The sequence below is a fragment of the Homo sapiens genome, chromosome 2 (genome assembly GCF_000001405.40).
Source record: "Homo sapiens chromosome 2, GRCh38.p14 Primary Assembly".
In the NCBI taxonomy this organism is placed as follows: Eukaryota; Metazoa; Chordata; class Mammalia; order Primates; family Hominidae; genus Homo; species Homo sapiens.
The window spans coordinates 161,263,437-161,551,794 of NC_000002.12; the positions used below are offsets into that span (position 1 = coordinate 161,263,437).

A 288,358-nucleotide genomic window follows, 5' to 3' on the forward strand; every position below is an offset into this window, starting at 1 on the left:
CCTCCCCTCTGGCTTTTTTTTTTTTTTTTTTTTAGACAGAGTTTCATTCTGTTGCCCAGGCTGGAATGGAGTGGTGCAATCTTAGCTCACTACAACCTCCACCTCCTAGGTTCAAGCGATTCTCCTGCCTCAGCCTCCTGGTAGCTGGGATTACAGGTGTGTGTCACCACGCCCAGCTGATTTTTGTATTTTTAGTAGAGACAGGGTTTCACCATGTTGCCCAGTCTGGTCTTGAACTCCTGACCTCAAGTGACCCACCCGCCTCGGCCTCCCAAAGTGCTGGGATTACAGGCATGAGCCACTGCACCCGGCCAAATTTATTGCTATTTTCTAAATGAAAAGGTATTATACTAATAAGATGGAACAAAATCTAGTGATAGTTACTGCTTTAACGATTCAGATTCAGAAATAGCCACTCATCTTCCCAGGAAGAAAAGTTTTTAATTCAACAAGTAGAAAATAAAGCTGCTTTCATACATTTTTCTATAAACGCATTCCAAGAAAGAAATAGGCAGGTAAAAACCTTAAAGCAGGAAAATTCAGCAATAAATAATGCGGCTTTTTGTTTGGTTTTAATCATTCATATTATTTTCTTTGTTCTTTAAATCTACTTCCCTTTTCCTTTTATAGTAGTATTTCTAAAGTCAATGGAGAAAGGATACGTTGTTGAAGAACAAGCAACAAAAGACATGTTAATGATATGATACAAAAAAATGTTAAAAATCTTACTTAGGTCTTAACAGTCTTGCGAGACATTAGCTTCTCTTTATATTCTGTTTTGTTTATGTTTTTTTTCTTTTAGAGATTAGGTCTTCCTAGGTTGCCCGGACTGGGCTTTAACTCCTGGGCTCAAAAGGTCCTCCTGCCTCAGTCTCCCGAGTAGCTGGGACTACAGGTGCACACCAGTGCACCCAGCTACCTTCTGTTTTCTTCTCACTTCTCACCACCTCCATTTTTCATAAGCACTGTCATCTTAATTGAATATCAACAGAACGAATGATGCTATTGGGAGCTACAACTTTCATTTAAATGTACAAACTTTTAAATAGTTGATGATCTAACAGAAGAGACAAGATAACCCTGAAAAGAATTCACTTAAACTAATATGGATTGTTTAGTATTCTAGATATTTACTTGTAGGTTTGCTCATTATATAGATATTTGTATGCATCTATTACATAAATTATTACATATAAATACATGTACATGAAGGGGAAGAAGTCATTAATTGTTCTGTATTAGTCCAGAGATGGTTTCTGCAAGAAAATATTGATGGCTGATAATTCCATGCTTTTAGAAAGCTTTAAGATTATAATGGACCAAAGGAGCATATGAACTTTTTACTTCTAGAAACTGCAATATTGTCACGAAAATGATTGGTCTCTACTGGACAACTAAAAATACACATATATAATATCCAACACATATATACACACTCATTACTATTAGTCTGTTCACCTCAAGGTGAAAAAAATTTCTGTCTTTCAAACTTTGTTTCGAACTGAATTTGGATGAACTGGAAATAAATTCATATACGAAGAAAAAAATTTGTTTTCCATTTCTATATGCAGTTTGATAACTGACTTCTATTTTAGAACTATTTTTTACACAAATATAAATAATACACATCGAAAGAAATGTCCATATTGTCAGCAGGAATGAAATTTAAAATCGCTTTGCTGGAAACATAACCAGTCCTCATGTAACCTTCACTCAAAAGAGCTAATAGTAGTATAAATGCATCCCGTTTACCGAAACCTCCATTTATCTAACTTGGATGACTTTAGTAATGTTATACTTTCTTAAAATTAATGAAAGTATTATACTTACCTGTATCTCTATGAAGGAATAAATGAGGCCATACAACTAATTTTATGTATTTGTTAGCTATCCTATGTTTTTACAGGGCCAAGCTCCAATATATCTGTTCCTAATGATCTGCTTCTTGTCCTTGGTAGGGTGAGTTGGAATGCCATTTCTGGTATTTTTCTACTGAGGATATTTTCTTAGTACATCAAAATCCAAATAACCTTGAAGACCCCATCTAGCACAACTTTGGTTAAAGATATATTGCCTACCTGTAACTAAACAACAAAGATAATTTTTTCCTCAACAGCAAAGTGGGAGAAGTATTCCGAGTTCTGTCTGAAACTTGGTTCATTTCTTTTTAGGGTACACTGGACAGTTAAATAAACTATTTTCCATTTTTTTGTTAAGTGAACTTCTAATAATAAAACAAGCCACCTAAATGGTTTTCCATTGAGATGAGAAGTTTTATAAAGACCTTGGGTTGTTTTACCCAACACTTTATGCTGTGAACAACTCATGGTTATGTTGAGAACGAGGCTGTTACATGCCTTTCATGGTCTAATTTTAAAGGTTCTGCAGAATGGAGCCTCCACTACTTTCCTGGGAAGACACTTCTCCAGTGTAGCCCCTCTAATTATTTAAGGTAGGTCTCCATTGCTTTAAAATAGCTGAGTTATTCAAGTTTGAAAAGCAGCTACTCGCAAGCAGCCTGACTTAAACTGACAAAAGCAAGGAAATTCTGGATCCATAATTCACCTTCCACCCCTTGACCTCACAAACCGCCATATTAGCGTGATCACACCAAAATACCAGCTTGTGTTTACAGTTTCAGTCCTCCTGATGGCGGATGGGCGCGTGTACACGAGCACTCGCTCTGTGTGCACTGAATAGGATCACGATCCGGAGAGCTGAAAATGTAAACACAAGCTGGTATTATGGTGTGACTGGCGGTTTGTGGTTCTTTGTTTGAATACTTTAAAAATGGGCACCCTGGTAAGAACAAAAGAGGCAGAAAGCAGAACTGCTCTTAAATGGCTCCTCTCATCTTTGTCCCTCCTCAGGTAGACCCGAAATAACTTATCCGCTTGACGGGGTCCCCAGGAACCATGTGTTTTTGCCTAGTTGGCTAAGCTTCAATGCAACAGTTTTGTTTTCAAATGCAGGCCGTTAATACTTTGCCTTTGGTAGTTTTAAATTATTTTCCGAGTATTTGCAAGCATTGTACTTCTCCAGTTATTATTTGTACCAAAATCTTCCACCTTGCAAATTCATTGCAATTTGATATGTTTAAGTAAGAACCTAAATGTCTTATATGGCCTTTTTAAAAAATTTGCAAGTTAACAATGGTTCTCTCACCCCAAATGAAGATTGGCACCAATCTAACTCTATTAGACAACATATCTACCTACCACTCTTGCTTATGCAATTTTAGTCATTGATTTTGAAGTGCAGAAGTTGATCTCAAGAGAAATGTAAAGAGTAAAAAATTTAAAATTATAAGCTTTATTTTAGCGTAGCACCTGCTAGCATAGTTGGTCCATCCGTTTCCTCTGCAGCCGTTGTCATTTCTCCATTTATTTTTCTTTTTTTTTTTGAGATGGAGTTTTCACTCTTGTTGCCCAGGCTGGAGTGCAATGGCATGATCTTGGCTCACTGCAACCTCCACCTCCTGGGTTCAAGCGATTCTCCTGCCTCAGCCTCCTAAGTAGCGTGTGCCACCACGCCCGGCTAATTTTTTGTATTTTTAGTAGAGACAGGTTTCACCATGTTGGCCAGGCCAGTCTCGAACTCCTGACATCAAGTGATCCACCCACCTTGGCCTCCCAAAATGCTGGGATTATAGGTGTGAGCCACTGCGCCCAGCCCATTCCTCCATCTTAACACTACATGAGTTTGATCATTGGCCCCTTCACTGTAAACTTTGATTCTTAAATAGATTGACTTGTAGAGTGAAGAGATTACCATATCATTGCAAGGAGAAAATACAGACATATAAAGAAGAAAGTTTGAAAAAAACTTATTTCCTCAAAAATGTCAATACAGCACATGATATGCTTGACTTGGTGGTAAAGTACGCTGTTTTGATTTTTAAAGAACAACATTCTCCCTTTGGAATTAGTTATATCATTGTTGCCAAAAAAAGGTAACTAAAGGAACAGTGGATAGTTTGGCAGATCCCTTTTCTTAAATAAAAGTTACAAATTGATTTTACACCTATTGAAGCAGCCATTCGCCACTGTAAACTTATTTCTGACAACTGTTTCTTTTAGAATCCAGTAAGTAATTGAAAAACAAAAGTGATTTTCTCAATACAGTTGAAAAGTAGTTAATGTAAAGACATAAATACAAACAGCTCCTGGTTGTAGACAGTTTTGATGTAGACTGCAGTTCTTAATAAAGGAATAAAGAGGGATCTTAGCTTGGGATGTTTTAATGAAATGCCACTCAAATGGAAGCAAGTGATTTCAGAAGTGTTGTCAGTCACTTTAGACTGAAGAGAAATAACAAGAAATAACTTTTAAAATATCAAATAATTTGCACTAAAATGTTATACCGTAGCACCTCACCTTTGAATAGGCCAACAATTTACCTTGTTTAAAACATACTGTACTTGATCACTTCACGAAACTGCACAACTTGACTGACCTTTGTCATCTTGTATCTTGATTATCTCTCTCCATGTGAGATCCCCCACCAAGACAGCTTGCAAGCATTTCACAAATTATAATAAAAGAACCACCTATATGTACGTCAATACTGACATATCTGGATCTTGTTATTTTCACCTGGGGTATGGTTAGGCTCAATTGAAAACCAAATTATGGAATGAATAGATTTCCTGGAAGAGTGAGTTTGGTCTTATTTTACATACACATTTTCAGAACAACCATATGAAGCTGTTTTGGAGATTCATTATCTACGGTAATATGTTCAGATATATAAATAATTAATATACAAAGAATTGAATTTTCACAAGTTTTTAGCCCCAATATAACATAAACTCCTATCTTGTGTGCCATATTTCGTATTCTGGAGAAAAAAAAATTCTATGCTATAGGAATTCATAACTTTAGCTTTTCATTTTAGTGGTTTTAAAAAGTTTTTATTTCAAATATATGATTATAATTTTACAGATAGTTCAAAACATCTATGAGCTTGCAGACATCCTTATTACTCCTCATAATTTGCATTGGCCCATCCACTTTTTGATGTCATGATTTTACTTAGCTACCTCATCCTATTAGCATTTACAGATAAATGCGGCCTTTCAGATTAGAAGGTCTTTGGCAAATTTATCTTGTGGAAACTAGCTAAGAAAGGTAGAGTGGGTGTCACAAAATGCTGCAACAATTTCCCACTTCTACATCTAACAATGAGGGTTTTTAAGAAAGTCAAAAAAGTTCTAGAGATGGACGGCAGTGATGATTGCACAGCAATGTGAATAGTTAAAATGGTTTCATATTAAATATATTTTACAGCAATACAAAATAGAGTTAAGATTAATCTGAATGAGAAATTAGGGACTGACTCTAAGAAACTACTTGCCTCACAAAATGCAACTATACTACAGAAAAGATGCGAAAATATCTGAGAGATTAAGCAGAAAAACCAAACATTCTTCCCAACTCATTGGAGCAAACACTTAGGAGTTCTTTGCCATTGGAGTTCATTCAAATTCAAATTAATCATGTAAAGTAGCCAAAAGATAATATTAAAGTAAGGCAAAATTTATTAAATATTCTTTATTCTCTCCTCTATATTTTTTAACTGGCCATTTTTATTTGTCCAGGTTGTTATTTTTTTAAGTCCATGCACATGAGCATATAAGTTATCTGTATGACTACTTCTAAAAATGAAAATGAATAAAGTAAAAAGAAGTGAAAAATAACACTGCCTTAAATACTAGTGAATTTTAAGTAGTTGAATTTTTTAAAGTAAACTCTAAGTCATACTTTAGGGCCTACTTTCCCACTTTTTAATAGCTTTCTAAAAAAATTCAAACCTTGAAGTGCATGCAATTAGAAACATGCAACAGTGAGGCTAGGCTTAGTCACAGTACTATTTCAATGCAAGCGGCTTCTATTTTTGTGTCCTACGGAAAAATAGGATTAGAATGTTCTAACCTCTGCTCATTCTGTAGGTGAGAGTATTAAGTTGGCTGTTTAAAAAATTGGGGGATTGGTTCCTTTTTAGTCAGTTCTTTCTCATGTTTAAGTTACTAGGCGATTATTTTACTAAGATTTGGAGCATTAAGGGCATACAATTAATTTTATATTAATAATCAGCTCCAAACTTTCCTGAATAGACTGCTATGGATGTGGCTTATCTATGAGTATCGGGACATGGTTTCTGCCTCATACTCATATTGTCCTACTGGTTTTGTGCCCTAGCTGCATGGTTTCTAAGGCACTCCATTATCTAAATCAGCACACTGTTATATAAATTTATAGAACCTCAGAGCTGGATGAATTTTGAACACATCTAGTTCAAGCACCCATCTGATGATGTTTGTACTTACACGGCCTTAGTATTAATAATTCTAGGGGTGGTAATACTTACTATTACTGGGGCATATATAATTGAGAACAGGAAAACTAATAAGCCAGGAACAAGTTACTATTTCCTCATCTGCAAAAGATGTATAGGATTGAAGATTAAACGAAATAACCTATATAAGCATACCTAGCACAGTGCTAGAAATATAACACATACTAAAAATAGTTATACTTAAATCCATTTGCATCACACTTATTACTCTTTTTGTTCCCAAGTATCGAGTCCTATTTAATGTCACATAGTTTTTTTTGGTACTTGGTTGTCTATTATGATGTTAAGGTTGAAGTTGTTGAAGTGTCATTAACCTAATATTATGATATAGAACCAGTTCACAGTTTTTTTAAATGAAAGAAAAATGAAGATACTTCTATTACATACTATATTCTTGTGACATTAGGGCTTTGGATATGTCAAGATAAATTTACATAAATATTTACTTGTTCATTTAATTCACTTTCCTATTCACTCACTCTAATGCTAAAAGCTTTGTAAACATCACTAGAAATTTTGGAGTCTTTTGACAGCCTCAATGAATGCTTGTTTTTACAAATCCAAAGCTCCTCTTCTACTTCATTCTACATTTTGGTTGACTAGATAACAGAGGAGTATGAAAACCTATTAACTTCTAAATCTAAAATACCTCACATGTCTATTTCTTAATTTTATATGTAGATATAAGAAAACTGGTAAAAATTCAGATACCTACCTTCAGCTGAGTATTATGGTCTTTGAGCCATATTTTCAAATGTTCTTAGATATTTCTAGTTCTATGATTATTATTACAGCAATCTGATTATAAGCAGTTTTGGTAAAGGTAAATTAATTTAAATTATGAAGATGTGACTTAAAAAACCTTAAAGTAATTAGCAGCTCTGGTTTACCTGAAAGACACAGTTATTAGAAGCATGTAATTTAGTATCAGCACATCTCTAATATCAGTGTTATTTAAAGCTATACATTAAGAGTCATAAGCATCTGTAGTGACAGAAGAAGCATGCAGCAAAGTACTGAAAAACTGGAATAGAATTAATTGCTTTTGGTCTACCCACTTCAAATTAGAAAATAGCAACAGAAAAAAAATTAAACACTAAATGTATTCGTTAGGCAGGATCAGCAATCATGCTGCCCACACATGATCTGCAATGAATTTGTAAATAAGATTCATCACCTGGAGGATAATAAACTCTAGTTTAATGGTCCAAAAGACTAGAAAAGTAAAAACTACTAATGACTGTACTGTATAAACACAGGAGTAAGAATGTACATTGGTTGAGCAAATAGGATAACAAGGAGAGTCCGTTTTGTTGTTAAAGTAGACCAAAAGATACACGACATTTATCTGGAAGTTTTTCTAAGGTGTTAACACTGCTCAAAACAGGGTCACTGAAAGGGAATGGAAAAGTGTTACTACCAGGTAAAGACAGCAAAAGTTGATTTTTAGAAAGAGTTGGTATTTTAAAAAATAAGGATCATTGTAAAAAAAGCTGATATAGTTACCTTAATTTTAGTTAATTTTTCATAATTGCATATTAGAAAGTTTTACTAATAATAATCTGAAATGATTTTAGTACACTATCTTCAGATGTCATTCTGACAATGAAGAGATATCTTCAAGTATTATTTATTAAGTATTAAATAAAATTTTAAGTATTACTTTAGTAGAGTCTTTGATGTGAACTACATTTCCTCTTGTAAGTTATAGCTCTATAACACATCTTAATTTTGAATCCAAAACAAAACACTCAACTTCACATCCATCAAGTGAGAATTTCTTCCTAACGGCAAGCTAAGAACCTTGACAAGCACAGAGGTAAAAGAATTAGTTGCAGTGTTTATTTAAAATTCACAGTTCTGGTCTCTACCTCATACCAACTGAAACAGTCTCTGGCGTTGTAACCCTGGAATCTGTATACAATTGTAACAAGATCTCTACTTGATTCTTATGCATACTAAAGCTTGAGAATGACTTTACTGGTTAATATTCATGCTTGTCCTAAGTTTCTTTAAATATTTCCCTTTTATAAACAAAATTATTATTTTTTCAGTAGTCACAGAAATACATTTACAGGCCAGGCATGGTGGCTCAAGCCTGTAATCCCAGCACTTTGGGAGGCAGAGGTGGGCGGATCACCTGAGGTCTGGAATTTGAGATCAGCCTGGCCCACATGATGATACCCTGTCTCTACTAAAAAATACAAAAATTAGCTGGGTGTGGTGGCATGCACCTGTAATCCCAGTTGCTTAGGAGGCTGAGGCAGGAGAATCTCTTGAACCCGGGAGGCAGAGGTTGCAGTGAGCCAAGATCATGCGACTGCACTGCACTCCAGCCTGGGTGACACAGCGAGACTCAGTCTCAGACCAAAAAAAAAGACTTAAGATTACTTATATAAAGTAAGTAAGTTATCAGACCTGCAGTCACTTTAATGGAATCAATAATATTATTAATGCTAAAATTAAAAGGGAACAGAAGTCAAAGGGGAATCTTAATATAGGAAATAACATTCAAGTTTTTGAATGCTCTAGAACTCAGTTATTAATTAGAAATATAATCAATATTTAAAATATACCACTTTTAAGCAACTTTAACTATCAAAACATCTCAGTACTTCAAATGATCTAGATGTCATAGATCACACAAAACAGATTCCATAAAATATTGTAAAGCCCATGTAATTCACAAATAAGACTTGTATTAGACCCAATTCTAATAACTTCATTTATCTGGTTTATTTGAACACAGTACATGAAAGGTGGCAATATTTATAAATGAAAGTTGGGGAAAGAAGACACTTGTTATTAGTAGTTGCTTTTAAAAAGTACTATCTGGAAAAAAGGAAAAACATGCTTATTTAAAAACAAGCCTCAAATTACAATTCTACTAAAATACTGTAAAGAGTTATCTCAAAATGTATAATTATCTGGGGCCATTTAATGTAGGGTCAAATACTTCAGAATAATTTGTATGTCATTGTGTAGTATCATGATTGATGATCACTATTAATTATCAGGAAACAGGTTTATAAACCCTAGTTTAGGAAGGGAGAGAAATGTGTCACCACTTTTAGATGGATTGCTTAAAAGTAACAATTCTTAAGGAATAATTCTTTTTTTTTTTCTTGAGTCAGAGTCTGACTCTGTCACCCAAGTTGGAATGCAGTGGCCTGATCTCAACTCACTGCAATCTCTGTCTCCCAAGTTCAAGTGATTCTCCTGCCTCTGTCTCCCAAGTAACTGGGATCTCAGGTGCCCACCACTGTGCCCAGCTAATTTTTGTATTTTCAGTAGGGATGGGGTTTCACCATGTTGGCCAGGCTTGTCTCAAACTTCTGACCTCAAGTGATCTGCCCACCTCGGCCTCCCAAAATGCTGGGATTACAGGCGTGCACCAGCATGCTTGGCCTCTTTAATTCTTAAAGAGGTACATTTCACCTATCATGAAAAGTCACCAGTTGGATTTACCTCAAAGGAAGACAAGGTTTTTCCCCAAATAGTTTAACTTAAAGAATAGGGATTGTTACTTAGACATAGGCGCCATCTAGTGGCAAAAGGTAATATGAAACTGGCTTTCATATGGTACGTTGTCAATAAGCATTAGTTCCTTTAATTCTTTCACCCTTTTATTAATATAGATGAGCAAGCAAGACTAGTCAATAGTAAAAACTGAACAGGTACTGAAAGAAAATATTGTAGATGAAATATGATTAGACAAGAAAGGATTTAAGATGTTTTGAGTAAGAGCTGGAAGCGTGACAGATATAAAACAACAAAGAAGGAGCAAAAGGCATATAAGCTGGGAGCATAATAACTAGAGGACTTGCTAAAATCTTTTTTAAAATTGTCTATTTTAAATTGCACAGATTGAACTGAAGATTGTTTATTGAAGTTGAAAGGAATAGAGATGGCTGAAGATAACAAAGTGAGGAAGAAGTCAAAGATGATGAAGATACTGTTAATGTAAATAGGGAAGATACAGAGCATACAAAATGAAAGTCAATACCAATAGAGTTTAAGAAAAAACTTCATTGGAGATTGATTATAGATATGTTTATTATGTACAGGCATCTTATGGGGAATAGTTTTCTTACATTTTATTATTTCCTTGTATTTTATTAATATGGAGTAGAATCCTCTCTTTGATGAGGGTGGTTACATGGGACATTATTATACATTCAGAAATTAGCTGGTCATAAGGCAAACTGGGTTTTCTGATTATAGTTAACCCACAAGTGTGTATTAAATAACTACTCTATATAACTAGACAAATTCTAGGGAATAGGTAACATTGAAAGAAAAAATAATCTTTGCTCATAATCTAACAAAATAAGCTAATAATCTAACAAACAAAATGACAAGGGGTTAATTACAACTGATAATATTTCATAGAAAAAATAATATAAAAGGCATTCCAAACTTATGACTACCATCTAATCAAAGCTCAAGAAAGGGGGTTCCTGCTTATCCTGGTGCTTTGTGCCAGCCTAAGAGAAAGTAACTCTATTAAATTTTATATTGTGGGCTTATTATTTGGTTTGACATATATTTCTATACTTTTGGATACTGCTATGTTCAAACATAAATACAAAATACATTTTTTCCAAAGTTAAAATTGGAATTCTTTTTTTAATCAGCCACCATTTTGGATTAGGAGGCAGTATATGAGATGAAGAGTAGATAGGGTTTAGAAATAGATGGCCATGGATTGAACCCCAGTTCTGCCAATTTTTAGTTTTTAGCCTGTTTGCAAAGTATTCAAATTCTCTGAGCCAACCTTTTGTTCCATAAAGAATTAATAATGTCGATTATGTAAAACCATAAGTGGCATTGCCTGGCTATGGTAAGTTTTCAATAAGCTTTAGTTCCTTTAATTCGTTGACCCTTTTGTTACTATAGATATGCAAGTCTAGTCAATAGTAAAAACTGAACGGAAATATGTTAGATGGAATATGATTAGACAAGGAAGGATTTAAGATGTTTTGAGTAAGAGCTAGAAGAGAGTGACAGATATAAAATGACAAAGAAGGAGCAAAATGCATATAAGCTAGGAGTATAAGCCAGTTGCGGTGGCTCACGCCTGTAATCCCAGCACCTTGGGAGGCCGAGGCAGGTGGATCACCTGAGGTCAGGAGTTCGAGACCAGCATGGTGAAACCCCCATCTCTACTAAAAAATACAAAAATTAGCCGGGCGTGGTAGTGGGCACCTGTAATCCCAGCTACTCAGGAGGCTGAGGCAGGAGAATCGTTTGAACCCGGGAGGCAGAGGCTGCAGTGAGCCGAGATCACGCCATTGCACTCCAGCCTGGGTGACAGAGCAAGACTCCGTCTCAAAAAAAAAAAAAAAAAGATAGGAGCATAAAATTGAAATTAACATGCAATATTGATGCAGAGGCCAAGGTGGAGAGTAAAAAGAAGTAGCACGAGAATGGCATTAGGATTATGTAAGAAATCATTCCTTAAAGATCTATTTTATATGATAGACAATAGGGAACCACAGTATTTTCTTGAAAAATAGTGAAATACATTGAAAATTAGCTGGTTTTCCACCTTATGTTGCCATTGAACTGACTCAATCTAAATGCACAGTGATATGTGAGTCTAAGGAAGAAAGAAAAGAGGGTCAAATACCTCATGTCTGTATCTGGTCAGAAACCCTAAAGGAAAGTCTAAAAGAGTTGTTAAAATAGTTATTTTTTTCCTAGACTCCTGCAGTGCTCAATATGTATTTGTAGCATTTTCTGTTTCTATCTTTATGTTTTTTCTTTTTGTCTTTCTTATTCATCATTTTTATTGTTTTAATAGTTTTTAAAACATTCATTTCTTTCTCATTCATCATTTTTATTGTTTTAACAGTTTTTAAAAAGGCAAAGCATAATAACATTTTAATTTTTATTAACAAGTATATCAAAATTCTTAGGGAAAAAATGAATAAGCAGTCATTCAGCTTTGTTTTTGTTTTTGCTTTTTTGAGATGGAGTATCACTCTGTCACCCAGGCTGGAGTACAGTGGCACAATCTCAGCTCACTGCAACCTCCGCCCCCCAGGTTCAAGCAATTCTGCCTCAGACTCCCGAGTAGCTGGGATTACAGGCGCCTGCCACTGCGCCTGGCTAATTTTTGTATTTTTAGTAGAGACGGGGTTTCACCATCTTGGTCAGGCTGGTCTTGAACTCTTGACCTCGTGATCCACCTGCCTCGGCCTCCCAAAGTGCTGGGATTACAGGCGTGAGCCACCGTGCCCGGCCCGCAACAGTTATTCAGCTTTACCTCCAGTATCTGGAAACAAAATATTTAGATATGTTAATTTTCCCTCAGCTATCAAAACTACTAATCCAGGCCAGGCACAGTGGCTCATACCAGTAATCCCAGCACTTTGGAAGGCTGAGGTGGGAGGATCACTTGAGCCCAGGGGTTCGAGACCAGCCTGGTCAAAAAACTGAGATCCCGTCTCCACAAAAAATACAAAAATTAGCTGGTCATGGTGGCATGGGCCAGTACTCCCAGCTACTTGAGAGGCTGAGGTGGGAGGATTGCTTGAGCCTGGGAGATCGAGGCTGCAGTGAGCTATGATTGCACCACTGAACTTCAGCCTGGGTGACAGAGTAAGACGTTGTCTCAAAAACAAAACCTATGAATCCATTCATATATTTCTAAGCTACACTATTTAAATTTTCTATATCAAATAATATCTATCATCATAAAATTCATTTTATAATTTTAATTTTTAACTTGTATGGCTACATAATAGTTGTACATATTTACAGGGTACATGTATTTTTATACAAACATACAATGTGTAATGATCAAATCAGGGTAACTGGGATATCCATCACCTCAACATTGTTATTTATTTGGGAACATTCAACATCCATTCCTCTAGTTATTTTGAAATATATAATAAATTATTGCTAACCAAAGTAATGATTGTTAACTATGGCTACTATAGTTAACAATAACAATCTAGTGTGCCACCTAACACTAGATCTCATTTCTAGTACGTAACTGCATTTTTTGCACCCATTAACCAATCCCTCTTTATCCACCCTTAAAAGTATTTAAAGTAAGTAATTCTACCTGAATATGGCCCTTGTCTTAGAAAAATAAAATAAAACGAGAAAAAAAACTATCTCTAGGTAAATGTTTTATAAATAGATTCTTATCATAAATGACAGTAGGTCCTGTCACAAGAATTAGATTATAGTTTTCTTCAGCAGAACACAGACATAACTGATCATTCAAAATCTTTTCCTACGTCTTATAAACTAAGCACATGGGCTCTCATGTTTGCATACTTCACACTTAATATTTTAACAATGTAAATTATGTAAGCCGCAGAGCTGTTGTTCTCTTTCTTTCCCTTTCTTCTTTCTTTCTCTCTCTCTCTTCTCTTTCTTTCTTCTTTCTTTCCCTCCCTCCCTCTCTCTCTTTCCCTCCCTCCCTCTCTTTCTCTTTCTTTCTTTTCTTTTTTTTTTTTGAGACAGGGTGTTGCTCTGCTGCCCAGGCTGGAGTGCAGTGGTGTGATCACAGCTCACTGCAGCCTCGATCTCCTGCCTCAGCCTCCTGAACAGCTGGGACTGCAGGTATAGGCCACCACACTGGCTATTTATTTATTTGTTGTGAGACAGCGTGTGATTCTATCACTCAGGCTGGAGTGCAGTAGCACCATCTCAGCTCACTGCAACCTCTGCCTCCTTGGCTCAAGCCATCCTCTCACCTCAGCCTCCAGGGTGGCTAAGACTACAGACATGTGCTACCACATCCAGCTAATTTTTGTATTTTTGGTAGGGACAGGGTTTTGCCATGTTGCCCAGGCTGGCCTCAAACTCCTGGGCTCAAGTGATCCTCCCACCTTGGCCTCCCAATGTGCTGGGATTACAGATGTGAGCCACTGCTCCTTGCTTTTTTTTTTTTTTTTAAGTCAGAGACAAGATCTGGCTATGTGCCCAAGCTGGAGAGCAGTTGTTCTTAACCTCCATGTTGAAATTGATTGGTTGGTGTTCCATGGTTGTGAGATTTGCCAAAAGTAGTATGTTACTAATAGAGAATAAACAGTATTTGATCTTAAATCTTCACTGGTTAAAGATATAAAAGAGGCCAAGAAGTGGATGGGCCTGTGGCTTAGGCCTGTAATCCCAGCACTTTGGGAGGCTGAGGAGGGTGGATCACTTAAGTCCAGGAGTTCAAGAGCAGCCTGAGCTACATAGAGAGAACTCATCTCTGTAAAACATAAACAAAAAATTAGCCAGGTGTGGTGGCACACGCCTGTAGTCCCAGCTACTCTGGAGGGTGAGGTGGGATTGTTTGAGCCCAGGAGTTTGAGGCCGCAGTGAATCGTGATCCCGCGACTGCACTCCAGCCTGGGTGACAGTGTAAGGCTTTGTCTCAAAATAATAATAATAAAATATAAGAGGCCAGGAATGGTGGCTCATGCCTGTAATCCCAACAATTTAGGAGACTGAGGCTACAGGATCGCTTGAGGCCAGGAGTTCGAGACCAGCCTAGGAAACATAGTGAGACCCTATCTCTACAAAATAAAAACAAAAATAAAAAATTTGCAAGGGGTGGTGGTGCACACCTGTAGTCCTAGCTACAGAATTGCAGCTAGGATGAGTCAGGGGAGTTGCTTGAGCTCAGGAGTTCAAAGCTGCAGTGAGCTATGATCCCGCCCATGCCACTGCACTCCAGCCTGGGCAACACAGATCTCATCTCTAAAAAACAAACAAAAATAAAAGAGAAGAAAGGGCTTTTACTATGCTTGTGGTTGTGCACATTCAATTTTAATTCACAATCCATTTTAGAACGTTTTATCACCCCCGACCAGAGAAAAACCCTGTGAACATTAGTCACTCCTCATTCTGTCTCAAACCCTCTCCCTGACCCTCAGCCCTAGGTAACAACTGCATAGAGCGATCAACCCCATATGCATAGATTTCCATATTGTGGACATTTCCTATAAACGGAATTGCATAATACGTGAGCTTTGATGACTGACATAACACTTTTAGCACAATATTTTCAAGATTCATCCACATTGCAGCCTTACCCACAGGGGGAAACCATTTTTTTGGGGTTTTAGTAACACTGGGTGTTTTCTCCTTCCTTCCTTCCTTCCTTCCTTCCTTCCTTCCTTCCTTCCTTCCTTCCTTCCTTCCTATTTCTCTCTTACTCCTTCTGCCCTCTCTCTTTCATGTGCCTTAGGTGCATCCTACGTTCTGCGTCTTTTTGGGGAATCCTCGACAGGTGCTGGAAAATTGTGTTATTGTAATTATTTACCGCTATCTCTCTTTCATGGTTCTCCATCAGTTGTAAGCATCTATTGGTTTATCCCAGGTCACTAAGTATATTTTAATTAGGCACACCTGTTTTTCTTTATACAGCTGTTTCTGGAGTATAGGGTCGCATGCTCATAAACCCAGTGTAACTCAGAAACGCATCTAATATTCCAATAAACCCATCATAACGTTGAAAAATCATAAACCAAACCATCATAAGTCACGGTTTGTCCGTGGATATGGGCTTCATCAATTCCATTGTATTCAATAATGCTGTACACCATTAACAATGGCAGACTGATAGGGCGTGGATATTGATAGCATTATAAAAATCAGTTATTAGAGGGATACTTTAACCTGACTGAAGAACTGATCTAATGGTATTAGTACAGTGCATGATTATGTGAAATGTTTTGAGACAGAGTAGTACATTTGTGAATGAAATTTTATGGCTTTTTTCACTTAGTAGGAACCTTTGTGTGTGGAAAACTGAGAAAATTGCTTTCTGCTGTAGAGTCTGGCATTCATTGTAGATTAAAGCTTATTTTTCTGTGAGTAAATCTTATTCAATAAAATACTACTCTTTATAATAAAAAACAAAAACACTGGTGATGTGAAGTCATTATCCTCAGCAAACTAATCCAGGAAAACAAAACCAAACGCCACATTCTCACTTATAATGGGAGCTGAAAAATGGGATCACATGGACACAGGAAGGGGAACAACACATACTGGGGCCTTTTGGGAGGCAGAGCGTTAAGAAAAACAGCTACTGCATGCTGGGCTTAATACCTAGGTGTTGGGTTGACAGGTGCAGCAAACCACCATGGCACACGTTTACCTTAGTAACAAATCTGCACATCCTGCACATATACCCCAGAACTTAGAAACAAAACGAAACAAAAGAAAACGAGAAAGCAATAGCAAAACGCTAACGGCAAAACAAAGTTTCAAACTCAGAAAGTGACAGACCAATTTTTGGTTCAAATCATGGTTCTCAACCCAGGTGCCATAAGGTCAGGATAAAGAATTTGATTACGTATTGTAAATAAGACATGCAGCAAATGACCAGAAAAATTATTCCCAACATATGTGTGTCTTCGAATTCAACGGTGACGCTATCTACCGGGACACAGCATTAGATTCCAAAGGGCCGAGTCCCGCAAGACTGGCCTCCCACACTAATAACAATGGGAAGCCCTACGTTGTTTTACCTGTGCTTCTCAGCAACTGGCTATAAATCAGGTTTCCACCACTCCCAGTTTTAGTTGCATTCATTTGCTGGAAGAGCTCACAGCACGCAGGGAAACACTGACATTTCCCATTGTATTTTTCTGAAAAAAATTCAGAAAAAAATTTTGGGCCCGGCACGTGGGGAGGGGCGCACTGCCTTCCAGGAAGTGTTATCCAGAAGCTCTCTAAACCCAGTCCTTTTGGGTTTTTATGGAGACCTCATTCTATAGGCATGATGGGTTAAACCATAGGCTATTGGTGATCAGCTCAACCTGAGGCTCTCAACTCTCCCTGGAAATTGGGGTTGAGGCTTTGCCATTCTCAGTCTGAGTAAAAGAATTTACACAAACGGAATTTTAAAACAGATTAGCATAACAGGAAACTTAATTAGATGATTGAATTATCTGGAGCCACACCTTGATATTCCTAACCTGAGCACCCTCATCCAACGAATGCTCCACCCAACTGGCTCCCAAGTCTCTACGGGGTTCCAGAGCAAAAGAATGTTTATACAACGCATATCTCCACCTCTTCTTCAAAGTCTTTTCGCTTACACGGGTAATTCTTAAACTGCCATGCATCAGGGTCAGGGGGAGGGCTTGTTACAACACAGATCTGTGGATCTCCGGGGTTTGAGGGTTGCAAGGATGCTGCTGGTGTCAAAACCACAACGTGGGAACCACAGAACCACTAGTTGGTTTTCAGTGTTTCAGTGCATTTAATTCATAATATATTTGGCCAAGAAAACTTGTAAGGTCTTAGATTGTCCCAAAGGTGGCGCATGAAATCCAATCAGGAGAACAGTTTCCTACGAGGTGTAGCCTGGGAAAGTTGGGGGTGACTGGTGGAAAGGAGGAGTGAAGCTCCGCCCTTTCTGCTGCGAGGCTGCGCCCGAGGCTATTTAAACCCACCCTGGCAGGCCTGTACTCAGATCTTCGCAGAGCGGAGCAGCGGCCGGAGCGTTTGGCGGACTCTGCGTGGACTTGGAGCTCACAGCGTCTTGCGACTTGGAAGCGGATTCAGAGGACAGGACAGAACACTTGGGCAAGTGAATCTCTGTCTGTCTGTCTGTCTGTCTCATTGGTTGGCTTATTTCCATTTTCTTAAGGAGCACATACCTCACACCACACACACAAACACACACACACACACACACACACACACACACACACACACACTCCTTCATTCTGCGGGTTAGAAAATTAGTGGGGGTCCCTGGGAGCTGCAGGTTTCCTAATCATGTCTGCACCTAAGAACAGTAGGGTCTTGTCTGGCTCTTCTTATGAACGGTCCCCCAGCCCGGACTCCCCAAGATCCATGCTAGCCTCACCCAGCTTCTCCCTCTCCCCTCTCAGATACTCAGACTTAAGAGGAAGCTCCTCACCAGGGATCCGGAGCTACCATTCACCATCCCCTAGGGCTTCACCACACTCACCTCTGTCATCACCAGTATCCCACAAGCTCCCATTTCCCTGTCCTCTCCGTGATGGGCAATCAATGAAGCCATTGGGCTCTCCCGTGTCCTCCTCTGAGGATTCTTCAGAGTCACCACGTTCATCAATAATATACCACATGTTCCTACTGCCATCACCCAGCAGCTCACCCCCAGCTCTCGGGGAGTCTCCTGTGTCTCCCAGCTACTCTCCAAACAACCCCAGATTTCAGCTGGAGTCAGCCCTCCACACCCAGGAATCACCTACAAACTCACGAGCCTCACGGTGCTCCTCCCCTATGTCTTTCAACTCTTCACCCCCAGGCCTCAGGGACTCTCCTGTGTCTCCCAGCTTCTCTCCAGCCTTCCCCAGATTTCTGCCACAGTCAGCCCCAGGCACACAGGGGAACCCTGGACACTCACAGGCCTCACGAGACTATCTCCCTATGACCTGTATCTATACAGGGATGGCTCCCACGCATCCCTCAGTGACCCCAAACCCATCTCCACTTACACTCAGACACTCCCAGGGCCTGACAGCTACTCCCCGTTATTGTCCTTCAGTTCGAAGCCCTGGCCAATCTACCAGCCAACATGATGCAGCTACCTGGCCATTTCTCCACATTTCTGGTGAGGGCCCCACACCCAGCCGCAGAAAAGCCCCTCCTGCATTCCATCCTCACACACAGGCCTGTCCATCCACTTGCTACTGTCACACTCTTGCCAGCAGAAGAGGCCCCTGTAATGGCCGATATCACCGCCCAGTCTATCCTCACCCCACAGCTATGCAGCGGGACCCTCCTGCTGGCCCACGTGGCTGCCAGAGCCCATGCTGGCACTACACTCCAGCATGTCGGCGTCCCTGCGGGCCACACTACCGGTGACATGGCTAGCATGACCCTCCTTCCTGGCAGTGACACTGCTGATGTGAACCCCATCTCTACTAAAAATACAAAAATTAGCTGGGTGTGGTGGCGGGCGTCTGTACTGTAGTCCCAGCTACGCGGGAGGCTGACACAAGAGAATTGCTTGAACCCGGGAGGTGGAAGATGCAGTGAGCTGAGATCATGCCACTGCACTCTAACCTGGGTGACAGTGAGACTCTGTCAAAAAAAAAAAAAAAGAAAGAAAGAAACGAAAAGAGCAGCAAAGTTTGCAAATAATTTTTCAAAAACTTATAGCAGAAATAAATTTACCTCTATAATGACATAACTCACTCATTTGAGTTCACCGATTATTCTTAAAAGAAAAACAAAAACAACAAGGGGAGGGGGGCACGCTAGAATAAACTTCTGTTCCCGCTTCCAACAATTGTGTGCATCCTTCAAAACAGGGCTGCGTTGTTACAGCACAGATATAAACTCTGTTCAAGTAACCTATGAAATAAATTCCTTCACTATCCATCCTGCAGAATCTTTTTGTGGTTAACATTCATTCATTCATTTACTCTACTTCTTGAGAACCGAGCAAGATACTAGGGTTTTAAGATTAGGTTTCTGTACTGAAAGAGCTCACAATAAACTAGAGTGGGAAGTTTGCTGGATGTCCAAAATTACAACTTACGGCGACGGTAGGAACACGATTTTAAAGATAAAATGCATTGATCATCTTATTTTTAAATTTTATTCAGTTCAGATGTAAACATACCCATTTCCTGTTTTTATTTTTAAAGTTTTAATTTTAACTAATTCTAAAGTAATTTTTAACTAATCTTAGGGAAGACACACATGGTCCCCTAAATTGATTTAATATCCCAGCATGGTCCCCTAAAATCAGTGCATTTTTCCTAATCCTTATAACTTTCAAAGTGATTGTCAAGTGTGGTTGGGCCATGAAATTCCTCCTTAGATGTCATTTGTTGAGTTAATTTTCTAGAGCATGATATGTCAAGACTTGATGAGGCTTGCACTGGATGTTTTTTCTGTTGGCCCCTCTACATTTGTTCTTCACCTTCCCCACTCTGCTCTCTACCCAGAAAGGCTGGCCTCTAAAGACTTCCTTGCCTTCTGGCTTCTGGTTGGCTTTGGCTAATTGCAGGAAGTAAGGGAGCAGGAAAAGAAGGAAATTAGCACAGGGGTGTCCAATTTTTTGGCTTCTCTGGGCCACACTGGAAGAAGAATTGTCTTGGGCCACATATAAAATACACTAAAACTAATGATAGCTAATGAGCTAAAAAAAAAAAAAAATCACAAAAGTTTTAAGAAAGTTTGTGAGTTTGTGTTGGGCTACATTCAAAGCTGCCATGGGCTGTGTGCAGCCCTCCTGGCTGCAGATTGGACAAGCTTGAATTAGTGTATTCATTTTTCTGGCTCTCTCCCTGCCAGGTCTCAGCTTGAGAATGTCTGGATTCCACTAAGGCCATAGTTTCTGTCAGATGGCCCAGAGCCTGTGGCTATGGATTTCCTCTCAGGTCCTGGTAACAACTACTTCCTTTGCCCTTTTAAGTCTACGGGTAGTAATGGCTTCCTACCATTCAAGGAACCTAATTCCTTCCTAACACTTTCCCTTGTTGAGTTCCTTTAAACTTTCCCACATCTCTTAATGAAGTCTTCATTAAACTGTCTTTTAAATACATATCTATTTCCTACAGGGATTCTGAGGGATAGAAGGCTCCCAGTCAGAGTCCCAGCAAGAATATTTTAGAAAAGGGGGATACTAAGCAATATTTTAGAAAAGGGGGACACTAAGCAAGCCTTGGAGAGGCTAGGCTTATGTTGCATAACAAACAACTCAAAAATCTTAGCAGTTTAACAAACAAAAGATTATTTATCAACTGGGTAAGGTGGCTTGCGACTTTAGTTCCAGCTTCTCAGGAGACTGAGGCAGGAAGATTGCTAAGGCCAGAAGTTCAAGGCTGCAGTGAAGTATGATCACACCACTGCACTACAGCCTGAATGAAAGAGCAAAACTCCATCTTTAAAAAAATACATATGACATACAAAATATGTGTTAATTGACTGTTTATGTTATAGGTAAGGCTTCTGGTCAAGAACAGGCTATTAATAGCTAAATTTGGGGAGAGTCAAAAGCTATACACAGATTTTAGACTGCACAGGGCTCAGTACTCCTAATCCTTTCCACTCCCACTGAGCAAGGGCCAACCGTGTATCTCTAATACTAGTTACAGATGAAAGGAGTGGAGAGAAGTGGGGGGAAGCAAAGAAAAGAAGATGGCTGAGAATTTTTTTTTTTTTTTTTTTGAAATTGATGAAATACTTGAATTCCTCAAACTGAAGAAGGGCACCGAAATCTGAAAAATTAAATTAAAATGAATATATTGCTAGATATACCTATATCAAAATGAAACTCCAAATACTAAATTCAAAGGCAAAAATCTCAAAAGTAAAAACAAACAAAAAAACTACCATGAAATCAACAACCAAAAAAAATGGAGTACCTACAAAAAAAATAGCAAAAATAAATGACTGAAAACAACAGAACAATATTTTTAATATTCTGAGGGAAAATAACCAATAACCTAGAATGTAGTAGCTAGTTAAATTATCATACAAGAGTGAGAGAAAATATATTTTCAAAGTCAACAGAAGTTTACTATTCACTGATTTTCACTGAAAGCACTAATAAATGACGTATTTCAATAAGAAGGCAATAAAGTCCATATGCAAGAAACAATGGTGAGCAAAGAAATCAGTAATCATGTGTGTAAGTCTAACATTGACTGAAAAAATCAATATAATGGCCGGGAGTGGTAGCTCACGCCTGCAATCCCAGCACTCTGGGAGGCCAAGGCGGGCGGATCACGAGGTCAGGAGATTGAGACCATCCTGGCTAACACGGTGAAATGCCATCTCTACTAAAAATACAAAAATTAGCTGGGCGTGGTGGCGTGTGCCTGTAGTCCCAGCTACCCAGGAGGCTGAGGCAGGAGAATCACTTGAACCCAAGAGGTGGAGGTTGCAGTGAGCCGAGATCATGCCACTGCACTCCAGGCTGGAGACAGAGCAAGACCCATCTCAAAAAACAAACAAAAAATAAATATAATGATTAACCATGAGAGTTTCAAAAGCAAGATGGAACTGGAGAACAATAATATGGAAGATAGAAGAGAAGTTTATTGGAGTTTTTAGCATCTTAAGTTTCCTGCTTAGGCAGAAATGAGAGAGATACTGATTAAATTTAGACATTGATACATTAAATATGCATATTAAAAATTCAAGTGCAAGCCAGGTTGAGGTGGGAGGATTGCTTGAGCCCAGGCGTTTGAGACTATCCTGGGCAACATAGCATGACCCCAGTCTTTACCAAAAAATACCAAAAACAAACAAACAAACAAAATTAGCCAGGCATGGTGGAGCACACCTGCAGTCTCAGCTACTCCGGAAGCTGAAGTGGAATGATCACTTGAGCCCAGGAGACCAAGGCTGCAGTGAGCTATGATTGCACCACTGCACTCCAGCCTGGGTGAGAGAGTGGGACCTTGTATCTAGGATAAAATAAAGTGGAGGAGGTTCCAAGATGGCTGAATAGGAACAGCTCCAGTCTACAGCTCCCAGCTTGAGTGACGCAGAAGATGGGTGATTTCTGCATTTCTAGCTGAGGCACCGGGTTCACCTCACTGGGGCTTGTTGGACAGTGGGTGCAGCCCACGGAGAAGGGCAGGGCATCGCCTCACCAGGGAAGTGCAAAGGGTTGGGGAATTCCCTTTCCTAGCCAAGGGAAGCCGTGACAGATGTTACCTGGAAAATCGGGACACTCCCACCCTAATACCCTGCTTTTCCAACGGTCCTAACAGCACACCAGGAGATTATATCCCACGCATGGCTTGGAGGGTCCTATGCCCAAGGAGCCTCACTCACTGCTAGCACAGCAGTCTGAGATCCAACTGCTAGGAGGCAGCGAGGCTGGGGGAGGGGCATCTGCCATTGCTGAGGCTTGAGTAGGTAAACAAAGTGGCCCAGAAGCTCGAACTGGGTGGAGCCCACCGCAGCTCAAGGAGGCCTGCCTGCCTCTGTAAACTCCACCTCTGGGGACAGGGCATAGCTGAACAAAAGGTAGCAGAAACTTCTGCAGACTTAAATGTCCCTGTCTGACAGCTTTGAAGAGAGTAGTGGTTCTCCCAGAACAGAGTCTGAGATCTGAGAATAGACAGACTGCCTCCTCAAGTGCGTCCCTGACCCCTGAGTAGCCTAACTGGGAGACACCTCCAAGTAGGGGCCGACTGACACCTCATACAGCTGGGTGCCCCTCTGAGACTAAGCTTCCAGAGGAAGGATAAGGCAGCAACATTTGCTGTTCTGCAATATTTGCTGTTCTGCAGCCTCTGCTGGTGATACCCAGGCAAACAGGGTCTGGAGTGGACCTCCAGCAAACTCCAACAGGCTTGCAGCTGAGGGTCCTGACTGTTAGAAGGAAAACTAACAAACAGAAAGAACATCCACACCAAAACCCCATCTGTACATTACCATCATCAAAGACCAAAGGTAGATAAAACCACAAAGATGGGGAGAAACCAGAGCAGAAAAGCTGAAAATTCTAAAATCAGAGCGCCTCTTCTCCTCCAAAGGAATGCAGTTCCTCGCCAGCAACGGAACAAAGCTGGATGGAGAATGACTTTGACAAGTTGAGAGAAGAAGGCTTCAGATGACTGGTAATAACAAACTTCTCTGAGCTAAAGGAGAATGTTCGAACCCATCGCAAAGCAGCTAAAAACCTTGAAAAAAGTTAGATGAATGGCTAGCTAGAATAACCAATGCAGAGAAGTCCTTAAATGACCTGATGGAGCTGAAAACCATGGCACGAGAACTACGTGATGAATGCACAAGCTTCAGTAGCCGATTCGATCAAGTGGAAGAATGGGTATCAGTGATTGAAGATCAAAGGAATGAAATGAAGCGAGAAGAGAAGTTTAGAGAAAAAAGAGTAAAAATAAACTAACAAAGCCTCCAAGAAATATGGAACTATGTGAAAAGACCAAATCTACGTCTGATTGGAGTACCTGAAAGTGACGGGGAAAATGGAACCAAGTTGGAAAACACTCTTCAGGATATTATCCAGGAGAACTTCCCCAACCTAGCAAGGCAGGCCAACATTCAAATTCATGGAATACAGAGAATGCCATAAAGATACTCCTCGAGGAGAGCAACTCCAAGACACATAACTGTCAGATTCACCAAAGTTGAAACAAAGGAAAAAATATTAAGGGCAGTCAGAGAGAATGGTCGGGTTACCCACAAAGGGAAGCTCATCAGACTAACAGCTGATCTCTCAGCAGAAACTCTACAAGCCAGAAGAGAGTGGGGGTCAATATTCAACATTCTTAAAGAAAAGAACTCTCAACCCAGAATTTCATATCCAGCCAAACTAAGCTTCATAAGTGAAGGAGAAATAAAATCCTCTACAGACAAGCAAATGCTGAGAGATTTTGTCACCACCAGGCCTGCCTTACAAGAGCTCCTGAAGGAAGCACTAAATATGGAAAGGAACAACTGGTACCAGCCACTGCAAAAACATGCCAAATTGTAAAGACCACCGATGCTAGGAAGAAATTGCATCAACTAACGAGCAAAATAACCAGCTAACATCATAATGACAGGATCAAATTCACGTATAACAATATTAACCTTAAATGTAAATGGACCAAATGCTCCAATTAAAAGACACAGACTGGCAAATCGGATAAAGACTCAAGACCCATCAGTGTGCTGCATTCAGGAAACCCATCTCACGGGCAGAGACACACATAGGCTCAAAATAAAGGGATGGAGGAAGATCTACCAAGCAAATGGAAAACAAAACAAAACAAAACAACAAAAAAAGCAGGGGTTGCAAATCCTAGTCTCTGATAAAAGAGACTTTAAACCAACAAAGATCAAAAGAGACAAAGAAGGCCATTACATAATGGTAAAGGGACCAATTCAACAAGAAGAGCAAACTATCCTAAATATACATGCACCCAATACAGGAGAACCCAGATTCATAAAGAAAGTCCTTAGAGACCTACAAAGAGACTTAGACTCCCACACAATAATAATGGGAGACTTTAACATGCCACTGTCAACATTAGACAGATCAACGAGACATAAAGTTAACAAGGATATCCAGGAATTGAACTCAGCTCTGCACCAAGTGGACCTAATAGACATCTACAGAACTCTCCACCCCAAATCAACAGCATATACATTCTTCTCAGCACCACATTGCACTTATTCCAAAATTGACCACAGAGTTGGAAGTAAAGCTCTCCTCAGCAAATGTAAAAGAACAGAAATTATAACGAACTGTCTCTCAGACCACAGTGCAATCAAACTAGAACTCAGGATTAAGAAACTCACTCAAAACCGCTCAACTACATGGAAACTGAACAACCTGCTTCTGAATAACTACTGGGTACATAAAGAAATGAAGGCAGAAATAAAGATGTTCTTTGAAATCAATGAGGACAAGGACAAAACATACCAGAATCTCTGGGACACATTTAAAGCAGTGTGTAGAGGGAAATTTATAGCACTAAATGCCCACAAGAGAAGGCAGGAAAGATCTAAAATTGACACCCTAACATTACAGTTAAAAGAACTAGAGAAGCAAGAGCAAACACATTCAAAAGCTAGCAGAAGGCAAGAAATTACTAAGATCAGAGCAGAACTGAAGGAGACAGAGACACAAAAAACCCTTCAAAAACCCAATGAATCCAGGAGCTGGTTTTTTGAAAAGATCAACAAAATTGATAGACCGCTAGCAAGACTAATAAAGAAGAAAAGAGAGAAGAATCAAATAGACGCAATAAAAAATGATAAAGGGGATATCACCACTGATCCCACAGAAATACAAACTACCATCAGAGACTACTATAAACACCTCTACACAAATAAACTAGAAAATCTAGAAGAAATGGATAAATTCCTGGACACATACACCCTCCCAAGATTAAACCAGGAAGAAGTTGAACCCCTGAATAGACTAATAATAGGCTCTGAAATTGAGGCAATAATTAATAGCCTACCAACCAAAAAAGTCCAGGACCAGACGGATTCACAGCCGAATTTTACCAGAGGTACAAAAAGGAGCTAGTACCATTCCTTCTGAAACTATTCCAATCAACAGAAAAAGAGGGAATCCTCCCTAACTCATTTTATGAGGCCAGCATCATCCTGATACCAAAGCCTGGCAGAGACACAACAAAAAAAAGAGAATTTTAGACCAGTATCCCTGACGAACATCGATGCAAAAATCCTCAATAAAATACTGGCAAACTGAATCCAGCAGCACATCAAAAAGCTTATCCACCATGATCAAGTTGGCTTCATCCCTGGGATGCAAGGCTGGTCCAACATAGGCAAATCAATAAACGTAATCAATCCATCATATAAACAGAACCAAAGACAAAAACCACATGATTATCTCAATAGATGCAGAAAAGGCCTTTGACAAAATTCAACAGCCCTTCAGGCTAAAACCTCTCAATAAACTAAGTATTGATGGGACGTATCTCAAAATAATAAGAGCTATTTATGACAAATCCACAGCCAATATCATACTGAATGGGCAAAAACTGCAAGCATTCCCTCTGAAAACTGGCACAAGACAGGGATGCCCTCTCTCACCACTCCTATTCAACATAGCGTTGGAAGTTCTGGCCAGGGCAATCAGGCAGGAGAAGGAAATAAAGGGTATTCAATTAGGAAAAGAGGAAGTCAAATTGTCCCTGTTTGCAGATGACATGACTGTATATTTAGAAAACCCCATCGTCTCAGCCCAAAATCTCCTTAAGCTGATAAGCAACTTCAGCAAAGTCTCAGGATACAAAATCAATGTGCAAAAATCACAAGCATTGCTCTACACCAATAACAGACAAACAGAGAGCCAAATCATGAGTGAACTCCCATTCACAACTGCTTCAAAGAGAATAAAATACCTAGGAATCCAACTTACAAGGGATGTCAAGGACCTCTTCAAAGAGAACTACAAACCACTGCTCAATGATATAAAAGAGGACACAAACAAATGGAAGAACATTCATGCTCACGGATAGGAAGAATCAATATTGTGAAAATGGCCATACTGCCCAAGGTAGTTTATAGATTCAATGCCATCCCCATCAACCTACCAATGACTTTCTTCATGGAATTGGAAAAAACTACTTTAAAGTTCATATGGAACCAAAAAAGAGCCCACATTGCCAAGACAATCCTAAGCCAAAAGAACAAAGCTGGAGGCATCATGCTGCCTGACTTCAAACTATACTACAAGGCTACAGTAACCAAAACAGCATGGTACTGGTACCAAAACAGAGATATAGACCAATGGAACAGACCAGAGGCCTCAGAAATAACACCACACATCTACAACCATCTGATCTTCGACAAACCTGACAAAAACAAGAAATGGGGAAAGGATTCCCTATTTAATAAATGGCGTTGGGAAAACTAGCTAGCCATATGTAGAAAGCTGCAACAGGATCCCTTCCTTACACCTTACACAAAAATTAATTCAAGATGGATTAAAGACTTAAATGTTAGACCTAAAACCATAAAAACCCTAGAAGAAAACCTAGACTATTCAGGACATAGGCATGGGCAAGGACTTCATGACTAAAACATCAAAAGCAATGGCAACAAAAGCCAAAATAGACAAATGGGATCTAACTAAGCTAAAGAGCTTCTGCACAGCAAAAGAAACTACCATCAGAGTGAACAGGCAACCTACAGAATGGGAGAAAATTTTTGCAATCTACCCATCTGACAAAGGGCTAATATCCACAAATTATAAAGAAGTTAAAGAAATTTACAAGAAAAAAATCAACCCCATCAAAAAGTGGGCAAAGGATATGAACAGACACTTCTCAAAAGAAGACATTTATGCAGCCAACAGACACATGAAAAAATGCTCATCATCACTGGCCATCAGAGAAATGCAAATCAAAACCACAATGAGATACCAACTTACACCAGTTAGAATGGCGATCATTAAAAAGTCAGGAAACAACAGGTGCTGAAGAGGATGTGGAGAAACAGGAACACTTTTACACTGTTGGTGGGACTGTAAACTAGTTCAACCATTGTGGAAGACAGTGTCGCAATTCCTTAAGCATCTAGAACTAGAAATACCATTTGACCCAGCCATCCCATTACTGGGTATATACCCAAAGGATTAGAAATCATGCTGCTATAAAGACACATGCACACGTATGTTTATTGCAGCACTATTCACAATAGCAAAGACTTGGAACTAACCCAAATGTCCATCAATGATAGACTGGATTAAGAAAATGTGGCACATATACACCATGGAATACTATGCAGCCATAAAAAAGGATGAGTTCATGTTCTTTGTAGGGACATGGATGAAGGTGGAAGCCATCATTCTGAGCAAACTTTTGCAAGGACAGAAAACCAAACACAGCATTTTCTCACTCATAGGTGGGAACTGAACAATGAGAACACTTGGACACAGGGGCCTGTTGTGGGGTGAGGGAGGGGGGAGGGATAGCATCAGGAGATATACCTAATGTAAATGATGAGTTAAAGGGTAAGGCACACCAACATGGCACATGTATACATATGTAAGAAACCTGCACGTTGTGCACATGTATCTAGAACTTAAAGTATAATAAAAAAAGCATAAAATAAAATAAAATATTTAAGGGTAGCAACTTTAAAAAGATAAAATGTATCACTTACAAACTACATAAACTGATCTATAGATTATATGCAACAATAATGACATAATGCTTATTAAGTATCTTACAAATATTAAGTCATTTAATCCTCACAACAACCCTACTATTATAACTGTCCCCATTCTGGCTCCAGAATTCAAGCTCTTAGTACCCTGGTAATAATTTATACATAGTAGTCCTCACTTATTGGCAATTTTGTGACTAACCATGGTCTGAAAATATTAAGTGAAAATTTTCAGAAATAATTCTTAAGTTGGAAATCGTGTACCATTCTGAGTGGTGTGATGAAATCTCACACTGTCCCACTCAGTCTTACCCAGACAGGAATCACCCGTGTCCAGCGTCACCATGCTGTAAGCTGTTCATCACCTGTTCATTAGTCACTCAGCAGCCATACTGGCTATAGATGGACTGTTGTGGTATCACAGTGCTTATGTTCAAATAACTTTTATTTTATTTAATAATGGCCCCAAGATGCAAGAGTAGTGATGCTGGCAATTTGGCTATGCCAAGCAGAAGCCATCAAGTGCTCCTTTTAAGTGAAAAGATGAAAGTTCTCAACTTAACAAGGAAAGAAAGAAAATCATATGCTGAGGTTGCTGAGATCTACAATAAGAATGTATCTTCTATCTGTGATATTGTGAAGAAGAAGAATGAAATTTGTGCATCATAGATGCACAAATATATATATATATGGCTTGGTATTATCTGAGGTTTCAGATATCCACTGGAACATATCCCCCTTGGATAAGGTGGGGGGACCACTGTATGTCTTATGTGATTGCAAATGTAATAGATGACAATTTTTTTACACAGTTGGCAATAAAGAATGGTAAATGTGACATGCAAAGTTAAACAAAAAGCTAACCATTTGTGTACATAACGGAAAGTCTTCACATTAAAAAAAAAAAAAACAGGACTACAAGATGTTTGTACTTCTTGGTCATTGGTGAATGGCAGAATGGGGAGAGAGCAGAATGGGGAGAGGTAATGCATTCCTAAAACTTAAGTACCAGAAACTAGAAACAGATTCCATAATATGGACAATTTTTTTTTTAATTTTTTATTTTTTTCTGAGACGGAGTCTCACTCTGCCACCCAGGCTGGAGTGCAGTGGTGCAATCTAGGTTCATTCCAACCTCTGCCTCCCAGGTTCAAGCGATTCTTCTGCCTCAGCCTCCCGAGTAGGTGGGATTACAGGTGCGCACCACCATGCCCAGCTAATTTTTGTATTTTTAGTAGAGACAGGGTTTCACCATATTGGCCGGGCTGGTCTCAAATGCCTGACCTCACGATCAGCCTGACTTGGCCTCCCAAAGTGCTGGGATTACAGGTGTGAGCCACCACGGCCGGCTGATATGGACAATTTATTACATGAGAAAGGTGACATTGCAAATCAACAGGATAAAGACAAATTGCTTAATAAATGGAGGAACAGCTAGGTAGAAACCTCGAAAAATGTGAAGTTGGAGCCCTTATACTAAAATAAATTCTAGATCGCTGAAGGATTTAAATATGAAAGTCTTTGAAGAAGGAAGAGATGTTTTAAAAGTTTTACACTATAAAATGTTTTTCTGAATATACACAACCCAGAAGCAAAAGCAAAGCCATTAAATGTTTTTTGAAACTTTTATACAGCAAAAAATAGCACAAACAAATCTGGAGAGGGCTCCAGGTTTTCCCACCCACCACCTTAGCAGAGCAGCTCTGCATTTATCTGTTTTATATATTGGTGCCCTATGTAAGATTCCATTTGACAAAATGTTCCATTGCTAGAATAAGAGTGAGAATAAGAATAAGAAGTTAAACAGCGTTCTCTCTGTACACTGAGGACCAAAGTAGTAAATGACTTAAAGTCACAAAGGTAGCAGCATAAGGTTTCCAGACTTTTTGTGCTGCTTTTTTTTTTCTTTTTACTACCCTTTTGGGAAGATTAAATGAAACATTGGACTAGCCATTGAAATAAATCCTTTTTTACACTAACCAAATTAACAGCATATTGGGTTTTTGTTTTGTTTTGTTTTGAGACGGAGTCTCACTCTGTCTGCAGGCTGGAGTGCAGTGGCGTGATCTCGGCTCACTGCAACCTCTGCCTCTTGGATTCAAGTGATTCTCCTGCCTCAGCCTCCCGAGTAGCTGGGATTACAGGCACGCACCACCATGCCGGACTAATTTTTGTATTTTTAGTAGAGACGGGGTTTCACCATGTTGGCCAGGATGGTCTCCATCTCTTCACCTCATGATTCACCCACCTTGGCCTCCCAAAGTGCTGGGATTACAGGTGTGAACCACTGCACCCTGCTGGGGTTTTTAGTTTGTATAGTTCTTGGTAGTTTTGATTGGTTTTAAATCTTTCTCATGTGTCCCATTATTATTTAATTACTTATTACAGCACTACAGAGTCCATATGCATGCAGGTTAGAAAAAAACTGAATAGATTTAAAAATGTATATATAATATACATGATTTTTTAGAGTTATTTTTAAATTCCTCCAAGCATTTCAAAATTCATTAGAAACATTTTACCTACTAGTGAAATCTGGCATAATGCATTGATGTCATCCAAATTTCCAAAGCATTTTATTATAAAGTGTCACCTTTGAAGCAATTCCATAGCATAGATACCATGGTTAGTATTATAACTCAAGCAAGCCTTTTTGCATTCTAGTCTCATTAAAGTTGCTTTATGAAAAAATATATAAATGTATATATAAGATTTGATGTTGTATTATTATATTTAAATGTTTTTCAGTCGGAACAACTAATAGCTCAATTGCTCTTGTTAAGCATTCATGGCCCAATTATGTTTTTTTGTTTTTTGTGTTTTGTTTTGTTTTGTTTTGTTTTTGAGATGGACTCTCACTCTATCACCTAGGCTGGAGTCCAGTGGTGCAGTGGTGCCATCTCGGCTTACTGCAACCTCTTTCTCCCGGTTTCAAGCTATTCTCCTGCCTCAGCCTCCAGAGTAGCTGGGATTACAGGCATGTGCCACCATGACTGGCTAATTTTTGTATTTTTAGTAGAAATGGGGTTTCACCATGTTGGCCAGGCTGGTCTTGAACTCCTGATCTCAAGTGATTCACCCACCTTGGCCTCCCAAAGTGCTGGAATTACAGGTGTGAGCCACCACACCCAGCCCAATTATGTTTTGAAGCACAAAATAAAAAGTTATCTCTCATTAAAAAAAAATCTTCCCTTTACTTATTAATCAAGTTTTTTGTAGTCTCAGAATTACCACTTTCACTCCTTTTGATTCAACAGCTGAGATTTTAAAAGCTACCATTTATCTGTAAAAAATTATTGTCATTTTGTGAATAAATACCAAATTGTCTCTATGAATAGGTTCATTTTCACTCAATTGTTAGGAAATGACTGTTCTACAATAGCATCTTAAAGCATTAAGATTATTGCTTAATTTATTAAATTCACAATAATTACATAAAGAAATCACAAAATGCTCAGAAAACTAATACAAAGATTAGAAAAGGTTTATAGTGAACTAGTCTACAAATTAAATAAGTTCATTATAAAAATAGTCATACTCTAAAAATATGACTCTTTATAGACTCAGTATCATCCAACAAAGATGATCTTGTTGAAACTACCTCATTAGGGGCTAAGAAGCTTTTGAAGTTTAACTAGAGCAATATTCTCTGACACCTAACAAATTTCTGTTTAATCTTCATGTTTGTAAGTGGATCAAGTTTATTTTATAAAAAGTTTAGAAACTTTATGTAAGTCCTAACCAATAAGTCACAAATATTTTGCTCTTAAAATGTGCTTAAAAGTATACTTAAACCAGGTGTGGTGGCTCACACCTGTAATCCCAGCACTTTGGGAGTCTGAGGTGGGTGGATCACCTGAGGTCAGGAGTTCGAGGCCAGCCTGGGTAACATGGTGAAACGCTGTTTCTACTAAAAATAGAAAAAATTAGCCGGGCATGGTGGCACGCACCTGTAATCCCAGCTACACAGGAGGCTGAGGCAGGAGAATTGCTTGAACCCGGGAGGCAGAGGTTGCAGTGAGCCGAGATCGCGCCACTGTACTCCAGCTTGGGCAACAAGAGTGAAACTCCATCTCAAAAAAAAATACACTTTGTTTTTTTTTTTTTTTTGAGATGGAGTCTCGCTCTGTCACCCAGGCTGGAGTACAGTGGTGCGATCTTGGTTCACTGCAACCTCTGCCTCCTGGGTTCGAGGAATTCTCCTGCCTCAGCCTACCGAGTAGCTGGGATTACAGGCATGTACCACCAGGCTCAGCTAATTTTTGTATTTTTTTTTTTTAGTAAAGATGAGGCTTCACCATGTTGGCCAGGCTGGTCTCAAACTCCTGATCTCAAATGATCCACCCCCCTCGGCCCTCCCAAAGTGCTGGGATTACAGGCGTGAGCCACTGCGCCCGGCCTCACTTAAAGTATTTTTAAGAGTAAAAATCCAGTTTGAGGATTTTATTTATTTATTTTTTGTTTTTTGGCTTTAAAGTATTTATTTTTAGTTTTGTAAATTATTTTTTTTTCTAACTTTTATTTTAGGTTCAAGGTGTACATGTGCAGATTTGTTACATGGGTAAATTGGGTGTTGAGAGAATTTGGTGTACTGATAATTTTGTCACCCAGATTATCAGCATAATACCCAATAGGTAGTTTTTCAATCTCACCCTCCTTCCATCTTCAACACTCAAATTGGCCCCAGTTTGAGGATTTCATGGAATTAAGAAAAATATTTTTTACTCCAATTCTTAATGAGTGCAAAATTTTATGCAAACAGTAATTGAGCATGTTGAAGCAAAACCAAATGACAATACCATACTTATCTGAATCCTGGAATAAAAACCAGTTTGTTAAGTCATTCAGTAGTGATTTGATGTAGTTGTCTTAAGCAATAAGGCACATAAACAGTGTATCCAAGTGATCACTGATGTTAGTTCAAAAAAAGGTCTCCACGATGTATATGTGCCACATTTTCTTTATCCAGTCTTATCATTGATGGGCATTTGGATTGGTTCCAAGTCTTTGCTATTGTGACTAGTGCTGCAATAAACATACATGTGCATGTGTCTTTATAGTAGAATGATTTATAATCCTTTGGGTATATACCCAGTAATGGGATTGCTGGGTCAAATGGTATTTCTGGTTCTAGATCCATGAGGAATCGCCACACTGTCTTCCACAATGATTGAACTAATTTACACTCCCACCAACAGTGTAAAACTGTTCCTATTTCTCCACATCTTCTCCAGAACCTGTTGTTTCCTGACTTTTTAATGATTGCCATTCTAACTGGCATGAGATGGTATCTCATTGTGGTTTTGATTTGCATTTCTCTAATGACCAGTGATGATGTATAACTATGTAACAAACCTGCATGTTCAGCACATATATCCCAGAACTGAAAGTAAAATTTAAAAAAATATATATATATTTTTAAAAAAGGTCTCATGGTGGTGCGCTTCTGTAATCCCAGCTACTTGGGAGGCTGAGGCAGGAGGGTCACTTGAGACCAAGAGTTTAAGGCCAGAAGGGTAATATAACGAGTCCACCATCTCAAAATTTAAAAAAAAAGAAAAGTCATAGTCCTGAGATACTGGGCTGTAAGGTCTCTCCCCTCTTCTACTTTCTTTGGCTGCCCTGCATCCTAATAATTTTAGGGGAGGTACTTTAGCTTCTTTCATCTATACAACTTCTTGAGTAATAAATGGAAGATAGGACATTATTATTAAAAAATTGGTTACCTCCTCATTCATCTTTTTTCAAAGCTCTTAAGAACGAAAACACTTTTTTTTTTTTTTTTTTTTTTTGGTGACAGGTCTCACTCTGTCACTCAGGCTGGAGTGCAATGGCATAATCATGGCTCACTGAAGCCTCAATCTTCCAGGCTCAAGCGATCCTCCCACTTCAGCCTCCCAAGTAGCTGGGACTACAGGCATGCACCACCATGCCTGGCTAATTACTGCATTTTTGTGTAGAGACAGGGTTTCACCATGTTGCCCAGGCTGGTCTCAACTCCTGAGCTCAAGCGATTGGCCCACCTGGGTCTCTCAAAGTGCTGGGATTAGAAGCATGTGCCACTGTGCCCAGCCCTGAAATACTATATTTTATCCTTATAGTTGATAAAGCCTTCTTTATTTATAATTAATAAAGCTCTTCATAATTATCATTCTGTGTCTTCTATGGAATAGAGGACATTCAGTATTTTTCTTGAAATAATTTAGCATTCATTTGAATTCATCCCTTAGTCTTATTTTCTAGGTTAAAAACCCCAAATTATTTTCATCTTTATTCATGTGTTCTATTATTAAAATAATTATTATTGTGGCTTTTTCTTTGTGATAAAGTGTGGTGATAAAAGTTAGATATAAAATTCTAAAAGAAGCCAGTGTGGTGGCTCGTGCCTGTAGTCTCAGCAATTTGGGATGCTGAAGTGGGAGGACCACTTCAGCCTGGGAGATCAAGGCTGCAGCGAGTCGTGATCACCCACTGCACTCCAGCCTGGACGACAGAGTGAAACCCTCTTTCAAAAATTTTAAAAAGAAAAAAAAAGAAATCATATCACAGGTCTGATATGTTCTTTTTGTATTTTTCTATTATACATCAAAATAAGTATATTCCCATTAATACAGAAAATGTTCATGAATCATCTGAAATTATCTTATGTACCGCCTGTGGTACTCATGACAGACAATAAGAAATTCACTTTATTTTGGTTTTGTGTCTCAATCACTTTAGACAATGAGTAGATACATCCAAAATAATGGACAGATCAGACTCATATGGGCATCTTTATTACACTACACAGTTCCACACTCCATCCCCCAAATATGAGTTTCCAGGATTGGTGGAAAGTTTGTTTGGAAAATTTCCTTAGTTATTTGCCAATATAATGAACAGACCTGTGACTTCTCAAGACTCACTCTGAGTGTAGCATCCCTGGAATAGCATTCCAATCTCATTGGCCTGCAAAGCCCATGTCTGTCTGGCTCAGAAAGGAGGTGATCATATGCAATCTTAAGTGTCAAACACAATCTTTCTTTTTTTTTTGAGACAAGGTCTTACTTTGTCACTCAGGCTGGAGTACAGTGACACAATGATGGCTCACTACAGCTTCAAACTCCCTGGGCTCAGATGATCCTCCTGCCTCAGCCCCCCAAGTAGCTGGGACTACAGGCATGTGCCCCACACCCGGCTAATTTTTGGGTTTCTTTTTCTTATTTTTTGTTTTTGTAGAGAGAGGGTTTCATCATGTTGCCTGGGCTAGCCTAGAACTCCTGGGCTCAAGCGATCTGCCTGCCTTGGTCTCCTTTGCTGATTACAGGCGTGAGCCACCATGCCTGGCAACACAATCTTAAGTGTCACTGAAACTTAATATTTCACTTGTGTTCACTTTAGAAAAAAATATGTAACACACAAGGAAATGATATTAGTTGCATATAAATTGCTTCCCTCCCCCAAATCCCACATACTGGTTACTATGAATTTTGAGTTCTGCTACTAACTACATTACCTTTCCCATGTAACATATCCTCATTGAGTTTCATTTTACTAAGCGTGAATGAAGAGTTTGAAAGCATGCAAAAAAGGATAGCTAACTCTAGAGGAAAAAATGTGCCCAAGTCATGAATTGGCATATCAGAAAAGAAAAAATATAAATGGCCAACAAATATGAAACACATTCAATCTTATTAGTAATTAGAAATATGCAAATTAAAACAATATATCACTCTATTTTCATTAGATTATCAAAAATAAACAAGTCTAACAACACTGTTAGTGATGGCACAAAGTAATCAGATATTTTGAACATCACATTGGAATACAATTTGGTACTATCTAGTAAAATTGACATGTCTGTCTTAGAATCTAGCCATTTTACTTCTAGGTATATATTCTTGAGAATCTCTTGATCTGACACACCAGGGGACACACAGAATATTCATAGCAGCATTGTTCATAATAGCAAAAAATTGGAAACAACCCAAATGTCCATCAACTGGAGAATAGATAAATAGTGACAGCCATGTAACAATGAAAAGTCTGGAGAAGAGAGATGCACAGACAATAGAAATCTGCAAGTCTTCAGCACGTAGATGGTAATTCAGACTTTAAGCCTGAAAGAAATAATCCATGGAGCCCTGTAGCGTGAGAAGAGAAATGGGTGAAGAGTGACAGAGGAAGAGGGGCTGAGATATTCTTCTCAAAAAAGTAGAGTAGAGGAAATAAAGGCACATAAAATCTTTGTTTTAATAATAATCTGATACCAGTTTCCTTTTTCTATTGTAGATTGAATGCTATTTTCTGTGTCTTCCTTAATGTTTTTTTCATTCAACATCTTTTTGTAAAGAGGAAAATTGTTTTGTAATATAGTCACCCTCTTTTTTTTTTTTCTTAATAATATACTGGGCCAGGTGCGGTAGCTCATGCCTGCAATCCTAGCCTTTTGGGCGGCTGAGGCGAGTGGATCACTTGAGGTCAGGAGCTCAAGACCAGCCTGGCCAATATGGTGAAACCCCATCTTTACTAAAAATACAATACTTAGCCAGGTGTGGTGGTGTGCGCCAGTAATCCCAGCTACTTGGGAGGCTGAGGCACAAGAATCACTTGAACCCAGGAGGCAGAGGTTGCAGTGAGCCAAGATGGTGCCACTGCACTCTAGCCTGGGCAACAGAGTGAGATTCTGTCTCAAAAACACAACAAATAAAGAATATACTGGTTTCTGAACTTTAAGGCAAACCAATTTGTGATCATTTGATTTACTCTATATATTTTATTCACTTTACTAGAATATAGTAAATTAAATTCTAGAGCCTTCTTGAAAACAGAGGTTATGCTTCTTGCCCAGTAGTAACTTGAATATATACTCTGGATTCTGATTTACCCACTATATGGTGTTCTTTCCTTGTAGATGCTAAGGCAATTCTTCATTGAATTATTGGATCAAACAGTTGAAGAAAACTAAGGAAACTACTTGAAGAGATTACATTTTATTGACACCAGGGACAGATTACATCACCAAAAAAAAAAAAAAAATTTTATGGCAATATCAGTAGTGCCTTTTAAATTAAATGACAAATTGGAAGTGTTTAACAACATATGGTTGCTTTTCCTTGACATATATGATTAAGAATATATCTCTTTATCAAAATGTAAAATACCATCTGGCAGAAGTAACAATTATTCTATTGGCCTTATACATTAACTTAATTCACTGTACTTTAATATGTAAATATTTTCCTATTTTTTCTTTTTCTTTTGCTGGATCTATATTTATTTATAATACTCAAAAACTATGTAACTCAAAAAACATAATTAAATATGACAAAGCTGATTTTAATTTTTGAACAGAAAACAATGCATTTCTTAAACATTCAGTTTCTTAAACATTTCTTAAAAATTCAAATGGCAACAGCCCTTTTTGATATTCATAATTGTAAATCTGGGTAATCTGAAAATTTACTCTTACAATTTCTTACTAGACATTTAGTCATACTTTGTATATGAAAGGAGCTGTCCTTAGAGCTCTTTATAAATAGGAAGAAATATTTACAGTAAGGTTGATGGATTTTAAGGTTTGTAACATGTATGTAGTAACGCCACTAGTCAGTCCTTCATTTAATAAACTTGCCAGATTCAGTGGATACCAAATGAGCAGGAAGGCTTCTCTTTGACACAACACAACGTACATTACATATTTAATAATGTGAACTCTTGTCATTTTATGATTTTAGAAAACTAAATATTTTAGAAAATTAAATATTTCACAATTCTGTGCACTGAGGTGGTTTCCAAAGCTATCTTGGGTCTAACCCAAACAATAATTGCTTTAAGCATTAGCATGTGGGCTGGGAGCTGTGGCTCACACCTGTAATCCCAGCACTTTGGGAGGCTGAAGTGGGAGGGTCACTTGAGCCCAGAGTTCGAAACCAGCCTGGGCAACATGGCAAAACCCTGTCTCTACTAGAAATATAAAAAAATTAGCTGGCATGGTGGTGCACACCTCTAATTTCTGCTACGTGGTAGGCTGAGGCACGAGAATCGCTTGAACTGGGGAGACAGAGGTTGCAGTGAGTCAAGATCGTGCTACTGCACCCTAGCCTGGGTGACGGTGTGAGACTGTCTCAAGAAAAAAAAAAGCATTGGCATGTAATATTCGTATCAGTTATGTAGCTATATGAATTGCATAAATTTGCTTGTTTTTTTGTTTTTAAGGAATTGATTATTTCAAGAGGAGTTATATCTGGATTTAAAATGTTCCTGATCTTTTAAAGTATTCTTAGCAAGCAAAGTATCTGGACAAGTACCTTCAATATCCAACATTAATTGTAAATATCTACTATGACCAGGCCATGCTCCCCGCTGTTAAGAATTTTAAAGTTTAGATGGTAAGGCAGACAAGTAAATCAAGGATTACAGAGTAGGGCTATAGGGCAGGATTATATGAGAGGGTATTGACTGATCAACACCCTCCAGCAAAATGTGGGAAAGAGTGTGGTGATAGCAGATGGGAGAAAAGACATTCAGAGTGGAGAAACAGTAGGTCTGAAGATTCTAAGGCATATGACAGCATGATTTAATAGCAAATACTTTGGTATGGCTAAAAGAATGGGGGAAAATAACAACTTTGAGGTTTTTTCTTTTAAATCAACTTTATGGAGGCATAAATAATCAACCATAAATGCACCCATTTTTAGTGTACAATTTGGTGAGTTTTGACAAACTATCACCACGATAAAAATATAGAACATTTTTAACAAACCAAAAAGTTCCCTCATGCCCCTGTGCAGTTAATCCTCCCACCTAACTCTACTATGAACCACAAAGACAACAACTGATTTGCTTTCTGTCACTGCCTATTTGACTTGATTTGTTTACAGTCCTTTTAAGGGGTATTGTACAGTATGCACTTTCACATCTTACTTTTCCGCAGCGTGATGTTTTTGAAATTCATCCTTGTTCTTGCATATATTAGTAGTTTCCTTTTTATTGTTAATATTGCATTGTAAAGACATACCAGACGTTATTTATTCACCAGCTGGCAAACATTTAGATTGTGTCCAGTTTAGGGCTTTTATTAGTAAAGTTGCTATGAACTGTTGCGGTCAAGAGTCTTGGTGTGGGCACATGTTTGTATTTATTTTTGGTAAATATAAAGTGGGACTGCTAGGTCAAATGATAATTGCATTTTTATTTTTTAAATATCAGGACAATTTCTAAAGTGGTTGTGCTATTTTAGTGACTATTTAGATCGTACTTTTTTTCATCCTTTTACTTTCAACCTGTGTCACTGAATCTAAAGTGTAACTCTGTGGATAGATATAGCTAGATATTTTTTTTTAAGTGTATTCTGTCAATCTCTACCTTTTAATTGGAGTTTTTATTCCATTTATATTTAATATACTGACTGATGTGAATCCTGAAAGAGCTAATCTTTCAAGATGGATCCTGAGTGGCTAACTGGTCCTAAATTCAAAATGGAGCCAAGCAGCCATTTGCTGACTGGAGGTCACACATGTACTCTGTATTCTGAAGAGAACCAACAAGCTTATGAGACTTTGGGTCATTCATGGCTGTCTGTTCCTGTTTACACTGCCTCAATCAACAACTGCTAGAAAGTCTCTTTTCACCACCTGGACCTAACTGATACACTGTGACCTGCATCAACCAATCAAAACTAAACAAGCTTTTATTCCTCATTTGCATAGCAAAGCAGAGGGGGAACCTGGGTGCGAACTTTCTCTAAAGAAGACAATCCTTTTTGTTTTCTTGAATAACACCTTTGTTTGGTACAAAAGACTACAAACTATTCACTGGAATAAAGTCTCTCTTTTTTTTTTTTTTTTGTGACAGGGTCTCACTGTGTCACCAAGGCTGGAGTGTAGTGGCATGATCGGGGCTCACTTCGGACTTGATTTCCTGGACTCAAGCGATCCTCCTACCTCAGCTGCCTAAGCAGTTGGGACTACAGGCATGTGCCACCACACCTGGCTAATTTTTTGTATTTTTTAGTGGAGATGGGGTTTTAGAATGTTGCCCAGGCTCGTCTCAAACTCCTGTACTCAAGCAATCTTCCAGCCTTGGCCTCTCAAAGTGCTGTGATTACAGGTGTGAGCCACTGCGCCCAGCCTCTTTCCTTTTTAAGGAAAATCCTTTGGATTGTTGACATCGACAAGGTAGAATTTACATTTGTCATTTTGCGATGTTTTCTTTATGTCCTGTGTCTTTTTTATTCCTCTATTTCTTAATTCCTGCTGCCTTTTGTTGTGTTAAATATATATTTTCAAGTATGCCATTTTAATTTCCTTGTCCTTTATTCATATATTTTAAAAGTATTTTCTTAGCAGTTGCTCTGGGGATTATAATTAACAAGTTATAACAATCTAGTTTGGATTAATAACAACTTTATTTCAATAGTACACAAAGACTTGCTACTATATGGCTTCGTTCCTCCATTATTCTTTCCCTCCTTCCTCTCCCTTCTGTTACTGTCATATTAATATCTTACAATAAGCCCATACAGACTTATAATTATTGCTTCACGCAATTGTCTTTTAAATAAAATAGAAAAATGAGTCACAAATAAAAAATTATACTTTTATATTTACTTATGTAGTTAGTTTTACAAGTGTTCTTTATTCCTTCATGTGGATTTGAATTACTGTCTAGTGTCAATTTAATTCTGAAGGACTCCCTTTAGTATTTCTTGCAAGGAAAATGTCCTAGTGACAAATTCTATCTTTGTATATACATACATTTTGGGAAAGTATTAATACCGCCTTCATTTTTGAAGGATAGTTTTGCTGGAGGTAAAATTCTTACTTGATGATCTTTTTCTTTCAGCATGTTGAGTATGTCATCCCCTGCCTTTTGGCTTTCATGGCATCAACTGTAAATCTTATGGAGGATTATGTGATGAGTGGCTTCTCTCTTTGTGGCTTTTCTTCTTGAAAGTGGCCACTTTCAAGAGTCTCTCTTTGCCCTTGACTTTTAATCGGTTAATTACAATGTGTTGAGGTGTGGATTTGTTTATGTCACTTGGCATTTGTTAAGCTTCTTGGATGTGTCGATAAATATTTCTCATTAAATTTAGGAAGTTTTTGGCCATTCTTTTATTCAAGTATTATGCCTGCCCTTTTCTTTTTCTCCTCTCCTTCTGAAACTCCCATTACGCGCACGTTGGTGTGCTTGATTGTGTCCCACAGGACTTTGAGGCCTGTTGATGTTTCTTCTTTCTCTTTTCAATCTGTTGCCCAGACTAGATCATCTCAACTGACCTATATTGAAGTTTGCTGATTTTTTTTTTCTCCCTGCTCAAATCTGGGGTTGAGCCCCTCTAGTAAACTTTTCACTTTATTATACCTTTTTGTTATTTTATTTTTTTTTAAAAATTTAAAATTTGTCTCCGTCATGGCATATTATACTTTTTAACTCCAGAATTATTTGGGTTTTAAAAAATGATTTGTCTTTATCATCTATTTGATGAAACATCTCATACTTTCCTCTAGTTCTTTAGACATGGTTTCCTTTAGCTTTGTAACATATTGAAAATATCTGATTTAAAGCCTTTTTATCTAGTAAGTCCAGCATGTAGGCTTCCTCGGGTGAGTTTCTATTGATTAATTTTTATCCTGTGTATGAGCCATACATTCTTGTTTCTTTGCATGTATCTTAACTATTTTGAAAACTGAACATTTTAAATAATATAATGTGCAACACTGGAAATCAGATTCTACCCGCTCCCCAAGCTTCACTGTTATTTCTGTTTGTTGTAGCAGTTGTTGATTTAGTGACTTTTCTGAACTCATTCTTTTTTTTTTTTTTTAGAGATAGGGTCTGAGTTGGTGACTCAAGGGATCCTCTGGCCTTAGTTTACCGAGTAGCTGGGACTACACGTGTGCCACCGCACCTAGCTTATGAATGAATTCTTTAAAGTCTGCATTGTTTATTGTGTGTGACCACTCAGGTTTCTGCTCAGTTAGCTTAGTGGTCAACTAATGATTAGAGAGACAGGTTTTCTTAAACACCTTCAACCAAAAAATCTCCCAGTCTTTCCTGAGGGGTTTAGTACTTACGTTGGGACAAGCCTTCAACAATCAGCCAAGCACTTTACATTAGGTTGGTACCAAAGTAATTTCGTTGAAATGACAAAACCGCAATTTTTTGCACCAACCAACCAAATAATTCTGCCTTAGCCTTCACTTCTTGCTTCTGTAGTGCCTCAAGGTCACCCAGAGGTTAGAGCTCAGGGCCTTCTCAGGCCTATCTTGAGTGTTCACATAACCCTAGACATATGCACACCCTAAGCACCTTCTACAGTCTCAGGAATATGTTAGCGTTTTTCAAAGCCCTATGGACATCTTATTCCCCAGCTAAATACTTTAGTATGGCTGGAGCAAAAGGTGCTCCAAACAAAGTTTAAGGGTTTTTTTTTTTTTTGACCTTTATAATGAATGTTATGGGGAGCCACTAGTGGAATTTTAAATAAAGAAGGAGCATGACTACATATAGCACAAAAATTTTTACCAGTGAGGTGGAGAATGGATTAAAAGGAATCAGACCGAAGGCGGAAAGATCAAAGAGCATTCTAAAAAAGTAGCCTGGGGAACATGGTGAAATCCTGTCTCTACTAAAAAAATAAAATAAATAAAAACATAAATAAAAATTAACTGGGCATGGTGGCAAGCGCCTGTAGCCCTAGCTACCTAGGAGGCTGAAGTGGGAGGGTTGCCTGAGCCCGGGGACGGGATGTTGCAGTGAGCCCAGATGGCGCCACTGCACTCCAGCCTGCGTGACAAAGCAAGACCCTAACTCAAAAATGCATTAATAAATAAATACATATAAAATAAAATAAAATAAAAAAGAAGTGAGGAAGGTCTGAGTTAAGGCCAAAGTGGGGAGTATTTAGAAGGGGAAGTGGTGGATTGGAAAAGCTGTTATGGAGATTACACATTTCATGGTTTCTACAGTGGGGAGAGATGAAAAAGAGGCAAGTGTTCATACTCTTAAGTTTCTGATTAGGAAAATTATTTGGAGGACGGGGCTACTCACCCCCTCCTCCCATAAAAAATGAATAGAGAGGCATAGGTTTGGGGGGGAAGCATAAAGATGTGGATCCAAATATTACCTATGAGTAAAATAATCTTTGTGTTTTTAAAGGTATTAATATCTTAAAGCAATTGTGCTACTCAAATCACAGTTTGGATCCAGGCGCTGTAATCTTTCCTCACCCTCTGTCCAGTAGATTCATCACCATTCTCGATTTAGGAATGCTTTAAAGATGCTTGTTATTTGGAACATATTTGAGAAAGTGACAGGAACGTGGCAAACAAGCTGCCTTAAACAGAGACTGTACCTAGACCTAGAGTGTAATATCAACTTGTCAAGTATATCTTCTGCAACTTTGCTTTTTGAAAGCCTAGCACAAAGTAGATCATGAGTAAAATGTGATTGCCGATAATTACATGGAGAAATGTGAATAAATGACTCTTTAAACCCTGTAAACTAAACTCGGCTTAAAATAGGTGGTTTGAACATTTGGGAAACCTTAGTTTTCCCTGAAATCCAATCCTTGCAAAGCAATAATGACAAGAGGTGGATAAAGCGGACTTACAGAAAAGGGCGTCTTACCGGTCCCCTCTAATCACACCATCCCCCCTCTTTTAAAAAAATTTTCTTCTCAGATAACCAAGTTAAATCTAGCTCAAATGAACCTTTTAGTTTTTGAGGAGGGCAATAATAGTAGTGAACACCAAAACGAAAGGGGATCTGGGCTTCAAAATACTAACAGTTCTATTTCCTAGCCAGTCGTCTCCCGGGCTGGATGTGCCGCCGTCCCAGATCTCAGCGGCGGCCGCAGAGCGCAGAGGTAGGGAGAGAAAAAGGAGGCGTCGGCGGGGCGCGAGCGACCAGGGCGCTAAGTGCCGCCTCACAGTCCTGCCAGAGACAGGAGACGCCGGGCCGCCCGCGCCGTCTGTCCCAAGAGCTCCTCCTGGACATCCGCTTGACTCTCCGTCGTCTCCAATTGGCCGTCGGGGAACGGAAGCCGAAGCAAACTAGTGAACCCGGAAGTGCTTCGCGGCGGAGGCCCGGGCAACTCTTTTGAATGGAATCGGGCTGATTCATCGCCGGTTTGCAGACAGAGCCGCGTCGGGTGTGCGCCGCTGCTGCTGTTGCCTCTGTCTTCGCGTCACCACAGAGGCAAGACAAGGGTCCATATCGCGGCATCCGGCTCCCGCCCGTCTTCAGGTAAGACCCAGAAGGCAGGCCTGGGAGGTCTGGGGAGGCAGCCGTGCTAGGCCGCCGCCAGCCCCGTGCTTTCCTGAGTCACGTTGCCCAGCTGAGTTGCCACAGGAGGCCTGGGCCGCGAGGGAGGAGCCCGGCCTCCTTCATTCTCTTCGCCTGCTCTCAGGGCTCTCTGGCAGGGTCAGGTCTGGATGTCGCCTCCTTTCTCCATTCTTTTCTGTTTGGCCGAATTCACATCATGGGAACCTCTTCCATCTATATAGAGAGAATCCTTGTTTATGGCCTGTTTGTCTGTGCTCTATCCATAGTTGTTAACCGGTCTGCTTTGAAGTTTTTCAAAGCAGACCGGGAAAACAAGGGAGAGAGAGTAGAATTAACTTTCCCATTGAATACGTTTGTTTTATCTCTTGTCCTTCCTGTAAGCCTTAACCCTTTTTCTGTTAGTGTTAGGTTTTCAGCTCCCTCCAAAAAGTAAACAAAAGTCCTGCAGATACACTGCTTTTGGACCTTGAATATCTTAAAAACAAAGTGTGCTACTATGGCTGTTAACTTACTTTCAATATCATACTAATTGAGTAATTGTTGGTAAATTGATTACATTTCTCGTTTTAAGTAAAGTAGAAATCTGCTACCGTATGTTACATCTTGCAACTTAATTTTCCTGGGGATGTAGCTCTGTGTCTGTCAAAAGAAAAAGAATGTAAACTTTTGAGTCTATAAACCTAGTGACTGAAGGAAAAATTCTCGAGAAAATAAATGGTAATATAAGTTGATAAAATATTATGGAAAGGCAGGGGAAAGGGTTTAAAAATGAGCATAAAATAGAGTTATAGTGTGAAAGTGATTTTGTTCCACTGGTCACAAGTGTTTTTTTAGTGCTTCTGACTTAATGTGTTTGAGAAAAGCAGCAAGACATGCACTGATACTGTAGAAATAACAAAAACATGAACACAGTTTTAGTGGAGATGATTAATATAATGGTGGCCTTCCTGTCACGTAAGGCTACCTACCAGCTGACTCATTTGAAGTTTAGAGGTTAAGATATATAGTGGTTCTGAATTAACTACAGTTAAGGTGTGTTTAGTGAAGTGCTATTTAGTGAAAAAGGCTAAATGTTGTCTTGAATTTGTCCCTAAATCTTGCCAAGGGAAGAAAGTTTTCAAGTGATGATCTTTTATTGATGCTTCACCTGTTGACTTTGGGAGTTTTTGGTTTTTTGTTTTTTTTTCAGCCTAAAGTGCTTGGTAAATAATACATTGCCATTTTAATTTAGGCCGGGTGCGGTGGCTCACACCTGTAATCCCAGCACTTTGGGAGGCTGAGGTGGGCAGATCATGAGATGATCCAGCCTGGCCAAGACTAGCCTGGCTAACATAGTGAAAACCCGTCTCTACTAAAAGTATAAAAAAATCAGCCGGGCATGGTGGCACGTGCCTGTATTCCCAGCTACCTCAGGAGGCTGGAGGTGGAACCTGGGAGGTGGAGGTTGCAGTGAGCCAAGATCGCGCAACTGCACTCCAGCTTGGGCAACAGAGTGAGACTTTGTCTCAAAAAAAAGAGAAAAAGCTGAATTTTAATCTGTTTGACATGGGTTCATCTTATTTTCATACTGGCCATGTAAACCATGTGCTTGTTAATATATAGTTTGTGAACCATATGTATGAAAGTCAATAAATATTATTGCTGTTGTTATTGTTATTATCTTAGAAGTGGAAGAGATTAATCTAGTCCTCTTATTTCAGTAACAAGAAGCAACTGTGCTTTTTTAATTTTCAATTTTGTAGTAACGTTCATTTAATAATTCAGTGTCCACCTGTGAAAGCCTTGCCTGAATATCCATGTGATTTCTTGCTCAGGAACTTGTCATATTCCCTGTTTGTTGCAGTCATTTTGACATTTCGTATTCTGCTTTGTGTGTGATACTTTGGTGACCTTATTTGTGAAATGGGAGAACTTGATTAAATAATCTCTTCTAGTTCTAAAATGATAATAATAACAATTATAACAAGAATAGCAACGACAACATTTATTGAGTACCTTGGATGTTCCAGGCACTATAAATTGCTTTGGACGTATTTTTACAACAGACTTGCAAAGTAGATGTTATCCCCACTTTATAAATGAGGTCTAGAGTCTAGAAGAGGGTAAAAATTAGTGTCATATAGTGAGTAGGTGGTGACGCCGGATTCAAATTGAGGTCAACTGGTTCAAGAGCCTTTTTCACTCTACACTGCTGTCCTTTCCCTTTACATATTTTTTATGGGTTTGTGTCAAGCTGCTTCTACCCACCTGCCCCGATAGATTATAAATTCTCTCAGTGCATGCCACTAAATTTCTTGAGTCAGCCCTCCATATCTTTGGGTTCCGCATCTGTAGATTCAACCAACTACAAATTGAAAATATTTGGAAAAAAGTTGCATCTAGGCCAGGCGTGGTGGCTCACGCCTGTAATCCCAGCACTTTGGGAGGCTGAGGCTCAGGATCACCTGAGGTCAGGAGTTCCAGTCTGGCCAACATGGCGAAACCCCTTCTCTACTAAAAATACAAAAATACAAAAATTAGCCGGGCATGGGGGCGTGTGCCTGTAATCCCAGCTACTGGACAGGCTGAGGAAGGAGAATCGTTTGAACCTTGGAGGCAGAGGTTTCAGTGAGCTGAGATTGCGACACTACACTCCAGCCTGGGCAACAGAGCGAGACTCTGTCTCAAAAAAGGAAAAAAAAAATTGCATCTATATTGAACATGTATAGACATTTTTTTTCATTATTCCCTAAGCAATATAGTATAACTATTTGTATTGTATTTAATTGTATTAGTTATTATGAGTAATCTAAAAATGATTTTAAAGTATATAGGAGGATGTGCATAGGTTATATGCAAATAGGGTACTATGCCATTTTATATGAGAGACTTGTGTATCCATGATTTTGGTATCCTGGAACCAATTCCCCACAGATACAGATGGATGCTGAAATTAGGAGACTCCATAATAGATTATTATGATGAGTCTGTTCTCACTCTTCCTTTTTTTTTTTTTTTTTTTTTTTTGAGATGAAACCTTGCTCTGTTGCCCAGGCTGGAGTGCAGTGGCGTGATCTTGGCTCACTGCAGCCTCCACCTCCCAGGCTGCCTCAGCCTGCCTAGCTGGGATTACAGGTGCCTGCCATCACGCCCGGCTAGTTTTTATATTTTTAGTAGAGACCAGGTTTCGCCATGTTGGCCAGGCTGGTCTCAAACTCCTGACCTCAGGTGATCCAACCGCCTCGGCCTCCCAAAGAGCTGGGATTACAGGTGTGAGCCACCGTGCCCAGCCACCATTCTCACTCTTCTAAGTTGCGGAAATCTTGCTTTCAAAATCCTATTTATATAATTAAATTTAATGTTGACTCACTCACGATCTTCCACTGGAAAAAAGTCCTTAAGAAAGTGAGAATATGAAGTTTTAACTACTTTGCACAAATAAGAAAACAGAGGAATTAGAAATACAGTAAGATAACAAATACGGAGTAGCTTGAAAAGGATTGAGCATCAGTCTGAAAAGTAATTTTTTTTTTTTTTTTGAGATGGAGTATCGTTCTGTCACCCAGGCTGGAGTGCGGTGGCGCGATCTCGGCTCACTGTAACTTCCACCTTCTGGGTTCAAGTGATTCTCCTGCCTCAGCCTCCTGAGTAGCTGGGATTATAAGCACCCGTCACCACGCCCAGCTAATTTTTGTGTTTTCAGTAGAGACGGGGTTTTGCCATGTTGGCCAGGCTGGTCTTGAACCCCTGACCTCAAGTGATCTGCCCCCCTCGGCCTCCCAGAGTGCTGGGATTACAGGCATGAGCCACTGCACCTGGCCAAAAATTGATTTATTTTAAATCCAGCATGGACATGATCTAGCAATATCAGGTTCTAATCAGACATAAAGTGAGAAAGAAAAAGTGGAAAGTAATCAACTTTTGAAAGTACTGATACCTTTTTTGTACTATTTTTACCAGTTAGGATTCTAAATATTATTGTATGTATGACATTATGTTAGGTATAAACACTTTATTCATATTGTCTGATAATATTTTCCATAAAGTTAATTATATCATGAATGAGCTTTTGAGTCTTCTACTTTTTGATAGCTGTAAAAACTTGGTTTAGATCCATCGACCTTTTTATTGCTTTTATTTCTAAGAATTGAAAGTGTTCCCTTTTATGTTAAGTATAACACATTCACTTTGTGAGTCTTTCTGCTAAATTCTGCGAAATGCAAGTCCCTATCTCCAGTGTGATTTAGTAATGTGAAATATGCCCAGCATTTTGAAACCCAGTAAGTGGCAAACTATGTGAGGAAGAAGGATCTGTGTTGGTAGCCATGCTCAGGATGGGGTTGCCAATGACAGTAGCTAGTGTTTATTATATGCTTACTATATGATAAGCATTGTGTTAAATGTTTTTTTTTGTGTCCATTGTTTTTGTTAATCTAAACGGCTCTGTGAGATAGATCTCCATTTTGCAGATGAGGAAACTGAGGAGGAGAGAGGTAATTTACTCAAGGACAGGGAACTTGTAAGTGTCAGAGCCAGTATTTGAATCTGGCACTCTGACTGTAGAGTCATAGTACTTGACTCTCATGTACCAGGCAAAATAGTCATTAGTCATCGCCATTTACCATCTAGGTCCAGTAGACCATAAAAGGATAGTGAAAAAACAACTGTATTAGAAATGTTAGTAAAGCTTAAACATAGCAAATACAAATTTTTATTTTAATTAATTAATTAATTTATTTATTTTTGAGATGGAGTCTTGCTGTGTCGCCCAGGCTGGAGTGCAGTGGTACCACCTTGGCTCACTGCAACCTCCACCTCCTGGGTTCAAGTGGTCCTCCTACCTCAGCCTCCCCAGTAGCTGGGATTACAGGCGTATGCCACTATGTCTGGCTAATTTTTGTATTTTTAGTAGAGACAGGGTTTTGCCATGTTGGCCAGGCTGGTCTCGAGCTTCTGACCTCAAGTGATCTGCCTGCGTTGGCCTCCCAAATTGCTGGGATTACAGGCATGAGCCACCACGCCCAGCCTAAATACAAGTGTTTATTCTGTATTTTCTTGGTTTTGAAGGTACATATATCTTCATATATCATCCTTTGAATGGGCATCATGGTTTGAATGAACTGCTCATCAGCCATCATGCATGAACCTAGAACATACTTGTCTTGTGTAGATCAGTTCTGTATTTCAAATACATTTCTAGTAGGCGCTAGCTGATTACTTCTGGTTCTTGTATTTGTCATCCTGTGTGTGTGTGTATGTGAAAATATGCATCACATAAAATTTACTATTCTAACTTTCTGGTGTACAGTTTAGTGGCATTAAGTATATTCACAGTGTTATGTAACTGTCACCACCATCCATATCCAGAATTTTTTCATCCTCCCAATTGCAATATTTTTGAAAACATTGAGAGCTCATAATTTTGTTGAAGATAGGATGGCCATCTTTCCTTCATAATTGCAAAACATTTATATTTTTAGATTTATAGGCACCATTTAGAATTAGTCCAATGATTTTTAAAATTTCTACATTATCCATTTCCTTTTATTCACATTTGTGTACACTTTAGCATTTTTCCATGTGTGAACTGCATCAACATCATAAAACATCAAAAAATACGTGACACATCTCTTTAGAAAACAGGTTATTGCAAAATTTTGTGTGAAGTCCTTTCTTGTTGAATAAGTAACTGAGTAAGAATGTCACTTTTTTGGTTTTAGAAATATATTGTTCACTCATTGACACTTTAAAAAATAATCTATTAAGGGGAAATTCACATAATATAAAACTAACCATTTTAAAGTGAACAGTTTAGTATCATTTTGTCCATTCGCAGTGTGCCATTACCACCTCAGTTTAGTTCCAGAACATTTCTGTCATTCCAAGGTAAAAAAATATCTTAGCAATTTAGCACTTTCTCCATTTTCCTCCCTTCCCCACCCACTGATAACCACCAGTCTGCATTCTGTCTCTATGGATTTATTGGATATTTCATATACATGGAATCACATAACATGTGAGCTTTTGTGCCTGGCTTCTTTTACATAGTGTGATGTTTTGAGGTTCAGCTAACTTGTAACATGTACCAGTAAGTAGTACTTCATTCCTTTTTATAGCTGAACAGTATTTCATATTACAATATTCCTATATGTGTTTATAGTAGAATTTGTTTATCCATTCATTTTTTGGTGGACATTTGGACTGTTTCCACCTTTTGGCTATTGTGAATAGTGATGGTGTAAACATGCATGTACATGAACTTATTTTGAGTATTTGTTTTCAGTTTTATGGGGCATATACCAATGAGTGGAGTTGCTGGATCGAGTGGTAATTCTATGTTTAACTTTTTGAGGAACTGCCAAACTGTTCCCAGCACTCATTGGTTCTTAAGTTTGAGAAAATTAATCTAGGGTATTATCATCTCAAGATACATAGTCTGAAATTTTGTTTATATCAGTGGTTCTCAATTGAGAGTGATTTTTGAGACAATCAAGAATGGCTTCAAACATTTATCCCCCGGGGACGTTTGGTAAAGCTTGGAGACATTTTTGATTGTCACAGCTGGATAGGTGCTGCTGTTGTCTAGTGGAGCTAGGGATGATGTTAAACATCCTATGATGCGCAAGACAGCCCCACGAACAACAAAAAATTATCTGGTCCTGAATATCAGTAGTACTGAAGTTAGTAAATCCTGGCTAATTTTATTGTCATCATTAGAGACTAGAGTGCTATAATCTGTCTCCTTCCCATTCATCTTTGATTTTGTAGTAATGTGAAACATTTTCTTTGTTGCTTTTTTTCCTTTTGCCATTATTAAAATGAAAAATTCTGATTTCTTAACTGTGCTAAATGAAAACTGAAAAAAAGACTACAGAGATGAAGTCTCTAGTGTTCTATATCTTTTTGAAAGATGGGTCAGTGCTTTCTACAACACAATAAAAATGGAAGGATGATGTAATAACTATAATTTTTTTCACTATTGCATTATTTTCCATATTCTTGTCATTTTAGTGTTTTTGGAATAGTTGATTAAGAAATGATGGACTACTAATGCCTCCTAGTATGATAAAATAGCAAATTTTCAGGGTATAAGAAAAATAACCACTAATATTCCATACTATTTGATAGATTTGTAATAATGTACAATTAACCTACACAGTAATGACATGATAGAATGAATTGTCTTATTTAAAAATATAAGTAAATTTTTATTTTATTCTTTTTTTTTTTTTTTTTTTGAGACCGAGTTTCACTCTTGTTGCCCAGGCTGGAGTGCAATGGCGCGTTCTCGGCTCATTGCAATCCACCTCTGGGGTTCAAGCGATTCTCCTGCCTCAGCCACCTGAGTAGCTGGGATTACAGGTGCCTGCCACCACGCCTGGCTAATTTTTTTGTATTTTTAGTAGACACAGTGTTTCACCATGTTAGCCAGGCTGGTCTCCAACTCCTGACCTCAGGTGATCCGCCCGCGTTGGCCTCCCAAAGTGCTGGGATTACAGGCGTGAGCCACTGCGCCCAGCCTGTTTTGTTCTTGGAAAGATGTCTGGAAAGACTAAAAGTTTTGAAATGTCTGTCTTCAAAGTTAGTGTTCATGAGAGAAACATACAGATAAAATTTGGATACAGGGTTAATCACTGTGCTCTGTAGCTCCCTGTAAGGGAGATCATTCTATACTCTCAGAAAAAGATTATTAAAAAACAGTTTTGATTTCTACTTCATTTTTATGAATTTTGATTCTTTTAAAGATTTTGGTATAAAGTTTTCCTCCTTAAATTATCAAAATAATTATATTTTATTTTGTTTACTTTTTTTAGGAGAGAAAGAAAAAATAAAATATACTTGGGGAAGTTGTACCTGCCAGAATTAGCAAGAGCTTTCTTTAAGAAGACATTTGTCAAACTCAACAAATTGAAGGTTAACACCTTAAGAGTTGTAGTTACTGACCAGGTAAGGTTTAAAAATGTATTTTACTTTTAATTATTATTTTACGGATGGATAGAGAGATAGTATGAAAATGTATTATTTTTAACAGATGTCAAATTATGAATGTGATTGATAACCAGATTTTGAAAAGTGGTGTGATTTAGAATATGTATCAATATACTTCATTACCAAATGTTAGTATTTTTATTAAACCTGGTTATCTCAGCTTAAAGTTTTAATTTGTTAAATATGTTTCCTCTTTGCTGTGATATCTAATTTTGCTACAGAAACAAATTTGACCTGCCAGATTTTCTTTCTCTCTGCTTCTTGCATCACTCATATATATTCACAGCATCTGGAGTCTGTGTAAAGTCATCAGAAACAACACAGAGGGATAGATAAACTGAACACAGCTGGGAATCAGTTTTGGCCTAGAATATATATATTCTAATGTATACTGTATGTTGTTTGTTTTTTCTGTTGGTTCTTTAAGTTTGTAAGGTTGAAATGGTCCAAAAGAAATTTTTTTCTTCTTTGGTAATATATTCTAGAGAATTGCTTTAATATTATAAAATATACAGGATTCCCCCCGCCCCGTTTTTAGCCTTTAAAAAGTGCTGTGTGTTGAATGCCATATTTGATTTGAGGAATTTCAATGAGTATTTGATGGAGATTTTATTTGTAAATGTTGCTATTAGGAGGATGAGTTAAGATCGTGAAGTGGAAATTTTGTCTGTATTACCACGTTTTCTTATATGCCTTTTCATTTTAAAAAAGGAATTTTTAAAATTGTGAGTCTTATAAACATGTTACATGAAACAAGCCAGATACGAAAAATATATGATTCCGTTTATGTAAAATTCAAAAGCAGCCAAACTAATCTGTGCTGTTGAAAGTTGAATTTTACCTTTGCAGGGTGGAATAGACTGGAAGCGGGGCTTGGGTGGCGTTTCTGAGGTGCCAATAATGTTCTGTTTCTTGAACTAGGTGATGGTTACATGGATGTGTTCACTTTTGAAGATTCCATGGCCATATCGTTTGTTTTCTTTTCTGTATGTGCACTTGAGTGAAGTTCTTTTCTGTATGTGGACTTGAATAAAGTTTGCGATATTAACATTGTTAAATTGTTACCAGGATTCAACAAAGGTGATTGGTGGGGGATAATATATAAGTACATTATTGAGTTTTAGTTTATATAGCAATTTGAACTCGTAAAACAACATGGACGAAGGATGAAATGAATCTTAGCATTTAATTTAGAATATAATTTGTAATAATACCATTTTCTTAAGCATACACTTAGGAAGAAGAGGAATTTCATTTAGGACATAGCGATTTTCAAGTAGAAAAAATTGCTTTGTTGTCATTTTTAAATTACTTAGTTGTACTGTTATTAACTTTTAAAATTTGATTACTTCTTTTTGTTATTTAAGGCCATATAAGTACACTTGATATTTCTTAACTTCTTCTGTGAGGTTTTCAAGCTTGTAAGAGTATCTTCTGTAGTTACTCTAAACGTTAAAACTAAATCAGATTGATATAGTAAATCCACTTTGTATTGGTTAACTCTGAAGTTATAATTGAGAAGCACAGTTGAATTTCCTTAGTGAAAAAGGTGTATATATCTCTACAACATCTGAAACAACACAAAATATCTGTGTAGGTTCTAGAACACTATCTTAATATGTTTAATGTTTATGCTATAGTATTTCTTTTAGTATAATGAGTTCAGTTTTTAAAAGCCTTTGATGCTAATTCAGAGATCCATAATCTGCTCACAATGTCTTTCACATGTAGTTTTGATGGTAACTGACAAGCTGTAAGTTAATTAGCACAGAACTTACTAATGAGGATGTTAAAATTTAATTTAAAAGTGAGGATTTTTATTTGTACACTCTGGACCAATTGAAGGAAATTCAATCATACATATGATAAGCATTTCAGGCACTTTTTCTACATTCAGGTACTTTATTAGATAACAATAAGAAAATATAATTAACTTAATGATAGCAAAGTTTTGAAAGTATGCTAAGATTGCTTGTCTTTAAAACTGGGGATAACCCAAAACCAAAGCAGTAAAATAAGGTCTGTTAATTAGCATGGAAGACAGCTTCTTGAATTAATATGTGGTGTTAATTAACAGGAAGTCTGATGTTGTGTTGTAATTACCACCAATATTTTTGACATACTGAGTGACTGAAGGTGAATTATATAGATAGCAATTGAATAAACATTTTTGTGCTTAGGAACGTTTTTTCTTTGTTTCTGTTTTCTAGAAATATGGACAGACTTCTTAGACTTGGAGGAGGTATGCCTGGACTGGGCCAGGTTAGTATATAGTCTCTTGAGCATTTCCTTGTGTGTAAACTACAAGCCTTTTTGTAGTTAGCCAAAGAGAAAGAAATTATCCCCAAGAAAATCACCTAACAGATAACTCTATGGTAAGAATCTTACCTTATTGATGTTTGTTATCTTGCAACACTAGATAACATGTGGAAAACATTTATTGTCTTAGTTTACTTTTCTCCTGGGAATAAGAATTTTCTGTTATTTGCTTTGTTTAAAATTTTGAGATATGTAGGATTATCAAAGTTGGCTTTTAGGAAAAAAAAACCCTCAAAATAGCTTACTTCCTGAATTTACAGTGTAAACTTTAGATGTAACACAAGAAAAAGTAAGCATGTCATCCTGCTTGCCAGATCCAGAAAACTGACCCATAGAATGTTTATATGTACAGTCTTAACACTGGTAAATTTCTGCTAGTAATTATGATATATAGATGGATTAATAAGTAATCTCTCTCCTTTAAATTTGGTATAAATGGTTTCTTTTATAATCTTTTTAAAAAATAAATAAGCTTTCAGTTGTTTTAATATTGTTTATCTTGTTCCATTTGCTGTTGGGCAAATGACCTCTAGATTTCTGCCTCAGGATAGTCTATCTGCTTTCAGATCAAGAATTTGTGCCTCTTGTGAGTTCGACACTTTCGATCTGTGCAGTCATACATTGAGTTAATACTAATTAACAAAAGAAATGACTATGTGTATTTCTCTTCCTAAGACTTTTATATATGCAATGTATTGTTTTATGACCAAATATTAGAAATATTTTTATAGTCCCTTTTAAAATCTCTTTAGTTTCCAGCTTTCCCACATTTCCTTACTGCTATCAGTGACTTCATCTTTCTTCAAAGTAATCTGTGTTTACTATAAGAAGCAGTTTTTGTTTCAGACTTCATGAAATTTTCAGTGTTTTAGAAGAACTTTCATAAGAACTGTTTGATTAGGTCTATCATGGTTTATGACTTTTATAAAGTTGAAATCTTTTTGTGATTCTGTATTGCATTCTTGGATGGATTTCAGTTGTTTTTCGTTTACTTTTGTTAGTTTTGATGATTTCTCATGTTTCTTTGTTGTCAGCCTATTTCTTCATGATTCTTCATTTTTATAACACCTGTATAACTCATTCTCTCAAGAGGCCTAAGCCTCTTTGAACTTGATCCTGAACCTGTTTCCATTCTTTTGTAAACATTCTAGAGAGCTTCTAGAATTTCTCTAATTTATTCTGAAATTAGTAGTAATAGTGTTCAGGCATGTGAAAATGTGAGAAGTGAGCAGAGGTGGTATGTAGATAGTGCAGATTTACCTGCAAATTATAGGTGAAGATGTTGCCTTAGAATTCTTAAGGAAAGTTGTATCAAATTTAAATATAAAAATAACTTTCCTTAAGCATAGATACAATAAATTACCCATCTTGGAAATCCATGCTGGAAAACCCCTGGACATGAAATAATGGTTTTACTGACCACAAATTGAGCTACATTATATGTCAATGGCGACTTCAAAGCTTTATATCAAGTGAAAAACTTAATGTTTTTTCAGTAACCTTATTGGTTTCTGATTAATCAGCCATTGTGTCCTTAGTTTGTACTCTTTTTTGAAGTTAAAAATCTGCTTAAGAATCATTTCATCTCAATTAGATGATAAACTCTAATTTGTGGAACTCTTATTTTTATGGTATCTCCCTTATCCTATACTAGGTGTAATTTTCTTTTTCTCTAAAATTTTATTTTATCTTGTTATAGGAATAATTTGACAAATACTTATGATGTTACTTTTGTAACATGAAACGTTAAGTGTATTTTTTTGCCTAATAAGAATGTTGTTTATTATTTATTTATTTATTATAATTTTTTTTTGAGATGGAGTCTCACTCTGTCGCCCAGGCTGGAATGCAATGGCATGATCTCGGTTCACTGTACCCTCTGCCTCCTGGGTTCAAGTGATTCTTCTGCCTCAGCCTCCCAAGTAGCTGGGATTACAGGCGTTCACCACCACGCCCAGCCGATTTTTGAATTTATAGTAGAGACTATGTTTCACCATGTTGGCCATGCTGGTCTTGAACTCCTGACCTCAAGTGATCCACCTGCCTCGGCCTCCCAAAGTGCTGGGATTACAGGCGTGAGCCACTGTGCCCAGACTATTATTTATTTTTAATAAGAAGTCAAAGATCTTTGGATTGATAATAGCTATCTTTTCATTAGATAAGGCATAGGCACCAATAGTAGTAAAAAAGGAGACACAAATTGGCCCTTCTCTCCAAAAATCAGTGGGAAATGTTATCTTACCATTTAATGGAAAAGGCAGAATTCCCTCCCAAATAGGAGCAGGTCACTTGCTGGTAAGTTTGTAGATGGCCCTCTTAAAATGTGGCAGTAGACAGGAGCAGAACAGGTAAAGGCCTCATATGATTGAGAGTTCCTTAAGGTTATTTTATTTCCTTGATTGAAGAACAAGAACCATGGACATTTTATGAGTGAATAGGCCACCTTAAATCATGATCTATACGAATAACCCAATTTTGATGAACGAAATGTCCAAGACATATTTTTTTTTATATCAGTGTCCAAACAGTTGCTACTTTACTGGCTTGAAGACATTTTGTTTCACTCCCAATTGACACAAACCTGGCGGTTACTGTCAGACTCTGCAAGTTAAAGGCTCACTTCTCCACAGAACTACCCTTACTTCAGATGCCAGCTATACTTCATGTGTCCCCAAGCCATCCACACTTTGGACTGACACTTTAACCTGAGTATAAATTTGGAGGTCCTCACAACCTCCTCAGGTTTGATAATTCACTAGAACAACTGACAAAACTCAAGAAAGTGCTGTGCTTATTATTACAATTTTGTTATCCAGAAATACAGATTAGGAGGACCAGTGAAATGAAGACACACAGGATGGGGTCTGGGAGGAGATGCAGAGCTCCTGTGCCCTCTCTTCATGGAATTAGGGCATGTCACCCTCCCTGCACATCAGTGAGTTTACCAGCCAGGGAACTCCACCTGGTGTAGCTTTGGTTTCCGAGTTTTTATTGGGACTCGGCATACATGAGCTTGATTGATTAAATCATTGGGTGATCAAACTCAAAATTCAAATCTCCATCCTCCCTTCCCAAATGGGCCTGGCTCAAAGTCTTAGCCCTCTAATTACCGTGTTGGTCTTTATGTTGATCAGCCCTCATCTGCAAGCTATCTAGGGGTGTGCACTAAGTCACAGTGTTAGCATAACAAAAGAAACTCCAAGGGTTTTTGAGGCTCTGTGCCAGAAACTCAGGATAAAGACCAGATTATTACGCAACAAAGACTTGTTTTCAGCCTTGACTTCATTATTTGTAGAAACAATTCAGTATTTCATTTGAATTTTTCTTGTACTATGATACTGATTTTTATGTTGTTTCCAAGAGACATGACCCCACCTTGAGTCCCAGTGCCTTTAATATAACCCAGTAGTAGTAAAAAGGTCTTTGGGCTTTGCTCTATATGCTAATTGGTCATGTTATTGTTATTATTATTATTTTGAGTCAGAGACTTGCTTTGTTGCCCAGTCTGGAGTACAGTGGTATGATCTCAGCTCACTGCAGTCTCGCCCTCCTGGATTCAAGTGATTCTCCTGCCTCAGCCTCGCAAGTAGCTGGGATTACAGGCATGAGCCTCCACGCCCAGCTAATTTTTTTATTTTTAGTAGAGGTGGGGTTTCACCAAGTTGGCCGGGCTGGTCTTGAACTCCTGACCTCAAGTGATCTGCCCACTGCAGCCTCCCAAAGTGCTTGGATTACAGATGTGAACCATTGCGCCCGGCCTGGTCATGTTTTTTTAATGGAGGAATTCACAGTAATAATATAGGAATATCAGTATTATAATCACAGTTGATACTGATATTTCATTGTTTTTGAGGCCACTTGGTCTTAGTTGTTTTATTTGGGAGTTGTAGTAGGGCTAGTAGGTAAAAAAGGAACTTGTAAATAATCAAAGTCCCCATTCATTCTAGTTTCTTAATTTTCTCTAAATAGGAGGTGACTTTTCTCTTTTCCAAGGCTATTCCTTCCTTGTTCTTGGATCTCGTTCTCTTGACACACTGCAGATCTCCATTGACCCCTTTCTCTGCCTACAAAGATGTTTAAGTCTCCTGTATCCAAAAACCAAAACTCTACTGCATACTGCCATTAAACCTTTTCTTCTATTTATTTCTAGAATTCCTGAAATAATAGCTTAAACTCCATAATCTACTTAATTACCTCTGTTCACTCACATGAGAATGCATTCTGGCCAACTCCTGTATTACTGTACTGGAATTTTTTAAACTGCCAAGTCTATTGGCCTATTTTTAGTTCTCTTTTAACTAAACTTCAATATTCCACACTTACTATCTTAAACCTTTCTTTTCCATTAGTTTTTATCATGCTGTCTTTTCCTGTTTCTCATTACGGTGTCCATTCCTACAAAACAACTAAGTTTTATTTTTTTTAATATCACATTTTAAAATGTTAATATTGGCCAGGCCTGGTGGCTCATGCCTGCAATCTCAGCCCTTTGGGAGACCGAGGGGGCAGATGACATAAGGCTAGGAGTTCAGGACCAGCCTGGCCAACATGGGGAAACCCCATCTCTACTAAAAGTACAAAAATCACCTGGGTGTCGTGGTGCACATCTGTAATCCCAGCTACTCAGGAGGCTGAAGCAGGAGAATCACTTGAACCCAGGAGGTGGAGGTTGCAGTGAGCCAAGGTAGTACCACTGCACTCCAGCCTGGGTGACAGAGTGAGACTATGTCTCAAAAAAAAAAAAAGTTAATATTTGAATAGTGATAGGCTACAATAATTAAATTTGTCCTCAGTCCTCCACTTCAGTTTAACTTACCAGTAGTTTGAAGCAGAAATAAAGATGTTTTATTAGTACTATTAAAATTTATAAGGTAACAGCTTTAAATTTTAAATGTATTTTTAGATTTTCTTTGTTAAAATGCTTACAAACTTGAAATTACTAAAAGGTATGAGATTATTGTATTAAAAACATATGTTGCCATAATTTGGCTACTTCGTTGTCTTTATAACAACTCCACCTAGGTCTTGGCATCTAAACGATTTCCAAAAGCAGTGGAAACAGAGCCCAAGAGATGAGAATAGCCAAAGCATATTCTGTACTTTTTAAAAATTTTGATTTCTCCCTGGGTTCATTTTAGCTTTGGAAATAGTCAATATAAGCTTGAAAGTAGATGGAACTTAAGCAAAATGTCAGTGGCATTTAGTAACTTGTCTTCAGTTTTAATTTGTTAAGTCAATATTTTGAGTTTCTGTGTATCAGGTATTATATACTATAACGAATTCCAAGACGAACAAGAATATCAATGCCTAATCCAGAGCCTTACATTATAATAGACACACAAGCAATCATGTTTTAAGTGCCTAGTACACATTAACTACTTTGAATCAGTGAAAGCTAATGCTCATTGTAAATAACGTGATTTGTAAGTACAGTGGAGGTTAGTTTAACTTCTTTTGGGAAAAATTAGACCAACTTGGGAAAAATGGGAAAAATGAGACTAAGGAGATGATGTTTGAGCTGAGTTTTGAAATATGTGTCAAGGCATATTCAAAAGGCTAGAGAATAGATACATAAGAAAATACTGGGAAAAGAAGTTGGTAAAGGAGTCTGAAGTTGGTTATGAAAGGTGTTGAATGCCATACTTGGTGATTTTTACTTTTTTCCCCTAGGTGTTGTAGTTTCATGAAGATTTTCTTTCTTTCTTTTTTTTTTTTTTGAAGTATGAAGATTTTTTTTTTCTTTCCAGTAGACTTGTGAGGTAATTTGATCTGTGTTTTTGAAAAGTAATTCTAGTGGTAGTTTGGAGAACAGGTAAAGGGGAAGAGATTAAAGGCAAAGTCATCAATTACATGAATATTTGTGACTTTCAACCTTCCAGGCATATAACAGGATTATATTTTTCTGTCATCTTTGAAGTTAGCCTTGCCATGATTTTGCTTTGACCAATGGAATGTGATTGGTTAATAGGTCACTTTTAGGTGAAAGCTTTAAGAATCAGTGTGTGATTTGTCTGCCCTGGTAATAAACAACATCATGATGATTGAGCCTCTTTTAGCCAGGTCCATTATTGAGAATGACATACAACCTGCAAGTTTTAAAGCAAAGTTAGAAATCACATGATTTCACACTGTGAAATTCTGTGTAAAATTAGGGTATTTTACACAGAAATCACATGATTTCACAATGTGTAGGCCAAACTAAGGACATATGCAGCAGGGTATATAATGCCTGTAAGTTGTCACTTTGTATCTCTGGTACAGACCTCATTAATTTCAGGATGCAAAAATAAGGGAAAAATACTGTGGGTTAGTGATCCCAGAAGGCTTCCTGAATGTGGTGAGATATAGTGTACATTTTGAAGAATTATTTCCGGTGGCTAGATAAAAAAAAATTCATGAATTGAATAGGATGTATTTTGTTATAACTCCCAAATCCTCACAGTGTATGGATTTTTTGTATATTCACTAATAACTTTTTCTGGTTTCTTATTGTGGTGGTTGGGACAGAAATGTTGTTTCAATTGTTTGTCTCAGGTTTTGGTCTAATGTTTGGTAGAGAAGTTTAATTTAACATAGCAATGGAAAAAATGACTGGAATAAATGAAAAAATAATACTGTTTTCATGGATGAGGACTCTATATCACCACATGCCAATTCTTTCCAATTAATCATACATTCAACCCAGTTTCAATAAAAATATCAACCAGAATGTTCATGGAAATAGGCAAACTGACTCTAGAATTCATATAGGAAAAAATAGTTCAAGAATAGCAAAGAAATTCCTAAAAAGGAAAAAGAAATTTGCTCTACCAGATTTCGAAACATATTTTAATGCTATATGACTGAAGTAGTAATATATTGTTGCAGAGATAATCAGGTAGACCAGTATAATCAAAAACCCAGAAATACATCCATCAATATATGGGAACTTGGTTTGTAATATAAGTGACATTAAAACAGTGGAGAAGGAGAGGCCTGTTCATTAGATGATGCTGAAGCAGTGGTAGCCAGTAAGGGGGAAAACTAAAATTAGATTCCTGCCTTATTCTATACAAAAAAAAATTTGTACCAAATGGATTGAATATCTAAATATGAAATCAAACTTTATAATTTTTTTTGTTTTTTAAGATGGAGTCTTGCTCTGTCACCCAGGCTAGAGTGCAGTGGCATGATCTTGGCTCATTGCAACCTCCACCTCCTGGACTCAAGAGATTCTTCTGCCTCAGCCTCCTGAGTATCACAGGTGCCCACCACCACGCCCGGCTAATTTTTGTAGTTTTAGTAGAGACAGGGTTTCACCATGTTGGCCGGGCTGGTCTCGAACTTCTGACCTCAATTGATCCGCCCACCTCGGCCTCCGAAAGTGCTGGGATTATAGGCAAGAGCCACCATGCCCAGTCCAAACTTCATAATTTTTGCAGGTACACCCATTTGAATGGCTATTATCCAAATTAAACAACAACAACAACAACAAAATAAGTATTGGTGAGGATTGGAGAAATTAGAACTCTTGTACATTGATGGTAGAAATGTAAAATGGTACAGATAATATGGAAAACATTATTATTCCTTAAATGATTAAACATAGGATTACCGTATAATCCAGCAATTCAGCTTCTGGGTATGTGCCCAAAATAATTGAAAGCAGAGACTCCAACAGATGTTTGTACACCAATATTCTTAGCAGCATTATTTATAATAGCCAAGGGGTGGAAACAACTCAGATGTCCCTCAACAAATGAATGGATAAATAAAATGCATATACACTCATTCCTTAGTATCCTCGGGGGATTGATTCTCGGACCTCTGATGATACCAAAATCTATGGCTGCTCAAGTCCCTTAGATAAAATGGCATAGTATTTGCGCATAACCTAGACACAGTCTCTCGCATACATTAAACCATCTATAAATTACTTATAATGCTTAATACAGTGTAAATGCTATGTAAATATATATAAAACATTTTTATTTTTTATTGTTGTATTGTTATTTTTTATTGTTTTTTCCCTCCGATATTTTCTATCTATGGTTGGTTGAATCTGTGGATGAGAAACCTGTTGATATGGAGGGCTGATTGTACATACAATGGAATATTATTAAACTTTAAAGGAATGAAATTCTGACATATGCTACAACATGAGTGAACCTAAAAGATATTTTGCTAAGTAAAATAAGCCAGACACAAAAGACAAATGTTATATGATTCCACTTACATGAGGTACCTAGAGTATCAGATTCATAATGATAGAAAGCAGAATGGTAGTTGCCAGGAGCTGGGAAGAGGAGAGAATAGGGAGTTATTGTTTAATGGGTACGGAGTTTCAGTTTAGGATGATGAAAAAAGTTCTGGAACTGGTGTTGGAGATGGTGGTATTGGTTGTGCGACAGTGTTAATGTGCCTAATGCCACTGAATTGTTACTTAAAAACAGTTAAAGTGGCAAATTTTATATATTTACTACAAAAAAGACATTTAAAAGTTCAGTTACCGTATCTTTAAAATAAGGTTGATAATACCAACCAGATGGTTCTTTATAAGGATTAAATAAACTCACATGTGAACTAGTCAGGTGCATAGCAGATACCCTTCCCCAATCCCCCCATTTTTTGGGGCAGAAATTTTTATGTCTTTATGACCTCAAGATAGGAAAGCACAACTCAAAAGATTCATAATTTGACTACCTCAAGACAATATTACTAATTATTATCCCCAAAAGACTACAGAAACAAACTTATAAGACAAGCAAAGATGAAGACAGGATACTGGCAACACATTAATCTGCAACACCACGTAGTTCATTCAGCAGAACCATAGATAAGTAAGACAAAAAGATGACCTCATTTAACAAAAGAATGTGAAATAAGAATGGCCAAAAAAAGTTATGAAAAGATAGTCAGTGTCACTGTATATCAGGGAAATGAAAACTAAAACAACTATTAGATTAGTTAAAAAACAAACAAACCTGTGGAATTAAGTGTTAATGAAAATTGGGGAAGCAGGAATTCTCATGTAAGCTGTGTGTGTGTGTGTGTGTGTGTGTGTGTGTGTGTGTGAGATGTTGGTTAGGAATTATAGCTCAGTGCTTAGATCTTTACCCGGCAAATAACAGACAATAAATATATGTTAAATGGACACACCATATGTGGTAAATGGTTAAAGTCACTTCGGAGAGCAATTTGACAATATCTAGTAAAGTTGAAAATGACCAAAATTCTGTTACTAAACAATTCCATTTATTCACTTTAGGGAAACTTTTATATGTCTATATCAGGAGACATGTTGAAGAATATTGTTAAAGCATTGTTTGTATATTAAAAATTGCAAAATATTTAAATGTCTAAATGTGTTATGATGAAATTAATGCAGCAGCTAAAATGAATGAACTAGGTTCTATATACCAATATGCATAATAGACCTTACAAACATAGTAAGAGAAAAATTCAGTTGTAAAAAGATACATACAACATGGAAGCATGTAAATTTAAAAAACATAAAGTAACACCTTTTTTTAGAGTTATATAACTCCTGAGTAAAAATATTACAAGTTGTTCTACAGAAGCAGTATCTAGTACAACTTTCTACAGTGATGGAAGTGTCCATATCTGCACCATTCAATACGGTAGCCACTAGTCACATGTTTGTTAAGTACTGGAAATGTGACTGGAGCAGCTGGAGAACTGAATTCTAAGTGTTATATTACTTAAATTTAAAGAGTCACATGTACCTGTTGAGTCCATGAGATGTATCTTGTCTAACTGAATAACTGAATTTCTAATTTTATTTAAATTTATATGGTTATATCTAGCTAGTGGCTACCATATTGTACAGCGCAGGTCTAGATAACTCACAACAAATTCATGAAAAAAGGAGGGAGGCAAAAGGAACTTCAACTTTATAATGTTCTCTCTTTAGTACACAAACATAAAACTAAAGCAAAAGAACAAGTCATGGAATAACACTAAATAACATTAAATAACATTAAATAACATTTTTCTTTAGTACTTTTTAGAAGAGCCACCAAATAAAGTCAGAAATTCATTTGAATTTATTTTTTAGTAGTTTTTTAATGCCTTACCTAGGTATTCCATTTTCTCTCCCAGTCTTTAATTTGAAGGCGATAATACTAGAGAGGTTACCACAGTATAGATCTTGCAGGGCCCTGTAGAAAATTCTCTTCTGAGTGAGTTGGGAAGCTATTAGAGATGCTGAGCAAAGGAGTTATGCTTATCAGACTTACATTTTTAAAGAACTTGGACACTCTGAAGATGAAGCTACCACAATAATGTTTTAAAATAAATTACAGATTATTGTTCTATTTTTATTCTATATCTGCTAGAGCAATCCTGCCATGTAATGAACCATCATAGATCATTGTGTACAATTAGTCTTTTTTTATATCTGTCACATCTGTCATAAATACAAGCTTTAATTTTTGCTATAAGCACTGGCATAGTAGTATGCAAATGAGCAGACCTTTACAAAATGTTTTCATAGGTTTTCTTTATATTCTTTGAATTATTTAGCTTAGCTGTATTGACAGTATTTATATGCTCATGAATATTCTGGTTACCTTTTTTTTCTTTGAGTATCTGATGTAATCCTTTATACATTTATGAAGGTCCTTTCTAAACATTAGTAGATTAATTTGGGCATTTTCTCTTAAGAAGTAGAGAAGGGTCGAAAAATTTTAATTGTTTTATTTCTTAGCTTAACTACAAATAATGGTGATTTTGCTTTAGAAACAAAGCAGAATTACAAGATGCCTTTAACGTTTTTCTTATTTGCTGCTCTTGTGAGGTTATAATTTTATTAAATATAGGTCCTAATCATTCTATTCATATACTCTGATATTTATACGATAGAAAATTAAGAAAGGGGTCAGGTCAAAAGCAAGCTAATTAGAGCATATTCTTTCTAGTCGTCATTGTAGTGTGATTATTCTGAATACGTATTAAACTCTGTGAAAAATAGGGTGTTCCTGAGAGGCCTCAAATCTAGTCTTGAGGGTTCTCAGATAAGTAAAAGGGACATAAATTTTCCATAGGTACATGATAGTTAACCTGTGTCAGTTTGTTTGAATATTTTAATTGTGATAGGTCTTTTGAGAGGAAAGGTCTTTGACACCTGTGAATGCTAAATTTCTATTTTGATATGCAATTATGATAAATAAATTTGTTCAAGTTCTTAGAATGGAAGGGGATTGGTGATAAATTTTCAGTTACAGTGAAACTGTCCTTCAAATTAGTGACATTCTGATGAAATAAGAAAAAATAAAAATTGTGAAAAGTAATGAAATGTTTAAAGTTTTAAATATAAAGTCAAGGATATGATGGATTTATGACATCTGATACCATTTTTGGTAGAAAGTATATGGGAAAGAAGACAGAAGAAGATATCTCTGTCTAATATGGGAAATTAAGACATTGCAACATAATCTCAATATTCCAAATGTATGGGACGTTATGATCAAAGATACAATCTGTGTTTTCTTTCCCTACCTTCAACATTGTTTTACACATTTGATTTACTGGTTACATTGCTATTTGGCACATTGATCTTCGGGTTTCCTATCTTAAACTTGCATAATTTAATTTGTAATTTTTCAGTTCATGTTATCATTTGGGAAGTTCTCTAATTATCAGATTCATTTAAAACCCAAGCAGGTAGGACTGATTCTCTTACAACACAGACTCAAGGTGGTTCTCTGTGGGATGTTGTCTGGGTTGAGTGCCCTGAAAGTATGCCACCAGAGCAGGGCAGTGGTCTCCACTGGGCAGCCTCTCAGTGCTGCTTTTTAAGCTGTTGCCCGTGATTGCACAGGCTCTTCCCTTCAGCAGACTGAATGCCTGTGAAGGGCATAATGGCTTAGGGACAATAGAGTAAATAATAAAAATAATAAAAATTATGATAGTTGTACTTTTCTCTTACTCATTGTACATTTTCCCCTCTTTTTACTCAGTTACATTCTTACCTGCCTGTGGTAATTTTCTATTCCCTAGTGTTGTAAACGGAGCCTGAGTTATTAGAAGGAAAATGCTTATCAAAAGTAGACAGTAGAATGACAAAACCTAGTTTTTGAAAAGTTCACCATTCTGTTTTATAGAAAAGGAAAACTTTCACTTCATAGGAAACAACATATTTCACTACCTAGTAGAATACATTTTTGTTGTCATTGTATAGCTATATCACTATAGGGAGATGATTTTGATTTTGCTTTAATTTGTACCTGGTTTCACGGTTTCTGGTTATTTCTCTCCCATTTGTGATTTCTGGTTATTGTATTCATTTCCTGATTTCTACTGTATAGACTAGATGATGTCTTTGGAATTTTTTTTTTTTTTTTATTTTTAAGACGGAGTCTCACTCTGTTGCTCGGGCTAGAGTGCGGTGGTGCGATCTCGGCTCAGTGCAACCTCCGCCTCCCAGGTTCAAGCGGTTCTCCTGCCTCAGCCTCCTGAGTAGCTGGGACTACAGGCACATGCCACCAGGGCTAATTTTTTGTATTTTTAGTAGAGACGGGGTTTCACCATGCTGACCAGGCTGGTCTCGAACTCCTGACCTGGTGATCTGCCTGCCTCGGCCTACCAAAGTGCTGGGATTACAGGCGTGAGCCACCGCGCCTGGCCTCTTTGGATATTTTATAGCTCAGCCATTCTATAAGGCTTTTGCCTTGGGAGCTTTCAACTTGAAATGGTATGAAAATTGTAGTAATATAGGGAGACAGTCAGATACTGTGAATAGGGAATGTCATTGTAACATCTAGAACAAATGTATGGATCTATAAAGAGAACCCACATATTTTGAAATGTGTATTAAAATTTTCCTCTGGAATTTAAAAAAAATGGGGTGGGGGAGCAGAGGAGAGCCAAAAGGACTGATGCTGAGTACCTTCCTTATTCTGATATGAAGTATTTATGCACTTAATTTTTTAATCCTCACAATGATCCTACATGGGTAGGGATAATTATTTTCATATTATAGGGTCGAGTCACAGAACTAACAAGAAGTGGAGCTAGAGCTGGAACACAACTTTTTCTGATGTCCCAGCCTATTTATATCAACATTTCTTTAGGTAGATAAAATGAATAGAGTTGTCATGGCTACTTGTTTCATAAATTAATACAACTTAAATAGTCTTGTAATTTTTATTGTAGATCGAAAGTAAGATGCTTGCTTTTTAAAATTTTTGGGAAATTAAAATATTTAGGAGGGATTTTCTTTATCCTGACATGTAATACTTGGCCCATGTTTTAAGACTATTTAAGGAATTTGTGAATATTTCATTTTATTCCCTATGATAATGTGAATCTTCACACATTGGTAAAGGTAGAGGTTACAAATAGTACAACTTTTAAAAGAAGGTTTACATTTCTTACTTTTTTACGTCTTTAAAACGTTTTCCTTACAGTCCAGAAACTGATTAGTGCTTCTAATTGCCAAAATATGTTGTTTTATTTAAAAAAATTATTTTGGGAAAAAGGCTTCTCTTGTTAAGCTAATTTCAATGACCAATCTTGTTGTACCTTGACTTGTAATAATGAAAAAAGAGGTACAGAGAGCTGTTTTATTTGAATAATAGACTTGCCAATTAGCCATCAAGTGCTTCCATCTGTGAAATTGTTGATCAGATGGGTTAGCTGGGATGTTTCCAGACTAGGGCATCATAAATGGCACTTGAAAACTCTCACTTTAATGATGAGGTTTCAAGTATTACACTGCTTAATGCTGTGGAACCTTTTTCTCCTTTTGCAGTACCATGTTTTTTTAGAACATACTGATCCCATTTATGAATTCTGTGGCATCAAGAGAATTTGGGAGACCTGCCACTGATGAAAAGTTCTGCCTAATCTGCTGCTCTGGCCTGTGCTGGGATTACACCAGAGTGCTAACAGCTTCTTTCATAGCCTTTCCAGTAATTTTGGTTGGGGATCTGACTGGCACAGGCAGGTGATGCTCATTGCTTATGGGCCATGGAGCTGGCACACTTTGGCAAGTTTCTTTGCACTTTCCCATTAATGTAAACTCATTTTCAAATATCTCACCCCCTTAAATAAGTGTATAAGAGCATAGTAGCCTAAGGCCACATTAGTGTTGAGATTTCTACGTGTACCCCTTGTGTGAAATGACTTTAGCATCTGTCTTGTACATTTTTGAAGGATTTAAATTGCTTATTGGTAATTATTACATTTTAAAATTTGTTTAATAATAGCATAGAAATATAAATTTCTGGAAATAATTGTTGTATGTCTTTCCTTACTGTTCCATATCTTCATTGCTCATCCTTATATTTTATAGGAAGTTTCCTTTTTTAGTAAGTTGACTTCCTCAAATGCCTGTGCATGTGATTAGATGTTAGAGTCTCTGAGTGACATTTTCCCTTGGTAGGACTGTACTGTGCTTTTCTTTTCCTGTAAATCCAAATTCCTGAAATTTGGCCAGACTTCTGGGTTACCAGTCTGTGTGGGGTCAAATTCATGGCCCATGTCACTTTTTGGACAGTAGCATGGCCTTCTGCCTGTCCTGGCACAGGTTTCGGACCTACCAACTCACTATGAAAGGCAGTATATATTGGGCAGTGGTAAAAACCCAGGGCTCTGGAGTTAGGCCAGATCTAGACACTAGCTGAGATCCATGGAAGAGGAAGAGAGAATGAGAATGCAGTGTAAATGTTCAAGAAAGCAGATAGTTTAGGATCTTGTTCCTATTCTTCTTCCAGAGTAGATCACAATTTAGCATCATTCCCAGACCCTTCAACCTCCTCAAGTGGACAAGCTCCCAATGAGAGAAAGGTATCAATTTTTAAAAAGATTATGTTATTTTGCCAGGTGTGGTGGCTCACGCCTGTAATCCCAGCACTTTGGGAGGCCAAGGCAGGCGGATCACCAGGTCAGGAGTTCGAGACCAGCCTGGTCAGCATGGTGAAACCCCATCTCTACTAAAAATACAAAAATTAGCCAGGCATGGTGGCATGCACCTGTAATCACAGCTACTTGGTAGGCTGAGGCAGGAGAATGGCCTGCACCTGGGAGGTGGAGGTTGCAGTGAGCTGAGATGGCGCCACTGCACTCCAGCCTGGGACAGAGCAAGACTCCATCTCAAAAAGAAACAAAAAACAAAAAGGCCAGGCCTGGTGGCTCACACCTGTAATCCTAGCACTTTGGGAGGCTGAGGTGGGCGGATCATCTGAGGTTGGGGGTTCGAGACCAGCTTGACCAACATGGAGAAAGAAACCCTATCTCTACTAAAAATACAAAATTAAGTGGGTATGGTGTTGCATGCCTGTAATCCCAACTACTCAGGAGGCTGAGGCAGGAGAATCACTTTAACCCAGGAGGTGGAGGTTGTGTTGAGCCAAGATGGCACCATTGCACTCCAGCCTAAGCAACAAGAGTGAAACTCCATTTCAATTAAAATTTTAAAAATTATGTAATTTTTTTTGACTGCCTGGCCACAGTGTCTTTTTTGTTCGCTAAGGTTTGTGTGTTGTTCTCTCTCCACAGCAAAAATGTCCAGTAGTTAATAGATAACCTTGATTAATCAATAGGTTTCCCTTTACAGGTGAGGAAATTGAGGCATGTAGAAATTAAGTAAATTATTCAGTATATTAAGACATTTTTTAAAAAGTGCCTTCAGAGCAGAACTGGAAGACTGTCTTTTTAAAGTGCTCCTCTGTAGAGCATTAAAGGAAGTATAAGAAAGAGAAAATGGGAACAGATGTGACCATGTTGATGGAAGAATAGAATTTTCCCTTCTTTGACCACTGCCACTTTTTCATGCTCTTTAAGTATTTTTCTTCTGATGTGTTTTCTTTTTTTGAAAATAGAGACAGGGTCTCACTATATCGCCCAGGCGAACTCCTGAGCTCAAGTGATTCTCCCTCCTCAGCCTCCCAAAGTGCTGGGATTATACAGGCATGAGCCATCACGCCTGCCGTTTGATGTGTGTTTTTCTATCTGTTCCCTTAATTCCTCAGAAACAGGCACTGTGTCATCTTTTGTGTGGTATCTCAAATAGCATTGTGAATAGATGAATGCTTAGTGAAATTAGGGTAGTGGTCAGCAGTATTTCTAGGAAGCCTCAGAGATTACTTCTGTCCCTTAACCTCTACCATGCCTCAGAACTTCTGAGCCTTTTATGCTTCTAATTAACAGAATTCAGGGAGTTTTTATGAGAAACAAGGTATTTTTAAATAGGTAAATAGTTATTTTTAAATAGGTACCAGTATATGACATGTTACTTCAGAATACAAATGGGCACATGTTGAATACTAAGTTTCCCTGTTGTCTCTGTTCCCTTCTTTAGAGACAACCTCTGTTACCAGTTTCTTTATGTCCTTCCAAAGATAATTCTATGTTAGTATTGTCCAGTGGAACTTTCTGTGGGTTGGAAATATATTATATTTAGCTGCCCAGTATGGCAGCCATTAGCCACATAGTGCTACCGAGTCCTTGAAATGTAGCTGTTATGACTGAAGAACTAAATGTTTAAATTCTGTTTAATTTAAAATAGTTTAAATTACATAGCTGCATGTGGCCAGTGGCCACTATATTGGACAGTGCAGTGTACACAAAACTGGATTCTAGAGATTGTCTCATCCCATATCCATAGATATAAAGCTGCATGTTTTTTCTTAAAGGATGGCTTGCTTTCCCATTTTTTTAGACAAACCATGATTTACTTAATTAGTGCTCTACTGATATACACTTAGGTTGTTTCTTATCTTTTGATTTACAAACCGTGTTGTAGTAAATATCTCATTGAAGACGTTATTTCACATGCATTTTCCCAGAGGATAAATTCCTAGGAGTGGAATTACTGTGTTTAATCAGTGTAGTTAGCCTGATATGGTAGAAAGAATACAGGATTTGGCTTTGAATTTAGGCTTTACTACTTAGTCACTTTTTAGACATTGATTAACTTCTTTGAACTTCAGCTTCCCCATTTATAAAATAGGCACAGTAGAATCCACTTTGCCAGGGTTATGTTATTATTAGAAGTAATATATGTAATGGTCTTCTCAACTGGTATTAGGAGCTTAAATTAGGAATGGTAGATAATGAAAGCCCTACTACTATTACTTGTTTTATTAATAAAGAGATCATTATAAGCCTAGAGGCGTATGTTTAATGCTGAATTGTGGCAGAATAGCTTTGCTTCGCCCATTTTAGGTTTGTAAATATGGTCTCCACCTTTTATTCATTTGGTCTCCACCTTTTATTCATTTGGTCTCCACCTTTTATTCATTTAACTTACTTGAATTATATGTATATATATAGCCATCTATAAATTACTTTTCATGTGCTAATTTATAACTTTTATATCAACTGGCAAAATTGTGGTGCCTTGCCTGTCAGCTGATAGTTAAATTTAAGCAGAGTCACCATATTAATAAAACACTGCTTGTATTTGAATATTTTATGGCATATTGGTCGGAAACAAGGAAATGAAGATGCTGATACTATTTACGAGCAGCTGTAGGTTCTAAAACCGGATGAATTATGGAAGCATATTATGAGTTTGGATATCAATTTTTTCTTTAGTATTTTCAGTGATGTTACTTATTTGAAACCCTTAGAATTACATTGAAGAAGTAAACTTTGCAACTTGATTCCTTGACCACAGTTATATTTATTATTTATTTATTTATTTATTCATTTATTTTGAGACGGAATCTTGCTCTGTTGCCCAGACTGGAGTGCAGTGGCGTGATCTTGGCTCACTGCAACCTCTGCCTCCTAGGTTCAAGTGATTCTCCTGCCTCAGCCTCCTGAGTAGCTGGGACTACAGGTGTGCGCCACCATGCCTGGCTAATTTTTATATTTTTAATAGAGATGGAGTTTCACCATGTTGGCCAGTCTGGTCTCAAACTCCTGGCCTCAGGTGATCCACTGCCTCAGCCATCCAAAGTGCTGGGATTATAGGCGTGAGCCACCGTGCTCAGCCTATGTGTTATTTTTATATTCTTAATACACTGGCAATTATTAATAAGCTCATTTTAAGTTTTCCTTGACTTCATTTTTTATAAACATTAAGGAAGTTCTTTTTTCAAAAATTTACACTTTCATATGAATCATTTACTTTGGAAGTAACTTATTCAAAGTCATTTAAAGAAAAATTAATCTTTTAAAAACCATTAACCAAGATGTTTACAAGTATGCTGATTAAGAATCAATTTCAGGAATGCTCTGTATCTGTATGAGCAAGAGGGAAACGTGCTTTGTTTTGTTTGTTTGTTTGTTTTTGGTAAATCTGAGTACCTAAAAGTCTCGTTTGGGAGTGAAACTCAAGGGGAAAAACAGTGTTAAATTTTATTCCTAAATTTAGTATTTGTTTCTAAATCATATATATTTTGTTGAAATTAGAATTGCTCTTTTTTGGTATCAGTAAACTAAATATTAAAAGATGTTTATTGTTAGGAGTAGTAGTAGCAGCAGCTGTGTGCCAGACACTATACCAAATGCCTTACATATGTTATCTCATTTAATCTTTACATTAACCAGTACCACGTGGTATGATTAGCACCATTCACAAGGGAAAATGGGTCATAGCTTTAAGTGGTTAAGATAGGATTAAACCTCAGACTTGGTCTTTCTAATTCTAAAGTATCTCTGCACCTAATCAATATTTTAGTTTGGGAGAGTATCATTCAGATTGTTAATAGGCATTGCTATCTTTGTATACTGAACTTATAGGAATTAACCAGTGCAGAAATGATTGTTCTTAGTTTATGGTGACGGTCCCATGGCTGCCAGTGCACATGACTGTGAACAGTAAGTAGTATATTTTTCAAAGTGTATAAACAGGTACATTTGCAGTAATTGAGATGATGTGCTGTAGCAGGAAGGGGATTAGACTATGGATCAGGAGATAAGGGTTCTGGTTCTCAGTGTATGTCTTGACCTGTAGCCTGCACAAGTTATTTAATTTATATACATTTATTTTCCTATCTGTATGCCTTTAAAAAGTATGATTATACTCTCTGACTACTTAATTGTTACAAGAATTATACTCTCTGACTACTTAATTGTTACAAGAATAAAAAGGGATGAGAAAAATCTAAAAACATTTTGTAACTCTCTGACTACTTAATTGTTACAAGAATAAAAAATGATGAGAAAATCTAAAAACATTTTGTAAAACCATCTAGTACTCAATAAGTAATTTAACCTCAAAGATGAAGGTCTCCAAGCACATAGCCTTGTGGTGAGTTGTAGAGCCCTTGATGAAGCATCCCTAAGGTAGTTTTTTCTTTTTTGCCTAGAATTTCTCTCCAAGAATCCTTGGAACTATATTTAGAGCTATAAATTACGAGAAATGAAGTTCTGAAACTGCGTTTGTGTGTGCACATGTGCGTGAGCATGTATTCACAGGCCCTATAACGCAGTTATATTGTAGGTAGGGTTAGGAGAGTTTTTTTTTTTTTTTTTGGAAAGAAAAACTTCTCTTAAAATTTTTTTATTTGGGCCTTTCTGAATGAGTACTATTTTTGCCATTGATAACCTGTATTTGTTGAGCTGCTGTACTCATATTATCTACTCTGTAAGCCTTTTTTCTACTCTTTTAGACTTGGAAAAGCATTTTACTTTGTAATCACTGTGTATGAGAATGATCACAAGAGGAAGTACTAAAAAAGGCATTCAATAACTTTATAATACTTTTTGAATTTTGAGAATTTCAGTATAGGAGTATTTATAGGCCTTTTGTATGTTTTTAATAGCTTAATTGAGATATAATTGACATACAGTAAACGATAATATTTAAAGTGTATAATTTGTTAAGTTTTGACTGTATTTACTCAGGAAACCATCACTGCAATCAAGATGGTGAACATCCATCATTCTCAGAATTTACATATGCCCCCAGTGTAGTCCCTTTCCTTGCACTTCTCTCCCCACCCCCAGACTACCACTGATTTGCTGTCACTATACATTAGTTTGCATTTTCTAGCATGTTAATCAGTGGGATCATATAATAGGAACTCTTCTTTTTGTCTAGCTTTCATTACTGTAATTGTTTTGAGATTCTTCAGAGTGTGTATTCATATTTCATTTTTTTTGCTGAGTAGTATTTCATTGGATGGATATATAACACTTTGTTTATCCATTAACTTGTTCATGGATAATTTGGTGTGTTTTGGTTTTTGGCTGTTACAGATAAAACTGCTGTAAACATTATGTACATGACATTGTATGGACAGGTGTTTTTATTTCTCTTGCTTAAATACCTAGGATTAGATTGGCTGGACCATATGGTAGGTATATGTTTAACTTCTTCAAAAACTGCCAAATTGTTTTTCAGATTGGTTGTATCATTTATATTCCCACCAGCAGTGTGTGAGAGTTCCCGTTCTTCCACATCCTTGCCAGTACTTGATATGGTTAATTTTTTTAATTTAGCCATTTTCTAGTGGTTAATAGTATCTGATTGTGGTTTTAATTTGCATTTTCTGGATGACTGATGATGGTGAGCATCTTTTTATGTGCTTATTTGCCATTCATCTATATATTTTAGGGATATATTCATGTGTTGCCTGGTTTTTACTGGGTGGGTTATTTTGTTAATGAATTTTTTTTTTTTTTTTTTTTTGAGATCATCTACTCAAAGTTTATTGGACTGAACAAAGGCTGAATACAGAGATCCAAGCCATGAGGAGTACATGAGGTGTGGTGCCTATAAGCCAGGGTCGGAAACTTTCCAGACAAACCTAGATAGCTCTACTAGGAGGGAGTCAACGACCTATTGTATCAATTAGATCCCAGCCTGGACAAGGGCATGACTATTGCTGTTTGGGGACACGTGGCTCTGTGTTGAAGGCAATGACTGTGTGGCTGTTGCCATGTGGCCTGTTCTCCCCTAAGCCCTGAACCAAAGGTTCCAGGCCCAGATGAGAAGGCCACTGGGAATGCATGCCATAGGGGTTGATGCTGGACATTCCCCAGCCTTCCATTAAATGAAAACATTTTCTATAAACTTACTGCTTTAAAAAAATGTTTTAACCAACAAACCTAAGAACTGCAAATGAGTTTGGTATAGTATAAATATTGTCAAATATAAAATTCCAAGAAACGCATTTGAGACTGATCTGATGATCTGAAGTTCTAACTAATCTATCAAACTTTCTAAGAAAAGGCATAGGTCAAGAAATCTTTTTAAAGCAAACATTATTGCTTCTGCTATAGCAGAGTGGAGATTTGGCTGAGCTGGTAAGAACCTCAGTGAAAAGGTGTCTTAGCAATGAAAGGGCTGAATCCGAGATTCCTCTAGATGAAAAATAAGGGGAATGGTCAAGTAAATTCCTGGTACTGGTTCTTTGCTGCCCTGTAATCAATATGGCATCTCACCCCCGACAACCAAGCCAGCCAGAGAGAGAAGTGGGGTTCCCAGGGAAAAGGGTCGGCTGACCACCCTGACGGAGCTGGTGAGCACAGGTGAGCTCTACCTCATTTGTCTCTCATTCCTCAAAGTCTTCTGTGGTTTGGCTTCAGTGAGGGCAAAAGAGGGGGGACTGGAGTGAAAGTGAACTCTGCTTTTAAAATGTTCGTTTTATCTAAGGTGTGCAGGGTGTGTGGATAGCAAGTTTGAGTGGTAAGAAAAATCCCAGTCCAGGGTCTGAGCTCTAACTCTTAAAACTCTTCAGCTTAACAAAGTGACCCACAGGAACAGACATGAACATCTCTACACAGGGCAGGGCCAAAGGTGTTCTCAGGATCCTGCTAGCCAAGGGACAAGTCCTGATTGAGGGTCTAGAGCTCAGCAGATTTATGGAGGCAGCATGCACCCTGGGCGCCTGCCCAGACTCCTCTCTGGGGTTTCCATTTTATCTCTCAAGCTTTTAAGATGCCAAAAGGAAAAGCCTTTAGGAGGACGCTAAGGATAACTTCGTTATTCTTCAGTTCTCTGCTCCTCCTCCAGCTCCTCTTTGGTCATCATCTTCTCGTACTGGTTTCCCCTCAGCTTCCCGGGGCTGTATTTGAAGGAGAAGCCTTCTCCGTCCTCCTCCTCAGGCCCTTCCGATGATGGCCCCTTCTCACCATCCAAGTCCTGCTCCTCTTCCTGCCTCGCCTCCACCGCCTGCTCCTCCGCCTCCGCTGGCGCCGCCGCGGGATCCCCTGGCCCTTCGGGCTCCCCCGGTCCCGCAGGCTCCCCGAGCTCCCCCAGCCCCGCGGGCTCTCCAGGCTCCTCCGGCCCCGCGGGCGAGGCCGCCGGCTCGGGGGCGCAGGGGCGGGACGGCGCCGGGGCCCCGGTGGCCTCGGCCGGGGGCGCGGGTTCCGGGGGCGCGCGGGCAGGCTCCGGGCTCGCGGCCGCCCCACGCCGCACCAGTAGCCAGGCGAGCAGAAGGGCCAGCGCGGTGGCCAGCGCAGGCAGCGCGGCCAGCAGCTCGGCCGGCGCCTCCATCGCGCCGCGGCCGCCGAGTGCCGGCCAGCTGCGACCCCGAGGGATCCCGCCGCGCCCCGTCCTTTGTTAATGAATTTTATGAGTTCTTTATATGTTCTGAATAGAAGTTCTTTATCAAATATATAATTCGCAGATATTTTCTCCCAGTACATGGGCTTGTCTTTTTATCTTCTTAACACTTTTTTGAAGACCAGAGTTTTTAATTTTGATAGTTTAATTTATAAAAATTTGGGCCGGGCACGGTGGCTCACGCCTGTAATCCCATCATGTTGGGAGGCCGAGGTGGGTGGATAACGAGGGCAGGAGATTGAGACCATTCTGACTAACACGGTGAAACCCCATCTCTACTAAAAATACAAAAAATGAGCCGGGCGTGGTGGCATCTGCCTGTAGTCCCAGCTACTCAGGAGGCTGAGGCAGGAGAATCGCTTGAACCCGGGAGGCAAAGGTTGCAGTGAGCCGAGATCAGCCACTGCACTCCAGCCTGGGAGACAGAACAAGTCTCCTTCTCCAAAAAAAAAAAAAAAATTAAAATTAAAAAAAATATATATGTATATATAAATTTGTGTTATAAATTATATTTTGATATGATAATTAAGAAATCTCTCCTAACCCAATGTCACAAACATATTCTCTTTTCTTCCAGAAGTTTTATAATTTTTAAATGTCGCATTTTTGTTTGTGATCCATTTTGAATTGTGTTTTATATGTGGTGCAATATATGGGTTATGCTTAGTTTAACAAAATATGTTTTGCATGTGGATATCCAGTTACTACAGCACCACTTGTTTAAATCCTGATGGCCCTTTATTTCTTGCCTTACTGATCTGACTAGAACCTTTAATAAAATGTTAATAGAAGTGGTGAAATGAGCATTCCTGTCTTGTCCTGATCGTAGGGGGAAACATTCATTATCTGACCATCAAACATGATATTAGCTGTACATTTGTTATAGATACTCTTTATCAGGTTGAAGAAGTTCCCTGCTATTCCTACTTTGTTGAGACTTTTTTTTTTTATCAGAAGTGGATCTTGGATTTAGTCAAACACCTTTTCTGCATGTATCGAGATGATTATATGACTCCTTTGTTGTAATAAGATGATCTTTTTTATTCCTTGTAACAATTCTTTGCTCTGAAATTGGTTGATATAATATAGGCGTTCAGCTTTCTTTTCATTAGTGCTAATGTGGTATATCTTTTACTGTCTACCTATTTGGATCTTTATTTAACCTATTTGAAATAAGTTTCTTGTAGGCAGCGTGTAGTTAGATTTTGAGATGTTGTGTTTTGCTTTTTTTTTTTAAAATCCAGTCATAGTCTCAGCTTTTTAATTCAGATATTTAAGTAATTTACATTTCACAAAATTATTGAATGTCGTTAAGTTTAAATCTTTCATTTTGCTGTTTGCTTAATAATTTTCTCATTTGTTCTTTTGTCATTTTTTTCCTTTCTCTGACTCCTTTGAGATTAATTGGATATTGTAATGATTCCATTATATCCCCTTTGTTGAATTTCTAGCTATAACTTGTTTTGTTAGTTTATTTTTTGCTTTAGGGTTTATAGTATACATCTTTAACTTACCATAGTCTACCTTCAAGTGATATACTACTTTATTTATAGCATGTGAATGTTATAATAATATACTCCATATATGCTCTCTGGACCTTTGTGCTATATGTTGAAAATCCATGATTTATGTTCATTATTTTTGTCTAAATAGTTGTCTTTTTTTAATTGTGATCATACATATGTAACATAAAGCTTACCATTTTAATCATTTTTAAGTGATCAGTTCAGGTATGTTCACATTTTTGTGCAACCATCACTGCCATCTGTCAGAACTTTTTCATCGTCCCAAACTGAAACTCTGTACCCATTAGACCATAATACTTCATCTTCCACCCCCTCATCCCTTGCAGCCAGCATTCCACTTTCTGTTTGTTACGAATCTCACTATTCAAAGGACCTCACATATATGGAATCATTCAATATTTGTCATTTTGTGACTGGCCTAGCATAATGTCATTAAGGTTCATCCATGTTGTAGTATGTGTCAGAATTGTATTCCTTTTTATGGTTGAATAATATTCCATTGTATGTATGCATACCATATTTTGTTTGTCCATTCATCTATTGATGAGCAGTTGGGTTGATTTCACCTTTTGGCTATTGTGAATATTGCTGCTATGAACATTGGTGTAGAAATATCTGTTTGAGGATCGGGTACAGTGGCTCACGCCTGTAAACCCTGCACTTTGGGAGGCCAAGGTGGGCAGATCACCTGAGGTCAGGAGTTTGAGACCAGCCTGCCCAACATGGTGAAACCCTGTCTATTCTAAAAATACAAAAGCTAGCCATGCATGGTGTCCCACCCCTGTAATTTTAGCTCCTCGGGAGCCTAAGGCTGGAGAATCGCTTGAGCCTGGGAAGTGGGGGTTGCAGTGAGCCAAGACTGCGCCACTGCACTCCAGCCTAGGGGATGGAGTGATACTCTGTCTCAAAAAAAAAAAAAAATGTCTTTGAGTCTCTGCTTTTAGTTCTTTTGGGTATATAGGTAGCCCTCCTTATCCATGGGTTCTGCATCCATGGATTCAACCAACGTTTACATCTGTACTGAACATGTACACTTTTTCTTGTCATTATTCCCAAAACAATATAATAGCTATTTGAATAGCATTTACATTGTATTAGGTATTATAAGTAATCTAGAGATTATTTAAAGTGTATGGAGGATGGGCATTGGTTATATGCAAATACTAGGCTATTTTACATTAGAGACTTGGTGCGGGGGGGTGGGGAGCGGTGGGGGGAGGTCCTGAAACCACTGCCCCAAGGGTACTGAGGGATGACTATACTCAGAAGTGAAGTTGACAGATCATTTAGTGTCTTACTTAGTTGGGGGTGTTCTAACAAATTACCATAGATTGAGTGGCTTAAATAACAGATATTCATTTCTCATAGTTCTGGAGGCTGGAAGTTGGAGATCAGGGTGCCAGTGTGATTGGGTTCTGGTTAGGGCCTGGTTCTGTGTTGTAGACTGCTGGCTTCTTGTTGTATCCTCGCATAGCAGAAAGAAAGCTAAGAGTTTTCTGGAGACCCTTTGTAATAAGGGCACTAATCTCATTCATGAGGCTTCCACCCTGGATGTCAACATATGAATAGGAAGGAGGGGGCACAAATATTCAGTCCATAATAAAAATTACTTTTTTGAGAAAGTGTCATATTGTTTTTCACAGCGAATGATTATCTTTTAAAGAGAGTTAAATAAGAAATAATATTTAATGATGTAGTTAACATTTCTGGTGTTCTTCTTTTTATTGTATAGATCCATATTTTTATCTGGTATCATTTTCCTCCTGCTGGAAGGATAAAACATTTTTGTAAGCAGGTCTGCTGCCCATTTAAAAAATTAAGTTATTTTTCTTTTTATCATTGAGTCATAAGAGTTCTTTTTATCTGTGGACACAAGCCTGCTCATATGATTTTCAGATATTATCTCTCAGTCTATGGCTTATCTTTTCACTTTCTTGAGGGCGACCTTTGAAAAGGTTTTAATTTTGATGAAGTCCAATGAATCAGTCTTCTTCTCTTTTTTGACTTCTGCTTTTGATATCATGCTAAGAAATGCTTGTCTAACCCAAGTTCATGAGGATCTACTCTTGTTTGCTTCAAGAGTTTTATTGTTTTATCTCTTATATTGAGTTCCGTGATCCATTTTGTACATATTTTGAGGTGGGAGTCCAAATTTATGCTTCTGGATGTAGATACTCAGTTGTCTCACACCATTTGTTGAAAAGACTATTCTTTCCTCATTTAATTGTCTTGGTCCCTTTGTTAAAGATCAATGGACTATTAAATGTTAAAATTTATTTCTGAAATTTCAATTCTGTTCTCTTGATCTCTGTGTCTTTTTTTTTTTTTTTTTTTTTTTTGAGACAGGGTCTTGCTCTGTCACCCAGGCTGGAGTGCAGTGCCGTGATCTCAGCTCACTGCAACCTCTGTCTCCTGGGCTCAAGCGATCCTCCCACCTCACCCTCCTGAGTAGCTGGGACCACAGGTGCATGCCACTATGCCCGGCTAATTTTTCTATTTTTTGTACAGACAGGGTTTCACTATGTTGCCCAGGCTGGTCTCAAACTCCTGACCTCAAGCAATCTGCCGACCTCAAGCAATCCGCCCACCTCTGCCTCCCAAAGTGCTGGGATTATAGGCATGTGCCACTGTGCCTGGCCTCTATTCATATTGTTGTATAATACATTTAAGATTTTTTTCTTTATCACTGATTTTGGGTTATGATATTCATTGATGTAGTTTTCTTCATGTTTCTTGTGCTTTGGTTTATTGAACTTCATGTGTCCGAAGGCCTGTTATTTTAATCACATTTGGACAAATTTTGGTCACTGTTTCTTAAATATTTTTTTCTATTCTCCTACCACCCTTCCCAGGAATCCCAAAGATATTTATATTTTTTCTGCTTATAATTGTAGATGGCTTTATTTTTTTCCCCAATCATTTTGCCCTGTGTTTCATTTTTCTGTTGCTACATCTTCAAGTTCATTCTTTTTATTTTTATTTTTTCTGAGACAGGGCCTCACTTCTGTCACCCAGGCTGGAGTACAGTGGCATGATCACAGCTCACTGCAGCCTTGACTTCCCAGGCTTAGGCGATCCTCCCACCTCAGTCTCCCGACTACAGTCATGTGCCACCACTCTCAGCTAATTTTTTGTATTTTTAGAAGACAGAGGGTTTTGCCATGTTGCCCAGGCAGTTCTTGAACTCCTGGGCTCCGGTGATCTGTCCACCTTGGCCTCCCGAAGTGCTGGGATTATAGGCGTGAGCCACCGTGCTCGGCCATTTAATTTTTTTGTTAAATCTTCTATTAACCCCATCTAGTGTATTTTTTATTTTGCATTGTTTTTTCTTCTGGACAACTTATTGACAGCCTAGAGATAAAGTTTTGTCATGCCTCTCTGAACTCACCCCCTGCTTTATCCTATTGCTAGTGGTACATTGTCATTTTCATCCCAAGAAGTTTTATTTGGGTCATTTTTATGTTTTCCATGTGTCTCCTTAACTTTTTGACAGTTTTAAAAACTTCTAAATGTCTTTGCTAATTTTAACATCTTTGTCAGTGCTCAGTTTCAGTTGACTGACTTATCTCCTTACTGTGGGCCATATTTTTTTTGCTGCTTTGTATGTCTGATAGTTTTTACTAGATGTTTCACATTGTGAGTCTTATCTCGTGTGCTGGCTACTTTTTATTCTTAGAAATATTCTTGATATTTGTTATGGGATGCAGTTGAATTACTTGGAAACTGTTTGATTCTTTCTAGTTTTGCTTTTAACCCTTGCTAGTTAAGACTGGGGCAGTACCTTGTTTAGGAGTCATTATTTTCTACTATTGAGGCTAGACCTTTCTGTCTCTTCTAATTTTGTGAATTCTGAAATTTTCTAGTTTGGCTGGTGGGAACAGGAACTCTTTCCAGTGCTGTGTGGGAGGTAGGTGTACTCTTCCCTGTAATCCTTTTGAGTGATTCTTTCCCCAGACCATGCATTGATTCCTCACACACATGCATTGATCATTATTAAGCTGAATACTCAAAGAGGACCCTGTGAAGATCTCTAGGGTTTTCTCTCTTTGCAGCTATTTTTTCTGTGGTACTCTGTCCAGATTACGAGTTGTTTTGGTCTCAGTAATCTCAGCTCTGTCATCTCAACTCAGAGAGTCTACTGTCCTCTGCCTGGGTTTCTTCCCCTCTGCACTGCAGTCCAAAAAGTATCTCAAGGCAGTAAGCTAGGGTAAGGCTCACCTCATTTGTTTCCCAAATTTTGGAGATCGTTGTTCTTTGTTGCTTGATCAGGGTCTTACAAACTATTGTTTCATAGAGTTTTGTCTGTTTTTTCTTTGCTTTAGGTGGGAATGTAGATTTAGTTTCTGTTACTCTATCTGTCTTGGACATAAGCAGATGTCCCTTTTGTCTACTTTTATTTATTTATTTTTTGGGAGAGGAGGTCTTGCTATATCAACAGGCTGGTCTCGAACTACTCAAGGAATCCTCCTGCTCCAGTCTCCTGAGTACCTGGGACTACAGGCATGAGCCCACTGCACCTTATTTACTTTTTAATGGGAAAAATTTGTGTTGGAATATTCTAGATGGAATTCTCTCTCTACTCAGACGTTAGATCATATTAAGATAGTGCTGAGATTTTAAGAAAATCTGTTCAAATTAAATAGTTAATTGAAACCAGATTAACAGAAAGTACTATTCTTAGCATTCAGAGATAGTGAATAAATAAGATGAGGCTGAGATTTATATTGCTTTATGGATACTTAAAATTGAATATGTAGGACAGGATTTCTTAAACAAGATAGCACAAATAATAAAGGGACGATTGATTCATTTTCATCTAAAAACACTAAAAAATAAACAGTTAATATTTGTGGAGCACTCACTGTGTGCCGGGTACTCTTCTAAGTACTTTAAATATATTAGGTCATGTAATCTTTACAACTCTTTGCAGTTTGGTTATTGTCACAGTGCTCATTTTTCAGATGCAGCTGAGGCATGAAGCATAAAAAGCAAACAGTGAGCTACGGCTTGGGAAAGTTTTATCTAACATATAATTGACAAGGTATTAGTCAATTATGTGAGCTTTGACAAATCAATAAGAAAAAGATATCCATTTAAAAATGGGCAAAAGATACAAACATTAGTAGAAGCAGAAATGTACCATAAACATGTATATGCTAGTGAGAGTATACAACCCTCTTGGAAAAACTTTTGGCAGAATCTGTTAACAATGAAGATTTGACTAACCTACAACCCAGCAAATCTTCTCCTAATTACATTCCCTAGAGAACGTCTCCCACATGGATACTGGGACATTCATAACAGCATTGCTTATAACAGGGTTTGATAATCTTTTCTTTAAAGGGCTAGATAGTAAATATTTTAGGCTCATGGACCATATGATATCTGTCACAACTACTCATTCTGCCATTGTAGTGCTAAAGCAGCCATATATTACAAAAATGAATGGGCCTGGCCATGTTCCAATAAAATTTCACTTTAAAAAACAGTCAGCTGGTTTGCCGATAGGTTGTAGTTTGGAGATCCCTAGTTTATAATTTCAGGAAATTGAAAATGGCCCAACTATCCATCAGTAGGAGAATGTGTACATAATTGTACTTAATAGTGGAAGTTTGTAAAGTATTGAAAAATGAATAATCCTCACATAGTTCATACTAATGAAAAAGCACATGGAGGAATAATTCTATACGATTGTTTTTATGTACAATTTTAAGATACCCAAAATGATACTGCATGTTATTTGTGTATACTTATGTAGTAAAGGTATAAAGAAATGCACGATCACTAAGATGAGAATAGCGGTGACATCTGAGGATATGGAGTAAGGATGCAGTTAGTCAGGGAAAAGGACACAGGAGCTTCAACCCAGCTGCTTTAGTGATGTTTTATTTCATAGGCTGGGTGTAGTGAACTATTGTATTATTCATTAGACCTTTTTGTATTTCCTAAATATTTCATAATAAATTTTAAAAGAAATAAAGTAAATAACAGTGGTTAGAAAAAACATTTGTTCCTACTCCAGGTAGTTGTCACGTGGCTCTTTCTTCCTCTCTGCTGCTCACATACCTGGTTCATTGGCCTCTCACTCCCAGAGAGGCATCTTTCTATCTTAGGCCGAAGACAGATCAGCTTTCTAGGTAAATGACCCTTTTGCTCAGTCCGCTGCCGAATTGGCTTACTATAGGTTGGTGCAAAATTCACTGCAAATTTTGCTATTGAAAGTAATGGCAAAAACTGCAATTACTTTTGCATCAACATAGTATCTACAGTCTGTTGTTTTATAAGTATGCGTCAAATCCTAATAGTTCCCCTTTCTCTAGCCTCTCATTTGTTATGCCTTTTGGATATACTTACTCTTCCTAGAGAAAGGATCTAAATTTCTTAATGGAGACCACACAGGCAAAGGATTGCCTTTGGCATTTTCATGTATGCCTGGCTCACAGAGGCATCAGAATGCCTGCTTGGCATGTTTGTGGGTGAGATAGTGAGTCAAAAATAAAAGCTAAAACTGCATTTATTTATAAAGAGATTGAAGAGTTATTTATTGAGCATCTTTTTTGTGTGTGTTTGGTAGTCTTTCCTAGTGTGGAGTTCTTTCAATTATTTCAGTACACTTCTCTAAACTTTTTGACTTTTCTATTTAAGATGTTCGATCAGGTAACAGATGTAGTCTGTGGAGCACTGACCTAGATCCTATGTGAAGTTACAAACAAGTGAATGCCAAACCCTTACAGAGTGTTTGAATTAATGGAGACTTAATTACATGATGAGGAGAAGAGTTGTAGCAGAGAATATGTAGGGCAGCTGAGGTGTGCTCCTCAGAGGAGGGAGGAGAGTCTGCTGTGAGCCAGACGAGCAGGGTGGGGTTGGAGAGACCAGCAGGGCTTGCAAGGTATGGTCTAAACTGTGAATGTTTTCTTGCCTAAAGTAAAAGATGTATTTGTTGATTAATGAATAATTATGTTAGCATTTGGAGAGAGAAGATACTTCAAAGTTGATATTGATTTCCAACAAGATTAAAAATATGATATGTATAACATTGAGATGTAGATTTAATTTGTATTCTTTTCATAAGAGGGAACTGGGAATGTCCATTTGGTGAGGGTACTTAAGTCTTAAAAGTATGCTTATTTAAAGACAAATACGTGGTAACATTTTTAAAGAAATGTTGGTATGTTTAGTAATATAAAGTTGCCTTTGGCTTAAGCTAGGCAGAACAAATAAAATGTGTAAGGAACTTAGAATAGAAAGTACTTGTAGTTACTTGGGGATAGGGTTGCCAGATTTGGCAAATGAAAATACTGGATGCCCAGTTAAATTTGAATTTCAGATAAGTAACCATTAATTTTTAGTATAAGTATGTCCCAAATACAGCCTGGGATGTACTTAGTAAAAATACTTATTTATCTGAAATTCAAATTTAACTTAGTATCATGTATCTGGCAATCCTATTTGAGGATGAAGAACTTCAGTAATTTATACCAAGAAGGAAGTTAACTAGTCCTAAAACTAGATGTGATAATGTTTAATTTTGAGTGAATAACTGACTGTTGTAATGGTTTTGAATAGTCTTAAACTGTTCCATTTTGGGCAGGGCCTAACCAGCCATTTGCAGACAGACAGATAAAATGTTATTATAGTTGTGTTGACTTAACTTTGAACCTTGTAATGTTGTGTCTTGATTAATCAAAGTAGCAGGAAGGAGAGGAGATCTCAGATCATTTCCAATAAGAGTAAAAACAAAATTAACTAAATTGAGGAATAAGTGGATTTCATGTTCACATAAATACATTTATAGTTAATCACTAGATTGCTGTAATGCAGGTATAGTTAGAAGCAGTTAGATTTTGGAGATTTTGGATATGGTCTGAAGGTATTCCATATCTTGATTAATGGTATTGATAGTTACTCTGCTGCCTAAGGCAAAACCTGCAATCATATTGTACTTCTCCATTTCCCCCAAGTGTAATTAGTCTCCAAGTATTATACTGTGGAGTGTGCTTCAAATGTTTCTTCTCATCATTGCCTCTGCTTATTTCAGCCTTCCTATAATCCTGTCTGTGTCCTCCTTTGTCCAATCTCCCTTAGTAAATCTTCCCACCACCAGAAATTCTGTAGTTCTTTTTAAAATGTGGAATTTATTACTCTATTCATTTGTTTGAATATCCTTAATGAGGCCTCAGTCATTTTCAGTTTAAGATAAAAATTATGTTCTTCAGGCCAAAGTGTAGTGACTCAAGGGGATGGGAAAGAGAAGTCCACCTATACCTTTTTGGCATGATCAGGATCATCTGGGAGCTTTCTAAAATGATTGGTATGGTAGTGTGTCATTGTTGCTGGTGAAGGTGGTCTTATCACTTAGCTTATACTAGGGCAGAAAGAAGGTTGCAGAGTAGTATCACAGAATGGCCCCTTTGGCCCTTTTATGAGTTGTTCTAGAATTTCTATCCTTCATGATTTGTCTCTGTCTACATTCATCTTTTGCTCTGACCTTCTCATATCTCAAAGTAGCCATATTATACTCTGTAAGTCCTCAAGTTTCCCATACCATTCTGCTCATCCATTATATTACTTTTTGTAGGGTGTTCTCTGTAAAGGAAAGCCCTTTGCCCCCATTGTGTATTAATGAATTTACTACTTTCTTTCTAGACTGCTTAAATGATCCCTTACCCTCCTCTTTCCCCTGGAAGTCTTCTATGGTGTGCTAGTCAGGAAAGGTTGATTATGTTTCAGGAATAACCTCCAAATCTCAATGGTTTAAAACCAGAAAGCTTTCTTTTTCACTCATACTGTATGTCTACATGGGTCGTCTGGGTGCTCTGTTCCGTGGTATCATTACTGTGGGACTCAAGCTGATACAGCGCTATCATTGAACACTGACTCCTTAAAAAGCTTTGATTGAAAGTGACATGGCCACTCTGCTTACATTTTATTGGCTGAAGAGGGTCACATGTTCATACCTAACCTCAAGAGGTTAGGGAAGTGCAGTCGTACTATGTGCCTGAGAGAGCGGAACCAGAAATATTTCAGGGAGAGCAGCAATTAGTGTCTCTAGCCTGATTAGTCTCTCTACTTCATATATCTATGATAATTTGTAAACCTCTGTATCTCACTAAATTGAAATTATAATAAACGCTGTAGTAATTCAGAATTTGATGCATTTGGTGATTGGCTCAAGACCTCTGAAATTCCTAGACAACTGGCTGGACAAACTAACCATAGCCATTTCATTAACCTCACAATAATGAAATCCTTGTTTTATAAGTTTATATCAGTGATTTTCAACCTTGGCTGTACTTTAGAATAACTTGGGGAGCTAAATAAAAAAAGATTCCTGAGCCTCAATCCAGAGCAATTAAATCAGAGTCTCTGAGGGTGGGCCCAGGCATCAGAATTTTTTAAGCTCTCCTTGTAATTCTGAGCTATAAATACAGTTAAGAACCTCTGGCTTACATTCATTGCTTATTTACTTTCTGGGGAGGCGCTTTGAAATAGGGCCTTGCTTTTATTATATTACCAAGACTTACTCTCTTTCCTTTTATTTTGCCACTAGAATAATAAACTACACCAAGTTACAATCAAGTATTGATTTTTATATATACTGTGTATTTTCTGTCTCCTATATTACATTTTAAGGACTAGGACCACATCTAACTGGTTTGTCATATACCCAGTGCATGTCATACTATCTGCCATCCAGTTTCCCAAGTCTATTTTTTCTTCCTTTTTTTCAAATAGTCGTGCCCACATTCACCCATTTTTTTGGATTCCCTCTCCTCTGTGTGGTGCTTTCTTTTTCTTGTATTGTTCCTTTGTCTTTCTCTTCTTTCATTAGATGAGGTAAATAACATTTGAGAAATAAAGCAAAATGTAATTATATTTGAAAAATGTAAAGCAAGATACACACAAACAGGAAGGTTATTTGTATTCTGTGTTAACACCTCCAGGGCCCAGCTTTTATGACTGCTTAGTGGCTCTAACAGCTGATCACAGTAGCATCCACTTAACCTTCAGCTCCTTTGATCAGTGATCCAGCTAATCCCAGACTTGAACTCTGTGTCTTCTCATCCAGTGGTGTCCATTGCTTGGATGTCAGATAATCAGCTCTTTATAATTTTATTAAAAGAATATTTTGTTCTGAGAACTGTATATTAAAGAGAAAATAATCTGGCTTTAAGACTATGAGTCAGATGTAAAATTTATACAAATTCTATAAACTGAAAAGATACTCTATATCATAATAGTGAAATCTTGGGTCCTTAAGACTTAATATTTTATGTGGAAAAATATGTCATCTTATCCTTCAAATATTGTCTTTATAACTGTGTATTTATTTTAGGCATGTCAGGGAATTCCAAAATGATTTATATTCTTAAGTGCTGAATATTTTTCATAAAGCCAAAAGTATGGATAAGGAAGAGCATGTCTACTTTAAAGATGACCTTGCTTATTTGAAAAGTCACATCCTCAGAAAAACAACCATTGAAATTTAAACAGTATTCACTCATGTTTGACTAATTAGGAATCCACGCTTTAGTTAGCTCATTTTATTGTTTAAAAAGCTTTGAGTGGTAATGTGTTTTATGTCTCTCTGCCTTTCAGTGTGTCATTTTTATCTTCCCAGAATGCCTTTTCCCTCCCTCCCCCTTTTCTTACTTGGAAAAGGTCTATGTATTCCCTAATTCTTAGCATAAAGGAAGATTTTACCCAATAGATTGCTGTCACTTATGTGTGTGTTCCCTATTTATGCATCTATTTTTGTACTTATTCTATATTGCAGTTATGGTTCTTCTCTTTCTTCCCTGCCTTCTACTTTGTAAACATTTTCAGGGCAGGGACTTTCCTACTTGTGTGTAGCTAGTACATGGTATGTGGGCTGTCAAGTCTAGTTGTTGAGTGAATAAATAAAAACGTAGATTATTTGTATGTCTCTCTGTGTGTAATATTTCATACATGGCTTTGCATATTATAATTTAGAAGATGGGCTAGTTAATGAATTATGAATTATGGGTGCTTCCCAAAATAACCAGTTAATTTATTTTTTATTTATTTTTACATGTTTTGTGATTTAAATACATAAATAAATAGTACCATAGCTGAACAGTATTTTCAAAAGGGCCACTGGCACTATAAGAACTCTAAAGCCAGTTGCAGTCTTTTGTGGAACAATTCTGATACCTCAGTGTTCTGTTATGAGACGTTCAGGTTCTGCTTGATTCTGGGCCCCTCTTTCCAGTTATGTTTTTGCCAATCTTAAATGTTTATATTTTCTGGTTTCTGAAGTTTGAACTGATCTCCGTGAATGATGCTGTGTGTATGTGTGTCAGATGGTGGGGGGTTGGTGGAGACAGAGTCTCACTCTTGCCCAGGCTAGAGTACAGTGGCACTGTGTTGGCTTACTGCAGCCTCCACTTCCCAGGCTCAAATGATCCTCCCACCTGAGCCCTCCAAGTGGCTGAGACTACAGATTTGAGCCACCACACCTGGCTAATTTTTGTAGTTTTTTGTAGAGACGGTTTCGTCATGTTGCCCAGGCTGCTGAATGATGTTTTTTTATAACAAAGGTAGTCGAGCATTGTGCTTGGTCCTTGTTGCAGTGGAGCACGGTGATTGTTACCCAAAGTGGGAGACAGCCATTTCCTATTCTGATGAGACAGATTTCATAGATATCTAAAGTGATTGGTGCTCATGGTATATTTCACACACACATAGAAACTTTGTTTTTAGTTTTTGTGGGTTGATAGTGGGTATATATATTTATGAAGTATACACACACATTTTTTAAATAGGTGAAAATTGTTTCAAAGTGAGTACCAAGGGTGGTCTTAAAGGGAAAGAAATGTCATAGTTAGGCATTGTGCACTGGGCTGCCAGCCCCTATGTTACTTTGATAGGGTCTCTTTATAACCAGATAATGGTGTCATTTCCCCCTCTCCCCTGCTATTACATCGCTTCACCCCACTGCCTGTTTCTTGCTGCAGTTTTTATATTCTCAAAATACTGGCTGTAGGGCCACCAAACTTAGGTGTGCTATATTGGAGGAACTCAGTAGGCCTAGGAAAAGAAACTTTTCAGAGAGGCAGGAACCGAATTTGTTAAATAATTAGAAAATTTCAGAGGAGGTGGGTGAGGTAGGAAAGGGATATAGAGTATGGTATAGGAATATAGTATAATTCTCATTGTTTGACATCCTTGAACCATTATATTTCCCATTGTTTTCTTGTCTCTTGCTAATCAAATTTTTAATAAAGAAATATATCGTTGGTTAAACTTACTCAAGAACCTAGGTATATTTCAGCAGTGGGTGAAATTATGTCTTTATTGTCATGTTGGCAATTATTTATTGATTTATTATGCAAGGTACATAGTGTTAGGTATGTTTTCTAATGTTTAATTCTTACTCTGATATTATGAGTTTTTACTAAAGTCAGTACTTTCAGGATTACTCAGAGATGAAAGATGCAGTATATGTATATTTTTATTTGTAGTATTTGTAATATTATATAATTGCATTTTATTTTAAATTTCTATAATGCTTAAAATTGGCAATATTAGTATTTATAAATGTAGCATTTGAAAAGCAATGCATCATTATTTTGACATTTCCATTCTTATTTTCTTTCTTTCTTTTTGTCTTTCTTTTTTTCTTTTAAAGAATTAATGCACCATCTGGAAACCTCTGAGATCATGCCATAAAAGGAATTTGGACTTTTTTGGCAACCAATCATCAGACTATGCTGTGATTATGCACCTTATCAGAATAATAAAACATAATTGGAAAGGTGTATTAACTCATTTATGTTTTAAAACACTTTTATATTAAGGATTCTTGTATAGACATTATGGGAATAAAAAATTTCTACTGCTGTATCCCAAGGTTAAGATGATTAATGGGACAGTTGTTGGATCCGCAAACAGAAATGTAAATGGAAACCCTATGTGATTAAATTGTTCTGAGCTATTTCTAAACACTATCTCCTCTATCTTCTTTTCAGTGTTAAAATAGGCAAATACAAATTAGTTTATATGTTTTTCTGAGGGGAGAGTTGCAGTATTACATTGCAATTAATTTGCTCTACTCTTCTCTTCTGAATAATATAGTCATTGAAACTGTCAGCCAAAGGATTTTTTTTTGGAACATTTTTTTTTAACTCTAAAAAGTAACAAGTTTTTTAAATTAATTGAAAGCAAACAGCTGAAATCATGCATTGAAAGGGTTAAGTCGACATGAAAGAATTCATTTCCACTTTAATGACCTAGCCTTGCTGGGTTAGGACGATGGGGAACATGCTTCTGACTTGTACTCCTATTGCCAATTAACACCTCCTATAACAGGTTGCCTTAGCTAGTCATTGAAGCTCATGCAGTAGAAATAGTTTACATGCAGCTTGTTTTTCACACTAGTTGTTTAATACAAAATTAAAGTATTAAAAGGTTGTTTCTTACCTTGCTGGGTAAGAGATAAACAGTACAATGGTAGTTAGTTGTATGTGTTTGAATTCATTTATGTTGCATTTTTTTAAGGGAATTTTTAATTGAGGAAACTGAATGTAGTGGTTTCATCAGAATTTTTGATTTTATGATAAAATTTGTTGAGGGTTATATTAGATACCATAAAATTAAGAATTATTTTCCATCAACTCAATAAATTATATGTTTAGGTTTTGTTTTAAAACATATAATCACCTTCATTTGTTCCTAAAGCCTATTTTCTTTTTTGTTATAAAGCATATATTTTAACAGACTTTTAAAAATAATTTTTAAAACACAGGACTAAATATGCACTTTTAAATAGCCATTATAAAAATAAGCCATATGTAATATTTAAATATTCAAACTCCTTTTTTTTTTTTTTTTACAAATTTTTGAAATGTTTAATGTCATTTCCCGAGATAACTTTATATTTTTAGATATTTTTGGAATGTTGCAGTTCAGTGATGCTATTTATTTTACATTTCTTTTAAGTGACACTTTAGTTCATGTTTAATCAGCAGGTATTTTAATAACATAATAAAATTGGCTAAATAATTGATACCAGTTCACACTAAGAGAAAGGTGGAGTAATATAACTAATAGTGTTAACAAATTTGTTAAAAGGCCTGAGTAGGTAACACTTTGAGGCATTAGTTTTTATGCTGTTATAATGGCAAATGCCTTTTTTTTTTTTAGCACTTAGTCAACAAGGGCTACCCATGTAAAAGTCACAGGTTTTTATACTGGATCAGATTTTAATCTTCTAAATGGAAAAAAAAAAATCCACCTCATGCCTCAGTTAATTTAACCACATTTAAAATTTGTAAACCTGGATGATAATATCTGTCTTACTAAATGTGTCACATCATAACTCATTGTACTGAGGTTTGTTTGCCTTTGCAGAATTCATAACAGGTTTTATATCATTGGTTGCTTAGATTTTCATGAATGAATAAAGGCTGGTCACACTGCTTGTGCCTGTGGCTCAGCTTTTTACCCTACAGTTCTGTTAGATCACTGACTTATAATTTTAGTCTGTTTAAAGGTATGGATTTTCCCCCTTTTTATAACAAACTTATTTTCAAGAGTCAGAATTACTTAAGTGATTTCAAAGTCGCTTGTAGGAATTTAGTATTGAGGATTTATATAGCAAAAGTAATTATTTCAGTTCCTTGTTTTACAAGGGATATGTGCATTTTAGTTTCATATTTTTTACAGAAGTATGTAACTATAAATCATATTCCAATTTTCAAATGGTAATATTCATTTAAGTTTTAGCAGCAGACTGTGAAGTTGCAGAATATTCAGATGTTTCTTATTTACTTTTCTATTGTCAGTGATGTGTGTGCTTATTTTATAGTGGCATTGTATGAAAGACGAGACTATTTTATGTAGCTTAAGTACCTCTTTAGTTATACTGGTGCCTTCGTTTATTCTAATAGGTATTATTAAATGACCTTGAAGTTTAAGTTCCATCACATTCAATCTCCAATCAATGACTTCCTGTTCTTTTTTTTTTTTAATGGTGGTGAAACAGTTGTTATAAGGTCAACAAAGTTAACTTGAATAGTTCACATACTGTATAAGCTGATAATTTTAGAACTATGCTCTTGATTAAGCACCAGAAAAAAGACTTTTTTTCCATTACTTTTTTTTATAGTGGTAACAGCCTAAGCCAATTTTAAAAATTCAAAAAGTATTTGGAGGCCAGGTTTTCATTTGGTTTATATCATTATATAATTTTTTTAACCTCACTTTACCCAGCATTTCCCTGACTTTCTTAAACATAATAATTTCTCAATAAATAAAACATGATTGAAGTGATTGACACTCTGTAAATCCAGGTCTTTTTTAGTCCTATAAATAGGACATGTATAATTTGTCCTCATGTGATCACTTAGTCCATTTTAGTTGAATGTAAATACAAACTAGCAATAAAATAGTTATAACTTAAGTCTAACTTAAGAAAATATGTTAACAGTTTCTACTTGTGAAATCTTTAGTTTCTTATTTATGTCTAGGATTGGAAATATGAGACATAAGGGTAGGGGTAAAGGGACTTGGAAACTTACTGTGGGTGAGGGATAAAAACCGTGCGCTGTCTCCTTTCCGCTAGGTAGCTCCTCCCAATCCTGAAACTTTGTGTCTCTGCCCATTTCTGCCCATTACAACCTCATTAATCTGACCACTCCTACTCTACATTTCCCCTCACTGAAACCCTTGACTCATACGTTTTTCTCCTTAAGTTTTTTCATGTTTAAAGAGCCTGGCCGGGCACGGTGGCTCACGCCTGTAATCCCAACACTTTGGGAGGCTGAGGCGGGTGGATCATGAGATCAGGAGTTTGAGACCAGTCTGGCCAACATGGTGAAACCCCGTCTCCACCAAAGATACCAAAAATACAGGTGTGGTGGCATGTACCTGTAATCCCAGCTACTTGGGAGGCTGAGGCAAGAGAGTCACTTCAATATCTTTATTTGCTCAGGGCATAGCCATCTAGCACATGAAGTATCTTGAAAACCCTTCGTATTTGAGACTTCTGTTTCTATAAGGAATTAGTGTCCTATTTTTGTTGTTTATTCAGTTCTTTTTCTGGAGATAGGGCCTCGTTGTCCAGGCTGGAATGTGCAGTGACACAATCACAGCTCACTACAGCCCCAGCCTCCTGAGCTGAAGCAATCCTTCCACCTTAACCTTCTGAGTAGCTGGGAATACAGGCACACACCACCATGCCTGGCAAATCTTTAAAAAAAAATTTGTGGAGATGCGGTCTTACTATGTTGCCCAGGGTGGTCTTCAGCTCCTGGGCTCAAGTGATCCTCCAGCTTTGGCCTCCCAAAGTGCTGGGATTATAGGTGTGAGCCACTGTGCCTGGCCCTACTCAGTTCTTTAAAATACATTAATACTAAGAATATAATTTTATATGCTTATATATATGCATCCATAATTTAATTCTTTGAACTGGTAATATATTTGAGAACTGTGCTTGCCTGGTTTTTATTTTTCTATCATTTGTGTGCTGTGATTTTTAAAAAGTCTCAAATGCTTTGTGTAACTTAGATTTCCCACAGCTTTTAATAAAAAGTTATTTTTTTAAGGCAAAGATTTTTTTTTTAATTGGACTTGGAAAAAGGCATATTTTAATTTTCATATTAGTATCTATACAGTGTATAGTGCATTTTGCTCTCTATAGCCCACTGTGCCCATCTAGACTTCAGGAAATATGGGGAGACACTGAAGTGTTCTCTGTTCTCAGTGAGCATACTAACTACTTTTGAATAGGAAGGACATCTCAAGTTTTCTTTCCATTTTCTTTAATAGGAAATGGCTCCAGGTGGCAGAGGATTCTAAAATTATAAACAATGGAAGTGAACTAAGCTCCCAGAATAAAAGTAGACTTGGGCATCTGAAAATGGGATGGCGTACTGTACTGGAAAGTATATTACTAGCGTCAGAAGTTGCATTTTAGCTCTGATTGTGTTACATTTTAGCCTTGTGATATATGTCGATGTAGATGTATATTTGATTACCTCACAAGCTTCTCGAAGCTTTTGTTTAACCACACAGCTAAAGTGGTAGCACATGATGAATACTTAAGTATTATTTGTGTAGTATGGGATTGGTATCTATCACACATTTGAAAAAAATAAACAAAAAACAAAGATGTGTTTTTCCAGAGCCTGAAAAATTCCAGATTTTCTCTGATAGGACTATGTGGCTCATGGAATGATTTAAGCTTCAGGTTAAACAAAGATAAACAGCTTTTTTCCACCCCGTAACATATATATATGCATGTATTTTTTTTTTTTTTTTGAGACAAGGCCTCACTGTGTCCCCCAGACTGGAGTGCAGTGGCGAGATCATGACTCACTGCAGCCTTGACCTGGGCTCAAGTGATCCTCCCACCTCAGCCACCCAAGTAGCTGGGACTACAGGCATGTGTCACTGTGCCTGGCTGAGCCTTTCATATTGTTTTTTTTTTTTTTTCACCCGCTCTGTCACTGAGGCTGGAGTGCAGTGGCATGATTTTGGCTCACTGCAACCTCCACATCCCGTGTTCAAGCGATTCTCCTGCCTCAGCCTCCAAGTAGCTGGGATTATAGGTACCCGCCACCATGCCTGGCTAATTTTTGTATTTTCAGTAGAGATGGGGTTTCGCCATGTTGGCCAGGCTGGTTTTGAACTCCTGACCTCAGGTGATCCGCTTGCCTCTGCCTCCCAAAGTGCTGGGATTACAGGCATGAGCTACTGTGCCCAGCCCTATTCTGGGTAGTTGGGATTGCAAGTACATGCCACCACACCTAGCTAATTTTTTGTATTTTTAGTAGAGACGGGGTTTCACCGTGTTAGCCAGGATGGTCTCCATCTCCTGACCTCATGATCCGCCTGCCTTGGCCTCCCAAAGTGCTAGGATTACAGGCGTGAGCCACCACGCCTGGCCTTCGTATTTATTTCATCATGTATTTCTGATGTAATTAGTCTCTATTATTCTTTGCCCATGTTTCCATTATGGTTTTAGTATTTTTAATTTGCTTGTGTACTGACTTCTTGTCATAAATGGGAAAACTATTTTTTCAGGGTGTTTTGTTTTAAAGTCTTTAGGTATTTAGAAATTTAGATTATGTTGGCAATTTTATGTTCCTTTATTTGTTCAGTTGAGTTTCTACCTAAAATGTGCTTCTTCACCCAGATCAAATAGGCATTCACCAATATTTTTGGCATAGCATTTGTTACACTTTAATTTTTTAAAAAAACATGTAACTCTTTAATCCATCTGGGTGGTGGTATAACATGATATAGGAAAGGAAATTTAGTTTTAAATGCTTCCAGTACTAAGAAAAAATGAAAAATTAAAATAGAATATGTTCAATTCTATGGTGATAACTTTGAAATCTAAATGAAATGAAACTTTCTGCAACACTGTAATAGTTCATCTAGTCTCAAGATATAGATAACCTGAATTTATCAATACAACTGAAAAGATTATAACAATTAGCCACAGAACAGCCTCAGAGCCAAATGTTTTAATAATGAACACTTCCAAAATTGAAAAACACGGATAGATTTTTTTTTTCACATACATATTATTGGAAAATAGAAAATGGAAAACTTTGTAATTGGGAAACTTGTAAATTTTTCAGTTTGTTTTATAACTCTAACATAATGATATCAAAACCTGGCAAATTTCACACACACAAAAATGCCAGAACAATCTCACTTATGAGAAAAAGAAAACATAAATGAACAAATAGTAAAGAAAACATGAACAATTAATCTAGAAGTACAAAGATGATTTAATAGTGGGAAATATTAATGTAATACACCACTGAAGAAAGGTAAGGTGAGTGAACCAGTGGCCATTGTGGCTTCTTTTAAACAAAAAATGTTGGTATCTCATTGACAAATTTTGCTCAGTCTTTTTGTTTTAATTGTTACTCGTAAGCAGCATACACAAGAATTTCCATTTTAAACCCATTATGAGAGGCTTTTATCTTTTAACAAGGGACTTTAATCCATTTATATGTTTTCATAACTAATATATTTGATCTTACCTTATGTTGCTTGGTATTTTTTTCTTCTTTCTTGATTTCCTACTGTTGTTTTACTGTCAGTATTGTGTTTGGTTTTTCTTCCCCAGTGACTTAGTAATGTGTACATTGCTTTTTAATTTTAATTAAAAAAATTTTTTTGAGACAGGGTCTCACTCTGTTGCCCAGGCTGGAGTGCAGTGGTTAACCATGGCTCACTGCAGCCTCAGCCTTTCGGGTTCAAGCCATCTTCCCACTCAGCGTCCTGAGTAGCTGGGATTACATGCTTTTTAATTTTTACAGTGGTTAAAGTTGTTCAAAAAACTAATTTATGTTTCCAGAATAGTAAAGTCAACACTTACATCTGTATTTTCCCCTACTATAAAAGATAGAGCATATTGTATACTTCATTTCTCCCTCCTGCCTATATAGTTACCTGGATAATGGTGGATTCGGATCCTGATTATTTACATTATTTATATCTATATCTTTTTAACTGCATTCAGTGGTTGTAACAGATTTCTTTATATGACGACTCTTCCATTTTTTAGCTTTTAATATTTATTTGAGGAGTGGGATGCTCAAGTGGATCTTTTATTCAAGAAGCTCTTTCAGGGAAAATATATGGAATCCTATTTTCTGAGCCCTTACACATTTAGTAATGTATTTGTGGGCCTTTGGATGTTTTTTAAAAATTGAGTATAAAATTCTTTACTTTCAGTTTTTTACCTAAAACTTTGAAGATTTGCTTCATTGTTTTCTGCCATCTAATGTTGCAAATAAATCCAAAGTCAACCTGTGTTGCATTTTTTTCCCAGCAGGCTGTTTGGTTTCTCTACTCGTATGGTTTTAGACATTTTACTTTATGTAATTGAGATTTAGCTAAGATTTCTCAAGATACAGTTTTTTATTCATTGATTATTGCCTCACATATGATGGTCCCAAAGGTGAACTTTTTTTTAAATTCAAGAAAATTTTCTTCAGCTTTGCCTTTGTTTATTGTTTCTGTTTATTTTAGCCTTAGAAACAACTCTATTTTTTAGCTTTGAGCTCTTGTCTGTCCTGTAATTCAGGTGTCCTCATATGAGTCTGTGACCATAGAAACCAGGCCACACAGCAAGAGGTGAGCAGCAGGCAAGTGAGCATTACTGCCTGAGCTCCACCTCCTGTCAGATCAGTGGCGGCATTATATTCTCATAGGAGCACAAACAGTATTTTGAACACCTATGTGAGGGATCTAGGTTGCATGCTCCATCTATAATGCCTGATGATCTGAGGTGAAACAGTTTCATCTCAAAACCATCCTCCCTGCCCCAAAACTCGAAAAATGGTCTTCCATGAAACTGGTCCCTGGCACCAAAGAGGTTGGGGACTGCTGCTCTAATTTTATTATATTTCTAAAAGTTTTCATCTCTAACTTTTTACTGTACATTTTGGGACATCTAGAAATTTATATTGTATATCACTGAATTAAATTTGTTATAATACTTTTACCCTTGTTTCTCCTAGTGTGATTTTAATTCTAAATTATTTTTCATCTTTTTATCTTGGTCTGTCCTCCAGCTTTCTGTTTCAAAGATAAGGAACTTCTGTTTTACTGATGTCAAATAGTTTTCTAAAATTTTGTTCATGATTCCTATATTTAGGTGACTTTCTTTTTGAATCACCAGAATACTGCCCCCCAGGAGTGTTTGCCAAAAGATAATGTATGTAGATGGTCCACAGCCCCACATTTTTCTCATCTTGGGAGCTAATTGGGTCATCTTTGATCTGTAGCTGTGAAATGGGAAAAGTTCCCTTGTCCCCTTCACAGGGCATTCGATTGGGATGTGGCCTGCTTCTTCAGTGCCCCACTGCTCACACCTCTAGGGGAGCATACAGACAGGCAGGCTTTGGGGCTCTGACCCCACAGCAGTGTCTAGGATTGAGTGTTTACAGCTGAGGCCCCAGTGGGTGTGTGTTATAGGGTGCTCTTTTAGTTTAGCCATCCATAGGTGGCTTGTGTTAGACAGCTCAATTAGACCCCCTGCCTTACTGCAAGGACAGAGGCCTTTCTGTATCTGGGGGTTCTTGCCTTGGTGTACTGGAAGAATCAGATCACACGTGGGCTTGGAGATGAGTGCAAGGTTTTATTGAGTGAAAGTAGCTCTTAGCAGATGGGGGAGCCAGAAGGGAGATGGTTTTCCACTGGAGTCAGGACGCTGTCCTCCAACTGCCCTGGCCAGACTCTGCTTCATTCTGCTGGTTGATAGCCTGCCTGCGTGCTGGTTTGCTCATACCCCAGTGGTTTCTCTCCACGTCCAGCCGTTTGTGTGTCCCTCTGCTGATGTGCTCCTCTCTCATGTTCAGCTGCCAGTATCATCTTCTGCTTATGTGTTCTGTTCCTCTCAATGTCCAGCCACTTGTGTCTTTGCCTGCTAGGGTCTGGGAGTTTTAATAGACACAGCATGGGGGAGTGGCAGGCCAGGGTGGTCTTGGAAATGCAACATTTGGGGAGGAAAACAAAAATACCTTCACCTAGGTCCATGAGCGCAGGCCTGGTGGTGGTGCCTTAGCCAGGGGCCACACCCTCCTCTACCCAGCCCTGCCTTGGCCCCCCTCCCCTCATATCAGCTGTTCATGTTCTTACATACCTCTCTGAGCTCAGTTTCGAGTCTTTAATGGGGTTTTCTTCTGTTGCCTGGTTTTTGCTATTCTGAACAGGTGAGCATGTAGGAAAACAACAGCCTTAGTCACTGCTGGCTGAGGTCTTTAGTATCTGTCCCATTGATGGTGTATTATATGCGATTTCTCTCTCTCTCTGGCAGTATTTCACTGGTACCAACCTTCTCTAGTTCTTGCCCACAGTAGTGAAAGGGGCAGCAGTATCACTGGCTGCTGTTTTAAAAACAGCACTCATGGCTGGGTGCAGTCGCTCACGCCTGTAATGCTAGCACTTTGGGAGACTAAGGCGGGTGGATTGCTTGAGCTCAGGAGTTCGAGACCAGCCTGGGCAACACAGGGAAACCCCATCCCTACTAAAATACAAAAAATCAGCCTGGCGTGGTGACATGCCCCTTGTAATCCCAGCACCTCAGGAGGCTGAGACAGGAAGAGACGCTGGAACCCAGGAGGCAGTGGTTGCAGTGAGCCAAGATCGCGCCATTGCACTCCAGCCTGGGTGACAGAGCGAGACTCCGTCTAAAAAAAACCAAAAATAAAACAGCACTCATACAATAAACAGCTGCATAGTCTTCTCTTAGTACATGGCTTTCTTGTTAGTATGTTTCTGAATCAGAAGAAAATCCATTGTGAGTTAGTATGTTTCTGAATCAGAAGAAAGGCCACTGACATGTGGCTTGCTTCCTCTCTCTCGAGGTAACTCTAGTTGGTATTTTTCTTTTCTGTTCCATTGGCTTGCAGTAGTACCTTAATTTATTCATTCATTCTTTCAATCAGTACTTATTAAGTTCTTACTATGGCCCAGGCACTTTTCTAAGTACTGGTTATATATATAATATTGAAGAAAATAGTGTTTCTTCCTTCTTTGGTGGCAGAAATAGTTTCTGGATTCTTTCAGTAATGCATTTTGGTGATGGTTTGATGTTTTATTTCCCTTTTTTTCTAAAAAAAAATATTTTCAGGCAAGTTGAGAAAGGCTGTGTCAAGATACCAGTTTAACTTCTTTCTCCATATGCAATGTTTAAGATTGCTCTGGATTCAGGAATAATTTTATGAATACAGTGTTCGTTAACCTATTTTTCTACTTTTATTTTAAATTGGCAAATAATTATATATATTGGTGGGGGGTGATGTTTTGATAAATATATATGTTATGGAGTGATCACATAAGGCTAACATATCCATCACCTCAATATTTATCATTTCTTTGTGCTGAGAACATTTAAAGTCGTCTTTTAACTATTTTGAAATATACATTATTATTAACTGTAGTCACCAGGCTATGCAGTAGATCACCAGAATCAATTCCTTCTGTTTAACTGAAACCTTATTATTATCCTAACCTTTTAAGGTTACTACTACTTCCCCCAAACCTCTCATCACAACCAATTTATTGTTGTCCTCACCTTTTCCTTAATCTTTCTTAACTTTCTAAGTGAAATGAGTAAAATTATCATACCACTAAAATTAGGTTTATATGATGACTTCAGCAAGATGCTTTGGCCTGTTATTACTTTACTTTAGCAGAGTTTTCATTCTGAAAGAGATCTTAGCTATTTGAAAAATAAGCAATAAAACTGCATTAGGTGATAATAGATGAAGAATTTGGTCAGTTTCCAACTTTATTGCCTGGCATTTATGGTGAAAATTAAATTTGAGGGACTTGATTTTTCCCACCACTTTGAACAAAAGTAAATAAAAACAAAATTATTTTATTTAGAGAAAACTTATTCTAGAACCTTTTATACTTAATGCTTCCAGTAAATATATGAACTTTTAAAACAATACAAAGTAATAGAATTTAACACACACACACACACACACACACACACACACACAAAAGCACAAAGTACACATAGACCTATATGTATGGAATGTAAAGCAATTGTTTACTTTTAGTATGTAAAAGTATAAATGGGAGAGAGAACATGGCTTACAATTTGGATAAGGTAACATGTTGTTTACCTAATTTGTAATAGAGTTATTGTCAGGGAAAGGGAACTTTAAGCAAAACACGACCTGGCAATTATAAGTCATATCTCATTATAATTTCCCAGATTGTCCAATATTAAAAAACAAGAAGCTTTTTAGGTGCACTAATTGTGGGGCAGAATCACATTTATAAGATTATAGGCATCTTGAGGGTAAGAACTATATGTCAGTTACCTTGTGCAGGTGAATGTTATAGTCAAGAGAAGTTTGCTTCCTTTCAGGAAGAAGATAGAATCCTTAAAGGAGAAACATAGTGTCTTCCTTAGTAATACTTGTTTTAAAGGTAGTGGTTAGGATTTTGGAAGTATTTTCACGTCAGCTATACCTGTCTCAACTGGTTTGTTCACACCTGGGGCAATTGTGTTAAATTTGTTGTTGTATAGGGGGAGGGGAACAGCTTCATTAGGTGACATGCAGAGGATGTTGTTCACAGCTCTTTCACCCAGGGATTAGAAGTCTTCTTTCCCCTTCTCCTCCACTGTTGTGATGAATTTGCAGAGGAATCCCATAGCCTTAATCTATTAATACTCAAAGAATTTGCTGTTTGTGTTGATGCTTTAGTTAATTGTGCTAGTCCAACAGCATTTCACATATACACACTGTGGTAACAAATGTGGCTAATTGGTACATTATAGCCATGTTGTAGCCAAGGTAGATTGGCATTGCCGAAAGACTTAAACTTTATGTCCATTAGACCCTTGGCTTAGTATTAAGTTTTACCTGTTTTCTACAGGTTTGATATTTGCAAATGTGTTTTGATTATGTCATAGCCAAATAAAAGGATACTTGACATGTTTTGCAAAACTATTTTAAAAATATCAAGTTTATACCACATGTAACTTGAATTTTAAACTCATAAACTCTGTGTTTGTTTTAATAATAATTGATGTATTTGTTTCTAGGGGCCACCTACAGATGCTCCTGCAGTGGACACAGCAGAACAAGTCTATATCTCTTCCCTGGCACTGTTAAAAGTAGGTAATGAATGTAGTTACTTGCTTTAGAGAACTCTGTTGCTTTCACTGTATCTTTTACTTTGGAATATTTGTCACCTTAATCCTCTCAGACATAAATAAGCTATTGTTTTAGGTACATTTATAAAAGGAGTTTTTATTTTCACTGGAACAAAATTTGGTTTTTGTTTTATAAAGAAGAACCAGAGACCTCAACGAAATTTGCTTTGTGTCCACATCTCTTCCTTTCTACAGATGTTAAAACATGGCCGTGCTGGAGTTCCAATGGAAGTTATGGGTTTGATGCTTGGAGAATTTGTTGATGATTATACCGTCAGAGTGATTGATGTGTTTGCTATGCCACAGTCAGGAACAGTGAGTACTTTTATGGTTGCCTGCTGCAAGTAAATGTGTTTCTTTTCATTTTTCTTTTCCTATGCAAACTAACTCTCATCATATTACATTTTCTCTTTCCAGTAGGAAAAATTAATCATAAGTTTGATAGAAATTTTTAGATTGTATTGAATTAAATCATTAATCTTTAAAACGCAGCATAACTTCTTATAGGTCTACAAACTGAATGATGCTAATGCTAAATTTCTTTTCTCAGTCCTTCGGCTTAAACTGGTGTAAAATACTGGATTTAAAAGTTACTTACCCTATAATAGCAGAGTGTTAGTTTGATTTTGAACCAAGTGTTCAAAAGATTTGAGATTCTCTTAATTTAGATTTTCAACTCACATATACTGGTTCTTATGTCTTGTTCCCATTGTTTTGAAATATGTCATTTAAAAAATGTTCTATATATGGTGATGAATGACTTTTTAAGCTTTTCTTATTTAAAATGTTAAGTTAAAGCAAAACAAAACAATAGCAAACCTGAATATTTTTTTCCCAGGCATGGTATTTTGTTTATATGCACCGTACTCCATACAAATTACCTGTATAGAATACATTATTCTTTCTAGAGATGTTTGTTTTGTTTTGCCTTTTTGTTTGATGCATTAGACTTGTGTTGATAGATGTGCATTTTGACTGAAAGAAAATAGCCAAAAAACAATAACCATTCCATCTACCTTCCAAAAAAAGCACATATATCCTTCTCACCTGTTTGCTTAGAAAAATATGCATGTATTTTTCCAAGCGATATTTCTTCTTTGCTAGGCAATATTTCTCTTACTGAGCCTTGTAAAAGAAGGATTAAAGAAATTGTTGTTATAAAGCTGTTAGTTCTATTCGAAGTTCTGTAAGTTTACTTTGATAAGGTAGATGCTGGAGAACAAATTACAATTTTAAGTACTGTAATATATATAGTATGTATATTAAAAATAAGCATTTAAAATAGAATATTTGCTACAGAATGCAATATATTTAAAATAATGTAAAGTTTTCTCTAAATAGATGAATTTGTTGAGGTAAACTAATTTGGATCTACTGATTTTATCCATCTTGATATCCATTATATTTATTTTATACATTTGGAAATAGAGAAACACTCTACATGTTAACCAAAGGTTTAGATTTAAATCTTAGACTATTTATTACTTGTATCTGTCTTTTTATATTAGGCTACATGAAACACATAAAACTAACTTATATATGTTATGGGTACTTATGTAGATACCCATTATAATACATTGTTCTTAGGCTTTAATATCATTACTTCCATGTAAATGCTTGTTTGACAATATAAAATAAAAGATTTTGATCCCTATATTCACTCTAATTCTATTTTCTAGTGTCATAGAATTAGAAAGTTTTTCTTCTGACCCCAGAGTCAGTAAACTTTTTCTATAAAGACATATGTCTCTGTTGCATATTCTTCTTCTTTTTTAAGACAGTCCTTTTAAAGTATATATATGAAAAGAAAGAAAAAAACCGAAAACATTCTTAGCCTATAAGCAGCAGATTGCATACCCCTGTTCTTGAGGATGTACTCTCTGTTGGAATTCAATATGCATACTGTTTGTTTTGGTGGGAAGGAAGTGCTTATGTTAACTAGTTTCTTTAAGTACATTAGATTTAGATTCCTGAGGTTAGAAGAAAGCCTTGGGAGCTATAAAGACAGTACTCTATCGCCAGAGAGATGATCTGAACCTTTTAATTCTTCCTGTTCAAATATCTTATTTTGGTTGAACTAGCAAAATAATGCTGTATGTAAGAGACTTGAGGCTGTTTCATTATGATAGCTGAATATTTGTAGAACTTTGGATGAGGCTCATTTTAGTCATCAGTTATGATAGGATGGCATTAGGAAGTATGCTTGCCTAAATAGGTCTAACCAATAGTTATGGTTGGTTCAATTATTTCGTATTTCTGGTAAACATATACACAGCAATGGCCATATACTCTTAAAGAATCCTGAAAGTGGGCTTAACTCGATCGCCAACAGCAGTTTGGTAGTTGGCAATTTTAGAAGCTTGATTGGTATGAGGTTTATAATTGAATGACTTGAGTAGGTATCAAATGTAGGTATCAAAACCTATAAAATGATTTTGGCAACCCCAAATAATATACATAGGGAAGCTTTTTTTCCAAATTTACAAAAATTAATAATTTTTCTTTCTTTCTAAATCAGGGTGTCAGTGTGGAGGCAGTTGATCCAGTGTTCCAAGCTAAAATGTTGGATATGTTGAAGCAGACAGGAAGGTAAGCATTTTAAATGATCAGTTAAAGAAATAATGGGAAATATTTATAGAAACATACCTCAAAGTTATAGATGTTTATCAATGTCATTTCTAGAAAAAGTGGTTATGTAATTGACATAAAAGTATCTGTAAATATCAGTGCCATGCACCACCTGTCTAGTATATCTTCCCTTTAGAACCAGAGAAATTTGCCCATCAGAGAACTGCCTCATGTTAAAATTCTTGACTGTCACATAGTAAGCTTGGGCTGTAGCTTCCCTCTGTTTAGCATATGGAGTTACTGTCTAGTCACTTATAATTGAAAGAGCTTGTATGTTCCATGTATTTGAGAGTTGCAACTGAATGAGATTATGAATATTTAATTATGTTTGTAGGCATAGTTTTAAAGACAGAGAAAGTATAATCCAAATATTCTAAAGTTTTTTCCTCAGACCAAATCTCTCAATAGTTGTCATTCTCTTGCTCAAATTCTTCTGCTGTGGAAACAACTTCAAAATTAATGTTAGCAAAAGGCTCAGCAGCTGAGCAGAACAGTGCAAATTGGTTTTTGACTGAGTTCCTAGTTCTACTGCTGGTTTAATTGATATTTAATCCTTTCACAACAGTGGATCCTGGTGTCCATTGTTAAAAATGTACTCTGTGCCTGGAAAATCCAACTCCCAGAGCTAAGGAGTTAAAGAGTAGATATTTACTTGAATGCTGAAAGGGTAAAAACTGGCTCTGAGAAACTGTGGTAACAAGGTGAAAAACTGAAAGCCTTATCTACCACTGCTAATGTGCATCTCTTAATGATAGCACTCCTTTGTCACACATATTCATTTCCATGTTTTCTGGATAATATGGTGTACAATTTCAGGGTTTCTAATGGTGCTTTTTCACACCTGTGTGTTTTTCATCTCTTCTTAATTTATACCCCGTTAGTGTGTTGTTTCTTTTCATATCATAAATGTATTACTTGTTCTGTTCTGAGCATCTGAATGCCCTCTTTGTTTCAGGCCGGAGATGGTTGTTGGTTGGTATCACAGTCACCCTGGCTTTGGTTGTTGGCTTTCTGGTGTGGATATCAACACTCAGCAGAGCTTTGAAGCCTTGTCGGAGAGAGCTGTGGCAGTGGTTGTGGATCCCATTCAGAGTGTAAAAGGAAAGGTAGAGTAGATTCTATCTTTATTGCCATCTACTGCCACATTCTGTTTACAGATACATTAAATAAAAATCAATTTTGTTCAAAGCAGGATTCTTAATTACACAGAAAGCTGCTGTCTGTTTACTTAAAAAACAAAAAAACTGTACAAGTTGATAACTGTGTCTTGGTATTATTAGCAATTTATTTAGAGATTTCTTCTTTAATCACTTATTGTGTAATTTTCCTGAATATTTATCTTTAAATTTTTTGAATTTCATAAAATTAGGAAAGTTAAACCATACTCAAAGCCTGCTATAAACATTTTATTAATATTTAAATAAACATTGCTTTACCTTTATTTTCAAATGATGAATTTGGAATTGGCACAACATTTTAAAAATCTATTTAAAGGGCATTGTTTTGCAGACATTATGCAGGACATATTCTGGAGGTGTGTTTTCCAAATATTTTAGACAATGAAAACTTGCCCAAAGACTTGGTATCAACCATTCACGTTTTTGGAGTGAGGACGCAAATGAATGATTAAATATGCTAAATAATTCTGAAAACAGATTAACTTGCAAAGCATATTGGGTTATAGTTCTTTGTTGAAACCCCTTTTGTTCTTGTTTAGTTCTCTTTCTCTTTTTTTGTTCATTCATTCTTTCTTTTTTTTTTTTATTTCTTTCTTTCTAGCCCCATATGCCATTTTCCTATTTCCTGCCTCATGACAGCAGGGAGCAGCTCTATTATCACCTTCACAGAGCTGTCTGCAAATGTGAGAGGCAATTCGATTTTGCTCAACCACAGGGAGAGTGGATTAGAAAAACTACAGACATACAGAAATTGGCTAGGTGGTTACTGCTTTAAAATACTGCTGAGGTGTCTTGTTTGAGCATGTACTTCCATTGTAGTGTAGAATAATTGTTAAAATAAAATCACAATATATTTATGCAATCCTTTTTATGCAGGTTTTACAAATAATTTTTAGAGTACTTAGAAATAAATATTAGCTTGTTATCTATCAGACCTGGAGTTTGATAGTAGTGCAGATTACATTTATATCTGCTCACCAGCAGAAAAACTAAACATGGCTGTTAAAATACGGAGTTTTTATCTGTCATAAATTTGAAGTTGAATGTTTTCTGACATCATGTCATTATCATGTATAAAAATTGAGGTCTTCTCTAAATCATGATCCTATTAGGTGTGATTTAGCTTTTCAGAGGCAAAAACTATCCACAAAAACAGTAATAGAAACTGATATACTAGACCATTCAGAATGGATAGCTTCTGATTCTTGCTATATGCCTATATTTCAATTTATTTACTTTTTTTTAACTATATGTGTTGTTACTCAACATATAGATAAAAGAGGTTGAAAAATCCTTGATTGTTATTAGCTTTATGAATTATATTTGATGCCTCTTAAGTTTAATTCTCTATTTTAAGGTACCTTTTTAGTAACTCGTAAGTAATTCATTTAAGTAATGATTACTGTTTTACAAATATAACAATTATCTAATAAAGTCCCCTACCACAATATTTACAAGTAATAATTAAAGCTTAATTTTAAATATAATTAGAATTCTATTTTGTAGTATTAGTTCAACTTAGGTTTTATGATATCTTGACTCATGTGATGGTGGCTACTTTGAAAAAGGAAAGTATAAACATAAACACAATGAAAGAATGCATTCTCAAAATAGAGTAAATAAATGTAAATGTAAATAAATGAGTATGTATTTTATTTTTGGTTATCCTTTTGTAATGTTTAAAATGGCAATTTTAGTTTCCAAACCTAGTTTAAGTATTGTAAAATATTGGAATTTTCATTATTTCTAATTAATTGTAATTTATATTAAAATGATGAATTTCATTTAAAAATATGTATGTGTCACGTCTTAATGTTAAATTTAGTTTTTAAAAAATAATATATCTAAAATTTATGAAATCATATGTATCACTGTCTACTTTTGTATGTTAGGAAGAAATCTTTTTGAAAAAATTTAGTGTAAATATCTATCATTGATGATTTGTATCACTTGTTGGACCTAATGTCTAGATTCATACTATTATATCTCTTGAAATAAGGATCCAGTTCTTTGTCAGTAATGCAACTTCATCTTTAAGGAGTCAGAGTTTGATTGTAATTTATGGTTCTTTCAGTGTCAAGTCCTCTCATCTCTATGAATCAGATTAAATGCTAGTAAATCCTTAGTTAGTGTTTTAGTTAAATCATGATACTTAGGAATATAAACTTATAAAAATGAAGAATAGTATAAGAGTCTCCCTCTCCCTTTTCCTGCGTGTGATTTATCAAAGCTGTCAAAATATTTAGTAAGGCAATGATTAGATCAAGAATTAAAATGACATTTTATATATAAATGATTTAAGTTGGGTCTCTGTTCGCTTTTTATAAAACCACTTTCTTGAACATTTTGTATATTTCCATTTTTATAAATTCCAATATTTCTGTCTTTGAGAAATTAGATAAGCCTGGATTCTTTCTTGGTAATCTCAATTCATTCACAATAGTTTGATTTTCTTTTATGATGACTTGATTATATTTTTATTGAATAATTGCTGTGAGCCAGGTATTGTGAATAACCATTTCAACTTATCTCATTTATTCTTTGTTATAATCCTAAAGATAGGCCCTGTTACCATTACATGTTATTAGTGGTTAAAAAAAAAAATTAGGGCCAATGAGATTGCTTTGCCAAAGTCAGACCATGAGTTAGCAGCAGAACAAAGATATGAATCCAGTTCTGTAAAATTTCAGGGCTCAGGCTTTTTTAATGGCTCTTTAATTCCTTAGTATTAAACCACTATGAATGATGTAATCAGAGTAACTGCAGAATGCAAAATGAATACCAGAGGTCATTGTGAGGCCATTCCTTAAGTTACTGTGGATAGGTGTCACTCTCTTCAGCATAAGTCAGGGGAAAGAGCTGTACATTTCCTCTAAGTTTTCCATAGTTTTCTGTAGGTATTATGTATTATATATTAATTGATTTTTTAAAATGTGTTGTTCAATTAATTTTAAAAAACAATTTAGACAGACTTATTCCTGTTGACTTTTGTGACATCCCTAGGAGTAAACATTGAAATCAACATAAATAATGAAATACACTATATGATAAAGAATCTGTAACCCTCTGCATATTGTACAGTACTATAAATGTTTTAAAATGATACAGGTGAAAATCAATGGTAATTGCATTCATAATTTAAATGGAGAGTAAGCTCACAGAAGTTACCAGTGAGTTCTGCTCTAATCAGTGAAATAGTTTATAAGGTCCGCTTGCAGCATTTAGTTCATTTGTAAAATATACATATTTACATATTTTAAACTTTAGTTCTCAAGTGGCACAGTGGGGACCTCCTGCTGAATGTTGTATTATCTTGTATACTCAGCCCATAACCAGATCCAGCAGCAAATTTAGAAGTTAATTCAACTTGTAATGTGACTATACTTCTTTCTTGAGGCAAAAAGAATGGTCACTTTGGGCAAAATCATAAAACTAGCATACAACTTAATTAGGATATTGTAATATATTTATTAAAAAGCATTACTGCTTTAGAGAACTCATTTTCCTTGATGGGTTCCTGTTAGTAAAATGCTCAGTTATTACCAGCTAACTAACTCCTAACAATCATTGTGTCTGTTCTCTGTTTTGAAAACATAAAAAAAGGAATGACTAATTATGTCCAAATGTGTCTTCCACTGGTTAGGTTTTCTTGAAGCATTTTTATTTAATCTGATCAAAACACTCAATGGACTTTAAAAAATGTGATGTTTATCTAACTGCAGGTCAGCTTATCTGCAGGTATTTCTTAAGTGTACCTGATCTGTATGCTAATGATTCTAAGATGCAAAATGAATTTTAAAAAATGGTCTTTGTGTTCTTTGAGAAGATAAATTATATACATTTAGTGTTAGTAGTGAGCAAGATCTTATTCTGCCAATTATATACTGATAACCTACATTGCATACTGATACAAAATATACTGAAATTGCTTGTTTCTGTAAGTATTAAGTTGGTTGCTAGAGACAGAAATAATTCAACAAATACTTATTCAGAATTTTGTATATGCCAGTATACAATAAAGTATTACTTGTATAACAAACACAGTAAATGCAAATTAAAATTAGAACAAGGGAGAAATCAGTTGTAGGTTGCACAAAGTAGATAAAGCTTGGGCTGAGCTTTGAGGGGTAGGCAGGACATCACTGAGAAAAGAAGAGCTTGTACCTCATGGGAAGAATGTAGAAACAATATCATTCCAAGTGGTACTTACCTCTTTGTTCATTCTTTTTTCCACAGATATTAGAATGTAAAATGAGTGCTTTGATTGGTTTTAATTTGTTTAAACAACTAGCATTTTACAAAAGATGGGGCTTTGGAGAATAAATACAAATACAGGAAGAAAGTTAGGGAATGTGGCCAGGTACCATGTCTTCACATCTGTAATCCCAGCACTTTGGGAGGTCAAAGTGAGTGGATCGCTAGAGCCCAGGAGTTTGAGACGAGCCTGTGCGACATGATGAAACTCTGTCTCTAATTTTTAAAAAAATTAAAATAAAAAGTTAGTGAATGAATGCTGTAAGAGCATACCCTTTATTTTCAGATATCTAGAAGGTCGTGTCTTTTCTTTCAGGGGTGGGTAGCAAATATTTTACTTTTCCAAGAAATTTTATATTAGAAAGTTTTAAGATGGTGAAGGTTTTTAAGTACTCAGTTTACTCAAATAGTAGTCTTCTTTTGAGCTTCTTATTTTATATATCTATGTATATATATACATATATATATATATACTCTCTCTCATATAGAGAGAGAGGGCATAGAGTAATAAAGAACACAGACTTAGGGGTCAGGCCTGCATTAAAATCCCATTTTTATCTCCTCTTTACAGTGTGACCTTGAACAAGCCTTACCTAATTTTCTTGAGCTTCAGATTTTTCATCTATATAACAGGAATCTTAGTACCTATTTCATAGCATTATGACTATCATGAGGTAATATATGTAGAGATTAGAGTACACATGTCATATTAGGAGGTGTGCAATAAATGATACTTTATTCTGAAGATTAACATAATTCATACTTAAAAGGATCAAGAACTAGAATATTAAAAAAATAGAATGTGAATGTTTCTGCAAGTTTTGATAAGAACAAGCCCATAAATTAATCTCTAATTTGCTACATTTAGGAATATGGTAATGACTACAAAAGAAATGAAGACTTCCCTTCTTATATTTTGTGCATGCTAACTAATCTAGGAATACTCTTCTGATTGGCCTACTTTTATTTAGCACTTACCATTTTCTAAGATATTTTCCTTGGGCATGCTGATGAAAAGGAAGTGAATATATTACTTTGAAACTTGGGCCTATGAGGTGATTAATGTATTGCACTTAACCATTTTGTATTTTATTCATCTGTCTGTGTTGTCTTCCCCACAAGACTGAGACTTCTTTGAGGAGAGATACCAATTCATATCTTGGAATTCAGTGCGTTGCAATAGTTTTTTAATAAATGTTTATAAAATAAAATCGAGGAATGAATTTGCATCAGTGTTCAGCCACTACCAAATCTATTTTTTTTAGTTTTTAGCATATCCAAAAAACTGCAGTTAATTTTGTGACATTTATTAATTTTTTATATGTCAGCATAGAGTCGTTTATTAAATGACTGGAACGTGTGATTGACAAGGTCAGTTAGCCAGTTTACTCATGGACATTATCCTTGATCAATTTGAACCCTGTAAAATTAGAGCTAGAGTTCAAGTTTAATAGTCATTTGTCTACTAAAAGTAGGAAAAGATATTTAGCATAGCTGCTATATTTATAAGATAATTTTTTGATCAGTATCCCACGACTATCAGCTAGGGCTGGGTAGTCCTAATCATAAATTATACACACCTCTTTTCTTTGTCTAGTTTTCCAGGTGGAAAGAGAAAAATAGGAAATCGAATACATAAAGAAATCTATTTCCATTCCTGACATAGCTCTATGAGCATACCCTTCCAAGGTATTCTTGGAACAAGTTTTGTTACTGTATTATCTTTTGTTTGCTTCCTGTCTTTCACTCTTATTATCAGTTTGAAGTTTTATAACACTCTCAGATCTTGTGAGGACAGCTAAGAAAATATTATAGGTACTAATTTGCCTATACTATTTATGATAGAATAACATGTAATAGTTTATCACATTTATTTAGCTGATATAAGAAATTGTCTGCTAGGAATGTAGAAATAATTTTACTTTTAAAATTCTAAGAGCATAAGTCGTATATAGAGGTAAGAGTTCCTATGGAGTTCTTTTAACCTAGAGCTTCTATATTAATAATATAATCTCTGATCTAATTTGTTATGCTTTACTACTTGCTGTGCATTTTGAATGATGTAAATGTGCTTCAAATTAGTTTGAATCCAACTGTTTCAGTAAAAATACATCATTCATTACCTGTAAGAATATTATTTATTGACTCTCACTTCTTGAATGCTTTTCTCTCTGTAGTCATCTAATTATCCCTGGTCATTGGTTCAACAGACACTTGTTGATCACTACTTTGTGCCAAGAGTACATTGGAATTATAGAGAAGAATACGATCTACTCCCTGTCCTTAATGCCAGTTTTGTACCAGCAAGTGGAAACGTGGAAACTATGACTTTGATTGAGAGGCGTTTTCAGAGCCCATATATTTTAATTTTTAAAGATCACATTCTAGATGTGACATTAGCCATTGTTATTTGTGAGGATATTTCTGGACCTGGGACTTAGTTTTGTCAGGTTTAATGTCTTCTTGTCATTGTAATTTTCTAAAGAGGGTAAAAATGAAGTGGTAAATTTTCTTCAGTCATAATTGATCCCTCAGTTGTGATTTTTAGGCTACTAGTAAGCTGATTAATAGATGTTTACAGCCACTTTTCACTTTCCATATAGCTTTACCATATGCAGTTTTAAATCCAAATTAAATACATGTCAGTGCTCTATGAGTTTCTCAGTTTAGCATGTCACAAAAAAGTATTTCATGAACTCAGAACTGAGCAGTGATAAGTAAAGACTATATTGTTAACAAGCTACTGATTAGATTTTGTTTATAGATAATGGATATTTTTCTTTTCCTTTAAGGAAAAATAAACATAAGTGGTAAAAATTTCTATAGCATAGTAACCAAAAGTGCTCTTTTTTTTTGAGGTTTTCATTTCAATAGATATTTATTTTGCACTGTATTTTGTGTGCCACTTACTCTGTTACAGAATGGATATTCAGTGACGAATGAGACACAAACCTTGCTGTTGAGTATAACTGAACCTAGTAGTAGTCCTTTCTTGGTTTTGTGTCAGGACAGCTATTATAACAAACAGCTTTATGATGAAGAGTACTGGCTTTGGCATGCTGTATAGGTACAGATCATAGTGATAACATTTACTGGTTGTGTCATTTCATTTAATTGATTTAAATTCTCTACACTGCAGTTTCCTCATCCATAAATTGATAATATTAATACCTACACTTGTTTGTTGAGAGGATTAGCAAGATAATTTCTATATAGTATTTAATTGATAAGCAAAATAAAAATACACAAAGTGATACACAGCAAAGTAATTGGCCTTTACATATTTTTCCTACTAAAATGCCTTTGCCTATTGAGAGACAGTAGTCCAGTGGATATACTTTGTATTTTTGTTTGAATGTGGTGTTACAGCACAAGCAATGTATATAGGTCCTTTATTCTCATCCACATGCTCTACTGCCATGCTAACAAAGTTGAGCCCATCTTTGTTCTCTAGGGCCCTTTATTGCTTTGCTTTATATGGAATTGGCAACAGGCAAACGAGTTGTTTTAATTTTTCCACTAGAAAGGGATCTGAAGTCACTGGTTCCATTTTATGTAGGCTGAGTAGCCACTAGATAGAATTGACACTCTTAAGTTGATATCAGACTAGTGACCCATAGGTGATAGTCTCTTGTAGCTTATTAGTAGTGCCCTGAGGAGTTCAATTTTAAGCTCACTGTTTATTTGTCACTTGTGAGTGTAGAAACACCGATCATGCAGGAGTAGTATCAAGATTCTAGGCATATTCAGTCATTTTTAAAAGAGAGATAATAACCTTCAGTACAACTATACACTTTCTTATTGTAATTAGGAATTTCCCTAAGGAAATATATCTTAAAGCGTCACTCTCTAATTTCCTATTTTTTATGTGTCAGGTGTCTCTTGATGTAAAATTTATAGTTATAACTTGATTTTTAGGGTAACTTTTTTCCAATTTTAACACTCTTCATGATAGCAGTACTCTGCTTTGTTAACTGTATCAGTTTGGGTCTTCTGTGGATCAGATGCCAAAATGAAATTAGACATGCAAGAGATTTATTGGGGGAGACACCCATGTTGGAGAAAGGGGAGAGCCTTCAGACAGCAGTGAAGGGTTGACCATGCAAAGGAGAAAGTGAAGGTAGATTGGGTAGAAGAACCACAGACTGCAGCTAGTGCTCAGAAAATTTCAGCCAGGCTGCTGGGGAGTCCTTGAGCCAAAATTAGCCTTTAGAGGAATCCCTTATTTGGCAGGAATGGCTAGGTTCTAGTACCACTGCTGTGTTCAGTTGTTGGCAGGGAGCTGCCCAGGAGAAGTATGACCTGGTGTGAATGCCCAGTAGAGCCAAAGGTGTAAAAGCTGGAGGTTGTGAGTCAGTCATGCGCTCCACAGCAGGTTCTGTTGAAAGATCTGAGCTGGGCAACTCCATCAGTGCCACAGTTAGTAACACTGAAAACTACAGTGGCAGAAACATATATATTATTTTATTACCAAGTCTATGAGGCATCGTCATTCATGAGCAAATGGAGAAATTGAAGGGTTAAATAACTTGTTAGAGGTCCCTTAGCTAGTAAGTGATAGACCCAGAATTCTAACTTAGGCAGGATTGACTCCAGAGTGCCTCAAGCATTTAAACCTCTACACCATACTGACTACATGCATATGTTGAAAAGTTTTCTGTGAAACTTTATTTTTATTATAACTTAAGTAAATTCTTTTCCCAGTGTTTCATGAATCTAAAAATGTCTAATTACCTTTTACCATACTAGTTTCTAAAGATCGATTTGTTTTCATTAAAGCATATACGTTCAAAACTTGTGGATTTACTCTTTGAATTTTGATGCATGTCTTCACTTGTCAAAAAAAGTAAATTATGCAAGTTACACCCCATCCCCCTTTTCTCCCAATATACTGAAGTTGTACTACAGATCTTTAGCTACAGTAAGCAATTCTCCGAGGATGAAGAAAGAAAATGTACATACACATAGGAATTTCTTTTCCAGAGCTAAAATTGACATTTTATAAATAATTTCCGTGTTGCAAACTTGAGACTAAGAAATCACAGCAATTCAGTGATATGCATTTGGCATGAGTCAGTTTTAGTTCTTAGTGATTTTCATTGGAAATGGCATAAAAAGTAAGATTTCTCTGAATTTTTTATGCTGTGGGCTTACAAGAGACATAAGATGTTTTTCTCTTATAGATGTCTGGCAGTGCATGGCAGCAGAAGTAACGAAATGGTCACAAACCCCAGCAGTACTTCCCAGGTCACATGCACTCTTAATTTTTAAAGAATCTAGAAACAACCTAAGCAGTTGATAACAGGTCATTTCTAGGTGATAAAGAGTATTGGATATGGGTTAAGTGTTGCCTTTCTTTCCACACCTTTCATTTTTATAATCATTTAGAGATTTACTTTATATAGTGATGGTTTTATGTTTTAAAATATGTAATCTAACTAGTAACTGAATTTTTACTTTTTTTCTTTTTAGTGTTTGACATTGATTTTGAGGTCTTAAAATTTTTTTCAAGATTTTAAAAATTATTTCAGTTCGTCACTTATGTTTACCCCATATATGATGAACTGAATAATTTTTATTATATATAATATATAGGTATACATATATAATACATACATTATATATATAGTGAGCTGACTTGAGGTTATGGAAGATTCTGATTGTTTCATTTTTAAGCTCAAGAAAATGAATGCATCATAAATTCTTAAAACATTACTTCTACTCTGTGTAGATACCCATAGTCACTGACTGTAATATAAGTGCAACTGGACCAAAGGCAACTACTGAAAAGAGAGAGAGAAAAAAATTACAGCTACTGCCAGAAGTGTTTGTGTATTTTTTTTAAAACAGCTTTGTATTAAACTAATTTGAAGAGCTTTGCTTAAAAATAGCTTCCTTCGGATGTAAAAATTGGGAACTATAGATTGGTGCTTTACAAATTTAGTCTAGTCTTTCAGTGACCTAGCAGTTGATATGAAAACACAAATTTTAAAATAAATAGCATATTGGATGAACTGTATTCTACTCATGAAAGAAGCCAAAAAATTATGGTTTAAACTGAGTTTTAAGTAATAAACCAGATTCGTCATTAAAATGAAATGATAGATCCTTGACCCTTGGGCATGCTTGGAATAAATACGGAACTCAGTATTGTTTTTAAAACTATTTTGCTTTTATAATCTAAGACAGATGTACAAAAAACATGCAGTTTTTATTTTGTATTGGCAGCTTCCAAATATTTAGTATCTATTTCCAAGAGTTGCAATTAGTAAAGCAACCATGGTACTGAAATCTGCACATCCCACAAGCTAATTATATTTGCAAGGTCAGAGTGAATACATATTTTCAGAAAAATAAAGGGTTATATAAATATGTGTCTTCTACTTGGCTGTTATATCACAGTTTGTTGATCTGGAGTATAATGTGTACAATTCACAAATTTGTCTGATAACAGAAAGTGGTGTGTGATTGTGTTTATTTTACTAACCAGTATATTCACAGCAATCACTTCCAAATATCTCTCCAGTAAAGATGTGTTAATTACAAAACAGACAAGGTCTTCTATTATATTAAAGCTACTAACAAGAAGACAGCAGGAATCACACATGTAAATAGCATCATCAACCCCTATTTTAGTCCTCTGTTTTGATCTGTGAGTTGCGCATAGACCAAAGGTGCTATTAAAGACTGAGTGTATGAAATAGGCAGCATTATATGAACAAAATTTATTCAACAAGAAAACAGACCTTTAACATGAATTTAACAAGCCTGAGAAATTATAAACTATCATATGCTGCAGATTCATGCAGTGATAATAAACAAAAAAGGAAAGTAAGAGGTTTCCCTAAGCTAGCCAAACTGCTAATGGTTTTGTTATAAGCTGTCTACTGTTGCAGTGACCTCTGAAAAGTCTCAAGGCACTTGTACCAGAAAAAATTAAATGGTCAGGCGGGTGAATAGAGATTCAATGTATTGTGTAGGCCTTCAGCATGGAAAGGAATTTTTCAAAGTCTAGCATCATATTCCTGAAAATATTCTTCATACTTTAGCTCAGAGGTTTTCGTTATTATATATTAAGGAGATAGTTTTTGTGTAAAGTTTTTTGGTTAAGTTACTGTTTGAGTTTATAAGATATAAACTGAACTAATTTAATGTCTATATACTTCAAAATGAACTGTTTAGAAAATTCAGAGAGCTCAAAAAAATGGATTATTTCCCCTACCAACCCATACATTAATTAATTCTTGGGAGTTCTTTGTTCAGTGTGTTATATCTAAGATTTCTGTTCTTAACCATGGAGTGACCATTTTGCTGTCATTCTATTGCATCATGCTGTAAATACACAAACATGGAGAAACGCTTTCAGCTTATACACACCATCGAGTGCTCACTAGGGCTTTTTTTTTTTTAATCTTACGGTGGCATAATTAACACCTTCTTCACCCATTGCTCATTAGCGCACTGGACATTAATGAGTCTATTTTGATAGGTTGCTCTAAAGGATAAATCCACTTATTTTCACAGTGCAAAAAGCAATTATAAAATTATACCAAAATTAAAATGTAGACTATATTGCCATGTTTATATTTTATTGCATACTAAATCTAATTTTGGTCTGCAGGTTGTTGAACATGTTAGTTTCCTTAAGACAGTTGCTATAGTGATGGCAGCAAATTCCTTTAATCTTAGTGTAAAGTAGTCATTTTCTATAGGCCATCATTGCTACTCAGGAATTGTCAATGAAAGCATCTCATTTTATTAAGTTCTTGAATTTTTCTCTTAGTTTCTTAAGAAAATTTAAAAAATTTGTTTTTAACAGATCATGATATCTACTGAACTAGTATTTTCATTTCCTTTTTATGAAGTTTCACACCTGCTTATAATATTTCAGAGAAATAATATAGACTTCTACAAGTAAAATAGCTGTCTGCTATTTTAGTTTCAAAGCATTCAGTATAAAAAAGTATATAGGAATTTTGTTGTGATATATAATGAAATTTTCATAATTTTGTAGTAGCTTTTTCTCCCTCTCACAAATGAATTTACTGAAATCTTGAAATGGGCCAAAATGATGCTTTGCTCCTAAATATTTACTGTTAACAGTTAGGGTGGCAATTCTTAATTTTCTATTTAAGTTATATACCTATCTTGGAAAATGGCCACCTTCTTCCTCCTTTGCCAACATTTTAACTTTATCTTATTTTATGTTCTTTTTTAGTATGAGTGTGAGGAAATTTTACTTCTATATTTTTAACAATTGTTTGAAGTTATTTATGATAACATCTGACTAAAATATGTCTGATAGTACTTGTTTTTATTGCTTTTTTAAAAAAGAGAATATGTTTAGAAAAAAATTTTAAGTATAAGCATGTAGGCCATATTTATATATAAACATGAAAGTTAAGTGTGGATTAAGGTTATTGTATAAAAAGAAAAAAGTTTTCACAAACTATTAATTCATGTTCTGGGGATACTTGGCTTTATTTTGATGCAAGAGGAATGAATCTTTGGGAAAATGTTAACTGTTCAAAATAAAAGTAAAATTCAGAGTTGATATTGTAGGCCGAATGAGTAGACAGAAGCTTAGACTGATTAACTTGTCATCATGTTTTAGTCTAGGTTTGTATTTTTTGTTATTGTCTTTGGACCCATCATAGCAATCTTTTACAAAGGGTGATTTTCTTTCTTTAAATCTTGTTCTTTAGCATACAGCATACAGTAATACTTATTACAAGCAGAATTTTCAGACTTGATTAGATTTGGTTGGCTTAACTATTTTTAATCTCTTAATATCCTCAAGTAATAATTGTATAAATAAGAACAAATCTAGTTGACACAGCTTTTAAAACATTGATAAATCTTAATCGTTCAGCACTTTTAAAGGCAAAATATAGAAATACTGTTACTTAGTATATGATCTTGCTGTAAGATTGTTTCATGTGATAAATCTATTGAGTTAAATTCCCTTAAAGTGGCAATCTGTCTTAAAGTCACATGACTTTACATAAAACTTTACAGTGTTGAAAAGCTTTAGCAAGTATGTGATTCTTGTTAATCTCTTTATATGTAAGAGCTAACAGATGTTATTGTATCATAGGAGAATTTGAAGTATTTCTGTACACACAAAAAGAATATACTTATTGTAATATCTTTACCATGAATTTAGGACCATATCATTCCATACCATTTTCTTGGCTTAAAGCATGGATGACCTTGGTTTTCTTATATTGTGCCTTTTATACTTGACAGTGGCTTGGACATTTAAGGCCATCAGACAAGGTATAAAGTCTTTCATAGTCACAAGAAGTAAAAGGTATCTGACTAGAAGAGAATATGTGGGCAAGTGCCTTGCTGGCTGTAATTTTGTTGTCATTTCAAGTACTGTGGTGGTGTAATTGATGTGACAGGGCTGGGCTTTAGATGTGGTCCCTTAACTTGTGCTCACTTTCAGTTTTAGTTTCTCTGTCATTCATTTTGATTAGGTAAAATTTAGGTGACAAACATATGCACACCAGTGAAAGCTGTTTGGTGTAAGTTTAGTAATGACATATTTCAATAATAAAGATGCAAAGTTAATTTTTTTCTTTACTGCTTCATGAAAATTGCAATAATTGGTGTCACCTTACATTACAAGATAGAGGGTGGTGTGCTGATGGCACAGTCAGCAGGAGGTTCTTTTTTATTAATATTATAATTAAATGATTTTCTGGATATAGTCCAGAAACAGATGCACGTCGATCATGCCTTGTCCACTGTTGCTTGGCATTATCACTTGCTTTTTAAAAAAAAATTGACTTGACACCTTGTTTTTACAGGTTGTTATTGATGCCTTCAGATTGATCAATGCTAATATGATGGTCTTAGGACATGAACCAAGACAAACAACTTCGAATCTGGGTCACTTAAACAAGCCATCTATCCAGGTATTGCCTATATTTGATAATGTGTTAAAACTCTTTTAAATTTTAAAAGCCTGCTATAAGTAGTCTTTTTAAGTTCTAATTCTTAGCATTTTAATTTGCTTGCAAATTAATTTTTCTTTTGTTTTAAAAGAATTGTGGAAATACTGTTGTAAAAATTAGATTTGCTCATATGTGAGTCAGTTTTTAATGGGGTCTTTAAATTTTCCTATCATATTTGAGGACCCCCTTTTTGGGAGCATAGTAGATCTTTTATCTTGAAAGCATTCTGGCTTTGCATGGTTAACATTATAGAGAAGGACCAATAGGAGTTTCCGGTGAAGGATGTAACTATTATCATTGCTTGATTAGTAGGTATTTTTCATAGCAGAAAACAATGGAGAAATTGCTGTATATTTTAAGATATCCCTAGAAGTAATTCTTAAATATACTTAAAATTTTCTTCTTTAAAAAACCCACCTTTAAAATAAATCCTATAAAAGACATCCATATGTTACTTGTGATGAGAGTTTATGTCTTGTTTTTTATTGTGATAGTCAATTACCATTAATTGCAGTTACTGGTATTCAGACACTTAATATCCTCTTGAGTGATTGTTTTCTTTGTATCATTCACATGCCATGGTGTTTTTATACAAATCTTTATTTTCTGCAAAAATTATTTTAAATGTGTTTTTAAACGCACCACAGTCTGTGTCTATCTAGTTAATTACTACTCTAAAGATTAATTAAAAGGACAGAAATACCATGTTTGGTTAAGTAGAATACATAAAACAAAGACATTATAGTAGCTATTGCTGCTCCCTTCTGAAACCTTGCTCTGTCATGAGGTTGTCTTTGGGGAGTTGTGGCTTTGACAGTTAACCATGGTTAAGCCTTGGTTACACTTTGATAACTTTATACTTTTAAATGCTTAATTTTGGGGCAGTCACTCATCTGTAATCTTCATCAAAGTGAAGTGTTTTGTTTTAAAGGATTGAGGTGTGTTGATTTGAAAAAAAAAAATGCAAGTCAAGGAAAACTGCAAAGTATAATGTGTATGAAATAAGCTACCAGTGGTTTTGATTGGGTACAGACAAGCCTGTACTTGCATGTTCCAAGAGAATATATTATTGGACCTGTTTAGCCTTGATAATGACCTTTCTTATAAACTTCGGTAGCATCATACTGCTTCATTATTTTTTGCAAAAGGTTAAGTAGCATCTCACAAGCCAAGATCATTGTGATTACTACATGGTATGTTTCTGCCAGAAGTTTTTACTAATTGCAAGTCACTCACCACCTGTTGCAGATTTCTTTTTTAAAATTAAAGCACTGCTTTTTAACCTTAAAAATCGACTGTAATCAATATTAATAACGTGTTTTTTCTATACCAGTCCAGTTTGTATTTTTTAATCTTACCTTATAGCCTGTAATTTAAAGTGCACCTTATAAAGCAGGTTCCAAACCTGTGTTAAACAACATGTGTATGTAACAACTACAGCATCATTATTTTTCCTTTCATTTTAGTTTGTTTTGCCTTCCAGTTAGAACCTGTAAATATATTTATTTCACAGTTTATATAGCGCCTACCAGAATGACATCTATCTGGGTGCTCTACAGTTTTAAGACAATTTCAATACTAAAACACACAAATGAGACCAAGCCAACAAGTGACAGAACAAAGCCACACCTTAATACACTTTCTTATTTTTCTAAGACAAGCTAGAAAGCAACCCAGAAGAGCCTGAAGGGAATGGTAATATCTGTAATGGAATTTTATTTTATGTTAGCAGGATCTTTAACTCTGGGATCAGAAACCTTTCAGAAATGCCATGCCTTTTATTTTGAAGGGGGAGTTAGCTGGTGTTAAGAGGGGCCTTGCTCCTAAACCAGCTTTCAAGTAGTAGGGATAAAAGTCTGATAACAGCCATCAGCTCACATGCTGGTGGTCACTAATGATTTTCTAACAGATTTTTTTTTACTCTTATACTTAGTAGTAGAGAAAAATTATGATTCACTGTAGACTGCTATTTAATAACTTGGGGAAAGTTCAAATATGTTAAGTAAGAAAAGATTATAAAACAGAATATATCAGTTCTCCATTCTGCAAGTGTATATTTTATAGATGGTGCCTATATATTTATACCAGGATATTAGCATTGGTTACCTTTGGATGGTAGAATTATGAGATTTTTTTGTCTTTCCTTGTCCATATTTCTTAAATTTTTTTACAGTGAAACATATATTGCTTTTAGAAAATGTTATTTTTTAAAGTACTACTTGACAGTGTTGAAATAAGCTAAGAGACAAAGGTTATTTTCACGTTCATGTTTTATATAATAGAAGCCACTAATAATCCTGATAGAGAGGAGAAAGTATAATGCCTATCCTCTAGGCTTTTATATTAATATATGATAATGTATATTATTTTTATTTTGCACTTGGAACATTTGGCTATTACTTTCAAATGTTTAGAATTGAGAGTTAACAAGCATTTATTTTAGTAACTAAATTTTTTAAACTATTCCATTATAAACTGTTCAGTGACATTTTGGATTCTTAAGTGTCACAGTAAATTTGAAGATTGGTAGTCAGTCTCATGGAAATTTACTAAATATTGATGCATAGATGCATGTGCTAAGGCTAAGAGCCTCTAAGTATAGTCTTGAGTACAGTTGCATTGTTTAATAGAGTTAAGCTATTTGGAAAACATTGTTTCAGTAATTACTGAACATATAAGTTATAAAACAATTGCACTAGAAAGGAGCCATTGTAGTCATTTAGTACATGAGGAAACCTGAGGCCCATAAAGTTGAGTTGCCCAGGTAATCCAGTGAGGTAATGTAGGAACTAGTACTCATAACCAGACTGCTTCATTCTTTTATATTATCATTGGAAATTTAATTAATTAATTTTGGCATAGAAAATATATATACAGTTAAAAAAATTTAAAGTACAAAGTCATTTAGCAAAAACTCTCCCTTCCTCTTTTGCCTTCTGCAACTCAGTTCTCCACTCTAGAGGGAACCACAAAACACATTTTGTTTCTTTTCAGTTATTCTATTTATATTCAAAAAGCTTCATTTTAGAACGTGATTTAAAGGATATCAGTTACCACCGTATTTTCAGTTTATCAATATAAAATAAATTAAGGCAAACAAATTTGTCTTTAGATCCAAGCACACCTTTTTAAGGAGCATGAAAACTTTTAAAAACTTATCAGGAACCCATGAATAGCTTATATATAATCCGTAAGCCGTGTGTTTTATAATGCACCTGCTTTTCCACAGCAGTGAGTGCATAGAGGTAAAATCATAAGTCAGTTGGTCTTGTGTAGTTCTACATGAACCCAAAAAGGACATGGCCGGTTGACTTATGATTTGGGAGGAAGGCACTGGGGGCACACAGCAGGTGAGTAAGTGAAATTGAAAGACTACTTGAGGATATCATTTGATTTAAACTTACCTTTGTTTTGTTATTGTTATACCTGCTGATCTTTCATGCTGTCTGTGTTAGTTTTAATGCTTTTATCTATATAATGTAATTGAAAATCAAGTAGATTGTGCCTTCAGACACCAGTTAATATTTCATTAGTACAGTTAGTCTCAAAAATATAGGGCCTAGTATCTGTGAGTCCATTAACTGGCTTCTGTATGTATTGGCTACAGCAGTTACTAGCTTTATGACCACCATGTAGGGTTGTGCAAGTAGTGAGTGCATCGCGCAAATGTGCTTGGATGAGGGAGCTTCCAGCTCAAGCTCCACTCTCTACGCCAGACTATGTCTGCTTAGAGGACTGAGCACCTTTTTCTAATTCTCTACCAGGCTGATTCACCTCCTAATGTACACGAATATGAGCACAGATTAAAGGAAGCCCTGATCATTTCTACTTTTTGATCTGTACAGTATAGCATTTTTATGCACTAAAATTTAATTCATTGCTTCTGATGATTATTGAAATGAGTAAGGATTTAATATACACTCTTGGTACTTTACAATCAGTCACTGCTCCCTATGGAATTTCATAGCTCACTTTTATAACAGACATTGGTAAAATAAGAATCTATTGTTAAAGTACTCATCTAAAATATTTTAATACTCATTGGAGTGATTTTTGCTAGCAAAGCTTAAAAATTAACATAATGCTTTGTTTCATCCTGATCCTTAAAGTAAATAGACTTAATCCAAGAATTTCCTGACATGTATTGTGGCATAGTATGTTAGAAAGAACATAGGCTATGGAATCAGAATGACCTAGGTTCAGATCCCCATCTAGCCTTTTACTAGCTAGAAACTTGGACAAATTAATATTTGTGTCTTATTTTCTTTCTTTTTTGTTGTTTTTTTTTTTTTTTTTTTTTTTAGAGATGGGGTATTGCTATGTTGTCCAGGCTGGTCTTGAACTCTTGGGCTTAAGTGATTCTCCTGCCTCAGCCTCCCAGAGTGCTGGGATTACAGGCTTGAGCCACTGAGCCCGACCCTGCATTTTATTTTCATCTGTCAAAATACAAATTGAATTGCCCTACCTTACAGTACTATGAAGATTAGAAGATGTAATGTGTAAAGCAGATACTAGCTGCTCATTAAATGTTCTCTTCTTTACCCCTTCTTCCTCTACCTCAGTGACATCTTAAGACCTACATTGTAAAAGTCTATTAGTTAGAGAAGTGGTGGTTATTTTGGTTAGTTTTTCTCTTTAGATTCCTGAGGGTTAACCCCAAAGTCCTTTTTGTTTTTATACTTGTTAAAAATATCCCTAAAGGTTTATTTCTGACTTTCATGTTTTTCTAGGCTGCCAGAGGATCCTTTAGGTCCACCAGAGTACTGTTGAACCTCATTTGAACACTTGATGTTGTCAGAGTTAGATATGGGGGCAGTTGTGAATTGATTTCAGGACATCCAGGATTATTGTTTCTTAATAAAGCCATGCTATTAGCTTAAGATTTTATTATGATTGGCCTGTTCACCTTGGAGACAGAGTGAGGTGAAAAAAATTCTGGTTGGTGAGATTGCATGTCACTGGATAAGAGCATGAGCTAGACAGACCCAGTAAAGACCAAAATCCACATAGTTAATTTGGAGACATGCATAACATAATTATTTGAATCAATCAAAACTGAATTAGGAAAAGGGGAATTCCAGATTAATGTGGGTAAAGAAACAGCTGTGTTATTGTGGCTTTTTAGGCTTTTCATTTGAAATACCCATGAGCCCCCTAGATATCATAAAGTTAGATTTAATAAATTATGAATGATTTATAAACTTAGCTTATGATAAGATCAAACCTTATCTCTGACTGAGCAAGGCTACTGAAACTGCTTAATTTGTGCTCCTCCATATCATGCTTTGAAGAATGTGTAACCCGTTCCTCTAAACCTTAGTTTTAAACTTGTAGCTAAGAAGAATACTTTAATTTCATCTTAATTTACTTGAAATAAAATGCCTTTATTAGAGGATGGTACAGGTATTATGTAAGAATATATCAACAGTTTCAAACATTTTTATTAGGTGAAAAATATTAATTTGTCCTTTTTAAAATCATTTATCTATATAGGCATTAATTCATGGACTAAACAGACATTATTACTCCATTACTATTAACTATCGGAAAAATGAACTGGAACAGAAGGTAAGTTTAAATTTTTATCTTATAGGAGGAAAAAAATCTTTTTCAAACCATTTAAACTATTACCTGGTATGTGATTTAAATTCGAATTTTTGACCTCTTTCAGTGTTTCCAAATATTATTCCATTATTGATGAATTGCAGCACAAAATAAGGGAATATTTTATTGGACTATTTAAAGACACATTTCACCTTATTGGTAGGTGCTGAAGTGGGAGAGGAAGTAGGAAATAAATCAAACGTTCCACTTTGGTTTTATGATAAGTCATAAAAATATTTCTTTTAGTTCTGTGATTTTTCTGATTAACTTATCTTCTTCAATAAAAAGGCCTTTTGTAATTAAATTAGTAATATATTGCTCTGTAAATTTGAGAGGAATAACTTAAATTGCAGTTGTGTAGTGCTTTTTGTTTGTTTGTTTGTTTGTTTTAAGAGATAGTAGGGTCTTGCTCTGTCTCCCAGACTAGAGTGCAATGGTGTGATCATGGCACACTGCAGCCTTGAACTTTTAGGCCCAAGGGATCCTCACTCTACAGCCTCCCGAGTAGCTGGGACTATAGGCATGCACCACCACACCTGGCTATTTTTTGGGTGGTGGGTGGGAGGTAGAAACGGAGTCTTGCTTTGTTGCTCAGGTTGGGCTTGAACTCCTGTGCTCAAGTGATCCTCTCACCTCAGCCTTCTAAAGTGCTGCAATCATTAGCATGAGCCATTGCACCCAGCCTAGTGCTTTTAGAAAACATACCATGTTTACTCTAAAGAAAACTAAGCTGAGTCAAAGGGAAACAGTTTTAGGGTTTTCAGATAATTTGTACTAGATTCTGATCCCATTTTATACCAGTTTTCAAGTTTGATTAGTTTTTAACATTACCTGACGTTTTGATGAATTAGCATTCTCATTTGTTTCTATTTTAGGATTATTTCTAGTACAGTTTTTCTCTCAACTAATGCCAAGTATTTAAATCTGCCTGTTGTTTTTTGATATTACAATCTGAACCAGTTTCCCCCCTTTACTATTACAATTAGTCATCCACCTAATTAGTTTCTTGTATTTCTCTCTGGGAAAGTTAAAAGCATTTTTTAAAAGAACACTGAGTTTACTGTTGATTGATAGCCAGTAAGTTTTGGTTAGTGAGACCGCTGTCAAGTCAGAAAGTGATAAGTAATCAGTAGCAAATAAGATCATTCTATCTAGCCCAAACTGTTTCTCACCAAGGTGTCTTAGAAGGGGATTCTGGTACATGGCAAGTGGCAGATGGAGTGAGTTGGGCTCTCCACGCTTACCCCCTCTTTCAACCAGATCACATCCATTTTTAATCTAATCTATATGCTGGGGGGGAGGATGTGCAATATAAGATTTTCCTTGAAATAAGAATTCTAATTTTGTTTTTTTAAGTTTGATAAACTAGAGTTTTAAAAGGTCAAATCCACTCATAAACTCATCTGAAGGGCCCAGTGCTTGAGCATGTGATGAGTGAGGGGAGTGGGGGACCACTTCCCCCTTGGCGCAAGGGGATCTTATAATGCTCTCTTCTAATTGCCTGCCTGTGTACCACAGTTTACTTCTGCTGTGATAGATTTAGTTGATTAAGTGTATTTTTAACACTTATTTTTAAGTTTACATGGAATGAGTACAGTCTGTGAAAAATGGCACCATTCAGGGACAAACAAAATTCATTCAGAATATAAATATTTTATCAGACTGATATCTGACACCCATCTATTTGGAAATGTCTAGCTAATTACATCAATTTTTCTTTCTTTTTTTTTGGGGAGTATCTCATAAACTTAGCCATTTTCCTTGGCATAAAAAGCAAATATATAAGCACTTACATAAATTACTTAATGTTATGTTTATGTTCTTAATAGCTCAGTTTAGCTGTTAACCTGCCTTCTTGGTAACAAAAGCTCTGCCTTTACTCTTATCCAGACAACTTGTTTACTTAACCCCCAGCCTTACTCGAGGGTCGCAAGGGAATCCTTGTCCAGGTATGATAGGAATATCCTGTTGCTCCTTGGGAACTGTCTTTGTTTGCTTTTGAAGTGGTAGGGAAATCTGAGTCTCAACACTTAATTATAGGTAGCTGTATAGCATAGGTAGTTGTAGCAGCACCCACATTTCCCAAACATGTATTTTCTAGAACAGTATCAGTGGAGAAGCTAGGAAGGAATCAGAGAAACTGAAATCATCTGTGGAGGGTTTTCCTAATTTTTTTTGGCATACTGTCCTTACCCCTGGAGCCATGGGAGAAAATGGGAGAATTAGTGTCCTTGGAGCCAAAGGAAGGGAATGGAGGAGTTTTGTATCTTCAAAAGCCTTATAGGTGATTTTGACAGGCAGCTTATTTTCCAATGTAAGATAAAATTTGTACCACAAATAGCTGTAAACTTCTAAGCAAGTAGGATAATTTTTCTAAACTAAACCCCCATATACCTCCAAGTACATCTTCAGATTCTTATGGCTCAGGGATCTCATTTAAAGTATAATGGTTCTATTGACGAAACAACAGTCATTTTATAGCCATCATTTTTTTTCTTTTACTTTTCACAATTTTGTGAATCATCCAAAGGGAAAAAACTTCTTATTTAATGATGGTCCTCAATTGAAGAAAATTTGTAGGGTAGGACTTTAAGAAAAACCGTCTTAAAATATAAACTTGAAAACTTAGGAACATCTAAGAATAAGTACTCAGAATTGTAAGTCCAATTTGAGAAACATTGAACTAAGGTGTTTAGTTTCATGATCACTGATATAGAATCCAACCCCAATTTGCTGGTGTGATTGCACACTAGATAATTTTTTTTTTTTTTTTTTTTTTGGAGTCTCACTCTGTCACCCAGGCTGGAGTGTAGTGGCGTGACCTCAGCTCACTGCAACCTCCGTCTCCCGGGGTCCAAGTGATTCTTCTGCCTCAGCCTCCCAAGTAGCTGAGATTACAGGCGTCTGCCACCACACCCAGCTAATTTTTGTGTTTTTAGTAGCGACAGGCTTTCACCATTTTAACCAGGCTGGTCTCGAATTCCTGACCTCAACTGATTCACCCTCCTTGGCCTCCCAAAGTGCTGGGATTACAGGCATGAGCCACTGTGCCCGGCCTAGATAAATCTTTTATTTGAGAATAAAAGATTTTCATGGCTTTTCATCCTGACAATAAGGAAGTTTTAAGTTTTTAAATTATAGATGGAATACCAGAATTTGAAGGAAACTTTGAGATTACCTAATACAAGCCCCTTAATTCATAGATCTCTAAACTGAGGATCAGAAAGATTGACACAAGGTCACTCAATAAATGGGGCATTTATCTCGTTATCTTGGCATTTGAAAGCTAGGCTATATGAAAAATTAGAGATACTTATAAATTTCATTAATTCATTCATTCATCAGATATTTATTGAGCTATTATTAGATATTGTTCTAGAATTTAGACCCTAGTGATCTTGAAATGAATAGGGCAAAGTCCCTGCCTTCTTGATTTCCCTTTAGTGGGAGAGAAATGCAGTAAACAAGTAAACAAAAATTTCAGGTCTTTGTAAGCATTATACAAGTAATACAGCAGGTTAAGGGAAGAAAGATTTTGTTTAAGGTAGTGTAGTGTGACTATTTTAGGTATATTGTTGTTAGGGAAGACATCTATCTGTAAGGAAGAGAGGAAGGTAAGTTATGCAAAGATGAGAATAGCCTTCTAGGTAGAAGGACAGCAAATGCAAAGGCCTTGGTGTTGGAGTACTCCTTAAGTTATATTAATACAAATATAGGAGCATTCTAATTGGAGTTCATTTGAATTAATAAAGTTAAATCCATTAAGTCGAAATGTTTTTTTTTTTTTGAAGTTTTTTTTCTCTAGACAATGAAGGGGGTATCCTCAAGGCAGAAAAAGAATTACTTTTTCTTTTATTTTTTAGATGTTGCTAAATTTGCATAAGAAGAGTTGGATGGAAGGTTTGACACTTCAGGACTACAGTGAACATTGTAAACACAATGAATCAGTGGTAAAAGAGATGTTGGAATTAGCCAAGAATTACAATAAGGTAAAAGTTACTTCTGCCATTTCTTCTTTATAATCTTTGGAATATGTATGATTAGATGCCAAGCATTGTGTAAGTAATTAAAAATAGAGAATCCTGTTTTGTAAATAAAATAGTAAATATTTGCTTTGCAGTTCATCTGGTCTGCAACTACTCACCCTTGCCTTTGTAATGCAAAGGCAGCCATACACAATATGTAAAAGAATGAATGTGTTTGGGATCTATTAAAACAAGCAGCTAGCCAGATTTGTCCCATGGGCTATAGTTTGCCAACTCCTGTTGTAGACCATGTAATACAGTTGCACATTTGAAATCTCTTCATTATTTAGGGTATTTTTTTCTTGAAAGGGACAAGGAGTAAGGGGATATAGATAACAACAGCACTTACTACTTGCTGTGTCTAATTTATTTTATGAACGTTTCCATTATTTAATAATTATTTATTGAAAATCTAATGTGCCAGGCATATCATACATGTATACATATAGATTGCAACTCATTAATGGGTTGAAAACCTACAATTTTAAAATACACATTTATACATTATGCAGTGTTATATTAACAAATATTTATTGAACATCTCTTATACAAGTTATAATAGAAAATGGATCCTTGCTTTATTTATAGGAAAACAGGAACAGTTAGACAAGCTTCTAAATAACCAGGGCATTAGTTAAAAATCAGTCTGTACCATAACACCTTCATATTCAGATTGTCCACACACCAGCTACATTAGCATCACCTAGAATCTTGTTAGAAATGCAGACTTTCAGACCTAATGGCTCAAAATCTACGCTTTAACCAGCTCTCCAATGTCTACTCTTGTAGTTAGACATTAGAGAAACACTACCATAGAGAAGACCATGGGAAGCCCTGTAGGAGCTCATAGGCTCTGACTTTCAAGCTGGCCAACACCCAGGTTGCTGCCTTACAGATAAACAACATTTGAACTAGGCCTTAAAGCATAAGTAAGACTTGAACATACAAAGAAATGTTACCCTAGGCAAAATAAACATCACAGGCAAGGGCTAGGAGATAGAAAAGGCATAGAACAGATCCCGCAATCCCACCACTGGTTGCACATCCAAAGGAAATGAAATCAGTACGTTGAAGAGATGTATGCACTCCCATGTTTATTGGAGCATTATTCATAGTACCCAAGATATGGAGTCAACCTAAGTGTCAATCAACAGACAGATAAAGAAAATGTGGTGTATAGATATACATACAATGGAATACTATTCAGCCATTAAAAAAAGGAAATCCTGTCATTTATGACAACATGGATAAACCTGTAGGGCATTATTTTAAGTGAAATAAGCCAGGCATTGAAAGCCAAATACCACATCATCTCACTTATATGTGGAATCTAAAAAAGTTGAACTCATAGAAGTAGAGAGTAGAATTGTGGTTACCAGGAATGTGAGGTTTGGGTGGAGCGGGGTGGGTTGGGAAGGTGTTGGGGAGCAAAAAAGACATAGGACATGTTTAAGAAACAATATGCTTGGCTAGCATGCATAGAACGTGAGGGTGAACAGTGGGGAATTAAGTTTTAAAAAGTTTCTGAAGTCTAGTAATAGCACTTGGGATGTCAGGATAAGAGGTTTTTTTGAGGAGTTTTTGTTTGTTTGTTTGTTTGCTTTTTGAGATGGAATCTCACTCTGTCACCCAGACTCAAGTGCAGTGGGGTGATCTCAGCTCACTGCAACATCTGTCTCCTGTGTTCAAGAGATTCTCCTGCCTCATCCTCCCAAGTAGCTGGGATTACAGGCGCCCGCTGCAACACCCAGCTAATTTTTATATCTTTTAGTAGAGACGGGGTTTCACCATGTTGGCCATGGCTGTTCTCAAACTCCTGACCTCAGGTGATCCACCTGCCTTGGCCTCCCAAAGTGCTGGGATTACAGGAATGAGCCACCGTGCCTGGCCTAAGAGTTATTTTTGATCAGAGGCATGATATGCTTAGAACCTGACTTTAGAAACATGATTTCACAACAGTATAGAAGGAACACTGTAAGAGAAGATTTGAAATGGAGAGTGTGTTTAAGAGGAGCTTGCTACTACCCAAACAAAAGGTACGAAGAGTCTGGATTACCATGGTAGCAGTGGGAATGGAGGTACCAATAGGCAAATAAATAAAGCATGGCACTGGTCGGATAGACGAAGTGAAAGAAGGAGGAGGAATCAAAGAGGAATTCAAAGTTTCCTGCCTGGGTGACCAGTAGTATGGTAGTACCATTAGCATTTTCAATTTAGGTAGAAGTAGAAGGATTGAGGAAGGAGGTAAAGAGTTTATTTTTAAGGAAGCAATTAGAATGTGGGACTAGGAATTAATGGTAAAGGCTAGAGCTCAAGATTTCAGGATCATAGTTAAGATTGTTGTTGGTTATTACACCAAAACGTAGTATTTCCCTTTTAAAAATAAATACATCTTAAAAAATATTTTATCCAAGAGACAGTGTATAAAATTTACCAAGTGTAGCAATAAGACTTTTGAGAGAACTAAGCTTTAAAATAAAGTTGATGGGCCCATACAAATGAAATCCCAGCAGAATTAGGGTTGGCTTTGAAAAGTATGCCCTGATTATAGTGTTTCAACTGGAAATCCCCATTAGTGCTAGATTGTAGGGAAAATATTTCTTATCTTTCTAGTATACGTTTTCATGCTGTGGAGATTAGATAAAGAGAAATAAATCGCTCACCGTATTTTAAATAGTTAACCTTTTATAAGTAAAAAAGTTATGACTTAAGTAATTATTCAGCAGACTGTAGGAATGGTTTTCATTTCTCTTTAACATTACACGTTTAAGTAAATTTGTATTGGTACTACTGCCAGGAAATAACCTATTTATGGTTACTGCTGCCCATCTACAGAAGTTTTTCCTATTTTACAGTTTTAAAAAATCTCTGTAGTACTCAAAAACTTGTAAGGTTTGGTTATAAAATGAAAACAATGTGTAAGCTGTGATATGAAAGAGTCCAAATTTGGGAATGTAATTCCCTCTGTGATTGAAAGAAATACGGTGGGTTTTTTTAGTAACACTTAAAATATAAAAAGAAAGGCCCATGCTACCAATTCTTCATAGTATTCTTTTTAATTGGTTGGTGTTTTAAGCTAAGGTAATTGCTGTTGGATGCCAGTTAGGTCCTAAAGTAAAAGAAGGTTAGAGAATAATTAAATTCTTACGTCCCAAGTTTTCAGTTTCAAGTCTGAATTCCACACAAATTCTGCTTGATTATTATTAGACATTTGATTTTTTTCTAATTACTGAACCACAACACCCACAGTTCTGTTACTCCAAGTCTCCTAATTTATTCATGCGGAGATGCATCTGCTATTTTTTTTTAATTTTGATAATGTTTGATTACATATTTGTAAATGAATGTGCAGGTGAAAAAATGAATTGTGAAGAACATTTTAAGAATAGCATAGAAACAAAAATTTGCCTTTTTTTTCCCAAGCATGTAGTGCTATAAATTTGGAGATCTGACGGTTTACTGTTCAGGTAGAAATACTGACCTACTTAGTAACCTGAAAGAAAGTTTCAGTATTTCTTTTATATGCTTACATATGAAATATGTAAATATACAATTACAATTGGTTTAATACAGTAGCTATATTAAATGGAGAAATCTCATTTGGTAGTACAATATGATAAAAACAACAGATATAAATATTGGGGAAAACAGGTAAGATGATTATTATTTGGATATGATAGAATGTGTTTGCAATCAAACATAAAAATCTAAGAGAATAAACTTAGAAAACTCTTAGAACTGTTTTAATCAAGAATTATGTAGGTGGTAAACAGTTATATAAACTGAAAACAGTTGAAAAATATAATAGGCAAATCAGTTCACAGTACCATCTAAAATTATAAAAATATTCAGGAATTAACCATCACAAGAAATGTAAATGTATAAGTGTGTATGACCTTTGTGAAGAAAATGAAAAACATTTGTAAATAAATTGGGACATAACCATGTTTCCAAATGGGAAGACTTAGTATTGTAAAGCTGCTGTCAGGCTTCCCAAAGGTTACTATAATTCTAGTAAGAATATTAACGTGAGCTTTGAAAAATTTGATAACATGACATTAAAGTTTATCTTCATAAAATAACAACTAACATTTACTGAGTGTTTGTTACGAGTCAGAATGGAAGAAAATATTTTTACCTATAACACAGAGTGAGCTAGTATCCAAAAATGCATAATATTCAGAGAATTCCTATAAAATATTTATTTTATTTTTGTTTTTTATTTCTGTAAGTTATTGAGGAACAAGTGGTGTTTGGTTCCATGAGTAAGTTCTTTAATGCCGATTTGTGAGATTTTGGTGCACCCATCCCTTGAGCAGTATATACACTGCACCCAATTTGTAGTCTTTGCCTATAAAATATTTTTTTAAAATAAGTTGAGCAAAAGAGAAAACTCACTGAAGACAAATGGTGTATAAACATGGAAAAGTTCTAGCCTTTTTAAGTCGTCAAAAAAAGTTAAAATAAATAGAAAAATATTTTTTCCTTTTAAATAAAAAAGAATTTTTTTAGGAAAATATACCACTAGTGGGAAAGTAATTGATACATTTTTGGAGGCCGTCTTTCAGTTTTAAGTGCATATAACTCTTTAAACCACATGTTCTCTTTAAAGGATTTATTATGAAAAATAAAATTTCACAAAAACATACAGAAATATCTACAACCTGCTGTTAGATGTACAAAATTAAATTGTATAACAATGTTAAAATAATTCCTATCACGTTATCTTCTCTCCCTTTTTCAAAAGTATCTCTATCTTGCATATATGTCAACATATTGTGTTGGTAACAGTGTGTGTGAGGCAGGAGACTCCTATACTTTATGTAACGCCTGAATTATTTTCAGTTTTTGCATTAAACAAGTAATACTTAGATCTAAGGTTGTGTTAGCTCAAAATAACAATGGCTTAAACAAGGTAGAAAGGTATGTCTCATATTTCAAGTCCAATATAAAACTTCAAAGACATTAGAGACCCAGGTTCCTTCTATCTCTCTGCTCTGCTTTCCTTGTGTTGGCTTTCTTCCTTTAGGTCACCTCATGATTCATTGTGATTGCGATAGCTTCAGCCATCTCATCTGGGTTTCATGCAACAGGAAGAGAAGAAAGGGCAAAAGGGGGATAAATCAGTTTCCTTTCAGGATCCTTTCCATAAGTTCCACACAGCACTCCTGATTACAACCGGCCCTGGAACTATATGGATTTGGACTGTATAGGGCCACTTATACATGGATTTTTCTCATAAATATATTAGAATCTTTTTTGAGATGTACAACAATTTGAAAAAAACCTCAAACTGCATAGCCCAGAATTATTATTTTTATTTTTATTATTAAAGACAAGGTCTCACTGTGTCACTCAGTCTGGAGTACAATAGCATGATCATGGTTCACTGTAGCTTCCACCTCTTGGGCTCAAGCAATCCTCCTGCCTCAGCCCCCCAAGTAGCTGGGACTACAGGCATGTGCCATCATGCCTGGCTAATTTTTTGTAGAGATGGGGTTTCACTCTGTTGCCTAGGCTGGTCTTGAACTCCTGGGCTCCAGCAATCTGCCTGCCTTGGCTTCCCAAAGTGCTGGGATTACAGGCATGAGCCATAGCACCTGGCAGCCCAGAAATATTGAAAAAAAAAAACAAGGTATGTCACAAACGCATAAAATATAGGAGACACTAGTCTGTTTTATCATTTGCTACCATAAAACATACACTAATCTACTATAAAATAAAAATTTGTCAAAATGTATACATACATAGATGTACATGGCACCATTCTCAGTTAAGAAAGTTGAATTGCTTGATATGTACTATAGATAGAGGTCTGCAGCTGCTGTTGCCTGCCATTTCAGACAGGCAATTCACCTTGTAAACAGATAATGTAAACTTATTGTATTGATAAATAAGTACGGTACTGTAAATGTATTTTCTTTTCCCTACACCTTTCCTAATAACATATTCTTTTCTCTAGCTTACTTCGTTGTAACAATATAGTATATGATGTATATAACGTACAAAATATGTGTTAACTGTTTATATTATCAGTAAGGCTTTCAGTCAACAGTAGGCTATTAATAGTTAAGTTTGAGGAGAGTCAAAGTGACATACAGATTTTCACCTGTGACGGGTTAGCACCCATAACCCTCATCCCCATTTGTTCAAGGGTCAACTGTACATCTCATTTGACAGAACGTAGTTAAATGGACGCAACTAGCTGCAAGAAAGCTTATGCAGTGTGTGCAATGTGGTCTTTTAGCTGGGGTCATTGATACCTTTAGTAAAATCAGAGTTATGTTACAGCAGAAGAAGGGGAAGATGGACATTAAGAAGGTGACTGTCGGATTCTGCCATAGAAATTTTTTCCAACAACCTTAACTACAGTTTCTCTTACATACATATATACACACACAAGCATGTGTGCACATACATATATGATCTTTATTATTCATCTCTATTTCATGTAATTACATTCTGAAATTGAATTCTCTGTGAAATTTTTATGAAGCAACTATGTTGTTTAGGGCCACTTAATAAATCATGCATTTGACATTATTATTATTATTATTCAGGTTGTATCAGTGAAAAGTAATGATTTCCCCAATTGCCATGAATGTTTCTTTGAGGTCTTTGGAGATACATAGGACTGTGTTTAAGCCCCAGTGTCATTGCTTATTGTGTGTATGGCTAGAGGCAAGTCAGCCTCTCTGAACTGTGTTTCCTTATCTCTAAAATGAGGTTAAGGATTGTGATATATGTGAAGTATCTGGCACATGATAGGCATTTAATAAAATGATAGCTACAACCACTTCTGATGTTATTAATATTCTTGACTCCTCTCTCTTTCTCACATCTACTCAATCAGTAAACCATTCTGACTAAATTCTTGAATTAATCTGCCTCTTCGCATTGCCAGTTCCACTGCCTTACCTCTTAATTGGTTTGCTTGCATCTCCAGTCTTTCCCTTTCAAATCAATTTTCCATTCTGTAGAATGATCTTTCTAAAATGCATATTGGTCATGCATCAAAGAAAACTATTTAAAAAAAGAGAAAAGACAACCTACAAAGTGGGAGAACGTTTTTGCAAATCAGGTATCTGATAAAGGTCTAATATCTAGAAAATAGAAAGGCATGTGTGGTGGCACATGCCTGTAAGCCCAGCACTTTGGGAGGCCACAGCAGGAGAGGATCATCACTTGAGCCCAGGAGTTCAAGGCCTGGGCAACATAGAGAGACCCTGTCTCTACACAAACACACACAGAATTAGCTGGGTGTGGTGGCATGCACCCGTGGTCCCAGCTACTCAGGATGTTGAGGTGGGAGGATCACCGAGGCCCAGGAGGTCAAGGCTGCAATGAACCGTGATCATACCACTGTACTTCAGCCTGGGCAACAGAGCAAGGCTCTGTCTCTTAAACAAAACAAAACAAAACAAAAATGAAAAGAAAGTATACAAGAATTAAAAACAGGAAAAAAAAAAAGAAACTATAAAGAACTCTTGCAATGCAGCAACAAGAAGACAATCCAGTACAAAATTAGGCAAGGACTTGGATAGAAATTTCCCAGAGAAGATATGCAAATGGTTACAAACACATAAAAAAGATGTTCAATCAATTATTGGTCATTAGAAAAATGCAAATCAAAACCACAATGGCTAGAATCAAAATAATGAAAAATAACAAGTGTTGCCAAGGGTATGAAGAAATTACTAGTGGGGATATAAAATGGTACAGCCACTGTGGAAAACAGTTTGGTGGTTCCTCAAAAAGTTAAACAGACAGTTCCCATATGAGCCAGCAATTCTGCTCATAAGTATATACCCAAAAGAATTGAAAATAGGTATTCAAACAAAAAGCGTGTATATGAATGTTCATAGTAGCACTGTTCACATTAGCTAAAGTTGGAGACAATCCAAATGTCTATCAGTAGATGAGTGGATAAACAAATTGAGGTATGTACTTACAACATACTATTACTCAGTCATAAAAAGGAATGGAGTGCTGATACATGCTACTACATGGATGGACCTCTAAAACATGGTAAGTGAAAGAAGACAGATGCAAAAGGCCACATATTATATGATTCAATTTATATGAAAAAAACAGACTAGGCAAATCCATAGAGACAGAAAACAGATGTGTGGTTGCCAGGGACTTGGGCAAGGCAGGAATGGGGAGGTAACAGCTTAATGTGTACTAGGTTTTCCTTTGGGGTAATGAAACGTTTTGGAATACAGGTGATTGGGGCACTAAATGTGATTGAATCGTACACTTTAAAATGGTTAATTTTATGTTATGTGAAATGTACCTCATTTTTAAAAATGCAAATTGGTTCATGTCACTACCGTGCTTTTAAAAAGCCTTTGATGACTGACTTCTCATTGCCTTAGAATGAGGTCCAAACCCCATTTGGCTCCTGCTTGCCTCTGTTGCTTTATTTCTTATCACTGTTGTGTTGTTGAAATACTGAGTAATTTGCAGTTCTTCTAACTTATAATGCTTTTTCTTGCTTCCTGGCCTGAAGCACTCCTTACTACTATATTCCCATCCCCACTCCTTTTCATTCAATTCTCAGCCTAACCCTTTCTCACTTTTGAGACCCTCACCATACCACCAAATGAGTGCTATTTACTCCTTCTTTATATGCCAGTAGAACTTTGTTCTTCTATCAAATGAATTTAAATTTTTTTTTTTTTAAGGGACCAGGTCTTGCTCTGTTGCCTAGGCGGGCTGCATGATACTATCATAGCTCACTGCAGTCTTGAACTCCTGAGTTTAAGCAGTACTCTTGCCTCAGCCTCCTGAGTAGCTAGGACTCCAAGCACTCACCACTATGCCTGGCTATTTTTTTTTTTCTTTTAAGATACAAAGTCTTGATGTGTTTCCCTAGGTGGTCTCAACCTCCTGGCCTCAAGTGATGCTTCCCCCTCAGCCTCCTGAGTAGCTGAGATTATTACAGTTGTGAGCCACTATGCCCAGCCTAATTATTACTTTTTAATTTCCTGGTTTTACAGCTAGTCTATAAGCTCTGTGAATTCAGATATTGTCTCATTTTATCTTTAGTACACTGCCAGATAAATGGTAGATGCTCAATAAGTATTTATTAAATGAATGAAATTATGCTATACTTGTATTTTTCTACCAAAAATGTAACTTTATTAAGTGGCCAATCATAAGCACTGTTATTAACTAATATTAACATAATATAAACTAAAATTTAAGGAAATGCAATGTCCTCTAAGGGGCACCTTTCTTCCTAATCTTCAACTGTTCTCTATCATGGCACCCTTTGCCCCTCTCCCTTCCTTGAGGCTAACTGGATAAAATATAACCTCCTACGTCATTGATCATTTCCTTCCACCTGCCTCCAGTATTCTCGGAGTCATAACCTTTTCATGACAGAGTATGGCGCTGATGACAATTTGCTGTTTCCAGCTTGTTAAAAGAGATGAGTGATTTATTTTCTTAGTGCACTGAGTCTTGCATCTCTTTCAGTTATTTTCCTTGTCCTCTTGCCTTCACATCATACCTTTGAACTTCTGAAGTCTCTTTTTACTTCCATGGCCATACATTCCCGTGGTTCCCCTGACTTTTTGGCAACTACACACTCTGCTGCCTTTGCTATGAGCATTTCCAAGATTCAGCCCTTGCCTTTCTGCTCTTCTGTTTTTATACCTTTCTTTAAAAGTCTGTTTTCATAGTTTAGCAATGCCAACAACTTTGAAATCTCTTCATTTCCTCTCATTTGAAATGTATTATCATCTCCACTGTCTGAGACCTTTCCAGTTACATGTTCATTACTTCAGATGCTGCTGTTCAAGAGTAAGCAATATTGTCTACCCTACTTTCTACTTTTTCATGACAGTTCCCTCTACCAATTTGGTTATAACTGACACTCATTTTTCTAGGCATCGTGTAGGTTTGAAACTTTGGACTCATCTCTCTTGCTCTTCTTCCACATCCAGCCATTCTCCCATGGTTTTTCCCTTTCCCTGTTACTACTAAGTATCACATGATGTGTTCCTCCCTAATGCATTCTTTATACTCTCATCCTGACTCTCCCTCTGTTTCCCCAGGTGATCCACAAGAAAAAGTTAGGTACATTTACTTAACCCCTATGTCCCCATCGTGCTTTGTGCACACTCCTTTTTTGTATGTTTTACACTGCATTATGATTTGAGAAAAGCCCAAATGTGAGCTCCTTGAGAGCAAGAAGAGTTTGAAAAATTCCTTTTATGCTAGAAATTTTGCTGGAATTAACATATGAAGTGTAGATTAACTTCTTTATTGAGATGTTTTAAGGATTCAGTAAATTAATATTTGTAAAATCATGCCTATATTGATGTTTAATTAGTGATGGTAGTAGAAAAACTAGTTTTAATGTCTTCATATAACACATAATATTGTTTATATAGTCAATACTTTAAAAATCATGAAAGAAGTAAAATACATATTTTTGAAATCCACTAGCAGTTATGCATTGATTGCTTAATAGTGAAAAATTAGTATATGCCATTTTAGCAGTTTGTGCTGTCTTATGTAAAAATTGCCATAATGGTGATATTAAAAAGATATTTAAATGGGATCATGGCATGTTATAGTGCGAACAAAGTTAACATGTTAATGTGGGAAAAAGAAACCAAAGAAATAGTGAAAGAAGTATGATGTGGAATAAGAGAGATACAGGGTGGCAAAAGCAAAGGCTAAGGGAATAGAAGAGAAGACAGATGTTGGAGTAGCTCTAAGTATGTTCAGAAAGTTAAAAACAACAACAACAAAAACAACAAAAAATCCATTGGAATTGACCTCCTGGAGATCCTTAAGAGTGTTAGTGAAGTGCCAAAGATCCCATCAGTGTTTGTAAAAGGGTAAATAAAGTGATGGAATTTGAGATACAGATTTTCCATATAAGAAACTTGACCATTAGCAGAAAAAAGAGAATGAGGTTAATGGGTTTAGTAAAAGCCTCTGTAAGATAGGGGATACATTGGAGGGGATTATGATCACATAACAGACCAAATTCCAAGGATTTCTTAGAGCTGTGCAGACCGTGCATGATGGGATAGCCATCTGGGGGTCTTTGTTGATAAACTGTTAAAAACGTTTCTAGTGTGAATAGCCACAAACATTTTCAGTGCTTTTTTGTTGGTTGAGTAAACCGAAGAGCACGAATGCAAAAGCAAAATTTGACGCCAAATCACAGAAGTTGCCATAAACACAGAAGTTCCCTAGTGAGGACACTGCCTGTGCCTGAATTTCATTTGTTTCTGCTGCAATCATTTCTTACGTTTTTCCTGGTAACTAGCCAGATTAGAACTGTGAATGAAGACAAACTGGTCTTGCCCAGATGGTAGATGAGATACAGGTAACTTGGGTAGATAGAGAAAATATTTAGGCATTTGATTTGGAATATCTTAGAATTGAAGAGATATGCTTACTCTTTTGTCATGGGGGTTTGCAACCTTAGTATATGCCTAAATCTACAGCTGCTCCTCATTTCCCAGATGGCATCTATGGCTGGGAGTACTTTTTACCATCTGTACTTCTCAAAGAGTTTGTGAACTCTCTCTTTTAATTATTGGGAATGGAAAAACTAATTGGTAAAGTGGGTAAATTATGTAAAAGATTTTTAAAATTTGAATTAGCGCTTTTTATACCTAACTTTTCAAATAAGATCAGTACTTCAAGTCCTTTTTGACCTTCATCTTTCATTGTCTATCTACCATCTTTGTTGTTTGCAATATTCCGCAATACTCCCTAATAACTGTTTTGTACATGGATTGGTATTTTGAGCCAAATTCCAAAATTTTTGCCTCCTTCCAATACTGTAGTAAGTACTGTTGTTGGCATGTACCCAGAACAACTAACACTGAATGGGTATGGAGTACAAACTTATGTGAATTGTTCCATTCATCTAAGTGCTTTTAAGTCAATAAAGTTTAGTGTCACAATTTGTGAAAGTAATTTAGAAAAACATACTCTTAATATGTTTTGTCAATGTTTCCATTTATGTAAAACATTGAATAGTGGGAGAAGCAATTTCCCAGTTAGGAAATACTTTTATAACTGAAAATAATAGAGTGACATCTGACTCTGAAAATGAGCATATTCTCTGTCTAGATTTGGCATGTTATTAACTTTTTCTTCTTTCGGGCTTATGAGTCATAAATGCATTTCCTAATGATGTGTTGTAAATAAGTATCCTTTGATAATCAGTAGATACAATACCTATTCACTATCTTTTCTCTTTAGGCAGGTTCTACTGGGGAAAATTCTCTAGATAGTTTGTCCATTTATAAAATTAGACACTTGCCATCTTTGCTCATTTTCAAGTTCTCTGTTTACAAAACTATTAAGAAGGTGTGAAATGCAGCCAAACTTCCCAGTTTATGGGGAATGTCTGATGATTACATTTCCTACATGTTCATTGTTCGCACATGAAGAAATTTGGCAGCTGTGAGATTATAAAGTTCAGAGTATCCAAATCTAACCCTCACTGGGATTTTGGTTCCCTGCTTTCTGCCACCACCATCTCACCTCCTTTTGTAACTCTTTTTGTGGTAAATGCTGTGTTGGCATTTCTTAAGGTTAGTGATCCTTAAATTTTCTTGTTTTTTTTTCCATTTATCAGATGCTATGAATAAATCATAGATTAAAAGTTCACCTGATACAGAGTCTTGTCTTCAGGCCATAACATACCCAAACTGTTAAGATTTCTTACGTGTGAAATTCTCAATAAAGAGGTTTTATATTGGTGCCATTATTGGGAGAGGAGGGCAGTAGTGGTAGCCAATCTAAATGTTATAATTATTTCAGAATTACTCTGCCAGAAAGTTATGATCATACATAGAAGAGTTTGTAGCTAACTTTGAAAGTAGTGGAAAGTGGTTTTCATGTATTGTTTGGGTTAATTTAATTTTGATTATATTTGGTTTTTAGTTCAGGTAATTTTTTTGTTGAAAACTTCAAATGACAATTTCTTCATGGTTACTAAAGATCACTCATGTGGAGTAGTTTCAGATTTTTTTCTGAATACATGTATTACTTTTAGAGATGTAAAGATGTGAAATTACTAAGAGAGAAACCCATGTGATTTGTTTAGTGGATCAAAAGTCGGTAGCTCCTTTGATCCTAAGTGCCACTGATAGTTAAATAGATACTGAAGCTATGGGCAGGCTGGATTGATAAGAAAAAAGGAGACAGAGAAATGGGAAATTGGGAAAGAACTGTGCAAATAGGAAAAGGAGAGAGCAACAGAACAGAATTAGTACCACAGTGCCGTAAGTGCCACCTCAGGTACTTCCATCTCCCATCTCCTGAAGAATTCAGTAACAGTTTGCAAATGGTCAACACAATCATTTAGTGATCCTGTTTGATATTTTCAATACTTTCTGTGTATTTCTTGTCTGTTTTCAAAATGATGATGCTGATAGTTTTTATTGCCCTGAAGGTTATTCTGAAGTTTAGCATAATTTTATTTGTTCAGTAAATTATTTGAATAAAAGTTGTATGAATGAAAATTCTGGTCATCATTATTTTTGGTGATTATCCTGCAGTGGGAATAGAGGATTTATAATTTTAAACTCTGTCCTTTGTGTTTCATTCACAGGCTGTAGAAGAAGAAGATAAGATGACACCTGAACAGCTGGCAATAAAGAATGTTGGCAAGCAGGTGAGGTGTACTGTTAATAAGTTATGCAGTTGCATAATAACATGTTCTTATAGAGTTAAAACTGTTTTAGGGCCTATATAATTTTTTTCCTGTCCACTCTATGTTTTTCTTCTGTCATGTAAATGTGATACTAATTGTAAAGGTCACTAAATTTATTTGATGTCAGGTTCTCTATAGAGAAGTAAATCACAAATACCTAAGAGATATTATCGTCAGTGAAAATAATTTACTAGGAACAAATTAGGACACTTGTATCCTGAATTAATTTTTTAAGTATTATTTTTACCTACAGATAAATAAGATAATAGAAGGGTAGATTTATTTCATGTGTAACAAGTTTTGTTAATCATGTACTTTATCAATATGTAGGTAATATTCCTGAGAAAGGTTAGAGCCTTATTGGGTTATACTGAGTGAAGAGAAAGGGCTTTAAGTATTTGCTCTTTCACTTTTCTAAGAAGAAATATATATTTTAGTCTCTATTATCTGAGGGTGGGGGAAGACACCAACCAATTAAAGGAATCTACAGATTAATTAGACTGTTTTTTAAAGAATGTTGATTACATTTTTTCCCCATTTCATGGAACATGGTTATCATATTGCTGATGTTGGCAGAATCTTGATATTTCAGATGCAAGACACTAAGCTGTCTTTGCTTTCAGCCATCCTACCATATGCTCTGATCCCATCACATCTCACAAGCTATGTAGGTTTGGGCCAGGACCATTCTTGGATGGGAAATCTCTAAGAATCACCCAGCTGCCACAAGAAGTAATGTAGATAACTGAGGGAAGCGTGTTACCAATTCACTATAAAATGAATTACTCCAACAGAGCAGTAGGGGCAAAGGTCTGACTTTATCATATGTCATAAATGAGAAAATCAAATTTCACTACCTTCTAAGTATTACAGTTTAAAAACAAGTACCCTCAAAAAGCAAAATGAAATACAGTTCATTTTATTTTCTCATCTTATGTGATATCACCCTTGTTATCTTTTCCACTACTTATTTTAATCATAATACTAGATCACCAACTTGGAGCCTTATACTTTATAGAATTCAGTAACTGTTTTTTGAATAAATGCCTTTCCAAGGCCATAGTTTCTTGATACAGATTTAAAGCAGCAAATAAAAGGTCTAAATACAAAATGAAACTGAAAAATATGTAATTGGCAAAGTTTAATAATCATCAGAATCATTTTTAAAAATATAGTTATTACCTCACTGGTTTGGCCTACTGCATGGCAAAAGCAAAACTGTCTGTAATGGAATTAAACCAATATCTTTTTTTCTCCTGCCAGTGTTTCTCAGTGTTTTTCACCTAAAATGCCCTAAGACTTATTTCTGAAATAAAAAATATATTGTAGTCTAGTCACTTAATTATTTGTAACATGTTGTATCTCTGGGTTGTTTAAAAAAAAATAGTGTATTAAAATAAGGGTTAGAAAAGCATGGCCAAGAAATAATTCCAATAATGAACATTTGTTTAAAGTTAGGAGTCTTGGGTATTTTAACAATAATCGTAAGAATATAATCATTTAAATTATAATTTTTCTATTGTGTATAATATATATTCCTTATTTCAAAGCTCTGAAATTTTGCTCAAATACTTAATTCTGCCTAAAACATAAATACATACTAAGCATTTTAATTTAAATTAGTTTATTACAATACAATTTTAAGCCTCCTTTTTAACTCAGTCTATTTCAAAAATAGATTTGATCAGGTTTAAGTTAAAGGATTGCACCTGTATAATTTGCTATGATACATTTTTTTCAAAATAGCTACATGAAACATTCTTAACATTTTAGAATTGATCCAAATTGTATTTAAATTCTTCAACTACAAACGGCAGCTTTTGATCCAAGAATATTTTCTGAATCATTTAAAGCACTACTCTTGAAATATTAAAATTGTACAGAATTCTGATTTTTGCTATTATAAAACATAGAAGAAGTGCTGAGAATTCACACTGAACTCTTACCCTTTGGTATGTCCGCTTTGAATTAAGCATTCTCTCAGACATTCAAGATATATGAACGGTAGAGAATATACACATATATTCAGACAGGTATACATATATAAATGAAATTTTTTAAAAAATCAGATGATTGTGAGCTGTATAGAATTCCTTGTTACTCTTTATAAAAATCTCTGGTACATAGTCATTGCATTGTATAAATCAAGCTTTCATTGTGTAATCTATTATTTTATTAGCTACTTAACTTTTTGATTTAGAAATTCTAAGAATGTAACAATATACTAGTAAAGTTAAATTGTAAAATATTTAAGTAAGGTCTGGCTTTCTTTACTAGTTTCATCAGCTACTGAAAAAAATTTAAGTAATTTATCTACCAGTAATATGGTTCTGTTTTCTCTTTCCTCATTTTTGTTCTTTTAGGACCCCAAACGTCATTTGGAGGAACATGTGGATGTACTTATGACCTCAAATATTGTCCAGTGTTTAGCAGCTATGTTGGATACTGTCGTATTTAAATAAAGCAACGAAAAACGCTATTAATGATGCCTTCAGTGTATATTCCTCTGTTGTTCCTAATGCTCAAAATCAAGGGACCTCTGAAGGTGTACTTGGCTAAATGTAAGACATCTGGCATCATTTGCAGCACTGTAACACCTTCAGTCTCAGTTGTGCAATTACTTCTGTTTCTTTAGTCAGGGTCTTTGCAGATTCTAAAGTTATACATGAATACATCAAAGTGGACAAATTTTGTTAAGATCCCATTTAATATTTGAAAAAATCAGTAGCACAAATATATTTTGATTGTCACTTACAAAATAAAATACATTTACAGTCTATGCCTCCTGAGATCTTTTTGGCAATGGGTGGGATTGATGGAATAACATTTGACAGTGGTCTAGAAATCTCACACAAAGATATGTTTCCGTTTGCATTTTAAGATCTTACAACACATAAAACATCAGTGTGATAAAACTTCACAGATGTATAATGATTTCCATTAATGAGTGGCTACCTAATTAGTGAGTAACTCAGAAAAAATGTTGACATTTTATTAGCATTTGTCATAAGCTAAATATTGTATACTCACTATCTTATAAACATACTTTTAGGATTTTGGAAGAGTACATTTACAAAGAAAAGGGAGCAATTTTAATTTAGACTTTATCATGTTTTAAAAGAGTACATTTCTACCAACAGTTTTGAAACTGGGAATTGGCTGCTGCAAACTCTACTGGACTTTCATCTAAAATAGCCACAGAAAGTATATGTCTAAAAAGCAAAATGAGAAAAGTAGTCATAATGTGAGTTTAATATAAGCTTATAAGCAATAATTTTGCTATTGTTTGGTCTCATCTTTTCTAAATTAGGACTACCCAGTTTTCTAATAGAGAAAAAAAAATGGCTAATACCAACTTCTAATGTGATGTACAAAAGTAACTGCCCCTGTTATTACTTACGGTTCAGAACCATACTGATTATACCATTTGTATGGCAAAAGATACAGAGACAAAGATCTAATTCTAGTCTGCACCCTTGTGAAAATATGGTGAGAGTATTACTGTAGCTTCATTAAAGGAATGTTTTACATGGACTTGCAATTTAACTTAACCTACTAGAACTGTTATGAGTGCTGTGATAGATCAAATTACTGTCCTACTGGAACAAGTCTAGGCTCTTATTGGTTCCCTAGTGAAGTTACCAGAAACTGAAAGTCAAAATGGCTTAAATTCCCAGTATGTTTCACAGTATCTTTTTTGGTGGAGTAAGAAGTATTCTGAGCATTTCTTGCTTGTCCTGTGGTTTACTGTTTCAGATATAGTGACAGTATATTTTATGTAGGACATGTAATATGTATTAATTTAAGTTGTTGGGATTACATTTAACCATTTAAAATTCAAATATAAGTGGAAGTTAGTGAAATTTTCTTTTGCCTAATTCAAACTTGTGTGCAGGCTTTTTGGATATGATTTTTCCCTTTGCAAATAAGATTCTATAACTTATTTCACAGATGTTGTTAATGAGTGCTAGTCAATGATTTTTTGGGGGGTACAGTGCCCTCAGAAGAAGGCCTTAACATTTCAAGAACTATTCTCAATATTTGGGTTGAAAGGGTTTTTTTGTTTTTGTTTTTGTTTTCTACTTAGTCCTCTGAAAATATCCTGAGTCCTGTGACTGGAAAGGCTTACCTTGCCTGTTTTTTTGCCCTTATTTGATCACCCCATCTTCCTGGACTCCCTATAGCCACACACCACTTACTCTCACTTAGTTCATGTTGGTGACATTCCCAGTTTCAGAACCTTGTCAAAATCTTTGCTAGCAAAAACCTACATTACTTTTTGTAGATTTGGAGTCGATCAAAATCAAGATGCCCTAAGAGGCAAGGCTCAGTGAACACCTTTGTCTTGGAATGTACAGCTATTTTCGCAGCAGCCTGATGTCCCAGGCCCAGTTAGGCACTGAAAAGATGCATTTAATCACAAACTTAGTAAGCTGTTTAAGACTGTATATGTATGCGCGCACATGTGCACGCAATTACCCCTCCATCATGCAGAGGTAAAGCAGCTCTGGAAACAAAACTGTTTGTCTCTAGTGCAGAAATGTCCCTGCTTTTCTCTCAGACTAATACGGGGGCACTGAAAGCTCCGGCCTCACTATTCAAAGTGTCATCTGCCTGGACCAATAGCATCTGGGTCTTATGGAAATTCGTTATATATACAGAAAGCAAGCCCCACCCCAGGCCTATTGAATCATAATAAAGAATCCTGGTGTGGTTCATATACACTTTAAGGTTTGAGAAGCCCTGGCCTTCTTTTAGAAGTACGGTTCACAGGCACATGTGGTGATTCTGAGGAAAGCCTTCATTTTCCTTAGTATATATAAATTCAAGGCATACCCTATATGTGAGCAATCACTGAATTTGGTACTGATAATCCAAAGTGGGTCAGAGAGCACATCAATTCAATTCCTTAAAAACTCTGAAGGAGGTGCACTCTTTCCCTTTTCTATCCTTTAACACCTTAACATTTCAATTTAGCATAAAAAAAAAACAGTTTAGGGTGTCGAGAATGGCAAAGCCTCAAAAAGAGCCCAGGTGATGTCTCACCTCTACACATTTAAGGCTCTGTCCCACTGAGAACGGAGGAAAGTACTGTCTTCCGAAGCACCGGAGGGAGAGGCACTCAGGGACAGAGAAGTTGAAGATGGAGAAAGAAGGAAACAAAAGTAGCCAAAAGTAGTCAAGAGGTCAAAAGCCTCTCATGAGGGCAAATGGCAGTAGAAGGTCAAGGGCAGAAAAACAAGTGTCAAATGGCATCCCCTACTCCCCTCCCCCGCACCCCAACGATTCAACAGCTAAGACTGCTTGTTTATGAAGCTTCCTGGCCAGGAGCTGAGGTTTGCTTTCGAAAGGAAAAATGGGTCTGGCTCTCTTTTTATCCCAGAAAATTGTCTCGGCTTTAGTCTGGGACATCTGGTCAACAACCTGCCCTGCCCAGGCCGCCAGCGCAGGGCCTTGCCCGCGGCGCGTTGATGGAGGCCGCAGCTGGTGCCCTCTGCAGCCAAGGCGCTCAGCCCGCCTGGAGGGGCGCAGTCTCGGCTCAGCGCTGACCGCTCGGCCCACCGAGGCGCAGCTCTGAAAATGCACCACAGTGGCGAAGCGGCGAGTCTGGATAACCCGTCTCCGCCCATGCTCAGGACCCACCCAATGTCCCCAGGCGCTGCTCTCACTCCGGGAGCTGCCCCGGCCCGGGTAGGACAGACGCGCTCGCTCGAAGCCAGAGGCTCCCCCGGCTGAGGTGCCCAGGCCGCTCCTCCAGCCCGGGAAGAGCGTGTGCCCCTGGGGTCTGCGCCAGACGCAGCTCACCCCTTGCTCCTTCAGTCTCCCGGGCGGAGCCCGCCCTCGGGCCGGCCAGCTCTCGGGGCCGAGCGGAGCTCTGGGCGGCGCTCCTCCTGCTCATTCCCGCGCGGCTCGGCGTCCGGGAGGAAAGCCGCGGGAGGGCAGGTCAGCGAGCGCCGGGCCGCGGGAGGCAGCTTTGGGCAGATAAAAAGCCTCTGCCGCTCTTGGCCCTCTGGCTCAGGCCGAGGGCTGGGCTCCTCTGTAGAGCCGGTGCTGGGAGACTTCCTCCCTACACCTCGGGGTCTCTTCGGGCCTCGTGCTATTTATTTGTGCCAACATCTTTTTAAATTGGTTTTTTTCTATTCCTCTTTAGATTCTTTTTCCTTTTAAAAATTATTGGCATGGATGCTTTTTCTCCCCTCCAGATTATATAAACATTAAACACACACACGTACACACACACACACGTTTTCAGTAGCGATTACTGTGTTGACACCACTTCCACTCTGTCTCCCCAGATCAGCGCTTCTGACGAGCCCATTTGCACGGGGACTCGGCCCTCTCTTTTCCTGGCGAGGCTTTTGAACCTGTCGCCAAGCCAGTACCTCAGAGAGAAGGAAATGCAGAGGGACGAGAAGGATGCATGGCGCCTGCCCCCAGTTAGATGTTCTTCAGATAATCTGCAACCAAGTGCGCTGATAAAATATTTAATAAAGAGCCGGTAAACATCACTGCAAATACATTAAGGCATTTCAGCCCGACAGCTTATGATTATTTCAAAACTTAAAAAGGAGATCATAGATTGTCACTGTTTCTGTACTCAACCAAGAAACCGAACCTTCCTGAGGTGGGTGGATTGGTGGGTGAGTTGCTGCTTTTCGCCCCCTCTCCTCCCCCCTTCTGCTTGTCGCTGTGGCTCTCAGCAGCAGGGATTTATTTATTTATGTTTGCAGTTTAAAAGGTGGGGGTGGGGGCGCCGAGGACATGTAGGATCTGCTCACAAAGCACCAGCTCAGGTGTTGTGTGCTTTTGTATTAGCTGGAAAAGACAGACTCTGGAACTTTTACAGGGCGAGAAGAGGCCACCGGCTCGCGCTTTGTATACTTTGCACTTGAAATCGTTACATTCAACTGAATATTTGGCTCATTCAGATCCGAAAAGTCTCCTAGCATCGTCGAATTCCCTCCTCCGCCCCTCCGCTCTAAAGGGGGGAAGGGGGGGAAGGTAGGAAATGTTTAGTAAATTCCACATCTTTGAATCTTCCTAAAGCAGTGGTCACAGAGCTTAAAGGTGACACAACAGTGCTCACGTAAACCAACACACATTCCCCACCCCCCAAGCCAACAATAAAATCATCCCCTTCAATTTGCCATGATCGTCGCTACCAGGAGCCAGGTGATTATCCTAATTAATGTCTATCTAATTAAATTACTGTCAGCAGCTAACCAATGGCAGGAGCCGTTTCATCGGCTGCACAAGCAGCAAGATCAAAAGTGAGCCTTTTCTGATTGCTGCATAGTGTCAATTGGCCAATCTCTTCTCCCAGGGAAAAAAAAAAGTAAATCAAACCTTTGAGAAGCATTTGCTGGTTGAAGTGCTTTCTGTCTAGTGAGGGGGTCTGTGGATTTCTAGTTTATGATAAATAGGACTTTAAAAACCAGGGACGGGAGGGCGAGTGTTCAGGTTCTAGAGCTATGCAGCTGGAGCACTGCCTTTCTCCTTCTATCATGCTCTCCAAGAAATTTCTCAATGTGAGCAGCAGCTACCCACATTCAGGCGGATCCGAGCTTGTCTTGCACGATCATCCCATTATCTCGACCACTGACAACCTGGAGAGAAGTTCACCTTTGAAAAAAATTACCAGGGGGATGACGAATCAGTCAGATACAGACAATTTTCCTGACTCCAAGGACTCACCAGGGGACGTCCAGAGAAGTAAACTCTCTCCTGTCTTGGACGGGGTCTCTGAGCTTCGTCACAGTTTCGATGGCTCTGCTGCAGATCGCTACCTCCTCTCTCAGTCCAGCCAGCCACAGTCTGCGGCCACTGCTCCCAGTGCCATGTTCCCGTACCCCGGCCAGCACGGACCGGCGCACCCCGCCTTCTCCATCGGCAGCCCTAGCCGCTACATGGCCCACCACCCGGTCATCACCAACGGAGCCTACAACAGCCTCCTGTCCAACTCCTCGCCGCAGGGATACCCCACGGCCGGCTACCCCTACCCACAGCAGTACGGCCACTCCTACCAAGGAGCTCCGTTCTACCAGTTCTCCTCCACCCAGCCGGGGCTGGTGCCCGGCAAAGCACAGGTGTACCTGTGCAACAGGCCCCTTTGGCTGAAATTTCACCGGCACCAAACGGAGATGATCATCACCAAACAGGGAAGGTAATACTACATTTTTGGCTGCCGCTGCTCTAGGCGCAGCCGGGGACAAGTGCACCTAGGCTGTGACTGCCGCGGCAGCGACGATTTGGGGTCGGGAGCGGAGTGGAAGGCGCCCTAGAGTTGGCTAGTTTTGGAAAGGGGGAAAGTGGAAGGGATAACCGCCAGGGTGATGTTGGTGGGGGGGACCCCGTTCTAGGAACATAGTGGGAGAGCCAGTCAGTGGCCAGAGGAAGGCAAGAAAAAGGAAGAGCCCTGGCCAGCGGCTGGGCGATGGGAGGGACGCATCAACACTGGCATGCACGGACAGGTGGAGACGCAGGTCGCCAACCTCGCTCTCCACCTGGGCAGTGATAACTGCCACCTTCCCACTCCAGCTCACCCGCCGCTCTCCCTGATTTGGGTTGCACTTCTTTTCTTCTCCCACCACCCTTTTTCTAATCCAGCAAATATTCGCCTATTTGCTGCAAGTACAAGTTTTGCTTTGCTAACTGGCGCCCCGCTTCTTGCATTTAATCTTTAACATTTATGTTTCTTTTTTCCTTGTTTTCTCCCCCCACCCCTTAATTTAAATAGGCGCATGTTTCCTTTTTTAAGTTTTAACATTTCTGGTCTCGATCCCACGGCTCATTACAATATTTTTGTGGATGTGATTTTGGCGGATCCCAATCACTGGAGGTTTCAAGGAGGCAAATGGGTTCCTTGCGGCAAAGCGGACACCAATGTGCAAGGCAAGTCCTTCCAATTAACACATTTTCTTGACACTTATTTAGGTGAGAATGATTAATTAAAGCCTTTGTGGACTGGCTCGAGCGACTTTTAAAACGATCGGCCAATGACTTCTAAAAGGAAACGAGGGGGACAGGGGGACAGACTGAGCTGCGAGAAGGGGGAGGATTATGCAAAAGCTATTTTAATCACCCCCAGTTAATAGGAAGAAAGAATGGCCTAAAAAAGCCCCAGTTAATGGGCTTCATGGTGGAGTAAGGTGTGTGTATGTGTGTGTGTGTGTGTGTGTGTGTGTGTGTGTGTCCTACGTGGTGAGGAGCTGGGACTGGGCAGTGCCAGGGGCATATGTAAACAATGTATTTCTTTCTCTAGGAAATCGGGTCTATATGCATCCGGATTCCCCCAACACTGGGGCTCACTGGATGCGCCAAGAAATCTCTTTTGGAAAATTAAAACTTACGAACAACAAAGGAGCTTCAAATAACAATGGGCAGGTCAGTGGCTCAAGCGCTCGTGTTTTCTCTCTCTCTCACCCCTTCCTCCCTGACATCCAGTTCGTCAGTGTAAAGCAGCATATGGAACTGGATACACGTTTCTTTGCTTCATTAAAAAGACTTAAAAATTGTATTTCCACCCTCCAAATTTATATTAAATCTGTAAAGTTGTTCTCATTGGCAACACCTCCGTCGGCCCAATTTTGGAGTGCCCGACCTTCCCAAGTACTAATACTGATTGATTTTGAGAAGAAACCCCACAAGATCTGCAGGTTGTGGAAATCTTTGTTCCTCCTTACAGGAGGACTAGGAGAAGGGCCCTGAGGATCGGGCGGTCGGCTTCCCCCTTTTTTCCGGTGCCCCGGCTTATCTTCGCTCCCAGAGGTGCGAAAGCCGGTCTGCCCCAGCCAGCCAGCCGCCAGCCAGGCGAGTCCCGCGGTCAGTTAGCCTGGAAGGCGGGCTGCAGGCTGCCTCCGCCGGCCCGGGCGCGCAGCCGGGCGCACACAGCCACGCGCACAGCGACCGCGTTAACACGCCACCCGGCGCTCCCCTTTCTTCCCGCCGGACAGATGGTGGTTTTACAGTCCTTGCACAAGTACCAGCCCCGCCTGCATGTGGTGGAAGTGAACGAGGACGGCACGGAGGACACTAGCCAGCCCGGCCGCGTGCAGACGTTCACTTTCCCTGAGACTCAGTTCATCGCCGTCACCGCCTACCAGAACACGGATGTAAGGAGACCTAGGGGCTGGGGGCGAGGCGGGCGGCACAGACATCTCTCCCACCCTCTCACATTCTCCCGCCATGCAAGGCTAGGGTACTAGCAGCGCTAACATCAGCAACAGCTGGCTCCGCTGTGCGTTTTAAGGCTTAGGGCTCGGGGCCTGCCCACGGCACCTTTCCTAAATACCAAGCCGGTGGGAAAAAGCTTTCTATTTGTTTTCGTCGCTGGTCACCCGGGCCACCTTTGAGGTGGCCAGGATTTCTAAAGACTCTTCTTTTGGGAGTTTTAATTTGGGCTTTGAACTAGAACAGATTAAAATCTACTTTAAAAAAAAATTCTCTCTTTCCTTTAGAAAACAAGCAGATTTCCCCGTGCATTTTATTCTTGGCAAGCTTTGGCATCTAAAAAAAAATTTCTCTCTCTCTCTCTTTTTTTCATCTCAGAACTGATGGCTGAAATGAACAAACATCACTGTTCTGGGAGATCAAAAGAACATACACATTCATATATGTGAAAACTACAATAAATCAAATTACTGAGGGCTATGGATTGAGCTTTCTAGCACTTGAACCACTTCTGATTTTTCAAGTTTGCAAAAACAGATTTTAGTGGCTGATTTGACTACTAGGAGTGATAGGGGTTTTTGTGTTTGTTTCTTTTTTTTACTTAAATGATAATATCAGAAATTAAAACATGCTTTTAAATCCAACCTGATTTTAAGATGCAACTTGTGGTTTCTCAGGTTGTGAGTCAGAAGCGACAAACGTTTTAAAATATAAAATACTTAAAATAGTCAACATTTAGTGATGAATTCAAGTTCTCCTTAAAGATTTTTGTCTGAACAAGTGCATTGTGTGTAACAAGCATTTTTAAAATGTGAGTTTGAACAAATTTAGAAAACACAGGAGAGCTAATTGAAAGCAGTTCTTTGGCTATAGGTATCATTAATTTAAACATGTTCCTCATAACTTTCATGATACTTTCTCTTTTTTTCCTTTCCACTCAATCCCTCAAATTTTTCAGTTAGGAAAACCTTGCTATTTAATAAATTGTAGGCCTTAAGCCCCTGTAAAAGTGGCAGATGATATATTCTCAAACACCCAGTCTTCACGTATAAAAGGTGAGATAACATTCATTTTTTTTCTTTGCCAGATTACACAACTGAAAATAGATCACAACCCTTTTGCAAAAGGATTTCGGGATAATTATGACACGTAAGTAACTTTGTATCTTCCTTTTCAAATAGCTGTGGAATTGGGCTTTAGGTCAAAGGTGTATTATTATGTACAAGGATTTTGAAAGCTGGAATGTGTGAAGACAAGGTTGTTTTAGAGGACTTCTTCTTCTTCGTCTTTCTTCTTTCTTCTTCCTCTTCTTTTTTTTTTTTTTTTTTTTTTTGGTTGGCTCCCCTTCTCTCTGGTGACCTTGTGGCTTGGTACTTGCGTGGTTTTTGGTCAGAGGTTTCCTCCACCTAATTTTAACTTTCCTGTGGATTACAAAGTTGTTGGTGGGCCTCTGGGGCTGGCTGGCTGGCTGGGGAGGCTGCCCTGGTTCTCGGGTGCGAGTACTGTATGTGGCGCTGCAGATGCTCAGCTCAGATTGTCTATGTCTGTCTGAAACGGGCAATTCTGCCTAAAAGTGCATGTGGCTCCTCTGGCAGTTGTTAACAGTCTCCTTAGCATATGCGACCTTTATTTACCCATTTCCAAGTTTTGTATAATAGCATTTCCTGTGCAAGTTGGCTACGGACTGAATACAAATGTGCACCCACCACAGGCGAGTTCATGAGCAGAACCGCTGTTATGGTCATTTTAGGCTTTCGGAAAGATTCAGACGGTGTTGCTGTGTATTATTTATAAGCTTCAAAAGAAAAATATTTCCTCTTTGTTTTGTATCTAGGTGTGTTTTAATTAAACATGCTGGTGCCCTTTTCTTTAGGCCTCCCTTACCTCCCTCCTTTCTATCAAAAGGCTGTTCTCTGGGGCCAACAGTAGGTGTAAACTGAATGCTTTCTGGGCTTGTTCTGCAATTCTCACTCAGGGTCCATAGTGCCTAAGAGTTCAGATAGTGTCATAAATCTAAATCTGGATTGTGGGGTTCCCCCACGTTTTCTGACCATAAAAGGAAAGGGTACATACATCTTAATTTCGTGGCTTACATTGAGCGCCTGAGACAGAGCTAAAAAGTTGAAGCTGCCTTTGACTAGCATAGATTAAATGTGTGGAGAAAGAGACAAGTGACTGCCTCTATTCCATCTCCAAGCAGATACCAACCATCCCTCCTGATATTTTCTAATAATTTAAAAGAGAGTCATTGATATTACTGCCTATAACCACCATATATATTCTTCAAAAGTACTCCAAAGGAACCAAGTCTCATCAATATGATTCCCCAGAATAAAAACTTGGCTACTCTATTCCTCACAATCTAAAAAGGTGTGCCCAGCACAGTGGAAAGTATATGGCTCAAGAGACTAGAGATGTTAGAGGAGAGTCCTGTAGATTTTGAGATTTTAATTCTGTTGTGAACATCTGTTCAAAAGCATTTTATTTTGCACAAATCAATTCAGTAATCCCAAGTGGGTGGGACCTGGATAGGCATCTAAACTGTATCTTTTGCGGACTGCTTTTTTCTTTTTAAAATATTGTGGTGATAAACAGAGAAGATATTTGCACCTTGCTAGTTATGTTCCCTTCCTGCCTCCCTCTACTTCTCTTATTTGAAACTGGAATTCAATTTCAGAAGGGAAATTTTGTGCACTAAACAGAACGGACCTGAGCAGCCACAGCAAAACTCTCACATGCCCCTCCTCCTCTGGCTGCCTTCTGTTGGAAAAGCCACTCCTCTTTGATCTTAAATCACTTTAAATCTTTCATAAAAGCTTCTTTATCTATACACACACACACACACACACACACACACAAACCTGAGATTTTTAGGGGACAGAGAAGAGTTGAGTGGTTCATGACACTCTTCCTTTCCCCTTTTACGTTGGTTACTTGGACATGGCTCAATTTTGGAGAAAGAGGGAGAAGTATAAGGGTTCATGGGGTACTAGGAGCTTGCTTGGCCACTCACCAGGGAATCTCCTCCCCAAAGGATTAAGGTCTGACAAGACTGAGGCTCTCCTTCAAAACAGTCTGTTGACTAAAGATTAAAACATTTATGTGTGAGCTAAATAAAAAGGGAGGCATGTGTGCATGTGTATGAGAAAACACTTCTACCAATCTTCATCCAACCCTTGGTTTCCTCTCAATTCTAATGGGATTTTCTAGGCCCAGGGCCTAAAGTTAATCTTTGATTATTTTATCTAAGGTAATTCCCAACAACACAATCACTGTCGCTGGTTGGGCAAGTTATTTAACTTCCTTTTGCCTCAATTTCCTCATCGGTAAAGTGGGATAATAAAAGTTACCTAGCTCACAGTGCCTGGCATATAGTCGAGCTCCGTAAAGGTTAGCTATTATTAGTGGTCCATTGCATGGAGTAGGCTGATAAGTACACTGTAGGTTTGCCCCGAAGTTTCTGCGGGTAACGGACCAAAAGCTAGGAAAAGAAGGTCAGAGTAAAGAACACCTTTTCTCTTAAGAGAATATTTCTGATTGATGACTACTGTTTCAGAGTAGTAATTCTTGTTTGTATTAGTAGAGGTGGGAGTGAAAGTTTCACACAGGGGAAACAATAGACACTAAGTACTTTGGAGGCTTCCAGCAGCAAACCTCGGGTTCCAGAACACGGGTGAAGGCCAGTCTTTCATGATTACTGCGTGCGCGGCTTTTTCCTAGGGGTTTCTGAAACAATCTAGAAAAAGGAGAGATATCACCTGAACAATCAAATGGACACAGGAGGTCTTAAAAGGGTGGAGGAGTGAGTACCTTGCTTAGAAATTTCACTCATAAACTGACCGCAGAGGAAAGGCCCACTGGGCAAAGAGCATCTTACTCCCTAGGTAAATCTGCCTTAATGTGCACACATATGTTGGAGAAGTGGGATGAAAGTCCTTGCTTGTGCCCCTCTCTCAGTACCCCAGTACACTTGACGAGAGAGAGCAAGAGAAGAGGGAAGTCGTTCCCTTGATGGTCTGTATCTTGCTCAGGTCCCTGCATAGACAGATTGGCTCCTCTATAATTCCGTGATTTATTTTGGGAATGATAGAGGTCTGTGGCCTCTTGTATTCTCCAGGAAATCCTGGACTGCAAGTTTGTAGATGGAGGGTGTGGGGGTGGGCGAAAAGTGGAGGTGGCCTTCCCTTCTGCCCCCACCCCCACCCCAAGGGACCTCCGCGCCACCCCTCGGCTCTCTCTCTCTCTCTCCCTACCCCGCAGGATCTACACCGGCTGTGACATGGACCGCCTGACCCCCTCGCCCAACGACTCGCCGCGCTCGCAGATCGTGCCCGGGGCCCGCTACGCCATGGCCGGCTCTTTCCTGCAGGACCAGTTCGTGAGCAACTACGCCAAGGCCCGCTTCCACCCGGGCGCGGGCGCGGGCCCCGGGCCGGGTACGGACCGCAGCGTGCCGCACACCAACGGGCTGCTGTCGCCGCAGCAGGCCGAGGACCCGGGCGCGCCCTCGCCGCAACGCTGGTTTGTGACGCCGGCCAACAACCGGCTGGACTTCGCGGCCTCGGCCTATGACACGGCCACGGACTTCGCGGGCAACGCGGCCACGCTGCTCTCTTACGCGGCGGCGGGCGTGAAGGCGCTGCCGCTGCAGGCTGCAGGCTGCACTGGCCGCCCGCTCGGCTACTACGCCGACCCGTCGGGCTGGGGCGCCCGCAGTCCCCCGCAGTACTGCGGCACCAAGTCGGGCTCGGTGCTGCCCTGCTGGCCCAACAGCGCCGCGGCCGCCGCGCGCATGGCCGGCGCCAATCCCTACCTGGGCGAGGAGGCCGAGGGCCTGGCCGCCGAGCGCTCGCCGCTGCCGCCCGGCGCCGCCGAGGACGCCAAGCCCAAGGACCTGTCCGATTCCAGCTGGATCGAGACGCCCTCCTCGATCAAGTCCATCGACTCCAGCGACTCGGGGATTTACGAGCAGGCCAAGCGGAGGCGGATCTCGCCGGCCGACACGCCCGTGTCCGAGAGTTCGTCCCCGCTCAAGAGCGAGGTGCTGGCCCAGCGGGACTGCGAGAAGAACTGCGCCAAGGACATTAGCGGCTACTATGGCTTCTACTCGCACAGCTAGGCCGCCCCTGCCCGCCCGGCCCCGCCGCGGCCCGGACCCCCAGCCAGCCCCTCACAGCTCTTCCCCAGCTCCGCCTCCCCACACTCCTCCTTGCGCACCCACTCATTTTATTTGACCCTCGATGGCCGTCTGCAGCGAATAAGTGCAGGTCTCCGAGCGTGATTTTAACCTTTTTTGCACAGCAGTCTCTGCAATTAGCTCACCGACCTTCAACTTTGCTGTAAACCTTTTGGTTTTCCTACTTACTCTTCTTCTGTGGAGTTATCCTCCTACAATTCCCCTCCCCCTCGTCTTTCTCTTACCTCCTACTTCTCTTTCTTGTAATGAAACTCTTCACCTTTAGGAGACCTGGGCAGTCCTGTCAGGCAGCAGCGATTCCGACCCGCCAAGTCTCGGCCTCCACATTAACCATAGGATGTTGACTCTAGAACCTGGACCCACCCAGCGCGTCCTTTCTTATCCCCGAGTGGATGGATGGATGGATGGATGGTAGGGATGTTAATAATTTTAGTGGAACAAAGCCTGTGAAATGATTGTACATAGTGTTAATTTATTGTAACGAATGGCTAGTTTTTATTCTCGTCAAGGCACAAAACCAGTTCATGCTTAACCTTTTTTTCCTTTCCTTTCTTTGCTTTTCTTTCTCTCCTCTCATACTTTCTCTTCTCTCTCTTTTAATTTTCTTGTGAGATAATATTCTAAGAGGCTCTAGAAACATGAAATACTCAGTAGTGATGGGTTTCCCACTTCTCCTCAATCCGTTGCATGAAATAATTACTATGTGCCCTAATGCACACAAATAGCTAAGGAGAATCCACCCAAACACCTTTAAAGGATAGGTGTCTGTTCATAGGCAAGTCGATTAAGTGGCATGATGCCTGCAAAGCAAAGTCAACTGGAGTTGTATGTTCCCCCCACCTTCTAAATAGAATAGCTCGACATCAGCAATATTATTTTGCCTTATTTGTTTTTCCCCAAAGTGCCAAATCCATTACTGGTCTGTGCAGGTGCCAAATATGCTGACAAACTGTTTCTGAATATCTTTCAGTACCCCTTCACCTTTATATGCTGTAAATCTTTGTAATGAATACTCTATTAATGATATAGATGACTGAATTGTTGGTAACTATAGTGTAGTCTAGTGAAGATGAATTGTGTGAGTTGTATATTTTACTGCATTTTAGTTTTGAAAATGACTTCCCCACCACCTAGAAACAGCTGAAATTTGACTTCCTTGGGAGAACACTAGCATTAATGCAAGTAAGACTGATTTTCCCCTAAGTCTTGTTATATTTGATAAGGAGCATTAATCCCCCTGGAAATAGATTAGTAGGATTTCTAATGTTGTGTAGCAAACCTATACTTTTTTGTATTTAAAAATTAATGTGAAATATGCATCATACACAATATTCAATCTAGATTCCAGTCCATGGGGGGATTTTTCCTAATAGGAATTCAGGGTCTAAACGTGTGTATATTTTGGCTCTTCTGTAAATCTAATGTTGTGATTTTTATATTTGTTTCGTTTTGTCTGTGAACTGAATAATTTATACAAGAACACACTCCATTGAGAAACGTTTTGTTTTTTGCTCGTTTGTATCGTCTGTGTATAACAAGTAAAATAAACCTGGTAAAAACGCTAACTATGGTGTTTGAAAGCAGTTTACAGTTTGAAAATAATTTAATTATTATAGGTGATGATATTTAAGGGTTAAGGAAGACTAGCCCGTCCCCACTCCAATATGGGCAGCCTGTTTAATGGAAGCCACCTCCCATTCCCCCCTTAAATTTGTTTTATAGTACTTCCAGGAGCTACTTTTTTCTTCTTATTTATAATTATTTAGCTACCTATGAGCCAAGTCTCACTTTTCTGCGCTCATTTTCTTTTTTCAGGAAAACATATGCACTTTTCTCATCATATTTATCTGATTCTCTCTGAAGTTGGAAATAATGCGAACAGGAAAAGGAGGTTCTTTAAATAAGGAGTTAAGAATTTCTTTAAATTTCACAGAGTAAGGCGGGAGGCGTTGGCCAAAAGTAGGGTGTAATTTAAATGCATGTCAAAATAGGATGTTGACCGCAGATTTAGTAAATTCTGGTTGTACATACGAGGCCTTGGAGGTGAGTGGCGAATCTGTAAACGCAGACACAGAACAGCCTACATTTCTTGAGTGGATGGTTTCCGAAGACTGGGCAGGGGTAGGGTGGCGAAAGACACGTAGAACAAACTCGCGAAAGGGTCGTTTTTTAACCACTGAGCTTAAAACTGCTTCTGGGAGGCATCTGGGCTGGGGGTAGGGGCACTGCTCTATCCCTTCTGTAGTGGAATCTTATGCCAGTCCTATCCCTGCCAGATTCACACCTGGGGAACAAATGCAGAAATGCGAAATCCCAACCTGGAGGGCGCTGCGTCTAGTGAAGTCCGCAGAACTCTTTACCTCGTGGAGAAGCGATTTTTGTACTTTTGTCTCCAAAGAGAGGTGATCCAGGCAAGAGGCGGAAAATGGTTCCACATTCTTGCTTAGTCTGGGCCAGCCTCAGGTTACAGGACTAAATTTACCTTTACATAGACATTGTCCTGTGTCCTTTCTGCAGTTTGACAGATGTAAGGAGGCCTCAAATTTCTAATTAAAATGAAAATTCGTGGGAGGATAAAACTAACTTGCCTTCCCTGGACAATTCCGCCACTAGACGGCGTTCCGTGGAGTTTTGTCTGCCACATAAAAAAGCGAGGACTGAATTTCCTTTGTGTTTCTTTCCCCTCCTCACATCTAAGAACTAAGTAAGAGGACAAAAGTACAAGACACGGTGCATGTGTGGCGAGTGAAGTGGAGCAGTGCATTCGTGTCATCACCCACCCGACCCCGGCTGCGCTCCTCCGACCCCGCCGCCTACTCCCGCCGAGGAGGAGGAGCACGTGCGGTCGGTGGGGCGCAGGGCCGGGGAGCCAGGGGGGTGCCGGGGCTCGAGGCCGCGGGGCCGCGGGGGCCGCGCTCTGCTCTCCGCCCAGGCTGGGCCACTGGAGCGCGGGAGCCCTGGAGCCCGGCGCTGCCCGGCGCTACCCGCCGCCCTCGGGACAGTCACCGTGAGCAAAAGAGTCGGTGTCATGTGCGTAAACGAAGCTCTTAGGAGCCGAGGATAGATTTCACAGGAACGTAGTGCCTTGTTCTGAAAGACGCGCTTTGGTTGATATTAGGAAGTATTTTTAAAAAATTGGGGAGGTCGTTTCCCTTGCAGCTCCGCCACCATCTGCTGCGTGGACTGAGTCAGCGTGAGGTAAATTTGCAGCTTCGCGCTCCTCTCGGAGGCATTGTGCTGTCTTGTCCCTTTAAAACATGATCATTTCTCCTCGCTTCCAAGAAGTCTTGGGTGTCTGGTGAAATGACACTGTCAGTGCGTCTGAGAGGCTGAGGCTGTTCAAAGGAAATCAGAGGCTGGATTTGGCAGGCCCTTTGGGAATCAAAGTTCGCGTCTCCTGTTAGAAGAGAGTTGCCTTTTCTCTCCTGAGGGCAGGGGTCAGGGGATAGCCTGAGAGGAACGGCGATTCCTCTCCGTAAACTCAGATTTCCTCAGTTTTTAACAGTGTATTTTCAAAAAGAGGACGAAAGAAGAAGACGAGCGTGCGGCTAGCACTGTATTCTGGCTCGTGTCTTCCCGCCACTCGCAATCCGCGCCATCTTAACTAACTTTCAATGTCCCTCGGGGCTGAGCGTGCCGGCGGCGGGTGCTGCTCGGGCTGGGAGATGCTGCGGCCTGGGTTCTCAACCTTCCGGGTGGACGCCGCCCGTCGGGGTAGACAGAGGCGGGAACAAAGCGCGTTGCGGCGGCGGGAGGCAGGCCGGTCTTGCCCCCACAGGCTAGGCTGCAGCTTGGCCCTGGTGCACCCGAGCCCAGAGCAGCGGGGACGGGCGTCCGGGAGCTCGCCCGGGTGCGGGGTCGCTCCTGAGGCCTGGGCCGGGGCTCTACTGCTTTGCCGTCGGGCGGGCGGCGGCGCCCGGGGCTGTCACAGTTGGGGATCCAGGTCAGAGGTCCAGGCCGAGAAGCAGGCTGTGGGGCGAGACTAGAAGGAAGTCCAGGCCCAATTCAGGCCGCAGGTCCCAGCTGGGGTCCAGGCAGTTCTGAGTACCCCCGACCCCAGCATCAGTTGAAAAGGGCCGCGGCCTGGGCTCTGGCCTAAGCGCGCAGCCTCTGTCCGCTGCTCTTTCAGAGCCAGGCCCGGCAGCCGAATAGGATTTAGGACGTGGAATCCTGTTTCGGACTAGCAGAAACTTACTGAACAGTTTGTTTCAAAAATCAGGTTGTTTCTGTCTTTTTAGGACCGACTTACATCACTGGAGCTTTTAAATTGTAGTAATTTAGGGTCTATAGATAACTTTCTGAACCTCTTATCCCCCGCAGTTAACATTTTCATATAAATCTCACTGCTACAACTCTTTGTGACCCACCTTTTTTTGGGGTGTTATTGAGTATTTATATTTTTAGCGCTGAAGCTTTAAAGGATGCTCTACTTTCTGCTTAAGATGCAGGTTTGGAACAAAAGCTTCGTTGAACAGAGGCCGTTTATATTCCCAGAGTTTAAAATGCTTCATAGGTATTTGGACAACGTATGTGTTCACAAGTGATTTTTATAAGATGTTCAGCCTGTCCTATCTGGTGCAGCACCTTTTGTGTGTGTATTTGAGTTACTTTATCATATAGGCATTTTGGCCATGAGACGGGGGAAAAAACATAGAACCCATGTTCTTGCTGAAAACAAACCTGTGTAGATTCCCGTGAAAGAAACAGCAACAATTATCATTTTTAGACAAATGTACTTATGAAGTAGTCAGCAACTTTAAAGATAGTGATCAATTTTAAACATATTTAATTTACCCTGGTATGTTGGTGATTGCTTGGCTAATTTTGACATTTAAAAGAGTAATATTTTAGCCTAATATCAGTAAAATCAGTTTTTTAAAAAGTAACTGATACTTTTTAAGGAAGTTGAATTATGTGATTTATTGAAGTTACAGTCTGAGTGCAACAAGATTTACTTTTGGACAGTCGGGTTTTCTTTTACCAGAACAAAATAAGAGTCTCTCAGAGAAGACTAGATAAAATTTTAGGCATTGCGTTATACTTGGTTTAATTCAGTTGCTCTGAGATTTGTGTGTTTTCCTGGTTCCCATCCTCAGTTTGTGTGTTAGGCTGCCACACATTAAAAAATATATTCACTTGAAAGAAAACCCCATTGCTTTCACAATAAAGTAAACTTGATGGTGTACAAGTCACTGGTCTCATCTGAGCTGATTATATCTTCCTTGCATGTATTTTACACCCACAGTATGGTTTGCAGTGGTGTTCAAGGCATGGCGTGAAAAATTTGATTTGAATAGTTCTATTAAAGCAATGAAAAAAAACCACATGGCTTAATAGACCTTCCAGTGATAGCTCCCCCTCTTACTATGCTAACTCTGAAAGAAATATGTAATCTAGTATTAGGAACATGGCATCTAGAAGACCCTTGCTGGTAATATTTAATTTAATAAACATGCTAACTGTGACATTATTAATGCAATGAAGCTTGCACTACAAGCTGATTCCTACAGGTTGTTTGACCTATTACTTATCACTAGATTCCTTATAAACATATCCTGCAATTTAGAACTTGAATTGTGTATTAAAATTATTTTGAATTCTAATCCTTAAAAATATCAGCATGACAGGGCACTCATTTTATATACAAAGTATTTATACTTAGGTACCCTGGCACGCCTTTTATGAGAAGGAAGAGGAAGTTTAGGAGAGGAGGGCGTCTCTAGGGATATGTGTCTGGTTGTTTTAGTCAATATAGTTATTTTGTTCCAATACTAGTAGAAAAAAAAGAATATAATATTAAATTCTGGAACAAGAGTTGACTCTATATTTTGATGGTTACTAACTTTTAAGAAATGGCAAATTAATTAAACTTTCTGGTTGAAAAAGAAAACAAATCGTGCTTATATTAGGTTAAGTGCTTATATTAGGTCTTTTAGGTTTAGATTTCATACATCTCTTCATGTTAGCAAAAGGGTACTGTGTGGGAAAAAGCCTTTACATTACAGTCTTATCTTATTTCAGGTGTCTAAAAAAAGAAAAAAGCCAACAATGTTGTTCTGAAACCACAGGGTCTTCCTAGCTCACATTTAAACTTTCAAGATGTATTTGTCATTTATTTTGCCATTCCTAGTATGAGAGGGAAGGCATTTTTCAATCTTAGGAAAATTCAGAAGCAATTTTTTGGTTCTCAGTTAATTCAGTTTCATCTTAAAAGTTCAAATTTAGCAAAGCACATGTTCCCTTGTTCATGCCAAGTGTGATAAAAACTAGTCGAAAAATAAAACCATTGCAAACAAGTAGAGCACTGCACTTCACTGCACACTATACAGGCCACATCATTTCTAGGACTGATGTCACTGCCTGCTGGGTTGCCATTTGTGGGCACACGTAAGTCTGCCTTTGAAGGCTAATAGAAGGCATTAGTACTTCAGATACATATGTGTGTTTGAATTGTGCATGTGTTTTAAATATCCTTTTTGAGTTGTGATATGCATACCCGTGAACGTTCAAACATTTGCCATCTTTTATCAACAAAAGGTTATTCTTTGTAGAGCTCCAGGATGTTATTTTCTCCCTGTGCACTAGGAGATAATATTTTCTTTGTATCTAAAATACGAATTTGCAAAATCACTTCTACCCCTTTGTAATGTAGTCAAATTATAGGCTATTTTGTGGAGTTACAACTATTTAAATTAGTTTAATCTTTGTATTGACAATATTAAGCTATCACATATGTTTTTTAGTTCAACATCCTTGACCTTAAAAATACACATGCGTGTTATGTAGATTCAGGTTAGGCCATAAGAATCAATACAGACATTTTATGAGAACTTTCCAGTTATTATATAGTTTTCTATTATTTTGAATGGCTTGTTCAATTGAGAATTTACTGAAGGCCAAAGTATTGCTCCTAATTAAGTATGTTTCAAAAGGTGGCTAGTACTTTTATAACCTAATGTGTTTTTGAATTGCAAAATTATAATTTCGGAGACAATTTTTACCAAATAATAGCAACGTTTACTACTTAGCACCTTTCTTTGAGAAAATAGAAACTGTAATGAGGACTTATCCTTTCCCAGTTTACTTACCATTTAATGTTATATGTTTTGTTCAAATAAAATCTTTTTTTCTACTTCTGCCTTAATTTGCTGTTTGTTAAAATGACTGTGTTCTTAATAATTCTTAGAGTTCATTCACCTTTGGGATTCACTCTTTTAATTTATGCTTTCTTTCTGCTTTGTTCCTGTGGAGAAAGACAAAGAAACATACTGACTTCTTTCTCAACAAATTTGTTCTTTCCTCCTCCAACTCTGCTCTCTCTCTGACACTCATTTTGCCCTTGTTGACTCTCTTGCCAACAACTTTTTTTTTAACCTACTCTTTTTTTTTTTTTCTCACGCTACCACCCTGAACCTGAATCTTTATAAAATCTATGCCTGATTCATCAGTTTGTTTATTTCAGGTCAGAACTTTTCTATTTTCCCCAAAAGCAATTGGGGGAAAAAAGCAATGTTTTTGGAACAAATATTGGTTAGAATATGTTTTTCTATTTCACCTCCCCACATTATTATACTTTTTTCCTATGAACTTCTATAATTACTTCATCTCTTGATAGTCACTTTTTCATTATCTTGTTTCTTTTTTGTATTTGTGAAAGGACAACTTGATATTTTTGTCTCTTATTGGTATTTCTGTTCTCTTCTTTACACATAACATTCTTAGCTATGTGAGGCACTGCATTTATCCCTGCTCTCTTTTGTTGTACTTAGGACCCATGTTTCAATACTTTCTTTGATCCTTTTCAATTCAGCTTTCTCATTTGCACGGACATTACAATCTTTCTTACTAAGTTCACCAGTGTCCTCTTAACGAAATGTAATGGCCTTATTACAGGCTAATCTTTATTCTCCTAGCCATTTAAAATCATAATTAGCCCTTTGGGTGATTGAGAATCACAGATTCTGCAACTCCTTCACTTTTCCCTTCCTTCTTCCAACTTTTCTTTCATGGTTCTCTCTTTTTGCTCATTCATTCATTCATTCATTCATTCATTTTACAGGTTTCCGTAGCATTTGCTTTTCACAGGGTATGTCCTCATATAGCTCTCCTAAGAAAACTTGCTAGACATGTGACATGTGATATGGAAGAATAAGGTGGAGGAAAGAAGATCTGGTAATGTTTTTCTTAATATGTCTTTTCAACCCATTTTCTAACGGCCTTCCCCTCCTCCATGGTTTCTTATTTCTTGTAGCCTAATACATTTTAATTGACATTTGGATTGTCTTTCCTTGAACCATCTGATGCCAATTCACTTTCTCTTTACTCTTCACCTAAGTTTAGCATGATGAAGATTAAGAGGAATTTTTTAAAAAGCAAAGTTTTCTTAGTTAATATTAATTTAATCCCTTGAGAAGATTGCAATATGAAGTGTACACGCCACTATTAAATAGGAAGGGTTCTACAATTATCTGCACTATATCTTATTAAGTAAATATATCACTATCAGCCCTTTCTCAGCATAGCCATAAAAAAATAAGGTACAAAACCTAAGAGATTCAGGCCTTGCAGATCATGAGAAACAGTCTTACTTGCATTACCACTTGTTTAGGAAACTCTGTTCTGTTTCTGAGTTTAAACTTTTAAAGTGACACACATTTTATTTTAAATTGTTTTTGCTTTAGGGTCATATTTCAAAATATAAATTGTGTGTGTGAGTGTGTGTGGTGTGTATGTATAGTAGCCTGATGAGTCCAGAGAATAAGGACATAAAATCAAGAAAAGCAAATAGGTGATTTTTGACACTCCTTGCATTTTGCTGCTCTAGGTGCTGTCATGACTGTGTGCTCTTTGAGGATTTCCTGTTGGAGTCTGAAGTGCTCTTTCAATAATCTCCTATTTATGTAAATAATTATCTACTTCCTAACATTAGGATCAAGAGTCTTTAAATTTATTATTACTTAATTTGCATGTAGTACAATTTCCATTTGAGTAAGAAGTTGGTAAAAATGCCATGTCAAAAAAGTGTTTATATAACTGAAAATTTGTAATTGGTGTCATGGAAATTTAGTATGTAAGATACCATATTAAATGAGTTCTGAAAATACAGGTTTCAAAGAAACTTGATTCCTGTGGTATAGTAGAAAACTGTGGGCACAAGTAAGAGGCTGTATGTCTTATGATTTCCACTATCCTCATTTGTAAAATGAAGTTATAATTAATCTTTCAAATACCTTCCAGACTTAAACACCATGGATTTTGTGGACTTCTGACTGCCTATGCAGTTTGAGTTCAAATGTTCTGAGCTAGGGTAGAACTACCTCTAGAGCAGTGGCTTTCAAACTTTTTAAACTGGGACTCACAGTAATAAACATATGTACATGCCCACAAACAAAAGTTTCACAAAATAATGTTTACCTGTGTCACATTTGATATACTCTGATATTTTTCTTTTGTGTTTAATTTCCTTGAAAAGAAAATTCTGGTTATGACCTAGTAAATTTATTTCATGGTTCTCTAATATATAGGGACTTGAAGTTTGAAAAACATTGCCATAGTATTACTGTTAATTTAACTAGCCTAGAATGTTCTGTTTCCTCTTAAGTCTCTACACACACATTTTGATATTTCATTTCTAGAATGGTAGACTATACATGTTAGCAATCGTGGGAATCACTTTTTATGTAATAACATACTTGAGTGTATGGCATACAGTGTGATTGGGAATAAAGATGGAGAAACTGTTCTTTACAATATTCCATGATGATCTGCAGGGGCTTTTTTTGTTTGTTTTTTAAAATCATTAAGGCATTTCTCTTTAAGATTGCTTTATTTTATTTAGGACTTTATCTTATCTTTATGTTTCTTTTTTTCACAGTCCATATTTTTCTCCCCTTTCTCTTTCTCTCCCTGCCTCCCACCATGCACACACGCACACACACACACACACACACTTCCTCCAAGCATATTGATTTATTGAAAATCAAGGTGACTTCTGGTGTTGGAGATAAGCAGGCCCACACTTGTTGGTGTGGTTCTTTGCATGAACTGCCTCCTTTTCCTGACACTAAGGCACAGCTGAGTGGAGGGAAGAAGATAGCAGTGACTTCTCCTATCCTCTAGGTCATTGGCTTCACATTAGAAGCACCAGAGGAGTTTTAAAAATTATCATTCTCAGATTCACACCCCATCCCAAATAAATCAGGATGTGAGTATCTTGTGTTGAGATACACATATCTGTACTTTTTAAAGATTCTTAAGTGATTCCAGTGTGCTGCAAAGTCTGCGCTGCGAAGTCTGGGAGACACTCTAGGTTTTTTGTTTGTTTTTATAATGAAACAGTAGTTTTTTTTTTTTTTTTGAAGTTTAACAGCTATTAATGGTGGCATAGTACCTTGTAGGTAGTTTTTCAATCCTCACCCTCCTTCTAACCCCTACCCTCAAGTAGGACCCTGTGTGTATTGTTCCCTTTCTTCTATCCATGTGTACTCAGTGTTTACTTCCTACTTATAAGTGGAAACGTGATATTTGGTTTTCTGTTCCTACATTAATTTGATTAGGATAATGGCCTCCAGCTGCATCCATGTTGTGCAATGGACATGATTTTTTTTAATGGCTATATAGAATCCCATGATGTATATGTACTGCATTTGCTTTATCCAGTCTACCATTGGTGGGTATATAGGTTGATTCAATGTCTTTGCTAATATGAATGGTGCTGTGAGGAACATACAAATACATGTTTCTTTTTGGTAGAACGATTTATATTCCTTTGAGTATATACCCAGTAGTGGGATTGCTGGGTTGAATAGTAGTTCTGTTTTAAGTTCTTTGAGAAATCTCCAAATTGATTTCCACAGTGGCTGAACTAATTTACATTCCCACTAGAAGTGTATAAGCTTTACTCTGTAACCTTGCCAACATGTTATTTTCTGACTTTTTAATAATAACCATCCTGACTGGTGTGAGATGGTATCTCATTGTGGTTTTGATTTGCATTTCTCTAATAATTTGTCATGCTGAGCATTTTTTTTTATATGCTTGTTGGCTACTTGTATGTCTTCTTTTGAGAAGTGTCTGTTCATGTCCTTTGCCCATTTTTTAATGGGGTTGTTTGCTTTTTGTTGTTGAGTTTTGTTTAAATTCCTTATAGATTCTGGATATTAGAATTTTGTCAGATGAATAGTTTGCAAATATTTTCACCCATTCTGTAGGATGTCTGTTTACTCTGTTGATAGTTTCTTTAGCTGTGCAGGAGCTCTTTAGTTTCATTAGGTCCCATTTGTGTATTTTTGGTTTTGTTGCATTTGCTTTTGGAGACATTGTCATGAACTCTTTGCCAAGGTCTATGTCCAGAATGGTATTTCCTAGGTTTTCTTCTAGGGTTGTTGTAGTTTTAGGTCTTACATTGAAGTGTTTAATCCATATTGAGTTGATTTTTGTGTATGGTATAAGAAGGGGTCCAGCTTCAATCTGCTGCATATGGCTAGCCTGTTAACCCAGCACCATTTATTGAACAGGCAGTCCTTTCTGCATTGCTTGTTGTTGTCGACTTTGTCAAATATCAGATGGTTGTAGGTGTGCAGCTTTATTTTTGGGTTCTGTAACCTGTACCATTGGTCTATGTGTCTGTTTTTGTATCAGTACCATGCTGTTTTGGCTACTGTAGCCTTGTAGTATAGTTTGAAGTCAGGTAGCCTGCTGCCTCTGGCTTTATTCTTTTTGCTTAGGATTGCACTGGCTTTGGGGGCTTTTTTTTGGTTCCATATGAATTTTAAAATATTTTTTCTAATTCTGTGAAAAAATGATGTTGGTAGTTTGATAGGAGTAGCATGGTCACCTTTTAGAACTGGCAGTTTATCTCCTTGACTATAAGAGAAAAGTGACCTGAAGTACATTGTCTTCTCAATTTTTGTATAAAAGAAGCATTTGTACTCTTCCTCCAGTTCATCATGATAAAACATGATGATTACTGCTATATCTGGAAACTCTGCAATCATCCATAAGGTAGCTTTTATCTAGATAGACTGAAATTGGAAGGTTGTCTGTAAATAATATATGTTTGACATCTGATGTCATTCTTAAAAGAATAAATGCCAGAGCATCAAGAATAGTCCCAATCCATGGAACAATACAGAATTCTAACGGTGGGAAGTCTGTATAAGCAATGCCATCCATATACCATATTTTAATTCTGTTATAGAGGGATTACCTCTAAATATGTCAGATGGAAAAATTTCTTCCTCTCAATATAGGCCAGATACAAGCAGCTTACTTACTCACACAGCTTCATAGTCCATGGCAGCCTCCCAAGTCATTCATTTTTAAGTAGTTGCATCTATTTGAGTCATGATGTGAACATTACCCAGCAAACTGAGTCACAAATTAATTTACATATTTGAGAAGTTGTTGTATTCGGTATATTGCAATAGAAATATCATAGAAACTTGGTATTCTTGTTTCACTCAGATTCAGAATTCACTAAAGTATGACGAGTTATTATTGCTATTATTATCCCTAGGAATAAGTTAATATTAATTGATTGCATTTGTGTTTTACATAATATTTATATGTGGGAACATTATACCATAACTAGAAGATAGAATGCAATGAGAAACATAATTGTAGAATATGAAAATTCACCAGCTGTAGGATTCAAAATGGTTAAAATTCAAAAAGATAAAAGGAAAATGCTTGGTTAAATATACTGGGATTTTCTAAGCTTACAGTATTAGAAAAGCCATATAGTTTTTGTTATGTACAAATAATTTAGCTTACACAATCTTTAGAAATCTTTGGGTTCTGGGATTTAAAAATAAAAGGAAACCAACAAGAAGAAAAGTTAAAGTTACTGATTCGACTTAGTTTTTATACTACATAGTACCCACCTCTCCAAATGCAATATTTCATGTAAGCTGGAATTAAGTATTTATTAATGTTCAAGAAACTAGGCAGTCATATGATCGTGGCTTATTATAGCTTACTCCTAAATTTAGAAGTGTTCCCAGATTGAAAAATGGTAAAAAGATTAGAGAACAAATGCACAGTTTTTAGTTTTTTCCTTGTTTTAGATTTATTATATTTTTTGAAACTAGATTTTATTATCCTAATCATACTGTATTGAACCTTTTAAGAGAATAAAATAAGATTGTGTTAGAATTTTTTGAGATCCCCAAGTTTTATTTGTATAATTATGCTTCTTTTGTTTGTTCAATTGACATACTTTCTATAAATGATATGTGGTCAAAGTTTTATTATTTAGGCATTTCCTGTTTCTGAATTATCTGTGTACATTACTTCTCACTTGCCCCCATCTGCCAAGCTTTTGATTACTTTTACTTCTTATTTTTACTAGACAACAAAAAGTTAAGTGTGTGGTAAAAATGAAATCTGTGTATTAGTAAATGCAATTTGGCAAGAAGGAGGATACAAATATTTCTAAAATGAAATTTTTGGACTAATACATTTTATTTATTCTTGCTTTTTTTGCTGTTTTGAACTATAATTAAACAAAAAGGTCCAGTTTATTTATTTGCAAACTTCAAGCAACATTGCAATAGTTCATTTCATAGAAATCCTAGTGAGTATGTACTTACCAAGGTGAACTAAGATAGGAATACCTGAACCAAAGCTCAGGATTTCTCTGCTGTTAGTTCCAAGGCCTTCCTGATAGACCTCCAAGCTGACCATTCCTCTTTTTTCCTGTGGCTTGCCAGTTGAGAGAAGAGCAATAATGGACAGTGTTACACTCCCATTTCATGTTTCTGTTTAGGGTTATTGTGGTGTAGATGAATTTCCTTTCTCTTCTTCTACTTCCTTTGCTCTCACAACTTTGAGAAATGAAAAGTAGCTTCCCTTCATAGAAAGATTTGGGATCCTTTATCTGATCATATAAACTGATATAACAAATACTTTTTATATGGATTTGATTATTTTGATTAGCAAGCCTCTGTTAATTGCTGACTATGATTGAGGCATTATATAAGGCATCATGGGGATTGTAAGATGAATTAAATATGGATTCGCTGTGATTTGTGAAAACACTATTACAAGATAAAAAGTGGTGAGAGTAGTGGGTTCTAGAATAGAAGCATAGGAAAAATCCTTTGGAAGCACAAGGGAGGGTGTGGTTATGTCTAGCTGAGATAATTATGAAAACCTTTATGGCTGTGACACTTGTTGAGGTTGGACTTGCAGATTTCCTGGGGTGGAAAGGCATTCTGGACAGAAAAAAGGTCATAAGCAAATTCTATGAGGTAGGGAAGCAGAGACCTATTTGAGAAACAGGTTTTCATGCCTGGGAAACGAGTTAGTAGAGGAGATAAAAGGAAGGTAAGATTAGAAAAGCTGGGTGCCATATAATGGAACATTTTGAGCGTTAGATTAAGACAAATTGAGCCTCTGATCAAATGGAAATAAGAGTTTGATTAAACTTAATTGACTTTTATTATGAATTCTCATAGAAGGAACCATGTGAACTATTGTGCAACTTATATTTGATCACATTGATAAGATTAAAAACTGGCATCTAAAATAGGAAGACATTCATTAACTAGGGAACATATAATGCTGAGAGATGTGTAATCCTGGGGTGGGATGATGTAAGAGAAAACTTACAGGAATAATATGACACACCTTTCTAGATTGTTAATTTTACTTAAGGATTTGGGAGTGCATGTTAATTTCATTTTAAAACAAGTTGAAAAATATGAAGGTAAAGTTTATGTTATTTCTTTTTTTATTAATAAAAGGAACATTTATTCTATTTCACTATTAAATAATACATCTGACAGCACTTTGCATATTGGGAAGTACTATACAAATTTTATTACTGTGTTAGCTAACAACAGGACATAAAATCTCTTTCAGTACTGAACCAAACCATCAATATATAAGAAAAAGGAATGACAAATTGTTTATTTATTCAAATGTTTTGATAGAATTGCCACATATGCAGATCAGAAGGTATCATAGGGTAGTTAACACCTACTTCTTTTTTTTCTTTTCAGGTTGTAAGCAAACTTTTACATTGCTTTAAATAACTTCATTGTAATATGTGTTTGTTATATATTTTGCTTTTATTGAAAAAGCCATTTTTTACAGTTGCAGGCATTAGTTTTTTTTCTGTCACCATATAGTTTACATTACTCTCTTAACTGGCAGATGAACTGAAGGAAACAGGCTAAAAGTACTTAGCAGAACCCCAAAAAACAGGACTCTAATTTCTCAGCAAAATTCCATCAACATCAATAAAATACTTTTTGTCTATAATTTTTGCCATAATTACTTACACATTTCTCATATACTTAGTTCTAATTCAAACTTATTTAAATTCATATTTAAGATAACACATTAGGGCGAGGTGCAGTGGCTCATGCCTGTAATCCCAGCACTTTAGGAGGCTGAGGCTGGTGGATTGCTTGAGCCCAAGAGTTTGAGACCAGCCTTAGCCAGGCGGGGTGCCTGTAGTAGTCCCAGCTACTTGGGAGGCTGAGGTGGGAGGACTGCTTGAGCCAGGGAGGCTGAGGTTGCAGTGAGCTCAGATTGTGCCACTGCACTCCAGCCTGGGTGACAGAGAATGTGTCTTAAAACAAAACAAAAACAAAACAAACAAAAAAGAGATAACGCATTCAAAATAAAGAAGCACTAAAAAAATATTATGAATTTTCTGTCTGTGTTTACCAGGGATGACGGTGGTCAACAGAACTCTTTATCAAAATGCGTTGATATGCATAATATAAAACGTGTAAATGTGGAGCTGTTCTGTTGAAGCAGGGTGAGGTCCCTGGACTTCTGGTCACTGGGCCTTTCTTGCTCAGTTCATCCAGTGACTCCTAACGTGCCTCCAACAATATCTAGGTTATTGGGAACACAGTGCAGGGAAAATGCTCTTCTAAGCAATTCTGATGCCCCTGATTTTCAGGAGACACTAGACAAAAACCCCTGTTGCTCAATGGATTAATCCGTAGTCTATTCTAGGAAGACAATAAATCCTGAATTTGATACATGAAAAGCTAAAAGCCCAAGGTTTTAGGTTCCAGGTTTCTTGGTGAAAGCAGACAGGTCTTTGAACCTCACTTTTTCATATTGTTTATTGATTTCCATGAGCTGAGCAAACATAATAATAAGTTACCTCTGTGACCCTTGAGGAACTTTTCTATTGTGATTCATTGATCCTTTCTCTATGGATTTCTTTTAAAACGTGAGATTTGAAGGAAATTTTACAGCTGGACTAGATGCTTTGGGCTGTGCTCCTGACTTATAGGATCTCCTAAGTCAAAATAGTAACTCTGGTGGAAAAGCTAAAAAAGAACTCATTTAAAAAATAATGATCATGTGTTTCTGAGATAAGTTAAGCTTTGGTGATTGGCTTATTGATTCATTCTAAAGGTAGCTTTATTCCAGGAATTCTGCCTTAAATATTCTGTTATAAGAATACTGCTTTTTAAATGATCATGCTACAGATAAATCTGGCCACATAGCCAGAGAGAAATGAAATGTGACAGATAGACTGAGCCACTAATGCCAACTCTGTGTATTGAAACTTGTGATTAAATCCAAAAGGAGGCTAGATGTGCCATAAAGTGCTCCTACTGATCTTCAAAAATTATGAACCAAGATCAAATTGAAAAGGTTTTATAAATTTAAACTTTACAGAGGTTTAATCTTCTTATTTTTTTGTCAACATTCTTTGGAACTTTAAATTGTTGTAGTAGTTGTTGATAAGCAGAGGACTCTAACCTGGAATGTTCTGGATAATCCTCAATGTAAAAGTGCGCATGTCCATCAAATTAGTGTCCTTGTTTAATGCCACATCTTACAAAGGTATTAAGTAAACTATATTTACCTATGGATTTAATTAGAATTTTTTAAATGTTATTTTTACCTTTGACCAATGAATGGATGGGAGAATTCATTATTCTGCATTTTCTAATGAAGTTCATAGCTGCTGCTTCTTCTTTTTTTTTTTTTTTTTTTTTTTTGAGGTAGAGTTTCGCTCTGTAGCCCAGGCTGGAGTGCAATGGCGCGATCTCGGCTCACTGCAACCTCAGCCTCCCAGGTTCAAGCAATTCTCCTGCCTCAGCCTCCTGAGTAGCTGGGCTTATAGGTGCCTGCTACCATGCCCAGCTAATTCTTTGTATTTTTAGTAGAGTCTTGAACTCCTGGCCTCAAGTGATCCGCCCACCTCAACCTCCCAAAGTGTTGGGATTACAGGCATAAGCCACCACTCCCGGCCCTCATAGCTTCTTTAGATCTGGTCAGCAGTATATAAATTCTCTGACCATTTAAGTAATTTTCTTAAAGAAAATATTTATGAAACGCTAATAAACTATTAACTGAACAAGTAATACAATATGTGATAATTTTTACACCCTACAATGCATAAAATTTTAATACAAACTTGGTGTATACTTGATAACAATTTATATGTTTATTTTACCATCTGGTAAATGTGTAAATGATATTTTGAGAAGCACATTTCATATTCACTTTGACAACTTATCCTTAACAATATGTGCCCTGTCTTATGTATCGACTGGAATAATCTTGGAAATTTTTGAAAAAGATGAATCCAGGAAAAAAAATTCATGTCCTAGTTTGTTTGTTTTAAAAATATTATGGAGATTTGAGAGTTAGATTTTTTGTACTAAACTGAGGGATTTTGTTGTTTGCTGACTTTTACCAGACATCCTGCTAATTAGGGTAGAATAATCAGAGCAGCTTCCAAACATTATATCATGTACATCAAATCAAGTTTCCTACTAACACTATAGGCCACATAAGTAGCAATAATAAAATGAATATGGTTCTGTGTGTTGTTGTATAACAGTATCACATCTTTTACAGAGTATTTGGTTTGCTATCACTTATGTCTAAATATGGGATGATCATTTTTTCCAACGTGTTGTAATGAACCTCAAGTGAATAGCTTTTATCGAATAACAGCATTTATGACACTTTGGCCTTCTGCCTTTTTTATTTCATTCTCTCTGCTTATCAGTCTTGCTGGAATAAATCTCGGGGACTTACACAAAACAAGCAAGCAGATAATGTCCATATTTAGTTTTCATGCACTATTTCTTAGCTTATAATGATGTAAGAACCTTTGTAAGATATCATGGACTACATCTGCACACTAATTACTCTCTTTTCTAAAATAAAGTGGTTTGATAAGCAAATTACAAATTTTGGCCTGACAAATTTATCTCTTATTACAAAATATTTAAATTGAAGTAAAAATAAAAACTCAAAGCCACATTTTAATCTCTTAGATTTAGAAATCAAAGTACAGTGGTATCTTAAAAATATTTGCTTAAATGAATCATACCATCAATTACTTTTGTATTCTAAATAGCCATTTGAAACTTTTCAGTTTAGTTATTATCATTTGCTTCCTCATAGAATACATATCTTACTGTTGAAATGATCATATAGTATAATTTTGAGAAATATTTTCTGTTTATATCTTTATCTGCAGGTATGATATTGAGCTACATTATTCCTGATGCTGTATAAGCTTATAACCTACTCTGTACAACAACCTTGCAGGATGAGCACCAACTTCATTTTATAGATAAGGAGATTGAAGCACAGAAAGTTTAGGCTATGTAAACTTTCCCGTGGTTTATACAAGGAGCAAATGTTAAAGCAAGAATTTAACCTCAGATTTGTTTTGCCTGAAACCATGTTCTCTTCACTATACTATTGCCTCAAATATTTAGTCAAGAGGACATGAAACCTGGAAGTATTTAAAAGTCCAACATCACGTCATTTAGTCTTGGAAGCATGAAGCTGCTTGACATAGGTGTGAGATGGTAAGGGTGAAGTTCGGGCTGAAAGAAAAGAAATGGGGCTGACCTCCTAGAATCCCTGCAGCATTTTGATTTTACATTTTTTTTTTGTTGTTGTTGTTGAGACAGTCTTGCTTGAGGTCACCCAGGCTGGAGTGCAGTGGCATGATCTCGGCTCACTCCAACCTCTGCCTCCTGGGTTCAAGCAATTCTCCTGCCTCAGCTGCCTGAGTAGCTGAAACTACAGGTGTGTCCTGCCATGCCCGGCTAATTTTTGTATTTTTAGTAGAGACGGGGTTTCACTATGTTTGCCAGGTTGGTCTCGAACTCCTGACCTCAAGTGATCCAACTGCCTCAGCCTTCCAAAATGCTGGGATTATACAAGCTGATTTTACAATTTAAAATCTGCCTCTGTTCAAACTCTTATCATGTATCCAACTCAACTCAGACCAATGCACAGGGTTTAGTTTGTCATAAAATGGATTTGAAATTCAAATCGAGCATCTAAGAATCAACTACTCAGATTTTTTCAAAACCAAGCAAACATAGTATCTCAGACACCATGGCAACTAAAAAAATTTTTTTTGAAATACCTAAAGTATTACAGTGATAATATTAATGATACTTAGTGAATGCTTCCTTTGTGACACTGTTCTTCTACATATATAACTAATCCTCACAATTATGTGAGATCAATGCTATTATTATTTCCATTTTGCAGATGAAGAAACTGAAGTATAGAGAGGTTAAGTGACTTGCCTAAGGGCACAGTAAATAATAGTTGAGCCAGAATTCGAACTCTGGCAATCTGGTATTAGAGTCATGACTATTAGCAGTAGTATTAAGATAAATGGGATGATAACTGATTTCTCTTTCAGGGTGATTATTACAAGAAGTATGAAGAAAAAAACTGGATGAAATGGAAGCTAAGAACTTGAAGAAGAAAGCTAATCTGCAATATTTTAGGTTGGTGCAAAACCAATTGCGGTTTTTGCCATTAAAAGCAACAGCAAAAACAATAGCAAAAACCTGCAATTACTTTTGCACCAATGTAATATTATTTAGAACTTTAGTTTATTTAATGATGTAAATATGAACAAAACAAATGGATAATTTGCTTTTCATTTTTCTTTTCTTTTTCTTTTTTTTTTTTTTTTTTTTGAGTCCTGCTCTGTTACCCAGGCTGGAGTGCAGTGGCGCAATCTCCGCTCACTGCAACCTCTGCCTCCCAGGTTGAAGTGATTCTTCCTGCCTCAGCCTCCCCAGTAGCTGGGATTACAGGCGCCTGCCATCAAGCCCGGCTATTTTTTGTATTTTTAGTAGAGACCAGGTTTCGCCATGTTGGCCAAGCTGGTTTCAAACTCCTGACCTCAGGTGATCCACCTGCCTTGGCCTCCCAAAGTGCTGGGGTTACAGGCGTGAGCCACCGTGCCGGGCCTGCTTTTCATTTTTCAAAAAAGAATTAGGTTTTTATTTCAGTTATACAGTATTTATTATTTCTTCCAAATGGAATAATAGGAACGTATGTTGTTTGTGAATCTTTCAAATTATTCCTCTTTATTGGTCTCTCATGGTTCTTTGTAGTTTACAATAAGTAGGACTATTGAAGAATTTTAAAAAGTTTAAGCTATGCAACCTTTTTTTAAAAAAATATATAATGAACAGAAAATTTTCACCTTTTGCTCAAAATTATCAGTGCCTCAGTGATATTTTTGTTGTACAACTTCCTTTGTACAAAAAAATAAAATATACCTTGGTAAAATAGTTATAATTTTGAGTTAGAAAAATTATTTTTACCAATAACATTGCACATTTTAAAAGAATTAATCAGAAGCTTGTTAAATTCATGTGGAATCATCTAGTTTCTTATTTGGCCAATAACGATGGTCAGAACCTCGGAAAGCGATTGCTAAAATGAAAAGTTTTAATAGTGTTTTTAATGTTTTATTGAACACAAGATCAATTAAAATACTTATGTGGAACATATGGTAGGGCTAATCATTGGGTATTTAAGCTTAGAGATCAAGACTTTTTGCAACAGTTTTTGTTCTAAAGTTGAATATTTTATGCGCTTTATGATTTTTTTGTTTGAGACAGAGTCTCCCCCTCCGGGGCTCAAGCAATTCTCCAGCCTCAGCCTCCCGAGTAGCTGGGATTACAGGCGTGCACCACCATGCCTGTAGAGACGGGGTTTCGCCATGTTGGCCAGGCTAGTCTCAAAACTCCTGACCTCAGGGGATCCGTCCGCCGGCCCCCCAAGTGCTTGGGCTTACAGGTGTGAGCCTTCGCGCCCGGCCATTTTATGTGCTTTATAATTATTGTTAATCCCAAAATGTAAATCTGCATTTCTTTTTCTTAAAAAGAGGAGCAGTTTCAACAAAAAGGGAAACAAATAGGACATGTAAAAAAAGAAATAGTAAGAATTTATTTTTTATTTATATGGCTTATTTTACAGATTCAATGAAATATATATGTCAAATTGAGAAAAATTTCCGCCCATATTTTAAAAATGTTTATGTTTTATGAACGGTCTTTTATTTTGTGGTTTCAGCTTTCAAATGAGGCTGTAAAAGAGAGCAAATACTTCTGCATTAGTAACTATCTTTAATAGTTTATTTTTACCCTTTTTTTTTTTTTTGCAGTAGCACTGCTCTACGCCTCTCATTCCAACACTGTCCCAAGGAGTAAGTTGTAGGTTTACATTGTTGGCCAAGGCAAAATTGTAACTCTTGCTTTTGACTGCCCTAGCCTCCTGTGTCTCTCTGCCTCTATTTTGTATACTGACTGCTTCTCTAGTCTTTTTTTCAGTGACTACATATCCTTTTGCTTTCTCTTGTACTTATTCAAATTTGTTTGACTATCTTACCAGTAGTTCTTAACGATGGCTGCTCATTATAATCACCTGTCATGCTACAAAACAAAACAAACAAAAACAAAAACAAACAAAAAACCACATGCCCAGGCTAAAATAAGAATCTTTGGGGCTGAAGCTAGGGCACTGATGTTTTTAAGAAATGCCCCAGATAATTATAATAATTAGCCAGGGTTGAGGACCACTGAGCTAAAAGGATGAAATGCAAATGCTTGCTTCAGGAATCAGCAGACAGGGTAGGAAGAAGGTATTTTGGGCCTGAAGCCTTTCTGATATCCTAGGCTCTCATTACATAGATAGTGTCTCCTTAGCTTATGGTTAGCCATGGTGTTGCCAGTAACCCAGTGAGGAGTGGCTGTGCAGCAGTTTGTAACTACAGTCTATGGAATTTGCTTCATTTGTGTTTATCATCCCCAAGAAGCTGGCATTAAGAAAACAAGAGGTCAGATTTATCTGTTCCCACCTCCAACAGCCTACATTGTCAGTTCTCCTAATATTTGGTATTTGGGATAAGACAAATTATTCCGACTTAGTCTATTCCTACTTTGTGTTTGCAAAAATTTCAATACATTATATAATGGGAATTGACGCTGGTCTTGGCAGCTTATCCATTATTCAAACACCTTTGTTGAAAAAAATAAAAACAACCTCCATTTTTTGGATAAGTCAGTAAGTAATAGCCAGAGCTTGATTAAATCTGGTCACAAGCTCTGGCATTTAGATTAGGTGTTATCTGAAACTTGCATGGATTAATCGATTATTTTCTTTTAAAGATCTTACACTGAGATGCACCATAGTGGATCAAATACTTTTAATTAACTCAAATGAAAGCAATATCCAGCACTACCTATGGTTTCAGAAATTGTTTTGCTGTTTGGTTGAACTAAGATTGTTCAGACTACTTGACAGAACCTGTTCAAACTGGCTCAAAAAATTAAGCTTATTTGAGGAGTCCTTAAAGCCTAAATTACTTTGGATTAAGTAGCATTTCTGTAGAAAATTTTTAAAGAAATAAAATATGGCACTGGGAGTCAATTTGAGGTCTGTAAGTCATTTAATTTTGTTGAGCCGCTATTTCTCCACCAATGATTTGGGTATAATGATGCTTGCCCTGCACATATTAATATTTTAGAGGGATTTGGAGAAGGAAGATCTTCCTATAAATAAAATATTGTTGAGCCTTCAGTAAAGCTTGGTTGACATCTTTTAATAAAATGATATCTTCTTATAAAGATAGTAAAGTAGAGCAATAAAAATTGCAAATATTATTGAGAAACCAATAGTCACAAGTGGCATAATGTGATGTTTCCCTACAGCGCTTTGTGTTACCTTTCCTGTATCATGTAGACCATTTTAAAATATTTGTTTTTTTAGAGACTGGGTCTCTGTGTTTCCCAGGCTGGTCTCAAACTCCTGGGCTCAAGCAGTCCTCCCACCAACCAAGTAGCTGGGACTACACTGTGTGCAGCTTGAGACTTTTAATGAATTGCTTATGTCTATTTCTTCTATTAGTGAGCAGACTTTCTAGACTTTCATCTTACTAGGCTGATCTTGAAAGCAGGGTCTCTATTTGTCTTCATATAGAGTCTGGTGTAGACCTTGGTACATAATAGATTGAATAAATATTTTCTCAATGAATGCCCTTTTTGTATTTTGGATAAAAATATTAGCCATTTACAAAAACTATTATATCACTTTTTTCTTTTTTGGGGAGGTATACTGTTAGAAAACATAATTATACTGTGTTGTAGGTACATACACATAAATTTATGAAGAGATTTGGTGCTTTTGAAAACGCACATTGGATTGGGAAGTGCATAACATTAAGTCAAAGTGACCTGGTGGAGGATGGAGGTTGCTATTTTATAGTAGTAGGTAAGGTGTCAAGGAAAGATCATGGACTTTGGAGCTATGCTGACCTGGATTTGAATGAGCAACTTTGAAGCTGTGTGATCCCGAGCAAATTTCTTAATGTCTTAGTTTCAATTTCTTTATCTGTGAAAAAGGGATAATACTATTTACTTCATAGATAGTTGTAATGATTAAGTAGAGACCTTGGTAAAGCATCTGATACAATGTCTGGACATATTAGAGACTATGATGGCTGTTATTATTAAATTATATTATTAAATTAGGAAAAGGATTATTTTTAGGTAGAAAATGATTTAAAGTTTACTTCTATTTTCCAAAGACAGTCTTTTCAATTGGATAGCAATCTTTGTCTTTTGTCTTCTTCTTTTACTTTAGTTTGCTGGAAGTTAATTTCCAAATGTTTCCAAATTAAACGTTATAAGATTGTATAGAGTATATTTTGCTCTTTGCTGATAAGGGATCTTGTACTATCAGAGGATTACAAGGTGAAACTAAGCTGGTGGTTTTCATTCTAGCCCCTGTTAGTCCCTGTCACCAAACTACCACACAATTTGGAGCACTTGCCAGAGCTGGCTCAAGAGAGGCCAATCGAGACACTAATAGATGCATTTTCTCCATGAATACACCCTTGGATCACACATAGAATTCCTATTAACAGCAATGAGAGTTAAACTTGTAAATCCCTTATGCATTGATGGGAGAATAGACCTTTTAGTTTACTTAGCCATCTTCCAGTTATTTGGCACTTTCCCCATCCCTTGTGAGTTCTCCAACATTTTCATTAAAGGCTTTTCTATTTTCTATTCTGCTTCATTCAGTTTGGGTAGTAATTCATGTTGGCCTGATGCCTTGGCAGCAATGAATGATTCTAATTGCCTCACTATCTATCTAGTCTGGCCTACCCATAAAGCCTTTCAACTTTTAATTCAAGCTTCCTGCAGTATCAACTTCATGGGTCACAAACTTCCCACTCATATCCTTTCATTGCATCTTAGCTGCTTACCTCTTGTGTATTTAAGAAACTCGAGAGAGTTTATCATTATCTCACTACTTTTCTGTTACACCACCTTATGCTTTTTGTAAAATTAAAGCAGCATTGCAGAAACCTAAGGATGCAAGGACAACTTTTGTCTAGACATTGTATCAGAAGAGCTAGATACCCTCGTTCACATTTACTCGAGTTAGCTAATAGTAAATGGTTAAAAAATAGAAAATTTTAAGTATCCTTCTATATCTACTGTTACCCCTTTCATTATTGTCAGTTCTACTTTCTTGCTCACCCGCTGAAATACACATTTTTCTCTTCTGATCCTGAGTATGGATGTAGCATGTGGATCATAACGATAAATGGAAAACAAAGGTCTTGCTTTGAATTCGTGATTTTCTGGCAGACAGGGAGGCTGCTTCTGTACTTTATATAGTATGGGTGTTCTGCTTTGATTCTATGTGTCAGTGCTTATTTTGGAGGTTTTACAAGAAGCTTTCTCATATGATAAAAAAAGTATAGTAAACACACAGCCCCACAATATTTAAAAGGAAAGAATTACATGCTAATAGATTGTGAGATATTTTATTTTTTACCTGCTTTTAAAAATTTTTATTTATTTATTTATTTTTGATGGAGTCTTGCTCTGTTGCCAGGCTGGAGTGCGGTGGCGCGCAATCTTGGCTCACTGAAAACTCCGCCTCCTGGGTTCAAGCGATTCTTCTCCCTCAGCCTCCCGAGTAGCTGGGACTACAGGCACGCGCCACCACACCTGGGCAATTTTTGTATTTTTAGTAGAGGTGGGGTTTCACCATATTGGCCAGGTTGGTCTCAAACTCCTGACCTCGTGATCTGCCTGCCTCGGTCTCCCAAAGTGCTGGGATTACAGGCGTGAGCCAACGTGCCTGGCCTAAATTATTCTTAAATTTAAAAAAGTTTTTTAACTTAGAAAATTATAAGTATTACATAATAATATAAGAAACGCTTATTTATCCATTGATAGATCTATGAGCCTTATCAGAATCAGGTTGGATTTTTGTGGCAAAACTACTTCATACATGATATTGTGTACTTCTATAATGTCTGATTGTCTCTTATTTTTTTCCAGCCAAAAGAGATGTCTTTTTTGTCTATCAGCTGAGATGATTATTGTCAAAACCATTAATTCATTAGATTTTTGCATAATGAGCTTTAAAAATTCGATCATTTCTTCATTTATTACCTAGAATACTTATGAAAAGTATTACCCTCTCTATTTGGTTACAATAAAGTAAATTCATTCTTTCTCTTTGTTTGTCAGTTTTCAAAATAATTGCTTGGCTTCCAATATTTTCCAAAGGTGACCAATGAGGTATTTTCTTTTATCATCATAAATTCATGGATTTAAACATATTTGATATGTTTTAATCCATTGTAGTAATCATCAGATCATTCCATCTTTGGTCTGTGATGGCCTACTCATTGTAACTCTTGACTCCTTTTGACAGGACCCCACTAGTCATTGATAGCATCTTTTCCTTTCTTTTATAGCAAGATTTCAGCTTCCTCTTGAATTCTAAATAGTTCATCTAGATCTAGTTTCTTTAAAAACAAAAACAAAAACAGCGTCTCCCTCCTTCCCTCTGGCTGGAGTACAGTGGCGTGATCCTGGCTCACGGCAACCTCCACCTTCCAGGCTCAAGAGATCATCCTGCCTCAGCCTCCTAAGTGGCTAGGACTACAGGCATAAGCCACCACACCCAACTAATTTTTGTATTTTTTTTGTAGAGACAGGGTTTGCCACGTTGCCCAGGCTGGTTTTGAACTCCTGAGATCTGCCCACTTTGGCCTCCCAAAGTGCCGGGATTACATGTGTGAGCCTCTGTGCCGGCCTCCTTTCCCACCTTTAACATATTCTCTAGTGAGCTCTACTTAATTTTTGTGAAAATACAAATTAAAAACTATCTGGATGCTACAGGTGCTCATTGCTACTGGATTGTTCCTTTCAGGGGATTGTGCTAGGGAATTTTACACACATATATAAGATTATAAAATAAAATACATCCTGGGTTGAACATACCAATATTTCTACTTCCAATGTAGGACTCTAGAGTTTTTATTTAACTATCTCTATAATCTTAAATTTTTATCTCATTCCTCACATGTTGAAATTCCTATTCCCTACCTTAGTGATCTAATTACTTATTTGCATTTTTACCACAGTATACTCACAATAACAATACCAACAGTACTACCAATAATATGACCACTGAAAACAGTTTAAGACTTTTTGTTTGTTTGTTTGTTTTTAGACGGAGTCTCGCTCTGTTGCCCAGGCAGGAGTGCAGTGGCGCAATATTGGCTCACTGCAACCTCCACCTCCCGGGTTCAAGCGATTCTCTTGCCTCAGCCTCCCGAGTAGCTGAGACCACAGGTGTGCGCCACCATGCCCAGCTCATTTTTGTATTTTTAGTAGAGACTGGGTTTCATCATGTTGGCCAGGCTGGTCTCAAACTCCTGGCCTCAAGCGATCCACCTGCCTTGGCCTCCCAAAGTGCTAGGATTACAGGCTTGAGCTACTGCCCCCAGCCTGATTTCTTTATAGTTCTTTTCATGCCTAGGATATATCCCATTAAGTAGGTATAGTCAAATCACTGTCTTTTAAAGGAATGTGGGATATTCCTTTCTTTGTGGTTGTGCCATCAACTGATGAGGTAGACAGAATAATGGCTTCCTTAAAATGTCCATGTCTTAATCCCTGAAACCTGTGAATATGTTTCCTTACATGAAAAAAGAGATTTCCTGCACTCAATGATTAAGTTAAGGACTCGAGACAGAGATTTTCCTGGATTATCCAGGTAGGCCCAATGTAATCACAAGGGTCCTTAAAAGTACAAGAAGGAGGCAGAGTAGAATAATGTGATGTGAGGATTAAACCCACCATTGCTGGCTTTGAAGATGGAAGGGGACAATTGACAATGTATGGTACTGTATTTCCATCACTACATTACACAGGCCTGGTAACCAAGGGCTTGAAAGCAAGGTGAGCCTTGTGCTTATTGCAATTACACATCATAATCCATGTGCAAAATTTTTACTAATGGTGCTTATGATCCTAGGGTTTGGTAGTAAGAGAATTGTTCATCAAAAGCAGGCATATAGCTCTTCACTTTTAGCAAGGTTAATTGGGCATTAAAAATATTGATAATTTTGACTAGTAACCAATGGGCACTGAGTCTTCCCCTTAGTTTTATATGTTTCCATTAGACTAGCATCAGGTTCCATGTGTGGCTTCAAACATTTTTCTCCTCTATTCCTCAGAGATTTCCACTGTGTGAGCTGTAGGACACATTTATCATGCAATGTGACCTCTGCTTCTGCGCCTTCATTGGGTGAGTCAGTACAGCGCGGGGTAGAAGTATTTCTGAAAGCCATTTTTATAGTGGGATGGCTAGAAATAACTTGTGGAGATGACCACATATATATTCAACAAAACCAAAACTGAGTATGTCCCTGACTCAACTTTCCTGTGGCAGAATCCCTAAAATGCCTGAAGCCACTTCAGCACCACCCAATGTGAGGAAAGTGGTGAAGAAGCTGGAGTGAAAAGAGACAATGGTTTTAACTGATGGCGGCTAAAATATATTACTTTTGTGAATGTTACAAAATATTACCATGGAAGCCCATTGCTGAAACCATTTCCGGGAGTTGGGAAGGGTATTAGTTTCCTACTGCTGTGGTAATAAATCACCACAAACTTGGTTTCTTAAACCAACACAAATTTATTACCTTATACAGTTCTGGAGGTCAGAAGTCTGAAATGGGTTTTGCTGGGCTAGAATCAAGGTGTCAACAGCATTGTGATTCCTCTGCAGGTTCTCTATGGGAGAATCCATTTCTTTCCCTTTTCCAGTTTCCAGGGGCTGTTTGTGGTCCTTGCCTCGTGGTCCTCACCTCGTGGTCCTCCTCTCTCTTCAAAGCCACCAGATAGCATCTTCAAATCTTTCTCTCTGACTCTGATCCTCCTCCGTCCCTTCTATAAAGGTTTTTGTGATTACAGATAGGCCACAGGCTTATCCCTCATCTCAGGATCCTTAAATTTAATTATATTTGCAAATCTGCAAGCCCCTTTTACCATGTAAGATAACATATTCACCGGTTCTGGATACTAGAACATGGACATCTTTGGGGGGCCATTATTCAGCCTACCACAGGACAAGTGCAGGGCCCTGAAACTAATGAAGCTTTTTTTTTTTTAAGTTTCACAGTAAATCTGCCTCTGTCCTTCAGTAAGATTTAAAAAGTTTTAAAATATAGGTACTATATGGTCCTTGTTAAATATGCTTTTAAATACTTGGTTTATATTGTTCCAGTTATGAAAAGCGTTTCCCATTTCCATTTCTAGATGGTTATGGTGGTATAGAGAAGTTACTAATTTTTATATGTTCCTTCTGTATTAAAAAGATGTAGTCCATTTCATTATTAATTCTAGTGTTTTTTACTAGAATCAAACATTTTCTAGCTATATAATTATATCATCAACAAAAATATTGTTCCATTTTCCCTTACCAATTATTTTATTTATTTTTTCTTATTGTGCTCACAGTCTGCACTCAATGCCCAGGCTTTACTGAAATATTTTATTACTTTAGTTCCAGATTATTATTAGATTTTTAAATAGCAGCATGTCTCATCTATTTCAAGAATTCTTATTTAGCGCTTACATTACAAATTTTTGTCAATCTGTTATTATCTAAATGAATAATTATAAACTATGTCAGTGGTTCTTAACTCGGGCTGATTTTTTCCCCTAGGGAACATCTGACAATATCTGGAGACATTTCAGATTTTCACAACTGGAAAGGGGAGATGCTACTGAAATCTAGTGAATAGAAGGCAGAGATGCTGCTAAACACCCCACAATAGACAGCCCACCCCTTCTCTTCCCTAATAAGTAATTATCTGATCCATTATGCCAAGGTTAAGAAATACCTAACTAAGTGTATTACGAGGCTTGCTGCTTACCTGTGTCCCTCTCTTCTTCATTTTCTCATATCTTCAGGTTGTCTTTCAACATGTGTGTGTTGTTTTTTTAAGTGTACTATCTTTAATATTTTTCCTTATGTGTCTTATGTTGATGATATGTTCTCTGTATTCTTATATATATGCAAAGCATCTTTATTATGGTTGACAAGTGAATGATATAATTTTTTCCATTGTAAATAACTACAGTTTTAAAGATATCTTGGCTAAGTATAGGATTTTTGAATTATATTACTTCCCAGTGTTGTGTCAATGTTGTATTCTTTCTATTTTCCAGTGTTGCTGGTATCAATCTGATTTTTTCCTTTTCTTTATTAAAAACTTGCTTTTTAGCTCCTTAGTTGGTTATGTATTTCTTTTTATCCTTGAAACTTTAGACATTTATTAGCATATGCTTAGGTTTATCTCTTTCCTTCCTTCCTTCAATTCTTTCCTTCTTCCCTCCATCCCTCCCATCCTTTCTATCAGTGAACTCTTTTAAGTGCAGACTTGAATGTTTTCTTGTTCCAGAGAGAGTTGCTTCTTTTATTTCTTGAATTATCGCCCCTCTTCTCTACTTTAATTTTTTGATTATTGACATTTTAGGCCTCCTCAATCTCTTCTCCAAGTTTCTAAACTTTCCCCTCATGATTTCTTTTTGTATTTTTTCCTTTGAGCCAAACAAACCCTTTAAACTTCTAAAAATTGAGATATTATTTACATATAGTGAAATGTGCAGATTTTAAATGTACAGATTTGTAAGTTTTGACAAATGGATACACTCAATGTAACTCACACTCTGAGAAGATACAGAACATTCTTATCATACCAGAAAGATTCCTCATGTTCCTTCCCAGACATTTCCAAGCCCCCCACCAGACAACCACTCTTCTGATTTCCTTCACCTTAGATTAGTTTTACCTGTACTAGAATTACATATAAATAGAATCACATTGTACTAACTCTTTTCTATTTTTTTTCTGGGTGTTATGTTTTTTGAAGTTTATTCATGGATGGTGCATGTATCAGGAGATTGTTCCTTTTTTTTTTTTTTTTTTTTTTTTGAGACAGCGTTTCGCTCTTGTAGCCCAGGCTGGAGTGCAGTGGCGCCATCTTGGCTCACTGCAAGCTCCGTCTTCCGGGTTCACGCCATTCTCCTGCCTCAGCCTCCTGAGTAGCTGGGACTACAGGCGCCCACCACTACGCCTGACTAATTTTTGTGTGTGTGTGTGTGTGTGTGTGTGTGTGTGTGTGTGTGTGTGTGTGTGTGTGTGTGTGTGTGTGTTTTTAGTACAGACGGGGTTTCACCGTGTTAGCCGGGATGGTCTCGATCTCCTAACCTCGTGATCCGCCCGTCTCGGCCTGCCAAAGTGCTGGGATTCAGACATGAGCCACCGTGCCCGGCCGAGATTGTTCCTTTTTATTGCTGAATAGTTCCATTGTTTGGATATATCATGATTTATCATTTCTCCCTATGTAGAATATTAGTTTTTTTTCCATTTATGTACTGCCACAAATAAATTTTCTATGATCATCATTGTGCAAGACTTTTTGTGTACAAATGCTTTTATTACTCTTGAGTAAATATATGGAAGTAGAATTGCTAGGTCACAGGTTAGGCACATACTTAACTTTATAAAAAAACAGCTAGACCAATTTCCAAAGCGGTTAGGGAGAATATCAGATGGTATAACCATTAATCTATTTCTCTATTTTTACATCAATTCCACACTGTTGTGATTACTGTAGCTTTATAATTATTCTCTAAAACAGGAGGATTCTTTTTCAAGATTGTTTGGCTATTCTAGGTTTTTTACATTTCTATATGAATTTTAGAACCAGGTTGTCGATTTCTGTAGAAATGCTTGCTGTAAATCTGTAGATTAATATAATAATATTGAGCCTTTTAATCCATGATCAATCATGTTATATTTATTGGCCTCTTATAATTTTTATTGCCAGTGTTTTATAGGTTTCAAAGAAATCTTATACATAGTCAAATTTGTCCTTATGCAAATTTTCTTTTGTAAATAGTATTGATTTTAAAATTTTATTTTCTGATCATTTATTTCTAGTAGATGAAAAAACTGTGGCCACTGACCTTCTACTTTGCAGTCTTGCCAAATTCACTTATTAGGTTTAGTAGATTTTTTTAAAAAGATGACTTAGTATTTTCTATGTACATGACGATTTAAATGACAAAAGCCACATTTTTACTTCTTGTTTTATAATCTGCATGTCTTTTACTTCCTTTTCTTGTCTTATTGCACTTGCAAGGATCTCAGTAGTATACCTTCCCCACTCCACCAACCAAGGAAAACGAAGTAGTGAGAGCGGATGCCTTGCTTTATGCTTGATCTTATGGGGAAAACTTCTAGTATTTCACCATTAAATATGATATTAGCCATAGACTTTTTGTAGATGTTCTTTATTAGACAGATGAGGAAGTTTTCTTCTCCTAGCTTTCTGAGATTAAAAAAAATCATGAATGGGGGCTGAAATTCAACAAATACTTTTTCTGCATCTATTGAGGTTGTCATATAATATATTCTGCTAATATGATGGATTTCATTCATTTATTTTCAAGTATTGAACTAATCTTGCATCTCAGGATAAACTGTATGTAATAATGCCATATTATCCTTACTTCATATTTCTGCATTCAATTTGCAAATATTTTGCTAAGGTATTCTTGTGTCTAGTAAATTATATTAGTTTGTAATTTTCTTTTCTTGTTATTTATTTTTTTTATCACGGATAAAAAACATAACATTGTATTGTATGTATACAATACAATACATTATATGTATTATATTTATTTACTTATTCATTATACTTTAAGTTCTGGGATACATGTTTTGAAAAGTGTCTGTTCAGTTCAACCATTGTGGAAGACGGTGTAGCAATTCCTCAAGGATCTAGAACTAGAAATATCATTTGACCCAGCCATCCCATTACTGGATATATACCCAAAGGATTATAAATCATGCTGCTATAAAGACACATGCACACATATGTTTATTGCCACACTATTCACAATAGCAAAGACTTGGAACTAACCCAAATGTCCATCAATGATAGACTGGATTAAGAAAATGTGACACATATACACCATGGAATACTATGCAGCCATAAAAAAGGATGAGCTCATGTCCTTTGCAGGGACATGGATGAAGCTGGAAACCATCATTCTCAGCAAACTATCGCAAGGACAGAAAACCAAACACCACATGTTCTCACTCATAGGTGGGAATTGAACAATGAGAACACTTGGACACAGGACGGGGAACATCACATACTGGGGCCTGTCATGGGGTGGGGGGACAGGGAAGGGATAGAGTTAGGAGATATACCTAATGTAAATGACGAGTTAATGGGTGCAGCACACCAACATGGCACACGTATACATACATAACAAACCTGCACATTGCGCACATGTACCCTAGAACTTAAAGTATAATAATCATAAAAAAAAGAAAAGTGTCTGTTCATATCCTTCACCCACTTTTTGATGGAGTTGTTTGTTTTTTTCTTGTAAATTTGTTGAAGTTCCTTATAGATTCTGGATATTAGCCCTTTCTCAGATGGATAGATTGCAAAAATTTTCTCCCATTCTGTAGGGTGCCTCTTCACTCTGATGATACTTTCTTTTGCTGTGCAGAAGTGCTTTAGTTTAATTAGATCCCATCTGACAATTTTGGCTTTTGTTGCAATTGCTTTTGGTGTTTTAATCATGAAGTCTTTGCCTATGCCTATGTCATGAATGGTATTGTCTAGGTTTTCTTTTAGGGTATTTTTTTTATAGTTTTAGGTCTTATGTTCAAATCTTTAATCCATCTTGAGTTAATTTTTGTATAAGGTGTAAGGAAGGGGTCCAGTTTCAGTTTTCTGCATATGGCTAGCCAGTTTTCCCAACACCATTTATTAAATAGGGAATCCTCTCCCCATTGCTTGTTTTTGTCAGTTTTGTCAAAGATCAGATGGTTGTAGATGTGTGATGTTATTTCTGAGGCCTCGGTTCTGTTCCATTGGTCTATATATCTGTTTTGGTACCAGTACCATGCTGTTTTGGTTACTGTAGCCTTGCAGTATAGTTTGAAGTTAGGTAGTGTGATGCCTCCAGCTTTGTTCTTTTTGCTTAGGATTGTCTTGGCTACATGGGCTCTTCTTGGCTTCCATATGAAATTTAAGGTAGTTTTTAAAAAAATTCTGTGAAGAAAGTCAATGGTAGCTTGATAGGAAGAGCATTCAATCTATAAATTACTTTGGGCGGTATAGCCATTTTCACAATATTGTTTCTTCCTATCCATGAGCATGGAATGTTTTTCCATTTGTTTGTGTCCTCTCATTTCGTTGAGCAGTAGTTTGTAGTTCTCCTTGAAGAGGTCCTTCACACCCCTTGTAAGTTGTATTCCTAGGTATTTTATTCTCTTTGTAGCAATTGTTAATGGGAGTTAACTCATGACTTGGCTCTCTGTCTATTATTGGTGTATATGAATGCTTGAGATTTTTGCACATTGATTTTGTATCCTGAGACTGCTGAAGTTGCTCATCAGCTTAAGGAGTTTTTGGACTGAGATGATGGGGTTTTCTAAATATACAAGCATGTCATCTGCAAACAGAGATAATTTGACTTCCTCTCTTCCTAATTGAATATGCTTTATTTCTTTCTCTTGCCTGATTGCTGTGGCTAGAACTTCCAATACTATGTTCAATAGGAGTGCTGAGAGAGGGCATCCTTGTCTTGTGTTAGTTTTCAAAGGGAATGCTTCTAGCTTTTGCCCATTGAGTATGATATTGGCTATGGGTTTGTTATAAAAAGCTCTTATTATTTTGAGATATGTTCCATCAATACCTAGTTTATTGAGTGTTTTTAGCATGAAGGGGTGTTGAATTTTATCAAAGGCTTTTTCTGCATCTATTGATATAATCATGTGGTTTTTGTCATTGGTTCCATTTATGTGATAGATTATGTTTATTGATTTGCATATGTTGCACCAGCCTTATGTCCTAAGGATGAAACTGACTTGATCATGGTGAATAAGATTTTTAATGTGCTGCTGGGTTTGGTTTGCCAATATTTTATTGAGGATTTTCACATCGATGTTCATCAGGGATATTGGCCTGAAATTTTCTTCTTTTGTTGTGTCTCTGCTAGGTTTTGGTATCAGGATGATGCTGGCCTCATAAAATGAGTTAGGGAGGAGTTCCTCTTTTTCTATTGTTTAGAATGGTTTTAGAAGGAATGGTACCAGCTCCTCTGTACCTCTGGTAGAATTTGGCTGTGAGTCCGTCTGGTCCTTGGGCTTTTTTTGGTTGGTAGGCTATTGATTACTGCCTCAATTTTAGAACTTGTTATTGGTCTATTCAGGGATTTGACTTCCTCCTGGTTTAGTCTTGGGAGGGAGTATGTGTCCAGGAATTTATCTATTTCTTCTAAATTTTCTAGTTTATTTGCACAGAGGTGTTTAAAGTATTCTCTGATGGTAGTTTGTTTTTCTGTGGGATCAGTGGTGATGTCCCCTTTATCATTTTTTATTGTGTCTATTTGATTCTTCTCTCTTCTCTTCTTTATTAGTCTGGCTAGTGGTCTATCTATTTTATTAATCTTTTCCAAAAACCACCTCCTGTACTTTTTGAGTTATTGAGGAGTTTTTCATGTCTCTATGTCCTTCAGCTCTGCTCTGATCCTAGTTATTTCTTGTCTTCTGCTAGCTTTTGAATTTGTTTGCTCTTCCTTCTCTTGTTCTTTAATTGTGATGTTAGGGTGTCAATTTTAGATCTTTCCTGCTTTAGAGGGAAATTTGCAATAAATTTCCCTCTAAACACTGCTTTAGTTGTGTCCCAGAGAATCTGGTATGTTGTGTCTTTGTTCTCTTTGGTTTCAAATAACTTATTTATTTCTGCCTTCATTTCATTATTTACCCAGTAGTCATTCAGGTGTTCCGTTTCCATGTAGTTGTGCGGTTTTGAGTGAGTTTCTTAATCCTGAGTTCTAATTTGATTGGACTGTGGTCTGAGAAACTGTTAGTTATGATTTCCACTCTTTTGCATGTGCTGAGGAGTGTTTTACTTCCAATCATGTGGTCAGTTTTAGAATGAGTGCGACGTGGTGCTGAGAAGAATGTATATTCTGTTGATTTGGAGTGGAGAAGTTCTGTAGATGTCTATTAGTTCCACTTGGTCCCACTATTATTGTGTGGGAGTCTAAGTTTCTTTGTAGGTCTCTAAGCACTTACTTTATGAATCTGGGTGCTCCTGTATTGGGTGCATGTATATTTAGGATAGTTAGCTCTTCTTGTTGCATCAATCCCTTTACCATTATGTAATGCCCTTCTTTGTCTTTTTTGATCTTTGTTGGTTTAAAGTCTGTTTTATCAGAGACTAGGATTGCAACCCCTGCTTTATTTTACTTTGATTTGCTTGGTAAATGTTCCTCCATCTCTTTATTTTGAGCCTATATGTGTCTTTTCACATGAGATGGGTCTCCTGAATACAGCACACTGATGGGTCTTGACTCTTTATCCAATTTCTGGTCTGTGTCGTTTAATTGGGGCATTAGCCCATTGACATTTAAGGTTAACATTGTTATCTGTGAATTTGATCCTGTCATTATGATGCTAGCTGGTTTTTTTGCATATTAGTTGATGCAGTTTATTCATAGTGTCAATAGCGTTTACACTTTGGTATGTTTTTGCAGTGGCTGATACCGGTTTTTCCTTTCCATATTTAGTGCTTCCTTCAGGAGCTCTTGTATGGCAGGCCTGGTAGTGACAAAATCTCTCAGCATTTGTTTGTCTGTAAAGGATTTTATTTCTCCTTAACTTATGGAGCTTAGCTTGGCTGGATATGAAATTCTAGGTTGAAAATTCTTTTCTATAAGAATGTTGAATATTGGCCTCCACTCTCTTCTGGCTTGTAGGGTTTCTGCAGATAGATTAGCTCTTAGTCTGATGGGCTTCCCTTTGTGGGTAACCCAACATTTCTCTCTGGCTGCCCTTAACATTTTTTTCCTTCATTTCAACCTTGGTAAATCTGATGATTATGTATCTTGGGGTTGAGCTTCTTGAGGAGTATCTTTGTGGTGTTCTCTATATTTCCTGAATTTGAATGTTGGCCTGTCTTGCTAGGTTCGGGAAGTTCTCCTGGATAATACCCTGAAGTGTGTTTTCCAACTTGATTCCATTCTCCCCATCACTTTCAGGTGCACCAATCAAACGTAGGTTTGGTCTTTTCACATAGTCCCATATTTCTTGGAGGCTTTGTTCATTCCTTTTCATTCTGTTTTCTCTAATCTTGTCTTTGTGCTTTATTTCATTAAGCTGATCTTCAGTCTCTGATAACTTTTCTTCCAATTGATTGATTCAGCTGTTGATACTTTTGTATGCTTCACAAAGTTCTCGTGCTGTGTTTTTCAGCTTCATCACATCAGTTATGTTCTTCTCTAAATTGGTTATTCTAGTTAGCAGTTCCTGTAACCTTTTATCACGGTTCTTGGCTTCTTTGCATTGGGTTAGAACATGCTCCTTTAGCTTGGAGGAGTTTGCTATTACTTACCTTTTGTAGCCTACTTCTGTCAATTCGTCAAACTCATTCTCTGTCCAGTTTTGTTCCCTTGCTGGCAAGGAGTTGTGATCCTTTGTAGAAGAGGCATTCTAGTTTTTGCAATTTTCAGCCTTTTTGCATGGGTTTTTCCTCATCTTCGTGGATTTATCTACCTTTAGTCTTTGATGTTGATGGCCTTCTGATAGGGTTTTTGCGTGGTTGTCCTTTTTGTTAATATTGATGCTATTGCTTTCTGTTTGTTAGTTTTCCTTGTAATGGTCAGGCCCCTCTTCTGCAGGTCTGCTGGAGTTTGCTGGAGGTGCACTCCAGATGCTGTTTGCCTGGATATCACCAGTAGAGGCTGCAGAACAGCAAAGATAGCTGCCTGCTACTTCTTCTGGAAGCTTTGTCCCAGAGGGGTACCCACCAGATGCCAGCCCAAGCTCTCCTGTATGAGGTGTCTGTTGACCCCTGCTGGGAGGTGTCTCCCAGTCAGGAGGCATGGGTTTCAGGGACCCACTTGAGGAGGCAGTCTGTCCCTTAGCAGAGCTTGAGCACTGTGATGGGAGATCCACTGCTCTCTTCAGAGTTGGCAGGCAAGAACGTTTAAGTCTGCTGAAGCTGCTCCCATAGCTACTCCTTCCCCCAGGTGCTCTGTCTCAGGGAGACGGGAGTTTTATCTATAAGTCCCTGACTGGGGCTGATGCCTTTCTCTCAGAGATGCCCTGCCCATAGAGGAGGAATCTGGAGAGGCAGTCTGGCTAGTGCGGCTTCAAGGTGCTGCAGTGGGCTCAGCCCAGTCCGAACTTCCCTGCAGCTTTGTTTACACTGTGAGGGGAAAACCACCTACTTAAGCTTCAGTGATGATGGATGCCTCTCCCTCCACCTAGCTCAAGCGTCCCAGGTTGACTTTAGACTGCTGTGCTGGCAGCCAGAATTTCAAGCTAGTGGAGCTTAGCTTGCCAGGCTTCTTGGGGGTGGGATCTGCTGAGCAAGACCACTTGGCTCCCTGGCTTCAGCCCCCTTACCAAGGGAGTGAAAAGTTCTGTCTTGCTGGCGTTCCAGGCACCACTGGGGTAGGAAAAAAACCTGCAGCTAGCTCGGTGTCTGCCCAAACGGCCGCCCAGTTTTGTGCTTGAAACACAGGGTCCTGGTGGTGTAGGCACTCGAGGGAATCTCTTGGTCTGTGGGTTGCGAAGACCATGGGAAAAGTGTAGTATCTAGGCTGGATAGCGCCATCCCTCATGGCACAATCCCTCACAGCTTTCCTTGGATAAGGGAGGGGGTTCCCAAACCCCTTGCACTTCCCCTGGTGAGGCGATGCCCCACCCCGCTTCTGCTAGCCCTCCGTGGGCTGCACCCACTTTCTACTCAGTCCCAATGAGATGAACCGGGTACCTCAGTTGGAAATGCAGAAATCACCTGCCTTCTGTGTTGGTCTCGCTGGGAGTTGCAGACCAGAACTGTCCCTATTCTTCCATCTTGTCCAGGAATTTGTTTGTTTTATGTTTAATCTGGTTTTGGTATTGGTGGAATGCTGACCTCATAAAATGACTTGAAAGTTGTTTCTTCTCTAATTTCTGGCTGAGTTTGTGTACAATTGGTATATATTTTTCTCAAATGGTTCATAGCATTTATTGAGGAAGCCACATGGACCTGGAATTATCTTCGAGGGGAAGTGTTTAGTAATAAATTTCTTAAGAGTACAGGGCTTTTCAGACTTTTAAATTTACTCTTGTGTCAGTTTTAGTAATTTGCACCTTTCTAAGGATATGTCCTTTTCAATTAATTTTTAAATTTATTATCATACAATTATTTGTGATATTTCATTATTATTCTTTTAATGTGTGTAGTATTTATAGTAATGTCCCTATTTTATTTATAATATTGGTAATTTGGGTTTTTTTCTTCTCTGTTTTTGTCTTGCTACTGATTTATTAATTTTGTTGCTCTTTCAAAATACCAGCATTTGGTTTAATTATATTTTATATTATTTGTCTGTCTTCTATTTCATTACACTATTATTTTCTTTTTTATACTTTTTTATTTTCTAGCTACTGAGTTCTTGGTTGACCTTTTTAAAAGCACATAAAAATATAATTCCATTGTTTTTTAGCCAAAGTTTCTGACAAGAAATCTCTGTTCCTTATCTTGGTACATCTGTAAGCAATGTATCTTTTTTTAATGGATGCTTTTAAGGTTTTATTATTATTAATTAATTATTTTTTTTGAGACAGGGTCTCACCCTGTTGCCCAGGCTGGAGTGCAGTGGTGCAATCTCAGCTCACTGCAGCCTCAATCTCCTGGGCTTAAGCAATCCTCCCACCTCGACCTTCCAAGTAGCTGGGATCATAGGCATGTGTCACCATGCGTGCTAGTTTTTGTTTATTTTTTGTAGAGATGAGGTCTTACTATATTGCCCAGCTGGTCTTGAACTCCTGCACTCAAGCAATCCTCCCTCCTCAGCCTCCCAAAGTGCTGGGATTCCAGGCATGAACCACTGCACCCGGCTTAAGGGTTTTTTCTCTCTTTATCACTGGTTTTCAACAATTTGATTATGATGTACTCAGTGGTTTTCTTTGTGTTTATTCTGCTTAGGGTTCAATGAGCTTCCAGGGTCTCTGAGTTTATATTTTTCATCATTAAGAAAAATTTTGGCGATATTTCCTTAATTTTTTTTTTTTTTGCCAGAGTCTTCCCTGTTGCTCAGGCTGGAAGGCTGGAGTGTAGTGGCATGATCCTAGCTCACTGCAACCTTGAACTTCTGGGCTCAAGTGATCTTCTACCTTAGCATTCTATGTAGCTGGGACCACTGGCATGCATCACCACGCCCAGCTAATTTTTTCATTTTTTGTGGAGATGAGGTCTTGCCATGTTGCCCAGGCTGGTCTCAGTCTCCTGGACTCAAGTGATCCTCCTCCCTCAGCTTCCCAAAGTGTTGGGATTATAGGCATAAGGCACTACACTTGGCCCCTTAATTTATTTTTCTTTTCATCTCTCTTCCTTGGACTTTAATTACATGTATTTTAGACATTGACATACTGCTTGACATTGTCTCACAGGTTATTGCATTATTTTACAATCTTTTTTCTTTGTGAGCTTCATTTCTGGATAATTTCTGTCAATATATCTTCAAGTTTATTGGTCATTTATTTTCCATTATCTGATCTGCTATTAATCCTTTCCGGTGAATTCATTATTTTAATAATATATTTTTAATCCCTAAAAATTATATTTTGTTCTTTTTTATATCTTTGTTTTTCTCTTCTCATGATATTGATATTGATGCTTTTCTTTTTCTTTCTTTTTTTTTTTTTTTTTTTTTTTTTTGTGAGACGGAGTCTCGCTCTGTCGCCCAGGCTGGAGTGCAGTGACATGATCTCGGCTTACTGCAAGCTCCGCCTCCCGGGTTCACGCCATTCTCCTGCCTCAGCATCCCGAGTAGCTGGGACTACAGGTGCCCACCACCACGCCCGGCTAATTTTTTGTATTTTTAGTAGAGACGGGGTTTCACCGTATTAGCCAGGATGGTCTCGATCTCCTGACCTCGTGATCCGCCCACCTCGGCCTCCCAAAGTGCTGGGATTACAGGCTTGAGCCACCGCGCCCCGCCGATGTTTTTCTTTAAATATTTGAGCAAGTTATAATAGCTGTTTTAACATTCATGTCTACAATTCAATTACCTCTGTTATTTCTGTATCTCTATTATTTTTCTCTGCATATGAGTCACATTTTCTTATTTATTTGAAGGCCTAATTTTTTTCTTCTGATTTGTTGGGTTTTATTTGCTCTTCTTTGATTTAGAGTTGTTAGTGTGTATGCTAATGTCATTGATTTAGGACCTTTAAATTTGTCTCCAAGCACTTCTTAGCTGCATCCACAAATTTTGATATGTTGACATGTTTCACTTTATTCAATTCAAAATATTTTATAATTTCCCTTGTGGCTTCTTTTTTTACATAATTATTTAGGGGTGTGTTGTTTAATTTACAAATATTTAGGAATTTCCTATTTTTCTTTCTGTTATTGACCTCTTGGTTAAGACTGTTACGGTTAGAGATCATATTTTGTATGATTCTAATTATTTTAATTTTTTTGAAGAGGGTTTGTTTTCTGATTCAGAATATGATCTATATTGGCAAATATTCCATTTACACTTTTGAAAGGAATGCGTGTCTGTGTTTGTTGAGTAGAGTTTTGTGAATTTCAGTTAGGGTGTTAGTTGATAATGTTGTTCAGGTCTTCTATACTGTTATTTTCTGTCTACTTTTTCTATTGATTATTAAGAGGACTGTTGAAAGCTTCAACTATGATTTTGGATTTGTTTATTCTTCCTTTGAGTTCTGTCGGTTTTTGCTTCATATATCTTGAAGCCCTGTTGTTGGTACATACACATTTAGGATTGTTACACCTTAATGAATTGATGCTTTTAATACTATATTTGACCCTATTTGTTCTTGTTAATATTTCTTGTTTTGAAGTCTACTTTGTATGATATTAAATGGCCACTCTATGTTTTGATTAGTGTTAGCATTGCACATCTTTTTCTACCATTTTACTTTTGATCTATCTACATTTAAAGTGGATTTTCAACAGCATATAGCTGGGTCTTGTTTTTTTCCAATATAATATGATGATCTGCGTCTTTTAAATGGTATGTTTATACTATTTATATTTAATGAAACTATTGGTATTTTTGGATTTAGGCTTACCATCTTACTATGTGTTTTCAGTTTGCTTCCTCTTTTTTGTTCCTGTGTTCCCTTTCCCTATCATCTTTTCACTTATTTAAATATTTTTTAGTTTTTTATTTTAATTCATCTGTTGGCTTTTTCATTATATTTATTTTGTTAATATTTCAGTGGTTTTTTGGATCACAGTATACATATCTAATCTTTTATAGTCTATTTAATATTGTACCATTTCATGCAAAGTGCATATATCTTTTAGATTTTCCCAGATATTTATCATTTTATTATTTATCCCTTATTCCTAAAATCCAGATTTCCCGCTGGAATCATTTCCCTTCAGCCAGAAGAACTTTTCCTTCATCTCAGAATGTCTTTACTTGACCTTCACTCCTGAAGGGTGTTTTTGCTGGCTGTAGAATTTTGAGTTAACATTAATTTTGCTTCATCAGTTTAAATATGTGATTCTACTGTCTCCTGGCTTTTGTGGTTTCTGATGAGAAATTTGGGTAATTCAAATATTGTTCTCCTATATATGTGGCCCTGTACAACTCCTGTGGACCATAGTTCCAATCGAAGTTCAATTTTCAAAAGTCTTGATGTGCTGATTTAGTCTATCTTGCATAGGAATCATTATGGGTGATATTTTAAATCTTAGAACAGTTTCTAAAGCCTTTGCTATGCTACCTTTGGTTCTCTTCCATACACACACATCCTCAAAAGTGAGCCATGATTTTGTGGGTTTGTATACAGAATGTGAGAATCCCTTTCTCCAGCTCTATCTGAAGTCTCCTCCCACTTTCTGGCCTACAGGGATTTCTGTTCCTTATATCTCTGGTCAGAAAGATGGGATTTATTTTGGAATTGTAGGTAGGAAGCTCACCCTCTTGCAGGTTGCTTGTCCCAGTATGAATCACTTTTTACAATCAGCCTGCTTCTAAAAAATTATTTAACAGTAGAAAATTTTTAATTGTGGTAAAAAAGTATTACATAAAATTTATCATTTTAACCATTTCTAAGCATACAGTTCAGTGGTATTAAGTAAGCGCATATTCTTATGCAACCAATCACCAGACAGACACCAGAGCCTTTTCTTTTCTTTTTCTTTTTCTTTCTTTCTTTTTTTTTCAGATGGAATTTCACTCTTGTTGCCCAGGCTGGAGTGCAATGGCATGATCTCGGCTCACTGCAACCTCCGCCTCCTGGGTTCAAGTGATTCTCCTGCCTCAGTCTCCCGAGTAGCTGGGATTACAGGTGCCCACAACCATGCCCAACTAATTTTTTGTATTTTTAGTAGAGACGGGGTTTCACCATGTTGGTTAGGCTGGTCTCAAACTCCTGACCTCAGGTGATCCACCTGCCTTGGCCTCCCAAAGTGCTGGGATTACAGGCGTAAGCCACCACGCCTGCCCAACACCAGAGCCTTTTTGTCTTGCACAACTCTATACCCATTAAGCAACAACTTTCCATTTTCCCCTCCCCAACGCCCTGGCAACCACCATTCTGCTTTTGCTATGAATTTGACTAGCTACCTCATATAAGTGAAATCATACAGTATTTTTTTTTTTTTTGAGACGGAGTTTTGCTTTTGTTGCCCAGGCTGGAGTGCAATGGCGCGATCTCGGCTCACCACAACCTCCGCCTCCCAGGTTCAAGTGATTCTCCTGCCTCAGCCTCCCGAGTAGCTGGGATTACAGGCGCCCGCCACCACACCCGGCTAATTTTGTATTTTAAGTAGAGACAGGGTTTCTCCATGTTGGTCAGGCTAGTCTCGAACTCATGACCTCAGGTGATCCATCCGCCTCAGCCTCCCAAAGTGCTGGGATTACAGGCGTGAGCCACTGCGCCCGGCCAATCATACAGTATTTGTCTTATTTTGTGACTGGATTATTTCACTTAGATGAATGTCTTCAAGGTTCATCCATATTGTACCATGTGTCAGAATTTCATTCTTTTTTTAAAACTGAATGATATTCCTTTATATATATATATATATTTGATGTGTGTGCCACATTTTATTTATTCATTCATCAGTTGATAGACACTTGGGTTGCTTCTACAACTTGGATATTGTGAATAGTGCTTCTATGAACATGGGTGTGCTAATGTCTCTTCAAGATCCTGCTTTTAATTCTTTTGGATATATACCCAGAAGTGGAAATTGCTGGATCATATGTTAATTCTATTTTTAAATTTTTGAGGAGCCACTAAACTATTTTCTGTAACAGCTACCACCATTTTTCATTTTCACAACAGTGCACAAGAATTCCAGTTTCTTCATGTCCTCACAAACACTTGTTATTTTCTGTTTTCTGCTTTTTTTGTAATAGTCATCCTAATGAGTGTGAGGTAAAATCTCACTGTGGTTTTGATTAGCATTGCCCTAATGACAACCTAATTACTTTTGTTCACTTATCATTGTTAACAGATTTTTGGGTTTGTTTTTTTTTTGGTATTTTGCCTAGTTTTAAAAAATTGTAATCAGTGGGAGAGATAAGCTTTGGGAAGCTAATCTTGCCATAACAGAACCAGAACTCTAGTAATTTTTAATTGACTGTCTGACATTGTGAGTTTTATGTTTCAAGTGATAGGTTTTGTTTTTGTTTCTTTGTTTGTTTTAAGTGTTGCACTTTGTTCCAGAAGGCAGTTAGATGTTTTGGGGAGTAGCTTGATGTTAGAGGACTTGTTTTTAATCATTACAGGGTTAGTATTGAATAGCCTTTATGCTAGGGCTAGTTTATTTAGCCTTAGTACTAAGGCATACCCATTCAGTATCTCTACTGAATACCTCATATTTTCAACAAGGTCTCTTCAATCTGATTGGTGGGAACTTGAAAAGTTCCCAGTCCTAACTGAACTTGGGAATCATTCAGTGTGCAGTTACCTGGAAACTGTTCTTTTCTTGGCAGTTTTTTTTACCTGGCATTGTGGAATTTCACACTCTGGGCACACAAATTAATATTCAGCCAGAAACTCAAAGGACGTTATATAAGTTTTTAGAGCTCTTTGTGCAGCTTCCTCCTGTATGGTATTATCCCGATTATCCCGTAACTTCTATTCTTCTTAGTTTACTTGAATTCCAATTTCTGCCTCCAACTCAGTGGCACTGCTGGACTCTGTTTTTGTTCTACACCTTGCACCACAGGGATGCCTCTAGGGATTTTTTTGTTTGTTTCCCTTCTATTAGGGATCATGGTCCTGCACTGCCTGTTGTCTATTTGAAATTAGCTGTTTTATGTATTTTGTCTTTTCTTATAGTTGTTTATAGCAGAAGGATAAATGCCAGAGCAGTTACATTTTTTTGTGGATAGAAGCAGAAGTCCATCTCTTTGTAGCTTTGCTTTGTGTTTTGAGCTGTTTCTTCCACTTAAGCTTCTACTTTGATTTTCAGCAATGATAATACTTCTTTTCAATTCAGCTATGGAATTTTGGAATCAGAAAATCATGCTTAATTCTAAAAAGTTATTTTTGTGTTATAATTGAATCTCATGTATTCTTTTTATCTTTGGGTTAAAGTTGTCTATCCTTTTTTTTTTTTAGCATTTCTCTTTCATTGGTAGCTTCTTAATCTTTTTCTTGAGTTGTTTGGATTACATTAAGCACATTGTTAGTTTTTAAAAATCTTACATATGTTCACTCTCGGGGTATACAGCTTTTGGAGGTAACTTGAGTATTAGTAGCAAACTCCTGAATAGAAGGAGGGAAAATGGTTTCCTCCTATGGGTTGTTGATGTATCAGCTAAAAATCTGTAAGACTTTTGTTCTGTCAAGATAAAGTCCAACATTTTTAGCATGGTAGATAATGTCCCCATCATTCCACTAACATCTCTTGCCACCTTCTTAAATGCACCCTGTGTTAAGATATTCTATCTGGGATTCCACATACAACCCATTTTCTTATGCGTTTGTACTTTTGTAACCACAATATCTTCTGCCTGGTATACTTTTCCCCACTCTTGTCCTTCCAGGATATTCTTTCTTATTGATACTTTGAGATTCAGCTGGGCAGGACTTTCACTTCAAGAATGGCAGGGCATCGCTCAATAGGCTGATCAGTGATGAGGGAGGATCAGAGAAAAGAACACCCCACTGGGCAGGTTATTCTGAAGTAGAGAGCCAAATAGTTTCTGTGCTATGTACATGCTGTACATTAGTCATATTCAGAAGAGAAGTAGGCACCATAGGATATAAGTCTCCTATCATATTTCCAGAAAAACATTAAGGAGAGGTGGTGTAATGACAGAATCTTATTCCCCAATACTTCTGAGAAGCTAGAGGCTTCATTTCATGGGCCAAGGCAGGAACACTGAAGAGAAAGAGAAAATGGTTACAGTCCTGATTTTCCTCCTCACACACAATTCATGATTTTGTCACTGGGCTCAAGAGTCTTCTCTGTATTCCAAATCTTGTCGTGATCCTGGAAACTTCAGTTTCAAAGACCCATTCAAACATTCTCAACTTCAGTGATGTTCATCTGCCCTCCAAACAAAAAAACATTTCCTTTGGCCATACCTGAAATTTGACCTGCCCAGATTTGAAATTTTAATCTTCAAATTTTATTTTTTTACTAACTTAAAAAAATCAGACTAGTTCTTACACATCTGTACACATTATACTTTTTTTTTTGGCACATACTGATACTTTGAGTCCTTGAAGCTCCATCTCCTTTCAAAGTAACAGCACCCTTCTAGTTGTGTTATTATCCAGCATAGACACCAGGGTACATAAATTCAATTACTCTCTGGTCAATATTCTCAACTTTCCTACAGTTTGTCATTTCACTGTATCCGGCTCCACAACCACAAATAAAAAACAATGCAATCTTGGGATTTCCCCAATATAGGAAGGGTATTTGGATGCTGAACTGCCAAAAATAGCAAGTGGAGTGGGGATTGTCTTCTTTATTTCAACATATGGGTTTCTGGAAAAAAATAACAACCATAAATATTAGTATTAATCATCATAGAAATGTGCTATCATTAATAATACATATCTATTTACGTATATAATGTAAACCCAACCAATTCCTTGTGGAAATCCAAGTCTTCATGGTACTATGCCTAGACAAATATTGGTCCCAAAGTTCACATAGAGAGAATAACATGTTGTTTTGAAAATATAAACAAAATAATGAGAATGTTAGAGCTGTATCACAACATACCATTGTGGTATCATGTGCAAGTTTACCTGACTAAAGACAGTTTTAGGGGGTCTGCATGATATGATTAGGATAGTTAACTTACCTAATTTAATCCATGAAACACTATCTTAATCATTCAGTATTCTCAATTGCAAACAAAATAAAACCAACTCTGTCTAAATTAGAAGCAAAAAGATTTTTTTTTTGGAAAGATATCACACAGAATAGTTCATAAAAAGTTTGGAGAAAAAAACCTTGAAAAATGGGTGGGAATCAAGGGAGAAAAGGCTGAGAAAACATCCTATCATAAAAATAATCTACAAAGGACACTTATTGTATTGTTGCAGATAAACTTACTCCCATTCTGCTGATTCTTCCTTCTGTTGCCACTACTAAAGAAAATCATGATACAAAGCCCCAGTTATGTTTCCTGCGAGGAGCCGAAAAGAAACAAAACAACAAAGTCCCAGTTGACTAAACCTCAATCCAACTGATCAAGCCTTGATCACATGTATACTTCTAGCTTCTAGGGAATGGGGAGAGGGAATATTTGTTCTTTGGTGTTTGCAGAGGGAAGCAAGGTCCTGTTTCCCCATATCTTGGGATTCTCCCAATACAGGAAGGATATTTAGATGTTTAGCTGCCAAAAATAGCAAGTGTCCACTCTGTCCTTCAAATAACCCTTCCTAAGTATTATTTATCTCGGCCAAGATTTTGATCTGTATCAGACAGTATGAGTTCAAGATTGTATTTACTGACAACTACCTGGAGTGCTGCTAGTCAGTGTTGCCAATTAAATAACAGACAGTTGAATTGTTTAACAGAGAGTTGAATTGGGAGTAGGATTAATAGCCTCTTATAAAAGTTAAGTTTTCTGAAGTAGACATAGGTCTGACTAGAAGGCCACCACTGGTGCAAAGCAAGTTGTGGGAGCATCCATTTGCATGGCCAAGAGTCCACTTTTAAAAATGTTTATGAACTTTAAAAAATGATCATGAGGCTTGGCGTGGTGGCTTACGCCTGTAATCCCAGCACTTTGGGAGGCCGAAGCAGGTGGATCATGAGGTCAGGAGATTGAGACCATCCTGGCTATCATGATGAAACTCCATCTCTACTAAAAATACTAAAAATTAGCCGGGCATGGTGGTGGGCACCTGTAGTCCTAGCTACTCGGGAGGTTGAGGCAGGAGAATGGCGTGAACCTGGGAGGCAGAGCTTGCAGTAAGCCGAGATCACACCACTGCACTCCAGCCTGGGTGACAGAGCGAGACTCTGTCTCAAAAAAAAAAAATGGTGATGAATTTGCTCTAATATACAGACAGGGGAACATTTATGTCTCATTTAGCAAAACCATAATAATATTAGCCTAGAAAAATTCAAGACAGGGATAATTGATACCTCCTTAGCCATTACAAAAAAAAAATCAGTAAAGGTCCCATAGAACAGCAGTCCCCAGGCTTTTTTGGTACCAGGGTCCAGTTTCATGGAAGACAGTTTTCCCATAGATGGGAGTGGTGGGGTGGGGGTGCAGGGGGTGATGGTTTCAGGATGAAACTATTCCACCTCAGATCATCAGGCATTAGATTTTCATAAAAAGTATGCAACCTAGACCCCTCATATGCACAGTTTACAATAGGGCTTGCACTCCTATGAGAATCTAATGGCACTGCCTATTTGACAGGAGGCAGAGCTCAAGTGGTAATGCTTGCTCACCTGCCTGCTGCTAACCTCCTGCTGTGTGGCTCGGTTGCTAAAAGCCCACGGACCAGTACTAGTCCACGGCCCAGGAGTTGGGCACCCCTGCCATAGAATACAATGCCTAGCTTTGAAATTTGCTACTGAGTATTGCTACTGTTTGGTATATTTGTAAAAAAGGTGACCAAGAAACGTACTCCAAAGTAATTGAAAGTGGAAAGTTTCATGAGATTTTTTCTTTTGATAAAAATGGATGTGGAAAAAATTTTATGTGAAAGTTGTATTTTGTATAGATAATGTGGTTACATAGCTAAAAATAGTACTGAGTGCAAAATTTCCTCATATCCCACCTGTCCAGTGCTTTCCCCACCATAGTTAACTACTTAAATTGATTTTTATAATCCTTCCAGTCACTTTTATGCAAACTTAAGCAAACATATACATATAGTCTTGTTTGCCCGTTTTATTTATTCATTTATTTTATGTACTTATTTTAAATTTATTTATTTTTAGTTTTCATGGTTACATAGTAGGTTTATATGACACCTTTAAAAAAACACAAAAGTGTCATACCATATTCACTTCTTTCCACCTTGCTATTTTTTAAAACTTAGATATTAGAGGAACGTACAAATTTTCTCACTCTTTTTCCTTTAAATAACAAGCCATTGCATGCATATACCATAATATTAAAAAATTTAGTCCTCTATTGAAGGAGATTTGAGTTGATTCCTCCCATACAATAACATAGTTTGTTTTAGCATTTGACATCAAGTGTTCTTTGGTGTCTTTGAGTAGTGTGTTCAAGTTTTCTTTTTATAGGTCTTGACCATTTCTTGTCAAGTTTATTACTACATACTGTATTTTGGGAAAGAGTATTGAAAATGAAACCCTCCCACAATTTATATTTTCTACCAGTTGTTTTTATATATAAACCATAGTGATTTATAGATAATGATTTTGCATTATACTAATGTATTGAATCCTTTTGCTATTTTTGGTAATTTTGCAGTTAATTATTTTGAGTTTTCCAAATATATAATTACCTGCATTTTTGTGGTTGTATTGGCTGGCACTTTCAGTCCCTGTTAAACAACAGTGATGACAATGACCTACTTGTCCCTGACTGTAGTGTCAATGCTTCTAATGTGTCCCATAAAACATGCTGTGGGCTTTGGGGACACACTAGACCATTTTACTATATTAAAGAAGTATCTTTCTATTTCTATTTTGTTCAGTTTCTTTTTTTTTAATAAAAAATGGTTGTTGGATATTTTTCTTTTTATTTTCCTTTCCTTTCTTTTTCTCTCTGTCTCTCATTTTTCTTTTCTTTTTTTTTGGAGACAGAGTCTCACTTCCATTTCCCAGGCTGGAGTGCAGTGGCATGATCTTGGCTCACTGCAGTTATGACTCCCCAGGTTCAGGTGATTGTCCCATCTCAGCCTCCTTAGTACCTGGGACTACAGGTATGCACCACCACGCCTGGCTAGTTTGTATATTTTTTTGTAGAAACAGGGTTTTGCCATGTTGCCTAGGTTGGTCTCCAACTCCTGGGCTCAAGCGATCCACCTGCCTCAGCCTCCCAAAGTGCTGGGATTACAGGCGTGTGCCTGGCCAAATATGCTTATATTTAAATTGTGATGTGTCATCCTAAAAAGTTATTCTTTGAATCTCAATTATTATAGGTGAGGTAATCACTGAACATACTGTTTCTGCCAACTTCCTATACTTCTTAATGGAAGTTAATTCCTTTTGGATTTATTTTTAGTGTCTTTCATTTTATCTCAAAGAGCCGTTCATTTTTTCCCTCTGTACTTTGAATCCACGCTTCTTTCCTTCTTACTGAGATCCTAATCCGTCATCTTCTATTCTTTACCTTCAGCATTTTCTTTTTCTATAGGCATTTTTCTTTCATAGTATGCACATTCTCAAGTCTTCATTATCTTAAAAAATAACTGGGGGCTGTGTGCAGTGGCTCATGCCTGTAAATCCCAGCATTTTGGGAAGCCAATGTGAGAGGATTTTTTACAAAACATAAAAAATATTAGCTGAGCATGGTGGTGTGCACCTCTAGTCCCACCTACTTCAGAGGCCCAGGTGGGAGGATCACTTAAGCCTAGGAGTCTGAGGCTGCAGTGAACTTTGATCATGCCACTTCACTCCAGCTGGGGTGACAGACTGAGATCCTGTCTCTAAAAAAACAAACAAATAAATAAACAACTGTCAGCAAAATCTCAGGAGACAAAATCAACGTGCGAAAATCACAAGCATTCCTCTGCACCAACAACAGACAAGCAGAGAGCCAAATCATGAATGAACTTCCAATCACAGTTGCTACAAAGTGAATAAAATACTTAGGAATACAGTTAACAAGGGAAGTGAAGGACCTCTTCAAGGAGAACTACAAACCACTGCTCAAGGAAATCAGAGAGGACTCAAACAAATGGAAAAACATTCCAGGGTCATGGATAGGAAGAATCAATATCATGAAAATGTCCATACTGCCCAAAGTAATTTATAGGTTCAGTGCTATTCCCATCAAACTACCATTGACATTCTTTACAGAATTAGAAAAATCTACTTTAAATTTCATATTGAACAACAACAACAAAAAGCCTGCGTAGCCAAGACAATCCTAAGCAAAAAGAACAAAGCAGAGGCATCATGCTACCTGACTTCAAACTATACTACAAGGCTACAGTAACCAAACAGCATGGTATGAGTACAAAAACAGACACGTAGACCAATGGAACAAAATAGAGAAGTCAGAAATAAAACCACACATCTACAACCATCTGATCTTTGACAAACTGACAAAAGTAAGCAAATTCCCTATTTAATAAATGGTGCTGGAAGAACTGCCTAGCCATATACAGAAAATTGAAACTGGACTCCTTCCTTACATGTTCTACAAAAATTAACTCACGATGGATTAAAGACTGAAATGTACAACCCAAAGCCATAAAAACCCTAGAAGAAAATCCAGGCAATACCATTCAGGACATAGGCATGGGCAAAGATTTCATGATGAAAACATCAAAAACAATTGCAACAAAAGCAAAAATTGACAAATGAGATCTAATTAAACTAAAAAGCTTCTGCGCAACAAAAGAAACTATCATTAGAGTCAACAGACAACCTACAGAATGGAAGAAAATTTTAGCAACCTGTCCGTCTGACAAAAGTCTAACATCAAGAGTCTACAAGGAACATAAATTTACAAGAATAAAACAAACAACCCCATTAAAAAGTGGGCAAAGGACATGAACAGACACTTCTCAAAAGAAGCCATTTATGAGGCCAAGAAACATAAGAAAAAAACCTCAGCATCACTGATCATTAGAGAAATGCAAATTAAAACCACAGTGAGATACCGTCTCATGCCAGTCAGAATGGCGATTATTAAAAAGTCAAGAAACAGCAGATGTTGGCAAGGCTGCGGAGAGATAGGAACACTTTCACACTGTTGGTGGGAATGCAAATTAGTTCAACCATTGTGGAAGACAGTGTGGCAATTCCCCAAAGACCTAGAACCAGAAATACCATTTGACCCAGCAATCCCAATGGGACTGAACTCGTTTACATTCCCACCAACAGAGTAAAAGTGTTCCTATCTCTCTGCAGCCTCATCAGCATCTGTTGTTTCTTGATTTTTTACCTAAAGGAATATAAATTATTCTATTATAAAGATACATGCATGTGTACGTTAATTGCAGCCCTATTCACAATAGCAAAGACATGGAATCAACCCAAATGCCCATCAATGATAGACTGGATAAAGAAAATGTGGTACATATACACCATGGAACACTATGCAGCCATAAAAAGGAATGAGATCATGTCCTTTGCAGGGATATGGATGGAGCTGGAAGCCATCATCCTCAGCAAACTAACACAGGAACAGAAAATCAAACATTGCCTGTTCTCACTCATAAGTGGGAGCTGAACAATGAGAACAACAGGGACACTGGGAGGGGAACAACACAGACTGGGTCCTATCGGTAGGGGATGCTGGGAGAGGGAGAGCGTCGGGAAAAATAGCAAATGCATGCTAGGCTATTATACTTAGGTGATAGGTTGATAGGTGCAACAAACCACCATGGCACACATTTACCCATGTAACAATCCTGCACATATACCCCGGAACATAAAATAAAATAACTGAAAAAATTCTGTCTTAATCAGCATATACTATTAATTTGATAAGGAGGAAATTTCTTATCAAATGAATGGTATATGCTTCCTCATCATTCACTCATGAACCACTACAATGTGGCTGTCATCCTCAGTCATGCTATTGAGAGCATTCTTATCATGACCATTAGTAAATTCTTGCTTATGATTTTCAGCTAATCTTTCATGACCTGTCTGTACCATTTGGCAATATTGACCGCTGTTTCCTTCTTGATTTTCAAGATAGTGTATCTTCTCACTACTCTGACTTCTGAATTTTCTTCATGGATTTCTATCTCTTTGTACCTGTTCTGCAGGAATAAAAAATTATATATTTAGTTATCTTCTTTCCTTTAGTAATCTTGGAAGAGCTCACCTATTCTTATGACTTTAGTTTCCACCTTAAAATAGTTCAAGACCTGGCCGGGGGCAGTGGCTCACGCTTGTAATCCCAGCACTTTGGGAGGCCAAGGCTGGCAGATAACCTGAGGTCAGGAGTTTGAGACCAGCCTGGCCAACATGGCAAAACACTGTCTCTACTAAAAATATAAAAATTAGCCAGGTGAGTGGCTCACGCCTGTAATTCCAGCTATTTGGGAGGCTGAGGCAGGAGAATCGCTTGAACCTGGAAGGTGGTGGTTGCAGTGAGCCAAGATTGTGCCATTGCACTGCAGTCTGGGCAACAAGAGCAAAACTCTGTCTCAAAAAAAAAAAAAAGTTCAAGACCTTTGGTCTTCACAGATTCATAAAAAATCTGTAGTTTTAGCATAGCGTAAAACATTTTAAATCTCTCGTCTGTGTTTTCTTTCATGATTGCTTTTGAAAAATTATATATATTCACTGTAAATAATTTTAAAAATGTAGAAAAGCACAAAAATTAAAGAAAATAGCCTAAGTTCCACTATTCAGAAATTACCATCACTAACATTAGGTAAATATTCCATATATCTTTTAATGCAAATTTGTAAAGTTGGCCCTTCATATCCCTGTGTTCTGCATTTGTGTGTTCAGCCAAGTGCGGATCAAAAATACAGTATTTGTGGGATGTGGAACCCACGGACACAGAGAGCCCTCTTTTCCTATTTCAAATTCTGCAGGGCTTACTGTGGGATTTTACCATCAGCAGATTTTAGAATTCTTGGGGGTCCTGGAACCAATGACCTGTGGACACCAATGGATGACTCTATCTATCTATCTATCTATCTATCTATCTATCTATCTATCTGTGTGTGTGCACGCGTGTGTGTATAGGCAGAAATGTGATATTAAAAATAGGTTGGAAGATATAAAAATAATTTTATAAAAGGGGATCATACTATAGATTCTATTTTAAATAAAATAATAAATTTAATTTTATGTAAATTTAATAGATGGAAAAGAGACTGCAGTTAATAAAGTAATGTTGAACTTTAAGTAAATGCCTATTCACCAAAGGATTTATTTCTTTTGACATTGTTTTTATGGTTAAATAGTATTATTAAAAAACTCAAGAAATTGAAGCATGATGTTTTATTTAATGAATGTTCAATTTCAGACAGTATTGCTTGATACGCTGGTATGGAAAATAAGAATATCAGCACTCTTATACATCCTCCTGGCTTAACACCCTTCAACTTTTATAAGTTACATTGTTATGTTGTCTATGTTTATGATATTCACAGTCTATTTATTACTGTAATTCCTGCAGTTGTTTTGTTGTTCTTTATTTGTAGTATATGTAAATGAATTTAATGTTTTTTCATCTATCTTACTATTTTTTCACTATGGTTTCTTTATTCCTGAAAATTTTAGTTTGATTAATCTTTTAATTGTCTGATTCATTGGCAAGAAGGAGTTATGGCTTTGTAATCTCTGTGTTTTTTTAATATTTGATGATGTCTGCCTGTTGCCTTTGTGTATGAATAACATCTTGACTCTTAACATGTTCCCTGGTGAAAGTGTACCCACTTTAGGGAGCAGGACTCCTAGCTTTACCCAACCCAGAGCTGCAATGATGAGAAATGAAGTCCTCCAACAGGTCATTGGTAGTAACAGTGAGGCCACTCCTGCTTCTACCTGTTAGTTCCAGACCACATATGCTTTCTGTTGTGACACTGCTTCATATAAAAGTCTTCGATACAGGAAGTGTTGTGCTTGGGGATGACACTCCATTCTTGAAAAGTTATTGTTGAAGAGACTTGGAGCAAGATGGCTGACTAGAGACACCTGATGCTTGTCTCTCCAACAAAAAAGGACTGAGTCAACGAATAAACAGATAAAATTTGACTGAAGCGTCAAAGGGAGAGTGCTGAAGTGCAGTAGGGGAGTAAAGATACACCTGTGGTGATTAGGAGACCAAGAGGGCAGAGTAGAGGCAGCTGGCCTCGGCAGCCCCATCTTTCGTGCTTGGATTGGATCTGCCTGGAGTCAGGAGAGACTTCCATTTCAGGGAAAAGGTAAGCAGAAGATAAGCCCCAATTTACATCACAAACACCTACAATTCTTACTACAGGAGAACCTTACAGTCCTCGCAAACCCTGAGTCCAGTTTGTAGAGCTGCTGGGAATTTACATAGCTATATTGCCCTGGTTAGGAGCACAAGGTTTGTACTCCCCACCCTCCACTTACCCGCTGTAAGCCAAGCTACTCGGTAGCTTGGTACAGGCATGGGATTATCTTGAGATCAGAGAAAGCTCTGGAGTGTGCCCTCTTTGAGGGTTAGTAGCCACTGCACTTCTCCAGCACTGGGGCTCCATCTTCATTCCACCAAACCCACATTGGTGGCTGAACACCACAACCCCAGCAGTGGGGAGCATGGGCCCAGACTGGCTGTTACTCTTGTCCTTCACAGCAGGGAAACCAACCCCCACTGCCTTCACTTCCAGCTGAAGGAAAAGCCTGGCAGTCCCACCCAGGATGAACCCACTCTAGAGCTGGCCAAGCTGTTGCATGCCTCCCCCAAGTAGGAGAGGCCCTCAAGCCTTTGAGTAGTTGACATGGTCCTAGCTGGCAGGATGGTTATGTACCCATACCCAGGGCCTGATGAAGAGCCCTGTGGTGCTTCGACCACTACAGACAAGCCCTTGGCCAGCCCAACGGCCCTGTGCCTGTAGTCAGGGACTTAGAAACAGCTCTGGGGGCTGCTCCTGGCAGAGGTGCCCCAGGTTCAGCTGAGCAGCTGTGTGCCTGCATCCTAGGCCTGAGAAGCAGCCCCACAGGCAGCCACTGGCAGACACGCCCCCAGGCCAGCCAGCTGAGCAGCTGTGTACCTGCATCTTGGGCCTAAAAAATAGCCTCCTGGGCCATGCCCAGCAGACATGCCCCTAGGCCAGTTGAGCAGCCATGGGCCTGTGTCTGGGAACTAAGAAAGAGCCCTGTGGGATCCCCCAGTAGATGTTCCCCCAGGCTGGCCAAGTAACCTTGTGCTCACATCCCAGGTCTGAGAAACAGTCCTGTGCGCTGCTCCTGGCAGGCACACTCCCAGGCTGGCCAAGCGGCTTTGCGTTCTAGGCCTGAGAGAGAGCTTTATGGGGCACCCACCCTCAGAAGACACACACGCCGGCCAGCTGAGAAGCTGGGTGACCACATCCTGGGAATGAGAAATAGCCTTACAGCCTGTCCCTGGCAAATATACCCCTAGGCTGACAGAGTGACTCTGTGCACATGCTCCTGGCCAGAATAACAGCCCCATAGCCCCAAGTTGGCTTACCCACCATGGCATGCATGTGCTCCTAACCTGAGAAACAGCCCAGTGTACCCACTCCCAATAAAGCTGTGCCACTGCCACCACAAACTCTCTCAGCCTAGGACACTGAGACACTTGCAAACATTACTATTATAGCAGGGATTAGTCAAAGAAATTGCACAAAGACTACACTATTGCATCCACTTACAACCAAAGCCAATGCACTCCACTGAATTGACACTTTAAGACCCATTCATATGAATAAGTCTTTCCCTGTGAAACCTATTCCATAAAATTGGAAGAGGTGACTTTTCCAACAGATGTGTAGAAAGCAATGTAGGAACATAAACATGGAAAAGTAAGAAAATATAACACTTCCAAAGGTACACAATAATTCTCCAATAACAGACCCCAACCATAATGAATACATGAAATGCCAGAAGAAGAATTCAAATAAAAAATCTGAAGGAAACTCAGTAAGATACGGAGATAAGATAAGAGAATACAGATAGACAATTCAATGAAATCAGGTAAACAACTCATGAATGAGAAATTCAATGAAGAGATTGATGTTACAAAAAAGAACCAAACAGAAAGTGTATACCTGAAGAATTCAATGAATGAAATAAAAAATCATCGAGAGCTTTAATAGCAAACCAGACATACTTAAAGACTTGTCATTTGAAGTAACGCAGACAAAAAAAAACTTTTAAAATAAGAGAAAAGAATAAAAAAGATAGAACAAAGCCTACAGGATATATTGGACACCATTAAGTGAACATTATGAGCATTCCAGAAGGAGAAGAGAAGGGAAAAGGTGAGGAAAACATATTGAATGAAATCATAGCAGAAAACTTCCAAAGTCTTGGGAGAGAAATGGACATTCAGGTTTAGGAAACTCAAAGAATGCCAAATAGATTCAACCCAAACAGGTCTTCTCTGGGGCACATTATAGTCAAGTTGCCAGTGTCAAAGATAAAGAATTCTAAAAGCAGAAAGAGAAAAGCATCAGGTCACATATAAAGGAATCCTCATTAGACTACAGTGGATTTTTCAGCACAAACCTTACAAGCCAAGAGAGAATGGAATGATATAGTCAAAGTACTGAAAGAAACAAAAAAAAAGAATATTATACCCAGAAAAACTATCCTTCAGAAATGAAAGAGAAATAAAATCTTTCACAGACAAGCAAAAACTAAGGGAACTAATTACCACTAGACTGGCCTTACAAAAAAATGCTCAAAGGAGCTTTACGTCTGTAAGTGAAAAGACTACAATCATCATTATGAAAATATTTGAAACTATAAACTCACTGATGGCTGGGTGTGATGGCATGTGTCTTTAATCCCAGCACTTTGGGAGGCCAAGGCAGGCAGACTGCTTGGGCCCAGGAGTTCGAGACCAGCCTGGGCAACATGGCAAATCCCCGTCTCTACAAAAAATGCAAAAATTAGCCAGGTGTGGTGGTACATGCCTGTAGTCCCAGCTACTTGGGAGGCTGAGGTGGGAGGATCACTTGAGCCCAGGAGGTCAAGGCTGCAGTGAGTCAAGATTATGCCACTGCACTCCAGCCTTGGTAATAGAGTAAGATCCTGCCTCAAAAACAAAAAAACAACCAAAACCCAACAAAAAAAACCTCAACAGCAACAGAAAACAACTCATTCATAGAGCTGATACACAAAGGAGAAAGAGAATCAAACCGTATCAGTACAGAAAGCTGCCCAACCACAAAAATAAGCAATTAGAGAAGAAGTAAGGAGGAAAGGATATACAAAACACCCAGAAAACAATAAATCAGATGACAGGAGTAAGTCCTCACCTATCAACAATAACCCCGAATGTAAATGGATTAAATTCCCTTTTAAAAGATATAGTCTAGGCCAGGCTCAGTGGCTCATGCCTGTAATCCCAGCACTTTGGGAGGCTGAAGTGAGAGGATTGCTTGAGCCCAGGAATTTGACACCAGCCTGAGCAACATAGTGAGATCTTGTTGCTACAAAAAATGAAAATAAAATAAAAAATTAGTGTGGTGACATGTGCTGTGGTCCCAGTTACTTGGCAGGCTGAAGTGGGAGGATTGCTTGAGCTCAGGAGATTGAGGCTGCAGTATAGACTGACTGAATAGATTAAAAAACCCAACAAAACCTAACTATATGCGGCCTATGAGAAACTCATCTCTAATGACATACATAGGCTGAAAGTGAAGGGATGGAAAAGGATATTTTATGCAAATGGAAAACAAAAGCAAGCAGGAGTAGCTTTGTCTATATCAACAAAATAGGCTTCAAGTCAAAAGCTGTAAAGGGAAGCAAAGGACATTATATGATAAAAAAGGGAATAATTCAGCAAGAGAGTATAACAATTGTTAATATATATGCACCCAATACTGGGACACCCAGGTATATAAAGTAAATATTTTTAGGTTTAAAAAGAGAGATAGAGCCCAATACAACAATAGTTGGGGACTTTAACAAAACTCAAGTATCAGCATTGGACAGTTCATGTAGACAGAAAATCAATAAAATTGGATTTAAATGGCACCATAGAACAAATGGACTAACATACATTTGTAGAACATTTCACTCAATAGCTGCAGAATACAATTCTTTTCATCAACACATGGAACATTCTCTAGGATTGATTGTATGTTAGGACACAAAACTAATCTCAACAAATTTTTAAAAATTGAAATCACACCAAATATCTAACCACAATGAAATAAAATAGAAATCAACAGGAGAAACATTTGAAAGTATATAAATAGGTGGAAATTAAACAACATATTCCTGAACAAACCCGGTGAAGTAGCAAATTAAGAAAGAATTTAAAAATTCCTTGTAACAAATGAAAACAAACACAACATACCAAAACCTATGAAACATAGCAAAAGCAGTATCAAGAAGCAAATTTATAGTAATAAATGCCTACATCAAAAAACAAGAAACATTTCAAATAAATAACAATGCATCTCAAAGAACTAGAAAAGAAAGAACAAGACATACCCCAAATTGGTAGAAGGAAAGAAATAATAAAGATCAAAGCAGAAATAAATGAAATTGAGACAAAAATATAAAAGATCAACAAAAGTTATTTAAAAAGATAAATAAAACAGACAAAACATTAGCTAGACTAAGAAAAAAAGAATCCAAATAAATAAAATCATACATGAAAAAGGAGACATAACAAGATACCACAGAAAAGATATCATCTTTTTTTGTTAGTTATTGTTATTATTATTTTTTTAGACAGGGTCTTGCTCTGTCACCCAGGCTGGAGTGTAGTGACCTGAACATGGCTCACTGCAGCCTTGATTTCTTGGGCTCAAGTGATTCTCCTGCCTGAGCCTCCCATGTAGCTGGGATCACAGTACCATGTCACTGTGCCTGGCTAATTTTTTTGAGTTTTTGTAGAGATGGGGACTCACTGTGTTGCTCAGGTTGACCTTGAATTCCTGGGCTCAAGTGATCTTCCCATCTCAGCCTCCTGAAATGTTGGGATTATAGGCATGAGCCATTGTGTGTGACTAATGATATTTAAGACTACTATGAATAGCTATATACCAATAAACTCGTAAACCCAGAGGAAATGGATAAGTTCCTGGACACATACACCTACCAAGATTGAACCAAGGAGAAACAGAAAACCTGAACAGAAAATAGCAAGTAATATGATTTAATAAGTAATAAAAAGTCCTCAAACAAAGAAAAGTCCAGGACCAGATGGCTTCACTACTGAATTCTACCAAATCTTTAGAGAGAAATTAATACCTACTTTTCTCAAACTATTCCAAAAAATCAAAGTAGAGGAAATTTTTCCTAACTTACTTTATGTGTCTAGCATAACCCTGATATCAAAACCAGACAATGACACAATAAAAAAGAAAACTACAGGCAAATATCCCTTATGTACATAGATGCAAAAATCTTCAACATAATACTAGCAAACCTATCCAAAAACACATTGATAGGATAATACCACCGTGATCAAATGGGATTTAGCAAGGAATGCAAGGATGTTTCAACATATGCAAATCAATAAATGTGATACATTACATCGACAGGATGAAGGACAAAAACGATATCATCTTCTCAATAGATGCGGAAAAAGCATTTTATATAATTCAACATTATGATGAGAACTCTAAATAAATTAGTTATAGAAGGAAGGCACTTCAACACAATAAAGGCCATATATGACAAACTGCATCATACTAAATGGGGAAAAGCTGGAAAGTTGTCCTGTAAGAACTGGAAAAAGACAAGGATGCCCACGCTTACCACTCTTATTCAACATAGTACTGGAAGTCCTAGCCAGAGGAACCAGTCAAGAGAAATAATTAAAGGATACTCGAATTACAAAGGAGAAAGCAAAATTGTCTCTGTGTGCAGATGATATGATCTTAAGTAGAAAAACCTGAAATTCCTATCAAAAAATGCTTAGAATTGATAAACAAATTCAGTAAAGTTGCAGGGTACAATATCAACATACCAAAATAAATAGCATTTCTATATACAAACTAGCTGAAAAAGAATTCACAAAGGTAATCCCGTTAACAATAGCTACAGAAAAAAAAAACAAACAAAATCTCTAGGAATAAATTTAACCGGGAAGGTTAAAGACCTCTACAAGGAAAACTACAAAATGCTGATGAAAGAAATGGAAGAGAATTGAATGCAAACAAATGGAGAAACATCCCATGCTTAGGCCCATCAATTGGAAGAATTAATATTGTTAAAATGGCCATACTGCCCAAAGCAATCTACAGGTTCAATGTAATCCCTATAAAAATATGAATGACATTCTTTACAGAAATAGAAAAAAAAAATCTTAAAATTTGTACAGAACCACAAAAGACTCCAAATAGCCAAAGGAATCCTGAGCAAAATAAACAAAGCTGGAGGCATCATACTACTAGACTTTAAAATGTACTACAAAGTTATACAAACCAAAATACATGGTACTGGCATAAAAACAGAAACACAGACCAACTGAACAGAATAGAGAATCCAGATATCAATTCATATCCAAAGCCAACTGATTTTTGACAAAAGTGCCAAGAACATACACTGGGGAAAGGGCAGTCTATTCAATAAATGGTGCTGGGAAAACTGGTTATTCCTATGCAGAAGAAGAAACTAGACTCCCACCTCTCACCCTATACAAAAATCAATTCAAAATAGATCAAAGACCTAAATGTAAGACCTAAAACTATAAAACTACTGGAATCAAACATAGGGGAAAATGCTTCAGGACATTAGTCTGGGAAAAGATTTTATGAATAGGACCTGAAAATCACAGGCAACCAAAGCAGAAACTAATAAATATGATTATATCAAACTAAAAAGCTTCCACACAGCAAAGGAAACAGTCAACAGAGGGAAAAGACATCCTGCAGAATGGGAGAAAATATTTGCAAACCATTTATCTGACAGGGGATTAATATCTAGAATATAAAAGGAACTCAAACATCTCAACAGCAAAACCCCCAGATAATCCTATTTTAAAAAGGGCAAATGATGTGAACAGTCATTTCTCTATTCAGAAGTCATACAAATGGCCAAAAATATATTTCAAAATGCCAACATCACTAGTCATCAGGGAAATGTAAATCAAAACCACAGTTAGGTATCATTTCACCCTAGTTTGGATGGGTACCAAAAAGACAAAAAATAACTCATGCTGGCAAGGATGCAGAGAAAAGGGAACTCTTACACACTGTTGGTGGGAATGTAAACTAGTACAGCCACTGTGGAAAACAGTATGGAGATTCCTTGAAAAACTCCAAATAGAACTACCATATGATCCAGCAATCCTACTACTGGACATTCATACAAAGGAAAGAAAAACAGTGTATCAAAGAGATATCTGCACCCTCTTGCTTATTGCAGCACTATTCACAATAGCCAAGATAAGGAATTAACCTAGGTATTCAACAACAGATCAATGGATGAAGAAAATTTGGTTTATATACATTGCAGAATACTATTCATCCATAAAAAGGGATGAAATCCTGTTACTCATGACAACATAGATGGAACTGGAGGACATTGTGATAAGTGAAATAAACCAGGAAGAGACAGCACTGCATGTTCCCACTCATATGTAGAAGCTAAAAACTTCTTGATCTCATTGAAGTAGAAAGTAGAACAGACCATACTAGAAGCTGGGAAGGGTCTTCCTCACTAGTTCTTAAGCCAAGGACCAATATGGAGGTTAGAGTAACTGCCAAATATATCAATCCTAATTATATATTTGAAGACCAGGGACATATATACTGGCTGGGTGTGCACATCTAGTGGATCCACTGTATGCTGGATCTTGCTCAGGATTGCATTTATTACTTAATTCATATTTTTCTAATAGGGAAAACATGATGATGTTTCAGGTCTTTAGGTATTTATGAAGTTCAAACTCTGTGTCCAGTAGTCCTCAAAATGTTTGAGTATGCCCCTTTTCTCAATGTGTAGTTTCCCAAGTAAATGTCCGTAGGTCTTTATGAAGAAGGACTGAAGAAATTATTACCATGTATAACGTGCCATGTTGTTACAGGGTCCTTCCTTCTGCAGACCTAGCCACCTTTTCAATCATTGGGGTTTAGCTCTGAAAATTGGTTCATATCCCAAAACCAGGTTAGGAGTTGTTAATTTTTTTTGTGTGCATGATCATTCTCAGTCTCTGTCTACATTTAATTGATTCTGGTACAATGTGAGTCGTACCCTTTTTTTTTTTTTTTTTTGAGACAGAGTCTCACTCTGTCGCCCAGGGTGGAGTGCAGTGGTGCGATCTCAGCTTACTGCAAGCTCCGTCTCCCAGGTTCATGCCATTCTCCTGCCTCAGTCTCCCGAGTAGCTGGGACTACAGGTGCCCACCACCATGCCCGGCTAATTTTTTTGTATTTTTAGTAGAGACGGGGTTTCACCGTGTTAGCCAGGATGGTCTCGATCTCCTGACCTCATGATCCGCCCGCCTCGGCCTCCCAAAGTGCTGGGATTACAGGCATGAGCCACCGCGCCAGGCCAAGTAGTACTCTTCTTAATTGCCCATCTAATTTTCCTCTAGATAAATGTTCTATTAACCATCTCTATAACTCTCTACACATCACGACCCCCTTGGCTGCCATTCTTGCTCTTTTGGTCATTATGACAATTATGATCCCCTGGCTTCTGGCCGTAAAGTGTCATCACCTGGCTCCTATTTTCCCATTGCTATTTCTGAAGCAAGTTCTCCTACTGCCATCCCTGGCCAACAGAGGAGAGTCATCACTACATATTTTAGTGATGCTGGTGCTCCTCTTACCAGTGTATTTCCTATGGCCTTGGTAGGTTAAATGGTGTGTCCTCTTGGCCTTCCAGTGGAACATAATCAGCTGGTGGTCTTTTAGCTATGCATCAATTTCAGTGTGCGTACTTCTCTGAGTCGTTTAATCCTATCTTCCACTGTTTCCCACGGCCATTATGGCATTTCAACTTCACTTAGTGTGCACCATCACTTTTTAAAATGTTTCTATGAGCCATCCTAGGAATGAATTTACATTATCTCCTAGGGGTCCTAGCCAGGATGTTAAATTCTGCATCTTGGAATGAATTTACAACATCTCCTAGGAGTCCTAGCCAGGGTGCTAAATTCTGCATCTTGGGAGAATTTTCCTAGGTGACTGAACTATTCCTAATACAATTTATGTTCTGGTGCCTTAATTAAACACCTTCAGAACCTGGTCCCACATGTACTCCTCAGGTTCTTGCTGGTATATAATGCCTAGATTTTGCACTTGTTTCAAGTATAATTTCCTTCCTTCCTTCCTTCCTTCCTTCCTTCCTTCCTTCCTTCCTTCCTTCTCCTTCCCCCCCTTTTTTTGAGAGAGTGTCATTCTGTAGCCCATGCTAGATTCTTTTTCTTTTATAAGGGCTACAATTTCCTCAATTGGGTTAGGCTGAAACTTAATTCTAATTATGGGTCTCATAGCTCAGAGGAGAGCCGGGGCTAGGTACTAAAGAGACATATATTGTCTTGCAGGGCAGAGGCCTCTGAATTATCTTCTACCACCTGGGGTGGTGATGGCTGGGGATGTATGGCGATGCATGGGAGCTGGATGGAGGATGGAGGTCAGCTGTACTAGCTCTCAATGAGGAGAGGTCTAATTTTAAAGTCTCAGTAGGTCAAGAGGAGTCTAAGGAGTCAAAATCTAAGGTATCCACCAAGATGTCCACATTTCATGTGCTCCAGTTACATGTTTTTTCAACCAAGTTCTTGGTCTTTGTACACAGACCTGCTTTGGTTGCATATATAATTGTCTTTGAAGTTTAGCCACTCTGACAATTAAGTCCTGGGCTTAGTTCTTGCTTTCTGTGCCCTCCCACTGTGGGAAATGATAGTATAAAATTGAAGAGGTCTGCTGGCTTTCACATGTGGCTTTCAATTGCCTGTTACTCTTATTCGTTTGTTATCTACTATTGGGCATCAATGGGGCTTTGAAATAATAATCTAAATGTATTACCCTTTTAGTCACTGTTTCCTCCATGCTAGTGTATTGCCTTCCATCAGTACACCCTCCCAATTTGTTACCAGGGAATGTTTTAATAACTGGATGTCACTTGGCTGTCTGTGCTCTACCTACCCATCACTGATGGAATCTTCATTGTCATTTCATGCTCCATAGTTTCACCTTACTGCTCATTTTTGAGACCACTCCCAGGGCCAACTTTCATAGACTGGGTTCTCTGGAAGTCAGCATTGAGATGGAATTTGGGGTGCAAGATGTCTGTTAGGGATCAATTCCTATTAAAGGCAAGGGCAGAGGGAAGTGGTATTGAGAAGAAGAAGAAACCGAACTGTGAAGTAGGCCTGACAAAGCCTTGTCCAACTCAACAGGGAGCTCTGGAGTTCCCCATGTCAGGCCAAAATTGCTCTCATATTAGGTGATTCATCGGACCTGAAGTAATTGTAAAGAAAAAAACCAACATAGACCAACATAGGTACTGAAATTACATGGTAATATATAATGTATTCTTTGAGATGGTCTCGCTCTGTCACCCAGGCTGGAGTGCAGTGACCTGATCACAGCTCCCTGTAGCCTTGAACTCCTGGGCTCAAGTGATTTTCTCACCTCAGCCTCCCTATAGCTAGGACTACAGGGACGTGCCACCACACTTGGTTAATTTTTTTATTTTTATTTTTCTTAGAGATGAGGTCTCCCTGTGTTGTCCAGGCTGGTCTTGAACACCTGGACTCAAGCAATCCTCCCGCCTCAGCCTCCCAAAGTGCTGGGACCATGCCTGGCAATTTATATGGTAATATTATTGGAAGGCAAGCATTCAAATGATATGGAAAGTGGTGATAATAATTTCTAAAAATTAACATGGAAATTAAAATATATATAAAATAATCATGGCCTGGTGCAGTGGCTCATGCCTGTCATCCCAGCACTTTGGGAGGCCCAGGCTGCAGATCACTTGAGCCCAGGAGTTCCAGACCAGCCTAGGCAACATGGCAAAACGCTGTCTCTACTAAAAAATACAAAAATTAGCCAGCCATGTTGCCTTAAACCTATAGTCCTAGCTATTTGGGAGGCTGAGGTGGGAGGATCACTTGAATCCAGGAGGCAGAGATTGCAGTAAGCCATGATCACACCACAGCACTCCAGTCTGGGTGACAGAGCGAGACCCTGTCTCTCTCTCTCTCTCTCTCTCTCTCTCTCACACACACACACACACACACACACACACACACACACACACACACACAGAAAATCTCACAGAAAATATATGTTGAGACTCCCTGGGACCATAGACCCATTGTGAGACACATTCATTTCCATAACTTTAGCCTGGCATAATATCTAAATCATAGTCAATACTATGTAGATATGAAGGGATATATTTCTTTATGGTGCCCTTTATTAACACTCACTGCTGAATTCCTTGGCAAACTGCTTATTTTCTGTCAGTTCATTTTGGACTCTGAGAGTTTTCGAGCGTTCCTTCTCTCCACTCTCTAGACATAGCAGATATTTACCCCTCAAGTAGAAGAGTTTTAGAGAATTGTTCACCTTCATGCATTTTCCACCATCTGGAACAAATGTGGATTAAATTGTTACCAGGTGGAATGGAAAGAAGAGTTAGGAAAAAGATTCAGTCTTATAATTTCCAACTCATTGGTCTTTCCACTAGACTATGCTACAGATCTATTCTATGAAGCTAGATTTGTCCCATCATCTTAAACAAGGATCTGTGGATAGGAATGCTATGCAAACTAATTATACTTATGTCATTAATATTGCATAAGAATTATGTGCGTGTGATATACTGTCCTGAGCATGTGGAGTTGATACTACTGATTTACTATCACTAGGACATGCCTGTGAATGAACTGCTTTTCAAATGTAGTGTGATACTATTTGGTAATCTATATACTTTGATGATGTCCTCTAATATTGATGAAATGGTGGACCTTTTACCTACCCTTGAGATATAGTCTGGGGCCCTGAAGAAGAATTTTGCTGTTTTTTTCTAGATAATTGGTTATTATAGCCCTTGAGCTCACACCCTTGGCTTAATTAGTATAAGGTTTCACAATTGAGTAAAGTGGCTTAGATATTTGATCTTTGAAATGTCATTGCAGAAGATAAAAATGTTGTGGATATAATGTCTGTGAACATGAGGATATTAGAATGTTATAAATGTGTTCCATATGTTTAAGAGTCAAAGCAACACATAGAAATCATTTTTTGGAAGAGTAGAGATACAGAGTTTATCAATGTCATCCCACTGATGGCAGGAGAAGAAAGGTCGTATATACAGTCTGCTGGTCGAAATTAAAGGCATCACCAGGATGAGAAAATTCGTTGAAAATGATGGTGTGTGAGATGAAATAATCATTCCTTTTGACAATTATGAAGTTAGGATAGAGAGTGTGGGAGGTGTAAGGGTTACAAAGAGGATTAGGTGTAAGAATAACAAGGCAGAGTGGGAGGACAGCATTTAGTGCAGATGGTAATTAATGTATCGTGGCTATATTGTTGGGCTTATTAAAACTGGTTAAAGAGATGATTTTAAAGCTGGTGAAGATGAACATTTTTCAAATAACTTTTACAAAGAACAGGTGTTACCTTTTTATCAAAATTAGGAATGGTTGATCAATTTATGAAATGAAACATATTTTGACCATAGTAACAAAAAAAAAATGGGTGTCATGGGGATTTATGAAAGTCTCAGTGAAGTGTTTGTACCTATTCTGATGAAATCTGTATAAATGGTATACGCTGAAGCATGGTACTACTCTCTTTTAGTAAACATTGCTTTGGACAATTATGGCCTAAAAATGGTGTAAAATAGATTGTTGAACAAGTTGGGCAGAGTACACCATAAATCTAACTTTCTCAACTAAACTGGCAGTGACACTGTAGCTCATAGATTTATACATTAGAAAAGTTCCCTTATAAATTTTATAATTTCATAACATCTGTACTCCTACAGTAAATCTGCAAACAAATGTTCCATAGTAAAGAAGTCTGAGTAATCCACAATGGTTGTTGCTCATAAAACATGCTTCAGAAATGTGTTTATTCTCAGAAACACCTAATAACACAATATTAGGGGGGATAACTTTCTGTTGAAATGAAAGCCTGCTCTTCTGTGGGCAATGTAGTTGTGATCCAAGAACACTTCATGGTCCCTTGCTGATAATAGGTACTCAATAATGTTTATTGAATGGCTGTTAATGAATGAGAGTTGCATGCAGTAGGGGTAGTATCATAAATAGGCTAGCAAAAGTCATTAAGTGATGTCATTTGAGGGACTGTAGAAAGGCCATCCTGCTCCAATTCATAATCCCTAAGATCATCATCGTATTGCCTGAAATGGAATATGAGAGGTTTTTGCTGTTGAATTAAGGCATTGCTTTCTATAGAATTCCTTATAAAATGAGAAAAAATGTTTAGAAAAAGGTAACAAATTACCTACAGCACACCATAGCATATGGATTTATAGATTAGAAAATTTCTCCCATAAAACTGAGAAGTAATGAATCTGAGGTTAGGAGTTTGATTAGAGGTAGACAGAAGTACTACGACCATTGTGGTGAGGAGAACAAGGGAATTTCTTAGGATCTCTGGCCTTATTTGTTACCTGAGGTAGGTGGTTTGAAAATCTGTAGCCCTTAATGGGAAGAGGAGTGAAAGAAAATAATCAGAGGAAGATCTACTTTGTTATTTTTATGTTGGAGAAGAGTTCAAGAACCTAAGTGTCCATTATGTTATTATACAAACTCCACCTGAGGAAAATAGCCACAGGTGACTCCTTGAATATAACATTTCATGGTTTATGCCATGTGACTCTGGTACTCTCCTAATAGAGACTGAAGACCAGATATTGCTGCTGTAGCCAAGCCACCTATCTGGCTACTTGTTGGGTGACCTGACCTGAATAGACACTCAGGTAAAGTTGGATGGTAATTAACTCATGAAAGGAACATCTCTCTCAAGAGTTTTGAGTTCAAGATAATTGGAAGCAGAGTAGTAGAGAGAAAAGCAGAGAGACATAGGAAGTAATTAGTTTTTTAAATAAATATTGAATGTCTGCTATGTGCCAGGCACTGTTCTGTGATGCTCAAGATGCAGTAGTAAACAAAAGTTTGCCTTCATGGGCTTAATTCTAGCTGGGGAGACTGACTAATATATAAAGAATAATTATAGGCCTGGTGTGGTGGCTCATGCTTGTAATCCCAGTACTTTGGGAGGCTGAGGTGGGAGGATCACTTAAGCCCAGGAGCTCAAGACCAGCCTGACTAACATGTTGAGACCTGGTCTCTACAAAAAAAAAAAATAACCAAGTGTGGTGGCATGTACCTGTGGTCCCACTTACTGGGGAGGCTGAGGCAGGAGGATCACTTGAGCCTGGGAGGTCGAGGCTACAGTGAGCTGTGATTACTGCCACTGCACTCCAGCCTGGGTGACAGAATGAGATTGTGTCCTCCCCCCCAAAAAAGAACAATTTTATAATATTTTTTCAGGTAGTGATAAGTCCAGGAAGAATAATAAATTGGAGAAGGGACTAGAGTCATGTTTTAGTTTAGGTGTCCAGGGAAGGCCCCTTTTAGGAGTTAGAGGGACACTTGGATAACATAAGGAGGAAGCCATGAGATTATCTGGGAAAAGAGTAATTTCTAGGCAGAGAAAATAATATGTGGAAAAGCCTCGAGGCAAGAGTATGCTTGTCATATTTGAGGAACAGCCAGAAGAAGGCTACAATTATAAGAAGAAGGCTTCTTCTAATGGGATTTGTAGCTAATGAGATTGGGTTGTTTCTAGGGATTAGATTATATACAGCTTTACAAACCATGGTAAGAAACTCTTGTTTTATTTTAATGTAATGGAAGTCACTGGAGGGTTTTGAACAGGAAAGTGACATGGTATGATATGCATTTTAACAAGATTATTTGAGCTACTGTCTGGAGAGCTGACTGAGTTAGAGTAGAAGTAGAAAGATGGGCTAGTAGGGAATTGTAGTAGTCCAGGAAAGATGATGGTGGCTTAGAATGGGGTATTAGCTGTGGGTCATGACAGTGGTTGAATTCAGGATATATTTTGAAGCTAGAACAGACAGGATTTTTGTGTGTGTGTGGTGCGTGAGGGAAAGAGAGGGCTGAATTCCAAAAATGGCAGAATTACCATAAGACAGGCAACATATACTTGAGACAGAAGAGATCAGTATATAAGCAAGTTTTCAGGGCTCCTAGTTGGTTCCTAGAGTTGGGCTTTAAAACCACTGTTGTATCCAGAACAACAAGGAGCTGATTTTATACTTCTCTGTGTTGTCTGGGTGTATAGCAGCTGATTCGGTTTCCTGAGTTTTCTTTCTTCCCCATGTATTTGTATAGTAAATCTGTATCACTTCAGCGTACCTATATTCCCTGCAGTGCAAAAGACCCTAACTAATATAGTTTTGCTGAGTACTTCCCAGGTTCGCATATATATTATTGATGTTATAATGCTTAATCCAAAGCCTTGGCAGAATTATCAAGTATTAGACTTTAATCTCTAAAATCTCTGGTAACTCCGTTTAATCTTAATGTCTCAGGTCTTAATAATATTTTTACAAAGCAAATTTAAAAGTGTTTGGAATTAAAAAAATACCTTAATGGAGGCATGTCATGACCCTTTAAAAATTATTTAGTTATTTGAATAGTAATATGATTTAATACCCTGACAACAGGATAACCTCCTTTAGAACAAGAAATGTGTTTGTTCTCAGATACATCATTAGTGCCTTGCTTGTTATCTGACAAGCAGTAGATTTTTAATAGATCTTAAGGAATGAATAAATTGATGTATGCTAACACTTTATATATACTTTTTGTATAGAGAGCCTATCACCTTTTTTCCCTTGGTACCCTGACAGGTTTAGTGGGCTGGCACAGAACTCCTTACATTCAATGTAGTCATTGAATTAAAGGAGATATAACCGCAGAGGGTAGATTTCAACTTGTAGGAGTTAAGCCAGAAATTTATTTGGGTTTAAAATGTAGATGTCATTTGTTTACTTGAAAAAGCCCCAATTTTGTGTGTTACGTAAAAATAAGTACAACTAGAATAACAAGAGGTTAGGTTTTGTAACATCTGTGTACAAATTATTATTAGCATTGCTAATCCAAGATCTTAATCACTGGCATGATACCTATATCACCACCAGATGTGAGCTTTATGAACCTAACAGTAAATAAATGATTTAGAATAACTTTAGTATAATTTTTAAAGGAAACAAAAATGTAAACATTTTTTCCCCAAAGCTAGCTCATTGGTCCAAAGCTAGCCCATTTATAAATGAATATTTTAAAAATGTGCCATTGTGTTTCTAAATTTCAGTTTTCCTTTCATATAAAACAAAAATAGACATCCATGAATAGTAGTTGTTATGAAAACAGAATTTTAGTGGATGTACCAACATAATTAGAAAAAAATACAGAAAGATTTTCAAACAAACTCATTCCTCAAGACAAGAAACTAACTTTTGTTAACAATGGAAAGCTACCACCAGCCACATCTGTCAATGAAATGTTTTGTAGACAGGCTTGGAATAAGATATTTTAGTGGCCAAAGCCATAATTACTTTTGCAGCAACCTAACAGGTTTGAAGACTCAAATGGACTTATATACTTATAGTGAATTAAGAATATAGAAACTGCTATGTGGAGTTAGTCCACAGTTTTTCTGACCCAATATTTAGTTTCTGCTAGTTAGAACCAAGGAGCATATTGGAGGAGGCAAACATTTCTCTCCCTCATATCAATCAAACTAAATCATTGTAAATTTCCCTAAGACTTTATGATTCTATCATATTTCACTTTAAATAATTTTGAAGATATTTATATCATCAGTTTGTACGTTCTTGGAAGGAATGAATCCCATGTATTTACTACTTCTTACTATTGTAATTCTTTCTTTAAAAAAATTAATTATTCATTGTTGCCATGAAAGTCAGGGTCCAGACTATCTTATACTTTGCCCTCTCTTCAAGTCTTGGCAGTAAGTTTATTTTAATTTTTAATTTTTTAATAGACAGGGTCTTGGTCTGCTCCCCAGGCTGGAATGCAGTAGCACAATCATGCTCAATGCAGCCTGGAACTCCTGGGCTCAAGTGATCCTCCTGCCTCAGCTTCCTAAGTAAAAAAAATTAAAAACAATTTTTTTTAGAGATAGGGTCTTACTGTGTTGACCAGGCTGGCCTTGAACTCCTCATCTCAAGCGACCCTCTCACCTTGACCTCCTAAACTGTTGGGATTACAGGTGTGAGCCACCACGTCAAGCCTTGAGAATAAGTTTAATACTTTGTACTAACTTTGAAAGCCTTTGTAAAACTGATTACCAATTTCCTTACCTACTTATCACGAGGAAAGTTGGCATTACTAATTTGTTACCATTTGAACATGATCATTGAATATATATATATATAAATATATGAATAAATAAATAAAATATATGATATATAGTGGCCAAATACATATAACATAAAATTCACCATTTTAATAATGTTAAAGTACCCAATTCAGTTACATTTAGTACATTCACAATGTTGTGCAACCATCTCTAAGGTCCAGAACATCTTCATTATTCCCAAAGGAAACCCCATACCTGTTAAGTATTAACTTCTCATTTCTCTCTCTCCACAAACCCTGGCAACCATTAGCCTGCTATCTGTATTTGTGGATTTACCTATTCTGGATCTTTCACGTAAATGATATTATATAATACATGGCCTTTTGTGTCTGGCTTCTTTCACTTAGCAAATTGTTTTCAGGTTCATTCATGTTGTAGCATGTGTCAGTATTTCATTCCTTTTTATGGCTGAGTAATATTGCATTGTATGGATGTATCACATTTTATTTATCCATTCTTTTGCTGGTGGACATTTGGGTTGTTTCCACCTTTTGGCTATTGTGAATAGTGCTGCTATGAACATTTGTGCATGAGATTTCTTTTTGAACACCGATTTTCAGTTTATTTGGGCATATATCTAGGAGTGAAATTGTGGGGTTCATATGGTAATTCTATGTTTAACTTTTTGAGGAACCACACAAAATTGTTTTCTACAGTGTGGACACCACTTTACATTTTCACAGTAATGCATGAGGTTTCTTTCCACTTTCACACATCCTTGTCAACACTTACATTCTTTTTCTTTAAAAAAAATTTTTTGTAGCCATCCTAATGTTTTTGAAGTATTATCTTACTGCAGCTTTGATTTACGTTTCTCTAATGCCTAACAGGGTTGAGCATCTTTTCATGTGTTTGTTGGTCATTTGTATATTTTCTTTGAAGAAATGTCTATCCAAGTCCTTTGCCCATTTTGTAATTGAGTTTTGTGTCTTATTGTTGTTGAGTTTTAAGAGTTCTTTAAATATTCTGGGTGTTAGACTCTTATCAGATATATGATTTTCAAATATTTTCTCCCATTCCGTGAGTTGTCTTTCCACTCTGTTGATAATGTCCTTTAATACACACACATTTAAAATTTTTATAAAGTCCAATTTATCTATTATTTCTTTAGTTTCTTGTGTTTTTGGTGTCATATCTAAGAATCTATTGCCAAATTCAAGACCATGAAGATTTGTCCTTATGTTTTCTTCTAAGAGTTTGTAATTTTAGCTCCTATATTTAGGTCTTTGATACATTTTGAGTTAATTTTTGTATATGGTGTGAGGTTAGGTTCCAACATTGTTCTTTTGCATGTGGGTATCTAATTGTCTCAGCACCATTTGTTGAAGAGACTACACTTTCCCCATTGAGTGGTTCTGGTACCCTTGTCAAAAATCGGTTGACCATAGATACATGGGTTTATCTATGCACCCATCAATTCAATTTCATTGATGTGTATGTCTGTTTTCCTACCTGTACCACTGTTTTGATTATGGTAATTTCATAGTTTTGAAATCAGGAAACTTGAGTCCCCCAACTTTCTTTTTCTTTTTCAAGATTGTTTTGGCTGTTTGGGGTTCCTTGGGATTTCATATAAATTTGGGAAGAGCTTTTCCATTTCTGCAGTAAAGGCTGTTGGGATTTTGATAGGGATCACATCGAATCTGTAGATTATTTTAGGGGAGTATTGTCATCTTAATAATATTAAATCTTCCAATTCACAAGCACAGAATGCCTTTTCTTTTCTTTCTTTATTTTTTTTTTTTGAGATGGAGTTTCACTCTTGTCACCCAGGCTGGAGTGCAATAGTGTGATCTTGGCTCACTGCAACCTCTGCCTCCTGGGTTCAAGTGATTCTTTTGTCTCAGCCTCCTGAGTAGCTGGGATTACAGATGCCCACCACCACACTCAGCTAATTTTTGTATTTTTAGCAGAGACGGGGTTTCACCATGTTGGCCAGGCTGGTCTCGAGCTCTTGACCTCAGGTGATCCACTCGCCTTGGCCTCCCAAAGTGCTGGGATTGCAGGTGTGAGCCCAGAATGCCTTTTCTTCTGCTGTATGGAGGTATAATTAACAAATAAAAAAAAAGATGTACAGTGTGATGTTTTGGTGTGTGTATACATTGTGAAATGTTTACTGCAATTAAACTAATCAACATCTTTATTTCACATAGTTGCCCTCTTTTTTTGTGAGACTAAAAGTTTACTTTCTTAGCAAACTTCAAGTATGCAACACATGATTATTAACCATGGCCACCATGCCTTACATTAGATTCTAGAACTTACTCATCCTAACTGAAACTTAGTACCCCTTGACCAACATCTCCCCATTTCTCCCACCCTTAGTGGCAACCACAATTCCACTCTCTGCTTCTATAAGTTTGACATTTTTAGATTCCACATATAAGTGAGCTCATGCAGTGTCTGTTTTCCTGTACTTAGCTTTTTTTATTTAGCATAATATCCTACAGGTTCATGTTACAAATGACAGAATTTCCTTCTTTTCTTTTTTTTTTTGTTGTAGCAACACATTTTAATGAGCAGTGTTTTTATTCAAGCTATATAAAGACATTTATACATAAGTACATACATTCATTTAAAATATATATAAAGTTCATTTAGAACAGGCAATTTGTTTGCTTATGATCTACATTCACAGAGGGGGAAAAAGTACATTTATTAAAAACAGGTACCACACATCTATATTCACCAAATTGCGTTGGTTTAAAAAAGTATTAACTTGACATACATTGCATCCATGTTTATTGTGCTACTTGCGCAAAGGAATAAAATTGTTTACTGAATTATGTTTAGCTCTTTATTCATTTAACAAGTTCATTTAAATAAGTTCAATATTCCATAAATGACAAGCAGCTTAAATACAAGTTTGATAACTATCATTAAAAAAGTAATAAAATCAAAGTCAGTGAAATTTTCAACAAGACAGCGTAACATCCATCACTAACCTGACTAAAAGGCCGCACTCGCACTGCTACTTTCACACTGTCAACACTTGGCGTAGGCATTTTCACCAATTTCTCATTATCTGTATTATTTGGTAGAAAAATAAATGCAGAAAGCACACTGCATATGCTTCACATTAAAATATTAAAAGCTTAGCCCACGAAAGCAGTTCGTTTCTAGATGATCAATTATTAATAGTCCATTCATTACACACTATCAATTACCTGTTATAAATTATTTTACAACACTTATTTATTGATGAGTGTTAGAGCCTACATCAAGTACCATTGCTTAATTGCACACAGTTGTACTGTAGAGAACAGGGCGTGTGTTGTTTTTCTCCTTTTCTACATCTACTCACTCTCTCCCAACCTTAATAATCTGTGCCTGAGGTCCTGTGAGAATTTGCCAGTTTTAAAACCTGAATATTAAGGGATTTCTGTGGTTCAGTAGCAAGCTCCTTCACAACAATATTATAAAAATTTGTTCAGACATCTCATCCTATCAATATTAGGCACATACAAGATGCACTCAATATCCATAAACAGATTTATTTTACATTTCCCTTTGTCAAATCCTTTGATAAGGTTGCAAGTGAGCAGTGAACCGGTCAATATAACCTGGATTAGTCTTTGACTAATTAAGACTTTAAAGAGCCTTTAAGCTTGCCGAATAAGAGATGCCAACATTATAGTTAACCAATACTTGGATTATTCATTTGAGGTAGATTGCACAAAATTTGTGAAACTACAAAGATGGCAAAATTACATGCCCATAATTCAATTTTAACATAGTAACAGCCAAAAACAAAAAAATACATTTTATGATTAGAAATCTGAATCACAGAATCAAAGTGCATAAATTATAAAATAGTAACTGTAAAAAGAAACATCAATACTTCAATCATCCCCATTTTAAGACTGGTCTAGTATTTTAATTATAGAGAAAATGAGACCAATGAGCATATAAAACTATTTAAACAGATATCCCCTCCCTTTCAAAAATCCAAGACACAAACGACTGTGAAGTATACATTTCATTTAACATTCCATTAATAAGCCATATTTACATATATAAACGTATGAAGTCTTAATATAAAATAGAAAAATTGCCTGGACTGAAACAATCACTCCATATGGAGTTACTTTACTTATTGAAGACCTTCTGTTTACATACAAATTTACAATAATTTATATAAATTATTTTCTTCCAAACTAGATATTTAATAATCCACACTATTCTGATGACTTTACAAATAGGTGTACATTAAAAACTTCCCAAGAAATTACAGCATTTTTCTGCGTAAAATTTGCTTTGGATAGGAAGACAGTTTCTTTCTGTTCCTTCCAAGACCTGTTCCTGTCACTTCTGTAGTTTTTCTTGGTTTGCTCTTGACTCCGTCAACTGGGCTAGCCAAGGGGGAAATCAGCCGAATTTCTACGGCAGGAGGTGACCAAGCACTTTCTTTTTCTGTGTTTTTGCTTGTTTTGTTTTTGACGTCCTGATTCCTTTCGCTTTTGGCTTTCCCACAGTTTCTACTGATTGTGCATCATCTTTCAGTTCATCTTCAAGCTTGTTCTTATTGGATGTGTTTTTTTGTCTGCTCCTTAAAGCAGGAGGTGAGATGACAAACTGAGAAGATAAATCCGAAACTAATTCTTTCAGCTGTGCAGGAACCTCTATTTTTTTAGCTTTTGCTTTCTTGGAACTTCTGCCGCTGGAGAAAATAAAGGCTCATTGTTTGGTTCAGAAAGGTCCGGCAACAAGATGGCCTTGCTAGACTGAGTCCTGGTGCTGCGGGATGATTTAGTGAAGGAAGCTGTGGCGAGCAATCTTTCTTCCTGCTCATTTGTTTCTTTATGTGTCATTTCATCTGTGCGTTCTTCTGATACTGAGTGCAATGAACGTTTTTGACTTTGACTTTCAGTCTTTTTTGTAAGTTTTTTCTTAGAGCTCATCACCATCGAAAGTTCCTCGTTTGGCACTAAAATGGATTTTCCTAAAGCTGGTTTTCCAACATCAACATTTTCACTTTTAGCTGGGGTATTTCTTGTAGATCTCCTTTTAATGCTGGGAGCCTCTTTCTTCTTGGGGCTTCTCTCTTCCTTAACAGCCTTAGATCCTACATCTTCAGATGGATTGATTTTTCTTGGTCTACCACGTTTTCTAGGTATGGCAGACATATCAAATTCTGCTTGAAGAGTCAACTGAGATGACTCAAGGTTGGAGTTTTCTCTCACATCTGATGGACTAACTTCTCTCCCTCTGACCCTTCTAATATGTTTAATAGGCAGCTGCTTGTCACTGGATTTATCTTCTTGCTTATTTCCTGTATTTTCAGAAGCATCTAAATGAGCACTTCTCAATTTTCTGATCATTCTGCTAGGACTTGTTACCGTACTAACTTTTAGATCATTTATAATTTCAACACTTTCCTGATTTTCTACAGATCTTTTAATTGTTCTAGGAGTCCTTTTTGTAACAGATGAAACCTTAACTTCTTTTTTAGTAGTTTCTTCAACTGCTGGTTCCAACAGCTGAGATGATTTTAATCTTTTTGATTCCCTACCTGTAGTGATCTGTAATTCTTGTTCCACAGAACTGGTGTTTTCTAGTATGTCCTGATTAACTTCTTTCTTTCTCCTTCCTCTCCTAGGCGTAACAGAATTTTGAGGTATTTGCTGGTTCTGAGATAGTCCTCTGACATCAGAATAGATGTTTTCAGAAGCTTCAGAAATTTCTTTTGCCTTCCTAGTTTTCTTCTTGACTGACTGCCCTGGCATCTTAGGAGTAGCAACATCTGCTGATGCTTCCTGTTGTGCTGATTTGACATTCACGTTTTGGATACGTTGACCTCTCGTACGAGTTTTGGAGGAAACCACGTCATCAACCTGGCTGACATTCATAGTCATTGTGCTTGTTTCCTGAGCAGTCTTAAATGCAGATTTGACTAATTTAGTGGGACACATTATGTTTTGGCTCACTAAAGGTATTGTTTCATGAATGGACTGTTCCATTGTATCTGAAGTAATTTCTTTACTTCTTGTGTCTTTAATTACGTCTAGCAAATTTTCTGCAATTGCTACTTTAATAGGTTCAGGCACATATGGTAAAGTCTCTACTTTTTGGGACTTTTGGTCACTAGTTACAGCAGATGGCAAATTTGCAACTTGTCCATGATTATCATTTTTCCCACTGCATACAAGTTTTTCTTCAGTTGCTGTGTTAGCTGCTTTAGGTAACACATCAGATGATGCAAAATCACCTGGCTCAACTTCTCCTTCTTCACCTTCCAATATCAAGGTAAAGTTGCTTGGAGCCACAAAAAGTTCCCCATCTACTTCAGCAATGTCACATTCAGCAGTGTCTTTATTATCAGCTAAGTCACAAAACTGTTGGTCAATAGTATCAAAATTGTACTGAAGCTTAAGTGTTCCAGAGGGATATAACTCATTAAATGAAAGATTCCTAGCCTCTTCTCCTGAATCTTGAGCTTCAAGCTTTTCCTGTTCAATCACATGAATTTCTTGAGTATCAGGAGGGCTGTCAGAAATTGGAAGCTTTTCTTCTGGTAAGTCAACACTTTCTTTTAGTACACCAACTTCTACTTCATGATCTTCTTTTAAGTTCAGCGCTACTTCCTGGTTAAGCCTGCGCTCAGAGACAATAGGACCTTCAGAGATAGTGAGTGAGGAGTTTCCACCATCACCAAGGACATCAGCCATAGATTTATTGTCATTTGCTCTAATTGCAGAGGTGTAGGTTTCAACAGATGTTAATCCTTCATCCAACACTGGTACCTTGGACTTCTGGGTGAAGATTTTCCCTTCATAGACTGATGGTGCACAAAGAGAAGCTTCAGTTCCTTGAACTGGGCTTAAGTGATTCAATTCTGAAAATGCCTCTGCTGCAACTAAGAGATCCTTGTTTCTGCATCTTCTAAATTGCCCATTTGTTTCTGTAGGTCTGAAGGAGTTACTTCTGATGCAAATACATCTTTATCTCCATCCTTTTCAGTTTGTTCAGTTACATTAGTAGTTAGTGCAGTGGAAGAGCTTTTGGGCTTAGAGGCCGTGAAAACAGTCTCTTCAAGGTCTTCCGGTGACAGTGCATCCTGATACTCTAAGGTAGTCTCATCGGATGTGATTGAAACACTGCTGTTTCCTTTGCTCACATCCAGTTTCTCTAAACTTTGTGACCCCACATCCATTTCTTGATGCTCCTTTTCAGGGCTGTTCAGGAAAAAAGATGTGGTCCTATCTTTGCTCTTCAGCCATTCAGTTTCCACTGGAACTGCACATTTTTTAGGTGTAGTAAATACTTCTAATTTGCTATCATCTGCAGCCCCAGGAATCCACTTTGGGTGGACATCTTCTTCCACAAATGAAATTCTAGTTTCTTTAAGTCGTTGAGGAGACCTTCCAGGTGATGGAGAGGGAGATGCTAAAGGTGTTGATCGAAGAGTAGACCTCAGGATGGACTGAGGAGTGAACTCAGAAAATCCAGAAGTAGTAACTGACATGGCCAAACTTTTAGCTTTGTTAACTACAAGAGGAGTTTCAAGCAAATGTAATTCTGAAGCCCTGGAGATGGCCTGAGGCGATCCTTTTAATTGTGAACTTGAGGGCAGTGAACGGGATACTAGGTACAAAGGAGATTTCATGGAGCTTTGCTGAATAAACTCCGAACACTGAGAAGGCCGGGGGACAGGCTGAACAACCAAATCTAGCAGTCTAGAAATTTTTTGTGATGCTTTTGAAATTGGTGTTCCAAAAAATGCCTCAGGCAGCTCTGGAGCTGGGAGCGAATACACTATAGGAGATGGTTCTTCTATTTTAGAACTATTGAAAGGTGTGGTGCTATTTATAGGTTCTTTGCTTGCCCAAACTTCTCCAATTTTAGATAACACATTGTTGATGAAAACAGATCTTGTCAACACAGTTCCTGTTACAACTTGCTTTGGAACTGCTGATAATGGTTTGGGTCTAGAAACTAATCGAAAAACTGATGATGTTGACAGATGATAAGGCTTAGCTCGTTCAATGGCTAATTTTCGATGGACTCTAGGAAGGATTTTTCCATACTGGTCTAATATAGAATTTCGAGCCAGTGATCTCTCCCGCAAACGAGGATCACGATCATTCATAACATTAATCTTCAGAGTTTGGTTCAGCTTCAAGGGAGGCACATAATTGGCATGCTGCAAATGGTGCACTAAAAGGAATTCATGACTCTGAATGCTGGCACTGGACTGCAAAAATTTCACTAAACATTCCTGCTCAGTGTCTGTAAATGGTAACTTCAGTAAATCTTCCATCAAGCCCATTTCCTGACAGACTTCATACATGTGCTTCAGTAACTCCTCTATATTCAACCTATTGCAATGTTGCCGCAAAAAATTCCAGGCTTCAACCATGCACCTACTAAAAAGCAAAACAGTGAGGTGAAGGATAACATCGCTACCACTGGACACTGTTGGCTTCATTGTCTGAATATATCTGAGGGCTTGTCTGTGCTCGCCCTGACTCATGAATGCCTGAATAATCTTTGAATGTTGCCATGACAAAGGTTTTGCAGTAGCTGGATGAAACAAAAGATCCAAACCACTCTCATAGTCATTATGATCTATCAACCAAAACCCTGAATAAGTTTAACTTGGCCCCAAGAAATGGCAAATACAGTTGGGAAAGATTCAATGGGAGTGTCTGTTTTGTTGGGAAAGGAATACATAATATCAAGTAGCAAATAAATGGTAATAGAGTGTTTGGCTGCTTCAGTAACGCCATCTAATAGGTACATATCAAGTACTGCATGCAGACTAGCAGGAGGATATTTTCCTGTGCCTCCTTCATCTCGTTTCCACAACTTCTCAATTCGCTCTCCTAACTGAGAAACCAGTCCATCAATCATCAAGCAATCGGGATTCCACTTCCCTCTTGATAAACGCTCAAACTTCTGTCGACGACTGGTGTAGTAGTTCTGAATTACAGGGTAGTTGTAGCATAACCTTGACAACTGCACAGAATCATCTATGCCTTCTGGTAAAAGCCCAGAATGAGAGAACCAAAGAACCACTTGTGCATACTGACAGATGAGGTGGGAAACCACAAACTTATTGCTTAAGTCTATCAGTCCTCTCTCAGTGATCTCTCGGGCTTCTGATGCAAAACAGCTCAAGACTATATTAAGATTGCTAAGAAGCAAATAGCATTGCTGGATAGACTGTATAGTTTGTGGATCCATGAAATGACACGAACCATCAAATAATGGCACACATAGTCTGTCAAATTCCTCTTTTGTGAGAACCACTTTATTCCACGTCCATTCAAGAACAAAGCGCAAATTAGTGGCAGAATTTGGTTGTTCTTCTGTTATCCATCTTCGGATATAACCAGTCAAAAGTCCCAGGGAACTAGTCTGAATTGCTGTTGACAATATAGCTTCTAACTGTTCTTCTTGGCTTAAACTGGAAGGCTGAACATCAACAAAACTTGGGGAAAGAAGGCCAGCTACAAGACGTCGATTATAACCACCAGGAATGAGTTCATTGAGTGATGGACCTGATTTCTTTAAAAAAGTCAAAGTCTCCTTCTGAAAGCCAGTACAAGTTAAATGAACAACTCCCGAGTTTAACAAACAAGTGGCATCAAAATTATAAGTGCTTGGGTTAAAAAACTGCTCGGGAGGTGGATATGAAGGAGGGACTCCTCTATTTAAACTTCTCTCATGTACTAATATATCCAAGATGCCATGTGGAGAAGTCCTACTTACAACAGACTCCAATGACCACAGTGCAAAATAAGAGCAATTATGTAGATATTCTCCTGACCTTAACGAATCTGGCATTTGTGCATGATACCAACGATTTATATCAAAAAGCCCCAAATATACAGAAGGCTTTCCCTGTCCATATATATTCACCTGCCAGGTAAAGACTGAAACACTAGTGTCAGGCGATAGAGCTTCATTCACGCCTTCCTCCCTGTCACCATGAGATCGAAATTTCTCTATACTCTGGCATCCCAACAATTTGGTATTACTCGTCTGTCCCCTCAAAGGGAACATGCCACCTGTCAGGTCCAGAGTGTATCTTTCTTCACAGTATTCTAACCACTCATATAAGATTTGTCCTGATGCCAAACACTTTCTATTACCAAAGGCCAGCTGCAGTAGATGCAAACTCAAAACATCCCCTTCACTATCTTGTGTAGACTGAACAGCCCACAAGTAGCAGCAATTCCGACGATCATTCTCAGGTTCTTGAAAAGTGACAGCATATACAGGAACTTGTCCACTTTCCAATTGTATGTAATATTCTCTTTTCATGCTTTTCATGTTCCAAAGTGCTAGATAGCCATCAGAAAAACCTGCAGCAAGCTGATTTGTCCTGCTTATGTAACTAAGAGTTGAAACGGCTGTTCCTGTTGGACTTACTAACTGGAAACACAGATGGCGCCCTTCTCTCATCACACTTTCTCTAATGTGTGGTACTTCAGCTGGGATACCAGTTAGAACTTCAAGATCTGATGCTTCAACTTCATTTTGATTGCATGACAAGTCATCCAAACATAGGTCAATAAGAAGGATCTGTCCAACATCAGTGACCACAGCTGCCACTCCAAAAAGCCATCGCAGACTTGGATGTAAATGCTGAGTGCTTGCACTGGCTCCTCCATGATTAATTATAGGTTCAATAGCTGTTACCCTTCCAGGAAGAACAACTGCTTTAACTACTTTTGATATTCCAAGGTCATAAAGACAGAGAACACTCCCTTCTGTTTCTTCCAATCCTATTAATAATCCAGTTCTCTTCTGCCAAGAGAATTCTTTCACAGCTAAAACTACAGGAGGCTGTTCATTGACTCCACTGAATCTGTAAGCAGACAATCGCTCTCCTGTTATAGAGTTTACTACCTCAAGTTGTGGACCACAAGCCAAGCAAGCAAGTCCATTTTTCCCCGCAGCAAACTTTCCACGAAGCACAGATTCTAATGTTATTTCGTCTTCTCCAAGGGCTTGAAGAGTCACTTCTGGAAATGGCAGGAGACCACTAGTCACTTGAGCTCTTAAGTCTCGCATACTTCCACAGCGCCGTTCCGCCGCCATGTGCCACCGCTCCTCCGGTCCGAGATTATGTAACGAAGCCCGGCGCCCGCGAGCCTGCCGTACCCGCCACCGCCAGCGCTCGCCCCCTCGAGCCCCATCCGTTGGCCCCGCGCACGCCCGGCCTAGGCCCGGCGCTCGCGGGGCAGAACCCCCGCCGCCGCCGCCGCCGCGGGCCCAGGCCGCGCCTCCTTCTTTTCAAAGTCTGAATGATATTTCTTTTTTTTTTTTTTTTTTTTTTTTTTGAGACAGAGTCTCGCTCTGTCGCCCAGGCTGGAATGCAGTGGCGTGATTTCTGCTCACTGCAAGCTCCGCCTCCTGGGTTCACGCCATTCTCCTGCCTCAGCCTCCGGAGTAGCTGGGACTACAGGCGCCCGTCACCACGCCCGGCTAATTTTTTGTATTTTTAGTAGAGACGGAGTTTCACCACGTTAGCCAGGATGGTCTCAATCTCCTGACCTCGTGATCCGCCCGCCTCAGCCTCCCAAAGTAAGGCCGAATGATATTTCATTATATATGTGTGTATCACATTTTCTTTCTTTTTTTTTTTTTTTTTGAGACACCGTCTTGCTCTGTTGGCCAGGCTGGAGTGCAGTGGTATGATCTTGTCTCTCTGCAACCTCCACCTCCCAGGTTCAAAGTGATTCTTCGGCCTTAGCCACATGAGTAGCTGGAATTAGAGGCATGCACCACCAGGGTTTCATCATGTTCGCCAGGCTGGTCTCAAACTCCTGGCCTCAAGGGACCCACCTGCCTCGGCCTCCCAAAGTGCTGGGATTACAGGCATGAGCCACCATGTCCAGCCTACATTTTCTTCATCTATTCAGCAGCAAACACTTTGTTTCCATGTCTTGGCTATTGTGAATAATGTTGCAATGAACATGGGAGTGCAGTTATCTCTTTGGGATAGTGATTTTATTCTTTTGGATATATACCCAGAAGTAGGACTGCTTGATTGTATGATAGTTCTTTTTTATTTTTTAACTTTGTGAGAAACCTCCATACTGTTTTCCGTACTGGTTGTACCAGTCTATATTTCCACCAACAATATATATGGGTTCTTTTTTTTTCTCCACATTCTGGACAGCACTTATCTTTTGACTTTTTGATACATAAATAGTTATTCTAACACTTGTGAGGTGATATACTATTGTGGTTTTGATTTGCATTTCTCTGATGACTAGTGATGTTAGGCACCTTTTCATATACCTATTGGCCATTTATGTCTTCTTTGAAACAATGTCTATTCAAGTTCTTTGTCCATTGAAAATACTGAGTTATTTGTTTTCTTGCAATTGAGTTGTATGAGTTCCTTATATATTTTGGATATTAAGCCCTTATCAGATATGTAGTTTGAAAATATTTTCTCCTATTATGCATGTTACCTTTTCATTTTGTTGATTATTCCCTTTGCTGTGGAAAAACTTTTTCTTTTGATGTAGTTGCACTAGCTTATTTTTGCTTTCATTAACTGTGTTTTTGGTGTGATATCCAAAAACTCATTGCCAATACCAATGTCATGGAGCTTCCCACCATATTTTCTCCTAGTAGTTTTACAGTTTCAGGTCTTACAGTTAAATCTGTAATCTATTTTGGGTTGATTTTTGTGTATGGTGTAAGATAAGGATCCAATTTCTTTTTTTTTGCATGTGAATACCCAGTTTTCCAAACCTAATTAATTGAACAGATTATCCTTTTCCCATTGTTTATTATTGCTGCCTCTGTAGAAGAATATTTGAGTGTATATGCATGGGTTTATTTCTGGGCTTTCTATTCTGTTCCATTAGAGTATGTGTCTGTTTTTATACCAAGACCGTACATAGTGTTTTGATTACTATAGCTTTGTAATATAATTTGAAATCAGCAAGTGTGATGCCTTCAGCTTTGTTCTTTTTGCTCAAGATTGCTTTGACTGTTGGAGTCTTTTATGGTTCTATATGAATTCTAGGTTTGTTTTTATATTGCTGTGAAAAATTACATTGGAATTTTGATTGAATCTGTAGATTAGATTATTTTGGGTAGTATGGATATTTTATGGTATTGGTTCTTATGATCATAGATATTTTTCCTTATTTGTGTCTTCAGTTTCTTTCATCAATGTTTTGCGGTTTTCAATGTATAAATCTTTGACTTCTTTTGTAGAGTTTTGTTCTCAGTATTTTATTCTTTGTAATGCTGTTGTAAATGAGATGGCTTTCTTAATTTATTCTTCAGATATTTTGTTGTTAGTGTTATAAACACAACTAATTTTTGTGTGTTGATTTTGTATTCTGAAACTTTATTGTATTTGTTTGTTAGTTCCAACAGTTTTTTGGTGGAGCCCTTAAAGTCTACTGTCTATACGATTATGTCATTTACAAAAAGAGGCAATTTTACCTCATCCTTTCCAATTTGGATTTTTTTTTTTTTTTGACAAATTGCTCTGCCTAATACTTCCAGTACTACGTTAAGTAGAATTGGCAAGTATAGGCATCCTTGTCTTGTTCCTGATCTTTGAGAAAAATCTTTCAACTATTCACTGCTTAGTACATATGATGTTAGCTGTGGCTGTGTGATATACGGCCTTTATTGTGTTGAGGTACTTTTTTTATATCTAATTGTTGACAGTTTTTATCATAAAATGATGTTGAATTTTGTCAAGTGCCTTTCTGCATCTATTGAGATGACAATACAATTTTTATCCTTCATTCTGTTAATGTAGTGTAACACATTTATTGATTTGTGTATGTTCAACCATCCTTTCACTTCAGGGGACTTATCCAATTTGTTGGTGTTCATTGTAGTCTCTTATGATGCTTTGTATTTATGTGGTGTTGGCTGTAATGTCTCATCTTTATTTCTGATTTTATTTATTTGCATCTCTTTTTCGCTCCTGGATAGTCTGGCTAAGGATTTTTCAATTTTGTTTATCTTTTAAAAAATCAACTTTTTCAGTGTGCGTTTCTATTTTTTGGGGGTAGTCTTTATTTCATTTTTTTCTCTTATGTTATTTCTTTCCTTCTTCTAACTTTGGACTTATTCTTATTTTTCTGGTTCACTGAGGTATAATATTAGGACAGTTTTTCTGATATCTTTATTCTTTTTAAATGTAGATGTTTATTCCTATAAACTTTCTGTTTAGAACTGCTTTTCATGCATTGCCCATGAACATAAACAAAAACCATCTTTTCTATTAATTTAGGGGTTCTTTAATTTCATTCAGCAGTGTTTTGTAGTTATAAAAGTCTTGCACCTTCTTGGTGGGCTTTCTTTCTAAATATTTTATTCTTTTTGCTGCTATTGTATATGAAATTATTGCTTAATTTTCTTTTTGGATTGTTTACTGCTAGTGTACGGAAGTACAATTGAGTTTTGAGTGTTGGTTTTGTATCAGGCAACTTTGCTGAAATAGTGTATTAGCTAATTTTTGTGTATTCTTTAGGATTTTATATGCAAGATCATATTGTCTATAAATAAGGGTTTTTTTAAAAACTTCTTTTCCTATTTGGATAATTTATTTTTTTTTTGCCTAATTACTCTGGCTAGAACTTCCAATATAATGTTGAATAGAAATGGTGAAATTGGGCCAATGTCCTTGATTAACATAGATGCAAAAGTCCTCAACAAAATACTAGCCAAGCAAATCCAGCAGCACATCAAAAAGCTAATCCACCACGATCAAGTAACCTTCATCCCTGGGATGCAAGGTTGGTTCAACATACAAAAATCAATAAATGTGATTTATCACATACACAGAACTAAAAACAAAATCCACATGATTATCTTAACAGATGCAGAAATGGCTTTTGATAAAATTTAATATCCATTCATGTTAAAAACTCTCAATAAACTAGGCAATGAAGGAACATACTTCCAAACAAGAGCCATCTATGACAGACCCACAGCCAACATCATATTGAATGGGCAAAAGCTGGAAGCATTCCCCTTGAAAACTGGAATAAGACAAGGATGCCTTCTCTTACCACTCCTATTCAACATAGTACTGGAAGTCCTAGCCAGAGCAATCAGGCAAGAGAGAAATAAAAGGCATACAAATAGGAAGAGAGGAGGTCAAACTATCCCTGTTTGCAGGTGATATGATTCTGTACCTAGAAAACCCCATAATCTCTGCCCAAAAGCTCCTTGATCTGATAAACAACTGCAGCAAAGTTTCAGGATACAAAATCATGTGCAACAATTAGTAGCATTCCTAAACATTAAGAACATCCAAGCTGAGAGCCAAAGCAGGAATGCAATCCCATTCTCAGTAGCCACAAAGGGAATAACATACCTAGGAATGAAGTGAACCAGGTAGGTGAAACATCTCTGAAATGAGAGTTACAAAACACTGCTCAAAGAAATCAGAGATGATACAAGCAAATGGAAAAACATTCCATGCTCATGTATAGGAAGAATCAATATCATTAAAATGTCCATACTGACCAAAGCAATTTACAGATTCAATCATATTCCTATCAAACTACCAAGCACATTCTTCGTAGAGCTAGAAAAAACTATTTTAAAATCATATGGAACCAAATAAAGAGCCTGAATAGCCAAGATAATCCTTAACAAAAGAATAAAGATGGAGGCATCATGCTACCTGACTTCAAACTATACTACAAGGCTACAGTAATCAAAACAGTTACAAAAACAGACATAGACAAATGGAACAGAATAGAGGGCCCAGACATAATGCCACACATCTACAACCATTTGATCATTGACAAAGTTGACACAAACAAGCAATGGGGAGAGGACTCCCTATTCAATAAATGGTGCTGGGATAGCTGGCTAGCCATATACAGAAGATTAAAACTGGACCCCTTCTTACACCATATACAAAAATTAACTCAAGCTGGATTAAAGACTTAAATGTAAAATCTAAAACTACAAGAACTCTGAAAGAAAACCTAGGAAATAGGACATAGGACCTGGCACAGATTTCATGACAAAGACATCAAAAGCAATTGCAACAAAAACAAAACTTGACAAATGGGAACTAAATAAACTGAAGAGCTTCTGCACAGCAAAAGAAACTATCAACAGAGTGAACAGACAACCTACAGAATGGCAGAAAATATTTGCAAACTATATAACTGACAAAGGTCTAATATCCAGAATCTATAAGGCACTTAAACAAATTTATAAGCAAAACCAAACAACCCTGTTAAAAAATGGGCAAAGGACATGAACAGGCACATTTCAAAAGAAGACATATTTACTGCTGGTGGCTGGCAAGATGGCCAAATAGAAACAGCTCTGGTCTGCAGCTCCCAGTGAGATCAATGTAGAAGGCGGGTGATTTCTGCATTTCCAACTGAGGTACCCAGCTCATGTCATTGGGACTGGTTAGACAGTGGGTGCCTCACCCAGGAAGAGCAAGGTGTCAGGGAACTCCCTCCCCTAACAAGGGAAGCCATGAGTGACTGGGCCATGAGGAACAATGCATTCTGGCCCAGATACTATGCTTTTCCCATGGTCTTCGAAACCCACAGACCAGGAGATTCCCTCAAGTGCCTACACCACCAGGGCCCTGGGTTTTAAGCACAAACCTGGGTGGCTGTTTGGGCAGACACTGAGCTAGCTGCAGGAGTTTTTTTTTTTTTTTTTTTTTTTTGTACCCCAGTGGCACCTGGAAAGCCAGCAAGACAGAATCGTTCACTCCCCTGGGAAAAGGGCTGAAGCCAGCGAACCAAGTCGTCTAGCTCAGTCGATCCCACCCCCAGGGAGCCCAGCAAGCTAAGATCCACTGGCTTGAAATTCTCGCTGCCAGCACAGCAGTCTGAAGTCGACCTGGGACACAAAAGCTTGGTGGGGGGAGGGGCGTCTGCCATTAATAAGGCTTGAGTAGGCAGCTTTCCCCTCACCGTGTAAACAAAGCCCCTGGGGCAGAGCACACCACAGTGACACAAAGCCACTGTAGCCAGACTTCCTCTCTAGATTCCTCCTCTCTGGGCAGGGCATCTCTGAAAGAAAGGCATCAGCCCCAGTCAGGGGATTATAGATAAAACTCCCATCTCCCTGGGACAGAGCACCTGGGGGTAGCAGCGTCTGTGGGCGCAGCTTCAGCAGACTTAAACATTCCTGCCTGCTGGCTCTGAGGAGAGCAGTGGATCTCCCAGGACAGTGCCTTAGCTCTACTAAGGGACAGACTGCCTCCTCAAGTGGGTCCCTGATCTGCCTGCCTCCTGACAGGGAAACACCTTCCAGCAGGGGTTGACAGACACCTCATACAGGAGAGCTCCAGCTGGTATCTGGTGGGTGCCCCTCTGGGGTGAAGCTTCCAGAGGAGGGAACAGGCAGCATTCTTTGCTGTTCTGTAGTGTCCACTGGTGATACCCAGACAAACAGGGTCTGGAGTCCACCTCCAGCAAACTCCAGCAGACTTGCAGAAGAAAGCCCTGACTGTTAGAAGGAAAACTAACAAACAGAAAGGAATAGCATCAACATCAACAAAAAGGACATCCACACAAAAACCCCATCCAAAGGACACCAACATCAAAGACCAAAGGTAGATAAATCCACAAAGATGAGGAAAAACTTGTGCAAAAAGGCTGAAAATTCCAAAAACCAGAATGCTTCTCCTCCTCCAAAGGATCACAACTCCTCGCCGGCAAGGGAACAAAACTGGATGGAGAATGAGTTTGATGAATTGACAGAAGTAGGCTTCAGAATGTGGGGTAATAACAAACTCCTCCAAGCTAAAGGAGCATGTTCTAACCCAATGCAAAGAAGCCAAGAACCTTGAAAAAAGGTTACAGGAACTGCTAACTTTATATTAACAGAACAGAGCCCTCAGAAATAATGCCACATATCTACAACTATCTGATCTTTGACAAACCTGACAAAAATAAGAAATGGGGAAAGGATTCCCTATTTAATAAATTGTGTTGGAAAACTGGCTAGCCATATGCAGAAAACTGAAACTGGACCCCTTCCTTACACCTTATACAAAAATTAACTCAAGATGGATTAAAGACTTAAACATAAGACCTAAAACCATGAAAACCCTAGAAGAAAACCTAGGCAGTACCATTCAGGACACAGGCATCGGCAAAGACTTTATGATGAAAACACCAAAAGCAATGGCAACAAAAGCCAAAATTGAGAAATGGGATTGAATTAAACTAAAGATCTTCTGCACAGCAAAAGAAACTATCATCAGAGTGAAGAGGCAACCTACAGAATGGGAGAAAATTTTTGCAATCTATCCATCTGACAAAGGGCTAATATCTAGAATCTACAAGAAACTTCAACAAATTTACAAGAAGAAAACAAACAACCCTAGCAAAAAGTGGGCAAAAATATGAACAGAAACTTCTCAAAATAAGACATTTATGTGGCCAATAAACATGAAGAAAATCTCATCATCACTGATCATTAGAGAAATGCAAATCAAAACCACAATGAGATACCATCTCATGCCAGTTACAATGGCTATCATTAAAAAGTCAGGAAACAACAGATGCTGGAGAGGATGTGGAGAAATAGGAACGCCTTTACACTGTTGGTGGGAGTGCAAATTATTTCAACCATTGTGGAAGACAGTGTGGTGATTCCTCAAGGATCTAGAACCAGAAATACCATTTGACCCAGCAATCCCATTATTGGGTATATACCCAAAGATTATAAATCATTCCACTATAAAGACACATGCACATGTATGTTTATTGCAGCGCTATTCACAATAGCAAAGACTTGGAACCAACCAAAATGCCCATCAATGATAGACTGGATAAAGAAAATGTGGCACATATACACCATGGAATACTATGTGGCAATAAAAGGGATGAGTTCATGTCCTTGGCAGGGAAATGGATGAAGCTGGAAGCCATCATTCTCAGCAAACTAACACAGGATTAGAAAAGCAAACATACCACATGTTCTCACTCATAGGTGGATGTTGAACAATGAGAACACATGGACACAGGGAGGGGAGCATCACACACGGGGGCCTGTAGCAGGGTGGGGGGCTAGGGGAGGGATAGCATTATGAGAAATACCTAATGTAGATGACGGGTTGATGGGTACAGCAAACCACCATGGTACGTGTATACCTATGTAACAAACCTGCACGTTCTGCACATGTATCCCAGAACTTAAAGTATAAAAAACAAACAAACAAATAGATGAAATGTTTCCAATTAAAAAAAAAAAAGAAGACATATATACGGCCAACAATCTTATGAAAAAATGCTCAACATCACTTATTATTAGAGAAATGCAAATCAAAACAACGAGATACCATCTCACACCAGTCAGAATGGTTATTATTAAAAACGTGAATAAATAACATGCTGGTGAGGTTGTGGAGAAAAGGGAGTGCTTATTCACTGCTGGTGGGAGTGTAAATTTGTTCAGCCATTGTGGAAAGCAGTGTGGCGATTCCTGAAAGAACTTAAAACAGAAATACCATTCAACCCATCAATCCCATTTCACTTAGCATAATGTCCTCAAAGTTCATCCATGTTGTAGCATATGCCAGAATTTTCTTCCTTTTTAAGTTAAATAATACTCCATTATTACTTATTACATTTACTCCATTATTACATTATTATTGCCTTCCTTTTTAAGGCAAATAATACTCCAGGTGTATCCCGCATTTTGCTTATCCACTCGGCTGTTGATGGACACTTAGGCTGCTTCTGCATTTTAGCTATTGTGAATAATGCTGATATGAGCATGAGTGTACAAATATTTCTAAGAAACCCTGCTTTTAATTCTTTTGAATACATACCCAGAAGTGGAATTACTGGTTGATATGGTAATACTATTTATAATTTTTGAGGCTCCATCATACTGTGTTCTATAGTGGCTGTTCTAGTTTACATATCCACCAATAGTGCACAAGACTCCAATTTCTCCACATCACGTCTTTGCCATCATTAATATCACTTGTTATTTTGTTTGTTTTTTGTTTTTTTAAGAAAATAGTAACCATCTTAATGGCTGTAAGATGTATCTCATTGTAGTTTTGATTATAATGATTAATGATGTTGAGCATCTTTCCATGTGCTTATTGGTCATTTGTATATCTTCTTTAAAGAAATGTCTATTCAAGTCCAATTCCCATTTTTGAATTAGGTTGTTTTTTTGTTGTTGAGGTTTAGAAGTTCACTATATAGTCTGTATATTAATTACTTAAAAGATATATAATTTGCAAACATTTTATCCTATTTCCTGGGTTGCTGTTTTACTTTATTAATATCGTCTCATTTGGTGCTCAAAATTTAATTTTTTTTCACTTTTTCCTATCAACATTTATTTACTTATTTTATTTAAGTAGGTTTTTGGGGAACAGGTGGTGTTTGGTTACATGAATAAGTTCTTTAGTGGTACTTTCTGAGATTTTGGTACACCCATCACCTGAGCAGTGAACACTGTACCCAATGTGTAGTCTTTTATCCCTCACCCCCTCCCAGTCTTTCCCCCGAGTCTCCAAAGTCTATTGTATCATTCTTATGCCTTTGTGTCCTTATAGCTTAGCTCCCACTTATGACACTTATGAGTGAGAACATTAAACTTTATTCAGTCCAATTTATTTTTTCTTTTGTTCCTTGTGACATTTTCCCTTTTTTTTCTTAGCTTATCATTTGTTCTTTTCAACTTTTTTACTGTTTGCCCTAGAGTTTTCAATATACATTTACAACTAATTCAAGTCCACATTATTTATTTATTCAGTTAGTTAGTTATAGACAGTGTCTCGCTTTATCACCCAACCTGGAGTGTAGTGGTGCAAACACGACTCACTGCAGCCTAGACCTCGTGAGCTCAGGTAATCCTCCTGCCTCAGTCCCCTAAGTACCTGGGACTGCAGGCCCATGCCACCATGCTTGGCTAATTTTTGTATTTTTTCTAGAGACGGAGTTTTGCCACATTGCCCAGGCTGGTCTAGAACTCCTGAGCTCAGGCAATCCGCTCACCTCAGCCTCCGAATTGGCTGGAATAACAGGTGTGAGCCATTGCTCCTGGCTCCAAGTCCACTCTTAAATGACACTATACCACTTTATGGGTAGTATGAGTTATTATAGTAACAAAATAATCCTAATACTTCCCCTCCATCCCTTGTGTCATTGCTGTCAGTTATACAAAACATATATGTATATGTATACCCCCATATATATATATATTCATAACATACACAACGAAAAACATTATTACCATTATTATTTTGAACAAACTGTTATTTGTTAGATCAATAAAAATAAAAAAAATTATTCTATCCTCACTGGTGCCTTTTCTGACGCTCTTCTTATGTGTATTTGAGTTTCTGATGTATGTCATTTTTCTTCTCTCTAAAGAATTTCTTTTAACATTTCTTGCAAGGCAAGTTTACTGGCAACAAATTCCCTCAATTGTTTCTCTTTCACTTTTGAAGCATAATTTCACAGTGTACAGAATTCTACATTAGTGTTTTTCCCTATTAATACTTCAAAACTTTACTTTACACTCTTCTTGCTTGCATGGTTTCTGAAAAGAAGTCTGGTATAATTCTTTTCTTTATTTCTCTATAGGTAAGGTGTCTTTTTTTGTAGTTTGAAAATGATATGCCTAGGTGTAGTTTTATTTTTTTAGTTTTAAAAAAGTTTATCTTTCTTGATGTTCTCTTAGCTTCCAGAATCTGTGATTAGGTTTCTGACATTAATTTCAGAGAAATTGTCTGTCATTATTGTTTCAGGTATTTCTTCTGCTCCTTTTGCTTTTTCTTCTCCTTCTGTTATTTCCATTATGTGTATATGTTACACCCTTTGTAGTTGTCCCCACAGTTTTTGAATATTATGTTCTGGTGTTCTTTTCAATTTTAAAATATTTCCTTTTTAATTTTGGAGGTTCTTATCAATACATACTTAAGCTCTGAGATTCTTTCCTCAGCAGTGTCTACTCTACCAATAAGCCTATCAAAGGCATTTTTAATTTCATTAACAGAATTTTTAATCTCTAGCATTTTTTTCATTTTTTCTTATAATTTTCATCTCTCTGCTTATATTCTGCTCACAATCAGTACAATGTTAAATAGCAGTGGTACAAATATGCATTCTTGTCTTGCTCCTGATCTTAGGAGAACAACCATCAGTTTTTTTTACCATTGAGTATGATGTTAGCTGAGGGTTTTTCATAAATGCTGTTTATCATATTGACATAGTTCTCTTCTATTCCTAGTTTGCTGATAATTTTTGTTATGAAAGTGTGTTAAATTTTGTCAGATGCTTTTTTCTGTGTTGATTGAAATGAACATGTGTTCTCTTTTCTTTTCTATGTTCTATTAATGTTGCATTACGTTGGTTAACTTTCTTATTTTGAGCTACTTTTGCATTCCTGGGACAAATCTTAGTTGGTTACAAATGTATAATTCTTTAATATGCTGCTGAATTTGGTTTGCTAGTATTTTGTCAAGGATTTTTCATTTATATTCATAGAGGGTATTGTTCTATAATTTTCTTTTCTCGATATATTCTTCTGGCTTTGGTAATGCTGGCATCCCAGAATGTATTGGAAAGTGTTACTATCTCTTCTGCTTTTTGAGTTTCAATAATATTGGTGTTAATTCTTTAAATGTTTAGTAGAATTCCCCAGAGAAGCCATCTGGTCCAGGTTCTCATTTGGGGATTTTTAATAATTCATTCAATCTCTTTATTTATTATACATCTGTTCAGATTTTCTAATTCTTCTTGAGATACTTTTGGTAGTTTGTGTTTTTAAGGTAATTTGTCCCTTCCCTTCAGGTTATCTAATTTGTTGATATATAATTGTTCATATAATTCTTTTGTAATTCTTTAATTTATGTAATCCTGTAGTAAAGGTCACACTTTTATGTCTGATTGTAGTTATTTGTGCCTTCTTTCTCTTGTTCTTAGTTAAGAGAACCAACTTCAGTTTCATTGATTCTTTGTACTACTTTTCTATCTCTGCCCTTTTATTACTTCTTCCTTCTACTAGTTTGGAGTTTGGTTTGCCATTTTTTTCTAGTTTTTTAAGTTGTTAAGTTAGGTTGTTTATTTGAAATCTCTTTTCTTTTTTTAATATATGCTATAAATATCCCCCTGAACACTGCTTTCACTGCATTCCGTAAGTTTTTGTACATTGGGTTTGGTTTTTGTTTTTATTCATCTTATTTTTTTATTTCCCTAGTGAGTTATTTGGCCCATTGGTTGTTTAAATATGTGTTGTTTAGTTTCCATGCATTTGCAGATTTTTCAGTTTTCCTTCTGTTACTGACTTCTAGTTTTGTTCCATTATGGCCAGAGAAGACACTTTATATGATTTAAATCTTTTTTAAATTTATTGAGGATCTAAAAGAGTGTATCCTGGAGAATGTTTCATGTGTACTTGAGAAGAATGTACATTATGTTGTTGGAAGGAGTGTTCTGTATCTCTCTTTGAGGTATAGTTTATGGTGCTCAAATTCTCTATTTCCATATTGATCTTCTGTTTAGATGTTACATTCACTATTGAAAGTAGGGTATTGAAGTTTCCAAGTTATATTGTAGAACTGCCCATTTCTGTCTTCATTTCTGACAGTTTTTGCTTTCATATATTTTGAGGCTGTATGCAATGTGTGTATGTTTATAATTGTTATATCTTCTTGATGAATTGATTTTTTAAATCAATATAAAATGTCTTTGTTTTTAAAATAATTTTTATCTTAAAATATATTTTGTCAGGTATTGGCATAGCCATTTCAGTTTACTTTTGGTATTATTTGCATGGACTATCTTTTCTCATCCTTCCACTTTGTCTGTTTGTGCCTTTAGATTTAAATTGTCTCTTTTAGGTAGCATAGAGTTAGGTCATATTTTATAAAAATTCAATCTATTTGTGCCTTTAGATTTAAATTGTGTCTCATTTAGGTAGCATAGAGTTGGATCATATTTTATAAAAATTTATTCTGCCAATATCTGCCTTTTAATTGTAATTTAATTCATTTACATTTAAAGTAATAATGATAAAGGAAGGTCTTGCTTCTGACATTTTGCTATCTGTTTTCTATGTGTCATATCTTTTTTGTTTCTCAATTCCTCTATTACTGCCTTCTTTTGTGTTTAATTAATTTTTTCTAGTATACTGTTTTGATTGCCTTTTCTCCTGCTCCTCCTCTTCTTCTTGGAGTATTTTTTAGTTATTTTCTTAGCTGTACTTGCGGATTACAGTCAACATTTAAAATTCATCACAGTCTAGTTTGAATTAATAGCAACTTCTTTTCTTTCTTTTTTTTCTTTTTCGTTTCTTTTTTTTTTTTTTTTTTGAGACAGGGTCTTACTCTGTCACATGAGCTGGAGTGCAGTGGCATGATCTTGGCTTACTGCAACCTCAGCCTCCTGGGCTGCAGCAGTTCTCCCACCTCAGCCTCCCAAGTAGCTAGAACTACAGGTGTACACCACCACGCTCAGCCGACTTCTGTATTTTTTTGTAAAGATGATGTTTCGCCATGTTGCCCAGGCTAGTCTCGAACTCCTGAGCTCAAGCAATCCACCTGCCTCCGACTCCCAAAGTGCTGTGATTACAGACATGAGCCACTGCGCCTGGCCCTTATTTTCAATAGTACACAAAAACTCTGCTATTAATAATTTCATTTCCTTTTACATTTGCATTGTCACAAATTACCACTTTATATATTATGTGCTTATTAACATAGATTTATAATTATTTTTTAGTATTCACATTTTAAATTACATAGAAAACAAAAAGAAGAGTTACAAACCAAAAGTACAATAATACTAGCTATTATATTTACTTACTTAGCTACTTTTACCAGTTTTAAATTTCTTCATTTGGCTTTGAGTTACTATCTCATGTCCTTCATGTCCTGTTTTTTTTTTTTTTTTTTTGAGATGGAGTCTCGCCCTGTCAGCCAGGCTGGAGTGCAATGGCGCGATCTCGGCTCACTGCAACCTCTGCCTCCCGGGTTTAAGTGATTCTTCTGCTTCAGCCTCCTGAGTAGCTGCGAATACAGGCGCATGCCACCACACCCAGCTAATTTTTGTATTTTTAGTAGAGATAGGGGTTCGCCATGTTGGCCAGGCTGGTCTCAGACTCCTGACCTCAGGTGATCCACCTGCCTTGGCTTCCGAAAGTGCTGGGATTACAGGCATGAACCACCGTGCCCATCCCTTTTTTTTTTTTTTTTTTTAAGTTTTAAGGACTCCCTTTTATCATTTCCAGAGAAGTCCTAGTGGTAATGAAGTTCCACAGTTTTGGTTTATCTGGGAATGTGTTAATTTCTCCTTCATTTTTGAAAGGATATTTTGCTGGATATAGAATTCATTATTAACAGTTATTTTTTCCCTTGATCACTTTAAATAGATTATTTCACTGCTTCCTGGCCTCCACAGTTTTTGATGAGAAATTAGTTGTTAACCTTATTGAGATTCCCTTGTGTATAACAAGTTGCTTTGTTTTGCTGTTTTCAAGATTCTGTTTTTGTCATTTGACAGTTTGTTCATAATGTGTCTCAGTATGGAGCCCTTTGTGTTTTTCTTATTTAGCATTTTTTGAGCTTCTTGGATGTGTAGGTTCATGTATCATCTGGTTTGTCATGTTATTGACATTATTCCTTAAAATATTCTTTATCTCTCATCTTCTTCTGGCATCCTATTTTGCAATTTTTTTTTTTTTGAGACATGGTCTCACTCCATCATTCAGGCTGGAGGGCAGTGGTGTGATCATGGCTCACTGTGGCCTCAACCTTTTGGGCTCAAGTGATCTTCTCACCTCAGCTTCCTGAGTAGCTGAGATTATAGGCACACACCAGCACCCCCAGCTAATTTTTGTATTTTTTGTAGAGACACGGTCTCACTATGTTGCTCATGCTGGCCTTGAACTCCTGGGCTCAACCAGTCCTCCTGCCTCAGCCTCCCAAAGTACTAGGATTAAAGGTATGAACCACCATGCCCTGCCTTGCATATGTTATACTTGATGGTTCCCCACAGGTCCCTTATGCTCTGTTCTTTTTTTTTGACAAGAGTTTCACTCTGTTGTCCAGGCTGGAGTGCAGTGGCACGATCTTGGCTCACTGCAACCTCCCCCTCCGAGGTTCAAGCGATTCTCCTGTGTCAACCTCCTGAGTAGCTGGGATTATAAACGCCCACCACCACATCTGGCTAATTTTGTTTTTTTTTGTTTTTTTTTTTTTGTAGAGATGGGGTTTCACCATGTTGGCCAGGCTGGTCTTGATCTTCTGACCTCAAGTGATCTGCCCACATTGGCCTCCTGAAGCATTGGGATTACAAGCATGAGCCACAATGCCCAGCCTGCCCTGTTCATTTTTCTTTATTTTTTCCATCTTTGCCCCTCAGATTGTATCATTCCCATTGCACCATTTTTAAGTTCTTTGAGTCTTCTTTTTACCTGCTCAAATTTGCTGTTGAATGCCTCTAGTGAATTTTTTACTGTAGTTAGTATACTTTTCAGCTCCAGAATTTTTATTTGTTTTCTATTTATAACTTCTATTTTTAAAAACTGATACTCACTACTTGATCATATATCATTCTTTTGTTATCTTTTAGTTTTTTTTATCCAGAGTTCCTTTAGCTCTTCAACATATTTAAGACAATTTAAAGCTTTTTTCCAGCAAGCACCATGTCATGTCACTGTTTCCTCAAGGATTTTTTCTTTAAATTTTATTTTTTCTGTAAGTGAGCCATGTGTTCCTATTTATTTGTATGCCTTGCAAACAGGACTTTGTAAATATTGTAATGTGGCGACTGTGGAAGTCAGAAGTTTCCCCTTCCCAGAGAATGCTGTTGTTGTCTTGTGAGGCTGCAGTTATTTGTTTATTTAGTGAATTTTCCATACTATGTTTAAAAAGCTATATTCTTTGTTATATATGATCTGGAGGTCAGTGTTCTGTTAACTTCATGGTCAGCCAATGATCAAACGGAGATGTCTGTAAATGTCTGATCTAGCAAGAAAATAAAAGAAATAAAAGGGTTTTCTGTCCTTAAATTTTTTTTGATAGAGACTTCCTGGGAAGCTGCTTCAGATTAATGAGGTTTAAACAATGTCCAGACCCTGTGCCAGTCCCTCAGTGTATTGCCAGGCAGATAAAAACACATACCCTGAGTTTTGGAGGGCAATGTTATTATTGCCCATTTTGGCAACATTCAGTTGCACCAAGAATACAGGCTGCTGTCCCCATGGCTGCCTGCTGTGTGGTTGGAGGATTGGAGGGTAGGGGGTGATGGTAGGTGCTATGTAAAACACTAAAATTTATCAAAATTTACCAGCCTCTTTCTTCACCAAGCACTCACCTGGATGCTGCCATTGTTTGACTAGACTGCAGTTTTAAAATAGTGGAATTTGAGTTTTTTAGCTCCACAGGGAGCTTCCTATTGTGCTATTCTCTGTAACTTCACTCCAAGCTATGTTTTCAAATGCATTATGCTAATTTTGTCTTTTAATTTGTGTATTTAAGTCATTTACCTGTAATTTAATTATTGATATGTCTTTTATTTTATTATTTGTTCTTCTGCTTTTCATTTCTTTATTTCACTTTTCTTGCCTTCCTGTTGGTTACTTGAAATTATTTAGCATTCCATTTTGGCTTATCTTTTGAGTTTATAAATGTATTTCTTTTTACTAGTGGTTTTCTACATATTAAATTATATATACATAACTTATCATAGTCTTTACTGATGTCAATGTTTTACCAGTTCATGTACAGTGTAGATACCTTACTTCCACTTGAGACTTTTTTATGCCCCCTTTATAATATAGTCGCTCTAAATACTTAGTCTGTATACATTGAGAACTATATCAAACACTGTAATTTTTACTTTAATTAACAAAATTTAGAAAACTCAAGAGGAGAAGGGTAATCTATTATATCTATCCATATTTTTACTCTTTTCATCATTCTCTCTTCATTCCTGATGTTCCAAATTTTCTTCTTTTATCATTTCTTTTCTTTTTGGACAGCTTCTTTTAGCCATTTTTTGTTGTTGTTGTTGAGTAGGTCTGCTAGTAACAGTTCTTTTGTTATTTTCTTTTAGTCTGAGAATGTCTTGATTTTTCTTCTATTACTGAAGAATAATCTTACTATGTTTATAATTCTTAGTTGACGTTTTTTTTTGTTCTCTTTTTCCCCCCAGCACTTGAAAAATGTGCAATTTCCTTTTGGCCTTCATGGTTTCTGATAAAAAAAATTAACTTTCATTTCGATCATTCTTCTATAATTACTATATTATTTCTCTCTTAACTGTTTTCAATATTTTTTCTTTTTCTTTAGGTTTTTAAAATTTGAATATGATGTGTCTTTGCATGAATTTTTATGGGTTTAGTCATTTGTGATTTGCTTAGTTTCTTGAATATGTAAGTTTGCATATTTTTTTTGCTAGATTTGGGAATTTTTTAAACCATTATTTTTAGGAATACCTTTTCTTTTTTTTTTTTTTTGTTAGAAACTAGTTTAATAATCTAAAATAGGAAATACCTCTTCCTAGAAGGGAAGTTTACATAAGACCAGAAATAACAAGAGCTATAAATTAAGACAAGAAAGCAACTTGGTGAATATTCAGTATTTGAACAAAGAAGGATCCCCAAGGAAAAGCCTTTTCCAATTTTTGGATAGTCTTGTTTAGATAGGGGTCCTCTCCTCTTAACCATGATTCTGTTTCTTTCTTTCTGATAGTCTTTCAAAATGCTCCAAATTTCTTTCTTAATATTTTGGGTTTCAACAACTTTTTTTTTCGCACCAAACATTCCAGATTGTTTCATTAAAACACATTTATTAAACATGCATAACAATAATAGCCAATATTTATTGAAGGTTTATGTGCCAGGTACTATTCTAAATGCCTTTACCCCTTATATATACTCTGTAAAATAGATATTTTTATCGCCTTTTTTTCAAATGAGTGAGACACATGGAAACTAGATATCTTACCGAAGATTACACAATTAGGAAAGGTCGTTCTAGAATGTGTGCTGTTAAGCTAGGAATACCGTTTCAATTTCACACTCTTTATATTCCCTTTTTGGGACTCTGATGATATGAATATTAGATATTTTATTATTTTCCTACAAGTCCGTTAATGTCTGTTCATTTTTTTCCTAATTTCTTTATTGTTCAGATTGGACAGGTTGTTTTCATTCTTTTTATTTATTTATCTTTTGAGATGGGGGTCTCACTCTGTTGCCCAAGTGGAGTACAGTGGCATGATCATAGCTCACTGCAGCTTTCAACTCCTGGGCTCAAGCAATCCTCTCACCTGAGCTTCCCAAGGAGCTGGGATTACAGGTGCATGCCACTGTGCCCAGATAATTTAAAAAATTTTTTTTGTAGAGACAGGTTCTTGCTTTGTTGCCCAGGCTGGTCTTAAACTCATGGCTTCAAGTGATCCTCCCGCCTTGGCCTCCCAAAGTGTTGGGATTACAGGCATGAGCCACTGTAGCTAGTCAGTTTTTCTGTTCTATCTTAAAGCTGACTAATTCTTTCCTCTGTCATATTTATTCTGCTATTGAGCCCACTATTTGAAACTTTTAGTTATTATATTTTTAGTTATTGTATTTTTTAATTCTAAAATTTGCATTTCTTTTTCTTTTTTTTATTATTATACCTTAAGTTTTAGGGTACATGTGCACAATGTGCATGTTAGTTACATATGTATACATGTGCCATGTTGGTGTGGTGCACCCAGTAACTTGTCATTTAACATTAGGTATATCTCCAAATGCTATCCCTCCCCCCTCCCCCAACCCCACAACAGGCCCCGGTGTGTGATGTTCCCCTTCTTGTGTCCATGTGTTCTCATTGTTCAATTCCCACCTATGAGTGAGAACACGCGGTGTTTGGTTATTTGTCCTTGTGATAGTTTGCTGAGAATGATGGTTTCCAGCTTCATCCATCTCCTTACAAAGGACATGAACTCATCATTTTTTGTGGCTGCATAGTATTCCATGGTGTATATGTGCCATATTTTCTTAATCCAGTCTATCATTGTTGGACATTTGGGGTGGTTCCAAGTCTTTGCTATTGTGAATAATGCCGCAATAAACATATGTGTGCGTGTGTCTTTATAGCAGCATGATTTATAATCCTTTGGGTATACACCCAGTAATGGGATTGTTGGGTCAAATGGTATTTCTGGTTCTAGATCCCTGAGGAATCACCACACTGACTTCCACAATGGTTGAACTAGTTTACAGTCCCAGCCACAGTATAAAAGTGTTCCTATTTCTCCACATCCTCTCCAGCACCTGTTGTTTCCTGACTTTTTAATGATTGCCATTCTAACTGGTGTGAGATGGTATCTCATTGTGGTTTTGATTTTCATTTCTCTGATGGCTAGTGATGATGAGCATTTTTCATGTGTCTTTTGGCTGCATAAATGTCTTCTTTTGGGAAGTGTCTGTTCATATCCTTTGCCCACTTTTTGATGGGGTTGTTTGTTTTTTTCTTGTAAATTTGTTTGAGTTCATTGTAGATTGTGGATATTAGCCATTTGTCAGATGAGTAGATTGCAAAAATTTTCTCCTATTCTGTAGGTTGCCTGTTCACTCTGATGGTAGTTTATTTTGCTGTGCAGAATCTCGAAGATCCCATTTGTCAATTTTGGCTTTTGTTGCCATTGCTTTTGGTGTTTTAGACATGAAGTCTTTACCCGTGCCTATGTCCTGAATGGTATTGCCTAGGTTTTCTTCTAGGGTTTTTATGGTTTTAGGTCTAACATTTAAGTCTTTAATCCATCTTGAATTAATTTTTGTATAAGGTGTAAGGAAGGGATCCAGTTTCAGCTTTCTACATATGGCTAGCCAGTTTTCCCAGCACCATTTATTAAATAGGGAATCCTTTCCCCATTGCTTGTTTTTGTCAGGTTTGTCAAAGATCAGATGTTTGTAGATATGCAGCATTATTTCTGAGGGCTCTGTTCTGTTCCATTGGTCTATATCTCTGTTTTGGTACCAGTACCATGCTGTTTTGGTTACTGTAGCCTTATAGTATAGTTTGAAGTCAGGTAGCATGATGCCTCCAGCTTTGTTCTTTTGGCTTAGGATTGACTTGGCAATGCGGGCTCTTTTTTGGTTCCATATGAACTTTAAAGTAGTTTTTTCCAATTCTGTGAAGAAAGTCATTGGTAGCTTGATGGGGATGGCACTGAATCTATAAATTACCTTGGGCAGTATGGCTATTTTCACAATATTGATTCTTCCTACCCATGAGCATGGAATGTTCTTCCATTTTTTTGTATCCTCTTTTATTTCCTTCAGCAGTGTTTTGTAGTTCTCCTTGAAGAGGTCCTTCACGTCCCTTGTAAGTTGGATTCCTAGGTATTTTATTCTCTTTGAAGCAATTGTGAATGGGAGTTCACTTATGATTTGGTTCTCTGTTTGTCTGTTATTGGTATATAAGAATGCCTGTGATTTTTGCACATTGATTTTGTATCCTGAGACTCTGCTGAAGTTGCCTATCAGCTTAAGGAGATTTTGGGCTGAGACGATGGGGTTTTCTAGATATACAATCATGTCATCTGCAAACAGGGACAATTTGACTTCCTGTTTTCCTAATTGAATACTCTTTATTTCCTTCTCCTGCGTGATTGCCCTGGCCAGAACTTCCAACACTATGTTGAATAGGAGTGGTGAGAGAGGGAATCCTAGTCTTGTGCCAGTTTTCAAAGGGAATGCTTCCAATTTTGCCCATTCAGTATGATATTGGCTGTGGGTTTGTCACAGATAGCTCTTATTATTTTGAGATACGTCCCATCAATACCTAATTTATTGAGAGTTTTTAGCATGAAGGGTTGCTGAATTTTGTCAAAGGCCTTTTCTGCATCTATTGAGATAATCATATGGTTTTTGTTGTTGGTTCTGTTTATAGGCTGGATTATGTTTATTGATTGCGTATGTTGCGTAAGTGGCCTTGCCTCCCAGGGATGAAGCCCACTTGATCATGGTGGATAAGCTTTTTGATGTGCTGCTGGAGTCGGTTTGCCAGTATTTTTTTGAGGATTTTTGCATCGATGTTCATCAGGGATATTGGTCTAAAATTCTCTTTTTTTATTGTGTCTCTGCCAGGCTTTGGTATCAGGATGATGCTGGCCTCATAAAATGAGTTAGGGAGGATTCCCTTTTTTTTCTATTGATTGGAATAGTTTCAGAAGGAATGGTAGAAGGTGCTCCTTGTACCTCTGTATTTCCTGAATTTGAATGTTGGCCTGCCTTGCTAGATTGGGGAAGTTCTCCTGGATAATATCCTGCAGAGTGTTTTCCAACTTGGTTCCATTCTCTCTGTCACTTTCAGGTACACCAATCAGACGTAGATTTGGTCTTTTCACATAGTCCCATATTTCTTGGAGGCTTTGTTCATTTCTTTTTATTCTTTTTTCTCTAAACTTCTCTTCTTACTTCATTTCATTCATTTGCTCTTCCATCACTGATACCCTTTCTTCCAATTGATTGAATTGGCTACTGAGGCTTGTGCATTCATCACATAGTTCTCCTGCCTTGGTTTTCAGCTACATCAGGTCCTTCAAGGACTTCTCTGCATTGGTTATTCTAGTTAGCCATTCGTCTAATATTTTTTCAAGGTTTTTAACTTCTTTGCCATGGGTTCAGACTTCCTCCTTTAGCTCAGAGTAGTTTGATTTTCTGAAGCCTTCTTCTCTCAACTCGTCAAAGTCATTCTCTGTCCAGCTTTGTTCCGTTGCTGGTGAGGAGCTGCGTTCCTCAGTTGAAAATGCAGAAATCACCCATCTTCTGCATCGCTGACGCTGGGAGCTGTAGACTGGAGCTGGTCCTATTCGGCCATCTTGGGTCCACCCCCTTCTTTTTCTTATATCTTCTATATATATATATATGCATATATATATATATTTTTTTTTTGCTGAAGCTTTCTGTTTTTTTTTTAATTTGTTTAGAACATGTCTTTAATTAGTTGTTGAAGCATTTTTATGATGGCTGCTTCAAAATCCTTGTCAGGAATTCTAACATCTGTGTTATCTCTGTTTTGGCATGTTTGGATGATCTTTTCTCATTCAAGTTAAGATTTCCCTGGTTTATGGTATGATGAATTGTTGTTTTATTGTATCCTGGATGCTTTTGGGCATTATTTTGTCAGACTCAGCATCCTATTTTACAGACAGTCTTCATATTTAGATAAGTGCATAGGTCCAGGGGCGAGTAGATATTCAGCTCCTCACTGAGTTCTGCTGACACAATCCTGGCAAAAGAAGAAAACTGCCTCACACTATCTTATTGCTGATAGGTGAGGGTGAAAGTTCAGTTTCCCACTTACCCCTGATGACATCTCCCCAGCATAAGTGAAGTACCAGCTATGAAAGTGTATCATGAAGCAGAAGCAAAGAACTCAGAGAAGGGATTGCCACACAAGAAATGAGGCGTATTAGTTTTCTATTCCTACTGTGACAAATCACCACAAATTTAGTGGCTTAAAGCAACACAAAATTTTATTTTACATTTCTGTATGTCAGAAATCTAATTCAGATACCACTGGACTGAAACCAAGATGTTGGCAGGCTACATTCCTTTTTGGTGGCTGATATGGTTTGTCTGTGTCCCCACCCAAATCTCCTCTTGAATTGTAATAATCTCCATGTGTCAAGGGTGGGGCCAGGTAGAGGTAATTGAATCACGGAGATAGTTTTCCCCATAATGTTTTCCTGGTAGTGAATAAGTCTCACAAGATCTGTTGGTTTTATAAATGGGAGTTCCCCTGCAGAAGCTCACAAGCTCTCTTGCCTGCTGCCATATAAGATGTGTCTTACTTCTTTGCCTTCTACCATGATTGTGAGGGCCCCCCAGCCATGTGGAGCTGTGAGTCAATTAAACCTCTTTCCTTTATAAATTACTGAGTCTTGGGTATGTCTTTATTAGCAGCATGAGAACAGACTAATACAGAGACTCTAGAGGAGATTTCATTTCCTGCTTATTTGGATTATTAGAAGAATTCAGTTCTTTGAGATTATAGGATTGAGGTTCCCATTTTCTTACTATAAACTGAAGGCTGTTTCCACTTTCTAGGGGCTACTGCTTTGCTTGGCCTGTGGTTCCTATACTTCATTTTTAAAGGTTGGAACAACAGATCAAATCCTTCTTACATAGCATCTCTCTGACCCACCCTTCTTCTGTATTGTATTTGTAAAGATTCATGTAGTTACATTGGGTCCACCAAGAAAATCCAAGATATCTCCATTTCAAGGTCTCTAACATTATTCACACCTGAAAAGTCCCTTTTGTCATGTAATGTAACATAGTCATAGGTTCCAGTAGTTGGGATGTAGACATCTTTGGAGGGCCATCACTTTGCCTACCACAGGAAGTCTGAAGAAAGAAAGATGGGTCTTATTATAAAGGTATTAATTAAAGATAACAACTAGAGAAAAATTACTGACCTTCCTAAATATCAGAAAAAGTACAAAAATAAAAGAACAAAGACAATTGTGAAATGTTTTTAAAAATATGATATTGGATTGAATCAAATAAGCCATAAATAGACACATCCTAATTTCAGAGATGGTCAAAGGGGAAAAATGAACAAAAGTGATTGTAAAACATTAGTTGTAGGACACAAATCAAAATCAGGGATCTCAAAATGTGAAAAAAAAACATGTTTTTAAGAATAGATATACAGGACACATAAACTAAGCTCAGACAAATTACAACAATAAATGTAAAATAGCTTACCTCAACTATAAAAAGAAAACTTTGCAGATCTTACAAAGCAAAAACCACCCCATGCTATGCATAAGATACACTTAAAGTGATTAAGAAAGGAGGAAAATTAAAAGTTGGGCATTAACATTAAAAAATTTAAATAAGTAAAAAATTAATATTAGCATTAAAAAAGAAAACATTTTCTTAATCCAGTCTATCATTGTTGGACATTTGGGTTGGTTCCAAGTCTTTGCTATTGTGAGTTCATATCCTTTGTAGGGACATGGATGAAATTGGAAATCATCATTCTCAGTAAACTATCGCAAGAACAAAAAGCCAAACACCGTATATTCTCACTCATAGGTGGGAATTGAACAATGAGATCACATGGACACATGAAGGGGAATACCACACTCTGCGGACTGTGGTGGGGTCGGGGGAGGCGGGAGGGATAGCACTGGGAGATATACCTAAGGCTAGATGACGAGTTAGTGGGTGCAGCGCACCAGCATGGCACATGTATACATATGTAACTAACCTGCACAATGTGCACATGTACCCTAAAACTTAAAGTATAATTTAAAAAAAAAAAAAAGAAAACAGCTGGGCGCGGTGGCTCACGCCTGTAATCCCAGCACTTTGGGGGGCCGAGGAGGGCGGATCACGAGGTCAAGAGATTGAGACCATCCTGGCTAACACGGTGAAACCCCGTCTCTACTAAAAAAAATACAAAAAAATTAGCTGGGCGTGGTGGTGGGCGCCTATAGTCCCAGCTACTTGGGAGGCTGGGGCAGGAGAATGGCGTGAACCCAGGAGGTGGAGCTTGCAGTGAGCGGAGATCGAGCCACTGCACTCCAGCCTGGGGGACTGAGCAAGACTCTGTCTCAAAAAAAAAAAAAAAAAAAAAAAAAAAAAGCCAGAATTTTGATATCACAGAAAAATATTTCAAACCAAAAAATTATGAAATAAGACAGAGGTGGGCCCTCATAATGTTAAATGCTACAATTCACAATGAAGATATAACAGTTGTGAACATCTATGTCCCAAAAAACCCAACAACAAATTACAGGATATACAAGAAGAAATAGAAGTACATTAAAAATAGGAGTGATTATCACACTTTCTCTTGTCTCAAGATTGATCTAGCAGTTACAAATTAAAGACAGAAAACAAAAACAATATAACAAGAAAGTTATGTCTTACAGATAAGTATGGAGCTTTCTGTCTTGGAAATAGGAAATACGTCTTTATTTTCAATGAAAATTAATTATTAATATATGATAAGCCACAAATGAAACCTTAATAAAATCCAAATATAGAAATTTTAGTAACATTATCTGATTATAGTACAACAATATTAGAAAGTAATAACAAAATTAGAAAACCTAAAGGCGCTTAATTGAAAAAATAAAACCAAGGTGTAGAATAGAATATATAATGCTACATTTTTTGAAAGAAGATTAAAAATATGCACATATTTAGAGCATGATGGTAGAATAGGAGGTCCCAGGCTTTAATACCCCCCACAGAAAGTTTAACTAGCAACTATCCACAGATAGAAAAGCCTGAGTCAGCTGCATGGCTAACAGAATGTAATAAAAACTGCATGGAAAGGGTAAGAGAAATGATCTTCCTTTGACCACATCATCCTTTCCCTCTCCCAAGTTGGCAGAGTGTCACACAGGATTCACCAGGGACCACAGTTTCTATAGAGAAAAAAGAGAGCAAGAGATGGATATCCAGCTTTCCTAGCATTCCAAGACATTTCCAAGGAAGCCCACTTCGGTCTCACCTCATGGAGAATACAGGAGGAGATATCATGGCTAGACCACCTGAAGTCAGGTAGAAACAAAGCAAGGAGGTAGAGTTCACAGCCCCAAACACACCTTAGACTCTGCCCAGGTTGAGAGACAACTGCTGCAGTGAATTACCACAAAGAATAAGGGGTAGATCTGCCCCTGCTGAGTTTGAGCAGTGCTCAGTTCAACCTCAAAGTCACCCCAAGGCCCCACCTAGGCAGGGAGGCAATCCTCAACCATGTATTTCTACAGATCATAACAGCTGGTCTCATCCACTCAATCAGCAACTCCACTTAATCTCTGTGGCTCTCCTGTAACCCTGTCCAATTGCTGAACTCAAATAGTGGTACCATCTGACCAGGGAAGGTACTTTGTGGTTCAGCCTGATCAGAGGTGATTGCAGTGTCCATCCAGCACCTCAGCCTGATTGCACTGCTCAGCCAGTGCTTTTATTGGATAGCAGAGCCCAGCCAGTGGCCCCATCCAAAGTCAGAGCAAAGGCAGCTGCGCAGCCATCTAGAGAACCCAAAGCAAGCTCTGCCGGCCCAGAATTGTTACCAGTTGGCTCATCCAGAATCACAGACTAAACTAAATAGTGAAGATCTAGCCTTGCCTAAGAACAGCTGTGACAGCCAGAAAAGGTGGCTGTCTCCTGAAGTTTACAGATACCAATGTGAAAAACACAGATATTACAAAGACTCAAGAAATCATGATACAGCCAAAAGAAACTAACAAAGCCCCATCAGTGGACCCTAAAGAAAGAGATATTTATGAAATGACAAGGAATTCAGAATAATCCTCTTAAAGAAGTTTAGTGAACTACAAGAATATAGTAGTTCACTCTTATCTGCAGAGGATATGTTTCAAGATATTCAGTGGATGCGTGAAACTGTGGCTAGTACTGCACCCTATATATCCTATATTTTCTTTTATACATACATACATACCTATGTAAAGTTTAATTTATAAATTGGGAACAGTAAGAGATTAACAACAATAACAAAATGAAATAAAACAATTATAACAATATGGTGGCATCTCTACTCTTGCACTTAGGGTCATTATTAAGTAAAATAAGAGTTACTTGAACACAAGCACAGCAATACTGCAACAGTCAAGCTGATAATTGGGATAGCTACTGAGGGACTAATGAGCAGATAGCATATACAGCATGCTGCACTGGACAAAGGGATGATTCAGGTCCTAGGAAAGATGGAGTCATACAGCACAAGCACAAGATTTTATTATGCTACTCAGAATGGTGCATAATTTAAACTTATGAAGTATTTATTCTGGAATTTTTCACTGAATATTTTTAGACCACAGTCAACCACTGGTAACTGAAATCATGAAAAGTGAAACTGCAGATAAGAGAGAACTACTGTATAGTAATAAAATATTAAATGAAATTTGGAAAACAATGCAGAAACAAAATGAACAGTTTAACAAAACATAGAAGCAATTCAAAATAAAACAAATATAAATACTAGAGATAAACCAAACTGGAAAATGTAATAGAAAGCTTCAAAAGCAGGCTTGATCAAGCTGAAGAAATAATCAGTGAGTTCAAAGACAGAATATTTGAAATTATCCAGTCAGAGGAGTAGAAAGAATAAACAAATGAAAAAGATTGAAAAAGGCCTATGGCAATTATGGGATAACATCATATAGAAGTTAAAGATGGAGAAGGAAGAGAAAAAAGACCAGAAAGCATATTTAAAGAAACAATGGCAGAATTATTCACAATAACATAAACATGAAATCAACCTAGGTGTCCATCAAAGAACATAACTTCATCTTTTTTTATGGCTAGGTAAAAATTAAAGAAAAAAGTGGTGCATATACAGCATGGAATACTACACAGCCATAAAAAGAATGAACTCACATTCTTTACAGCAACATGGATGCAACTGGAGGCCATTATCCTAAGTGAATTAGCATAGGAACAGAAAACCCAATACTACATGTTCTCACTAGTGGGAGGTAAACATTGGGTACACATGGACATAAAGATGTGAAAAATAAACATTGGGGACTACTAGAGCAGGGAGGATGGAAGTGGGGCAAGGCTGAAAAAACTACCTATTGGGTACCATGCTCACTACCTGGGTGACAGGATCATTCATGCCCCCAAACCTCAGTGTCACACAATATACCTATGTAACAAACCTGCACATGTACCCTTTGAATCTAAAATAAAAGTTGAAATTGTAAAAAAAAAGGTGGAAAACTTCACTAATCTGGGAAAAGATACTAGCATCCAGGTATAGAAAGCAGAAAGGTCTCAATGAAATTTAACTCAAAGGGAATTCACTAAGAGACATAATAATCAAACTATCAAAAATCAAAAACAAAATATTCTAAGAGCCTCCAGGGATAAGAAACAGATCACATACAAAGGAGACCAAATACAATCATTAGTGAATTTCTCAGCAGAAACTCTGGAAGCCAGGAGACAGTGGGGTTATATAGTCAAAGTGCTGAAGGAGGGGAAAAAAAAAACTTCCTGCTAACTAAGAATATTTTACCCAGTACAGCTGTCTTTCTGAAATGAGGGAGAAATAAAAACTTGCTCAGATGAAAAAATGAAGGGAGCTTATCACCACCAGGCCTGCCTTATAGAAACTGCTTTAAGCTTAAACAAGAGACCACTTATTAATAATGTAAAACTTACAAAAGCACATAACACAATGGTAATACACAGCCATATTTAGAATACTCTAGGAAATGTAATGGTGGTGGGTGTGTAAAGCAATTTTATCCTTAGTATGAGGGTTAAAATACAAAACTATTAATAATAATTATAGCTAAAATAAAATTCCAAGAAAACCATATTATGGAATGATAGAAATTCTGGTATCAAAAACATAAAATGTAGAAGGGGGAATGAAAGTGTCCAGTTATTTTATACGATCAAAGTTAAGTTGTTATTAGCTTGAAATAGAATGTTATATTCTATTTAAGCCTTATGGTAACCACAAATCAAAAATCTACAGTAGATGCACAAGACAAAAATAGAAGGTTTCAAAGCACACCACTACAGAAAACCATCAAACCATAAAGGAAGGCAGCAAGAGAGGAAGAAAGAAACAAAGTATCTATAAAACAACCAGAAAATGAGCTCCGGTCTACAGCTCCCAGCGTGAGTGACACAGAAGACGGCTGATTTCTGCATTTCCATCTGAGCTTTGAAGAGAGCAGTGGTTCTCCCAGTACGCAGCTGGAGATCTGAGAACAGGCAGACTGCCTCCTCAAGTGAGTCCCTGACCCCTGACCCCCGAGCAGCCTAACTGGTAGGCACCCCCCAGCAGGGGCAGACTGACACCTCACAGGGCCGGGTACTCCAACAGACCTGCAGCTGAGGGTCCTGTCTGTTAGAAGGAAAACTAACAAACAGAAAGGTCATCCACACCAAAAACCCATCTGTACATCACCATCATCAAAGACCAAAAGTAGATAAAACCACAAAGATGGGGAAAAAACAGAGCAGAAAAACTGGAAACTCTAAAAAGCAGAGCACCTCTCCTCCTCCAAAGGAACGCAGTTCCTCACCAGCAACGGAACAAAGCTGGACGGAGAATGACTTTGACGAGCTGAGAGAAGGCTTCAGATGATCAAATTACTCAAATTACTCTGAGCTACGGGAGGACATTCAAACCAAAGGCAAAGAAGTTGAAAACTTTGAAAAAAATTTAGAAGAATGTATAACTAGAATAACCAATACAGAGAAGTGCTTAAAGTAGCTGATGGAGCTGAAAACCAAGGCTCGAGAACTACGTGAAGAATGCAGAAGCCTCAGGAGCCGATGCGATCAACTGGAAGAAAGGGTATCAGCGATGGAAGATGAAATGAATGAAATGAATCGAGAAGGGAAGTTTAGAGAAAAAAGAATAAAAAGAAACGAGCAAAGCCTCCAAGAAATATGGGACTATGTGAAAAGACCAAATCTTCATCTGATTGGTGTACCTGAAAGTGACGGGGAGAACGGAACCAAGTTGGAAAACATTCTGCAGGATATTATCCAGGAGAACTTCCCCAATCTAGCAAGGCAGGCCAACATTCAGATTCAGGAAATACAGAGAACGCCACAAAGATACTCCTTGAGAAGAGCAACACCAAGACACATAATTGTCAGATTCACCAAAGTTGAAATGAAGGAAAAAATGTTAAGGGCAGCCAGAGAGAAAGGTCGGGTTACCCTCAAAGGGAAGCCCATCAGACTAACAGCAGATCTCTCAGCAGAAACTCTACAAGCCAGAAGAGAGTGGGGGCCAATATTCAACATTCTTAAAGAAAAGAATTTTCAACCCAGAATTTCATATCCAGCCAAACTAAGCTTCATAAGTGAAGGAGAAATAAAATCCTTTACAGACAAGCAAATGCTGAGAGATTTTGTCACCACCAGGCCTGCCCTAAAAGAGCTCCTGAAGGAAGCACTAAACATGGAAAGGAACAACTGGTACCAGCCGCTGCAAAATCATGCCAAAATGTAAAGACCATCGAAACCAGGAAGAAACTGCATCAACTAACGAGCAAAATAACCAGCTAACATCATAATGACAGGATCAAATTCACACATAACAATATTAACTTTAAATGTAAGTGGACTAAATGCTCCAATTAAAAGACACAGACTGGCAAATTGGATAAAGAGTCAAGACCCATCAGTGTGCTGTATTCAGGAAACCCATCTCACGGGCAGAGACACACATAGGCTCAAAATAAAAGGATGGAGGAAGATCTACCAAGCAAATGGAAAACAAAAAAAGGCAGATGTTGCAATCCTAGTCTCTGATAAAACAGACTTTAAACCAACAAAGATCAAAAGAGACAAAGAAGGCCATTACTTAATGGTAAAGGGATCAATTCAACAAGAAGAACTAACTATCCTAAATATATATGCACCCAATACAGGAGCACCCAGATTCATAAAGCAAGTCCTGAGTGACCTACAAAGAGACTTAGACTCCCACACATTAATAATGGGAAACTTTAACACCCCACTGTCAACATTAGACAGATCAATGAGACAGAAAGTCAACAAGGATACCCAGGGATTGAACTCAGCTCTGCACCAAGTGGACCTAATAGACATCTACAGAACTCTGCACCCCAAATCAACAGAATATACATTTTTTTCAGCACCACACCACACCTATTCCAAAATTGGCCACATACTTGGAAGTAAAGCTCTCCTCAGCAAATGTAAAAGAACAGAAATTATAACAAACTATCTCTCAGACCACAGTGCAATCAAACTAGAACTCAGGATTAAGAATCTCACTCAAAACCGCTCAACTACATGGAAACTGAACAACCTGCTCCTGAATGACTACTGGGTACATAACGAAATGAAGGCAGAAATAAAGATGTTCTTTGAAACTAACGAGAACAAAGACACAACATACCAGAATCTCTGGGACGCATTCAAAGCAGTGTGTAGAGGGAAATTTATAGCACGAAATGCCCACAAGAGAAAGCAGGAAAGATCCAAAATTGACACCCTAACATCACAATTGAAAGAACTAGAAAAGCAAGAGCAAACACATTCAAAAGCTAGCAGAAGGCAAGAAATAACTAAAATCAGAGCAGAACTGAAGGAAATAGGGACACAAAAAAACCTTCAAAAAATTAATGAATCCAGGAGCTGGTTTTTTGAAAGGATCAACAAAATTGATAGACCGCTAGCAAGACTAATAAAGAAGAAAAGACAGAAGAATCAAATAGGCGCAATAAAAAATGATAAAGGGGATATCACCACCGATCCCACAGAAATACAAACTACCATCAGAGAATACTACAAACACCTCTATGCAAATAAACTAGAAAATCTAGAAGAAATGGATAAATTCCTCGACACATACACTCTCCCAAGACTAAACTAGGAAGAAGCTGAATCTCTGAATAGACCAATAACAGGATCTGAAATTGTGGCAATAATCAATAGCTTACCAACGAAAAAGAGTCCAGGACCAGATGGATTCACAGCCGAATTCTACCAGAGGTACAAGGAGGAACTGGTACCATTCCTTCTGAAACTATTCAAATCAATAGAAAAAGATGGTATCCTCCCTAACTCATTTTATGAGGCCAGCATCATCCTGATACCAAAGCCGGGCAGAGACACAACCAAAAAAGAGAATTTTAGACCAATATCCTTGATGAACATTGATGCAAAAATCCTCAATAAAATACTGGCAAACCGAATCCAGCAGCACATCAAAAAGCTTATCCACCATGATCAAGTGGGCTTCATCCCTGGGATGCAAGGCTGGTTCAATATACGCAAATCAATAAATGTAATCCAGCATATAAACAGAACCAAACACAAAAACCACATGATTATCTCAATAGATGCAGAAAAGGCCTTTGACAAAATTCAACAACCCTTCATGCTAAAAACTCTCAATAAATTAGGTATTGATGGGACGTATCTCAAAATAATAAGAGCTATCTATGACAAACCCACAGCCAATATCATACTGAATGGGCAAAAACTGGAAGCATTCCCTTTGAAAACTGGCACAAGACTAGGATGCCCTCTCTCACCACTCCTATTCAACATAGTGTTGGAAGTTCTGGCCAGGGCAATTAGGCAGGAAAAGGAAATAAAAGGTATTCAATTAGGAAAACAGGAAGTCAAATTGTTCCTGTTTGCAGATTACATGATTGTATATCTAGAAAACCCCATTGTCTCAGCCCAAAATCTCCTTAAGCTGATAAGCAACTTCAGCAAATCTTAAGATACAAAATCAATGTACAAAAATCACAAGCATTCTTATACACCAATAACAGACAAACAGAGAGCCAAATCATGAGTGAACTCCCATTCACAATTGCTTCAAAGAGAATAAAATACCTAGGAATCCAACTTATAAGGGACGTGAAGGACCTCTTCAAGGAGAACTACAAACCACTGCTGAAGGAAATAAGAGAGGATACAAACAAATGGAAGAACATTCCATGCTCATGGGTAGGAAGAATCAATATTGTGAAAATGGCCATAGGGTCCAAGGTAATTTACAGATACAATGCCATCCCCATCAAGCTACCAATGACTTTCTTCACAGAATTGGAAAAAACTACTTTAAAGTTCATATGGAACCAAAAAAGAGCCTGCATCGCCAAGTCAATCCTAAGCCAAAAGAACAAAGCTGGAGGCATCACACTACCTGACTTCAAACTATACTACAAGGCTACAGTAACCAAAACAGCATGGTACTGGTACCAAAACAGAGATATAGATCAATGGAACAGAACAGAGCCCTCAGAAATAACGCCACATATCTACAACTATCTGATCTTTGACAAACCTGAGAAAAACAAGTAATGGGGAAAGGATTCCCTATTTAATAAATGGTGCTGGGAAAACTGGCTAGCCATATGTAGAAAGCTGAAACTGGATCCCTTCCTTACACCTTATACAAAAATTAATTCAAGATGGATTAAAGACTTAAACGTTAGACCTAAAACCATAAAAACCCTAGAAGAAAACCTAGGCATTACCATTCAGGACATAGGCATGGGCAAGGACTTCATGTCTAAAACACCAAAAGCAATGGCAACAAAAGCCAAAATTGACAAATGGGATCTAATTAAACTAAAGAGCTTCTGCACAGCAAAAGAAACTACCATCAGAGTGAACAGGCAACCTACAACATGGGAGAAAATTTTCGCAACCTACTCATCTGACAAAGGGCTAATATCCAGAATCTACAATGAACTCAAACAAATTTACAAGAAAAAAACAAACAACCCCATCAAAAAGTGGGCAAAGGACATGAACAGACATTTCTCAAAAGAAGACATTTATGCAGCCAAAAAACACATGAGAAAATGCTCATCATCACTGGCCATCAGAGAAATGCAAATCAAAACCACAATGAGATACTATTTCACACCAGTTAGAATGGCAATCATTAAAAAGTCAGGAAACAACAGGTGCTGGAGAGGATGTGGAGTAATAGGAACACTTTTACACTGTTGGTGGGACTGTAAACTAGTTCAACCATTGTGGAAGTCAATGTGGCAATTCCTCAGGGATCTAGAACTAGAAATACCATTTGACCCAGCCATCCCATTACTGGGTATATACCCAAAGGACTATAAATCATGCTGCTATAAAGACACATGCACACGTATCTTTATTGCGGCATTATTCACAATAGCAAAGACTTGGAACCACCCCAAATGTCCAACAATGATAGACTGGATTAAGAAAATGTGGCACATATACACCATGGAATACTATGCAGCCATAAAAAATGATGAGTTCATGTCCTTTGTAGGGACATGGATGATATTGGAAATCATCATTCTCAGTAAACTATCGCAAGAACAAAAAACCAAACACCGCATATTCTCACTCATAGGTGGGAACTGAACAATGAGAACACATGGACACAGGAAGGGTAACATCGCACTCTGGGGACTTTTGTGGGGTGGGGGGATTGGGGAGGGATAGCATTCGGAGATATACCTAATGCTAGATGACGAGTTAGTGGGTGCAGTGCACCAGCATGGCACATGTATACGTATGTAACTAACCTGCACATTGTGCACATGTACCCTAAAACTTAAAGTATAATAATAATAAAAAAAAACCAGAAAATGATTTAAAATGGCAGTAATAAGTGTTTTCTATAAATAATTGCCTTGAATCTAAATGGATTAAATTATTTAATAAAAAGAATGCCTGAATGGAGAGAAAACAAGATCCAACTATATGCAGCCTTCAAGAGACCCACTTCACTAGTAAGGACAGAGAGTAAGTGAAGGGGTGGAAGAAGATATTCCATGCAAATGGAAAAAAAAGAGACTATACTTAGACAAAACATACTTTAAGTCAAAAATTATTAAAAAATACATTATATACTGATAAATGGGTCAATTTGTTAAAAGGATATAAAAATTGTAAGTATATATGCACCCAAATTTGGAGCACTGAAATATGGAAAGTAAATATTAAGAGATCTGAAGAGACGGATTGAAGTACAATAATATTACGGGACTTTAATACCTCACTTTCAATGATAGATTATCCAGACAGAAGATTAATAAGGAAACACTGGACTTAAATGGACCTAAAAGATATATGCCAAAAGAATACACATTCTTCTGAAGTGTATACAGAACATTCTGCAGAACAAGTCATATTAGGCCCCAAGACACAGAATGAACCCAAGTATAAACCATGGACTCCAGTTAATACTAATGTATCAATGTTTCTTCATCAATTACAATAAATACACTACACTAATGCAATATGTTAATAGGCTGGGTGCAGTGGCTCATGCCTGTAATCTCAGCACTTTAGGAGGCTAAGGTGGGAGGATTGCTTGAGGCCAGGAGTTCAAGACCAACCTGGGCAATATGGCAAGATCATCTCTACAAAAAAATAAAAAAATTAGCCGGGACTTGTGGCGCACATGTAGTTGTAGTTACTCTGGAAGAGTATATGGTAGGATCCTTTGAACCTAGGAGTTTGAGGCTGCACTGAGCTATGATTGCACCACTGCACTCTAGGCTAGGTGACAGAGTAAGACCCTGTTCCTAAATAAAGAAGCAAAAAGATGTTTGTACTAGGGGGCTGTGGGGCAGGAGAAGGAGTCGGGGAGGTAGTGTATAGGAGCTCCCTGTACTTTCTGTTCACTTTTTCTATAAAACTAAAACTGCACTAAAAATAAAGTCTATTAATTAATTTTTTTAAAAAAGGACACAGGAGCCAGGTTGGAAGGACTCTATTGGCCAAAGTTGTGATGATTTGAGCATCTAAAAGATTATTATTCAGTCCCTGGGCAATCGTTCATTGTCTTTCCTCCCTGCTCTATTCTCATCCCTTGGAAACTGCTAAATGGCTTCATATTACTGTAGATAACTTGCACTTTATAGGACTTATAAGAAAGGGAATCAAATTATAAGTATTCTGTTTTGTCTGGCTTATTTCATTCTGCATAGTTATTTTCAGATTAATCCATGTTTGTTGCGTGCAACAATAGTTAGTTCTTTTTGAGTAATATTCCACTGTGTGAATATACCACAATTTGTTTATTCACCTCTTAACGGACATTTAGACTGTTTTCATTTCTTGACTACTACAAATAAAGCTGCTATGAACACTCTTGTAAAAATTATTATTTAATAATTATTGAAGCATATTGAATCTGCAAAAAATCCATACATCTTTAATGATAAAATGATAATGCCACAAAACCAATTTGTTTCTATGGGAGGTTATTATTAAGCCAAATAATTAATTTGAAAATTATTAACTTGAGGGAAATAATTAAGCATTTATTTGTCTTTCCAATAGGAACTATATTTCAAGGTAACCAAATGAAAAGGGAAACTGTATGTTACAAAATGATGCCCCGGTTAAAGGAGAAAGCTACATTTTTACAAAACAGTGGCATAGGTGTAGGGAAAAAAGCTAGAACCAGAAAATTACCATTTCACAATACCTAACAAAATTATTATAGTAGAAATTGAGTGTTCATTGGTGTTAAAACAAATAGGTGAATGGTTGAAAGTAAACTGGACATTTGAATGGTGCTAAAGTAATAACATGCAGATTCCTCACTGAAAAAAAAGAAACTGTATAATGGAGGGGTTGTGCTGTCACCACTAACACAGTGATTAATGGTAGGAAACAATATTATGTACCTTCAGCCATGATGCAGTATGAACCATGTAACCTCACTTATGATGTATTTTAGCCAAAAAAATTTTAATTTGAAACCAGGCAAATCTTTAGATCTAACTTCTAGTTGATTTTTTCAGGAAATTCAAGGGATAGTTACTGAACTAAATAAACCACAAGGAAGCAATCAGATAAATCTGGAAAGGTGAGATTTTATGGGACAAATGCCCCTATAGCTCCAATCAGTTGGTGTCATGAAAAAGTGAAGGGTTTAAAAGAAACTTAATGGCTGAACAACCAAATGCAATGTGTGGTTCTATTTTGGATGCAGTTTTGGAACACCAGCTGTAAGATATTTTGACAGCAATTGCAGAGGAGGGGGGGATTTTAATGAACTGGCTATTAGATGATACTAAGGAGTTTCTGTTATATTTGTGAAAATGTTGTCTTAGCTGTACAGAAATGTCTAATTGCATTAAGATAATGTGGCACAGAGATAGACAAATTGACTGATGGACTAGATTAGAGAATCCAGAAACAGTTTGAGGCTTGATATGGTACTAACATGGCACTGCAGATCATTACAGAAAAGTGGTCTATTTAATTAACGGTCCTGAAATAAATTGATTCACCATATAAAAAAAATGAAATTGAATTTCTACTTTACACCATACATAAAAATCAATTACAGGTGCACAAAAGACATAAATGTGAAAGGCATAACTTTAAGACTTATAAAATAGAGCACAATCTCTTCATGATTTTGATGTAGGAGATAATTTCTTAAACATAACTAAAATTTTTTAACCATATAAAAAGTAAAAGATCAATAAATTTGATTTCATTAAAATCAAGAACATGCATGGAAAGAAAATGAAAAAAAAAACAAATCGTATACTGGGAGAAGATATTCACAAGACATAGAATTGGTACAGTGTTGTTATCCAGAATATGTAAAGAATTTTTATAATTCCATAAGAATAAATAAGCAATTTGAAAAAATAGACAGTGAGCATTTTAGTGGAATTATGATTGGCAAGTAAATCAATGAAAAAGATTCTAAACCTCACTAGTAATAGATGATTTATTATAATGAGATATTATTTTACACTCATTAGTTTGGTAAAATTAAGTCTAGCAATCAAAAATCTTGATATGTATATGGAGGAACAGGAACTTTTTTTTTTTTTTTGAGACGTGGTCTCGCTCTGTCGCCCAGGCTGGAGTGCAGTGGCGCAATCTCGGCTCACTGCAAGCTCCGCCTCCCGGGTTCACGCCATTCTCCTGCCTCAGCCTCCCGAGTAGCTGGGACTACAGGCGCCCGCCACCACGCCCGGCTAATTTTTAAATATTTTTAGTAGAGACAGGGTTTCACCGTGTTAGCCAGGATGGTCTCAATTTCCTGACCTTGTGATCCGCCCGTCTCGGCCTCCCAAAGTGCTGGGATTCAGGCGTGAGCCACCGCGCCCGGCCAGGAACTTTTATATATAGCTAGTGGGAGTGTAAAGTGGCACATTCCTTGTGGAAAAAACTTTTAAATTCAAATTGTACACATGGTCTATACCTAGCTATTTCATGTAGGTGTAGGTTTTAGATAAACTCTTAAGCACATCAGCATACATGAACAAAAATACTTGTAGTAACATTGTGATAGCAAAAAAACTGAAAATAAGTCAGTTGTCATTTGACCAGAGAATGGATTAAGAAACTACATTGTCACACAGCAAGAATGAATATAACATAGCTTCACATAATAATATAGATGGATCTTAGAAATAATGTTGAGTAAAGAAATCAAAACAGTATATTTCTATAATGCTTTTAAAAAAGGGAAAACTAAAGATTACATGGCTTAGTGATCCACATATATGTGGAAAAAACTTTTTTTTTTTTGTAAGCAAGGGAATGGTACTATTCAGGATAGTGGTAACTGAGGGAGGCAGGGATGGGATCAAAGAGGTAACACAGTTTTAATGCTACTGGTAATGTTCTCATTCATAAAATAACTGGTGGATTAGTATATTTTGGGTATGTATTAATTATTTTAAAATTTAAAATAGAATTTATGAAAGATTTCTGGCAACTGCTGGATTGCATTCTTCTGTATGAATATTTATTCACCAGTGAGGATGAAAAAAATATTCTTACCTTTAGATTATTTTGTTTGATGTTGAAAATAGTTTAATAGCAAAACAGTTGAGATGGTGTTTTTGTGTTTTTTTTTTTTTTTTCTGGAGATGGAGTCTTGCTCTGTCACACAGGCTGGAGTGCAGTAAGGTGATCTCAGCTCACTGCAATCTCTGCCCCCGGGTTCAAGCGATTCTCCTGCCTCAGCCTCCCTAGTAACTGGAATTACAGGGCCCGCCACCATGCCTGGCTAATTTCCATATTTAGTAGATACAGGGGTTTCACAATGTTGGCCAGGCTGGTCTTGATTTCCTGACCTCAAGTGATATGCCCGCCTGGGCCTCCCAAAGTGCTGGGATTACAGGAGTGAGTCACCGCACCCCGCCAAGATCGTGCTATTTTTAATAGATCTTTCCATAGGAGAAAAAATGGTGTTAATTCTGTTTCTTTATTTGGATAGCCTAATGTACCTTTCCTAATTCCTTTTCTCCGTGGCAGCTAAAATAGCATAATCTCTGAGAGGATACATCTAATTTAAATATCTCAGTGGTGTTGAAGTAAGCCTTGGTATAGATTTTATTTCATTTGATATAGTACCTTAGAATTTATTATGATGAAATTTATTCTGGAAGTAAAGTGAGAGTAACTATATATTTTAGTGTTTTATTACTATTTTTAAATGATTTACTAGTCTGTTTTCACATGACTATAACGAAACACCTGAGACTGGGTCATTTATAAAGAAACACCTGAGACTAGGTAATTTATAAAGAAAAGAGGTTTAATTGACTCACGGTTCCTCAGGCTGTACAGGAAGCATGGCGGCTTCTGGGGAGGCCTCAGAAAAGTTTTACTCATGACAGAAGGCAAAGCAGGAGCAGGCGTCTTACATGGCAGGAGTAGGACTGAAAGAGAGCGGGGTGGTGCCACACACTTTAAACCAACCAGATCTTGTGAGAACTCACTCACTATTGCGTCACAATACCAAGGGGGGGAAATCTGGCCCCATGGTCCAATCGCCTCCCACCAGGCCCCACCTTCAACACTGGGGACTACAATTCTTCAAGAGATTTGGGCGGCGATACAGAGCCAAACCACATCGTTAGACTTAGCTGATATTTTAGAAATGTGTAGTTTTACCAATTGTATGGAAATAATTCCAAAATAATGTGATGAATTTTGTTTCTTTTTCTATAGTACACGTTCTCAGCGGCATTACAAAAATCTTCTTCAGAAATGACCTAGGTGCCATATACAAACTTTTAAAATCCTATTTGTCGATTTCATATAAGGCACAGTTCAGGGAAGCAGCCACCAAATTTTCATATGGTGCTAGTTCATAACTAGATGTGGATAAAATATTATCACAAAATATGAGCCAAAACTGTTCCTAAGGATCTCTACCAGAGATAGTTTAGATTTCATAGTGGCTGCCAATTTCTAATTGGGTGAGGGCACTGCCTTTAGGCAAAATTGCTAAGCAAGCAAAATATGTCTTTAGTGTTTCATTAGTCTTACCCCACCCATCCATCTTTAAACTTTATTTACAATTTGTATTAGTTTCTTTCTTCTTCTTCTTCTTTTTTCTTTTTCTTTTGAGACAGAGCCTCGCTCTGTTGCCCAGGCTGGAGTGCTGTGGCGTGTTGTCAGCTCTCTGCAACCTCGGCCTCCTGGGTTCAAGCGATTCTTCTGCCTCAGCCTCCCAAGTAGCTGGGATTACAGGCATGTGCCACCACACCTGGCGAATTTTTGTATTTTTAGTAGAGACGGGGTTTCACTATATTGGCCAGGCTGGTCTTGAACTCCTGACCTCAAGTGATCCACCTGCCTCAACCTCCCAAAGTGCTAGGATTACAGGCATGAGCCACCAGGCACGGCTGAGTTTCTGGCTTTTCCTTCCAGGCGTTTTTTTTTTTTTGCAAGCTGGGCAAACATACATGCACACACACACATTCTTGCATCTCCTTTATCACAAAAAGGGTAGCATGTTTTCTGTCTTGCTTTTTTCATATAATATATCCTGGAGACCATCCCATGTTAGTATATAGAGGTCTTCCTCATTCTTTTCTGTGGCTGGGTGTTGTCTATACATTTTGTGGAAGTATCATAGTTGAGCTAACCTATCCCTTTTAAATGATATATTTGAATTATTTTCAATTGTTTGGTATGACAATGTTATGGTGAATAACCTTGTGCATATGGTGTCTTGTATTTCTTGAAGTGGTTCTTCAGGGAAGATTGTTAGAAGTAGGACTGCTGGGTCAAGGGTAAATATATCTGTACTTTTTTTTTTAATATTACCAACTTCTCAGTAGGAATCACACCATTTTTACTTCAGCCACAAATGTTTGAGAGTGCCTGTTTCCCTACAGCCTTGACAATGGAGTGTGTTATCAAACTTTTGGATTTTTGCCAATATGATTGGTTAAAAAAATGAATCTCAGTATAGTTTAATTTGCATTTCTCTTATGAGATAGGTAGAGTATATTTTAATTTGTTTAAGGGTCATTAGTGTTTCTTTTTTTTGGTAAACTGTTATTTTCCTATTATTCTGTTAGATTTTTGGTCATTTTCTTCTTAGGTTTTCAGATCTCTTTGTATATATCTGTGGCTACACATATAATATGGATGTATATATTTTTGTCATGCAAACTAATTTTGTATTTATAAAATCAAACATCATATTTATTTTATGCCTTCTGGATTTTAAGTCAGAGTTAGAAAGGCTTTCCCACTCCCAGGTTGAAAGGTATTCAGCCATTCTTTCTTTGAGTAGTTACATAGTTTCCTTTTTTATATTTAGACCTATGATACTTTTCGAGTTTGTTCTGTGTGTGGTATGATATATTGATCCAATTTTATCTTCTTTCAAATGGTTATCCAATTGTTCCAGCATCATTTCTTGAAAGTTCTTTTTCCCGATCATTTGGGATGCCATTTTTTTGAGATACTAAATTTTGATATCTATGTGGTTTTATTTCTAGACTTCATAATCTGTTCCATTGGTCTATTTATGTGTCAGTAGATTATTGTATAGAGACTTTGTAGCAGTTTAAAATCTGATAAGTCTAGCAACCCTCAATTTCATTACTATTCTTTTTTCTGTGGTTTTATGGCTAGTCTTGCTTATTTACTTTTACGTATAAGCTTTAGAATCAATGTACTGTATTGAGATCCAAGGACTTGGTATTTTTTGTCCTTGATGAGATTGTAAACTAAACTTTGGGAGATTTGATAATCTTAAGAACATTGCATACATTTTTGTTATTCTTATCTGTTTTTATGTGTTTAATGAGTTTTATAGCATTTTATATAAAAGTTTGAGTGTTTCTTTTCAGTTTAGGGGTCTTCTATTATCTTCTGATTGTTTATGAGTTATACATGAAAGCTATTGATTTGTGGGTTAATTTCCTATCCTATTACCTTACTGAATTATCTTATTATTTGTAGTTTTACTGTTGATTTTATTGTGGTTTCCAGGAATATCATCATGTCAATCTACATAGTTTGCTTCTTCCTTTCTAATTTTTTACTTCTTTATTTTTAATTGAGTTGCTAAGATTTTCAATATAATTTATATAGCAGCAGAGTTTTATTTCCAACTTTAATTAGAATATATTCACCTTTTTTTTCCCAGCTTTCCCAGGGCTCCTTCTATGCGCCCCCCCAGGCCTGAACAGCCTCTTTGCTTAAACCAGATCTTTCTTCCCCATCTTCTTAGCCTTCATCTTAATTAAAGTATGCTTTCCTTTGGCATACTTGCTAAGAGCCCTATTTTTCCTTCTGATTTGCAATTTTGAAAATGAGGAAAATTCCTTTATGGTATTTAATTTTAGTCCTTTATCAGGCAGCTTAAACTCAATTCCTATTGTTATTTTCTGAGTAGAAGTGGACAAAAGAATAGTGTTTTTAAGTGTGAAAACTTTTCTCATGGTTAAAGATTACTGTTAAAGTATTACTCAGTTTCTGCCAGGCATGGTGGCTCATGCCTATAATCCCAGTACTTTGGGAGGCTGAGATGAGAGTATCACTTGAGGCCAGGAGTTTGAGACCTGCCTGGTCAACATAGCGAGACCCCATCTTTAATAATAATTTTTTAAAAGTATCGCTTATTTTCTATGGGCAATTAAGATACAATTAATAAAGCAGAATTATTCTCTTTTATGGCTTTTGGCTAAGTTTTTATCACTATCTTCTGTTTTTATCCAAGCAGTATGCTAGCTGGCTATTTGCCTTTAATCTCTGAAGTGGCCATACTATACCAAAGATGTGAACATCTTTAGGATGTAGAAGATTGAATAGGATGCAAAACTATTGAACAAATCTTACCAAGGTTGAAAAAAGTGAGAAGATGAGTCTTACTCTTGAGAAAGTCAGATAATTTAATATCAAAACTTAATTTTATCTTTTTAATGTTTAAACTCAAGCCTAATGTGAATAGCGTATCATCTTTACTCTACTAATATTTTTAAATAAAAATATTTCTTACCTTGAAATTTCATCACAATACATTTTGCCAAATATGATCGACTCAAAATAACACTTTTGATATATGAAAAGAATATGAAATATCAATTCCAGACAAGCCTATACCAGAGAAGGCAAATAGGTCTCATTTCATGCCAACTTCAATTGCTTGCTGCTAAGAAAATTATATTAAGAATGATTCTAAGGCTGTCTCTAGGTTTAGAGGGAAGAGTGTTGTGATATCTGCCATGGGCAGGGCTGGAGAAGTAATGGCATAAATGTCTCTTTGAAATGTCTCACCTATACTTCGGAACTCTAAATATATGAGATGGCATTTATGAGCTATACTTGTTATGTTTTAGGAATAACTTTTTTGTTTAAAAACAACCTTATAGTTGGTAACAAAGTTTCAGATATATTTTAATGTGTCTTAGTCTGAATTTTTAGTGTCCGTCTTTCTCTTTGGTTTAAATCTGAAAATCACTAAGTTATGGAACACCTTGTAGATGTTCTAGTAAGTCATCTACATGGATGATAGTATAGTTGATCTCTGTAACGTGGGAATGATGGCAACTTGTCATTCAAAATTTTTACAAATTGGTGTTTATTACCTTGGTATCAATCCCTCAACTCTGCAGATTTTTTTTTTCCATTAAATTGAATCCATTTATCATGGGTGGACTCACACTAACCAAGGTCATAAAGTATATTTGTTAATTTCTACCGAGAACTTTAACTGGAATAGTGACAGAAAACTGTAGTTAGCCTGATTAGCTCATGATACTTGTAGTCTTTACTTGGGAAGCCAAATCTTAATCAAAATATGAAATTATTAACTTATAATAAGAAATATAGCTATCATTAGAACTGGAACAATCAAATCTACGTGACTGGTCCATGACTTTACACACCTACATGGAAATTAAAGTCATAATGTTCTTTGTTAAGCATTAATTAGAACAAGGGGAATTAGATTAATTGAATCCAAGAATGTTTTTTTCAGTGGGTTTGGTTTTGGCCCAAACAGATTCTCCTGTGTACAAGTGCTTGGATGAGCATTGCCAAAATACTGCTTTCTAAGCCTTGTTTTTCCATTTGCATTTGATTGGCCAATTCCCCTTTTGATTGACACATTTAATAAAGCATGGTAATATAATTAATCAAATAGCAGCCAAGTCTGTCAGGCCTTTCTTTCATTCATCTTTAAAGGTGACTTTGCTCTCTACTGTGGTCCATTAGGCATTTAAAGTTTTACACTTACGAGGCATTCTTATCTTTCTAATTTCCAGGTTCTTGTGGGAAGCCTTACTACTTATAAATACTCAGAGTACATCGTATTAAAGAATTGTGTTTAGGCGTAATTTTTGTGAGTTACTCGAGAACTATTTAGCTATCTCAATTGTTTAAAATACAGATAATACAGAGTGAGGGAGGGGAGAGATGGAAAAACGTTATGAGATGTGTTCAG

At 37.3% G+C, this 288,358-nt stretch overlaps 2 protein-coding genes and 3 pseudogenes across 3 annotated transcripts, besides 16 other annotated features; 3 read left to right on the forward strand and 2 right to left on the reverse strand.

Annotated features, from left to right (window-relative positions):
• Positions 14,973-15,609: an enhancer, noted in NCBI's record as "OCT4-NANOG-H3K27ac hESC enhancer chr2:162134920-162135556 (GRCh37/hg19 assembly coordinates)". NCBI's record gives its function as "activates a minimal SCP1, AML or CMV promoter by ChIP-STARR-seq in primed H9 embryonic stem cells {active_cell/tissue: H9 hESC(primed)}" and the evidence as "EXISTENCE:reporter gene assay evidence [ECO:0000049][PMID:30033119]".
• Positions 15,610-16,245: an enhancer, noted in NCBI's record as "OCT4-H3K27ac hESC enhancer chr2:162135557-162136192 (GRCh37/hg19 assembly coordinates)". NCBI's record gives its function as "activates a minimal SCP1, AML or CMV promoter by ChIP-STARR-seq in primed H9 embryonic stem cells {active_cell/tissue: H9 hESC(primed)}" and the evidence as "EXISTENCE:reporter gene assay evidence [ECO:0000049][PMID:30033119]".
• Positions 16,702-16,996: a silencer, noted in NCBI's record as "tiled region #15701; K562 Repressive non-DNase unmatched - State 25:Art". NCBI's record gives its function as "represses a minimal TATA promoter and a strong SV40 promoter by Sharpr-MPRA in K562 cells {active_cell/tissue: K562}" and the evidence as "EXISTENCE:reporter gene assay evidence [ECO:0000049][PMID:27701403]".
• Positions 18,535-19,035: an enhancer, noted in NCBI's record as "H3K4me1 hESC enhancer chr2:162138482-162138982 (GRCh37/hg19 assembly coordinates)". NCBI's record gives its function as "activates a minimal SCP1, AML or CMV promoter by ChIP-STARR-seq in naive H9 embryonic stem cells {active_cell/tissue: H9 hESC(naive)}" and the evidence as "EXISTENCE:reporter gene assay evidence [ECO:0000049][PMID:30033119]".
• Positions 18,535-19,136: a biological region, named in NCBI's record as "Sharpr-MPRA regulatory region 9806".
• Positions 18,842-19,136: a silencer, noted in NCBI's record as "tiled region #9806; K562 Repressive DNase unmatched - State 25:Art". NCBI's record gives its function as "represses a minimal TATA promoter and a strong SV40 promoter by Sharpr-MPRA in K562 cells {active_cell/tissue: K562}" and the evidence as "EXISTENCE:reporter gene assay evidence [ECO:0000049][PMID:27701403]".
• Positions 44,857-45,316: an enhancer, noted in NCBI's record as "active region_16712". NCBI's record gives its function as "activates an Ori minimal core promoter by ATAC-STARR-seq in GM12878 lymphoblastoid cells {active_cell/tissue: GM12878}" and the evidence as "EXISTENCE:reporter gene assay evidence [ECO:0000049][PMID:35858748]".
• Positions 44,989-148,281, forward strand: PSMD14 (proteasome 26S subunit, non-ATPase 14). The gene is made up of 12 exons (NM_005805.6): positions 44,989-45,168; positions 53,001-53,133; positions 55,386-55,437; positions 104,042-104,113; positions 104,348-104,467; positions 106,671-106,741; positions 107,736-107,886; positions 122,028-122,135; positions 127,668-127,742; positions 131,642-131,767; positions 145,401-145,463; positions 147,866-148,281. Exons 3-12 carry the CDS (start codon positions 55,390-55,392, stop codon positions 147,962-147,964), a joined length of 933 nt encoding a protein of 310 aa, NP_005796.1. The 5' UTR covers positions 44,989-45,168; positions 53,001-53,133; positions 55,386-55,389; the 3' UTR covers positions 147,965-148,281.
• Positions 76,080-77,909, reverse strand: MXRA7P1 (MXRA7 pseudogene 1; annotated as a pseudogene).
• Positions 106,868-109,513: an enhancer, noted in NCBI's record as "VISTA enhancer hs2337". NCBI's record gives its function as "enhancer in: forebrain[5/6]" and the evidence as "EXISTENCE:transgenic organism evidence [ECO:0001131][PMID:17130149]".
• Positions 134,081-134,240: a silencer, noted in NCBI's record as "fragment chr2:162254028-162254187 (GRCh37/hg19 assembly coordinates)". NCBI's record gives its function as "represses an EF-1alpha promoter that drives an FKBP-Casp9 reporter gene in an ReSE screen in K562 erythroleukemia cells {active_cell/tissue: K562}" and the evidence as "EXISTENCE:reporter gene assay evidence [ECO:0000049][PMID:32094911]".
• RNA5SP108 (RNA, 5S ribosomal pseudogene 108) lies at positions 146,118-146,234 on the forward strand (annotated as a pseudogene).
• Positions 151,076-151,225: an enhancer, noted in NCBI's record as "active region_16713". NCBI's record gives its function as "activates an Ori minimal core promoter by ATAC-STARR-seq in GM12878 lymphoblastoid cells {active_cell/tissue: GM12878}" and the evidence as "EXISTENCE:reporter gene assay evidence [ECO:0000049][PMID:35858748]".
• Positions 151,276-151,445: a silencer, noted in NCBI's record as "silent region_12058". NCBI's record gives its function as "represses an Ori minimal core promoter by ATAC-STARR-seq in GM12878 lymphoblastoid cells {active_cell/tissue: GM12878}" and the evidence as "EXISTENCE:reporter gene assay evidence [ECO:0000049][PMID:35858748]".
• Positions 151,516-151,565: a silencer, noted in NCBI's record as "silent region_12059". NCBI's record gives its function as "represses an Ori minimal core promoter by ATAC-STARR-seq in GM12878 lymphoblastoid cells {active_cell/tissue: GM12878}" and the evidence as "EXISTENCE:reporter gene assay evidence [ECO:0000049][PMID:35858748]".
• On the forward strand, positions 152,861-162,434 carry TBR1 (T-box brain transcription factor 1). The gene is made up of 6 exons (NM_006593.4): positions 152,861-153,666; positions 154,240-154,394; positions 154,765-154,886; positions 155,456-155,614; positions 156,760-156,821; positions 159,933-162,434. Exons 1-6 carry the CDS (start codon positions 152,975-152,977, stop codon positions 160,789-160,791), a joined length of 2,049 nt encoding a protein of 682 aa, NP_006584.1. The 5' UTR covers positions 152,861-152,974; the 3' UTR covers positions 160,792-162,434.
• Positions 152,987-153,609: an enhancer, noted in NCBI's record as "H3K4me1 hESC enhancer chr2:162272934-162273556 (GRCh37/hg19 assembly coordinates)". NCBI's record gives its function as "activates a minimal SCP1, AML or CMV promoter by ChIP-STARR-seq in primed H9 embryonic stem cells {active_cell/tissue: H9 hESC(primed)}" and the evidence as "EXISTENCE:reporter gene assay evidence [ECO:0000049][PMID:30033119]".
• Positions 159,269-159,790: an enhancer, noted in NCBI's record as "NANOG hESC enhancer chr2:162279216-162279737 (GRCh37/hg19 assembly coordinates)". NCBI's record gives its function as "activates a minimal SCP1, AML or CMV promoter by ChIP-STARR-seq in naive H9 embryonic stem cells {active_cell/tissue: H9 hESC(naive)}" and the evidence as "EXISTENCE:reporter gene assay evidence [ECO:0000049][PMID:30033119]".
• Positions 160,259-160,368: a silencer, noted in NCBI's record as "silent region_12060". NCBI's record gives its function as "represses an Ori minimal core promoter by ATAC-STARR-seq in GM12878 lymphoblastoid cells {active_cell/tissue: GM12878}" and the evidence as "EXISTENCE:reporter gene assay evidence [ECO:0000049][PMID:35858748]".
• On the reverse strand, positions 235,631-244,466 carry AHCTF1P1 (AT-hook containing transcription factor 1 pseudogene 1; annotated as a pseudogene). The gene has a single exon (NR_077058.1). The product of NR_077058.1 is annotated as an AT-hook containing transcription factor 1 pseudogene 1 (transcript).
• Positions 237,744-237,813: an enhancer, noted in NCBI's record as "active region_16714". NCBI's record gives its function as "activates an Ori minimal core promoter by ATAC-STARR-seq in GM12878 lymphoblastoid cells {active_cell/tissue: GM12878}" and the evidence as "EXISTENCE:reporter gene assay evidence [ECO:0000049][PMID:35858748]".
• Positions 244,467-288,358: the final 43,892 nt, after the last annotated feature.

Excerpts from the sequence above, each read along its gene's own strand:
- TBR1 (NM_006593.4), top strand. The coding sequence starts at position 152,975 with ATGCAGCTGGAGCACTGCCTTTCTCCTTCTATCATGCTCTCCAAGAAA. Across the intron at positions 153,667-154,239 it reads ATCATCACCAAACAGGGAAG|GCGCATGTTTCCTTTTTTAA; the intron begins GTAATACTACAT and ends TAATTTAAATAG. Across the intron at positions 155,615-156,759 it reads CCGCCTACCAGAACACGGAT|ATTACACAACTGAAAATAGA; the intron begins GTAAGGAGACCT and ends TTTCTTTGCCAG.
- PSMD14 (NM_005805.6), top strand. The coding sequence starts at position 55,390 with ATGGACAGACTTCTTAGACTTGGAGGAGGTATGCCTGGACTGGGCCAG. Across the intron at positions 122,136-127,667 it reads TAAACAAGCCATCTATCCAG|GCATTAATTCATGGACTAAA; the intron begins GTATTGCCTATA and ends TTATCTATATAG. Across the intron at positions 127,743-131,641 it reads AAAATGAACTGGAACAGAAG|ATGTTGCTAAATTTGCATAA; the intron begins GTAAGTTTAAAT and ends TTTATTTTTTAG.